The sequence below is a fragment of the Oncorhynchus masou genome, chromosome 19, assembly GCF_036934945.1.
Source record: "Oncorhynchus masou masou isolate Uvic2021 chromosome 19, UVic_Omas_1.1, whole genome shotgun sequence".
Taxonomy (NCBI): Eukaryota; Metazoa; Chordata; class Actinopteri; order Salmoniformes; family Salmonidae; genus Oncorhynchus; species Oncorhynchus masou.
In genome coordinates this window covers 10394527-10682884 of record NC_088230.1, presented here as the reverse complement: position 1 = coordinate 10682884, position 288358 = coordinate 10394527, and the positions used below count along the sequence as shown (strand labels likewise).

General features: G+C 42.7%; 2 protein-coding genes and 1 pseudogene across 2 annotated transcripts; 2 read left to right on the top strand and 1 right to left on the bottom strand.

Annotated features, from left to right (window-relative positions):
• Positions 1–78560: 78560 nt before the first annotated feature.
• Positions 78561–231076, top strand: LOC135505794 (leucine-rich repeat and fibronectin type-III domain-containing protein 2-like). The gene is made up of 6 exons (XM_064924936.1): positions 78561–79128; positions 129325–129449; positions 157503–157616; positions 164717–164817; positions 199317–200713; positions 229764–231076. Exons 5-6 carry the CDS (start codon positions 199338–199340, stop codon positions 230797–230799), a joined length of 2412 nt encoding a protein of 803 aa, XP_064781008.1. The 5' UTR covers positions 78561–79128; positions 129325–129449; positions 157503–157616; positions 164717–164817; positions 199317–199337; the 3' UTR covers positions 230800–231076.
• A 26620-nt stretch (positions 231077–257696) lies between these two features.
• LOC135505514 (ankyrin repeat domain-containing protein 9-like) lies at positions 257697–258417 on the top strand (annotated as a pseudogene).
• Positions 258418–265941: 7524 nt separating this feature from the next.
• Positions 265942–269840, bottom strand: LOC135505793 (4-galactosyl-N-acetylglucosaminide 3-alpha-L-fucosyltransferase 9-like). Its single transcript, XM_064924935.1, has 2 exons — positions 269573–269840; positions 265942–268844 (listed from the first exon to the last, which is right to left on the bottom strand). The coding sequence occupies exon 2, from the start codon at positions 268834–268836 to the stop codon at positions 267736–267738; it is 1101 nt and encodes a 366-aa protein (XP_064781007.1). The 5' UTR covers positions 268837–268844; positions 269573–269840; the 3' UTR covers positions 265942–267735.
• Positions 269841–288358: the final 18518 nt, after the last annotated feature.

Genomic DNA, 288358 nt, shown 5'->3' with positions numbered 1-288358 from the left:
CAGTTTGGTGGCAGCTCCTCTCTCAGCTTTAACCAAAGGTGGCAATGCAAGGTTTTTTGGGGAAGAGAAGCTGAGACGGCCTTCCAAGGACTCAAGCAGCGCATCCTCTCTGCTCCCATCCTGATACTACCGACTACGGATGAACCATTTGTGGTGGAGGTAGACGCATCAGAGGTTGGTGTCGGAGCTGTCCTTTCTCAGAGGGGTGAAGACAAGAAGCTTCATCCGTGCGCTTTCTTCTCACACCGGCTTACCCCGACTGAGAGGAACTACGATGTGGGGGATCGTGAACTCCTAGCGGTTAAGATGGCATTGAAGGAATGGAGACACTGGCTCGAGGGGGCTTCTCACCCGTTTCAAGTGCTTACGGACCACAAAAATCTGGAGTATATCCAGCAGGCGAAGCGATTGAACTCTAGACAAGCTAGATGGTCTCTTTTCTTCAATCGATTCCAGTTTATCCTCACCTATCGGCCCGGGTCGAAGAATCTCAAACCGGATGCCCTGTCCCGAGTCTACGCTCCTGCCATTCGAGATGACACGGACATGCCTGTCCTTCCTGCTGCTAAGATTGTGGCTCCGATCTCGTGGCAAGTTGAGGATACCGTGAGACGTGCTCAAGCTAGCGAACCGGACCCTAAAGGAGGCCCTGCCAATCGGTTGTTTGTCCCCAAGGCAGTGAGGACTCAGGTCCTTCTGTGGGGGCACTCCTCTCGCCCTCACCTGTCATCCGGGCGTAGGTCGCACCTTGGAGTTCATCCAGCGTAAGTTCTGGTGGCCTACCATAAGAGAAGACGTTGCCACTTTCGTCAATGCCTGCCCCGTGTGCTGCCAGGGCAAATCTTCTCACCTCCGCCCTCAAGGACTCCTTCACCCTTTACCTGTTCCCCACAGACCCTGGTCCCATATCTCATTGGACTTTATTACTGGACTTCCTCCATCCCATGGCAATACTACTATCCTAGTCATAATCGACAGGTTTTCAAAGGCGGCCAGGTTCGTCCCTCTGACTAAGTTACCTTCTGCCAAGGAAACGGCTGAGTTGGTAATTAATCATGTGTTCCGAGTCTTCGGCATTCCTCAAGATGTGGTTTCTGACAGAGGTCCCCAGTTCGCCTCAAGGTTTTGGAAGGCCTTCTGCCAACTCATGGGGGCTTCTGCCAGTCTATCTTCAGGGTACCATCCGGAGTCCAACGGCCAAACAGAGAGGATGAATCAAGAGCTGGAAACCACCCTCCGATGTATGACTCGTGACAACCCGTCCACATGGTCATCCTTTATTGTTTGGGCCGAATACGCGCACAACACCTTGCGCTCCTCCTCCACTGGTATGTCCCCGCACGAGTGTCAGTTTGGCTATGCTCCTCCATTGTTCCCGGACCAGGAGGCAGAAGTCAGTGTGCCTTCAGCCTTGAGATTCGTCAGACGCTGTCGGCTTATGTGGAGGAAGACCCGTCTTAATCTGATGCGTTCCTCACAGAGGTATCAACAACAAGCCAACAGACGTCGCCGTCCCGGGCCTACCCTGCGCCCCGGCCAGAGAGTCTGGCTCTCCACAAGAGACTTACCTCTACGGGTGGAGTCTCGCAAGCTGTCCCAAAAATACATCGGTCCCTTCAAGGTTGCCAGGAGAGTTAACCCAGTTTCTTATCGCCTACACTTACCCAGATCCCTTAAGATTAATCCCACATTTCATGTGTCTTTGTTAAAACCTGTTGTTTTTTCTCCCCTTGTCCCGGCAGACAGACCTCCCCCTCCGCCTCGTGTCATTGGAGGCCAGCCGGCTTATACCGTCCACCGGATACTGGATTCCCGCCGGGTGCAGCGGTCCTGGCAGTATCTGGTGGACTGGGAAGGCTACGGTCCTGAGGAGCGCTCCTGGGTTCCTGCCAGAGACATCCTGGACCCTGACCTCATTCGTCAGTTCAGGGTCCTCCACCCTGAGAGAGCTGGTAGGAACGTCAGGAGCCGTTCCTAGGGGGGGGATTCTGTCAGGATTTGGCCAGGGTTGTTCCAGTTGTTTGTCAGTAGATGTCCCCATTGTGCTTTTTGTCCCTGTGTTTTTCCCTTGACCCCCATTATTGTTTGCACCTGTGTCTTGTTTCCCCTGAGTGTATTTAAACCCTTTGTTTCCCTCAGTTCTGTGCTCTGTGTTTGTATGTTGGCACCCTGCCCTAGTGTTCTGTGTGCTCTTGTCGATTCCGGGTAACGTTCTTGTGGTATTCTGTTTTTTGTTTTAGTTTAGTTTTGGTGAGTTTCTTTTTAGATCTTTTTGTGTTTTTCCTTCCACCTTTTGGATTTGCCATTTTTTATTTTTAGGATTTTTTCTTCATTAAATACACCGTCTTAAGTACTGCTGTGTCTGCCTCATCTTCTGGGTTCTGCTGTCTATTCGTGGCTCAGTTGGTTAAGTGACTGTTTCTCACTCCGGAGACCCAGGTTCGAAACCGGGTCCTGACACCTATGGTATTGTGACATTTCTTTGTTCTTCAACACGGTAGCCAAGTGATATTTATAGGAATTTGCCCTGAAAATAAAATGGCACTATTACAATACGGTCTTTCATGATGATGGTAATGATATGAGGATAGAAGTAGTATGATTATGGTCGTCTCGTGGTTTCATTAGGGTATTGCATTTGGGAGGTCAAGTATTATCTGGGAGTGTCGCAGAGATGGATGTCCAATAAATGAGATCAACATGGAAGGGAAAAAAAATCTGATGCAATCAGTGATGTTGCAAAGTCAGACCACAATCACATCTTTCTCCACCCCCCTTCCCCAAACACACACCCTTCCATCTCACCAACAACACCTGTGCCCTGCTACCAATCTTTCACGTCTCAGTCTCTCGCTCTCTGCTGACAAACTCGAGCTTGCTGGGGCAGGCAGGCAGTCGGCAGAGGGCCCTGATGAAAAACGATGTGTTCGTCCGAGAGCTGTCAGAAAACTAGGTCAGCTTGCTCCTTGCCACACAGGTCAGTCCTCTCACAGTGGGTTCCTGATTGCCCTGATAATTAATGAACCTGTCTGTTTTAACACTCTGCAAGAGAGTCATACTGCACACTGAATGATGTAAATCACCCAGCAAGCGATACAATAGCACCAACATTAGTAATCACTCCATAGCATTGGATTCAAATACAGCAGCGTTGGTAAGATTCCATATGGATGTTCATGTGGCTAGAATAAAATGACATCTCACCATTCTACCTGCAGTTTGGCATGTGTAATTGTCAGGTACAATCTACTCTTAAGTGTCTAGTCTATTAATCCATTGCATTTTACTTGTAGAGTATTTAGGATTCAAGATATTACTTGGATCCACATTAGCTGTAGCAAAAGCAGCAGCTACTCTTCCTGGACAACCCTGAGCACACAGCCAAGACAATGCAGGAGTGGCTTCGGGACAAGTCTCTGAATATCCATGAGTGGCCCAGCCAGAGCCTGGACTTGAACCCGATCTCGAACATCTGGAGATACCTGAAAATAGTTGTGCAGCAACACCCCCCATCGAACCAGACAGAGCTTGAGAGGATCTACAGAGAAGAATGAGAGAGACTCCAAAATACAGGTGTGCCAATATTGTAGTGTGATACCCACGAAGACTCGATGCTGTAATCACTGCCAAAGGTGCTTCAACAAAGTACTGAATAAAAGGGTCTTAAAACTGATGTAAATGTGATTATTTTTCAAATATTAAAAACTGTTTTTGCTTTGTCGTTATGGAGAATTGTGTGTAGATTGATGAGAAACATAAACAATTTCATCAATTTTAGAATAAGGCTGTAACGTAAAAAAAATGTGGAAAAAGTCAAATGGTCTGAATACTTTCTGAAAGCACTGTATGTCCGTCATATCTGTATGTTATTCAATTATGCTGACAACTTGGAATGTTCATCCCAGTAATATTTCTCATAAAAACAAAAAGTGATGCAGTCAACCTTTGTGCTACTTGAAGCCAACTGTGACTGGCATGGATGTTCTTGATATTAGCCCTCTGTTTACAGCGAAGAGCAAGACCCGCTGCTCTGTTCTGGGCCAGCTGCAGTTTCCCAAGGACCTTTTTTGCAGCTAACCATATAACCACGAAATAGTCAAGATGTGACAAAACCAGAGCTTGCAGGACTTGTTTGGTTGATTGTATGAACACTCTCTCTGGCTTTGTATTGTCAGTCTCTCTATTTTTTCATGAATGATTCCTGATGGCTTTATGTCATTGTGTCCATTTTGATAGTGTTGTTGATATGAATTCACAGAGCATAGGAAAGTAAATGTATAGGCTAAGGCAAATCAATTTAACGTACTTCATGTTATCCAATCAAAATATGTCATCAAGATATCCACCAATATGACAACATTTACTTCATTTTGAATCATAGTTTTGTACTTGAATCCACAATGTTACTAGCCTGTTCAAACTCGTCCGTATCGTCTGAGATCCCCAAAGATTGGATAGCTGCCACGGTCATCCCCCTCTTCAAAGGGGGAGACACTCTAGACCCAAACTGTTACAGTCCTATATCTATCCTACCCTGTCTTTTTAAGGTCTTCGATAGCCAAGTTAACAAACAGATCACCGACCATTTCAAATCCCACCGTACCTTCTCCTCTATGCAATCTGGTTTCCGAGCTGGCCACGCTGAAGGTCCTAAACGATATCATAACCACCATCGATAAAAGACAATACTGTGCAGCCGTATTCATCAACCTGGCCAAGGCTTTCAACTCTGTCAATCACCACATTTTTATCGGCAGACTCAACAGCCGTGGTTTCTCAAATGACTGCCTCTCCTGGTTCACCAACTACTTCTCAGACAGAGTTCAGTGTGTCAAATCGGAGGGCCTGTTGTCCGGACCTCTGGCAGTCTGTATGAGGGTGCCACAGAGTTCAATTCTCGGACCGACTCTTTTCTCTGTATACATCAGTGATGTTGCTCTTGCTGCTGGTTATTCTCTGATCCACCTCTACGCAGACGGCACCATTCTGTATACTTCTGGCCCTGCTTTGGACACTGTGTTAACTAACCTCCAGACGAACTTCAATGCCATACAACTCTCCTTCCGTGGCCTCCAACTGCTCTTAAATGAAAGTAAAACTAAATGCATGCTCTTCAACCGATTGCTGCCCGCACCTGCCCGACCGTTTAGCATCACTACTCTGGAAGGTTCTGACTTAGAATATGTGGACAACTACAAATACCTAGGTGTCTGGTTAGACTGTAATCTCTCTTTCCAGACTCACATTAAGCATATCCAATCCCAAATTGAATCTAGAATTGGCTTCCTATTTTTCAACAAAGCATCCTTCACTCTTGCTGCCAAACATACCCTTGTAAAACTGACTATCCTACCGATTCTTGACTTCAGCGATTTACAAAATCATTTACAAAATCGCCTCCAACACTCTACTCAGCAGATTGGACGCAGTCTATCACAGTGCCATCCATTTTGTCACCAAAGCCCCATATACTACCCACCACCTCGACCTGTATGCTCTCGTTGGTTGGCCCTCGCTTCCTATTCGTTGCGAAACCCGCTGGCTCCAGGTCATTTATAAGTCTTTGCTAGGTAAAGCCACCATAGCAGCACACACCCGTAGCATGCGCTCCAGCAGGTATATTTCACTGGTCACCCCCAAAGCCAGTTCCTCTGTGGCCACCTTTCCTTCCAGCTCTCTGCTGCCATTGACTGGAACGAATTGCAAACATCACTGAAGCTGGAGACTCATATCTCCCTCACTAACTTTAAGCTCCAGCTGTCAGAGCAGCACACAGATTATTGCACCTGTACATAGCCCATCTGTAAATAGCCAATCCAACTACCTCATCCCCATATTGTTATGTATTTGTTTTGCTCCTTTGCACCTCAGTATCTCTACTTGCACACACATCTTCTGAACATCTATCACTCCAGTGTTTAATTGCTAAATTGTAATTACTTCGCCACTACGGCCTATTTATTGCCTTACCTCCCTAATCTTACCTCATTTGCACACACTGTATATAGAATTTTATTGACTGTACGTTTGTTTATTCCATGTGTAACTCTGTTGTTGTTTGTGTCGCACGGCTTTGTTTTATCTTGGCCAGGTCGCAGTTGTAAATGAGAACTTGTTCTCTGTAACGGTCATCTGATGAAGAATCAGACATAAGCGCAGCGTGGTAAGTCATGATTTTATTTAAAAAACTGAACACTAGAACAAAAATAACTCAACCGAAACAGTCCTGTCAGGTGCAGAACACTAAACAGAAAACAACTACCCACAAAACACAGGTGGGAAAAGGCTACCTAAGTATGGTTCCCAATCAGAGACAACGATAGTCAGCTGTCCCTGATTGAGAACCATACTCGGCCAAAACAAAGAAATGCAAAACATAGAAAAATGAACATAGAATGCCCAACCAAATCACACCCTGACCAAACCAAAATAGAGACATAAAAAGCTGTCTAAGGTTAGGGCATGACATTCTCAAATGGCCTACCTGGTTACATAAAGGTGAAATAAAAAAAGTTTGAACAGTGTCAGATTAAGTGGCCTAATTAACTTTAAAACATAACATATTGCTTTACATGAATATATACAGAAAATTAATTTCCTGTGTACATGTATACATTTGAATTGGGAAATTATGTTTATTTACAGTGAACGATATGAAATTGCCTGTGTATTGTTGTCATAAATGCATTTTCTAAATGTTCAAACATAACCTTATTCAGAATTACTATGATTGAGAGTTAGTGTAAATACAGTCAATTATTTCTAATCAGGCCTTCATTGACATGGCATTAACATACGTTGCATTCATTCTCTATTCTCACATATTCATGTGGTTTGTGGTCATTATTAAATCATTTATTCTGATTGGATCATTTTGGAAAATCATTTTGACTTGGTATGCTAATGAAATATATTACTACTTACCAATTAGATCACACTGATCCACCTTGATAATATTGTTGCCAAGGTTTATCAACAACAACAGTAACAATAACAGTTTTGTTTAACTGAAAAAGTGAAAACTCGGCTATGGGAAAATTGTCACGACTCCTACCAATGGTGGCTCCCCTTCCTGTTCGGGTGGCGCTCGGCGGTCGTCGTCACCGGCCTACTAGCTGCAACTGATCTCTTTTTTTCCCCTTTTCTGTTATTGGTTTCACCTGTGTTTGATTTAGGCTGAACGGTTGGGCTTTATTTACCAGCAGGCCGCCCGGTTGTGCGGGATTATTCAATGTACATGTGTACATGTCTGTATGTCACGGTTGTCCGTGTGTTTGGGTATTTTTCTGGACTGTTTAAGTCCCCCGAGTTTGTGGCATTTGTTTTGGTTGGCGTCTGTTCACCGCTGTGGTGCATTAAAAGTTAGCGCTAACCCTGAACTCTCTGCTTCCTGCGCCTGACCTCTTCCCCACTACACCCCGGTCGTTACAACAAGACCAGTCTGAGCCGTGATGGGCATCTTGTCTCCATTAAACCATGTTAGTTTCCCACTCTACTGTGGCTACAAAAGGAACTAGAATCATTGATCCTCCTGTTCCCAGGATTGTTTACTCTGATTGGTGCACTTACAGTAAGTGAATGTATGGAAGACAAACAAAATAACCCATTTATATAGTTGAAACAACTATAACCCATTTAGCTTTGAAACAACACTGTTCGGTTAAATAAACGTTCCTGTTAAGCCTGGACAGGTGAAAATAGCGTATTGACTGTAAAATCTCCTCTGTAATCTAAGAAAGAAAAACAGGGATAGATAAAAAGCCCCAAAAGCCACCCTCTTGCCAGACCATGTTTCCTTCCACCTTTCCTGTCATTGTACTTGTTTACTGCTGCGTTTTTCTCCTTGTGTCTGAGGCCATAAAGCCAGAGAGAATCCAGGAGCAGAATTACAGTAAATAAAGTACACACCGGAGCAGGGCCAGCAGAGGTGATTAGAGCTCTCCTTGGTGGAGGCCTCATGGGTCAGTCTGACTGGCCCTCTTTGTGATTGTGGTGAAGTGCTGGATGATAATGGATTTATTCCCAGTCAACACAAAGACATGCCCAGGAACACATGAGCATGCACATATGCTTGAGTGTTAGGGCTATAATATTATTTTTTACGATATTGCAATATTATAATTGCGCAAGACGGCTGTGCTTGCGCAAAAAACTCTGGTGTTTTTCCTCCTGAAATGTGTTTTCTCATGCGTCTCCTGGAATCATGAGGAACGTGAGAATCGCAAAACGCATCATATCAACACCTAAGCATTGTGATAACATTGTATTGTGAGGTCCCTGACCATTCCCAGGCCTAATGAGTGTGTGCACACACACACACACACACACGCACACGCACACACACGCACGCACGCACGCACACACACACACAATAGCTGTCATGTCAGAACACTTGCATGAGTCCTAACAGGACTTCAGCTTGGCACTGGGTAATGCTGACACAATATCTTTCCAAAATTGTTTGACAAAATTGCAGAGTTTCCGTCATTTGATTTCACCAGGCTCGAAAAACTATGTACAGCAAATTGCTTTAGTGGAGCAAAAATTTGATTTTGAGGCTTGTTTAGTCCTTGCTGAGCGTGCAAGTTGTTGTCTTCAGAGAGTAGCCAAAGGAGAGAAGAAAGTGCTCTTCTCCTTAACAAGCATCTCAGTTTCATACTAAAAAGGACAGAAAATACAACTACTGCTATGACTACAGAAAACCCAACATGTGTTAATTAACAAATCAAATTGCATCGGCCGCGTACGCATGTTTTTGCGTGTGTGGCAAAATGCTTATCTTCCTAGCTCCACCAGTGGAGTAACTCCTAAGAATTACAAAACAATGCACAAAATCCCCAAAATAAAATTAATTAAGAGATATAGAAATATTAGAATGAGCAATGTCAGAGTCCAGAATATAAATACAGTACCAGTCAAAAATATTGATTTGCAGCTTCATTAAATAGTACTCGAAAAACACCAGTCTCAACGTCAATAGTGAAGAGGCGACTCTGGGATGCTGGCCTTCTAGGCAGAGTTGCAAAGAATAAGCCATATCTCAGACTGGCTAATAAATAAATAAAAAGATTAAGATGGGCAAAAGAACACAGACACTGGAACTCTGCCTAGAAGGTAAACATCCTGGAGTTGCCTCTTCACTGTTGATGTTGAAACTCGTGTGTTGAGGGTATTATTTAATGAAGTTGCCAGTTGAGGACTTGTGAGGTGTCTGTTTCTCAAACTAGACACTCTATTGTACTTGTCTTGTCCTCTTGCTCAGTTGTGCACCAGGGCCTCCCACTCCTCTTTCTATTCTGGTTAGAGACAGTTTGCGCTCTTCTGTGAAGGGAGTAGTACACAGCATTGTACGAGATCGAATAGCCTTCATTTCTAAGAACAAGAATAGACTGATGAGGTTCAGAAGAAAGTCCTTTGTTTCTAGCCATTTTGAGCCTGTAATTGAACCCACAAATGCTGATGCTCCAAATACTCAACTAATCTAAAGACGGACAGTTTTACTGCTTCTTTAAATCAGGACAACAGTTTTCAACTGTGCTAACAAAATTGCAAAAGGGTTTCTAATGATCAATTAGCCTTTTAAAATTATAAACTTTGATTAGGTAACACAACGTGCCATTGGAACACATGAGTGATGGTTGCTGATAATGGGCCTCTCTGCACCTATGCAGATACTCCATTAAAAATCAGCCATTTCCAGCTACAATGGTCATTTACAAAATTAACAATGTCTACACTGTATTTCTGATCAATTTGATGTTATTTTGATGGACAAAATAAGTAGCTTTTCATTCAAAAACTAGGACATTTCTAAGTGGCTCCAAACTTTTAGACGGTAGTGTACCTTTTTCTAACACCTCTGTATTTTGATACTTGGGATGGGATGAGGGCTCCTGAGTGGATGGGGACTCCCGCAGTGCAAAATGCGTTGCTACAGATTTGATGCCCGTGCCGGCCGCCACCAGAAGACCCATGAGGCGGCTTTTGGTGTAAAATTAGAATCCTCCAATCCTGAATATGTAATTATTGGCGGAGAGTCACGTCAAATGTTATGCTCTTAGTGTAACCTTTACTTAACTAGGCAAGTCAGTTAAGAACAAATTCTTATTTACAAGGACAGCCTACATCTTCCTCCCCTGTCAGGGAATTAAACCCCGGTCTCCCGCATGCCCACATGACACAGGGATTCTTTAGGTAAATAGTCCAGTTATGGAGACTGCTCCCGACCGTCACGTTGTAAAGCACCATAATTTCCGTTCCATCCCAACAGAAAACCAGGGTTTTTCATTTTTCTTGGAATAGAATGCCATAATATGAATCAAATTAATTAAGCAAAATGTCTCAATGTCTTAAAATCTGTCCCATAAACTATGTTCTTACAAAAAAGTTTAAAATTCTCTAGTAAAGCAACTATTGAAGGCTAAACTCAACTATTGTGTGTAAACTCAACAAAAAAAGAAATGTCCCTTTTCCAGGACCACGTCAAAGATTCGTAAAAAAAATCATAAAAAATCATTAGTAAAAATCTATATAATTTCACAGATCTTCAATGGAAAGGGTTTAAACACTGTTACCCATGCTTGTTAAATGAACCATAAACAATTAATGAACATGCACCCATGTAACTGTCGTTAAGACACTAACAGCTTACAGATGGTAGGCAATTAAGGTCACAGTTATGAAACCTAGGACAATTAATAGACTTCTGGTACATCCGCCCATCACACCTGCGGGACTGGTACAGCCTATGGGCACAAACCCACCGTCGCTGGACCAGACAGGACTGGCAAGAAGTGCTCTTCACTGACGAGTCACAGTTTTGTCTCACCTGGGGTGATGGTCGGATTCGCATTTATCGTCAAAGGACTGATCGTTACACCGAGGTCTGTATTCTGGAGCCTGATTGATTTGGAGGTGGAGTGTCTGTCATGGTCTGGGGCGGTGTGTGACAGCATCATCGGACTGAGCTTGTTGTCATTGCAGGCAATTTCAACCCTCTGCGTTACAGGGAATACATCCTCCTCCCTCATGTGGTACCCTTCCTGCAGGCTCATCCTGACATGACCCTCCAGCATGACTATGCCACCAGCCATACTGCTCATTCTGTGCGTGACTTCCTGCAAGACAGTAATGTCAGTATTCTGCCATGGCCAGCGAAGAGCCCGGATCTCAATCCCATTGAGAACGTCTGGGACCTGTTGGATCGGAGGGTGAGGGCTAGGGCCATTCCCCCCAGAAATGTTCTGGGAACTTGCAGGTGCCTTGGTGGAAGAATGGGGTAATATCTCACAGCAAGAACTGTAAAATCTGGTGCAATCCATGAGGAGGAGATGCACAGCAGTACTTAATGCAGCTGGTGGCCACACCAGATACTGACTATTGCTTTTGATTTTGACCCCCCTTTGTTCTGAGACACATTATTTCATTTTTGTTAGTCACATGTCTGTGGAATTTGTTCATGTCTCAGTTGTTGAATCTTGTTATGTCCATACAAATACTTACACATGTTAAGTTTGCCGAAAATAAACGTAGTTGACAGTGAGAATACGTTTCTTTTTTTGCTAAGTTCATATATCTTTATATATATAAATAAATTATATCCTGTATAGGATGGATGTATAGACATTATGGACATTATATGAATAGAAAAAGTGTGTACGGCAGTAGTTATATGGGATAAGCATTGACTAGAATACAGTATATACTGACTATGTACATAGTGCAGCACTCTCTAAGGTACAGGGTTGAGTACCGGGTGGAAGCCAACTAGTAACACTGACTAAAGTTCAGGGCTAGGCGGCCAGCTAGTGGTGTCTATTTAAAAGTCTGATGGCCTCGAGATAGAAGCTGTTTTTCAGCCTCTCGGTCCCAGCTTTGATGCACCTGTACTGTCACCGCCTGTCCCCGCTATATGGTAGTGGGATGAACAGGCCGTGGCTCAGGTGGCTGAGGTCCTTGATGATCTTCTTGGCCTTCCTGTGACACCTGTTGCTGTAGATGTCCTGGAGGGCAGGCAGTGTGTCCGCAGTGATGTGTGGGCTGACCGCACCACCCTATGGAGAGCCCTGCAGTTGCGGACAGTGCAGTTGTCATAGCCGAAGGTGATACAGCCCGACAGGATGCTCTCAATGGTGCATATGTACAAGTTCTTGTAGGTCATAGGGGCCATGACACATTTGTTCAGCACTCCTGTGGTTGAAGACTTGCTGTTACACCATCTTCATCACACTGTCTGTGTGGATGGACCATGATTTTTCAACACCGATACCGATTACTGGAGGACCAAAAAAAAGCAGATACCGATTAATCGGACGATTTTTAAATATGTATTTGTAATAATGACAATTACAACAATACTGAATTAACACTTATTTTAACTTAATATAATACATCAATAAAATCTATTTAGCCTCAAATAAGTAATGAAACATGTTCAATTTGGTTTAAATAATGCAAAAACAAAGTGTTGGAGAAGAAAGTAAAAGTGCAATATGTGCCATGTAAGAAAGCTAACGTTTAAGTTCATTGCTCAGAACATGAGAACATATTAAAGCTGATGGTTCCTTTTAACGTGAGTCTTCAATATTCCCAGGTAAGAAGTTTTAGGTTGTAGTTATTATAGGAATTATAGGACTACTTCTTTCTATGCCATTTTGTATTTCATTAACCTTTAACTATTGGATGTTCTTATAGGCACTTTAGTATTGCCAGTGTAACAGTATAGTTTCCCTCCCTCTCCTCGCTCCTACCTGGGTTTGAACCAGGAACACAACGACAACAGCCACCCTCGAAGCAGTGTTACCCATCACTCCACAAAAGCCGTGGCCCTTGCAGAGCAAGATGAACAACCACTCCAAGTCTCAGAGCAAGTGATGTTTGAAACGCTATTAGCGCGCACCGCGCTAACTAGCCAGCCATTTCACATCGGTTACACAAGCCTAATCTCGGGAGTAGATAGGCTTGAAGTCATAAACAGTTGCTGGGAAATGCACAAAAGTGCTGTTTTAATGAATGCTTACGAGCCTGCTGGTGCCTTCCACCACTCAGTCAGACTGCTCTATCAAATCATAGACTTAGTTATAACATGATAACACACAGAAATACGAGCCTTAGGTCATTAATATGGTCAAATCCGGAAACTATCATCTCGAAAACAAGTGAAATACGAAACTGTTCCGTATTTTATCTAACGGGTGGCATCCATAAGTCTAAATATTCCTGTTACATTGCACAACCTTTAATGTTATGTCATAATTACGTAAAATTAGGCAGCCCAAACTGTTGCATATAAACTGACTCTGCGTGCAATGAACACAAGAGAAGTGACACAATTTCACCTGGTTAATATTGCCTGCTAACATGGATTTATTTTAGCTAAATATGCAGGTTTAAAAATATATACTTCTGTGTATTGATTTTAAGAAAGACATTGATGTTTATGGTTAGGTACACATTGGAGCAACGATACGCACCGCATCGATTATATGCAACGCAGGACACGCTAGATAAACTAGAAATATCATCAACCATGTGTAGTTAACTAGTGATTATGATTGATTGATTGTTTTTTATAAGATAAGTTTAATCATTTACATTTACATTTAAGTCATTTAGCAGACGCTCTTATCCAGAGCGACTTACAAATTGGTGAATTCACCTTCTGACATCCAGTGGAACAGCCACTTTACAATAGTGCATCTAAATTATTAAGGGGGGGTGGTGAGAAGGATTACTTATCCTATCCTAGGTATTCCTTGAAGAGGTGGGGTTTCAGGTGTCTCCGGAAGGTGGTGATTGACTCCGCTGTCCTGGCGTCGTGAGGGAGTTTGTTCCACCATTGGGGGCCAGAGCAGCGAACAGTTTTGACTGGGCTGAGCAGGAACTGTACTTCCTCAATGGTAGGGAGGCGAGCAGGCCAGAGGTGGATGAACGCAGTGCCCTTGCTTGGGTGTAGGGCCTGATCAGAGCCTGGAGGTACTGCGGTGCCGTTCCCCTCACAGCTCCGTAGGCAAGCACCATGGTCTTGTAGCGGATGCGAGCTTCAACTGGAAGCCAGTGGAGAGAGCGGAGGAGCGGGGTGACGTGGGAGAGAACTTGGGAAGGTTGAACACCAGACGGGCTGCGGCGTTCTGGATGAGTTGTAGGGGTTTAATGGCACAGGCAGGGAGCCCAGCCAACAGCGAGTTGCAGTAATCCAGACGGGAGATGACAAGTGCCTGGATTAGGACCTGCGCCGCTTCCTGTGTGAGGCAGGGTCGTACTCTGCGGATGTTGTAGAGCATGAACCTACAGGAACGGGCCACCGCCATGATGTTGGTTGAGAACGACAGGGTGTTGTCCAGGATCACGCCAAGGTTCTTAGCGCTCTGGGAGGAGGACACAATGGAGTTGTCAACCGTGATGGCGAGATCATGGAACGGGCAGTCCTTCCCCGGGAGGAAGAGCAGCTCCGTCTTGCCGAGGTTCAGCTTGAGGTGGTGATCCGTCATCCACACTGATATGTCTGCCAGACATGCAGAGATGCGATTCTCGCCACCTGGTCATCAGAAGGGGAAAGGAGAAGATTAATTGTGTGTCGTCTGCATAGCAATGATAGGAGAGACCATGTGAGGTTATGACAGAGCCAAGTGACTTGGTGTATAGCGAGAATAGGAGAGGGCCTAGAACAGAGCCCTGGGGGACACCAGTGGTGAGAGCGCGTGGCGAGGAGACAGATTCTCGCCACGCCACCTGGTAGGAGCGACCTGTCAGGTAGGACGCAATCCAAGCGTGGGCCGCGCCGGAGATGCCCAACTCGGAGAGGGTGGAGAGGAGGATCTGATGGTTCACAGTATCGAAGGCAGCCGATAGGTCTAGAAGGATGAGAGCAGAGGAGAGAGAGTTAGCTTTAGCAGTGCGGAGCGCCTCCGTGATGCAGAGAAGAGCAGTCTCAGTTGAATGACTAGTCTTGAAACCTGACTGATTTGGATCAAGATCAAGAAGGTCATTCTGAGAGAGATAGCGGGAGAGCTGGCCAAGGACGGCACGTTCAAGAGTTTTGGAGAGAAAAGAAAGAAGGGATACTGGTCTGTAGTTGTTGACATCGGAGGGATCGAGTGTAGGTTTTTTCAGAAGGGGTGCAACTCTCGCTCTCTTGAAGACGGAAGGGACGTAGCCAGCGGTCAGGGATGAGTTGATGAGCGAGGTGAGGTAAGGGAGAAGGTCCCCGGAAATGGTCTGGAGAAGAGAGGAGGGGATAGGGTCGAGCTGGCAGGTTGTTGGGCGGCCGGCCGTCACAAGAAGCGAGATTTCATCTGGAGAGAGAGGGGAGAAAGAGGTCAGAGCACAGGGTAGGGCAGTGTGAGCAGAACCAGCGGTGTCGTTTGACTTAGCAAACGAGGATCGGATGTCGTCGACCTTCTTTTCAAAATGGTTGACGAAGTCATCTGCAGAGAGGGAGGAGGGGGGAGGGGGAGGAGGATTCAGGGAGGGAGGAGAAGGTGGCAAAGAGCTTCCTAGGGTTAGAGGCAGATGCTTGGAATTTAGAGTGGTAGAAAGTGGCTTTAGCAGCAGAGACAGAGGAGGAAAATGTAGAGAGGAGGGAGTGAAAGGATGCCAGGTCCGCAGGGAGGCGAGTTTTCCTCCATTTCCGCTCGGCTGCCCGGAGCTCTGTTCTGTGAGCTCGCAATGAGTCATCGAGCCACGGAGCGGGAGGGGAGGACCGAGCGGCCTGGAGGATAGGGGACATAGAGAGTCAAAGGATGCAGAAAGGGAAGAGAGGAGGGTTGAGGAGGCAGAATCAGGAGAAAGGTTGGAGAAGGTATGAGCAGAGGGTAGAGATGATAGGATGGAAGAGGAAAGAGTAGCGGGGGAGAGAGAGCGAAGGTTGGGACGGCGCGATACCATCCGAGTAGGGGCAGTGTGGGAAGTGTTGGATGAGAGCGAGAGGGAAAAGGATACAAGGTAGTGGTCGGAGACTTGGAGGGGAGTTGCAGTGAGGTTAGTGGAAGAACAGCATCTAGTAAAGATGAGGTCGAGCGTATTGCCTGCCTTGTGAGTAGGGGGAAGGTGAGAGGGTGAGGTCAAAAGAGGAGAGGAGTGGAAAGAAGGAGGCAGAGAGGAATGAGTCAAAGGTAGACGTGGGGAGGTTAAAGTCGCCCAGGACTGTGAGAGGTGAGCCGTCCTCAGGAAAGGAGCTTATCAAGGCATCAAGCTCATTGATGAACTCTCCGAGGGAACCTGGAGGGTGATAAATGATAAGGATGTTAAGCTTGAAAGGGCTGGTAACTGTGACAGCATGGAATTCAAAGGAGGCGATAGATAGATGGGTAAAGGGGAGAGAGAGAGAATGACCACTTGGGAGAGATGAGGATCCCGGTGCCACCATCCCCGCTGACCAGAAGCTCTCGGGGTGTGCGAGAACACGTGGGCGGACGAAGAGAGAGCAGTAGGAGTAGCAGTGTTATCTGTGGTGATCCATGTTTCCGTCCGTGCCAGGAAGTCGAGGGACTGGAGGGAGGCATAGGCTGAGATGAACTCTGCCTTGTTGGCCGCAGATCGGCAGTTCCAGAGGCTACCGGAGACCAGGAACTCCACGTGGGTCGTGCGCGCTGGGACCACCAGATTAGGGTGGACGCGGCCACGCGGTGTGGAAAATTTGTATGGTCTGTGCAGAGAGGAGAGAACAGGGATAGATAGACACATAGTTGACAGGGTACAGAAGAGGCTACGCTAATGCAAAGGAGATTGGAATGACAAGTGGACTACACGTCTCGAATGTTCAGAAAGTTAAGCTTACGTAGCAAGAATCTTATTGACTAAAATGATTGAAATGATACAGTACTGCTGGAGTAGGCTAGCTGGTAGTGGGTGCGATGTTGACACTACACTAATCAAGTCGTTCCGTCAATGCTAGCTAGCAACTTACCTTGGCTTACTGCATTCGCGTAACAGGCAGTCTCCTCGTGGAGTGCAATGAGAGGCAGGTGGTTAGAGCGTTGGACTAGTTAACTGTAAGGTTGCAAGATTGAATCCCCCGAGCTGACAATGTAAACATCTGTCGTTCTGCCCCTGAACGAGGCAGTTAACCCACCGTTCCTAGGCCGTCATTGAAAATATGTGTCAATGTGTTCTTAACTGACTTGCCTAGTTAAATAGAGATTAAATAAAGGTGTAAAAAATAAATAAAAATTGGCCAAGTTGATGTCCAAAAATACAGATTTCCAATTGTTATGAAAATTTGAAAACGGCCCTAATTAAATTGGCCTTTCCGATTTATCGGTCGACCTCTAGTCAGTGATATGTATGCAGTGGAACTACACTGCGGTCCCGTCAATGTGGAAGGGGGTATGCTCCCTCTACTGTCTCCTGAAGTCCATGATCAGCTCCTTTGTTTTTTTGTGGGAGAGGTTATTTTTATGGCACCACTCTGCCAGGGCCCTCATGTCGTTGTTGGTACACAGGTCTACCACTGTTGCATTGTCTCCAATCTTAAAGATTGAGTTGGAGGTATGCATGGCCACGCAATCATGGGTGAACAGTGAATACAGAAGGGGGCTGAGCACCCATCCTTGTGGGGCTCACGTGTTGAGCTTAGTAGAGGTGTTGTTGCCTACTTTCACAACCTAGGATTGGGCCATTTGTAAGTCCAGGACTCAGTTGCAAAGGGCAGGTTCAGACCTAGGGCCCTGAGCTTAGTGATGAGCTTGGAAGGCACTATGGTGTTGGTGCTGAGCTGTAGTCGATGAACAGGATTCTTACAAAGGCAATCCTATTGTCCAGATGGGTTAGATTGATCTGTTGGGGCGGTATACAAATTGTAGTGGGACTAGGGTGTCAGGTAAGGTGGAGGTGATATTATCCTTAACTAGCCTCTCAAAACACTTCATGATGACAAGAGTTTGTTACGGGGCGATAGTCATTTAGATCAATTACAGTACCTTCGAAAATGGGAACAACAGACCGGGATAGGGAGAGATTTAATATGTCCGTAAACACTCCAGCTAGCTGGTCTGCATATGCTCTGAAAACATGGCTAGGGATGTCGTCTGGTCTGGCCAACTTGACATTATTACCAAGCTTACATTTCTTTCTCATGTCTGCCACTTAGAACAAGAGCTCACAGTCCATGTGAGTGGTGGTGGTCTGCGTCTGCGGAAGGGGTCAAAGAAGGCGGTTAGTTTGTCCAAGTCTGCGCGACCTGGCTGGTTTTCCCTTAATAATCCACGATTCTCTGGAGTCCATGCCACATTCAGTACCAGTCAAAAGTTTCGAAACCAACTCATTCAAGGGGTTTTCTTTATTTTTACTGCTTTCTACATTGTATACTAATAGTGATTAACACATCAAATTATGTAGTAACCAAAATAGTGTTAATTAAACAAATCAAAATATATTTTAGATTTTAGATTCTTCAAAGTAGCCACGCTTTGACTTGATGACAGCTTTGCACACTCTTGGCATTCTCTCAACCATCTTCATCTGGAATGCTTTTCCAACAGTATTGAAGGGGTTCCCACATATGCTGAGCACTTGTGGGTTGCTTTTCCTTCACTCTGCGGTCCAACTCATCCCAAACCATCTCAATTGGGTTGAGGTCGGGTGATTGTGTAGGCGATGTCATTTTCTTGGTCAAATTGTCCTTACACAGCCTGGAGGCGTGTTTGGGGCCATTTTCCTGTTGAAAAACAAATTATAGTCCAAGGCACACCTGTTAATTGAAATTCATTCCAAGTGACTACCTCATGAAGCTGGTTGAGAGAATGCCAAGAACGTGTGAAGCTGTCATCAAGGCAAAGGGTGGCTCCTTTGAAGAATCTCAAATTTAATTATATTTTGAATATTTTTCTGAGTGTACTGGTGTTTTTCCTGTTCTATTTCCTTATAGAGGGCATAGCTGGACTGTTTGTACACGTCCATGTTCCCAATCACCTTACCGTGGTTAAATGTGGTGGTGGTTCGCACAGTTTTGCGCAAATGCTGCCATCTATCCATGGTTTTTGGTTTGGATAAATTCTAATCATCACAGTGGGAACAATATCCTCTATGCACTTCCTGTTGAACTCAGTCACCGAGTTAGTGTATACATCAAAGTTATTCTCATAGGCAACCAAGAACATATCCCAGTCCGCGTGACCAAAACAAATCTTGAAGCATAGATTTTGATTGGTCAGACAAACGTTGAACAGTCCTTACCACGGCTAGTTCCTGTGTAAGCTTCTGCCTATGGAAAGGGAGGAGCAGAATGGAGGCGTGATCTGATTTTTGAAAAGGAGGGAGGAGGAGGGCCTTGTAGGCATCCCAGAAAGAGGGAGTAGCAATGGTAAAGAATTATTGATAAGCAGGTAGTGCAGGTGTCTTTTAATTGTTGATAAAATCTTTGGTACTGTTTTCCTCAGTTGTGGTTTCTTAAAGTTCCCAGCTACAATAAGTGTGGCCTCAGGATATGTGGTTTCCAGTTTGCACAAAGTCCAGTGCAGTTCCTTGAGAGCCATCGTGGTGTCGGCTTGAGGGGCATTACACATTGCCATGACGGCCGTGACAATGATAATTAAGATAATAATCTCCGGAGGTAATGCAGTCGGCATTTGATAGTGAAGTATTCCAGTGGTAGAACAAAATGACTTGAGTTCCTGTACATTACCACAATCACACCATGAGTATTTATTTGTGAAACATACACCTTCGTCTTTGTTTTTTCCCAGAGAGTTATTTCTTCCTGTCCCTGCGATGTGCATGGACAATTAAATCTATCTATGATTGTCAAATTGTTTGAGTCTGATAGACATTAAAATGACTTTCATTCTATCATGTTTTGGAAATTCCAAAGCCTTTTATCATTAGTTTGACTTTCTGGTACTTCAAATCATTTTTGCTCAATCAATCATTTAGTCTCTCTGACTTAAACTGTTACTGCCTATCACAGAAATCACTACTGTCAAAACACAGAGCTGAGGGATACATGTCACATCTGCTCCTAAGCTCATTTAAAACTATCCATTGAAACAGCAGCCATATGTTAAAGGGGAATGAAAGAGCAATGAAAAGAGAGAGAAAAGGGAATTGCAGAGGAGGTTATTTCATCACCTGCTGAGAAGTCAATTTACCTACCTAATATGTTCCTACAACACTGCATTCCATTTACCAGGGTTTAGAAGTCCTTTCAAGTTGCGAAAAAGGTCACATTAACTTCAAAGTCTCAGAGAAAAAATTTTGTTTAGCTCATAGCGCACACAAACAACTTTTGCATAGCGCCAAGTAAGGCACTGCAATTCTAGCACCCTTTGATATATAAAAGGCAGTGTTTTTTGGTTGTTGTTGTTGATCAGATTCATAAGAATAAATGTTGTTTTCACTTATGTCTTTCCTGTTCGATGAATTGTGGCTCATACAGCTATCCATTTACACAAAACGGACAGAGGAGTGTGTTCAAGAGAGCTGGAGTGACTTGCGGATTAAGACCTCTCATTTCCCCATCACTTATTACCAAATTATAACACCTCCTAGCTGGAAAAAATACATCAAATAGTGTTTTATGATTAGTTGATTTGTTACTCTGTGTGAAAGGTGAAAATTACTCTGGAGACATGCTATTTCATAAGAATGTGTCTTTTTATATTAACGTCTGGGGTAAACAGACAAAGAAAGAAAGAACAAGGGAGGCTGAGAAGAAAAGCAAGAGAGGGAGGATCAACATTGAACAGCACCATGTGGTTTAAACACCATGGACAGCATCAATTGTTGCAATTACCATTATAAGTAGACTGTGGTGGTTCAGTACCACGGACCGCGACACAGCGATCACCAGCAGGACAGTGTCATGGTTCTGCACCATAGACAGTGACAAATGTTACAATTCACATCAGGTTCAGTATAATTCAGCACCGTGGACACTGTCAGTGACACAGACAGGAAAATGGAGGTTGAGCAAGGGAAAGGAGGGACAGCAAGTGATGGAAACCCAAAATAGTGGAGGATAGCACTTTTATCAACACCCTGGACGGTGTTGACTGATTCAAGGCTAATGTGATTCACCACGCTGGACAGTGTTGGAATTTACCCCAACATCAGGCTTTGGAAAATCAGCACCATGGACAGCTCTACAGCGAAACCCAGCAACAGGAGCTCAATACATTGCAAATTCACACCTCTCAATTGCCCATTGGTATTGCTCTGTATGATTGTTGGCTGAGAGAATGACCTTAGTGAAACTAGCACACAGGTGCGCTATTGCTTTCACACCAGAGATTCAGAGACCACATTCGTTAGTCTCGTGATGAAAGGAGTCAAAAGTGTACGCTGTAGAGCGGACCAGTTTATGGGGTCTTTTGAAGTGCCTTGCTTCCCTGTGGAGCTTTGTAATCGGTGGGCGGTTTTGGATTTGGATTTCCAACCAAATTTCAAGGGTCCCCCGCTGTTCCTTCGCAAACAAGCGCTCTCATTCCAAGTGACACAACAGACTTATTCGCTACAATGGATTAGAGTAGTAGACACCCATTCCCTCCCCCATCTCTCTTCATGGTTAAACTCCTATAGTGAGTTACAACCATAGACACAGTGCCTCTGTGACAACTCTATAGCTCTAACCTGATGAAAAATGGGGTCTGTCAACCCCCAGACCTCAAAAAGTTATTGTTTTCTTTGAAATACCTGTACCTTCGCTGAGAATTGATTGAGTTTGCCTGATGCAATGGAAGAAATGGGATAATCCAAAAAGTGCAAACCCCCACTTCTGGCAGGCTCGATCAAACGCTGAAAGTATTTTAAATTAGCAAATACTAATTAAAGCTAGAATTCTTCATTGTGTTTTAACATTTTTTATATATACCCATTTATTATTGAATAATGTATTTTAGAAATGCCTTTTAGTTCAACTTTCGTACCCCATTAGAACCCAAAATATAAGCTCGTTATACTGCAATATTGTCAACAAAGTAAATGTAAACAAACACTGTATAGTCTCAAAACATGTTTAGTAAAAATATTGTTTCGATATCATGGATGGTCAGTCCTTGCATACAAAGCTCTTGCTTTGTGTGGCCCATCCCTCAACTTGTGTCACCATAACACAGGCGGGATGAATGACAAGGATTAAGGATTCCAGCTTTAAGTCTGTTCTTTCACCAGTGATCAAACCACTGTGATTAATGAAAATAAAGATGGGGAGAAGTCTGTCCATAATAAAGTGTTGCGCTGCCTTCTTAACAACACTATCAACAAGGCAGGTCCTACAGGCCCTAGTTTTGTCGCACCTGGACTACTGTTCAGTCGTGTGGTCAGGTGCCACAAAGAGGGACAAAGGAAAATTACAATTGGCTCAGATCAGGGCAGTACGGCTGGCCCTTAAAAGAACATGGGGAACTATCATTAATGGCTCAAAGTGGAAGAGAGATTGACTTTATCACTACTTGTTTTTGTAAGAAGTGTTGAAAAGCTCAATGTACCAAGCTGTCTGTATAAATTACTTGCAGACATCTCTGACACCATGCATACCCCACAAGACATGCCACCAGAGGTCTCTTCACAACCCCAAAGTCCAGAACAGAGACTATGGGAGAAGCACGACACTTTAACCTGTTGCGTCGCGCAATCCCGGATCCGGGATTCTATTTATAGCCTCAAGCTCATTAGCATAACGCAACGTTAACTATTCATGAAAATCGCAAATTAAATGAAATAAATATATTTGCTCTCAAGCTTAGACTTTTGTTAACAACACTGTCATCTCAGATTTTCAAAATATGCTTTCCAACCATAGCTAAACAAGCATTTGTGTAAGAGTATTGATTGCTAACATAGCTATAAGCCTAGAATTCAGCCAGCAACGTTTTCACAAAAACAAGAAAATAATTCAAATAAAATCATTTACCTTTGAAGAACTTCAGATGTTTTCAATGAGGAGACTCTCAGTTACATAGCAAATGTTCAGTTTTTCCTGAAAGAATCTTTGTGTAGGAGAAATCGCTCCGTTTTGTACATCACATTTGGCTTTTTCTTGAGTATGTCATTCAGATTTGGAATATGCTTTCACATAGCTATTCAAAGAACCGAAAATTCAGTCACCAACAACGTCAAACTTTTTCCGAATTAACTCCATAATATCGACCGAAACATGGCAAACGTTGTTTGGAATCAATCCTCAAGGTGTTTTTTCACATATCTCTTCATTAATATATCGTTCGTGGAAGCCTGCTTTCTTCTCTGAATTCCATGGAAAAATACTTGCAGCTGAGGTTTGCGCACCAATTTCGGCGCAGTACACCGGGCGGACACCTGGTAAATGTGGTCTCTTATGGTCAATCTTCCAATGATATGCCTACAAATACGTCACAATGCTGCAGACACCTTGGGGAAACGACAGAAAGGGCAGGCTCATTCAACTCGCATTCACAGCCATATAAGGAGACAATGGAAAAGTGGGCCTCAAAAATCCTGCTGATTTCCTGGATGCCGTTTCATCTTGGTTTTGCCTGTAGCTCACGTTCTAGGGCACGCACAGAGAATATCTTTGCAGTTCTGGAAACCTCAGAGTGTTTTCTTTCCAAAGCTATCAATTATATGCATAGTCGAGCATCTTTTTGTGACAAAATATTGCACTTAAAACGGGCACGTCTTTTTATCCAAAAATGATATAGCGCCCCTAGAGTTTCAAGAGGTTAAGGAGCCATGACTGCATGGAACTCTATTCCACATCAGGTAACTGATGCAAGCAGTTGAATCAGATAAAAAACATTTTTAAAGGTTAAAAAAAGGTAAAATACACAAAGGTACAGACACACGCATATGCACACAAGCACACACATTCTACACACTGTGACACACCTCTTCAAGGTTAGGAGACCGTCAAGTTATTTCGAACAGGACAGTACATGTATGTTGCTTTCTACGTCCTGGTCCACCCAGGCTGCAGGCGTGGTCAAGGAAAGCAGGGTTCGGCACATGAATCGGGTTCTCGGTAGGTCTAGATCCAAACACCAACAGGTAAATCCAAACAGTCCAGGTCATACACGGTAAATCCAGATTATATATATAGTCACTTTCTCTTTCTCTATAGTTCACAGATCCTCCGGCTCCTTTCTTTCACACTTCCTGGTTTGTCCTGACCCCTTATATGTGGGTCGGCCCCAGCCGAGCACTCCCCTTGCTTCTGGAGATTGTAGTTTTTTGAGGTTGGACATGTTGTGATCTGTAGTTCTTGTTGGGTGGCCATTTTAGTGAGAAGGCAGAGGTAATTTATTAGTTCTGCCCTCACATATCTGCCATTTATCACCATTTATGCCCCCTTTGCCACAACACGTACATTGTAATATTGTTGTATGGTGATATTATACATTTTGTACTGTAGATATGTTGTTGTGTAATAATGTTATATGACATACTGTTTTATCTTTAGTTTTATATATCATGTAAAAGGATTCCAAGAAGAGTAGCTGCTGCCTTGGCAGTTTGTCACATTTGTCTGCTCTAGATCTAGACTGACAAACCTCTCTGCAGCTGTTGTTTAAAGTTGTAAGACAGTGTGGCTGTAGCATATTCCTGGGGTTTTCATCTCTGTGTTTTTAATAATAAGGATGTGTGTGTACCACTAATCCTCGGCACTACTGGAGACCCTCCTAGGCTAGAACCGAGGCCAAGCGAGGCCGGCATGTAATCCTACACAGATAGCTTGCCCTTCCATCTCATTTCCTACCATTATCAGCACACTGGACTCCATGCATTTTAATCAAATTAGCATATTCTCAGAAGCCCCTCTCAAAGAGGCTGAGGAAGGTAACTTGCCGTAGGGTACTGATTGTGAGCCAAGTAGTAACCAAGTTTGGGGCTGCTGCGGAGGAACAGAGCTGGTGTTGTGACAGTGAGAAGACTGCAACTCTACGTGTTAGTAGGCTGTGTCCTGTTGCCTTGGCTCACCACCACTGATGTAAGAGCTGATAGGAGGGCAAGGCAGGACACGGGGTAAATATTTTGTGTCCGGAGTAGGATCATGTGGTGGGGCGATAGCGAGGCAGGATTACACGGAGGTCAGGGCAGAGCGGGACCTCAGGGTTCACCCACATCAGCAGCACTGTGATTAGGTCAGGAGCAGGAGTCAGAGGGCCATGCATTAGGCTGCCATTCAGAGTGCCTGGATCTGTGCATTAGACTGGCTTGGATAGCATGTGATCCAGATCTATGCTTCTTTTCTCAGGTTAGATGGAACTTGGGTGTTTGGGGTAGGAAATGCTTGTCCATGCGTTTGGCTGCTTTACCAGAAGTCTGGAGCATTACTGTAATTAATGTATGGATGTTTTCAAGAGGAATATTTGTAATGATGATTCTGGACAAGGGGAACACTAATGTGATACGGTACTTCCTTGTCAGGGTTCTACATGTTGATCTTAAAGGGTGACTGCCTCGTTTTTCTACCATGCTAGTTAAGAAATGCTAGCAGCCATGACTGAAGGAATGTCTGATGTGGGCGTGTCTTTGCCATTCAATCACAACAAACAAGGGCAGTAGTGAGTACAGCGAGGTAAGTGAGCTAATTTTGCTATGGAGATAAACTTTTTTTGAAGTTGAGGACTTCTCCCCTCCTGACTGACTGCCATCTTAAGATAATCAGCTAATTCAGTTCTATGAGTAGACTAAAGCCTGCACTGACTTTGTGTTTGGTCAACCTGACAGCAGCTAGCTATCTAATTTTTGATGACATTTTTCTGTCAAATCAGTTATGGCAAGGTAAGACACTCATTTGACAACACACACTTTGCTATGAAAGTAGATTGTCATTTAGTTTCAACATTTCATCATGTCATGTAAATTAATGTTATCATGGAAACAGTATCAACTGCAAGTTGAATGCCTGGTCTTCAGTCAGCTCAGCTATTCCTACTACACGATATTCTATAACTGGCTAGATTTGGCTTGTCTGCTGTTAGATCTTTTCTGGGAGACAAATCCCAGAACTAATATCCTTACAGGTGTAGACTACCTGTGGACATTGCAGAAACATCGCACAGCTTGAGTGAAGATACATCCAATAAAAATGCATGGATGCGTTCGTGTTACAAAGGCAAAACATTTCCTGCTGTAAAAATATAATATTAATGTGCTTATAAATATAAATATAGTAGGCCTACACTTTACCTAACAAAATTATTTGTGTTTTGCATATAACTTCAGCTGTCTAACCAGAACTAGAATGTCATTTCTATTTCTAGGGTCTTATTTGCACAAATCTAAGGATTTTGCTGCCTAACACGTTGACATGCACACCTCTCTGCGTGAGGTTCTGAGTAGAAGTCAGGTTAGAAGGTAATCCATATCCTTGCCATCTGCCCAAGATTTTTGAAGCCATTTTTCACAAGAGTAGAATTTCCAGAGCAAGGGCATGTACTAACCACACGTCTTGTCTGGGGAGACATTCCAGTGGGTGAGTTTGTTTTGCATGACGTACTTGTAATCCAAACCCAACCTTTATTTACCCATTGCGATACACTTCCAAACTCCATTTTGGAAATGTTTCTGACTCGTGTTGTTGCCACATAGTCCGTTTTCAAATGAATTTGTTGGGTTTTATGGGCAGTACATTAAATGTCCCTCATGTAGTTTTGTGTAAAACTTGACTGATTTCAAATAGAAGTGGTAGTTACAGTTGATCAGGTGTAGATCAGATCTATGTGCGATATCTTTATGCTTCCCTTCGTAAGTTTTGTTTTCACTTCCTTTGACTTTCAATTTTTTGCACATCAGCTTCAAAAAGCTAAAAAAACATATTTTAAACTACTTTAAAACTAATTTCAACCAACAAATGGCAGAGCTATTTTGTGTCTTCAATGCTACAAAGGTGATAGAAAACCAGGCCTAGATCAATCCCCAGATCAAACTCCTGACCACATCTAAAAATATATCTCTACCTAATGTGAGGAATGCTATATGGGACATGTTTCAGGAAACTAGGCCTATGCCGCATGTCACTATTTCACTGGAGAGCCATTTGAAGGTACATTTTTGGGGCAGAAATGCCTTCTGGAACATGTGACCATTCATTTGCCTTAATAGCAAACTTGTATGCCATTTGTAAATACAAATACTTTTGTTAAATTACGAGCCTAGTTGGTTTAGCCACAGAAAAAGCGCGCAACCTTCCCACTAGCCATGATTGGCTGAGATAATGAGTGGGCTAGACATGCCGAGAGATGAGTTCGGATTGGTCTGCCAAATAGCATGCTTCTGTCTATTTGAGCTGGTCAGTATGTGTAGGTAATAATATCTTACGCAGCTTTAAAAAATATATATTGTGTAGTAGAACTGCATAAGCGGTGCTTTCCACTTTCTGGAGGACTGAATTTTGAAATCAATGGAATTAGAGTATGATAGCTAAGAAGGTGTATTACATCTTCAAACTAAGGGTAACCATGGCCTCCGTGACAGGGAGAAGCATCCATCCATGATAAATATGGGTAACATTTTCAGATATAACACGTTTCTAAATTTGAAAGAAAGTTAAAGTGTTCTGTTAGCTAGCAATCCAATGTTAGCTGGCTGGTTAGCTAGCTAACATTACATGTATGATCTTACACCATTTGCTTTGCAAGTTATAGCGTAATGTTAGCTAGCCAACATTGAACCTGGTTGGTTAGCTACCCACATATGAATGCAGGGTATTAACATCATAACTTTGGATTATGGTTCATTGTTTAGCTAGCTAACTAGCTACATGTCTTAACAAAATACTCCACTCTACAAGTATCCATTTCAATAGAATGTCACTGCGACAACTGTTGATAGGCATAGCTAGGTAAATTCGCTCTGGCTCTCTACTCCAATTTCAGAGCACGGGTAAGATAGTCTAGCTAACTACTTTAGCTGGTTGGCTTGCTAGCTAACATTATGTGTATGATCTTATTATTTGTATCTCAGAGCCATTTGCTTGGCTAGTTATAGCCTAATGTTACCTAGATAACATTGAACCTGGTTGGTTAGGTACCTGCAGATTCATGAAGGGTCGTAACATCATGAGCTAGGATTATGGTTCGTTGTTGACCTAGCTAGCTACATGCCTTAACAAAAGACTCTATGCAAGTAACCAAAAGACACTATGCAAGTAATCATTTCATTAGAATGTCACTGCGACAACTGTTGATAGACGTAGCTCGTAAATTCGCTCTGGCTGTCTACCCCCCTTTCAGAGCACTCTCGCCTGAGTGTGCCAGAGAGCTTAATAACTGACGAATTCAACACCCGTTGAATATGGCCGGTGTCAGTAAACGTTGGTAAACATTTTTTATTGTTGCCAGCAGCACAGTTGCAGTCACCAACGCTCTGGATAACATAAAAACAGCCCAACTAGCTCTGCTGGGGTGAGTGAAATGGTCAGTTAGCTGTTCTCTTATTTGCTAGCCAAAGTTAGTCAGTTAGCTTGGGTGCTTGACTGCTGTTGTTAGGACAGAACACTCACATCAACCCTTAAAGAGATGGGTAGTGTCACGACTTCCGTCGTCACCGTCCTACCTGCCACTACCGATCCCTTTTCGTGTATCTGTTGGTTTTGTCTGATTGGTTTCACCTGTGTGTTGTTTAGTTAATTAGTGTCTGTATATGTAGTAGGTTGTCCCGCCCCTGTTTTGTGCGGGATTGTTATTTGTGTATTCATGTCAGTCGGTGTATCTTGTGTTAATATTCTCCGGTCTGTATTTATCCTGTGTTGGATTGTTCACCCTGTGTGTGTTGGGTTGACCGTGTTTCTTGTTCGCCGGAGAATAAACTGTAATATCGCTATCTGCTCTCTGTGCCTGATTCCACCCACCTTGTTTTGACGTGACAGGTAGACAAAGAAGAGCTCTTCAGTAGGTCCCAAAACATTGAAAGGCGATTTTCTCAAAAGTGAGGTTATAAGTTCAGGAACACTTAAATCATAATTACTTTCCCATTGTTCCTCAAATGCAATGTATGATATACAATTTTGTATCTGTGTCTCCGCTTTTATCCAATGTAAAAAAAACAATTTCAAATTTTGTTACATCAAATCAAACTTAATTTGTCACACTGAATACAACAAGAGTAGACCTTACCGTGAAATGCATACTTACAAGCCCTTAACCAACAGTGCAGTTCAAGAGGAGTTAAGAAAATATTTACCAAATAAACCGAAGATAAAAATTATAAAAAGTAACACAAAATAACAATAACGAGACTATACAGGGGGTACCGGAACCGAGTCAATGAGCGGGGATACAGGTCAGTCGAGGTACATGTAGGTAGGGGTGAAGTGACTAAGTATAGATAATAAACAGTGAGTAGCAGCAGTGTAAAAAAATGGGGGGACTAAGTACACACCCCTGAGGGGCCCCAGTGTTGAGGATCGGCGTGGCAGACGTGTTGTTGCCTGCCCTAACCAGCCGGGGGCAGCCCATCAGGAAGTCCAGGATCCAGTTGCAGAGGGAGGTGTTTAGTCCCAGTGTCCTTAGCTTAATGAGTTTTGTGGGCACTATGGTGTTGAACTCTAAACTGTAGTCAATGAACAACATTCTCACATAGGTTTTCCTTTAGTCCAGGTGGGAAAGGGCAGTGTGGAGTGCGATTGAGATTGTGTCATCTGTGGATCTGTTGGGGCGGTATGCGAATTGGAGTGGGTCTAGGTTTTCTGTGAGGATGCTTTTAATGTGAGCCATGACCAGTCTTTCAAAGCACTTCATGGCTAATGATGTTAGTGCTACGGGGAGGTAATCATATAGGCAGGTTAACTTCGCTTTCTTGGGCACAGGGACTATGGTGGTCTGCTTGAAACATGTAGGTATTTCAGACTCAGTCAGGGAGAGGTTGAAAATGTCAGTGAAGACACTTGTCAGTTTGTCAGCGCATGCTTTGAGTACACGTCCTGTTAATCCGTCTGGCCCCACGGCTTTGTGAATGTTTACCTGTTTAACTTCTTTAGCATACTGGTCATTGTTTGGAATATCGGATGACTGACGTGCCCAAAGTAAACTGCCTGTTACTCAGGCCCAGAAGCAGGATATGCATATACTTGGTAACATTTGATAGGAAACACTCTGCAGTTTCTAAAACTGTTAAAATAATGTATGTGAGTATAACAGAACTGAAATGTCAGGCAAAAACCCAAGGAAAATCCATCCGGAAATAAAAAACATTGAGGTCACAGGCCATTTCAATGATAGTCTATGGGAAATACAAATTACAATTTTGGGGGGGAATATCTAGATAGATTGCAGTTCCCATGCCTTCCACTAGATGTCAACAGTCATTAGAAAGGGTTTCAGGCTTGTTTTTTGAAAAATTAGCAAGTAGTTGTAGTTTTTCCATGTTGTCTCTCATTAGCAAAGTAGTCTTGTTGGCGTGTGAATGAGGTGCGCGCTCTTCGTTATTTATCTTCACTATTGAACATACTATTCTTAAATATTATAGTTTATATAGATATTAGAGAACCTGAGGATTAATTAGAAACATTGTTTGACTTGTTTGGACAAACTTAACCGGTAACTTTTTGGATTCGTTTGTATGCATGTTGAACGAGTGGATTACTGAGATCATTGGCGCCAACTAAACAGACTTATTTTGGATATAAATAAGGACTTTATCGAACAAAACAACCATTCATTGTGTAGCTGGAATCCTTGGGATTGCAAACAGAGAAAGATCTTCATGTCACTCTTACCTGTGTCCTGCGCCTGACTCCTTCGCTATCTTCTAGATAGACTCTGACAGATCAAAGGTAAGTGATTTATTTAATCGCTATTTGTGATTAAACTGGTTGAAAAAGTATTTTGAAGGGGGCGCTGTCCTCAGATAATCGCATGGTATGCTTTCACCATAAAACCTTTTTGAAATCTGACAACGCGGTTGGATTAACAAGAAGTTATGCTTTTAAATTATGTATGACATGTATTTTCATGAATACTTAATATTACGTTTTTTGTATTTTGAATTTCGCACTCTGCAATTTCACCGGATGTTGTCGTAGGTGTCCAGCTAGCGATTCATGTTCCCAAACAGGTTATGTCTTGCTCACATTGGCTACCGAGAGCGTTATCACACAGTCGTCCAGAAAAGCTGGTGCTCTCGTGCATGCTTCAGTGCTGCTTGCCTCAAAGCGAGAATAAAAGACATTTCACTCGTCTAGTAGGCTTGCTTCTGGGCTTCCCTTTGTAGTGCGTAATAGTTTTCAAGCCCTGCCACATTCGATGAGCGTAAGAGCCAGTGTAGAAGGATTTAATCTTAATCCTGTATTGATTCTTTGCTTGTTTGATGGTTCGTCTGAGGACAAAGCTGGATTTCTTATAAGCGTCCGGATTAGTGTCCCCCTCCTTGAAAGCGGCAGCTCTAGCCTTTAGCTAGATACGGATGTTGCCTGTAATCCATGGGTTCTGGTTGGGATATGTACACTACCATTAAAAAGTTTGGGGTCACTTAGAAATGTCCCTATTTTTTTGAAGAAAAACAACTTTTTGTCCATTGAAATAACATCAAAATGATCCGAAATAAGGTGTAGGTATTGGTAATGTTGTAAATGACTATTGTAGCTGGAAACTGCAGATTTTTTATGGAATATCTACATAGGCATACAGAGGCCCATTATCAGCAACCATCACTCCTGTGTTCCTATGCCACGTTGTGCTAGCTAATCCAAGTTTATAAATTTAAAAGGCTAGAAAACCCTTCTGCAATAAAAAAATTAGCACAGTTGAAAACTGTTGTTCTGATTAAAGAAGCAATAGGCCAGTTGAGTATCTGGAGCATCAGCATCTGTGGGTTCGATTACAGGCTCAAAATGGCCAGAAACAAAGGACTTTCTTCTGAAACTCGTCAGTCTATTCTTGTTCTGAGAAATGAAGACTATTTGATGCGAGAAATTGACAAGAAATTGAAGATCTCGTACAACACTGTGTACTACTCCCTTCACAGAACAGCGCAAACTGGTCCTAACCAGAATAGAAAGAGGAGTGGGAGGCCCCGGTGCACATCTTAGAAAGAGGGCAAGCACATTAGACTGTTTAGTTTGAGAAACAGACACCTCACAAGTCCTCAACTGGTAACTTCATTAAATAGTACCCTCAAAACACCAGTCTCACTGTCAACAGTGAAGAGGCGACTCCAGGATGCTGGCCTTCTACAATAGTCATTTACATCATTAACAATGTCTACACTGCATTTCAGATAAAATGTTATGCTATTTTATTGGCCAAAAAATGTGCTTTTCTTTCAAGAACAAACACATTTGTAAGTGACCCCAACCTTTTGATTGGTAGTGTATCACTGTGGGGATGACATCACCGATGCTCTTATTGATGATGACTGAGGTGGTATACTCCTCAATGCCATTGGATGAAACCCGCAACATATTCCAGTCTGTGCTAGTAAAACAGTCCTGTAACGCAGCATCCGATACATCTGACCACTTCCATATTGAGCAAGACATTGATACTTCCTGCTTTAGTTTTTGCTTGTAAGCAGAAATCAGGAGGAGAGAATTATGGTCAGATTTACCAAATGGAGGGTGGGTGAGAGCTTTGTATGCATCTCTGTGTGTGGAGTAAAGGTGGTCTTCATTTTTTTCCCTCTGCTTGCACATGTGACACGCTGGTAGAAATGAGATGAATCTCTGTAGTGTAGGGGACGCTAGCGTCCCACATGGCCAAAAGCCAGGGAAAATGCAGCGCGGCAAATTCAAATAATATTAAATATAAAAATCTAACTTTCATTAAATCACACATGTAAGATTCTAAATTAAAAGCTACACTCGTTGTAGCTTTTCAGCGAAAGCATAAGAAGCTATTATCTGATGATAGTAACAGTAAACAAAGACAGTAGCATATTTTAACCCTGTAGGCACTACACAAAACGCAGAAATAAAATATATATCAATCCTTACCTTTTGTTGGCACTCCAATATGTCCAATATGGTCCTTTTGTTCGATTAATTCCGTCCATATATATCCAAAATGTCAATTTATTTGGCGCGTTTGATCCAGAAAAAAACAGCTTCCAATTTGTGCAACGTCACTACAAAATATCTCAAAAGTTACCTGTAAACTTTGCCAAAACATTTCAAACTACCTTTGTATTACATGTTTAGGTATTTTTAAATGTTGATAATCGATCAAATTGAATATGGGTCTATCTGTGTTCAATACAGGAAGACAACAAACCAACGCTACTTTTCAAGTCTTGCGCAACTCTCAACAGTGTTACCCAGTTCCTAGATGGCCGTACTCCTTCATTGCACAAAGGAATAACCTCAACCAAATTCTAAAGACTGGTGACATCCAGTGGAAGCGGTAGGGAACTACAAAGAAGTGCCTAAGAAATATTGTTTCCCAATGAGATCTCACTGAACAGACAGAGACCTCAAAAATAAACAAAAATCTGAATGGTTAGTCCTCTGGGTTTTGCCTGCTACATTAGTTCTGTTACACTCATAGACATGATTCAAACAGTTTTAGAAACTTCAGAGTGTTTTCTATCCAAATCTACTAATAATATGCATATTTTATATTCTTGGAATGAGTAGCAGGATGTTGAAATTGAAATTGGAAGTTAAATATATTTAAGATTGCATGCATTAAAGTTCCTGGCAACTAGGAGCTCTGCTTCTGGATGAGCATTTTCTTGTTTGCTTATGGCCTTATAGAGTTGGTTGAGTGCGGTCTTAGTGCCAGCATCGGTTTGTGGCGGTAAATATATGGCTACGAATAATATACATGAGAACTCTCTTTGTAGATAGTGTGGTCTACAGCTTATCATAAGTTACTCTACCTTTGGCGAGCAATACCTTGAGACTTCTTTAATATTAGACATCATGCATCAGCCTTTATTGACAAATAGACACACACACCCACCCCTCGTCTCACCAGACGTAGCTTCTCTGTTCTGCCGGTGCATTGAAAATCCCGGTAGCTCTATATTTTCAGTGTCTTCGTTCTGCCACGACTTGATAAAACATAAGATATTACAGATTTTAATGTCCCGTTGGTAGGATAATCTTGATCGTAGGTCATCGATTTTATTTTCTAATGATTGCACATTGGCCAATAGAACGGATGGCAGTGGGAATTTACTCGCTCGCCGACAAATTCTCAGAATGCAGCCAGACCTCTGTCACCTTTTCTGCGTCTTTTCTTCATGCATTTGACGGGGATTTGGGCTTGTTCCCGGGAAAGCAGTATATCCTTCATGTAGGACTTGTTAAAGGAAAAAGCTTCTTCCAGTATGAGGTGAGTAATTGCTGTTAAGATGTCCAGAAGTTATTTACGGCCATTAGAGACAGTTGCAGCAGCATTATGTACAAAATAAGTAAAAAAATAAGTTACAAACAAAGCAACAAAAAAAACTAGGAGCATGTAAAACTTCAGTCATCCTCTCCGCTGCCATTTTATATTCAAGACCGAATCAAGGCAGTCGGTTGCTTATGGGAAGAGTTACTGACAGTGAGAAAATATCAATTGAGGTGATGCTTCTGTGTAATCCCATGTGTTCCAGGATTGGTTCTTCACACATCCCTTTCAGATCCATTCACACATATTTCATCGTACCACAGTTTATCTCAGTACCATGGATGTTACCTTTTAACAAGCAAAAAGTTGTGTGGTAATGTTGTGATTCAACTTATAAAACTGGTCGTTTGTATCCTGGATGCTGATTGGATGAGCTGCTTTCCAAGCCATGCCACCTCTTTCTCGTAGTGCCGAAAAACACTTTTTACCTGTGATTGTATTCATAATACAGCACTGCCTCTTTTGCGTTATCAATCAAATATAGCCCAGTGATGAATAGGTGAAGATTCCACCAGTGGAGGCTCATCAGAAGAGGAGGACCATCCTCCTCAGTTAATTTCATAAAACATTTTTTTTTATTATTATTTTTTTTTTTCACCTTTATTTAACCAGGTAGGCAAGTTGAGAACAAGTTCTCATTTACAATTGCGACCTGGCCAAGATAAAGCAAAGCAGTTCGACACATACAACGACACAGAGTTACACATGGAGCAAAACAAACATACAGTCAATAATACAGTATAAACAAGTCTATATACGATGTGAGCAAATGAGGTGAGATAAGGGAGGTAAAGGCAAAAAAAGGCCATGGTGGCAAAGTAAATACAATATAGCAAGTAAAACACTGGAATGGTAGATTTGCAATGGAAGAATGTGCAAAGTAGAAATAAAAATAATGGGGTGCAAAGGAGCAAAATAAATAAATAAATTAAATACAGTAGGGAAAGAGGTAGTTGTTTGGGCTAAAATATAGGTGGGCTATGTGCAGGTGCAGTAATCTGTGAGCTGCTCTGACAGTTGGTGCTTAAAGCTAGTGAGGGAGATAAGTGTTTCCAGTTTCAGTGCTTTTTGTAGTTCGTTCCAGTCATTGGCAGCAGAGAACTGGAAGGAGAGGCGGCCAAAGAAAGAATTAGTTTTGGGGGTGACTATAGAGATATACCTGCTGGAGCGTGTGCTACAGGTGGGAGATGCTATGGTGACCAGCGAGCTGAGATAAGGAGGGACTTTACCTAGCAGGGTCTTGTAGATGACATGGAGCCAGTGGGTTTGGCGACGAGTATGAAGCGAGGGCCAGCCAACGAGAGCGTACAGGTCGCAATGGTGGGTAGTATATGGGGCTTTGGTGACAAAACGGATTGCACTGTGATAGACTGCATCCAATTTGTTGAGTAGGGTATTGGAGGCTATTTTGTAAATGACATCGCCAAAGTCGAGGATTGGTAGGATGGTCAGTTTTACAAGGGTATGTTTGGCAGCATGAGTGAAGGATGCTTTGTTGTGAAATAGGAAGCCAATTCTAGATTTAACTTTGGATTGGAGATATTTGATATGGGTCTGGAAGGAGAGTTTACAGTCTAACCAGACACCTAAGTATTTGTAGTTGTCCACGTATTCTAAATCAGAGCCGCCCAGAGTAGTGATGTTGGACAGGCGGGTAGGTGCGGGTAGCGATCGGTTGAAGAGCATGCATTTAGTTTTACTTGTATTTAAGAGCAATTGGAGGCCACGGAAGGAGAGTTGTATGGCATTGAAGCTTGCCTGGAGGGTTGTTAACACAGTGTCCAAAGAAGGGCCAGAAGTATACAGAATGGTGTCGTCTGCGTAGAGGTGGATCAGAGACTCACCAGCAGCAAGAGCGACCTCATTAATGTATACAGAGAAGAGAGTCGGTCCAAGAATTGAACCCTGTGGCACCCCCATAGAGACTGCCAGAGGTCCGGACAGCAGACCCTCCGATTTGACACACTGAACTCTATCAGAGAAGTAGTTGGTGAACCAGGCGAGGCAATCATTTGAGAAACCAAGGCTATCGAGTCTGCCGATGAGGATGTGGTGATTGACAGAGTCGAAAGCCTTGGCCAGATCAATGAACACGGCTGCACAGTAATGTTTCTTATCGATGGCGGTTAAGATATTGTTTAGGACCTTGAGTGTGGCTGAGGTGCACCCATGACCAGCTCTGAAACCAGATTGCATAGCAGAGAAGGTATGGTGAGATTCGAAATGGTCGGTAATCTGTTTGTTGACTTGGCTTTCGAAGACCTTAGAAAGGCACCCCCAGGCAAGCTTCAATGCCATACAACTCTCCTTCCGTGGCCTCATAACCTCACATGGTCTCTCCTATCATTGCTATGCAGACGACACACAATTAATCTTCTCCTTTCCCCCTTCTGATGACCAGGTGGCGAATCGCATCTCTGCATGTCTGGCAGACATATCAGTGTGGATGACGGATCACCACCTCAAGCTGAACCTCGGCAAGACGGAGCTGCTCTTCCTCCCGGGGAAGGACTGCCCGTTCCATGATCTCGCCATCACGGTTGACAACTCCATTGTGTCCTCCTCCCAGAGCGCTAAGAACCTTGGCGTGATCCTGGACAACACCCTGTCGTTCTCAACCAACATCATGGCGGTGGCCCGTTCCTGTAGGTTCATGCTCTACAACATCCGCAGAGTACGACCCTGCCTCACACAGGAAGCGGCGCAGGTCCTAATCCAGGCACTTGTCATCTCCCGTCTGGATTACTGCAACTCGCTGTTGGCTGGGCTCCCTGCCTGTGCCATTAAACCCCTACAACTCATCCAGAACGCCGCAGCCCGTCTGGTGTTCAACCTTCCCAAGTTCTCTCACGTCACCCCGCTCCTCCGCTCTCTCCACTGGCTTCCAGTTGAAGCTCGCATCCGCTACAAGACCATGGTGCTTGCCTACGGAGCTGTGAGGGGAACGGCACCGCAGTACCTCCAGGCTCTGATCAGGCCCTACACCCAAACAAGGGCACTGCGTTCATCCACCTCTGGCCTGCTCGCCTCCCTACCACTGAGGAAGTACAGTTCCCGCTCAGCCCAGTTAAAACTGTTCGCTGCTCTGGCCCCCCAATGGTGGAACAAACTCCCTCACGACAACAGGACAGCGGAGTCAATCACCACCTTCCGGAGACACCTGAAACCCCACCTCTTCAAGGAATACCTAGGATAGGATAAGTAATCCTTCTCACCCCCCCCCCCTTAAATGATTTAGATGCACTATTGTAAAGTGGCTGTTCCACTGGATGTCAGAAGGTGAATTCACCAATTTGTAAGTCGCTCTGGATAAGAGCGTCTGCAAAATGACTTAAATTAAATGTAATAGATATAGGTCTGTAGCAGTTTGGGTCAAGAGTGTGTCCCCCTTTGAAAAGGGGGATGACCGCAGCTGCTTTCCAATCTTTGGGGATCTCAGACGACACGAAAGAGAGGTTGAACAGGCTAGTAATAGGGGTGGCAACAATTTCGGCAGATAATTTTAGAAAGAAAGGGTCCAGATTGTCTAGCCCGGCTGATTTGTAGGGGTCCAGATTTTGCAGCTCTTTCAGAACATCAGCTGAACGGATTTGGGAGAAGGAGAAATGGGGAAGGCTTGGGCGAGTTGCTGTGGGGGGGTGCAGTGCTGTTGACCGGGGTAGGAGTAGCCAGGTGGAAAGCATGGCCAGCCGTAGAAAAATGCTTATTTAAATTCTCAATTATGGTGGATTTATCAGTGGTGACAGTGTTTCCTATCTTCAGTGCAGTGGGCAGCTGGGAAGAGGTGTTCTTATTCTCCATGGACTTTACAGTGTCCCAGAATTTCTTTGAGTTAACTACCTGTGTATAATGGTTTCTAGCTTCCCTGAACAGCTGCATATCACGGGGGCTGTTTGATGCTAATGCAGAACGCCAAAGAATGTTTTTGTGTTGGTTAAGGGCAGTCAGCTCTGGGGAGAACCAAGGGCTATATCTGTTCCTGATGGTTAGGAAGGTTAAAAAAAATATCCAGGCATCCTCTACTGACGGGATGAGATCAATATCCTTCCAGGATACTCCGGCCAGGTCGATTCGAAAGGCCTGCTCGCTGAAGTGTTTCAGGGAGCGTTTTACAGTGATGAGTGGGGGTCGTTTGACTGCTGACCCATTACGGATGCAGGCAATGAGGCAGTGATCGCTGAGATCTTGGTTGAAGACAGCAGAGGTGTATTTAGAGGGCAAGTTGGTTAGGATGATATCTATGAGGGTGCCCGTGTTTAAGGCTTTGGGGAGGTACCTGATAGGTTCATTGATAATTTGTGTGAGATTGAGGGCATCAAATTGAGATTGTAGGATGGCTGGGGTGTTAAGCATGTTCCAGTTTAGGTCGCCTAGCAGCACGAGCTCTGAAGATAGACGGGGGGGCAATCAGTTCACATATGGTGTCCAGAGCACAACTGGGGGCAGAGGTTGGTCTATAGCAGACTGCAACGGTGAGAGACTTGTTTTTAGAGAGGTGGATTTTTAAAAGTAGAAGTTCAAATTGTTTGGGTACAGACCTGGATAGTAGGACAGAACTCTGCAGGCTATCTTTGCAGTAGATTACAACACCGCCCCCTTTGGCAGTTCTATCTTGTCTGAAAAGGTTGTAGTTTGGAATTAAAATGTCAGAATTTTTGGTAGTCTTCCTAAGCCAGGATTCAGACACAGCTAGAACATCCGGGTTGGCAGAGTGTGCTAAAGCAGTGAATAGAACAAACTTAGGGAGGAGGTTTCTAATGTTAACATGCATGAAACCAAGGCTATTACGGTTACAGAAGACGTCAAAAGAGAGCGCCTGGGGAATAGGAGTGGAGCAAGGCACTGTAGGGCCTGGATTCACCTCTACATCGCCAGAGGAACAGAGGAGGAGTAGAATAAGGGTGCGGCTGAAAGCAATAAGAATTGGTCGTCTAGAACATCTGGAACAGAGAGTAAAAGGAGGTTTCTGGGGGCGATAAAATAGCATCAAGGTATAATGTACAGACAAAGGTATGGTATGATGTGAATACAGTGGATGTAAACCTAGGGATTGAGTGATGAAGAGAGAGATATTGTCTCTAGAAACATCATTGAAACCAGGAGATGTCATTGCATGTGTGGGTGGTGGAACTAATAGGTTGGATAAGGTATGGTGAGCAGGACTAGAGGCTCTACAGTGAAATAAGCCAATAAACACTAACCAGAACAGCAATGGACAAGGCATATTGACATTAAGGAGAGGCATGCTTAGTCGAGTGATCAAAAGGGTCCAGAGAGTGGAGAGGTTGGGTGGGGGTCACGGCGATCCAGACAGCCAGCCAGGCCATCGGTAGCAAGCTAGCATAGGATGGACGTCTGTTGTTAGCCACCTCTTGCGCTCCGTCAGTAGATTAGTGGGGTTCCGTGTGGTAGAGGGGACCAATCCAAATCACACAACATCAACAAAAATAAAAACAATAGATATAGCTAGAGGCCCAGAAGAAGAAAAAAAATAACAATAACAATAAAAAATTAATAAATAAATTGTCCGATTATCTATTCAGATAGCAGCCGATAAGACAGCTAATGGCTAGCAGGCCGCAGATGGGCGCCCAGGCAACGCAAAATGGGTCCGGATAGGAGACCGCAGCCCAGGAGTGATTGATGGAACTCCTCAGCTGGCTAGCTCCGGAACAACTGATGTTCGCTTCAGAATCGACAAAAGCTTTAACTAGCTTCTAATTAGCTTCTGGATTAGCTTCTGGCTAGCTCCTGGCTAGCTTCTGGCTAGTTTCTGGCTAGCTTCTGACCTAGCTTGTGATTAGCTTCTGTATTAGCTCCTGGCTAGCTTCTGGCTAGCTCCTGGCTAGCTTCTGGCTAGTTTCTGGCTAGCTTCTGGCTCGTTTCTGGCTAGCTTCTTGGATGATTACAGACTTGAGGTAAATAATACTTTTTTATACTTTTTTACAAATATAAATTGGTGAGGCGGGTTGCAGGAGAGTGTTTTGAGGATGAGTTTATGGAAAATTTAAATAAAAAAATGTATGAAAAAAGTTGTAAATATATATATATTTATATATATATATATATATATATATATATATATATATATATATATATATATATATATATATACGGGACACGACAAGACGAGGACAAATAGTGAATAGTAAATAGTGAAACATTAAATAGATACAACTGTACTAAATAGAGTCACCTCACCAAATAATTTATTAAAACACATTGTTTTGCAATTGTCTACAGTAGCCTCACCAGCACTCTGTAGGGCAGCACCATGGTGTAGCTACCTCCTCTTGGTACATTGACACAAAACCTAGGAGATTCATGGTTCTCACCCCTTTCTCTAGACATATACATTAATTATGACAACTTCTGGAGGACGTCCTCCAACCTATCACAGCACTTTGAGCATCAACTGACATGTTGTCCATCCAATCTGTCACACCCTGATCTGTTTCATCTGTCTTTGTGCTTGTCCCCACCCCCTCCAGGTGTCGCCCATCTTCCCCATTATCCCCAGTGTATTTATACCTGTGTTCTCTGTTTGTCTGTTGCAAGTTTGTTTTGTCCGTCAAGCCTACCAACGTTTTGCCCCTTGCTCCTGCCTTTTTCTATAGTTCCATTTTTCTACTTTTCCCGTTTTTTGCAATTCTGCCTGCCCTGACCCTGAGATTGCATGCCGTTCTGTACCTTTTGACTCTGATCTGGATTAGTGACCTCTGCTTGCCCTTGTCTTGTCGTTTTGCCTGCCCCCATTCTAGTAATAAACTTGTGTTACTTCAACACTGTCTGCATATGGGTCTTCTCTAAAACATGATACAATCAAAGGATCAGAGAATTAATCCAAATTCTGAAAGTATAACGTACAGCTAGCTAGCACTGCAGTGCATGAAATGTGGTGAGTAGTTGTCTCAAAGAGAGAGAAGGACAATTGTTGAACAGTTTTGAACAAATGTAAGTCTTTAAAAATGAAGGAGGAGCGAGAGAGAGAGAGAGAGAGAGAGATCGGAATGCAGCTAGCTATGTTAGCTAGCTGGCTATGGCTATGGCTATCCAACAATGGAACTCTTCTAAGTCAAGGTAAGCTTTTGGTTTTATTAATTTATTGCCACCGAGGCCAGCCGGTGTAACTGCTGAACTGCTTGCTGACTGTACACAGCAATGCATGATTGTAGCGTGTTTACTAATCAAAATTAGCATGCTGTTTATATGTGGCTGCTATGAAAGGGGACTGTGTTTGTGTTTTATCAAGGGTGTATTAATTCCAATGGAAATTCTCGTTTGCAAATGTTGCAAATGTTGGACTATTTATTACACCCTAGATCAGATAGATGCAGACAAGAGTGTGCAAAGTGGTATTAAACGTGTCACTGTCTGTCACCTTGATTACTCAGATGTTTCTCTAGACCTGTTCACCTTTGTTGTAAACTTTAATTCATAGGCTAGGTTGTAGCAACCTCATGATGGGTATAGGGAAAAATGTTGTATCATATAGTAGCCTAAATCTATTGATGTTACATTGAGCTGGGTGAATGGTATATGAACGAGAGTCATCCAATATGTTATAATTTTTATATCCCTACCATCATATCTAAGCCAATATGACACCACTCTCAAAGAAAATTCACAAATCAACTTGATTGGAGGTACACAACACACTTCCCGCCTTTCGTCATCAGCCGTCCATCCGTTACCCGAAAACCACATACCAAATATTTTAACATGGTCGTTAACATGGTCGTTAGAAATAAAAGAGTTTTAAGAGTAATTATTGCTCCTACCAAGCACACATTCTAGACTTCGGATTAAATGAGATAATAGCATCCATAAAGTGACAATTGAACTTAAAAATTGCCAGATTGACAAAATTTGTTGATGCAACAGTTTTTATTAAATATATAATTTATCGCTCTCATATACTGCCACGAGAATTTTCAATCCCAATGATAATAACAATGAATAGCGTTAACTAATCCCCCAGGTTTGTAAGACCATGGGTATAATAATAATTAGCCAAAGACTCTGCTTATGCAAAAGGCTAGTACAGTTTATTCGGAGAACGTTCTAAAGTCAAGAATACAAAGACATCCATTTTATAGCTGCGCACATACTTCCACACAAACAGTAGATATCCTACGCACATACATACACACAACAGTAGGTATCCTATGCACATACTGTCTCACTACCCAGCCGACAAAGATTAGGGGTGGCCGTGGGATTCACTCCCCATCCTCCCTCAAGATAGGGAGACCCTGGGAAGCACGTCCCATCCTTTCCAACAATCTCTCAGAGGCCCCTAGCCAGGTTGGCGCCGAATCCTGCTCAGGCAGTCTGTTTTTAAGACACTATAAAGACATAAACATTAGCTATATTTCTTTACTCTGATTCTGATTAGAACTACACATTTATTGATTATAATTTTATACATTCTAATCAATTCCATACAATTATATGGTTTCAGGGTGGAATATTCTAATCATTCAATTAACAGATAAATCCCATTAACACATGCACACTTCTGTCCATTGAGAAACAATGATCTGCTACCTTTTTGTAGCATTTCAGCACCGGGTCGGTTGCTCGGCAACAACACAGCAGCTTGCAACATGCTGTCAGTCATAAGAAGTGTATGCGAACAAACCTAGGCCACCATATATAGCTAGCTACATGATGGTTTTCAAGCTGAGGTCATCAATAAATGCCAACTTATATTTTGATAAACTAGGTAGCTTACTAGCTAATGTTACCTAGCTATTGTTAGGTTGCTTGTACAAAGTCCAGCAACTAGCCTTGTAGTTAAATAACACCAGTCAGCTAACGAGCAATTAAAGGTAGCCAGCTAATGGATGTTGTTTTGTTTTGATTAGCTAAGTAGCGAGCTAGCTAGCTATTATAACATTATACCAGTCAGATGGCAGCTAACGTTGGCAAGGTAGGTAACCAACAAGCAAGAAAAGTTATCTGTATTTTGCTAAGTAAGGTTTTTCACATGCTGAAGTCATCATGTGTAAACTGCTGGTCAAGACACTTGAATGTAATCGAAGTACAAACAAATATGCTCAAACAAACTCGCGAACGTCCTTGGCTGTAATGATAGCCAAATAACTTTAGTTAAGCATAGCCAACGTAAGACCAACATTAGCTAACCTGTATGGACAATTCATTCACCGCAATATATAGTACCTTCTTATGCAAAACATAACTAGATAGTTATGTTAAGTTTAAAACCACCAAACTTTGGAAAACTGCTACATTATCACATTAATTTGAATTGCACAGAGCAAGCTACAGTAACATTAAGACGAGGTAGCCAGATTTCAGACATATAAACATTTCCTCGACTAAGAACAACCAAGACCACAACAAATTATGGTGGAAAATAAGTATTTGGTCACCTACAAACAAGCAATATTTCTGTCTCTCACAGACCTGTAACTTCTTCTTTAAGAGGCTCCTCTGTCCTCCACTCGTTACCTGTATTAATGCACCTGTTTGAACTTGTTATCAGTATAAAAGACACCTGTCCACAACCTCAAGCAGTCACACTCCAAACTCCACTATGGCCAAGACCAAAGATCCGTCAAAGGACACCAGAAACAAAATTGTAGACCTGCACCAGGCTGGGAAGACTGAATCTGCAATAGGTAAGCAGCTTGGTTTGAAGAAATCAACTGTGGGAGCAATTATTAGGAAATGGAAGACATACAAGACCACTGATAATCTCCCTCGATCTGGGGCTCCACACAAGATCTCACCCCGTGGGGTCAAAATGATCACAAGATTGATCACAACGGGACCACAATGGGACCAATTGATCACAATGGGACCAAAGTAACAAAGCCTACCATCAGTAACACACTACGCCGCCAGGGACTCAAATCCTGCAGTGCCAGACGTGTCTCCCTCCTTAGCCAGTACATGTCCAGGCCCGTCTGAAGTTTGCTAGAGAGCATTTGGATGATCCAGAAGAAGATTGGGAGAATGTCATATGGTCAGATGAAACCAAAATATAACTTTTTGGTAAAAACTCAACTCGTCGTGTTTGGAGGACAAAGAATGCTGAGTTGCATCCAAAGAACACCATACCTACTGTGAAGCATGGGGGTGGAGACGTCATGCTTTTGGGCTTTTTTTCTGCCAAGGGACCAGGACTACTGATCCGTGTAAAGGAAAGAATGAATGGGGCAAAGTATCGTGAGATTTTGAGTGAAAACCTCGTTCCATCAGCAAGGGCATTGAAGATGAAACGTGGCTGGGTCTTTCAGCATGACAATGATCCCAAACACACCGTCCGGGCAACGAAGGAGTGGCTTCGTAAAAAGCATTTCAAGGTCCTGGAGTGGCCTAGCCAGTCTCCAGATCTCAACCCCATAGAACATCTTTGGAGGGAGTTGAAAGTCCGTGTTGCCCAGCAACAGCCCCAAAGCATCACTGCTCTCGAGGAGATCTGCATGGAGGAATGGGCCAAAATACCAGCAACAGTCTGTGAAAACCTTGTGAAGACTTACAGAAAACATTTGACCTCTGTCATTGCCAACAAAGGGTATATAACAAAGTAATGAGATAAACTTTTGTTATTGACCAAATACTTATTTTCCACCATCATTTGCAAATAAATTCATTAAAAATCCTACAATGTGATTTTCTGGAGAAAAAATATCTAATTTTGTCTGTCATAGTTGAAGTGTGCCTATGATGAACATTACAGGCCTCTCTCAGCTTTTTAAGTGGGAGAACTTGCACAATTGGCTGACTAAATACTTTTTTGCCCCACTGTATATCATATGATTTGCCAATCGTAACATATCATACGAATTGTAATTCGTAACGTCATATGAATTGTAATTTGTAACATATCATACTAAATGGAGTGTCTTATGCTTACAGTACGTACATAATAATATGAAATGCTATGAGATCAGTTTGCAGCCTGCAGCAGAGTCTAGCCAAGTGCAGTCAAAAGAGAACATATTGCTTATTAAATAATAATTAAATGAGTCAGTTTTCCACAAATCAACTGTTTTAGTTTATTGTATTTTAACCAACCAAGATAAATAAACCTGCAATCACTAACAGAGTGAATGAACAAAATCATTTTGGAACAATTGCCAGCAGACATTTCAATGATTTGTCTGTCAAAGTCAACATAAGAACAGGATTCATAGTGTAATGAATCCTGTTAAATTAAACAGTGCAGGTTCGCCTCCCAGAGGAAATATTTTCACCATTCTGCTGTTTATAGTTTTGAAAGCCCCCTCCCGATACACCTATTTATTTGTGGCTATTAAAAGAGCCTTTACATTCATGGAGAGGCAGGCAAGTTTGGAAAACCCTGCCCTACGGTACTGCCCAGGGACACAGTGATTTATGGCAGAGTGGCGGATTGTTGGCATGTGCCAGTCACAGAGAAATTCAAACACCAGCTGGTTGATAGAGTGCCAGACCATCTCTATGCGCTTGTTGATGTCCTCCTCCGACTGGAACATCCAAGTCGTCCACTGTGTGATGTCAGAGTAGACCACCATGTCCCAGGGAACGTTTGGATGACTACCTCCTAAATCAGCTCGCATCTGACGCACCAGGGCTGTCCGCTTGGTGTCCCAAGTTGTTTCCGACTAGGTGGATGACTATGATATATTCACAGTCACACCTTGCCTTGGCAAGAGAGAATATTTCAGAACCCTTCCATTGAGAACAGCTCATCCATATTTTACACTGTGGTAGTCATCCAGACAGCTACATTGTGTAATCGCATAGTAAATATTTGCTTCAGTCTGTTTCCTTGCTCTTGCCAATTTGCTTAGAGAAAAGATCAGTAGGATTATGATCTGGGATTTTACCAATCAATAAAATCAATAAAAAGCACAACACTGAGAGGTATTATAATGTTGTGTAATAACATTGCATAATTCAAGTTATGTTTGTTTGTCACGCCCTGGTCGTATTATATTGTGTTTGTCTTCATTTATTTGGTCAGGCCAGGGTGTGACATGGGTTTTTGTGGTGTGTTATGTCTTGGGGGTGTCTAGCATAGTCTATGGCTGCCTGAGGCGGTTCTCAATCAGAGTCAGGTGATTATCGTTGTCTCTGATTGGGAACCATATTTAGGCAGCCATATTCTTTGAGTATTTCGTGGGTGATTGTTCCTGTCTCTGTGTTTGTTGTCACCAGATAGGCTGTATAGGTTTTCACGTTCCGTTTGTTGTTTTGTATTGTTCATTTTTTTCATTCGTCATTGAACATGTCTCAAAGATACCACGCTGCATTTTGGTCCGCTTCTCTTCCACAAGACGAAAGCCGTTACATTGTTCTTGTATAGTATGAGCTACTGCAGTAGGTCAAATGTCTGCTGGAAAACCTTGATAGAGCATGTGTGGAATAGGCATTGTGGTGCTCATGTGAATTTCCTTTATTTTTGGCTACAGACCAATGTATATGCTCACTTAAATAATATTGTTTTTTGTTTTTAATAGAAATAAGGCCATGCTCCTGAAAAAAAATGGTCCTCCTTCATCATAAACGGCACCGACCACCACTGGATTCCACTGTAGTAGTGCCTCCAGTGTATGTGTACCACAGTGTAACGGCTTTCATCGTCGGATGAGGAAGAGTAGTCGGACCAAAACGCAGCGTGGTAATTGTTCATGTTGTTTATTGAACTGAACATTCACTGAGCATTCAAACATGGTCTACTTTTTGCTTTCTTGAGTAAGGCAGCTCCAAAATGCAGGTGTTTCAGCCTAGCTCAGTGCTTTCTGTGGTGGTGGGGCTAACCAGCAGAAAATACAGAGCGTTGCTCCTGATTGGCTCAGTTTTCTTTCATGATTGGATCAGTTTTCTGTCACTTATGGGACAGTACACCATCCCCAATTCTAAACTTAGAGCCTGAAAATGTGGGTTCTGTCATAGAGTTATATTAGAAGTGCCCATCCAAGAAGGTTCAAGGTCATTGGCCACAGATAAATCAAATCAAATTTTATTTGTCACATTGTGCTTCTAGTTCAGACAATGCAGTAATAACCAACGAGTAATCGAGCTAACAATTCCAAAACTACTACCTTATACACACAATTGTAAAAGGATAAAGAATATGTACATAAAGATACATGAATGAGTGATGGTACAGAGCGGCATAGGCAAGATGCAGTAGATGGTATCGAGTACAGTATATACATATGAGTATGTAAACAAAGTGGCATAGTTTAAAGTGGCTAGTGATACATGTATTACATAAAGATGCAGTAGATGATAGAGTACAGTATATACGTATACATATGAGATAAATAATGTAGGGTATGTAAACATTATATTAAGTAGCATTGTTTAAAGTGGCTAGTGATATATTTTACATCAATTCCCATCAATTCCCATTATTAAAGTGGCTGGAGTTGAGTTAGTGTGTTGGCAGCAGCCACTCAATGTTAGTGGTGGCTGTTTAACAGTCTGATGGCCTTGAGATAGAAGCTGTTTTTCAGTCTCTCGGTCCCAGCTTTGATGCACCTGCACTGACCTCGCCTTCTGGATGATAGCGGGGTGAACAGGCAGTGGCTCGGGTGGTTGTTGTCCTTGATGATCTTTATGGCCTTCCTGTGACATCGGGTGGTGTAGGTGTCCTGGAGGGCAGGTAGTTTGCCCCCGGTGATGTGTTGTGCAGACCTCACTACCCTCTGGAGAGCCTTACGGTTGTGGGCGGAGCAGTTGCCATACCAGGCGGTGATACAGCCCGACAGGATGCTCTCGATTGTGCATCTGTAGATGTTTGTGAGTGCTTTTGGTGACAAGCCGAATTTCTTCAGCCTCCTGAGGTTAATGTGCCTTCTTCACAATGCTGTCTGTGTGGGTGGACCAATTCAGTTTGTCTGTGATGTGTACGCCGAGGAACTTAAAACTTGCTACCCACTCCACTACTGTTCCATCGATGTGGATAGGGGTTTGTTCCCTCTACTGTTTCCTGAAGTCCACAATCATCTCCTTAGTTTTGTTGATGTTGAGTGTGAGGTTATTTTCCTGACACCACACTCCGAGGGCCCTCACCTCCTCCCTGTAGGCCGTCTCGTCGTTGTTGGTAATCAAGCCTACCACTGTTGTGTCGTCCGCAAACTTGATGATTGAGTTGGAGGCGTGCATGGCCACGCAGTCGTGGGTGAACAGGGAGTACAGGAGAGGGCTCAGAACGCACCCCTGTGGGGCCCCAGTGTTGAGGATCAGCGGGGTGGAGATGTTATTACCTACCCTCACAACCTGGGGGTGGCCCGTCAGGAAGTCCAGTACCCAGTTGCACAGGGCGGGGTCGAGACCCAGGGTGATGACGAGTTTGGAGGGTACTATGGTGTTAAATGCTGAGATGTAGTCGATGAACAGCATTCTCACATAGGTATTCCTCTTGTCCAGATGGGTTAGGGCAGTGTGCAGTGTGGTTGAGATTGCATCGTCTGTGGGCCTATTTGGGCGGTAAGCAAATTGGAGTGGGTCTAGGGTGTTAGGTAGGGTGGAGGTGATATAGTCCTTGACTAGTCTCTCAAAGCACTTCATGATGACGGAAGTGAGTGCTACGGGGCGGTAGTCGTTTAGCTCAGTTACCTTAGCTTTCTTGGGAACAGGAACAATGGTGGCCCTCTTGAAGCATGTGGGAACAGCAGACTGGGATAGGGATCGATTGAATATGTGCGTAAACACACCAGCCAGCTGGTCTGCGCATGCTCTGAGGGTGCGGCTGGGGATGCCGTCTGGGCCTGCCGTCTGGGCCTGCAGCCTTGCGAGGGTTAACACGTTTAAATGTTTTACTCACCTCGGCTGCAGTGAAGGAGAGTCTGCATGTTTTGGTTGCGGGCCATGTCAGTGGCACTGTATTGTCCTCAAAGCGGGCAAAATAGTTATTTAGTCTGCCTGGGAGCAAGGCATCCTGGTCTGTGACTGGGCTGGTTTTCTTTTTGTAATCCGTGATTGACTGTAGACCCTGCCACATGCCTCTTGTGTCTGAGCCGTTGAATTGCGATTCTACTTTTTCTCTATACTGACGGTTAGCTTGTTTGATTGCCTTGCGGAGGGAATAGCTACACTGTTTGGATTCGGTCATGTTTCCGGTCACCTTGCCCTGATTAAAAGCAGTGGTTCGCACTTTCAGTTTCACGCAAATGTTGCCATCAATCCACAGTTTCTAGTTTGGGAATATTTTAATCGTTGCTATGGGAACGACATCTTCAACTCACGTTCTAATGAACTCGCTCACCGAATCAGCGTATTCGTCAATGTTGTTGTCTGATACAATACGAAACATATCCCAATCCACGTGATGGAAGCAGTCTTGGAGCATGGAATCAGATTGGTCGGACCAGCGTTGAACAGACCTCAACGTGGGAGCTTCTTGTTTTAGCTTCTGTCGGTAGGCAGGGAGCAACAAAATGGAGTCGTGGTCAGCTTTTCCGAAAGGAGGGCGGGGCAGGGCCTTATATGCATTGCTGAAGTTAGAATAGCAATGATCCAAGGTTTTACCAGCCCTGGTTGCGCAATCGATATGGTGATACAATTTAGGGAGTCTTGTTTTCAGATTAGCCTTGTTAAAATCCTCAGCTACAATGAATGCAGCCTCAGGATATATGGATTCCAGTTTGCAAAGAGTCAAATAAAGTTTGTTCAGAGCCATCGATGTGTCTGCTTGGGGGGGAATATATACAGCTGTGATTATAATTGAAGAGAATTCCCTTGGTAGATAATGCGGTCGACATTTGATGGTGAGGAATTCTAAATAGAACGACATCAAATCACGTTATATCTACAGTAGCTTTGATTGGACAAAGCTACTGTAGTTATATAACATCTTCATTTCAAAGTCTTAGCTAGCAGTCATCATCAGTTGTCATTAGGACAACAATCTACTGGCAAATCCTTTTTAATCCTTGTCATATGAAGAGAAATAATGAGAAATTATAGATAAAACATACCAATGCTCATCGGCCACTGTACATAAAGATTACACAACAAGTTGGAAATCGCAAATACAACAATGAGTCGTTTGGAAAGAATCAGTGGCTAACAGCAAGCGTTGCAAATTAACCACTAACATTAGCTTTGACAGTGCTACCAATAGTAGTGCTGGGCTTGCACGTGCGAATTCAGCACACACAACATTCTATAATATAATTGTGTTATTTGACTTGTCAAATTAAAGCTTATTTAGTGTTATATGATATCTGTCTTTTTTGACACGCAAAGACCCGAACGGCATTCAATGTGCCTCACCATCATTTTCAACTCTTAATTTCGCCTGCTGTTCTAACTTGGTGGTGCACAAATAGGTGGGTTGTCTATGTTAGTTTTTCTATGATTTGCTATTTCTGTGTTTGGCCTGGTATGGTTGTAAATCAGAGGCAGCTGTCAATGTTGTCCCTGATTGAGAACCATATTTAGGTAGCCTGTTTTCTATTGTGTTTGTGGGGATTATTTTCTGTTTCTGTTTTATGTATGCACCATACAGGACTGTTTCGGTTTCATTTCGTTCCCTTTGTTGTTTTATTATTTAGTGTTCTGAGTTATAAATAAATATAATGAAACACTGCGCATTGGTCCTCCGATCCTTCTTACTACTCCTCCTCAGAAGAGGAGGATGAGAACCGTTACAATATTGCCTCTTATCTGCTTGCCGTCCCTTTATGCCATTGTTGTTTTTTCTTGTGTCCATTTTGTTGGTTGTTGGCGCATTGGGTGGTTGTTTTGGTTGGGTTGGAGGGGGACGGTGGCTTGGGGGGAACGGTGAAGGTGCGGTTTGTGTGTGTGTGTGGGGGGGGGGGGTTCGGGAGGGGTCTATGTGATGGTCTCGGATGGTCTCGGTGTAGTTCTCAGGGAACTGTGGGGGGATCTTAGATGGTTGGTGGCTTGGCGTTTGGGAGCTTGGGCCGGTGGCTGGTTCAGGTCCCAGATTTAACTTGGGAGATCTGTCGACGTGCCCTTGGGAGGGGCGCTTGACACTGGTTTCTCCGGTGACTCGCATTGGATGGGATTGTCTGCTAGATTACTGAATGTAATGTAAATGTTGAGCGGTTTCACTGCAGTGTGTTTTAAAATAAAATCCTGCAGTGAGCCATCGGGCAAAAATTCAATCTCACTTTAAATCACCCGTTAGACAATTTGAGTCTAAATAATTTAGTCACCCGTTAGGCAAGTGTTTGTTAACAGTTGCCAGGGGAAGCTGCAGGAGGCAATCCCCCCATGCAGAACAAACAATTGTGGTTTCATCTGAGAAAGGTGCTATTCTCCTCCAACAGTAGAGATACAGTACATGTTTAAAAATATATATATATATATATATATTTCACCTTTATTTAACCAGGTAGGCTAGTTGAGAGCAATTTATCATATACAACTGCGACCTGGCCAAGATAAAGCATAGCAGTGTGAACAGACAACACAGAGTTACACATGGAGTAAACGATTAACAAACTAATGACATGGCATGTGGTTATGCAACACTGTAGAGATTAAGAACCAATAAATGCTATGCTGTAAAGCTCAATAGCTATTGATAGCTCAATAGCTCAATAGCTATACAATAGCTATATTCTAAATGGTAGGTGTCTCAGGAAAACAATAACTGTTGTTTTCCAATTTTTGCATTCATTAATGTGAGTCAACAATACACATATACATATACATACATAATGCATACACACAAATGTCTAGGCATGCATGTAATATCATATATGTCCTTTGTGTCTCTTATGTAAATGTACCTATCCCCTTTTAGATCTTGACAGATGACAGATGCTTGTAATCACTAGTCGTGACATCGTCCCTCTGTCCGCTGACTGATTCTCTTTAGCTGCCTGTTCTAAATGCTTATCAACATTATAATCTCAGGGAACATACATTTGCATTATTATTACCAGGAAATAAATGAATGACATGTAAAAGTGAACATCCGGTTGAATAAATATTGTAATCCCTGATACTGAATACCAATGCACTGAACAGTATTAATCCATAGAACAGGGATTACAATGCATGATACATTATGTGAAAGGAAACATTTTTCTTGATTGCTTATCTTCTCTTCGTGAGACAAAACATGCTGTTGTCTTATTCTGAGGTAGCCTGATGTTTCCACTGACTTCAAGTATGATAGAGTATGAGTATAAAGTGTGTTAATGGACATAATGGTTGCATTTCCCAGCTGTCTCTACACTGTTAGTTATTTGTACCACCAAAACTAGTGGCAACTGAGCTGCCACCAGCATGAAGGAGAAGAATCCTTAACTTTGGTGGAGTATTGAAGCATATCATCCTGAGATGTATTGAAACATTACATGATGTGTTGTATCACCACTTAATCAAGTGTTTAAACCAATCTTTTTTTCTTTCCTTTTTTTCTTTCTTTTTACAATGTAGCTGTGATGTGAGTTTGTAAAATTCCAATGAAATATAACATCTTGCTGACCCAGAAATCAGGGGTTCAATGCCTGCTTCCGCCTGTCCCACTTTCACTCCTTCCCTGTCTCCTCCTGTTTCTAATATGTCGAAATAAAAAAATATATAAAAAAATATTGTGGAATTCCACAAAAAAAATGCTCCCTGGCCCCTACTCATCAATTTTAAGGCTATAAACTAATTTGCATTTCTTAACCATTTAATTGTATGAGAGACTTTCTGCAAAAAAAAAGAAAAATTGTGATTTGAGCCTCTTTTCCATGCAATCAAAATACTCTCTTAAAAACACCAATATTCAGATTGAAGAATCACTTTGGGTGTTTCATACTTCTATTCTGCTTTAAAACACTTTTTTGTGTATCAAAACACTTTGGTTTGGTATTGATGATGTTTTGATTTGATCTATTCAAACACACTCCAAACGTCTGATCTCAGGTTATGTGCACTGCCTTTCATTGTTTCATTTACACAATCAAGGTGTTTTGAGTCGTTCTATTTTACTTTTAGTGTACAGGCAGTTAAAGCATATGAGTGTTTGAACAACAACACCCCACACTGTGAGCATGAAATTGGCAATCAGAATGCATCAATGCCAATCAGTATACAGGATATGCCTGGGTTTTTCAACTTTTTTAAACAAAACCATTGTCTTAATTCAGAGAAAATATGAACACAGTTTGTGGTTGTGATGAAAGTGAGTTATAACTGTCAGTTTTGCAACTCAAAACAGAACAGCCACATAGAGGTGCATGCGGAAAGAATTCAGACCCCATGACTTTTTACATCATAGCTTTATTCTAAAATTGATCAAATAAAAACAAAATCCTCATCAATGTACACAATACCCCATAATGGCAAAGCCAAAACAGGTTTTTAGTTATTTTTCATTACACAATCATGGTGTTTTGAGTCATTCTATTTTTACAGTGTACATAAAGTTAAAGCATATGAGTGCTTGAACATCAACACCCCACACTGTGAGAATGATATTGGCAAAGACATTATCAATGCCAATCAGTACAGTATTCAGACCGCTTGACTTTTTACACATTTTGTTACATTATAGACTTATTATTTAATCCATTTTAGAATAACTCATCAATCCCCATAAATGACAAAGCGAAAACAGGTTTTTAGATTTTTTTGCAAATCTATTCAATGTAATAAACAGAAATACATTATTTAAAGTATTCAGACCATTTGCTATGAGACTCAAAATTGAGCTCAGGTGCATCCTGTTTCCATTGATCATCCTTGAGATGTTTCTACAACTTGATTGGAGTCAAGCTGTGGTTAATTCAATTGATTGGACATAATTTGGCACGGCACAAAATGTCTATTTAAGGTCCCACAGTTGAAGGAACTGTTCGTAAACCTCTGAGATACGACTGTGTCGAGGCACAGATCTGGGGAAGAGTACCAAAAAATGTATGCAGCATTGAAGGTCCCCAAGAACACAGTAGTCTCCAACATTTAAAGATGTTTGGAAACACCAATGCTCTTACTAGACCTGGCCACCCGGCAAAACTGAGCAATCGGGGGAAAGAGCCTTGGTCAGGGAGTTAATCAGACCAAGAACCCAATGATCACTCTGACAGCTCCAGGGTTCTTCTGTGGAGATGCGAGTACCTTCCAGAACGACAACCATCTCTGCAGCACTCCACGAATCAGACTTAATGGTAGAGTGGCCAGACAGGAGCCACTCCTTAGTGAAAGGCACATGAAAGCACACTTGGAGTTTGTCAAGAGGCCCCTAAAGGACTCTCAGACCAAGATAAACAAGAATCTCTGATCTGATGAAACCAAGATTGAACTCGTTGGCCTCAATGCCAAGCATCACGTCTGGAGGAAACCTGGCACCCTCCCAATGGTGAAGCATGGTGGTGGCATTATCATGCTGTGGAGATGTTCTTCAGCGGCAGGGGCTGGGAGTATAGTCAGGATCGAGGGAAAGATGAACAGAGCAAAGAACAGAGAGATCCTTGATGAAATCCTGCTCCAAAGCACTCAGGACCTCAGACATGTGCAACAGTTCATCTACCAACATGACAACGATCCTAAGCACACACCCAAGAAAACGCAGAAGCTTCGGGACAAGTCTCTGAATGTCCTTGAGTGGCCAAGCCAGAGCCCAGACTTGAACCCGATTCAACATCTCGTGACACTTAAAAATAGCTGTGCAGCGACGCTCCCCATCCAACATGACAGAGCTTTAGAGGATCTGCAGAGAAGAATGGGAGAAACTCTCCAAATACAGGTGTGCCAAGCTTTTAACGTCATACCAAAGAAGACTCAAGTTGCTGCCAAAGGGATTTCAACAAAGTACTGAGTAAAGGGTCTGAATCTTTATGTAAATGTGACATTTCAGTACTTCATGTTTAATACATTTGCAAAAAATTCAAAAAATCTGTTTTTGCTTTGTTGTTATGATGTATTGTGAGAGAATACAACTTTTTAATCAATTTTAGAATAAGCCTGTATAAGTAAAAAAAATGGAATAAGTCAAGGGGTTTGAATACTTTCTGAATGCACTGTATGTCCAAAGAAACTGTAGACTAGTGTAACTCTAACACAACTTCCTCCAACTTTTACAAGATGGCGGCCATGATTCTTAGTTAGCGAGGCAAAGACTAGCTGTATTATTTTAAATCTGCCTTTGTGGAGAAGGTGTTCTTTTTTCACAGCTTCAAAGCACTCTGAGTATGGAGTCTATGGTGGTCTTTGAAATTGCATTGACTCACCATACCCAAACACCTCTGGGTCTGAGAGGATTTTAGATGTCCTCTCGACAGGTTGAAGTGATGTCATTTCAACCAATCCCATCGACCTCAAACACATCCATGAACACACACTCCACTTCATTTATTTCAAGTAGGCAGAGGCTAATTGTCATGTAGCACACCAAAAGTGAAGGTGATCAAACTGGATGCGATGGATTTTGCCTCTTTCCTCCTTTTCTATCTCTGTAGAAGTGTGTGTAAGCTATAATCGAGCCGACACTTTGAAAGGCCTGTGCAACTTAGATCTCAGTACAAAGCAGAAAACACCTTGCATTCATCAAGAGGTATTGCATCCCATTGCAAGGATGGAAGAAGCATTGAGAAGAACAGAACACATTTTTGCTCGGTTAAAATTAAAGTTTCCTCTTTTTCTATGCATGACCAAAATAGCCAACTACCACAGTCATTTCATATCTGCCCAGAAGGCATTATTATGACAAAATGTGCATGCCACAGGCCATATTCTATCAGCAAAGTCAATTGAGAGAAGGGGCATATTATTGAACTGATCTACCATAAATAACAATGTATAAAATCATGAAAATTAAAGATGCATTTTCTTATATTTTATCACATCCACAACTTTGAAATACGTATCAAACAATGGTGTTATTAAACCTTGCTCCCAAAGACACCCTGCATCAACCAGAGACAGATAAAACAAATAATTTGCTTTCATAGCAGATGCTTGCATGTATATGAGCTATCTGAGAAAATGGACTGTGTCATAGCCAGAATGATTGTTAGATGTGATGCTGAAGGACCATGACAGGTAATATCCAATCAACCCCTCACTCAGACAAGGAGCACCAACCACACATGGGTCTCAAAGTTCATGTTATCCTGATTGGGCTTCCCTCGGATTCCTCACACCCTGGTCAATTCCGTTGGCATAGGGATTTTATTCCGAAGGCTAAGCATGTTAGGGCCATTCTAAGGACGGCCTCAACATGGAACATGAAAGTATATAATTATCATGACTGTAATCCCTAAGATAGGGATAGATGGGTATCAACCTAAAGCTTCTAGGAATCATTTCCATTTTCCTTTTCGCAGGCTCTCTGCCGTGCATTTACAGCATTGCACACACATGCCCCCACGCAAGCACGCACACTAATACAGACACTAATACAAAGAACAGAGAGATCCTTGATGAAATCCTGCTCCAAAACGCTCAGGACCTCAGACATACAATTTAGTGTAATGTAGACTTTGTGTGTAATCATTGGGTTGTCTTTCAATTATAGGTAAGAGCATGAAACTGAGATCCCGTAACACTTTGCTCTAGGTTCAAGGTATAAATTAACCAAACAAATAGATAGTTTTGACTGTTTTCTAAACAGCTTAAGTAGTTGATTTTATTTCTCTATGATAAGTAAGCAATTTCAAGCTTATTTCCATTTCAATTGGCATAGCAATTGTACCCTAGTATTAAAGTCTAAACTGAAGCTTTTTGGCCATCAAGGAAAACGCTATGTCTGGGGCAAACCCAAAACCTCTCATCACTTCGAGTACACCATCCCCACAGTGAAGCATGATGGTGGCAGCCTCATGCTGTGGGCATGTTTTTTATCAGCAGGGACTGGGAAACTGGTCAGAATTGAAGGAATGATGGATGGCTCAAAATACAGAGACATTTTTGAGGAAACCTGTTTCAGTCTTCAAGAGATGTGAGACTGGGATGAAGGTTCACCTTCCAGCAGGACAATGACACTAAGCATACTGCTAAAGCAACACTTGAGTGGTTTAAGGGGAAACATATATGTCTTGGAATGGCCAAGTCAAAGCCCAGACATCAATCCAATTGAGAATCTGTGGTGTGACTTAAAGATTGTTGTACATCAGTGGAACCCATTCAACTTGAAGGAGCTGGACCAGTTTTGCCTTGAATAATGGGCAAAAATCCCAGTGGATAGATGTGCCAAGCTTATAGAGACATACCCCAAGAGACTTGCAGCTGTAATTGCTGCAAAAGGTGGCTCTACAAAGTATTGTGGTGGCAGGGTAGCCTAGTGGTTAGAGCGTTGGACTAGTAACCAGAAGTAACCGGAAGATTGCAAGTTCAAACCCCCGAGCTGACAAGGTCGTTCTGTCCCTGAACAGGCAGTTAACCCACTGTTCCCAGACCGTCATTGAAAATAAGAATTTGATCTTAACAGACTTGCCTGGTTAAAAAAAGGTCAAATAAAAAATAAAATAAAAATTGTCACATCCTGGCCATAGAGAGATGTTTTATTCTCTATTTTGGTTAGGCCAGGGTGTGACTAGGGTGGGCATTCTATGTTGTTTTTTCTATGTTTTTGTATTTCTTTGTTTTTGGCCGGGTATGGTTCTCAATCAGGGACAGCTATCTGTCATTGTCTCTGATTAAGAACCATACTTAGGTAGCCTTTTCCCACCTGTGTTTTGTGGGTAATTATTTTTAATTATTTTCCATGTGTTATTGTGTGCACCTCGGTTGCATCACGGTCTTTGCTGTTTACCTGTTTGTTTTTTGGTTGTTTCGTTTTCACTTTCATTTAAAGATGTGGAACTACATGCATGCTGCACCTTGGTCGATTCATGACAGGGAGTTTGAGGATAGCGAGCGTGACAATTATTGACTTTTGGGGGGGTGAATAGTTATGCACGCTCAATTTTTGTTGTCTCATTTCTTGTTTGATTCACATTAAAAAATATATTTTGCATCTTCAAAGTGGTAGGCATGTTGTATAAATCAAATAATACTAACACCCCAAAAATATCAATATTAATTCTAGGTTGTAAGGCAACAAAATAGGAAAAATGACTAGGGGGGTGAATACTTTCGCAAGCCACTGTATACATATATATTTATTTAAATGTAACCTTTATATAACTAGGCAAGTCAGTTAAGAACAAATTTGGATTTACAAAGATTACCTACCCCGGCCAAACCTGGACAATGCTGGGCCAATTGCGCGCCATGCTGGGCCAATTGCGCTGGGCCAATTACCTGTATTCAAACCAGGGACTGTACTGACACCTCTTGGGATGAGATGCAGTGCCTTAGACCACTGTGCCACTCGGAATCCCAAATATAGGGGAGGTAATCAGGAAGGTGATGGAGTCCAGGTGATCGTAACGATGGCGGCAGGTGTGCGTAATAACAATTTGATTGGAAGGCAAGTGTTTGTTAACAGTTGCTAGGGCACGCTGCAGGAGGCAATCACCCCATGCAGAACAAACACGTGTGGTTTCATCTGAGAAAGGTGCTATTCCCCTCCAACAGTACAGATACAGTACATGTAATGACAAGGCATGTGGTTATGCAACATTGTAGAGATTAAGAACGAATAATTTCAATGCTGTAAATCTCTAAGAAGTACAATAGCGATCTTCTAATTGGTAGGTGTCTGCAAAAAAATGCAAACATTGGAAAACAACACTTATTGTTTTCCAGTTTTTGCATTCATTAATGTCAGTCAACAACACACATATGCATATGTAATGCATACACACAAATGTCTAGGCATGCATGTAATATCATATATGTCCTTTGTGTCCCTTATGTAAATGTACCTATCCCCTCTTAGATCTTGACAGATGACAGATGCCTGTAATCACTAGTCGTGACATCATCCCTGTCCACTGACTGATTCTCTTTAGCTGCCTGTTCTAAATGCTTATCAACATTATAATCTCAGGGAACATACATTTGCATTATTATTACCAGGAAATAAATGAATGATATGTAAAAGTGAACATCCGATTGAACAAATATTCTAATCCATGTTATTGAAAACAAATGCATTGAACAATATTAATCCATAGAACGGGGATTACAATGCAGGATACATTATGTGAAAGGAAACATTTTTCTTGATTGCTTATCTTCTCTTCTTGAGACAAAACATGCTGTAGTCTTATCCTGAGGTAGCCTGATGTTTCCACTGACTTTGAGTATGATAGAGTATGAGTATCAAGTGTGTTAATGGACATAATGGTTGCATTTCCCAGCTGTCTCTACAATGTTAGTTATTTGTACCACCAAAACTAGTGGCAACTGAGCTGCCACCAGCATGAAGGAGAAGAAACCTTAACTTTGGTGGAGAATTGAAGCATATCATCCTGAGATGTATTGAAACATTACCTGATGTGTTGTATCACCACTTAATCAAGTGTTTAAACCAATCTTTTTTTTCTTATTTTTTTTATAGTGTAGCTGTGATGTGAGTTTGTAAAATTCCAATGAAATATAAGATCTTGCTGACCCAGAAATCAGGGGTTCAATGCCAGCTTCCGCCTGCCCCACTTTCACATCTTCCCTGTCTCCTCCTGTTTCTAATATGTCGGGGAAGAAAAGAAAAAAAAATTATTGTGGAATTCCACAAAAAAAATCTCCCTGGCCCCTACTCAACAATTTTAAGGCTATACAATAATTTGCATTTCTTAACCATTTAATTGTATGAGAGACTGTCTGCAATGAAACCCCAATAGGTGTTATCAAAATACTCTCTTTTGGGATACAGGGCAGCATTTTCACTTTTGGATGAATAGCGTGCCCAGAGTGATTGCCTCCTACTCTGTCCCAGATGCTAATATATGCATGTTATTGGATGGAAAATACTTTGACGTTTCTAAAACGGTTTGAATGATGTCTGTGAGTATAACAGAACTCGTATGGCAGGTGAAAACCTGAGAAAAATCCAACCTGGAAGTGGGACATCTGACTTTGTCGTTTTTCAAAGTTTGGCCTACCGAGTACACATTGAGATATGAATGAGGTTGCACTTCCTAGGGCTTCCACTAGATGTCAACCATCTTTTGAAACTTGAATGAGGATTCTACTGTAAAGGAGGGGCTCATGAGACCTGTTTGAGTCAGTGGTCTAGCATAGTGCCTTGGTCTCATGACTGCGCTCCCGACAGAGTTATCTCGCGTTCTTGTGCTTTTTCTGAAGACAAAGGAATTTTCCGGTTGGAACATTATTGATGTTTTATGTTAAAAACATCCTAACACTTGATTCCATGCTTCGTTTGTCATGTTTCTAAAGGACTGTAATGGAACTTTTCGAGTTTTTGTCTGGATGAAATGCTCAATAGCATCGTTTGCTTTCGCCGAAAAGCCTTTTTGAAATCTGACATGTTGGCTGGATTCACAACAAGTGTAGCTTTAATTTGGTATCTTGCATGTGTGATTTAACCTCCCTGGGATATGTGGGACGCTAGCGTCCCACCTGGCCAAAAGCCAGGGAAAATGCAGAGTGTTTTATAGTAATTCAAATAAATTACTATAGAAATCAAACTTGAATTAAATCACACATGTAAGATACCAAATTAAAGCTACACATATTGTGAATCCAACCAACATGTCAGATTTCAAAAAGGCTTTTCGGCGAAAGCAAACGATGCTATTATCTGAGGATAGCACCTCCGTAAACAAAAGAGAGTAAGCATATTTCAACCCTGCAGGCTCAACACAAAACGCAGAAATAAAAATATAATTCATGCCTTAACTTTTACGAGCTTCTTTTGTTGGCACTCCAATATGTCCCATAAACATCACAAATGGTCCTTTTGTTTGATTCATTCCGTCGATATATATCCAAAATGTCCATTTATTTGGCTCATTTGATCCAGAAAAACACCGGTTCCAACTTGAGCAATGTGACTACAAAGTATCTCAAAAGTTACCTGTAAACTTTGCCAAAACATTTCAAACTTTGTAATATAACTTTACGTATTTTTAAACGTAAATAATTGATAAAATTGAAGACGGGATGATCTGTGTTCAATACAGGAAAAAAACTAACTGAAGCATGCTTTCTGGTCACGCGCCTCTATCTAAGAGCACACTTCAAGTGACCCTCGTTCAAGATTGCGTACTTCTTCATTACACAAAGGAATTAACCTCAACCAATTTCTAAAGACTGTTGACATCCAGTGGAATCGATAGGAACTGCAAGAAGGTCCATTAGAAATCTGGATTCCCAATGAAAACTCATTGAAAAGAGAGTGACCTCAAAAAATAGATCGGAATGGTTTGTCCTCTGGGTTTCGCCTGCTAAATAAGTTCTGTTATACTCACAGACATGATTCAAACAGTTTGAAACTTCAGAGTGGTTTCTATCCAAATCGACTAATAATATATATATGCATATCCTATCTTCTGGGGATGAGCAGCAGACAGTTGAATTTGGGATTTGAATTTGCATTTCCTCCAGACGTGAAAATACTGCCCCCTGTCACCAAGAAGTTAATGAAAGTTTGATTTTTATAGTAATTTATTTGAATTTGGCGCTCTGGGACGCTAGCGTCCCACATATCCCAGAGAGGTTTTAAAAGGCCTGTGCAACTTAGATCACAGTACAAAGCAGGAAACACCTTGCATTCATCAAGAGGTATTGCATCCCATTGCAAGGATGGAAGAAGCATTGAGAAGAACAGAACACATTTTTGCTCGGTTAAAATTAAAGTTTCCTCTTTTTCTATGCATGACCAAAATAGCCAACTACCACAGTCATTTCATATCTGCCCAGAAGGCATTATTATGACAAAATGTGCATGCCACAGGCCATATTCTATCAGCAAAGTCAATTGAGAGAAGGGGCATATTATTGAACTGATCTACCATAAATAACAAAGTATAAAATCATGAAAATTAAAGATGCATTTTCTTAGATTTTATCACATCCACACCTTTGAAATATGTATCAAAAAATGGTGTTATTAAACCTTGCTCCCAAACACACCCTGCATCAACCAGAGACAGATAAAACAAATGAATCGCCTCCGTAGCAGATGCTTGCATGAATACAAGCTAACTGAGAAAATTGACGGCTCCTATCAGACATGTTAGGGCCTTTCTAAGGATGGCCTCAACATGGAACATGGAAGTATATAATTTTCATGACTGTAATCCCTAAAATAGTCCTGGATGGGTATCAACCTAAAGCTTAGTTTCTTTTTCCTTTTCGCAGACTCTCTGCTGTGCATTTACAACAACCATGTAAAGACATGTGCACATGGAGAGTAATGGCACACACATGCCCCCACGCAAGCATGCACACACACACTAATACAGATACTAATACACACCATTCAGTGTAGTGTAGACTTTGTGTGCAATCATTGTGTTTTCTTTCAATTATCTGTAAGAGCATGAAACTGAGATGCCGTAACACTTTGCTCTTGGTTCAAGGTATAAATTAAACAGACAAATAGATAGTGTTGACTGCTTTCTACACAGCTTACATAGTTGATTTTATTTCTCTATGATAAGTAAACAATTTCAAGCTGATTTCCATTTCAATTTGCATAGCAATCGTACCCTAAAATTAGTGTTTTATTTTCTCTCAGGACAATTTGCTGTAGGCCAGTGCTGAAAAGCCTAATTAAAAACCTAGAATGAGAGGAGTGGAATCTTGAAACCCAGCATTAAATTGCTCTTGTTCTATGAACCATTTACTTTACCTCTATGTCTCACTCTAAAGACAATTTCCCCCTGTGATTATTGTAAAATGAAAAGGAATTTTGGGAGCTTTTTTTGATATACTGATATGGAACAGGAATGTACAATTGTCCTTGTCTCTGTTGTTCTAACTATCCACCATGCTTGGTCACAGACAGGAAGAAAACAAGTATTAATGAAAACAAGATGTCCACTGATTCTGAAGTGAGATGCACAGCATAGACTCTACAAAAAGAGTCTTCCTCAAAGGTTCTTTGGAAGGGTGATGGTTCTTTGAGGAACCATAATGACTCAAATAAACACTTTGAGCCCTTCAATGGTTCTTTGCAGTTCAGAAAATGGTTCTTTCTTCTTATACTGATAATGAACATGAAGGCTCATTTGAATATTTTGGGCCATGTTTTGAGCACATATCTATTTGTGCAACCGTGAGTGAGTGTCATTCCAGTTTATCTAATGTTCTGTGTTATACAGTGTCATGAAAAGGTGTTTGCTTCCATTCTGATTTTCTCTATTTATGCACATTTTTGATACTTAATGTTTTCCAATCTTCAACTAATATTATATAAAAGTAACGTGAGTTTACAAATAACAAATAAAATTCATACCTATTTAATTAACAAAGTTTTGCAACACCCAATTCCCCTTTGTGAAAAAGGAATTGGCCCCTTACACTCAATAACTGGTTGTTCAACTGTAACATGTAAGCTGGGAGTCGGGAAGCAAGTACAGGGAGTGCAAATTGAATAAATAAACGAACATGGAACAAAACAAGAAACACTAAAAGCGTCCAGACATGAACAGAGTCAATAACGCCTGAGGAAAGAACCAAGCGGAGTATTATGTGTATATGTACAGTGGGGCAAAAAAGTATTTAGTCAGCCACCAATTGTGCAAGTTCTCCCACTTAAAAAGATGAGGGGCCTGTAATTTTCATCATAGGTACACTTCAACTATGACAGACAAAATGAGAAAAAAAATCCAGAAAATCACATTGTAGGATTTTTTATTTTTTATTATGGTGGAAAATAAATATTTTTTTTTCATTTTGTCTGTCATAGTTGAAGTGTACCTATGATGAAAATTACAGGCCTCTCTCGTCTTTTTGAGTGGGAGAACTTGCACAATTGGTGGCTGACTAAATACTTTTTTTGCCCCACTGTATATATATATTTTAAATGTAACCTTTATTTAACTAGGCAAGTCAGTTAAAAACAAATTCTTATTTACAATGACGGCCTACCCCGGCCAAACCCAGACAACATGTGGCCATAAGTACCAACATTCTTTCTGGTAGCCGTTAATAAAGACATATTTTGGTTATCCTGACCTGGACAACATGTATTATAGTTTCTAAAGAAAAAATATTACCACCATCTCTTGCGCATGTCATTTTCCATATGGTTCCATAATGAATTACTAGGGGAATAAATATCGCTGGATGACAGAAATATTCGAACAAAGTAGGCTATTGAAAGTAAACAAATTGTTGCTTACTGGAAAATACTCTTTCAAAATTAATGGAAGAGGCAAGTGGAAGGGGGAAAAGACAGCATTCAGAGGTTAAGACAGCGCTACTCTGAGACAAGCATGGGGACTGGTCTTGATATATCAATGAGATTTTTATTTTCACTGAATCTCCATTTTGGGTATTGGTTAGACTACAATTAGGGTGTGGAAATGTAAGGATTATTTACTGTAGTACTGTAGCCTACTCCCAAAATGTCAAGTTTTACAGCGGCATTATGGGTTACTAGCAGGACAATAGACTCTCGCCAAGAAGGAGTGTAGGGGGAGAATTGTATTGTCAAATGTATTTCTTAGTTCGGTTGGCTGTATCACAACCGTCCGCGATTGGGAGTCCCATAGGGCGGCGCACAATTGGCCCAGTGGTGTAGGCCGTCATTGTAAATAAGAATTTGTTCTTAACTGACTTACCTAGTTAAATAAAGGTCACCTTGTACAACGCCATATTTTCCTAACGGAAACGCTGAGGGGTTAGTTTTTTCGTTTTTCTTGTAATAGAACCAGCATACAATGAATCACATTAATGAAGCTACATTTCTTAAAATCAATCCAGCCAATAACTTTCAGTTATTTGAAAACAAAATCATCTCCAAAATATCATTAATGTTTTTGAACACTTGTTTTTCACAAGGGCTTTTAGCAGGACAATAGACACAATGTGGTCCCAAAAACACCTCTCTGACATAGGGTCCAGCACAACTCTTGCTGATGTCACTGAATGTCTCTGTTTAATAAGTAGTATTTTAGGATTTTGGTACTTTGTGCAAAGCAATAGATCAGCATTAAAAAATGTGTGGATGGGGCCTCCTGAGTGGTTCAGCAGTCTAAGACTAAGACTAAGACTCAGTTCAAACTGAGAGCTACAGATGCTAGTTCGATACCCATGCCGGCCGCAACCGGGAGACCCATGGGGCAACGCACCATTGGCCCAGCGTCGTTAGGGGAGGGTTTGGCCGGCCGGGATGTCCTTGTCCAGAGAATAGATGCTTTTGGTTTCTCTCCCTCTAAAAACAGAAATAAATCATTCTAAATAACAAACTGTCTTTATTTACAAATTAGTAAGAACGTCTCACCCCATGTTCAAGAATGGCCTTTTACCCTTTCGTCAGATTTCAATTGCTCACTTTTGGTTATTTGAAAAGGAAATAATCTCCAAAATATTGTTATTTTTTAAACAAGCCGTAGAAAGTTGGTTGCAATTTCAGTTTAGCGCACCAGAAAAAAACAGAGCAAATAATGCAATAAATATTGTTGTTAAACTCAAATAAACTATTGATAAAAAAAGTAGTGATGGACAGCTGGAGGCATTTTGTTTTTAACCTGCGTCACAGGCTGTGAATTCTGCAAACAGCGTTTCTAGGATGGGCTATTAACAGGCAACGCACAATTGGCCCAGCGTCAACCGGGTTTGGCTGGGGAAGGCAGTCATTGTAATTAAGAATTGGTTCTTAACTGATTTGCTTATTTTAAAAAACAACTGGCGGCAATATTATTTGGCCGCCCATATTAATTGTGAAAATTGTTTTTATAAAAAAAATAACTGTAAAAAAATACTCCCAAATGCAATATCCCTAAAAGGAAGTCACTGTACCTAAATACAAAATATAGCTAACTTGTTATGCAAGTGTTGCACACCAATGGAATGTGATTTTGATGTGCAGGCAGTCCTCGATTGACTCATGTGATAGCCGATTCCTGTCGTGAGTCTATATTGTGTTCATAGAGGAAAATTAGGATTTGCAGGTGTAAGATGATACAATGCAAGTTTTTTTATTGTGCTATGTTCCTCTGAGCATGCCACCCACAATGCACACAGGGACTCGGCACTCCTGAGCGCATCCCTGATTTGGCTCGATGTCTGGAATTCAATCAGCTCAGATTGAATTGCAACCTCATCCAGCGAGGGTATCGTTTCCTTAGCAAGGGAGGAGAATTTTCCACCTGTGCGGACAGTGGGAGGATCATGCACAAACACAATGATATCCTTGGGCATGCTGTCATCTTCAAATCTGGTGGATAAGTTGTCCCTCAGCTGCTTGATGAAATCTTCCATCACCTCTGTGACAATGCTGCAGCCTGTTCCCTCTGCCTGTCATTTATTCAGTGTGCTGAAGTGCGGTAGCCTTCTAAATGACAAGTCCAAATCGAACAACTCAAGCAACTCAAACAGTCCACGACTGTTTCCTCGTCCTTGTAACTACAGATGAAAAAAATATCTATATATTCTTTTTTAAATTTTACCCCTATTTCTCCCCAATTTCGTGGTATCCAATTGTTTAGTCGCTACTATCTAGTCTCATCGCTACAACTCCCGTACGGGCTTGGGAGAGACGTAGGTTGAAAGTCGTGCGTCCTCCGATACACAACCAAACCAAGCCACACTGCTTCTTAACACAGCACACATCCAACCCGGAAGCCAGCCGCACCAATGTGTCGGAGGAAACACTGTGCACCTGGCAACCTTGGTTAGCACGCACTGCACCCGGCCCGCCACAGGAGTCGCTGGTGCGCGATGAGACAAGGATATCCCTACCGGCCAAACCCTCCGTAACCCGGACGACGCTAGGCCAATTTTGCATCGCCCCACGGACCTCCCGGTCGCGGCCGGTTACGACAGAGCCTGGGCGTGAACCCAGTCTCTGGTGGCACAGCTGGCGCTGCAGTACAGCGCCTTTAACCACTGTCCACAAAAAAAATGTGCGTGTGCAGTTTGGAGTTAACGATTCAATGTTTCTGAGTCAGTCCTCTTATTGGGGCGGGAAGGCCACTGAACGTTTTAAACTGAGTTTCATAATTACATCTCAGATTGAATTATTTTCAAGCCTCTTATTTGAAATGAAAATATCACTATGGAGAGATGAATGCATATCTCTGTACATTCTTCTCTGAAAATTCCAATTTCATTATCCACCTTTCTTCTTGATACTTTTTGAGAGTGACATTTTATCTTGCTATCAGGCACATTGTTCTGAACAAATGCTAACGTTAAAAACATTTGTGTAGCCTTCAGTAGGCTATGTAGACCTGTTTTTCCCTACCAGTCAACACACAGAGACATAGTGAATTTATGAGAATAATCAGATCAAAATTCTTATCTTATTGTCAATTAATTTATTATGTACTAATCATATGTGTGTTATAGAAATCCATATGATTTATATGTCTAATGTAATGATAAGATGATGACTAAATGATTCATATGTTTAAAGTAATGTTAAGGCAGTAACTAACAAGTATTCCACCCTGTCACAGTATAATGGAGTGAAATGTGTTTGAATCATAAGACTAGAATTATTGAATGTATGTGCATAGGAAAAGAGGAACTGTTAGTAGACAAGGAACTGTGGCAGACAACTTGTGGCCACTGTGAAGCTGACAGTAAAGTCTCATCACGGTCGTCCGGGGCCCGCGATGAGGGTGTGGGGGGAGCCAGAGGTGGAGGGGGTCTATGTCCCGCTGTAAGGGAGGGGGTACTGTCACGCCCTGGCCATAGAGAGACTTTTATTCTCTATTTTGGGTAGGCCAGGGTGTGACTGGGGTGGGCATTCTAGTTTCTTTATTTCTATGTTTTCTGTTTCTATGTTTTGGCCGGGTATGGTTCTCAATCAGAGACAGCTGTCTATCGTTGTCTCTGATTAGGAATCATACTTAGGCAGCCTATTTTGTGGGTAGTTGACTTTGTTAGTGGCACTATAGCCCTATTAAGCTTCACGGTCGTTGCTTTGTTTCTTGTTTTGTTGGGGACATTTATATAAATAAAGGAAAATGTATGCTCACCACGCTGCACCTTGGTCTGGTCATTTCCACAATGATGTCTGTGACAAACAAAGCCTCAAATATTTGTCTGTCAGCCTTGCATTAAAGAAAATTCTGATAACTAAAAAAGTATACCAGTTTAAATTCAGGACCAAAAATTGACAGCTCTGCCATGTAGATTGCAAAATAGTTGGAAAGAGATTTTAGAAGTACTGATTCCATGGCACGTGGTTTATGTATCGGTTTACCTATACACCGGATCAAAAATCCTACGGTGGATTAGTGGTTCAGGCACAAAGATGAAGTGTGGAGCGATGCCCACGTGAGTCTCCAGTGCACCATCCACTGTCAGAAGGAGCAGGCGGATCGCCAGCGCAAGGAGGCTACCGTGTTTCATCCTGGTGATTGTGTCTGGCTCTCCACCAGGAACACCCCACTCCACCTGCCCTCCTCTAGACCGTGACCCCCCCCCAGTCCACCAGGTACTGGTGGAGAAGCTGAGTCCCCGATTTGTAGGGCCGTTCATGGACCCCGAGCTACTCCATGAAGGCTCTCCATACCTGTGATGTGAATTGGGGGCCACAGTCATAGAAGATGTCCTCTGGAAGGACATAATGCCAGAAGACCTACTGGAATAGTAACTCAGTGACCTGGAGAGCAGTAGGGAGACCAGAGAGAGGGATAAAATGACAGGATTTGGAAAATCTATCCACAACACCAAAATGGTGGTGAAACCGTCAGAGGGGAGATCAGTGACAAAATCAATGACTAGATGAGACCAGAGACGCTGAGGCACGGAAGGGGAAGGAGTTTCCCTGCTGGAGTGTGACGGGGGGATTTAGTTTGGACACCCTCAGAACAGGAGTTGACGTAGCGAATAACGTCCTGTGCCAAGGTGGGCCACCAATATTTTTTGGAGTGAGATTGAATGGTATGGGTGATCCCTGGATTTCCAGCAATGACAGCTGTTTATGCCCAGGTAAGCAGCCGATCCCTTCTCCTTGTGGGAACATATATGCGCTCCAGAGCCTGGCGAATGTCCACATCTACGTCACAGACCACAGGGGCTACGTCTCGAGAGGGGCAGGTCCTCCCCTTGACCATGAGATGGTGGGGTTATGGCGTTGGAGCCATGGGATGCCGAGGATGATCTTGTGAGCTGGTGCACTAATGAAGAAGGGAATGTTTTCCTGATGAATGGACTACACATTGAGGGTGAGTGGTGTGGTGATGTGTGTGATGGTTCCGGATGCTAGTGGCCGATTATCAATGGCTTAAACCCGGAAACGGGGAGTAGAGCGGGTATTAGGTGATGTTCAGAGAGGAAGCAAGGGTCTGGTCAATGAAGTTCCCTGCGGCACCAGAATCTGTTGAAACAGCCCATGAGGGACAGCCAGCTAGTGTAATTGACACTAAAAAAGTGTTGACATAAAATTATGACGATGAGATACTCACACCTGCTCCAGGAGGTGGAAGAGCACGTGATCGTTCCTCTGCTCTCGTGGATCCTGAGTTGGGACGTACCGGACACTGCTGAAGCTGGTGCCCCCTTGACCACAATAGGGACAGAGCCCCAGCTGTTTCCGTCTGTGTCGCTCCATGGGTTCTAATTGGTCACTGAGGGAGGGAGAGAAGCAATGAGGGTACCGACGTTCCCAAAGTAGTTTATCCAGACATATGGTCATTGCGATGAGTGCGTCCAATGAGAGGTTGTCGTCTCGAACATGCCAGTTCCGTCTGGACCTCCTTGCGCAGTCCTCTTCAGAATAGCATACAGAGTACCGGCTCATTCCATCCGCTGGATGCTGCTACTCACCAGGTAAGCACGTACTCGGCATCAGTCTGGTCATCCTGCCGAAGTTGGAATAGCCCCCCCCCCCCCTCTGCCCGCCATCGGATGCTCTGCAGATGTTGTTGCAAAGAGACGGAATCGTTAGATCATTTGCTTTGGTACTGTCCATATGTAGCTTGTTTTTGGTCGCAGGTTCAGGAATGACAGTTAAAAATATATGGCAAATAGAAATCAAACTGGATGGTCTTCAGAAATACATGGGAAGTGTTGAGGGCAGTGGAAGGATAGGAGTAAAACAAACAAAAGTTAACTATTGTAAAATAGATTGTGCCCTTAAACATAGTATGTTTAAGCTGGAAGTAGAAGCATAAGTGTTGTTGACAATTAGTTTACTCCAATTATGGGAGGGGTGGTAGGGTTAGTGGAAAATAACAAAGGAAAATATATTTAAAAGATTGGACACAACTACTCATTCCAGGGATTTTCTTTATTTTTACTGTTTCTACATTGTAGAATAATAGTGAAGACATTAAAATGATGAAATTACATATATGGAATCATGCAGTAACCAAAAGAGTGTTAAACAAATCAAAACATATTTTATATTTGAGATTCTTCAAAGTAGACACCCTTTGCCTTGATAACAGCTTTCAACTGTTCAAATGAGGCTGCATGAATCAGGCCTTCATGGTTGAATTGCTGCATAAAAAAACACTGCTAAAGGACACCAATAAGAAGACGAGACTCGCTTGGGCCAAGAAACACAATTACTTGACATTAGACCAGTGGAAAAATATAGTGGAGGCCAATTCCATTGATGGAAGCTACAATCTATCGACATCTATAAAAAATATATATACAAAATAAATACAAAACAATGCTTCAAATGTATTTATTTTATTTCACCTTTTTTCTGTTTTAGAAATGTTTCAATGATCACACAGTATGGAAGTGGAACTCCTAACCAACAATGATGTTGGGGATGCAGGCTGGGAATTTCATGCTGGCGTTCAACATCCTGCTCCCTGGGAACAACTACAGAAAGATCTCCCTTTCGTTCACATGGGGGTTGTTTCCAGACTCCTTCTTCAAGGTACAGCAGCTGTTGGGGCCATCAAGGCATTCTGGCAGCACAAACATAATGACACCATTGACCGACTGAAAACAAAAGATGCAGTTGTCATACTTAGTAAATGAAATACTTATCATTTTTGTAAGGTTGGGAAATTAGAAACATAGCACCTTTATTAAGAGGAAGGATGCTTTTAAATGTATGAATAAAATGGGAAATATCTTCCAAAGTTCTCAAATTGTTTGTGATGCAAATTAGACATCTTTCCTCCCAATGAAGATACATGATATTTGTCAGAACAATCTGTGATACCAAAACATTTTTTGGACCTTCCTGGTGTGAAATAACCCTTATTACATACAATAGACATTTTACAATATTATTTGGGATTGCAGCTGATGGTCATATGGACGGTTCTGGACATTGTGCCCAGTACTGTTCTTATACAGCAATGGAGAATGAGACCAAGGAAATCCTCTCCATCATGACCATCGACAAAAGGGAAACCTAGCAGAGCTATTGCAGAATGGAGAAAGAGGGCTTCATAAGGACGAACCTGGTGATCCAAGTCCCACTGACTTGGGTCACCAGCTTGTCTGCTTGTCTGTAAGTCTGTAATGATGCCCACACCCAAATTTCTGCCATAATGAATGAGTTTGGTTTGAATTTGAATACCAACAATAGACAAACACAACTAGAAAACACATGGTTGGCTCCTATAGTATCAACTCATAGTAATTCAACAATAGTAATTTCATCTCTCAGTGGAATTCAAATTGTGTAATTGCACAGACTTGAATTCTCAAACATCACACACAGTGATGTGCAATGTTTTATTCTCAGAACCAGACAGGCCGATACAAAGAAGTGAAGCACTCGCTTCATATGTGGCATGGGGTAAAGGACATGGGCAAAAATATTGATGCTGTAAAGTATTTATATTGAGGAAGTCATGCAATCTCTACTGCTTATTATATTTTACTTTATGTTTCAACTGAAATGTTTCACTTTTCAAACATTCTCTCAAGAAATGCTGGGCAGCAGGCATCGTACTCCATCCTTCTCCAGTGGAGTACGGATATTGTCAAACACAGTGGATGCTGCTGAGGGAGAATGGCTCATAATAAATGGCCAGAATGGAGCCAATGGAATGGCATTAATCACCTGGTAACCATGTATTTGATACCATTCCGCTCCAGTCCTTACCACCGGCCCGTTCTCCCCAATTAAGGTGCCACCAAGCTCCTGTGGTCCACCACTTCAGGTGGAGCTGTAAGGAGGCTGGGACATATGAAGAGTTCATTTTAAGTGAAATACTGTGGCACTAAGAACAGCTTACTATTGGATGATTCATATTTGGAATTTATATTTGTAATGGCTGGTATCGTACTTGATTGTAATTTCAGCACTGCCATTACAGTGATTAATGACATGTCAGGCTATTGTGTAGTAAATAAATGGTTACTGATAAATGGTTTTCACTGCTGTAGAACATGAGAGGCATCCTGCACCATGTTGTAGAACACGAATGGGCCTTCGGCAGCTTTCAGCATGACAGTTTTCCTGAGAAAGGCCCAAATTCCTGGATGGAGAGAGGTTCAGCAGCCCACAAGACTGACTGAAATTGTGCTCAACAAGAGGTGGTTTAAAGTTATCCCCAAATACCTGGCTTTTTGGTCTTGTAAATCATATATGTGTCATATATTTTTCTATGTTTGATGAGACGACACGCATAAGGCTAATTGTGATGCTTTTCTGAGGTCAACTGCAGAGCTGGAGGCATTCCAATATCACATTCTGATGTATGCCAGCAATAGGTTTGCCTTCACACCACACATATATGAGGACAGGACTCTCCTGACAGCATTGGACGACAATCAACATCGAGAGAGGCCTGCTCTCGAGGAACAAAGCTGGCAACAAGATGTGAGTGATTCCTGTTTCCGTACCTGTTTTGGGCACTCATCTGTTATGTACATCTCCGGTAAGAACCAGAACCTGCCCGAACTTATTCAATGCAGCAGCACATTTTCCTGCCTATTGGTTATATCTTGATGTCGTAATGATAATTACTCGTTCCTCACTGTTCGGTGTTCTATACCCTGAGCTACTCACAGTACAGACACTTTCAAAACAAGTCCAAAAGATGGACAGTGCTTGCGAAGAAGAACCCCAAAACCCTAGCTACATCTCTGAGCAGCAAGCAGGTGTGGTCAGACAGAGGTTGGCATCCAATTTAGGAATGCCAAGGATCATCCTTCGTGTAGCCAGTAACCCAAGAAATCTTGGCCTTCTCCCTGACATTGCAACACCACCCATCCGGGAACTGGGTCAGGCACACGTCAGCTGGGGGCCAGGTATGAGTGATAAGATTTTACAAAGGAGGGTCAAACAGAGTGTTTCTCGATGCATCTTTTCCTCCCTCTCCCTAGGATCTGAACAGCTGCACTGACTGGAAACCCCAGGTCCACATGCACACACACATGCATGCATAATCACACACACACACATGCATGCACAAGCACACACACATGCATGCATAATCACACACACACACTGAATACCAATAGCTAACAATTAGTTCCTATAGTTTCTTGTAAAAAGCTATTACAAATAACCACCATTGTTATTGTACATTGTGTTATTGTACAGTCCCCTCTACTCAATTAAATAGACCTCATTGCTTATAAATAGCAATTGTAAATAACCTCATGTTATTGATCATGTATTATAGAGTCCCCTCGACTCAATCTACCTGTAAATATACATTATGAATACTTTGTCACTCATGAATGTTGTCTTACGTCGAAATAAATGTAGTTACACAGAGTCAAATGATTTGTTCTATGATTCTGTTTCATTTTAAAAGACTTTACTATTTGTGGAACAAATAAATACTTTTCCACTTCCACTATATTCAACCTTTGTTTGTAACATGAGTTGTTTTTATTAAACAGTGGGTTAGACTTAGCGAACACATAAACAGTTCATAATACATGGACAGAATTCTCCAGGTCAGTCTGCCAGGAGTGAATCCTTTATAGTGACCATTAGGGTCAGGGAAAGCGTCTCTGATGTCCCACACGCAGAAGCTTGGAATAACGAACCTGTGGCCCTGCCAAAGCGTGCCACGCTGCCAACAGATGAACTGCCGGTAGGCAGCATGCCTGTACTCTGCATGGTCTTCTCCCTGTTCCTCGCTTTCAACCAGGGATAACAGATCATTCCTATAACCCTGATGTTCCTTAGGTTTCCAGGCTTCAGGCAGTATGTGTATGTGTGTGGCATTGTACTGAAAGAGGTATTTGGCCCCCCACCGCAGCCCTTCTTCTCAAAGTCAGTTGGCATTTTCACCACACCTGCCACAGGTGCACCAAAAATCAAATCGAATCAAAGTTGATTTGTCACGTGCGTCGAATACAACAGTGAAATGCTTACTTACAGGCTCTAACCAATAGTGCAAAAAGGGCCTCCCCCCACATCTCCACCACCGCCCTGGTTAGCCTGGATGTCCTCTCCAGCATCAGCATCAAGACATCATGCCTCTCTCTCTATACGACAGCTATTTATGACACAACTAAAGTTAATGAGTAAAAATAAGAGCTATATTTCCTGGTTGACATGAGTACCGGAGTTGACAATCTGGTCTAGATTTGGTTTAGACTAATCAGACATGGTGTAATGTGGCTTACAAACCTCCACCAGTGCACTTCTATCTTGACTATGATGATCAACTCTCTCCCTGTCAGCCAGGGATATTTCCCAGATTCTGAATCTGCCCCCTCTACCTCTTCCCCTGTTCCCTCCCCTGGAACTGGTTGATCCTCTTGCTCTACTCATTACATGGGCCCCTGTCTCTACACTGGCCCTCAGCATTCCTCCAAGGACCATTTGACATCTGCCCCTGGCTTTCTCTCTCTGTGTAGGCTTCTCTGTGCCATGTTCAAGCAACAGATTGTCCGAAAGGGAATAATTCAAGAATCAGGATCCGCCAAGTACATTTACATGTACCAAAAATTTGACCTGGTGAAATGGTGCTGCCAACAATTGACAGAAAATATACTCTTTGTATAAATAACAATTAGTCGATGGTAATAGTATTTACTGTAATTTGTTAACCAAGCCTTGACTGATAGGTAGCTAGCTAACTTAGCTACAACTATTGATAAATTCATGTGGTCATTAAATATTAGCTATATTACCTCGACACGATCTGCCATCTCTGATAATGTTAGTTCTTTGGATTTTTATGTTGTGGAAGAAAGACAAACGTGACTCATTAGCGAACAAAAATACACTCAATGTTTTCTAATACATGAAATGAAAACAAGCATTTTATATTACAATGAACCTAACTTTAGCTAACTGTTATTCTGCTCCCTAACTAGCTCCATAACTAATTTAGCCAGCTCGCTAGCCCACTAGTCTAGCCAACAGGCGGAACACAGCTAAACACCACAAAACATGCAGAACAGGTTATCAGAAACTACATATTTTCCAGAACAGAACAAAGTGTACAATACAATGCATAATGGCTCATCACATAAAATAATTGGATGTTTTATTCCAAAAGTACTTACCAGGATTATAGTCCGACTGGATTGGCTGCAAGGCTAAACTGCAATATGGCAGAGTGACAGTTGAGTTGTAAACATCACTCAGCACGTGAGCGAGATTACATATTGCCTACACTCGAGCCCTATGTCATCACCTCGCCTGGCTGAGAAATCAACTGAAAAATATTTTTAAAAACCTGAAGGGTGAATATTTAAAAAAAGCTTGGGTATTTCCAGTGCTGTGGCATCAAAGCATTGAATAGGTATAGTTAAGCCGTAATATCTCTTATTTGGGAGATATAAACCAAAATAGAAAGTGAATTATTTAATTTAGTGCTTACTGAGTCAGGTTTCATTAGAAGGAACCATGAATTCTGCTTTATATCAGAGAATTCGATCATGTAAGGCCATCTGTCTGGGAGCTGAATCTGAAGTGCAGCGGAGTCATGCAGCAAGACAAAGATCCAAAACACACAATCAGGTCGACACAATCAAATCTGAAAATGGCTAAAAAGCAACACATTTTAATTTTTGTAATGGCCTTTAGTCCAAATCCAGACCTAATCCCAATACAGATGTTGTGGCAGGACTTGGAAAGAGCAGTTCATGCTTGAAAATCCACAAATGTTGCTGAGGTTAAAGCAGTTCTGCATTGAAGAGTGGGCCAAAATTCCTCTACAGCAATGTGAGAGATTGATCAACAACTACAGGAAGCTTTTGGTTGTAGTCATTGCAGCTAATGGTGGCACAAGCAGTTATTGACCCCTCCTGTCTCAGCCTCCAGTATTTATACTGCAGTAGTTTATGTGTCTGGGGGCTAGGGTTAGTCTGCTATATCTGGAGTATTTCTCCTATCTTATCCGGTGTCCTGTGTGAATTTTAGTATGCTCTCTCTAATTCTCTCTTTCTTTCTTTCTTTCTTTCTTTCTCTCTCTCGGAGGACCTGAGCCCTAGGACCATGCCTCAGGACTACCTTGCATGATGACACCTTGCTGTCCCCAGTCCACCTGGCCGTGCTGCTGCTCCAGTTTCAACTGTTCTGCCTGCGGCTATGGAACCCTGACCTGTTCACCGGACGTGCTACCTGTCCCAGACCTGCTGTTTTCAACTCTCTAGAGACAGCAGGAGCAGTAGAGATAGTCTCAATGATCGGCTATGAAAAGCCAACTGACATTTACTCCTGAGGTGACCTGTTGCACCCTCAACAACTACTGTGATTATTACTATTTGACCATGCTGGTCATTTATGAACATTTGAACATCTTGTTCTGTTATAATCTCCACCCGGCACAGCCAGAAGAGGACTGGCCACCCCTCATAGCCTGGTCCCTCTCTAGGTTTCTTCCTAGATTTTGGCCTTTCAAGGGAGTTCTTCCTAGCCACTGTGCTTCTACACCTGCATTGCTTGCTGTTTGGGGGTTTAGGCTGGGTTACTGTACAGCACTTTGAGATATCAGCTGGTGTAAGAAGGGCTATATAAATATATTTGATTTTGATTTGATTTGAAGAGGGCGAATACCTTTTTTACACAGGGGCTTTGGGTGTTGCATAACTTTGTTTAATAAATTAAATAAGTATGTAATTGGTGTATTATTTGTTCCCTCTGGTTCCCTTTATCTAATATTAGGTTTTGGAAGATCTGATAACATTCAGTGACAGAAATACACAAAAATAGAGAAAATCAGAAAGGGGGCAAATACTTTTTCACAGCACTGAATATGACCATGGCCAGTTCTGCTGTCTTGTGAAAGACTCAAGTCTTCAATTGCTTCAATTGAGAAATGTTGACCAAATCAGCTGTCCCAGAGCTACCAAACCTTATTCAACTTGTCAATTAATACAATATTAACACCTATGGAATTTTAACAAATATCGTGTTAAACCATAATAAAAAAAACTGTATTGTTCTTGAAAAGGTTATATTTAGAGCCTTTAAAGGTTGGGCTCCTGAGAGGGGCAGCATTCTAAGGCACTGCATCTCAGTGCACGAGGTGTCACGACAGTACTTGGGTCAAATCCAGGCTGCATCACATCTCATAGGGAGTCCCATAGGGCGGGGAACAATTGGCCAGGGTAGGCCATCATTGTAGATAAGAATTTGTTCTTTTAACTGACTTGCCTAGTTAAATAAATAAAAATATAGAACCATTCTCCATGAATGTTCTATAAAGAACAAATAAAACTGCCTTTTTATGGTTCTTTATAGAACCTTATGGAACTGTTCTTTATAGCGCCATAAACATTCCATGTAGAATCTTATGAACATGGTTCTTTATAGAACCTTACAAAAAGGGTTCTATATAGCACCACCATCTGCTATGGTTAGCCTACAAGCCAAATAACCCTTATTTGGCACTATATATGACGTTTTTTTCTGTGTGTATTTATGAAAGAATAACATTATGATTGGGGGTATTTGGGCCATTTGAAAACATAAAATTCAAACACAAATAAAGCAAGTGACATGTGAAATGATATTGCAAAACTCTGACTCAGACTAGTGGCCTGTGTGTCGCCCTCGCAATTTTACGGAGGACCGAAAATCACTTTGTTAAATGCTGTTAAATGCAAGCATGTTCAATCTTGAATCACTTAAATATATTTATATTAAAATATCTAGGCCTAATGTTTTAACTATGACTCCAAATGTGACATTTCAACCAATGCATTTTGCATCATCTTCTGAATGCACGCTTATAGACCCACTTATCGTTTCATTACCCTGTAAAAAAAAATGTCGTTAGATTGAATGTGCGACAAAGAGGACGATAATGCGCAATATGCGGTCAATGTTGGTCAAAGTTTAGATGGAACCCTGACTATAATAGTGTTGTTGCGGGCGAATGAGCGCTTCCTCTCAGTCTCTAACTGCCTGTCTCTCCTGCGGTTACCGAGACGCAGGCTGGTCGTGCCACCTAAATACCTCAACCAGCTATCTGCTGCTCTGCGTTATCCCCTTTGTGCCGCGGTGTACAGCTTGTGTGATTGTTGCAGAGGATTAGGCTACTCGTTTCTACAAGGTTTTGCTCGGAGCGCAAAATTATCCGGTATAGGTGTTTTGCCAAAAATCTACTAATTCTGAATTGAACAATAGGCTATTGCCTTTTAATTAATTTGTCCTTGTATGCTTTTAATCCTGTGCTATTTTTCAAGTATTTTAAGGAAGAATGGAAATCGATTCAAGTAAAGACGAATTACGATAGATCAGAACTATAGATTACAGTAGAATTGAGTGAGCGTTCGAGTTTGATTGAAATAACTCAACATAGCCTACATTTGACCAGTTTCGCTGCACCAATATAGTGCCCGTCTTTCAAACTGCTGAGAGACTGGAGAGGTTGTCTCGCACTGAATGAGTCGCTTTGGAACGCGCGCTATCCACAGAGCGAGCCGGTGATGAAAAAGGTCGGGATTGCGATCAGTAGGCTAGCCTATATTGGAAATTAAAAACGATTTTGGAATAATGGTGAAGTGAAAATAAGAACGCCGAAGATGCAACATCTCCTTGATAGAATACACGATGGACAAACGCCTTCCATGAACGGTAAGAAAAGCACCTGTCCGTTTTGGGTGAGGTTGAATCATTATCAAGTCGTTAGAATGGCACATTGAAAAGTCCATTAATTTGTCTAAACATACTTTGTCATGCCCTTATGCATAGTCAATTATTATCAACATGTTCTATTAATTTGTGGCAAATCATGGTGCCATTATTGGCTAAATATTTTGATGTTAGATGGAATTACTCTTGTTGTTGTTTAGGATATATTTCTGCATTGTATCATTTTTAACCCGCGCCCCTACCCTAGTCGCATCCATGCCCCATTGATAAGCTATTGTAGCCTGAAACATTAACTAATATTCAACACCCATGATCAAACCCGAATGTAAGATAACAATACCCATATTCATTCAGATTTTCGATTATTTCATAGAAAGGCAAAGATACAAGTATACGTTTTTAGGGGACATATGAAAGGAGAATGGAATTGGACATGATTATTATCTTAGTAAGAACCCAGTGCAGATGAACGGCAGTTATTGTATGATTAACGAAGATTTCTAAATGCATGTTACTGACTATCTGGGCATGTTAACAATTTGGAGCCATCTTTGACCTTAACATATGAACCAATTTTGCACTCTCCTGTGCATGAATGCATAATACACACGTGACCCAGACTAAAGAGTGAACTGCTTGCATGGCTGGAATTTCTGGTGACCTTTCATCAATCTATTAAGATTAGTCAACTTGTGAAAGCAACACTACTGGATACTGGGTTTATGGTACTTGCAGAGTACTCCTAGTATTCACTAGTTCTTGAAAATGACTCCCTATTTCACACATTGAAGTACTTCTGGGAAAGTAATCTGATTCAAAGTGTGGAGTCATCCTGAATAGGATGGGTTCCATTTAGTGGTGTGGATGGAAAGAGCACCATTGAAAAGAAACACCAAAAAATGTGTTGGGTATTGATGTAGCCCATTCTTTTTACTCTCCATTTGAAGCGCTTATGCAATTAAGTCATTTGTCCAATTTGTACATGCCCATGCCTGCATTTGCCACAAGTCATTTGCCCAATTTGTATCATTCTAATGTGTTTTTTAGGGCTGGCCGATATATTGTATTTTAAGGTGTTTTAAGGTATGCATCCATAAACCGGTATGGATTTTTACAATACCAACTATAAATCTATTTAGATCAAATTTTAAATAAATTAGAAGTTCTACACATTGGATCACTTCACTGTCAGTTTTTATCCCCTGCCAAGGGATAATCTGCAGTGGAAGGTGGCCGAGCCACCTCGATGTTTGTAACACCATGGGACATCCTGAAAATGGGTTCTTCTCGCGGACACCTCTGTAGCTTCTGAACGGTTTGGCCTAGAAACTGCAAGTCCCACGGGACTCGTCTGAATTCGGTACCGTCAAAGTGCCAACTTCTGTTTGTAGCGTCCAAACCGTTTGGGCTTCAAAGTTTCGTGACCCTCCCCTCTAATGGCTTAGACTCTTAAGAATCAAAGGGATACTTTCGGATTCTGGCAATGAGTCCCTTTATCTACTTCCCCAGAGTCAGATGAACTCTTGGACACTATTGGCATGCTTCTGTGTCCAGTATCTAGTTGATGACCTGCACTCTCCTTTCAAACGCCATGCAGCCGCAAGTTCAAGAATGTGTGAAGAAAAATAATGAGCACCTTCCACAATATGTTCTCCAAACCTCCAGTTCTGCTTCTAAGATAGTTGTGGCACTGCTCCTAGATTCTCAGTCCTGCCAGAGCTGTGTGTGTCAGTCCACAGATGGGTTGGTCAGTACAGTATGTGTGAAGGTTTTTACAGAGGGAAGAAATCCCTGCGAATACTAGGCCAACAATAGCTTTAATACCTGTACTGTGCATGCAGGAACACTAACTCCTTCTCTCTGGCGGTGCTAGCTGTTCATGGCCAGAGCTCACTGCAACATCACGTCAGGCCATGCAGAAGGAAAGGGAACCTCGCTATAGTGCTTACTGCGAACCCACTGTCTGCTGTTTTAAGAGATGGCGTTTGCCTCACAGGGATTAGAGGCGTGCCTCTAATTGACTTAGCATGAACCATTTTACACCATACAACTCACAAGCACACTCCAAACCCATGGTGACACATGCATGGAGATCCTAGCTCAAATCACCATGATGTGGTGGAGAGGTTAAGTGACAGCCAATAAGACCAGAGCCAGATTCCGTCATTTTAAAATGTATGCTGCCTTGTGTGTGAAACAAATGCTGGGCTTAGCCCAATCAAACTGCTAATCTCTTGGTAATCACATATTAGGTACCCCACGTGAGTTTTGTTTACATTTAAGGTAGGCAACATTGAATATGTGCCTTGTATCTTTACTGCAAAACATTCAATATACTTGAAACCATCAGGGAACCGATTTTCTTTATAAGACATCTGTATTGCTAACTCATGCATTCATATGAATCCATCCCCTCCTCTCCCATCTGTATCTTGGGTGCCTATGTGTATATACTGTACATACAGCAGTTCTGTAAACAGTCACATATTCTTATAATTGTCTTCAAATTACTACATTACAACCATTCTAATAAGTATACTTGATTCCTTATGCAGTTGTCATTTTTGGTCAATTGAATCAAATTGAATTACTTAATTTTTCAAGAAGAACTTCAGTATTCATTGTGAAATGTCCTGCGGGTTGGGTTGGATGGCACCGACGCAGACAGGTCTTTGGGCTCTCAAATAACACCTCTCTAAGCAGCCCCTGGGCTGGGCCTCTCAGAGGATCTGCTGGCTATAAATAATGGCACATATGTTGCCATGCTTCTGGCTGACGCACGCTAAGCCCCATCCTTAGCTGCCTGCACAGTACACTGGGACACACAGTACAGAGAGCTCAATGCATGCACTGCTGTGTGGTATGACTGAGGAGCTGAGTGATAGGACTACGTGTGTGTGAATGGTGTGTGTGTTTGTGTGTGTGTTTGTGCGTGCGTGCGTGTGTGCGTGTGTGTGTGTGTGTGTGTGTGTGTGTGCGTGCGTGCGTGCGTGTGTGTGTGTGTGTGTGCGTGCGTGCGTGTGTGTGTGTGTGTGTGTGTGTGTGTGTGTGTGCGTGCGTGCGTGCGTGTGTGTGTGTGTGCGTGCGTGCGTGTGTGTGTGTGTGTAGGGTATTGGGGGGTGACATAGGCCTCAGGCGTGCCTCCCTCTATCTCTTCATCTTTCTCGTCATATTTGTCATTCTTGTTTTATCACTATAACCTCACCCTATCACTGTTGTTTTCTTCATCTCCTTTCTCTCTTACCCTCACCTCTCTACACCCACCCCTTCCTTTTCCTCCCACCCAGCTTGCACTCCTGACTGGCAGACTCTTAACCTGTCAGAGAAAGAGGTTACTGCCACTTTGTTTTGCCAAATATATTTCAGAGAATTTTATAGGCCCATCAGCAGAAGGAAACAATAGCATCACCATGGGACATGTAAAGACTGCTTGGTGTGCTAAGCACTGATATAATGAAAATAACATTACAGTTTTAAAACACAACACCAACCACAGGGACACACACACAATTACTACAAAAATGCTGGCCAACAGGCCGGATATCAGGTGTAAGATGGGACAAAAAAATTCATTCACAAGCTTTTCAGCTACAGGCATTCCCACAATGTCCATATACCAAGTTATAGTGAGTTAACACTTTCATTGATGGTGTAAATTCCTCCTGTAAATAAGGCATTTATAACACTTTTGATAATGCAACACCCATTAAGTTGTGATGACTGGTTTCATAAAGGGTATTATTAAAGGCCTTATGTATACCCCCTTGAAGTAATGTATTTTTGTTATAGCATGGTTGGAACAAATAACAAAGAGTAGCGTCATCTGATAGCAAAAATATGGTTAAATAGGAATTTATATCGGTCCTGCTCTAAAACGCAGCATGCATTTCAAAAGAGTGACAACATCGCTGGTCCATCAAATAATTGTCATATACATTACTCTTACAGAATTTTCACTTGGGCGAGGATATTGGACAATGAAAGCCTATTGGAGGATAACGTTTATCTACGACAGAAGAATTTATAACTGACTTTTTCCAACATAACATAGTAGGTAGAGCAGATCCCCTTATTGTATGGGACACTTTTAAATGTGACTTTAGTGGCCATGCAATTCAATACTCATCTCTAAAACAAAAGCAATTTAGGTCAAAAGAGTCCATATTAACAAAGGAAATAAAAGGACTAACAGTACAGATATATAGCAATACAAAATGTACCATAGAGGCACGTAATGTGTTAGAGGAAAAACAAAAAGAAATTGAGGAACTTATTCAAGAAAGATAAAGTGCAATGTACTATAAAAAAAAATAAGTGAACTGATGGAATATTGGGGGAAAATGCACCAAATTCCTTTAAGATTTTCAACTTAGAAATGCTACCAAAAATAATTTACAGAAACTTCTTACAAACGTTATAGTCATCCATGATTCACCATTCAATATTTTGAAAGAGGACGCAAAGTACTTTAAACATATGCTTTCGTTTCAGTCTCCTTCATTTCCACTAAGCAAATTCATTGTATGGATTTGTTTCTATTAATAATGTAAAACTAACATCTGTACAGAAAGACTCATGTGAAGGCCAAATTGCAGAGGCGGAACTTCTTGATGTAATTAAAGCCTTTAAGTCCGGGAAAACTCCAGGGCTGGATGGCATACCAGTTGAGGTATACCAAACCTTTTTTATGTACTCAGAGGACCAATATTAGTATGTTTTATCCACTCCTATGGCCATTTTTTGATGATCAGATACTCAACAAGAAAGTCTGATTTAATTATTACTGAAACAGGGGGAAAAAAATCTAGGCCATTTAGCAAAATGCATAGCGCATATACTGTAATTTAAAAGGTATTGTTGGATATTATTCATCCTAATCAGTTTTTTACACGGATGATGGGTTGAAGATAATATAAGACAAGTACTGGAAACTATAATATATAACACAAATATAACACTATGAAAAATCTGGGAAACCAGGCCTGCTGACTTTGAAAAGTATTTTGAAATGTATATATAAATGCCTGGAATATTTCAATTTTGGATATTCTTTTATGCAATGGGTTAAAGTTATGTATAGTAACCACATGTGTAAAATAGTAAATAATGGCTACATCTCAGAAAGTATTAAACTGTCAAGAGGAGTTAAACAAGGTTGTCCACTATCGACATGTCTACATACTGTATTATGGCCATCGAAATGTTAGCTTTAAAATCAGATCCAACAATAATATCAAGGGTCTAGAAAGCCACGGCTTAAAAGCAAAGTTGTCATTGTACGCTGATGATTCATGTTTTCTTTTGAATCCACAATTTAGATTCCTCCAAGGATCTTAGATACTTTTTATAACCACTCTGGATTACAACCAAATTATGATAAGTATACTATATTACTTATTGGATCACAAAGAAATACAACTTGTGTAGTTTACCAATTAAACGGTCTGACGGTGATGTGGACATACTTGGTATTCAAAAAAATGATCTCGCTACAATACATTTTTATAGAAAGTTAGTAACAATAGGTCCGATCTTGCTACTATGGAAAGAAAAATACCTATCTATTTGTGGAAAAATCACCCTGATTAACTCTTTAGTCATATCGTAATTTACAGTTGAAGACGGAAGTTTACATACACCTGAGTTTCATAATTCCTGACATTTAATTCTAGTAAAAATTCCCTGTCATAGGTCAGTTAGGAACACCACTTTATTTTAAGAATGTGAAATGTCTGAAAAATATTAGAGAGAATGATTTATTTCAGCAGTTATTTATGGGGTGAATTTATCAGTGAATTATAAGATAAATAATCTGTTGGTAAACAATTGTTGGAATGTCCTAACCAACTTGCCAAAACTGTAGTTTTTTAACAATAAATTTGTGGAGTGGTTTGAAAACGAGTTTTAATGACTCCAACCTAAGTGTATGTAAACTTCAACTGTACCTATTTGCTTATGGCCTTACCTACACCTAGCGACGGGTTTTAAATTATATGAGCAAAAAATCTTTCCCTTCATTTGGAACGGCAAACCAGACAAAATTAAACGGGCCTGTTTGTAGAATTAATATGAGCAGATTAAATATTAAAGCATTAGACCTCTCACTTACGGCTTCAGTCATACAAAAGTCGTACTTATTAAATCCAAACTGGTACTCTAGCAAATTAGTAAGAATGTCTCACCGAATGTTCAAGAATGGCCTTTTTCCCTTCATTCAGATTACAACCTCTCACTTTCAGTTTATTTCAAATGTAATCTCATCTATATATGTATATATTTACAAAACATTACATGGGGGATTGGAAATGATGCAGACAGTCACATTGGTGGAAGCTACAATCTTTCTGCAAAATTAAAGCTGATCTACCCCATTAAAAATGTAAAACAAATGTAGCCACCTTAAAGGAGCCTTTTTATATCTATACACTGCCTTTCGTGTTCCATATTGCTAAGCAGTTTGTCAAAGCTGAGCTCTTGTGCATTGGCACAAATTATTTATCATGGTGTATATTAGTGATAGTGCAGAGATGACATCCTCCCTTCATTTTAACTCTCTAAAGTGTTATGTGCTGTGAAGATATACAATGCCTTCGGGAAGTATTCAGACGCCATTACTTTTTCCACATTTTGTTACATTACAGCCTTATTCTAAAATAGATTAAATAAATACAAATCCTCAGGTATCTACATACAATACCCCACAGTGATGAAGATAAAAAAAAACAGGTTTTAAAACTTTTGGGAAAATGTCATAAAAAAAAACAACTGAAATACCTTATTTACATAAGTATTCAGACCGTTTGATATGAGACTTGAAATTGATCTCAGGTGCATCCTGTCTCCATTGATCATCCTCGAGATGTTTCTACAATTCAATTGATTGGACATGATTTGGAAAGGCACATGTGCATGTCAGAGCAAAATCCAAGCCCTGAGGCTAAAGGAATTGTCCGTAGAGCTCAGAGACAGGATTGTGTCAAGGCACAGATCTGGCGAAGGGTAAAAAAAAACATTTCTGCAGCATTGAAGAGCCCAAGAACACAGTTGCCTCTATCATAAATTGAAGACGTTTGGAACCACGTTTGGAACCACCAAGACTCTACTTGGAGCTGAGCGATTGGGGGAGAAGGGCCTTAGTCAGGGAGGTGACCAAGAACCCGATGGCCACTCTGACAAAGCTCTGGAGATCCTCTGTGGAGATGGGAGAACCTTCCAGAAGGACAACAATCTATGCCGCACTCGGGCCAATCGGGCCCTTGTGGTAGAGTGGCCAGACGGAAGCCACTTCTCAGTAAAAGGCACATGACAGCCTGCTTGGAGTTTTCCAAAAGGCACCTAAAGACTCTCAGACCATGAGAAACAAGATTATCTCTGGATGAAACCTGGCACCACCCCTATGGTCAAGCATGGTGGTGGCAGCATCATCCTGTGGGGATGATTTTCAGCAGCAGGGACTGCGAGACTAGTCAGGGCCGAGGACAAGATGAACAGAGCAAAGTGCAGAGAGATCCTTGATGAAAACCTGCTCCAAGAGCTCTCAGGACCTCAGACTGAGGCAAAGGTTTCCCTTCCAACAGCACAACATTTAACATTACATTTAAGTCATTTGGCAGACGCTCTTATCCAGAGCGACTTACAAATTTGTGAATTCACCTTATGACATCCAGTGGAACAGCCACTTTACAATAGTGCATCTAAATCATTTAAGGGGGGGGTGAGAAGGATAACTTTATCCTATCCTAGGTATTCCTTAAAGAGGTGGGGTTTCAGGTGTCTCCGGAAGGTGGTGATTGACTCCGCTGTCCTGGCGTCGTGAGGGAGTTTGTTCCACCATCGAGGGGCCAGAGCAGCGAACAGTTTTGACTGGGCTGAGCGGGAACTGTACTTCCTCAGTGGTAGGGAGGCGAGCAGGCCAGAGGTGGATGAACGCAGTGCCCTTGTTTGGGTGTAGGGCCTGATCAGAGCCTGGAGGTACTGCGGTGCCGTTCCCCTCACAGCTCCGTAGGCAAGCACCATGGTCTTGTAGCGGATGCGAGCTTCAACTGGAAGCCAGTGGAGAGAGCGGAGGAGCGGGGTGACGTGAGAGAACTTGGGAAGGTTGAACACCAGACGGGCTGCGGCGTTCTGGATGAGTTGTAGGGGTTTAATGACACAGGCAGGGAGCCCAGCCAACAGCGAGTTGCAGTAATCCAGACGGGAGATGACAAGTGACTGGATTAGGACCTGCGCCGCTTCCTGTGTGAGGCAGGGTCGTACTCTGCGGATGTTGTAGAGCATGAACCTACAGGAACGGGCCACCGCCTTGATGTTAGTTGAGAACGACAGGGTGTTGTCCAGGATCACGCCAAGGTTCTTAGCGCTCTGGGAGGAGGACACAATGGAGTTGTCAACCGTGATGGCGAGATCATGGAATGGGCAGTCCTTCCCCGGGAGGAAGAGCAGCTCCATCTTGCCGAGGTTCAGCTTGAGGTGGTGATCCGTCATCCACACTGATATGTCTGCCAGACATGCAGAGATGCGATTCGCCACCTGGTCATCAGAAGGGGGAAAGGAGAAGATTAATTGTGTGTCGTCTGCATAGCAATGATAGGAGAGACCATGTGAGGTTATGACAGAGCCAAGTGACTTGGTGTATAGCGAGAATAGGAGAGGGCCTAGAACAGAGCCCTGGGGGACACCAGTGGTGAGAGCGCGTGGCGAGGACGACCCTAAGCACACAGCCAAGACAATGTAGAATTGGCTTCAGGGCAAGTCTCTGAATGTCCTTGAGTGGCCCAGCCAGAGCCCGGACTTGAACCCGATCGAACATCTCTGGAGAGACCTGAAAATAGCTGTTCAGCAACGCTCCCCATCCAACCTGGCAGAGCTTGAGAGGATCTGCAGAGAAGAATGTGAGAAACTCTACAAATACTGGTGTGCCAAGCTTGTAGTGTCATACCCAAGAAGACTTGATGCTGTAATCGCTGCCAAAGGTGCTTCAACAAAGTACTGAGTAAAGGGTTTGAATACTTAGAGTATGTAAATGTAATATATATTTTTTTATTTATTTTTTTAGCAACAAGTTCTAAAACCCATTTTTGCTTCGTCATTATTGTGTGTTGATTGATGAGGGAAAAAACTATTTAATACGTTTTAGAATAAGGCTGTAACGTAACAAAATTTGGAAAAAGTCAATCTGTCTGAATTCTCTCTGAAGGCACTGTATGCTGTTGCTAGGATGTGTTCACTCTCATCTCTGGGTTGAGTGTTGTTTGGTGCTGTGTCATGAATGGTCAGAGTGTCCTTACTGTTGTGCTTGCCAGTGGAGGCTGCTAGCCTGAATGTCAGTCAGAGCAGAAAAGGCATTAGACTAAAAGGCTCAAGAGATGAAGTATCCCCTGCACAGCACAGACAGGCACTGCACTCAACTATATAGGCCTAGCCTGGTCTTCCTAACTGCCTTATTCGTCATGTTGGACAAGACAGCAGCAAGTCTAATTTGTCATTACAGCCACTACAATGTTTCCTCATCAGCCATTTATTCTGTCCTTGGACCAGTAGCATCCCTAAAACTGGGATTAGAAGGTCATGCCTGCCAGCCCACTCCATCACCCAGTGTACAGAAACATGTATGGGTGGAGAGGGGTATTCAAACAAAGGCATGGAGGTGAATTATACACAGGGCGAAGTGTTTGGTTTAGCCTGGTTCCAGGTCTTGCCAAATCCTATGGTTATCATCACTATTTGGCAACAGAAACCGATTTGGGACCAGGCATGTTTGGTTTGTCCTCAGTGTCGAGCAGGAGGTCATGTGACCTCTGAGTCATCCAGAGGTGGAAGTAATGAGCCTTTCAGGCGAGGGTTCAGGTGGCAGTCGAGAGATGAGTTCGGATTGGTCTGCCATATAGAAGACTTCTGTCTATTTGAGCTCGTTAGTAAGTAAACGCCTGCAAAAAAGCGTAATGAAATTGTTGCCAGCAGAGCTGGTTCGGCTGTTTTTATGTTATCCAATCATCGGCCAGAGCGTCAACTGTACGCTCCGAGAGTGAAACGAGATTGGTGGGGCTAAAGCTTAAGAGGGTGTGAACGATGCTGAATGGGTGTAGACAAAGAAGATCTCCTCACTAGATACCAAAACATTCAAAGGCCATTTTCTCAAAAGTGAGTTTACAAGTTGATCAACTTTAAAAGCAGAATTACTTTCCCATTTTACTCAAATGCAGTGAATGATATACCATTTTGTAGCTCTGAGTCTCTACAATAAAATAGTTTAACATGATTTTTGAATGACTTCCTCATACAAACGTCATCCTCACCCTCCATTTGGCAAATCAGACCATAATTATATCCTCCTGATTCCTGCTTACAAGCAAAACATTAAAGCAGGGAGCACCAGTGACTAGATCAATAAAAAAGTGGTCAGATAAAGCAGATGCTAAACTACAGGATCGTTTTGCTACAAGACTGGAATAAGTTCCGGGATTCCTCCGATGGCAGTGAGGAGTACACAACATCAGTCATTGGCTTCATCAATAAGTGCATCGTTGACGTCATCCTCACAGTGACCGTACATACATACCCCAACCAGGAGCCATGGATTACAGGCAACATCTGTACCGAGCTAAAGGCTAGAGCTGCCCCTTTCAAGGAGCGGGACTCCAACCTGGAAGCTTATAAGAAATCCAGCTATGCCCTCCGACGAACCATCAAACAGGCAAAGCATCATTACAGGACTAAGATTGAAATCGTACTACACCGGCTCTGACGCTCGTCGGATGTGGCAGGGCTGGCAAACCAATATAGACTACAAAGGGAAGCACAGCCGAGAACTACTCAGTGACACGAGCCTACCAGAGTAGCTAAACTACTTCTATGCTCACTTCGATGCAAGTAACACTGAAAAATGCATGAGTGCACCAGCTGTTCTGGAAGACTGTGTGATCACAGACCTTTAAACAGGTTAACATTCACAAGGCCGCAGGGCCAGACGGATTACCAGGATGTGTACTGCGAGCATTCACTGACTAACTGGCAAGTGTCTTCACTGACATTTTCAACCTCTCCCTGTCCATGTCTGTAATACCAACATGTTTTAAGCAGACCATCATCGTGCCTGTGCCCAAGAACACTAAGGTAACCTGCCTAAATGACTAAATGACTACCGTCTGTAGCCATGAAGTGCTTTGAAAGGCTGGGGATGGCTCACATAAACACCATTATCACAGAAACCCACTCCAATTTGCATACCACTCCAATTTGAATCATCAGCTTCACAGATGATTCAATCTCTATTGCACTACACACTGCCCGTTCCCACCTGGACAAAAGGAACACCTATGTGAGAATGCTATTCATTCACTACAGCTCAGCGTTCAACGCCATAGGGCCCTCAAAGCTCATCAATAAGCTAACAATAGGCAGTATATATAGGCCTAGATTGTCAAGCTTTGGTTGATTTAAAATATCATCTTCAAGTTTCTCACCTCCATTTCAACCAAAAATTCAATTTAAAGAATAACACTAAACACAACATGTATTTGAAGTTTGATTTGATTTAGTCCTATCCTTTAATTTAACTTTTTGGTTGAGATGGAAATCCAATATATCCAATATGAATTTGTAGACAAATTAGATATTGAATTATGTTTAGTTGTCAATGCAACCACATATCAACATTTGAAGGAGTTGTGACTTATGCTTTAATTGTTCTATCTGTGCCCCACTGACTTAGTTTGGCTTTAATGTCAGTTTGTCTAAAAATGTATAATTTATGTTGGATTCATGTTTCCATCTCAACCAAACATCTAAGTTAAATAATAAGATTAAGCCAGAGGCTCTGATGAAACTATCCAAGTATTAGATTACATATCTTTTAAATGTTGATATTTGGTTGCGTTGTCAACCAAAAACAATTCAATATTACTTTTGAAATATAGTTAATAGCCTTAAAGTTAAGGCGATCTTACAAACTTATGTAACAGTATTTATTCAGCCTTAAAATGAATAACACACATCCATAGCCACATTTTGAGATTACTTTTACTAAATGTCCTCTTATGTAATCATAGAAAGCATGCATGTTCAAGATAGCATGCAAAGGTCACAGGCATGTGGAGATCTTCACAATTCCTCTAATAATCTGTGCAGAATCTTAAACAACATTGATCACTTGCACTATGTACTTTTAATGGAATATCAACTTAAATTGAGGTCATTTGGTGGGGCTATTAGATGAAGCACAGTTATAAAACATTAAGTTGTTGTGTAAATACAAAACATCTGACATTGCGTTCCCGTTTGAACATTTTTGTGCTTTAAATTGTTTGTAAGCGAAGTGATGACACATTTAGATGACAACTAAACCAAAAATCTGTCAATGTTTTTCCATTGAAATTTGGTTGTGCTTTAAACGGTTGAAAGCATAGCGATAACACACTGGGAATTCAACAAACTTCTGGCTGTCTTTTTTGGGGTGGGTGAATAAAGGTTGAAATCTTATTGATCAATGTCTCAACCAAATATTACCCAAAGTTCCACAGTTAAATGACGTGGTGTGCCCAGTGGGTTATGTCTGCAGCCAATCAAAGCTCAATCGTGGGACAAAATGTCATAATTCCTTTGTCTCAAACCTGTCTGTGCATAGCCAAACTGTGGCCAAAACCAAATCCACTCCTTATTTATATATTTATTCATGATTCCCTGATCCCTCTCTTCTATGGACAACCCAATCCCGCTACTGACAGGTCAGCACTTAGAGAGTTAGAAACCTGCCCCAGCAGAATTGTATACTGAACAGTATTTAGTTGTTTTGTCAAGTGGAAATGTGCAGCTGTATGATTCAGTCCTTGCTGCATGCATTTCCTGTTTTGGTAATTGATTAAGATATCACCCCTACCCCTCCCCCCCCCCGCCCCTTGCTCTGTGAAGCTTCACAGTCCTCTAGTGCTCCTATAGTGCTGATTTCTTCGAGCAGCATGCATTCACAAATGGACTTGGCAGTTTCACTGGCATTGGATTCCATCTTTAAGTATTCCATCTTTAATGTTTTGCCTATCAGAAGTGTAACCTGAAGCATTTGTCTCACTTGTTAGCTCCTGTGGGATACTAAGATGGCTAACGGGGGTAAAGACATAAAAATAGATAAATTGAGCTGTGTGTCTCTCTCAGCCACCAGAGAAGAAGCCCTGTGTCAGCTCTTCCCCACTGTGGCCCTGAAATGAAACACTCTAAGCCACAGATTTACGGCAAGCTCCAGTTGGCCTTTGTGTAATTTTCTAAAGATTCATTTTGCAATGAGGGCCAGACCTCAGCCACTCAATGGCCCTACTCATTTTTAGACGCCATTGCAAAAATAGACAGAGAGAAAGAACCAAAGGCTTAAAGAGGGGAAGATATGGAATAGACAGAGGGACAGCCAAACACAGAGAAAGAGCAAGAGAAGAGAGAAGAGAGGAGAAAGAGACACTGCAAAGAGAGCAAACAAGAAGGAGCAGAAAGATTGAGAAAAGGGAGGTGCAGAGTGAGATAAAGAGGAGGTACTGAGGGCGACAAAGTGATACAGAATGAGAGAGGGCCTTACTCATGAATCATTGAGCAACGTATGATGAGAAAGAAACAAGGAGAGAGTGAGATGATGAAAAAACAGTGACAGAGGAGAGAAAGAAAAATGATAGACGAGGGAAAGAATGTAGGCTGCAGCGAGTGAGAGCTGGGGAATGAGCAAGAACCATGAAATGGGGGAAGAAAGAGAGGAGTGTTACCCGGAATTGCGCAAGAGGCTTTCATTAACACAGGGCCCTATCTGAGGGGGGTACTGTGTCCATGTCAGCGTGCCACAGCTGACCCGCTTTCTGCCACACGCTGCGCCATGGCCCTTGAGCCAATTAGAGGCTCACATCGGCCCTGCTCATTTCCTTGCTCACTGCAACACCTCGGCATGCTCACTGCATGCTGAGTGAGTGTGATCTGAATGTGAAAGGAGACGCTTAAGGGGACAACGCCTCCACATGAACGCTCTCTGAACACTCTCTCTTTATCTTTCTCTCTTGACGTGAACAGTCACCTCTTTCTTCCTCTCTTTCTCTTCATCGCTCTCTCTCCCTCCCTCTCATAGAGATGATAGAACATGTTGGCTACTACAGTAGCCGAATGCAGGGGAAAAGGGAAAGTTTGTTATTTTCACAATAATGCCCATATCTTAGACAGTGATTTCCTAATAGTACCAGCCAGGTTGTTCAAGATTGACGTCGAAATCCTGTGGATTTTGGGAAATGCCTTCAAAACCGGCCACTAGGGGCAACAGTAAGCTATGGTACGATAAAGTAGACTTGGGTTCTGCTAGGGCTTTGTTGATCAGGTTGGATGGGGAATCCCATGACTCTGGATCAGAAGGTTACGTGTTCGATCCCTGTAGTGGCATTGGCTTTCTTTCGGGTGGTTTTTAACCCTATCCCAAACTTAATCCTAACCATAACCATTTGGAATGAGTGCCTAAACTTAACCCTTAACTTCAAAATGTAGAGAAATGGAATGATGCAGAACAGCAGGAGCAACAAAAACACTTTGAAATTTGATGGTTGGAGAACGCGGATAAACTTGGGAGCTCAGGGAGCTCAGTATTGGTCTTATTACTAATACTGTATACAGTTGAACAAAAAGTCAAAGTACTGTAAATTACACACACACACACACACACACACACACACACACACACACACACACACACACACACACACACACACACACACACAGCTGTGTCCCAGAGGATCAAGTATAACAGCTTTGGGAGTGTGTAGTGGGAGGGAGAACAGCAGGATTAGCATGGTTCTGCTGCTGATGCTAAAACCACTGGAACTCAGCATGGGTCTCCTGCAGAATATAGCTTCCGTCTTGTCTTTGATAACTCTCTATATAACACCCTATATTATAGCAGAAAATGACTGCCCGAAAGGTCAAGATTGGGTTTGTTTTGAAATGACTCCCCTTCTTCGATAGCACTCTCTTCTTACATAAAGCTTTTTATATCGGGGAGCCATGTGGCAAGAAATGTTGTTTGGCAATTATTGGATTTCTAAAGGTCGCGGATACACTCTAAAAAACACACACACACACGTACACACACAAATACACAAGCACACTCAAACATAACCGTTGTGATGTATGAATTAGTTCTATTAGGGCTGTGTAAAGATAACGCACTCAAACAGCAATGCAACTCTGGCTTCTTGGCAACTACATTGGCCCTTATTTATCCTAGCTGCCTGGTAACTCGAGCGGTTTGTAAAGTGGTTATCTCCTTAGGGAGTAGCTGAAATATGTCCTCCCCTCCCCTTAGGGTAGTATCAGGCAGGCCTTGGCAGAGATAAACGCTCAGGATTATTGTTGTCACCATGTTGGCGAACCTCCCATTGTTTTCTCCTGACATTGTTCACCTGTCAGGAATGCTTAGCTGCCTTTAGAGAGTTCTGCCTCCTCTCCACATGTATATAATTCACCCTGTTCTCTCTCCATGTGGCCCCCGCATGACTTTGTTCTTTGCACGTTGTCCTCAGCCATTGTATAAGGGATGAGTGGCTTCAAAACTTTTGGTTCCCCTGCTCAAGTGCTAGCATGTTGTGTTAACTTCATTAAATTATTCAGGCAATGAATGGCACTATTTCCTCTCTCAAAGACATCAAGGATCATCTCATTCAACCTTGTTACTGAATTTGGCTCATGAAAAAGCATGATTGTATAAAATAAATAGGTCACGATAATGTTTTCTCTTAATCTCCCCAATGGATACAATTGTTTACTATATCAACAATTCAGCGCTAATATCATTGAAATGTTCAATACTTAGCATCCTTAATTAGCAGGCTTTTGTCGAGGACAACTCTATCCAGGGCATTACGTTTTTATGGCAATTTTCTCACACAGCTTCATTGTGTAATTGATATCCCGTTCACTGCATAGCCGTTCATGCCAGGCGAGCTTGAAAAGAGGACGGAAGAGCCCAGAGGACCAGCGCAGCACACAAAAAAAGAGCTTTGAAGTGAAGCTAATAGTGGAGAATTCAACCTACATACGGCTGTGAAGAAGAAACACATGGTTGCTTTTCATGGCCCACATTTTGTGTCATTTTGTGTTTTGTGTCTCTGTTTGTGTGTTTTAGGTTATACTATCCTTTTGGGAACCAGAAGTCCCCAGAAAGATAGTAAAACAAGGAATATTGGGACAAGTGAGGAAATGTCACTGGTCCCCACAAGGAAAAAAACAATTTTACACTTAGGGGTTAGGGTTAGGGTTAGAATTAGGGTTAGGAGTTAATGTTAGGAGTTTGGGGATAAGATTAGGATTAAGGTTTAGGGTTAAGGGTTAGGGAAAATAGGATTTTAAATGGGAATCAATTGTTTGGTCCCCACAAGGATAGTAAAATAATATGTGTGTGTGTGTGTGTGTGTGTGTGTGTGTGTGTGTGTGTGTGTGTGTGTGTGTGTGTGTGTGTGTGTGTGTGTGTGTGTGTGTGTGTGTGTGTGTGTGTGTGTGTGTGTGTGTGTGTGTGTGTGTGTGTGTGTGCATATATGTGTACACTCAGAGTGTCACGGCTGTCGTAAGAACGGGACCAAGGCGCAGCGGATGTTGAGTTCCTTAAATTTAATTCAAAGAGAAACTTAAACAAAACAAAATTTAACAATAAACGAACAACTAAACGTGGTGCACATGCACACACAAAACAATATCCCAGATGGGAAAAATAGCTACTTAAATATGATCCCCAAATAGAGACAACGATTACCAGCTGCCTCTAATTAAGAATCATACAAAACACCAACATAGAAAATATAAACTAGAACACAACATAGAAATTATAAACTAGAACACCCCCTAGTCACGCCCTGACCTACTACACCATAGAGAAACAAGGTCTCTCTATGGTCAGGGCGTGACACGGTGTTTGTTTATCTTCAAGGTACACCGTTTTTTTTTGCCTGGTACCACCCCTTTTTGTGTTATCGACACAGTTTGGAAAATCGTATAATTAATATTTGCATGATACAGTACCGCCTACTTAATAACTGAGCCCTAACTGCCTCACTGCAGTAATTTAGGCAAGGCCTCTTGATTGGCATGGCATGATGGCAGGATCTGACCTTTTGGTTGCTCTAAATATCAGTTGTTTAGTGAAGCGGAGACCACAGTTTGTTCCCTACTCGGGCCTTGCCTCTGGCTGTGCTTGTACTGTGGAACCACATTACTAGTCCAGCTATTAGACACATAAAATGTTAAAATTTTTCCTTTGAAGTAAGCCAGCTAAGGTCTCGCCCACGGATTAGCCCCATTTCTCCCTCAGGCAATCAGTTAGTCTGCCAGTCCGCCATCCGGCGCAATTTTGGCCCAGCGTTGGCAACTGGCCTCCTTAGGATTGACCTACGTCAGAATGCCCATGTCAGGACAAATGCCAGATCAGACTTTTGATACTCAAATATTATCAGTTAGTCTGCCAGTCCGCCATCCGGCGCAATTCTGGCCCAGCGTTGGCAACTGGCCTCCTTAGGATTGACCTAGGTCAGAATGCCCATGTCAGGACAAATGCCAGATCAGACTTTTGATACTCAAATATTAGCACATTTTATATCCCTAATATCTGGGCTGTAGTTGTCAGTAAATAATGTCAAAGAGCTTGTTTTCTGAAAAGCACTTTATTTGATCGTATTTTCATCAGTGACAGATTTGACTTGATGTATTTCATAGCTGATAGGAAATATTACGTTGGCTTGTGTTTTTGGAGGTATCGGGTAATGTTTTATTTTTTGTAGACTACGATAGGGATTATGTCTATATCATGTTTTTACCAACTGACAAGTGCTGGGTTCTGCCTAATACAAAGTCAGTATTTCTATAAGCATCCTTACTTAGATAACATAGATAATGGTATTCTAAACCATCCTACTTTAATTTGGAGATAGCCTGGTCCCAGATCTGTTTGTGCTGTCTTTCGAGTTTGGAAACAGCACAGACAGATCGGGAACAGGGCTAGCTTTGAGACCAGTTAATAGCAAGGCAGTGCAGAACAGATCGCCTCGACCCGTTTGCATTGCATCCTTAAGACGTGTCAGTCTGTATTGTGTTTGGAGGGTTATTGTTTTCTTATCAAAATGGATTCATAGTCTGTACTCTGTAGCTGAAGGTTGCGGCAATAACAAAGGGGCTAACGTGATAACAGAACCCTGAGCACTAATGCAGCCCAATGTATTATACATGACCCAGCGGCCCTCCATTAGAGAGGCCTATCCCCCACTCTTTACTACTGCATGGGGAAGCAGAGCAGGTACAGCTATACCGTACAGTGCTCACAGTTTCTTTGCCTACCCCTCCCGCACTCTTCTTCGTCTGTAGTTGTCTCTAGCCGTCTCCATGCAGCTGGTGAAAGCAGATGTAAGACAGGGTGGCTCTTCTGAACACACCCAGACCGACGTGACATCAAACAGAGGTGAGGGGGAACGAGAGGAAGGAAGAGAAACACACAGCACTTTGATGTGGAACAGGATTTCTTCTTTTTTTAAATGCATGTTGACATTTGGCACCTTCTTGTGTACTTCAGTAACAAGTTGTTAAAACATGTCTTACAAATGTGTCAAAGCAACATCCTTGTATTCTTGTTAGTATTGAAACTTTGAATTGTGGCATTGACTTTTGAATGGCACTGATCTGATGTACAAACAGTCGTAACTGTCAAATGGAGGCTCTTAGCTCAGGGTTATAATACAGAGGTGTCATTGGTGTTGCCGTTGCCGCTGCCTACGAGAGTACATCTATTCAATTTTATGGGAGTTAAGTACTCCCATGATCCCTTGGATTATTACAGCATGATTTGGTGGATGCAAACTCATAAAGGGGACATTGGGGATTGAGATTGAACTCAGCCAACCCCAAAATGTATCCTACTATTATGCTGTTGTGCCATGGCCATATAGTTAGTTAAAGGTCTCTAGATGGATAAACCCATTTTGGCATGGATATTACCATTGAGGGCTTCCACCATTTTTAAGTAGTCAATTGAGCGGGGCATTTTATGGGTTAAGGAAGGATCACATGATTCCATCTGGGTAATCAGGAGGGACCAGCAAATGAATTATTCTTGTGAACAAACATTAAGAGGCAGTATGCACCCTTTCAGTTTGTTTGCCAACTCATAGCAGAAGACTAAGAATGACTTCTTTAAAATGAAGATTGCCTCAATAGTATATTTGAAATCCTTCAAGGATATCAGCTGCTTTATACCACTGGGATTAGAAATGATTTGAGTGACTAAACAAGTAAATAGCCTGCTCCTATTTCCCGCTTACGATCATGGCTGTATGGATGTATGACGATACTCAGACCTCTTCGATACTGTGGCCAAATCCAAACAGTTTCACTGTCTGAAAATTTAATTGCAAAACTGCTGGATTGTTCAATATGCTCGTTGATCCATTGACCACAAATCAACTACATGGATATGCAGTATGAATTTAATGAATTAAGATAAATGAAAATCAATCGCTAAGGAGGTGTGGGGAAGTCGTTCTCCTCAACGGCCCTTGCCCCAGTAATAAAAAGAGCAGCCTTGCAGTTTCAGGCCTGTTAGTAAGCAACAGCCAATGTAATATTTATAACATTTATTGGCTACAAAATAAAGTCCAGCTTTCCTGAATTTAATCTCCAGTTCACAAAAAGACCAAGGCTACGGGGGATGGCAGGAGAATACAAATCACCTCTCTGCATCCCAGTGAAAAATGTCCTGCAGCCCACCATACAGCTATTTGTGTCTCACTTAATTTTAATACCAACATATGTGGGTCCATACTGCAATATCAAAACTGTCATGATACACTGAGTGTACAAAAAAAAGTAAGACCACCTTCCGAATTTTGAGTTGCACAGCCTCAATTTGTCAGGGCACGGACACCTACAAGGAGACGCAAGCGTTCCACGGGGATGCTGGCCCATGTTGACTCCAATGCTTCCCACAATTGTGTCAAGTTGGCTGGATGGCCATTGTGTGGTGGTGGAACATTCCTGATATACACACAGGAAACTGTTGAAAAGCCCAGCAGTGTTGCAGTTCTTGACACAGACCAATGCACCTGGTACCTACTACCACACCCGTTCAAAGACACTTAAGTATTTTGTCTTGCCCATTCACCCTCAATGGCACACACACAGTACAGTCTCAATTGTCTCAAGCCTTAAAAAACTCATTCTTTAACCTGTCTCCTTCCCTTCATCTACACTGATTGAAGTGGATTTAACAAGTGACATCAATAAGGGATCCTAGATTTCACCCAGATTCACCTGGTCAGTTTATGTAATGGAAAGAGCAGGTGTTCTTAATGTTTTGTACACTCATTGTATATCATATGATGTATCATATAGGTTATTGAAGGTTATTGGACATGCAAAAAGGGGCATTTGAAAAAAATAAAGATGACAAAGTGCTTGACTGAAAACCTGCGAGGTCACTGTGTTGTATGATAAGCGATGTACTATTGCTGCAATTCTCTATCACAAAATGTGGTGGGGAGTAGTTGTTGTGGTTCCTATAGAATCTTAAATAGCTGCTATTGTGGCCATGTTTGCCTGTTAAATAAATGTGGTGCATGCTTGAGTAGCTAAAATAGACGTTTGACAAGAAAGTACACACTGCATGTTCAGCTGCAATATTTGGATGAGATTAAGTGTCGCTGTTCTTTCTCAACCCTCACCAAATCCCTGTTGTTTGTATACTTGTTGGTTGTCTTACTCACCCTGAGTCTAAGCACACTAGGCCCCCTACCTCTTGATCAGCTTTGCCCTTTGTCAGACACCCTACTATACAGGCTCAGTGGCTACACATTGAGACGGGCATCACGTTAGGTTTGGTAACCCCTCTAGCAATTCAAATAGAGTAAATAGGTTAAATAGATCAACTTCAACTATTTATTAACCCAGGCCCTCAATTGGCTACCTCGCCAAACCAGGCCAATTAAAAAAAAATAGTTTTCTGTGATTTTGTTAAAGCTGACGTCTTCATGAGAAAAACAGTGGCACTGCTCCCCTCCCCCAGACACATGTAATATAGCTTTCTTTTCTTTTTTCTTTTTAAAAATGAAACATAATACATATTCTGCTGTTCTATCGTGCGTATAATGTTGTGCAATGATGCAATGGTGTCTGACCCTAACCCTATCCTAGTTAAATAAATAAAAGTGACATTAGAAGCATGTTGTTGGTGCACTTTCTCCAACTAGAAAGCTTTCTCGCGATGCTTTCTCTGTGTCTACTACTGGGATGTACTGTATAGTAGTAATTGCACAACCTATTTAGTTAACTAGAATAACCTTTGTGAACATACAATACCTTGGCAGGGCTTTCCATTGATTTCCAATGTGTTCTCACAAACCGGTTAAAAGCTCCATTCAGACTTCAGAAGGGCACCAGTGTAACGATGTACGCTGAGGGTCGGGAAGTGAAGTGAATACAGTGTGAATACATTGAATACATTTAATTCATAAATAAACAAAACAAGAACCACAAACAGTGCACCGACATGACACAGAAACAGAAACAATGACGACTGGGGAAGAAACCAAAGGGAGTGACATATAAAGGGCAGGTAATCAAGGAGGTGATGGAGTCCAGGTGAGTGTCATGCGCAAATGCTCGTAACGCTGGTGACAGGTGTGCGCCATAAGCGTGGTGCCTGGTGACCTAGAGGCCGGAGAGGGAGCACACGTGACAACCAGGCATACTAGAAAGCCCAACACATGCATACAGTCAGTTAAACCCCTCAGCAGTGTTTCCGAATCCTCTTCTTAATCAAGGTAAATAGAGTGGACCAAAGCTTTGATTACTCCAGATTCTGAGAAGTGATTTAATCCTTGTTCTGACCATCTCATTAAAGCCCCTTGAAATGTCTGTTTAGAACCTTAAGATGAGACCCTCGTCAGTGACATACAGTCTTAAGACAGTCTTTCAGGGTCAGACACGGACTTTCACCATTACGATGCAGGTCAGACAGGAATTTTACATGCTTATTATTGCACAGTTAACATGTATTGGAATAGGCAGTATGTGTATGTGTGTGTGTGTGTGTGTGTGTGTGTGTCCAGGAGTCCGCTTGATGGAATAACTGAATGTTTTAAGTAAATGTATACTGTAGGTATTAAACCGGCAACTCACTCTTGAGATAAGTAGCCTAATTTGGGCGACACAGAGGAGAGTCATTTATGGCCTGAGCATTTCTTCATGATCTATCGCCACTGCGGTTGGCCTGCCTATAAAGGTGTATTTAAAGGTGCTTAACGCTGATAAAGGAGTAATACTAGATAATGTTATGTTGGACACCTACTAGGCTGTCTTTAGCCTCCTTCGGCAGTTGAATTGTGCTATCAACAGTGTCCACAGTAAACAGAGTCAACAAGATAGATGGTGAGCGGAAGAGGCCGTGCAGCTCTACTTTCGCACGTTACTAAAACATACATCTTGAGCCATTCTGCCTCTGTTGACTGGTGGCTGTGTGTGTGAAAGGGAGGTTGTCGTTGTGCGTGGGAACTGCAGTGTCTGTGTATGTGGGGGGTGTAACTGTGTGTGTGTGCTCGTGCCTGTGCCTGTGTGTGCATTTGTTTTGGTGCTGCATGTGTCAGCGTGTATTCAAAGGCTCTGATTTGCACCCACTGTATTTTTGCACCTTCAGCCTATTCCTCCTTTCAAAATGACTCCATCACTCCATCTTTCCTTTGCCAGGTTCCACCGAGACTGGGACTGCTCTGTGATGACTCACACAAACAACTATTGATCAGTTGTTTAAAAATGCACTTCTGTACTCTACAGTATCTACTGCTGTGTTTGAGTATAGTCCTGCTAGTGCCTGTTAAGAACCGGCTCAATCCCCATAGTTCAGGATAAGGCTCCCATCTCCCATGCAGTGTTCATGTGAGGATACGATACAGTGGGCATGTGTGGAAGACGAGGATTTAGCCCAGATAATCAGATAAACTTGGAATGAAAGACAAATTGCCTTCGGGCATTCCTGTGCTTAACCTACTTAATTGTAGCATTCTCACTGTAACAGGTAACAGTGGAAGGGGACATTCACATTAGGACACTATTAGGAAGCATTACTTTGTAATTAGTTATAGGCATGTCATTTAGCCCTTAGCACATTGAATTTGAATTTCAGCTACTGGTGGGCTGGATATTGTGTTTCAATACAATTATTAGGGTCCTACAATTTGGGATTTTATAGTAAATAATGTCATTAAGTTATATGTGGTTAAGGAGCCTATATGGGTTTTATATACATTTTTAGATTGAGAGCAGTAAACTGTACCAGCCAGGCCTCAAAGACTATATGTACTATAGTAAACCTAAATCTGTGACACTGAAATGAGTATGTTACATTTGGTACGGTTACATAAGACAGAAGATTACTTAAGCCAAAAATGAAAGGAGGGAGGGAGGTTGGGTGGGTGGGTGGGTGGGTGTGTAACGTGAACATCTAGCAAGCCAAAGGTTGAGTGTCTGAATCACGTCACAGACAACCTTAGAATTCTAGCTAATTAGCAACTTTGCAACTGTTTACTACATTTTTGCTTCCTTGTAACTACTTAGCCTGTAAGCTAACCCTAACAACCAACCAATATTAACCCCTAACCCTAACTCCTAACCCTATCCTTCACCTTAACACTAACCCTAACAACCAACCAATCTTAACCCCTAACCATAACTCCTAACACTATCCTTAACCTTAACACTAACCCTAACAACCAACTTTAACCCCTAACCCTAACTCCTAACCCTATCCTTAACCCTAACCCCTGACCCTAACCTTAACTCCTAACCCTAACTCCTAACCCTATCCTTAACCTTAACCCTAACCCCTGACCCTAACCTTAACCCCTAACCCTAACTCCTAACCCTGTCCTTAACCTTAACACTAACCCTAACAACCAACCTTAACTCCTAACCCTATCCTTCACCATAACACTAACCCTAACAACCAACCAATCTTAACCCCTAACCCTAACTCCTAACCCTATCCTTAACCATAACCCTAACAACCAACCTTAACCCCTAACCCCAACTCCTAACCCTATCCTTAACCCTAACCCCTGACCCTAACCCCTGACCCTAACCTTAACCCCTAAGTTATTGTACAAATTGCAATTCATCACAGATCATATGAAATGGATGATGGACATCCACAAATTAATACACACCGTAGGAAACGTTAACATATTATACTAAATGGAGGGAAGGAGATTTACAATAACTATGGACACTAATGGACACTAATATTATATTAGCTGAAATTGAGACGTATGATTGCACTGGGGTAATCTTCCAGGAGAGAGCTTTTTTATTTAAGTATTCAGCATGTGAGTCCAAAATGCCTGTTTTAGTTAAGAGGATATCTACTCATATTTCTTCACCGTGCATGATTATTCAGTTGTGATTATAGGCCTATGCCTGATGCCAAGCCCATACAGTAGTAATGTAATCTACCCCTGAAAGACATCATAAAGATGATCCATCTCAACCCAGAACCATATCATATACATACAGTATGACTCTATCTCAACCCAAACACAACTTGACATCCAGTGAGGGCACACACGCTGATGTCCCCCTAAGTGTGCATGTCCAATCAAACAGGACAACAATAGTCACAACATCCCTTCAGCGGTCTCCGATCTGAGTGAGTCAATGAGCGAGTCAGGAACCTGTTAAGAGAGCAGAGCAGACTGCACACAGCGTGCACAGAAAAACACACCGTTGCTCATTTAGTTTCTTGCTTTGTTTCACTCCATGCTCCGGCCTCTGAGAGTTCATTTGGGCCTGTCAAGATTGATAAGCATGCGTCATCATGCTCTGATTAAAATGTAATGTCTTCTCGATGCCGTGTCATTTGAATAAGAGATAGATGGAGGAGGTAATGCAGTGGAAAGCAGAATAGATTTCATGCAGTGCTTCTGTGTGAAGCCTTGTGCACAGCAATAGCACAGGGTGGAGCAAGTCTACATCAACCCCTGGCAAGATGTTTAAGTTGCAGTCATTCATACTTGTGTGAACTAGTTACAGTGCCTTGCGAAAGTATTCGGCCCCCTTGAACTTTGCGACCTTTTGACACATTTCAGGCTTCAAACATAAAGATATAAAACTGTATTTTTTTGTGAAGAATCAACAACAAGTGGGACACAATCATGAAGTGGAACGACATTTATTGGATATTTCAAACTTTTTTAACAAATCAAAAACTGAAAAATTGGCCGTGCAAAATTATTCAGCCCCCTTAATCTTGAAACTCCCCATCCCGGATCCGGGATTGTGACTAAAGCCTCAGGCTCATTAGCATAACGCAACGTTAACGATTTCTGAAAATCGCAAATAAAATGAAAATAATGCGCCTACTCTCAAGCTTAGCCTTTTCTTAACAACACTGTCATCTCAGATTTTCAAAATATGCTTTTGAACCATAGCAAATCACTAATTTGTGTAAGAGTATGCTAAGCTAGCTTAGCATTTTGAGTAGCATTTAGCACGCAACAATTTCACAAAAACCAGATAACCAAATAAATAAAATAATTTACCTTTGAAGAGCTTCGGATGTTTTCAATGAGGAGACTCTCAGTTACATAGCAAATGTGCAGTTTTTCAAAAAAATATTATTTGTGTAGGACAAATCGCTCCGTTTTGTTCACGTTTGGCTATGAAAAAAACCTGTATACAGTTATAGCCTGAAGCTCATTAGCATAATGTAACATTAACGATTTCTGAAAATCGCAAATAAAATGAAAATAATGCGCCTACTCTCAAGCTTAGCCTTTTCTTAACAACACTGTCATCTCAGATTTTCAAAATATGCTTTTGAACCATAGCAATTGACTAATTTGTGTAAGAGTATGCTAAGCTAGCTTAGCATTTTGAGTAGCATTTAGCACGCAACATTTTCACAAAAACCAGATAACCAAATAAATAAAATCATTTACCTTTGAAGAGCTTCGGATGTTTTCAATGAGGAGACTCTCAGTTACATACCAAATGCGCAGTTTTTCCTGAAAGCGTCTGTGTGTAGGAGAAATCGCTCCGTTTTGTACATCACATTTGGCTACCGAAACGAACCGAAAATTCAGTCACCTACAACGTCAAACTTTTTCCAAATTAACTCCATAATATCGACCGAAACATGGCAAACGTTGTTTGGAATCAATCCTCAAGGTGTTTTTTCACATATCTCTTCATTGATATATCGTTCGTGGAAGCCTGCATTCTTCTCTGAATTCTGTGGAAAAATACTTGCAGCTGACTTTTGCGCACCAATTTCGGCGCAGGACACCGGGCGGACACCTGGTAAATGTGGTCTCTTATGGTCAATCTTCCAATGATATGCCTACAAATACGTCACAATGCTGCAGACACCTTGGGGAAACGACAGAAAGGGCAGACTTACTCCTCTCGCATTCACAGCCATATAAGGAGACAATGGAAAACAGAGCCTCAAAAATCCTGCTCATTTCCTGGATGCCGTCTCATCTTGGTTTTGCCTGAAGCTCACATTCTAGGGCACGCACAGAAAATATCTTTGCAGTTCTGGAAACGTCAGAGTGTTTTCTTTCCAAAGCTACCAATTATATGCATAGTCGAGCATCTTTTTGTGACAAAATATTGCGCTTAAAACGGGCACGTCTTTTTATCCAAAAATGATATAGCGCCCCTAGAGTTTCAAGAGGTTAAGTTAATACTTTGTAGCGCCACCTTTTGCTGCGATTACAGCTGTAAGTCGCTTGGGGTATGTCTCTATCAGTTTTGGACATCGAGAGACTGACATTTTTTCCCATTCCTCCTTGTAAAACAGATTGAGCTCAGTGAGGTTGGATGGAGAGCATTTGTGAACAGCAGTTTTCAGTTCTTTCCACAGATTCTCGATTGGATTCAGGTCTGGACTTTGACTTGGCCATTCTAACACCTGGATGTGTTTATTTTTGAACCATTCCATTGTAGATTTTGCTTTATGTTTTGGATCATTGTCTTGTTGGAAGACAAATCTCCATCCCAGTCTCAGGTCTTTTGCAGACTCCATCAGGTTTTCTTCCAGAATGGTCCTGTATTTGGCTCCATCCATCTTCCCATCAATTTTAACCATCTTCCCTGTCCCTGCTGAAGAAAAGCAGACCCAAACCATGATGCTGCCACCACCATGTTTGACAGTGGGTATGGTGTGATCAGGGTGATGAGCTGTGTTGCTTTTACGCCAAACATAACGTTTTGCATTGTTGCCAAAAAGTTAAATTTTGGTTTCATCTGACCAGAGCACCTTCTTCCACATGTTTGGTGTGTCTCCCAGGTGGCTTGTGGCAAACTTTAAACGACACTTTTTATGGATATCTTTAAGAAATGGCTTTCTTCTTGCCACTCTTCCATAAAGGCCAGATTTGTGCAATATACGACTGATTGTTGTCCTATGGACAGAGTCTCCCACCTCAGCTGTAGATCTCTGCAGTTCATCCAGAGTGATCATGGGCCTCTTGGCTGCATCCTTGATCAGTCTTCTCCTTGTATGAGCTGAAGGTTTAGAGGGACGGCCAGGTCTTGGTAGATTTGCAGTGGTCTGATACTCCTTCCATTTCAATATTATCGCTTGCACAGTGCTCCTTGGGAAGTTTAAAGCTTGGGAAATCGTTTTGTATCCAAATCCGGCTTTAAACTTCTTCACAACAGTATCTCGGACCTGCCTGGTGTGTTCCTTGTTCTTCATGATGCTCTCTGCACTTTTAACGGACCTCTGAGACTATCACAGTGCAGGTGCATTTATACAGAGACTTGATTACACACAGGTGGATTGTATTTATCATCATTAGTCATTTAGGTCAACATTGGATCATTCAGAGATCCTCACTGAACTTCTGGAGAGAGTTTGCTGCACTGAAAGTAAAGGGGCTGAATAATGTTGCACGCCCAATTTTTCAGTTTTTGATTTTTTTTTTTTTAAAGTTTGAAATATCCAATAAATGTCGTTCCACTTCATGATTGTGTCCCACTTGTTGTTGATTCTTCACAAAAAAATACAGTTTTATTTCTTTATGTTTGAAGCCTGAAATATGGCAAAAGGTCGCAAAGTTCAAGGGGGCTGAATACTTTCGCAAGGCACTGTAGATACCTGGTTTTTGTATGAGTCACCTCTTGTAGGTCTTTTCTCTTTTCTGGGTTGTGCATTTTACTTCTTTGTTGCATTAGTACTCAGGAGCATTATCGTTGTTGTCAAAGTAATTTAGGTCTCTGGTAATGTTTTTATTCTGTTTTAGTCTTTCTTCCAAACAATTTAACAAATGGGTAAAAAGCACATGGTAAACAGCGTTCACTCTTTGCAAACCCCGTTTGAGAGCGGACATGCAAAAACACTTTCTCCCCAAGCCTAGCGCACCTTCTCCCTTAGATGTGATGGACATTTTAAAAACATGTTTACTTTGATTTTGCATAAAAACATGCCTTGGCGAGACTATTTGAGGCGGATTCAGAGGGTGACAGGCGGAATTGAGGCGTCTTTTCTGAGGGGCACCTTTGTCAACCGTGTCACCCTACCTGAGTGACTGAGGACGGCCTTATCAACACCAAGTCACACTGATGTTTATTCATGTCCCCAGAACAGACCTATATATAGCGGAGCAGAGAAGCTAGCGGAGAGTGATACAATTGCATTTCAAGGCAAAAACTAAAAACACCTTCCGGATAGGCTGTCAGCTGTATACACATTTGAATTTATTGGCTGGCTTCTCGAGACATTGTTTTGTAAGTGAGGCCTGTGCAGGCTGTTTATATGTCTTAATGTTGTGCGTAGACATGGACGGTAATAGTTTTGTTCCATTAAGATTTAGTTGTTTTTCTCTGGACTTAACTGTATTTTCTCCAAGACCTTTTGCCACCAAAGTGGAAGGGTATGCAAATTATTATCACTTCACTGTGTACACTTTCTCCTGCATCTTGTAGAGAAGTGCAGTCACAGACGATTAAATGTGGAGCACACAGAGGATGGTCCGTTTAAGACAAAGATGTCTGAAACTCTTCCGCTATTAGCATGTCCATGCACATTCTGTCAGTCCCATGTGTTTTCCTGTGTTCTTCTTACCTAATAGTATTAATTCATTACCTGGAAAGTCTTCTCTCTCTCTCTCGCTTTCTCTCAATCTCTCTCTCTACCTCTCTCTCTCTCACTCTTTCCTTCCACAGCCCCAAACCACTGTTTTTTTTCTCATGAGATTAGTAGTGCAATTTGAACATAAATCATTCTAAAGCTGACAGTGGGGCTCGATTTGCATGACACAGCAAGATTCCTATTTAGGAAGTTTGTCTCACCTAGGAATGGAATACAAGGCACCATGGCTCACTGCAATACGGCTGTGTTGGATTTGGGTTTGGGAGCTTATACTTTGCGAAGATGATGCTTTCAAGCGAAATATCCGGGAGTCATGGCATCTAGGGGTTTAGGGTGATGATTTCGGGAGGGGCAGATCTGCAGCAGCTAACTGTAATGACAAACTCTAGAATAAGTCCATAAGAAGAGACAGCGAAGCAGACCCATGTGTTGGCGATAGCCCCTTTTTAATCTCTGCCAGGGATGGGTGGTGTGTGTCTGTGCGCGTTTGAGCTCTTTAGCCAGACCTGACGAAGATGCAGCTCTTACCGTTGGAGACACTGATGATTCTAAGTAGGCAGGGAGGCCAGGGATTGAGGTCACATTACACCCAAACCAGAACTGTCCAACTTCATAACACGGCAGCTTGGCTCAACTTTTGAGTTTGGGTGTACAGTTTTTTTAGTTAGGTTTGGCTGAGGTAATTCAAATGAAACACTTTTTTTTCTCAGTCGAAACCTAACTATAGCTAACAGTTAACTATATTTTTGATGATGGTAATCTTTATGTGCCAACAAAACTAACGAACAACCAATCAAGTGCCAGATCCCTTATAATCGTTGCTTGATTTTATTTTATTTCCCCTTGCCAAAGACACACTGTGTAGCTTTGCCTCAGTAGCACCTGATAGGTTTCAGTGACAAGAGGAAGCAACTCCAGCCAGAGGGCTGCTGCTACTCGTGTGCTGCTGTGCCTGGGAGAACTCACCCGGCAACACATCAGAAGTCGTAAATCCATTATTTATGCTCTCCAGAAACATCAAAAAGGTTTCCTTGGCATTTGTGAGAACGATGAGATGGGATGCGTGCTAATCAGCCGAGCACGCAATCTCTGAGGACTCCTGGCCACCTCTGACCCTTCCAACACAGGGGGTTTCAATCAGAGCCTAGCCAATTCATTATTGGTGTCAGTGTAATGGCAATAATAATAATAATAATAACATGGTGATTTGGCAGACACTTCTATCCAAAGCAACATACTGTACTGATTAACAAGATATCTCAAATATGTGCTGTTGCTGAAATTGACAGCACTATGCATGCTCCTACCAACTGAGCTATCTGTGCAACTATTTAGTGTCTACTCTTAAGTGTGCTTGCACATCAACCTTTTTAGTTCCTTATCTTTTGGGCACTGATGTCTCTAACTCTCTGCCCACTTCGGTGTGTTACCTCCAGTACACCTCGGTCCTGAGTGTGAACAAGCTGCCGACCAACCAACGCCATTATGACAGACCCATCTTGCCTCTGGGGCAGGAAAGCCTTCACTGCATTGACTGGGGGCATCATACAATACCGCTGTGCATGCTGAGAGGTGTGACACCACCTGCTCGGTGAGCTGTCTCTCTCTCAGTCCAGATGAATCATTGAAGAGGGAGGGAGGTGCAGTGAGTGAACACACACTTTGTCTTAGAGAGTGTGCCTGGCTTCTGCTATCATGGTGTGCAGAACACCATACCATGTATGATCAGTCACAAAACTGTGCTGTGTCCTACAGTCCCAAAACTTTAGTGATTGGAACCATCCCAATACCTTGCAGTGTAGAACAGTCCCAATAACTTGCAGAGTAGAACAGTCCCAACATTTTGCAGTGTAAAACAGTCCCCAAAATGTGCAGTGTTCAACAGTCCCAAAACTTTGACATGTAGAACAGTCCCAACACTTTGACATGTGGAATAGGTCTCAACACATTGACATGTAGAACAGTCCCAACACTTTGACATGTGGAATTAGGTCTCATCACTGCCGTGTAGAATAGTCCCATCACGTTGACATTTAGAATAGTCCCAACACTTTGGCATGTAGAACAGTCCCAACACTTTGGCATGTAGAACAGTCCCAACATTTTGACATGCGGAGTAGGTCTCAAAACTGCCGTGTAGAATAGTCCCATCACGTTGACATTTAGAATAGTCCCAACACTTTGGCATGTAGAACAGTCCCAACACTTTGCCATGTAGAACAGTCCCAACACTTTGGCATGTAGAACAGTCCCAACACTTTGACATGTGGAATAGGTCTCAACACTGCCATGTAGAATAGTCCCAACACTTTGGCATGTAGAACAGTCCCAACACTTTGGCATGTAGAACAGTCCCAACATTTTGACATGTGGAATAGGTCTCAACACTGCCATGTAGAATAATCCCAACACTTTGGCATGTAGAACAGTCCCAACATTTTGACATGTGGAATAGGTCTCAACACTGCCGTGTAGAATAGTCCCATCACGTTGACATTTAGAATAGTCCCAACACTTTGGCATGTAGAACAGTCCCAACACTTTGGCATGTAGAACAGTCCCAACACGTTGACATGTGGAATAGGTCTCAACACTGCCATGTAGAATAGTCCCAACACTTTGGCATGTAGAACAGTCCCAACACTTTGACATGTAGAACAGTCCCAACACTTTGACATGTGGAATGGGTCTCAACACTGCCATGTAGAATAGTCCCAACACATTGACATGTAGAACAGTCCCAACACTTTGACATGTGGAATAGGTCTCAACACATTGACATGTAGAACAGTCCCAACACTGCCATGTAGAATAGTCCCAACACTTTGACATGTGGAATAGGTCTCAACACATTGCCATGTAGAACAGTCCCAACACTTTGGCATGTAGAACAGTCCCAACACTTTGGCATGTAGAACAGTCCCAACACTTTGACATGTGGAATAGGTCTCAACACTGCCATGTAGAATAGTCCCAACACTTTGGCATGTAGAACAGTCCCAACACTTTGGCATGTAGAACAGTCCCAACATTTTGACATGTAGAACAGTCCCAACACTTTGACATGTGGAATAGGTCTCAACACTGCCATGTAGAATAGTCCCAACACATTGACATGTAGAACAGTCCCAACACTTTGACATGTGGAATAGGTCTCAACACATTGACATGTAGAACAGTCCCAACACTTTGACATGTGGAATAGGTCTCAACACTGCCATGTAGAATAGTCCCAACACATTGACATGTAGAACAGTCCCAACACTTTGACATGTGGAATAGGTCTCAACACATTGACATGTAGAACAGTCCCAACACTTTGACATGTGGAATAGGTCTCAACACTGCCATGTAGAATAGTCCCAACACTTTGGCATGTAGAACAGTCCCAACACTTTGGCATGTAGAACAGTCCCAACATTTTGACATGTCGAACAGTCCCAACACTTTGACAAGTGGAATAGGTCTCAACACTGCCGTGTAGAATAGTCCCATCACGTTGACATTTAGAATAGTCCCAACACTTTGGCATGTAGAACAGTCCCAACATTTTGACATGTGGAATAGGTCTCAACACATTGACATGTAGAACAGTCCCAACACTTTGACATGTGGAATAGGTCTCAACACTGCCATGTAGAATAGTCCCAACACATTGACATGTAGAACAGTCCCCACACTTTGACATGTGGAATAGGTCTCAACACATTGACATGTAGAACAGTCCCAACACTTTGACATGTGGAATAGGTCTCAACACTGCCGTGTAGAATAGTCCCATCACGTTGACATTTAGAATAGTCCCAACACTTTGGCATGTAGAACAGTCCCAACATTTTGGCATGTAGAACAGTCCCAACACTTTGACATGTGGAATAGGTCTCAACACATTGTCATGTAGAACAGTCCCAACACTTTGACATGTGGAATAGGTCTCAACACATTGCCATGTAGAACAGTCCCAACACTTTGACATGTGGAATAGGTCTCAACACTGCCATGTAGAATAGTCCCAACACATTGGCATGTAGAACAGTCCCAACACTTTGGCATGTAGAACAGTCCCAACACTTTGAAATGTGGAATAGGTCTCAACACTGCCATGTAGAATAGTCCCAACACTTTGGCATGTAGAACAGTCCCAACACTTTGGCATGTAGAACAGTCCCAACACTTTGACATGTGGAATAGGTCTCAACACTGCCATGTAGAATAGTCCCAACACTTTGGCATGTAGAACAGTCCCAACACTTTGACATGTGGAATAGGTCTCAACACATTGACATGTAGAACAGTCCCAACACTTTGACATGTGGAATAGGTCTCAACACTGCCATGTAGAATAGTCCCAACACATTGACATGTAGAACAGTCCCAACACTTTGACATGTGGAATAGGTCTCAACACATTGACATGTAGAACAGTCCCAACACTTTGACATGTGGAATAAGTCTCAACACTGGCATGTAGAATAGTCCAAACACATTGACATGTAAAACAGTCCCAACACTTTGACATGTGGAATAGGTCTCAACACATTGACATGTAGAACAGTCCCAACACTTTGACATGTGGAATAGGTCTCAACACTGCCATGTAGAGTAGTCTCAACACATTGACATGTAGAACAGTCCCAACACTTTGGCATGTAGAACAGTCCCAACACTTTGACATGTGGAATAGGTCTCAACACTGCCATGTAGAATAGTCCCAACACATTGACATGTAGAACAGTCCCAACACTTTGAATAGTCCCATCACGTTGACATAGAATAGTCCCAACACTTTGACATGTAGAACAGTCCCAACACTTTGACATGTGGAATAGGTCTCAACACTGACATGTAGAATAGTCCCAACACTTTGACATTTAGAATAGTCCCAACACTTTGGCATGTAGAACAGTCCCAACACTTTGACATGTAGAATAGGTCTCAACACACTTTGACATGTAGAACAGTCCCAACACTTTGACATGTGGAATAGGTCTCAACACTTTGCCATGTAGAATAGTCCCAACACATTGACATGTAGAATAGTCCCAACACTTTGACATGTGGAATAGGTCTCAACACATTGACATGTAGAACAGTCCCAACACTTTGACATGTGGAATAGGTCTCAACACTGCCATGTAGAATAGTCCCAACACATTGACATGTAGAACAGTCCCAACACTTTGAAATATGGAATAGGTCTCAACACTGCCATGTAGAATAGTCCCAACACATTGACATGTAGAACAGTCCCAAAACTTTGACATGTGGAATAGGTCTCAACACATTGACATGTAGAACAGTCCCAACACTTTGACATGTGGAATAGGTCTCAACACTGCCGCGTAGAATAGTCCCATCACGTTGACATTTAGAATAGTCCCAACACTTTGGCATGTAGAACAGTCCCAACAATTTGGCATGTAGAACAGTCCCAACACTTTGGCATGTAGAACAGTCCCAACATTTTGAAATGTAGAACAGTCCCAACACTTTGACGTGTGAAATAGGTCTCAACACTGCCATGTAGAATAGTCCCAACACTTTGGCATGTAGAACAGTCCCAACACTTTGGCATGTAGAACAGTCCCAACATTTTGACATGTAGAACAGTCCCAACACTTTGACATGTGGAATAGGTCTCAACACTGCCATGTAGAATAGTCCCAACACTTTGGCATGTAGAACAGTCCCAACACTTTGGCATGTAGAACAGTACCAACACTTTGACATGTAGAGCAGCACACCAGGGTGGGTTGTAGAGAGTGAGGAGGAATACCTCACTGCATCTCACAGCGTGAGAGACTGCCCCAGCTCCTGCTCTGTACTGATGCAGATTAAACAGTCACACTTCTACTTCAGGGCTGCTTGAGATTGGCAGTGCTTTTATTTCCCTGGGTTTGCAGACAGTGAATTTTAAAACACGCGTGTGCACACAATGGAGGGTGGATAATTTTTGTTGACATGCATATGCCACAGTTTGCATGAAGACGTGATATTAGCATAAGTACAAGAAGAGGTGTTACATGTGAGAGTGAGACATAGAAAGCACTGACTGTATGTGTGTAGAATGTGGTGTGTGCACCATCAGCAGGCTGGTCCCTTACAACATAAAAAAAAGATGTCGAAGTTGCTGCAGTTCCACATGTGAAATAGCTGTTTTTACATGTTGAGCTTAAACAGTTAATTATAGTACAATTATATCTTCACATTAATTTAAGAGTTCACATGCAAGAAAACTCCCAACTGTTAAAATCTCACTTTCACGTGTGGAAATCCAGATTCATGTGGGGTTGAAATAATGTTATTCTCCTCACATGTGGAAAGGTGATGTCAATATAATTAAAACAAGGATATACAGTGGGGCAAAAAAGTATTTAGTCAGCCACCAATTGTGCAAGTTCTCCCACTTAAAAAGATGAGAGAGGTCTGTAATTTTCATCATAGGTACACTTCAACTATGACAGACAAAATTAGAAAAAATCCAGAAAATCACATTGTATGAATTTTAATGAATTTATTTGCAAATTATTGTGGAAAATAAGTATTTGGTCAATTTCAAAAGTTTATCTCAATACTTTGTTATATACCCTTTGTTGACAATGACAGAGGTCAAATGTTTTCTGTAAGTCTTCACAAGGTTTTCACTCAATGTTGCTGGTATTTTGGCCCATTCCTCCATGCAGATCTCCTATAGAGCAGTGATGTTTTGGAGCTGTTGCTGGGGAACACGGACTTTCAACTCCCTCCAAAGACGTTCTATGGGGTTGAGATCTGGAGACTGGCTAGGCCACTCCAGGACCTTGAAATGCTTCTTATGAAGTCACTCCTTCGTTGCCCGGGCGGTGTGTTTGGGATCACGTTTCACCTTCAATGCCCTTGCTGATGGTAGGCTTTGTTACTTTGGTCCCAGCTCTCTGCAGGTTATTCAATAGGTCCCCCCGTGTGTTTCTGGGATTTTTGCTCACCGTCCTTGTGATCATTTTGACTCCACGGGGTGAGATCTTACGTGGAGCCCCAGATCGAGGGAGATTATCAGTGGTCTTGTATGTCTTCCATTTCCTAATAATTGCTCCCACAGTTGATTTCTTCAAACCAAGCTGCTTACCTATTGCAGATTCAGTCTTCCCAGCCTGGTGCAGGTCTACAATTTTGTTTCTGGTGTTCTTTGACAGCTCTTTGGTCTTGGCCATAGTGGAGTTTGGAGTGTGACTGTTTGAGGTTGTGGACAGGTGTCTTTTATACTGATAACAAGTTCAAACAGGTGCCATTAATACAGGTAACGAGTGGAGGACAGAGGAGCCTTTTAACCTCTTGAAACTCCCCATCCCGGATCCGGGATTGTGACTAAGCCTCAGGCTCATTAGCATAACGCAACGTTAACGATTTCTGAAAATCGCAAGTAAAATTAAAATAATGCGTTTGCTCTCAAGCTTAGCCTTTTCTTAACAACACTGTCATCTCAGATTTTCAAAATATGCTTTTGAACCATAGAAATTGACTAATTTGTGTAAGAGTATGCAAAGCTAGCATAGCATTTTGTGTAGCATGTAGCACGCAACATTTTCACAAAAGCCAGATAACCAAATAAATAAAATCATTTACCTTTGAAGAGCTTCTGATGTTTTCAATGAGGAGACTCCCAGCCACATACCAGATGCGCAGTGTTTCCTGAAAGCGTCTGTGTGTAGGAGAAATCGTTCCGTTTTCTACATTGCGCCTGGCTACCGAAACGAACCGAAAATGCAGTCACCTACAACGTGAAACTTTTTCCGGATTAACTACATAATATCGACCGAAACATGGCAAACGTTGTTTGGAATCAATCCTCAAGGTGTTTTTTCACATATCTCTTCATTGACATGCAGTTCGTGGAAGCTTGCTTCTCTCTCTGTGCCCCATGGAAAAATACTGGCAGGTGACTTTGCGCACCAATTTCGGCGCAGGACACCGGGCGGACACGTGGTAAATGTGGTCTCTTATGGTCAATCTTCCAATGATCTGCCTACAAATACGTCACAATGCTGCAGACACCTTGGGGAAACGACAGAAAGGGCAGACTCATTCCTCTTGCGTTCACAGCCATATAAGGAGATCATGAAAGACAGAGCCTCAAAAATCCTTGTCATTTCCTGGATGCCAAGTCATCTTGGTTTTGCCTGAAGCTCACGTTAAAGGGCACGCACAGAGAAGATATTTGTATTTCTGGACACGTCAGAGTGTTTTCTTTCGAACAGTAGCAATTATATGCATAGTCGAGCATCTTTTTGTGACAAAATATCTTGTTTAAAACGGGAACGTTTTTCTTCCAAAAATGAAATAGCGCCACCATAGGTGTAAGAGGTTAAAGAAGAAGTTACAGGTCTTTGAGAGCCAGAAATCTTGCTTGTTTGTAGGTGACCAAATACTTATTTTCCACCATAATTTGCAAAAAAATTCATAAAAAATGCCACAATGTGATTTTCTGGATTTTTTCTTCTCATTTTGTCTGTCATAGTTGAAGTGTACCTATGATAAAAATTAAAGGCCTCTCTCATATTTTTAAGTGGGAGAACTTGCACAATTGGTGGCTGACGAAATACTTTTTTTGCCCCACTGTATACCCATTGATTCTTTGAGAATATAACGTCATACACCATCAGAACCCCAAATGCTCTATAAGCTTGTTTTACTCCAATGTTTGTAAACAAAATAAATGTAATCAACCACTGTATAGCCTAAAAACATGGTTAAAACTATAATTTTAATATTATGGATGGTCAGTACTTGCATCCATAGCAGTGGGGATTTTAGCATGTAAATCTTGCCTGGGCAAATTCAACAAAACAAAAAAATGTATGCCAGCAAAGCCACTACACAATACAACACTGAACAATACATAAATTGCACTAACGATAACTAACAGTGCCCACAAACTGTTAGGGCATGCATAAAGCTGTCCCAGCTTGTCCCAAGCAAAACATAAACCCAAAAGTATTGGTAGCAAAACAAAATATTGATAGGAAATCATTTCGAAATATGAGAACAAATTAATTGTAAATGGATGCAATAGTTTTCAGTGATTTAAAAAAAATGATTACATGATTAAATTAAACACCTGCCTCTTTCCTGTAATTTCCCCTATCTTTGGTTATGTTTCATTGGCCTTTGCTTATGCTGCCTTTTTTGCAAGTTGCACATTTTAGACCATTCATTCCCTGGATGGAAGTTATAGTGGAAATTTCAGTTCTGAGAGAGACTTGGACAATTATTCAGACAATCATCTTTATTCAACATCGATGAATTATTGCAATAATGAAACCGTCGACCGCACACTCTAGATTGTGTTGCCGAGAGCTTAACTGATTAATGAAATAACAGCAATCTTATATAGGCCCTAAATGCTCAGTGAGACATTTCTACCGTTCCCATAAGCCACCTTGATCCATCTCCTGGTTATCTGCACGGGATGTTGTTTTACTTCCAAACCGGCTTAGTTTCCCAGTTGCCAGGTAGATGAGACAATGAGACATTGTTCGAAACTCTTCTAGGCCATCACTATCTCAGGTCACACACAAACATCTTGTCTCTAGAATGCCAGCTTTTAGATGTTAATCACCAAGTCATTGTCAGCTCAAGCTATGCCTAGCAAAACCCATTTCCTTAACCAGATGCCCAGACTAACTGCAGGAAGCTAGAGTGGACACCATAAAAACTCAACATTAGCAGGCCAGTCTTACTCTTAGTTAAATATATAACTGTTTACTATTAATATCAAACAAAATTGGGTAAGTATGTCATTTTTCCCTGACAGAGTATTCATGTAGCTGGAAGTGGTGAAAATGTCTAAAAGTAATGTTTGAAGTCCAAGTGTCTGAAAAGTACGGGGTTTGTTCACACGTGTCTGAAAACCACGTGATTGTTTTTCTATGTTTTTTTGTAAGGGGTAAGCTATGGAAGAAGAACCTTCACATACTGCTTCGGTCCACTGGTGCGTGACCGAATGTGCCTGTGCTGCATATCTGCCATGGCCTCAAGTCACAGCTCTGTTATAAAGGGAAACTAACACAAGAAAGAAACATAGTAGGTCAGCATCTTCTTACTGAGGTGATCAAAGCAATATGGCGAACCTGAAAAACTCTTTGGTACCCCCTGATGTCTATTAGATTTTTAATTACTGAAGGATTTTTTTTCTTCCCAACATTCATTAATAATTAAAAAGCTATTCGCTTTTCAACTTGGCTGGTAGGGGTTAAGATTGTGCTGAATGGTTAAGCACTGAGTACCTTTCAGCAAATGTTGCTTTAAACCACTGTAATTAGCAGACAAACTACAAGCTGCAATTATTCCCCGTCATTGTTAATAACAGCTGGCTGCATTTATTCTTAGGTAGATTTATGAATGTATGTTTTAATGTTTCATTTGTAATTTCAAATGAAGGTCACGGCTGTACAAAGCTTGTTTTTTAGTCTCGTTTTGTCTCTTTTTTGTCTCTTTTGCCCCTCTCCCTCACCATGGCATTGCAAGCCTATGAAAAAAACTCCATTGTCATAATACATCTGCATTGGTGCTCCAAAGTTGTGAAAATGAGTGTGTTCCATATCTTAAGTCTCAATGGGCCATAAAAAAATTGTTCATCAGTTTTGTACAAAGACGTTAGACTTTATCCTGGCAGTGCTTCCCTTTGCCTCTGTGAATATTTAAGTCATGTTGTGCAGAATTATGCAAAATGTATGCAGTGCACATATTTTTCCTGCAAGGCCATCAGAATATGTGTTGCACTATGGCTTATATTCCAGGGGGTGTGAATACGATTCAACAGCAGATGCCAAAAAGCCAAGTAATTTCTTGGAGAAGATTGTGTTCCTGTCGTCCTGTGGACTGGTGCAGGTGTCCCAGGGGTTAGGTATACATATCATCTACCAAAATGGGAACATGTCCCGTCCTCCACTATAGAGCAACAAATTAGGTCACATATGCAACAAAGTATTTTGATGACCAAGAGTTGTAAAAATCTAATTAAAATCAAATCACATTTTATTTGTTATATGCGCCGAATACCACAGGTGTACGTACAGTCGTGGCCAAAAGTTTTGAGAATTACACATATTAATTTCCATAAAGTTTGCTGCTTCAGTGTCTTTAGATAATTTTGCCTGAGAACACAGCCATGAATAAAGAATGGTACCAACACGTCCTCCAAGAGCAACTTCTCCCAACCATCCAGGAACAGTTTGGTGACGAACAATGCCTTTCCCAGCATGATGGAACACCTTGTCATAAGGCAATGCCCCAAACAATCGGAAAGGGGATTCATCAGAGAAAAATGACTTTACCCCAGTCCTCAGCAGTCCAATCCCTGCACCTTTTGCAGAATATCAGTCTGTCCCTGATGTTTCCTGAAGAGAAGTGGCTTCTTTGCTGCCCTTCTTGACACCAAGCCATCCTCCAAAGGTCTTTGCCTCACTGTGCGTGCAGATGCACTCACACATGCCTGCTGCCATTCATAAGAAAGATCTGTACTGGTGGTGCCCTGATCCCACAGCTGAATCAACTTTAGGAGACGGTCCTGACGCATGCTGGACTTTCTTGGGCGCCCTGAAGCCTTCTTCACAACAATTGAATCACTCTCCTTGAAGTTCTTGATAATCCGATTAATGGTTGATTTAGGTGCAATCTTACTGGCAGCAATATCCTTGCCTGTGAAGCCCTTTTTGTGCAAAGCAATGATGACGGCATGTGTTTCCTTGCAGGTAACCATAGTTGACAGAGGAAGAACAATGATTCCAAGCACCACCTTCATTTTTGAAGCTTCCAGTCTGGTATTCAAATTCAATCAGCATGACCGAGTGATCTCCAGCTTTGTCCTCATCAACACTCACACCTGTGAGAATCACTGACGTGATGTCAGCTGGTCCTTTTGTGGCAGGGCTGGAATACAGTGGAAATATTTTGGGGGGATTCAGTCCATTTGCATGGCAAAGAGGGACTTTGCAATTAATTGCAATTAATCTGATCACTCTTCATAACATTCTGGAGTATTTGCAAATTGCCGTCATACAAACTGAGGCAGCAAACTTTGTGAAAATTAATATTTGTGTCATTCTCAAAACCTTTGGCCACGACTGTAGACCTTACCGTGAAATGGTTACTTACAAGCCCTTAACCGCTCTGGGATATGTGGGACGTCCCACCTGGCCAAAAGCCAGGGAAAATGCAAAGCGCCAAATTTAAAAAAATTACTATAAAAATCTAACTTTCATTCAATCACACATGCAAGATAGCAAATTAAAGCTACACTTGTTGTGATTCCAGCCGACAAGTCAGATTTCAAAAAGGCTTTTCGGCAAAAACAAACGATGCTATTATCTGAGGATAGCACCTCCGTAAACCAAGATAGAAAAGCATATTTCAACCCTGCAGGTGCAACACAAAACGCAGAAATAAAAATATAATTCATGCATTACCTTTGACGAGCTTCTTTTGTTGGCACTCCAATATGTCCCATAAACATCACAAATTTTTTAAAAATCATCACAACTTTAGGTATTTTTTAACATAAATAATCAATAAAATTGAAGACAGGATGATCTGTGTTCAATACAGGAGGAAAACAAACTGGAGCAAGCTTTCTGGTCACGCGCCTCTATCTAACAGTACACTTCAAGTGACCTTTGTTCAAGATGGCTGTACTTCTTCATTACACAAAGGAATAACCTCAACCCATTTCTAAAGACTGTTGACATCCAGTGTAAGCCATAGGAACTGCAAGAAGGTCCCTTAGAAATCTGGATTCCCAATGAAAACAAATTGAAAAGTGAGTGACCTCAAAAAAAAATCGGAATTGTTTGTCCTCTGGGTTTCGCCTGCTAAATAAGTTCTGTTATACTCACAGACATGATTCAAACAGTTTTAGAAACTTCAGAGAGTGTTTTCTATACAAATATACTAATAATATGCATATATTCTGGTGATGAGTAGCAGGCAGTTGAATTTGGGCATGCATTCCTTCCGGACGTGGAAATACTGCCCCCTGTCACCAAGAATTTGACAAACATTGCAGGTCAAGAAATAGAGTTAATAAAATATTTACTAAATTAACTCACTAAAACCCAACATAACAGTAACAAGGCTATATACATGAGGTACCAGTACCGAGTATATGTGCGGTGGTACAGGTCAGTCGAGGTAATTTTTAAATTGACTAGATAATAAATAGCAAATAGCAGCAGTGTAAAAACAAAAAAGGGGGGGGGGGGTAAATGTAAATAGTTTAGTTCAGCTGTCTTATGGCTTGGGGGTAGAAGCTGTTAAGGAGCCTTTTGGTCCTAGACTTGGTGCTCCGGTACTGTTTGCAGTGCGGTAGCAGAGAGAACAGTCTTTGATTCTGGTGACTTAAGTCTTTGACAATTTTTTGGGCCTTCCTGTGACACTGCCTAGTATATAGGTCCTGGGCCCCAGTGATGTACTGGGCCATACGCATTACACTCTGTAGTGCCTTACGGTCAGATGCCGAGCAGTTGCCATACAAGGCAGTATTGCAACAGATCAGGATGCTCTAGATGGTGCAGCTGTAGAACTTTTTGAGGATCTGGGGACCCATGCCAAATCTTTTCAGTCTCCTGAGGGGGAAAGGTGTTGTCGTGTCCTCTTCACAACTGTCTTGGTGGGTTTGGATCATGATAGTTTCTTGGTAATGTGGACACCAAGGAACTTGAAACTCTCGACCCACTCCACTTCAGTCCCGTCAATGTTAATCGGGGCCTGTTTGGCCCTCCTTTTCCAATAATCCACGATCAGCTCCTTTGTATTGCTCACATTGAGATAGAGGTTGTTGTCCTGGCACCACACTGCCAGGTCTCTGACCTCCTCTCTATAGGCTGTCTCATCGTTGTTGGTGATCAGGCCTACCACTGTTGTGTCGTCAGCAAACTTAATGATGGTGTTGGAGTCATGCTTAGCCGCACAGTTGTGGGAGTACAGGAGGTGACTAAGCACGCACCCCTGAGGGGCCCCAGTGTCGAGGATCAGCGTGGCAGATGTGTTTTTGCCTTCCCTTACCACCTGGGGGCGGCCCGTCAGGAAGTCCAGGATCCAGTTGCAGAGTGAGGTGTTTTGTCCGAGGGTTTTTTTGCTTAGTGGTGAACTTTGTGGTCACTATGGTTTTTAACGCTGAGCTGTAGTCAGTGAACAGCATTCTCACATTGGTGTTCCTTTTGTCCAGGTGGGAAAGGGCAGTGTGGAGTGTGATTGAGATTGTGTCATCTGTGGATCTGTTGGAGCGGTATGCAAATTAGAGTGGGTCTGGGTTTTCTGGCATGATGGTGTTGATGTGAACCACCTTTCAAAGCACTTCATGGCTACCGACGTAAGTGCTACGGTGCAGTAATCATTTAGGCAGCTTAGCTGCACTTTCTTGGGCGCAAGGACTATTATGGTGGTCTGTTTGAAACATTTAGGTATTGCAGACTCGGTCAGGGAGAGGTTGAAAATGTCATTGAAGACACTTGCAAGTTGGTCCGCAGATGCTTTGAATGCTTTACACGCCCTGGTAAACCGTCTGGCCCTGTGGATTTGTGAATGCGGACCTGTTTAAAATCTAGCTCACTTCGGCTACAGAGAGCGTGATCACAAAGTCGTCCAGAACAGTTGATGCTCTTCAGTGTTCCTTGCCTCAAAGTGAGCATAAAAGGCATTTAGCTCGTCTGATCACTGGGCAGCTCGTGGATGGGTTTCCCTTTGTACTCCGTAATACGTTTCAAGCCCTGCCACATCATACGTCAGAGCCGGTGTAGTAGGATTCAATCTTCGTCCTGTATTGATGCTTTGCATGTTTGACGGTTCATCTGAGGGCATAGTTGTATTTCTTAAGCGCCCGGATTGGTGTCCCGATCATTGAAAGCGGCAGCTCTAGCCTTTAGCTCGGTACGGGTCTTACCTGTAATCCATTTCTTCTGGTTGGGATATGTACGTACGGCCACTGTGGGGATGACGTCGTCGATGCACTTATTAATGAAGCCGGTGACTGAGGTGGTATACTCCTCATTGCCATTTGATTAATCCCGGAACATATTCCAGCCTGTGCTAACAAAACAGTCCTGTAGCGTAGCATCCACTTCATCTGACCACTTTTGTATTGAGCCAGTCACTGGTACTTCCTGAGTTACTTTTTGCTTGTAAGCAGGAATCAGGAGGATAGAATTATGGTGTGATTTGCCAAATGGAGGGTGAAGGAGAGATTTGTATGTGTCTCTGTGTGTAGAGTAAAGGTGGTCAATCGTTTTTTTCCCCTCTGGTTGCACATTATTTGCTTATGGCATTGAGTGCGGTCTTAGTGCCAGCATTGGTTTTTGTTGGTAAATTGACGGCTACAAATGATATGGATATGAACTCTCTTGGTAGATAGTGTGTATACTGCTTATCATGAAGTATTCTACCTCAGGAGAGCAATACCTCGAGACTTATTTAATATTAGACAATTCGTACCTGCAGTTATTGACAAATTGACACACAGCCCCCGCCCCTCGTCTTACCAGACGTAGCTGCTCTGTTCTGCCAAAACACAGAGAAGCCAGCAAGTTCTATATTATCCGTGTCATCGTTCAGCCATGTCTCGGTGAAACGTAAGATATTACATTTTTTATGTCCCGTTGGTAGGATAGTCTTAATCGTAGAGCGTCCAGTTTGTTTTCTAATGATTGCACATTGGTCAATAATAACAAGGGTAGTGGTGGTTTACTCAGTTGCCGACGAATTTTCAAAAGGCACCCAGACCGCCGCACCCTGTATTTCCGTCTTTTCTTAACTCAAATGACGGGATTTGGGCCTGGTCTCCAGGAAGCAGTATATCCTTCACGTTGGACTCAACGAACTAGACCGAAAAAACATTTGTCTATTTCGAGGTAAGTAATCGCTGTTCTGATGTCCAGAAACTCTTCTCGGTCATTAGAGAGGGTAGCAGCGACATTATGTACAAAATGACGTTACAAACAATGCGAAAAAACAAACAAAATATCACAGTTGGTTAAGAACCCATAAAACGTCAGCCATCCTCTCCGGCACCATGATAAGGCTTCGTTGTACCGTTGTTTCAGAGTGCCCTTGAGAAACAATAGAGTGCAGATTAGTTTGAATCATGGTTGCACCGTTACTTTAGTGAAAATGGCTTGCTTCTAGCTCAACCAGATCAAAAGATCTGACCCATATTACCAGAGCGCCATTTTTATCTTCCTAGCGGATCGCCAGGACCATAAACAATGTCGTGGGCTGTGGTGGAAGAAGTGTTGGAAAAAAGTAAAGATATCTAAAATAATGACTTAAATAGTACTTCAAATTATTTTTACTTAAGTACTTTACACCACTTTGTGCTATTCTAAAACGACTTGAGCGTCTGTCTACGTCGTTAAAGGGATACTTCGGGATTTTGGCAATGAGGCCCTTTATCTACTTGCTCAGAGTCAGATGAACTTGTGGATACCCTTTTCATGACAAAATCTCGACTTATCCTTTCAACCATTTGTTCACACTTTGCTCAATCAAGTTACCTTTTTGGCTAGAGCTAAAAACCTGGTAACTTTACTATTATATCCAAACATTTTTGTGCAATAAAAGGGGGTGAATGAATAAATTACAGAACTCTTGCAATGCATGAATGAGAACTCTTGCATGTTGTCATCACAAACCTGATTGTCACGCCCTGGTCTATATTTATTATGTTTATCTTCATTTATTGGGTCAGGCCAGGGTGTGACATGGGTTTATTTGTGGTGTGTTTCATCTTGGGGTTGTGTGGGGTGTATAGCATAGTCATTGGCTGCCTGAGGCGGTTCTCAATCAGAGTCAGGTGATTATCGTTGTCTCTGATTGGGAACCATATTTAGGTGTGTTTCCATATTTAGGTGTGGAACCATATTCTTTGTGTGTTTCGTGGGTGATTGTCCTTAGTGTCCTTGTTCCTGTCTCTATGTTAGTTTTACACTAGTATAGGCTGTTTCGGTTTCGTTACGTTCTTTATTTGTATTGATTCGTGTTTTACGTTTTTTCATTAAACATGGATCGCAATCTACACGCTGCATTTTGGTCCGACTCTCTTTCACCTACAGAAAACCGTTACAGAATCACCCACCGCAAACGGACCAAGCAGCGTGTCAACAGGCAGGTGCAGCAAAGAGAGGAATGGACATGGGAGGAAGAATTGTTCGGAGAAGGACCCTGGGATCAGCCTGGAGAATATCGCCGCCCCAAAGAAGAACTGGAGGCGGAGAGAGCTGAGAGACGCTGGTATGAGGAGGCAGCGCTGCAACGCAGATGGAAGCCCGAGAGTCAGCCCCAAAATTTCTGGGGGGGGGGGGCTCAGGGAGAGTGTGGCAGAGTCAGGAGTCAGACCTGAGCCCACTCTCCCTGTTTATCGTGAGGAGCCAAGGAGGAGACCAGAACCGGTGTTGGAGGTGAGCGAAGCAGAGACTGTGAAGGAGTTAATGGGGAAATTGGAGGAGAGAGAAATGAGGGAGTTGCTGTGTTGGTGCTTTTTGCATGGAATTCGCCCGACGGAACGTGTCAGGGATTTGATGGCACCTGGGTCAGCGCTCCATACTCGTCCTGAGGTGCGTGTTAGTCGGCTGGTGAAGTTGGTGCCAGCCTCACGCACCAGGCCTCCTGTGCACATCACTAGCCTTGCACGTCCTGTGCCAACACTGCTCTCAAGATCTCCAGTACGCCTTCACGGTCTAGCCCATCCTGTGCCACCTCCACACACCAGCCCTCCGGTGGCAGCTCCCCGCACCAGGCTTCCTGTGCGTGTCCTCGGCCCAGTACCACCAGTGCCAGCACCACGCATCAGGCCTACAGTGCGCCTCGCCTCTCCAGCACTACCGGAGCCTTTCTCCTCTCCTGCACTGCCGGAGCCTCCCGCCTGTTCAGCGCTGTCGGAGCCTTTCTGCTCTCCTGCGGTACTGGAGTCTCCCGCCTGTTTAGCGCAGCCAGAGCCTTCCTCCTCTCCTGCGTTGCTGGAGACTCCCGCCTGTTTTGCGCAGCCAGAGCCTTCCTCCTATACAGCGCTGCTGGAGTCTCCCGCCTGTTTAGCGCAGCCAGAGCCTTCCTCCTCTACAGCGCTGCTGGAGTCTCCCGCCTGTTTAGCGCAGCCCGAGCTGTCCGTCTGCATGGAGCAGCCAGAGCTGTCAGACTACATGGAGCAGCCAGAGCTGTCAGTCTACATGGAGCAGCCAGAGCTGTCAGTCTACATGGAGCAGCCAGAGCTGTCAGTCTACATGGAGCAGCCAGAGCTGTCAGTCTTCATGGAACAGCCGGAGCTGCCAGTCTGCATGGAGCAGCCGGAGATGCCAGTCTGCATGGAGCTGTCAGTCTGCAAGGAACTTCCAGTCTACAAGGAGCTGTCAGTCTGCAAGGAGCTGTCAGTCTGCAAGGAGCTGTCAGTCTGCATGGAGCTGTCAGTCTGCATGGAGCTGCCAGTCTGCATGGAGCAGCCAGAGCTATCAGTCTGCAAGAAGCCGCCAGAGTGTCAGTCTACATGGAGCAGACAGAGCTGTCAGTCTACATGGAGCAGCCAGAGCTGTCAGTCTACATGGAGCAGCCAGAGCTGTCAGTCTTCATGGAACAGCCGGAGCTGCCAGTCTGCATGGAACTGTCAGTCTGCATGGAGCAGCCGGAGCTGCCAGTCTGCATGGAGCTGTCAGTCTGCAAGGAACTGCCAGTCTACAAGGAGCTGTCAGTCTGCAAGGAGCTGTCAGTCTGCAAGGAGCTGTCAGTCTGCATGGAGCTGTCAGTCTGCATGGAGCTGCCAGTCTGCATGGAGCAGCCAGAGCTATCAGTCTGCAAGAAGCCGCCAGAGCTGTCAGTCTACATGGAGCAGCCAGAGCCGCCAGTCAGCATGGAGCAGCCAGATCCGTCAGTCAGCCAGACTCTTCCAGATCTGCCAGTCAGCCAGACTCTTCCAGATCCGCCTGTCAGCCAGACTCTTCCAGATCTGCCAGTCAGCCAGACTCTGCCAGTCAGCCAGACTCTTCCAGATCTGCCAGTCAGCCAGACTCTTCCAGATCTGCCAGTCAGCCAGACTCTTCCAGATCTGCCAGTCAGCCAGACTCTTCCAGATCTGCCATTCAACCAGATTCTTTCAGATCTGCCAGTCAACCAGACTCTTCCAGATCTGCCAGTCAGCCAGGATCTGCCAGAACTGTCAACCAGCCAGGATCTGCCGGATCCAAATACCTGGCTGAGCTTCCTCTCAGTGCTGGGCTTCCTCTCAGTGCTGGGCTTTCTCTCAGTGCTGGGCTTCCACTCAGTGCTGGGCTTCCTCTCAGTGCTGGGCTTCCTCTCAGTCCCGGGCTTCCTCTCAGTGCTGAGCTTCCCTTCAGTCCCGAGCTGTCTCTGCCCCGAGCTGCCCCTCTGTCCCGAGCTGCCCCTCAGTCCCGAGCTGCCCCTCAGTTCAGAGCTGCCCCTCAGTCCAGTGGGTTTCTGGGTGAGGACTACTAGGACATGGTCGGCGGCGAAGGTAGACTATCCTAGGACGCGAGGAGGGGGGACAAAGACATTTATAGAGTGGGTTCCACGTCCCGCGCCGGAGCCGGAGCCGCCACCATGGACAGACGCCCACCCAGACCCTCCCTATTGTTTTGATGTGCGTCCGGGAGTCCGCACCTTAGGGGGGGGTTCTGTCATGCACTGGTCTATATTTATTATGTTTATCTTCATTTATTGGGTCAGGCCAGGGTGTGACATGGGTTTATTTGTGGTGTGTTTCGTCTTGGGGTTGTGTGGGGTGTCTAGCATAGTCATTGGCTGCCTGAGGCGGTTCTCAATCAGAGTCAGGTTATTATCGTTGTCTCTGATTGGGAACCATATTTAGGTAGCCATATTCTTTGTGTCTTTCGTGGGTGATTGTCCTTAGTGTCCTTGTTCCTGTCTCTATGTTAGTTTTACACTAGTATAGTCTGTTTCGGTTTTCGTTACGTTCTTTATTTGTATTGATTCGTGTTTTACGTTTTTTCATTAAACATGGATCGCAATCTACACGCTGCATTTCGGTCCGAATCTCTTTCGCCTACAGAAAACCGTTACACTGATGTTTTTAAAGATAGGAAAATAGTGATTTTACACAATGTAGAAACCTTATATTCCACAAATTACGTTGTAATTTCCTTGACAGGTATTTGTATCAACATTTTAGCTTTTAAAATAAATGAATGTATACTGTTACATATTAATTTCTAGGGCTTCTAAAGTAGCTAGAATTCATATAGGCTGAATCTAAATCAATTTAAGAAATCATATTTTCTGGTGCTCCTAACTTTTTGTGGTGCTACCAATGAAACATTTTAATTTATATCCCTGCCTGTGCAGAACCAATAATGCATGTCTGGATCAATCTACACTCCTAAAAAAACATTTCTATAGATATTTTTCTATTATCTTCATATTCCTGTGAAAAACATGCTGCACTGTAAATTACGCTGAGATTGATAGAAGTGGTCAGGTGACAATGTAGCTGTAAATCATCTTAAAACAAGCCATCTTAATGAAAATGACTTGTGGTGTCGTTACATGGAGTGTGACTAAATGTGGATTGAGGGAACAATATCCTATACAATGTGGGGGTATAAATTGTGAACGCATATAGTTATTGTAATGGAAACTTACCTGTTAGGGAGGAGAGTGACTGTGAAAGACCACTAGCTCTCCTTGAGTTTCACAGATTGTGATATCAGCAGACGAAATTAGAAATGGCGGGTGCAGTGTAATAGTATTGGCTCGGCCCCAAGGGAAGGATTGCATATCGGCGTAATGAATTGCAGGGGAGGGAGTCCCTGGGCGTTGCTGCTCCATGTAAACACCATAATGGAAATATATTGGATTTCCTTTAGGCTCCTTGCACTGGTTAATTGCCAGATTGACAGACCAACCTGAGATCTTTATCCAAAAAACACCTAGAATACAGAGTTCCCTTCCCTAAGCGAACAGCCAGCAGAGGCATCCTCTGTGTGTGGTTCCTCTTTTTGGTCCCGTTTCTGAAGTTTCTGAATATATCACGCTGGTGTTTGTTTGTGTTTTTCTTTTAGGTGAGAGCGTAACCCGATGAAGTATGATACATGTATATCACATGCAAGGGAGAGCAATTGCCAAGAATTTTCTGGAAGAGGAGAACGAGACATACCTTGTTTACTGCCATCAAGGAGGCAGAAAGGTCAGTGCTCTTTGTTATACCATAAATTACTCTACCTCACTCATGTTTGAACAAGAAATTTGTTTTGAAATAACATGTTCTCTCCTGGATTTGTCAAGATGAACACTTTATAACAGTGTAGCCTGCCTATGTTGGCTTCAGAGGTGAACAGCAGTGCAGTGGGGAATCAGGCTAATTTCTTTAACTAATTAAACAGAACTGTGACTAACTACCCTGGATTTACGTAGAAACACACTTAACCTCCCAATGAGATGTTGCTGACAGTCAATGCTACCTTCTAGCAGCAGACAGTGACGCCAATTAAGTAATTCAACTTTACTAACTACCCTAGATGTATTTAGAAATATTGTAATTATCCCAATGTGATGTTGCTACCTGCCAATGCTACCTCCTAGCAGAGATTCCATTTCAAACTGACACTGATCCACCTCTCATAACCACAAGGCACTAAGAATGGCAGCAGATGAGCAGAGCAATGTTGGTGAAAAGTTTCCCTTTGTGCTGTGTCACTCATTAGAGACGAGACAGACACCTGTCTTATGGCTAACACAAGCCCATTAGCCCAGGCTAGGAGTGGGAAAGGGTCAGACAAAGACACAGCCTCATCTTTATGTTATTCATTTGACTGAGACTCTGTGTGAGTTTGATTGCTCTTCACTCACAGTGAGACGTGTCCCCCATACGCAATCATGGCCCAGTCCATGGCATTAATTGTATGTACCACTACCATAGATTCGGCTGCTTAGGTTTCTTTTTCTCCCAAGGTTGACGATTCCCTCTGGTTTCATCTGTCGTCTCCCAGGACATACAGATTTATTCGGGTAACGGCGCTAAAACGGTGTAATTGCCATCTGCATTGAATAACAAATTGTTGATTGCAGATGCTACCACGGCTGCATGTACGCGGTAGCACCCGGGTAATGTGTTTGTCAGGTTTCTCCCATACCGGCCACAGCTGTTTTATGGCTTTGAATTCACTGAGACAGAGATGGGGATGTTTACAAAGCCAAAGATATCCTGCCTTAAAGCGCAGAGCCCAGGGCCTTGAGTGCTGCTGGAGCTACACTAGATACCCCCCTAAACTGTATCCTGTCTGTGGCTGGCTGGATCTCCCTGGAGGTATATGCTTTTAACCTTGACTCACTCCCCATTCCCAAGCCATTTGGCAAAATAAAGGAGGAAGGAAGGAACACACAGAGATAAATTACACACATTTGACCACTCTCACTAGACAGGCCACTGGAGCCTGGGGAAATTAAGCTCCACTGATAGTCTGTACTGTGCTTTATCAAACAGTGGTTATCAGTCTTTATATTCATTAGGACTCCATTTGTGGCTGTCCTGTTTGTGTGGCTGTTGTTACTGGTCTCAAAGCATTTCACACTTCTTCACCATTAAGAAAATCACTAGATTTGAGATTGATTTGCCCGGCTCAATGTTTTAGCAATCTCAATATCCCGGCTCCTCGGTTCTGTCCAACTTGGGATAGATTAAAGGAGGATTGAGAATAAAGAAATAAGCACCACGATATACAATGATCTTTTGGATAATTAAAGGGGACTAGAAACACCTCAGAAAGTAAAGAGTTGTCTTCAATTCACTAATACTAAACATGTGCATTGAACATGGGAACATCTCTATTTTGGGGGATTTTGATCTTGAACAATGTTTATTAGTGGTATGGATAGCGCCACCGTGCATTGCTATAGCAACGACTGAGTCATTGGCAGTGTTGAGCAAATGGTGAGTTTTGACATGGGGACTGAAAGTGAATGTTGCCCTTTCCTCCACTCGCCTCCAACTTCGACACTGCTCTGTCATTGAGATCAGGACAACAATGTTAAGGTAAGTAACTGACACAATCACTTTTATGTTGGTAATTATAATATTTACATTTTAGAGTATTTTTTCTGATTAATAAGATTAACTTTTGATAACAAGCCGAGTAGACAGTCAGCCGAATAGACAATCAGCAAGGAAGGTCGATGACTAGCATAACGGTACTTGATTTAGCTAATCTTGTCTATGCTAATATTTTATTTGATATCTGTACAACATAAAATTATCTTATTGACAATTTGAAGAGTGTTTGTCTGTAGGAATTATTCAGAGCTCAAACAAATTTGCTAGTGATGCGATGTGTAGCTAACCAGCCAGAGAGGGCTAATGCATAATTATTAGCTAGCTAGCTAGATAACTACATAGCTAGATATCTATTTAGGTGTTTGTTATCTGTGACATAAAATAGTAGCTAAGCCTTTTGAGTTTTTTGACTGGAAGGTAATTGTCAATTATGTACTATTAGGACTATATACAGTGCATTCGGAAAGTATTCAGACTTTTGAAAATGTTGTTACGTTACAGCCTTATTCTAAAATTGATTAAATATATTTTTTTGTTCATCAATCTACACAAAATACCCCACAATGACAAAGCAAAAACAGGTTTTAAGAAACGTTTGCAAATGTATAAAATAAAATAAAAATGGAAATGGAAATATCACATTTACCTAAGTGATAAGACACTTTATCAGTACTTTATTGAAGCACCTTTGGCAGATATTACAGCCTTGAGTCTTCTTGGGTATGACGTTACAAGCTTGGCACACCTGCATTTGGGGAGTTTCTCCCATTCTTCTCTGAAAATACTCTCAAGCTCTGTCAGGTTGGATTGGGAGACTCACTGCACAGCTATTTTCAGGTCTCTCCAGAGATATTAGATCAGGTTCATGTCTAGGCTCTGGCTGGGCTACTCAATGATATTCAGAGACATGTCCGAAAGCCACTCCTGCATTGTCTTGGCTGTGTGCTTAGGGTCGTTGTCCTGTTGGAAGGCGATCCTTCTCCCCAGTCTGAGGTCCTGAGCGCTCTGGCACAGGTTTTCATCAAGGATCTCTCTGTATTTTTCTCCATTCATCTTTCCCTCATCCCTGACTAATCTCCCAGACCCTGCCGCTGAAAAACATCCCCACAGCATGATGCTGCCACCATCCATGCTTCACAATATGGAGGGTGCCAGGTTTCCTCTAGAAGTTACGATTGGCATTCAGTCCAAAGAGTTCAATTTTGGTTTCACCAGACCACAGAATCTTGTTTCTCTTGGTCTGAGAGTCATTTAGATGCCTTTTGGCAAACTTCAACTGGGCTGTCATGTGCCTTTTACTGAGGAGTGGCTTCCATCTGGCCACTCTACCATAAAGGGCTGATAGGTGGAGTGCTTCATGAATGGTTGTCCTTCTGGAAGGTTATACCATCACCACAGAGTAACTCTAGAGCTTTGTCAGAGTGACCATCGAGTTCTTGGTCACCTCCCAGACCAGGGCTCTTGTACCCCGATTTCTCAGTTTAGCTGGGCAGCCAGCCCAAGGAAGAGTCTTGGTGGTTCCAAACTTCTTCAATTTAAGAATGATGGAGGCCACTGTGTTCTTGGGGACCTTTAATGCTGCAGACATTTTTGGAACCCTTCCTCAGATCTGTGCCTCGGCACAATCCTGTCTCAGAGCTCTACGAATCATTTCTTCAACCTCATGGCTTGGCTTTTGCTCTGACATGCACTGTCAACTTTAGGACCTTATATTGACAGGTTTGTGCCTTTCCAAATCATGTCCAATCAATTGTATTTACCATAGGTGGACTCCAATCAAGTTGTAGAAACATCTCAAGGATGATCAATGGAAACAGAATGCACCTGAGCTCAATTTCAAGTTTCATAGCAATGGGTCTGAATGCTTATGCAAATAGGGTATTTATTATTTATACATTTGCAAACATTTCTAAAAACCTGTTTCCGCTTTGTTATTATTGGGTATTGTGTGTAGATTGATGAGGGGAAAAAATACTTGAATCTATTGTAGAATAAGGCTGTAACGTAACAAAATTAGGAAAAAGTCAATAGGCCTGAATACTTTCCGAAGGGACTGTATTTTAGTGGGTGTTTTTTATCTCTCTTTCTCTCTCTCTCTGACACTGTGGTGGACTGTCAGTTCTCAGATCTTTGTGAGGGCATGTAGGGGCTGGAGAGAGTGGATAAGATACTGCTGAAGTTTCAAAAGGGCTGAGGGACAATTACACCCTCACAGGACACACCCTCACAGCCTAGCTGAGCTGAGATGAACTTCAATGTTCTTCCGTAGCAATTGTTGACTTTGTTACAGGAAAGTTAGAAAAGAGAATATGATGTGGTTTGTTTGTATAGCACCTGAATAGGAGAGCAGTTATGCTAAGGCGGCAGGGTAGCCTAGTGGTTAGACTAGTTGGACTAGTAGCCAAAAGGTTGAAAGTTCAAACTTCTGACCTGACATGGTACAAATCTGTCATTCTGCCCCTGAACAGGCAGTTAACCCACTGTTCCTAGGCCATCATTGTAAATAAGAATATATTCTTAACTGACTTGCTTAATTAAATAAAGGTAAATAAAATAAAAAATTGTAGGGGACCAAAATTGTTTTAGGTAGTGGTACTCCAGTGAGTGTGAGTCATTGCACACATAGGCACGACTAAAGGGACTCCAAGTCTTCCCCAAGTATCTCAGACTGTCACTGGTAATTTCGCCTCTGTTACATGCTTGTCATTTTTTTCCATTCTGACTCTTTGTGTATTACGATATTGGCCTAGTGGAATGTAGTACAAAAGAAAATGAAGTTGTAATATTATGCCTTATTCTTATCATATTTTGTAGTTACATAACAATTTTGGTAACAATATCCCTGAGATTAATTTTGGATATGATGTTTTGGTCATGACAGCGATGTGCGCAGTGAGCCACATTGTTTTCAGGTTTGAATGAGACAATATCTTCCCCTAGCCTTGTTGTTTCGATAAAGTTTTGGCTTTATTCATAATATATTACTTGTGTATGTCTTTCCTTGTCATATTTAAGACTAAGGGTGTTTTCACATATAGTCCTCTTTTAACCGATCTCAGTCCTCTTTAAAGCAAACTTTTGGGTAAAAAACAAACTAAGCAAAAACAATGTATTCACACGGCCCCTGCCTTTGAATGAGGACACAAACTCTTTGCAAGTTCACTTAATCTATTTTGTGGCCTGAGTCCTCTTTGCATTCACATTGCTACTGTATGTTTAGAAATGAACATTCCATCAGAATGTGTCAACGGACAGCTATATACAGTATGTGTTTAATAAACTATCAAGATAAGAAAGTGTCTGATCACGGAACATCCATATAGTTATAGAAAAATTCCACTGTTCTCGCTAAAATTGCTTTAACTCATTTACAGTAAAAAAAAATGTATTACTATTCTGATTTCAGATTTTAAACCCTTACTAAATAAGGAAGACCCAATATATGGCCGACCGGCTCGATTCGGTCTTATTTAGCTAAATTTGAAATTGTGATTTTTTTCACATTGGACAAAAGTAGAGACTCAGAGATAGAAAATGGTATATCATATACTACAGTTGAAGAACAACGGGAAACTACTTTTTGATGAACTTGTAACCTCACTTTTGAGAAAATGGCCGTTGAATGTTTTGGTACACATACAGTAGTGGACTTCTTTGTCTACACCATTCAGAATATTTCACGGCCTCTTAAGCTATAGCCCCGCCCATCTCTTTCAGGAGTGTTCAGAGCGCACACTGGGTAATCAGGCCGAGGAGTAGGGTTGCTCTGAGCGTTTTGTCCTAAAACAGCAGTCAAGCACCCAAGCTAACTGGCTAATGTTGGCTGTCTTGCTAGCTACTTCCAGACAAAAATTAGAGAACAGCTCACTCTGACCATTTTACTCACCCTAGCAGAGCTGGTTAGGCTAGTTTTGTGTTATATATAACTATCAAATCAAATGGCTCTGAGATACGAATAATATTACTACACAGATCATACATATAATGTTAGCTAGCTGACCTAACAACAGCAGTCAATCACCCAAGACAACTGGCTAACATTGGCTAGCTTGCTTGCTACTTCCAGACAACAAATGAGAGAACAGCTCACTCTGACTATTTTACTCACCCTAGCAGAGCTGGTTAGGCTGGTTTTGTGTTCTCCAGAGCGTTGGTGACTGCAAATGTGCTGCTGGCAACAATTTCATTAAAACATTTTGCCAACGTTTACTGACAACGGCCATATTCAACGGGTGTTAAGCATTCGTAAATGTATCAGTTATTCTGTGCTCTGGCACACTCAGAAGAGTCTTCTGAAATTGCCAGAGTATATAATTGGTAAATTCGCTCTGGCTACGTCTATCAACAGTTGTCACAGTGACATCATTAACATTCTATTGAAATGGTTACTTGCATAGTGAAGTATTTTGTTAAGACGTGTAGCTAGCTAGCTAAACAATGAACCATAACCCCAACTAATGAAGGTTACTACCCTGCATGAATCTGCAGGTAGCTAATTTACCGGGTTCAATGTTAGATAGCTAACATCAGGCTATAACTAGCAAAGAAAATGGCTCTGAAATACAAAAAATATTACTACACAGATCATACGTTACGTTAGCTAGTGAGGAAGCCAGCTAACATTCGCTAGCTAGCTAACAGTACACTTTAACTTAAAATAAAAAATAAAAAATTGTAATGTCTGAAAACGTAGCTAGCTCGACTATCTTACCCATATATATGAATGGACGCTTCTCCCTATGTCACAGTTGCCATGGTTGGCCTTAGTTTGAAGATGTAATCTAGAGGCAGGTGTTTTCTCCATCTCATTAGCTATCATACTCTAATTCCACTGATTTCAAAACTCAGTCCAGAAAGTGGAGAACAACACTTATGCCGTTTTACTATGTGATATCGAAAAAAAAAAGCCTCGTTAGAAAGGATTACCTACTACACATACTGACCAGCTCAAAAAGATGTGCTTCATGGCAGACCAATCTAAACTCTCTGGATGTCCAGCTCACCCATTATCTCAGACAATCAGGGGACCGTCGCTGGAGGCTCCGGACTGGGAACCGTCGCTGGAGGCTCCGGACTAGGGACCGTCGCTGGAGGCTCCGGACTGGGGACCGTCGCTGGAGGCTCTGTGCCCTGGATTTTCACTGCAGGCTCCGGGCCATGGATCATAACTGGAGGCTTCGTGCCATGGATCATCACTAGAGGCTTCGTACGTGGAGCCGGAACAGGTCTCACCGGACTGAGGAGACGTACTGGAAGCCTGGTGCATGGAGCTGCCACAGGGCTTATCAGGCTAGGGAGACATACTGGAGGTCCGGTACGTGGAACCGGAACTTTTGGGGAGATGGGGAGATGCACTGGAAGCCTGGTGCGTGGAGTAGGCACCTGATACACTGGGCCGTGGAGGCGCACTGAAGGTCTCGAGCGTAGAGCTGGCACAACACATCCTGGCTGGATGCCCACTTCCGCGTGGCAAATGCAGGGCGCTGGCACAGAGCGCACCGGACTGTGAGTGCTCACTGGAGACACAGTGTGCATCACCGCATAACACGGAGCCTGACCGGTCACATGCTCCCTATGGCAAGCACGGGGAGTTGGCTCAGGTCTAAACCCTGACTCCGCCTGTCTTGTCCCCTGCCATAATCTCCTCCCCGGTCCAGCTCATCCTCCAAGTTGGCGCACCCTGCTTGGTCTTTGTGTGGTGGGTAATTCTGTCAAACTCCCTGTCATAGGTGCAGCGTGCATGTAATTCCACATTTTTTTTTAATAAAGTGAAACCTTCACAAAAAACAGGTAAACAGAAACCGAATGTGACGCAACCGTGGCGCACATAAACACACATAGAAAATAACTCATTACCCACAACATTAGGTGGGGAAAAGGCTGCCCAAGTATGATTGCCAATCAGAGACAACGATAGACAGCTGCCTCTGATTGGGAACCATACTTGGCCAAAAATAAAGAAATAGAAAACATAGAATGCCCACCCAAATCACACCCTGACCGAACCAAATAGAGAAATAAAACAGCTCTCTAAGGTCAGGGTGTGACACTGTTTTTTCTCTATCTTCATTAGGAATTTGTATAAATGGCAGCTTTTATGGGGAAAAAAGTGTTATTTTTGTATAAGATACACATTTTCACAGGTGTTTTTTCTTGACTGATTACCATTTGATTGATGTGGTGCTATTGTTTGTCATATCATTTGAAAGGGCTGTTTTTCAGCTTTCAAAATATGTATCATGTTTTCATATATGGTTTGAGACCAACAAAGTATGCTCACTAATACACGCAGAGGTCATGGTCGCAGTAAATTCATAAATTCCCAAACTCTCCTGCCAGTGACGCAACAATGCCAATATGGCAATTTACAGTTATACAGTTAGCTGGTGTTCTAAAGCCAAGTGTTTCCATTCCCCTTTAATGTGCTCTCCTTTTCACACAGACTGATCTTTCTTTCTCTTCTTTCCAAATGGATTTGTTCATAATTCATGGCAGTTTGGTGCACTGTGTACAGTGTGTGATCTATGTGTAGTCAGAGCAAGTCCCCCATGCCCACCCATCTCTATTATACAGGCTCAGCTCAGAGCCAGAAACACTAAAGCATGGCATGGCCTCTCTACTCTGCTCTGCAGAATATTGCCAACATCCTCCACCCCCAGGCTGCTTTACAGAGCCTTTCATTGGTATGTGTCACTCACGACCCCACTGATTCACCCTGGCTGGTCACCCGCCACTGGCCTACAGTCACTCGCCCACGGACAACATGACAATGGCAAGCTAGCCAAGTATGTGCTGTGTGTGAGCCTAGGTGTGAATATCGCTGAAAGTGTCCAGCCATCTGCCAGTGCATATGGAAATAGCTCTGAAGCTTGGATAGATACCCTCTGAGCTCAGGAATTAGAGCGTTTTCACTGAGGCATAGTTTTCACTGATGATGCTATACAGTACATTGGTCTCCGTGGTGCTGGTGTCAGGCAATATAACACATGCAAATTTGAATGAATGTGATTTACACATTCTAGTCTTGTTGTGGTTTGTTTAGGTTGCCAGGATAATTTTAATGTCTCATTTAGCATAGCAGATACAGTACCAGTCAAAAGTTTGGACACACCTACACATTCCAGATGTTTCACAGGCAATGGATATTAGAACGGATGGAAATATGTCCTTTGGTCTCATGAAAGATTTTTGGTTCCTACCGCCGTGTCTTTGTGTGAGGCAGAGTAGGTGAATGGATGATCTCCGCATGTGTGGTTCCCAACTTGAAGCATGGAGGAGGAGGTGTGATGGTGTGGGGGTGCTTTGCTGGGGACACTGTCTGTGATTTATTTAGAATTCAAGGCACACTTCACCAGCATGGCTACCACAGCATTCTGCAACGATACGCCATCCCATCTGGTTTGCATTTAGTGGGACTATCATTTGTTTTACAACAGGACAACCTTTAGGTTGTGTAAGGGCTATTTGACCAAGAAGGAGAGTGATGGAGTGCTGCATCAGATGACCTGGACTCCACAATCACCCAACCTCATCCCAATTGACGGTTTGGTTTGGGATGAGTTGGAACGCGGAGAGAAGGAAAAGCAGCCAGCATATGCAGCTCAGCATATGTGGGAACTCCTTCAAGACTGTTGAAAAACAATTTAAGGTGAAGCAGTTCGAGAGAATGCCAAGAGTGTGCAAAGCTGTCATCAAGGCAAATATATTTCGATTTTTTTAAATACTTTTTTATTTACTACAGGATTCCATATGTTTTATTTCATTGCGTTGATGTCTTCTACTATGTAGAATAATATTAAAAATGAAGAAAAACCTTTGAGTATGTGTGTCCAAGCTTTTGACTGGTACGGTATGTGTGACTCAAATTGTTGTTAAAATGTGTGTTGCATGAGAGAGATGAAACTCTTTCTGGGTGGCTGCACTGCCATTAAAGAGAGAGAACTTACTAAAAGTTCCAACCTTTTCTTTGGCACAATGTGTTGTGGTGCCATGAACAGAAACGTACTAATTGCTCGCCAAGGCTATACACAGACGTGCTCTGTTCTCAGACTAAAGGGAATCATATACACTGTGTACAAAGCAGATAACAATATGTAGCAGTGTACAGCAAGGGGAGGATGTTAGCTAGTGTTCGTGGCCCTCTACAGCTTAAGTTGCATGCTTTAATGTGTGCTAAGCTTTGGCACCACCTGTGATAGGTGGGTGAGGGATAAAGAGAATTCCATTTGATTGGCACGGTGGCATGAAGGTGACATGTGAATGTGAAATGTAAAATATACATCGGTGAACAATGGCACAATCTGCAATATTAACTGCTGTTCAATGTTCATGTACATACATGCTGTACATTTATCCAACACCATCCCTCAGCTTTATAGCAAACCTAGTTGCGTGCTTTTGGTGGATAATGGCACATTCATTTCATAAATCCAGTCATGTTCTCATAGCACTAGGTCAGAAAATGTTATCATAGTTGTTACAGTAAATACTGTATATAGCTCTATGCTGTATCTATCTATATGGTTGTGACTGTGTAATAGAGGGCCATAAGAGAGATTTATGTAAGGGATGACATAAAGGCCAAATGCATATGCTGATGTTTGCATTACTCAGAACCTAGTGCTGTGTTCATACAGCGTGGGAGAGGCTTCCGGCTCCAGATGGTGCCACATGATTTTCATAGTATTACAACTGTAGTATTGTACAGTAGCTGTGACGCACACAATCGTCCAAGCATTGACCTCGCTTCTCTACTTTTACAGTCGCCATGGGCATCATGCACCAATTATTTTAGTGGGACCAGAAAGTGTGTGAGGATGGAAGCAGGGGTGATCTTAGAATTATCCAAATACCTGAGACTGATTTTTTTCCTGCAATCTAAAACCATAATCATTATGCCTAATTCTATGTAAAAAAAATAAAATAATAATCTGTATAGGTTATCTAAGAATACATCTTAACCTGTTCAATTGTAATTTTAATTAATTAACTTTTATGCCTTTAGGAGTTTAATACAACTGCCACACAGGTATAAGGTATCATAACCCAAGAATGGAAGCACTTTTAGTCTTTCCTTGTCACGCCCTGGTAGAAATATATTATGTTTATTCTTCATTTATTCGGTCAGGCCAGGGTGTGACATGGGTTATTGTGGTGTGTTTTTGTCTTGGGGTTCTGTGGGATGTCCAGCATTAGTCTATGGCTACCCGAGGCGGTTCTCAATCAGAGTCAGGTGATTATCGTTGTCTCTGATTGGGAACCATATTTAGGCAGCCATATTCTTTGTGTGTTTTGTGGGTGATTGTCCTTAGTGTCCTTGTTCCTGTCTCTGTGTTAGTTTACACAAGTACAGGCTGTTTCGGTTTTCGTTACGTTCATTACGTTCTTTGTTTTGTAGTATTTGTATTTAGATTCGTGTTACGTTTTGTTCATTAAATGAAAACCGTAACATTCCTGAAGTCAGCTAAGAAAGTGTGACAGTCTGAAATGCCTTGGTAGCTAGTTATGAGGTTGGGAGATTGTATCACGTTTCAGGTAAGACCCAGATGCAGACATCATCAAAATAACAACAGTGTATTAATCGAACAGGGAGTGGCAAAAGACAGGACAAGGGCAGGCAGAGGTCAGTAATCCAGAAAGGTGGGGCAAAGGTACAGGACGGCAGGCAGGCTCAGGGCAGGCAGAACAGTCATCACCGGGAAAAATAAGAAACAGGAACAATTGAGAGACTGGAGCAGAGGGAAAACCGCTGGTAGGCTTGACGAAACAAAAATGAACTGACAACAGACAAACAGAGAACACAGGTATAAATATACAGGGGATAATGGGGAAGATGGACAACACCTGGAGGGGGGTGGAGACAATCACACAGACAGGTGAAACAGATCAGGGTGTGACAGATTGAGAACCTACAGTATTTAGCTGGCTCACTAAAGCCAACTTCATAAAATTGCATGGTGGCTAGTACTACAGAGAAACAACAAAACATTTGTGTTTTATTCTTTCATCAAGATGGAATCAATAGGCTATATAGCTTGATCAAATGAATTAGCAAACATCCTGTGAGTCCTGCCCATCACCGGCAGCTAAAATCAAATCAAACACTGTGTGTGTCACTCTATACTCTCTCTCCTCCTCCACTGACGATACTGTCTGCATGCATTAGAGTATCTAACGTCCTGCCTAGCATATCTCTGCTCTGTGGTGCACCTTGGAAGGAACCACTTACTAGGGAGAATAGGGGGAGGGGTAATCTTTGCACAGTCTAGTCAGTGTGCCCCATCTGCAAAATACAGCCGACAGACAGATCTTTTTATAAATAGTTATGATAAAATGTGGGCTTAAGAATGTAGTTGAGTAATTAATTTAAATCTGAGGGGGCACATGCCCTTGTGCCTCCTATGAGAAATGATGCCTGTGACACTCACCCATATTCCCATGGGGAGGATTACCTTGATGGTTTCCCAAAGCAGAACATCCTCATTGTATTTTGTTAATTAATTTATCTATGAAACATGCTCAATCGCCACTATATCCTATAAGCTGCTTTGCATAAAGCCGATCATGCTTACCTCCACTTGCCAACAATCAATTATATATTTTGGGGTCGTACCTACGTCGTGCCTCGTCTTACTGTTGCATGCTTAGCTGCATTCAGGATGTAACAAATGTTGAGTGGTCCTCATAACATCGTTGAAGAGTAGTTGTCAGTAGATTGGTGAAGCGGTCAAGCACATGTGCAAACATTTGTGCAGCACCTCCCACTCCACTTGAAACTGGAGCACACTACAATGGATGGTGCTCCACATTGCATCAGGGACAATTAGACTCATTGGAACAAATGAGTTTTGTTGCTCAATTTTTGTAGCTGCAGTATGAAAGTGTTTAAAACACACTATAATAACCTTGTCTCCTCTGCTTTTTCTTACTCAACTCACTATAAGGCAGTCTTCGTAAAAATTGACTCCATTGCCCCCTAATTAGTTATCAACATCCCTATTTGAGAACAGGAGTTATGTAGAGATGTACAGCAGGCTGTATATTGGACTTTTGGGCACTTTTGGATGTGCAGTGTCAGTATGAGCTGGGACTGTGTAGAAACTCCTAGCATTAAAGTGCAGTAGATTTGAGAAAATATTTCATCTTCAAAAGGTAACTGTAGGGAAAGATGGTGGCCCCCATGTACTTACCACAAACGCCTTATTTGCTAAGTTTGCCAGATTGGACAGTGCTCTTGTCACATTGTATAAATGTTTGGAGACAGGCGCAGGACTACGTAACAGGGGGTTTTAATACTCCACCCAAAAATACAACATGCCATGAAAAGGCACGGGGACGAAGCCCAAAACAAACATGTATACCAAAAAACAGGGATGTAACCCAAATAAAAGAGCAAGGTTAAACCTCTCATAAATACATGGGACGAGACCCGTAATAACAATACACGGGACGTGACCTGTAATAACAAGTGCACAACAATACACGGGACGAGACCCGTAATAATGAGTACACAATACACGCAGCACGGAAGCCAAAACAACAAAGCACAGGTGCTCACAAGACCAACGGAAATGGGAACAATAACCGACAAGGCAATGGTGAACAGAGGGCACATATATACAATTATCAATCAGGGGGAATGGGAACCAGGTGTGCATAATGAAACAATTCGGTGGTGCCTAGAGGCCGGTGAAGTCAACCTCCAGAGCTGGTGCACAGAATGAGCAGCAGTACCGGGGGAATCCGTGACAGCTCTCTGTTACTCTTTTTATTTTGTATTGGCATTAGCACAGTATACATGATCCCAATTCTAGCTACAAGATGGAGGCACATTGAACCATGTTGCGCATCGTTGACTGTAATACCTGAATTCCTTAATCTTATGCACATTTGACTTTGGCTCACCATTCAGGGACATAGCATCGCATAGAGTAGATTACATCCCTGTGAATATGACTGGGTCGGATCTTGTTACACAAGGCTACACTGGCCTTGATGTATGTTATGTGGTTGTTGTTGAGTCTCAATTTTATCCCTCATCAAAAGCTCTTATCATCTCTCCAAAACATTTATACACGAAATCATTTTGTGTTTTGGTTGTTCTTGTTTCTTTTTACTTTGTGTTTTCCTCGATGGATGTTTTATTCATTTATTCTGGGATGTTTATTAAGGTAATGAAAGGAGAGAAGGGGATGGAACTCATCATGTTTTATGGATCAAAGACACAATGAGGTCTAAGCTTCTTTGGTGCTGTGTTTTTCCCCCCAATTAGTCAAGACTCTGACAACCTTATCACTGGCTAATATAATAATACAGTTTATGCCACTTAGGAAACACTTTTATCCAAAGCGACAATCATGCATGGATAAATGTTATGTATGGGTGGTCCCAGGAATCAAACCCACTACCATTGCATTACAAGCACTATGCTCTACCAACTGAGCTACAAAGGACATTTGCTGCCTTTTTGCCTCTCTCTAACCCTCCCTCCACCAACCCTTTGGCCACCACCATGACTGATATTAATCAATAGTAAATGTGATGGGCGCCCATGGTACTGCAACTGATTTGGGTGTCAGAGACAGTCCGGGGTATGTAGGACCTATGAAGCTACGTCACAGTCAGCCCAGTCCATGTAAAACACTTGGGCTCAGCCTATTTTTTTGTCAACAATCCTTTTTTTAACTTAATTTGTTCTTCTTTTCCTCATTCTCCCTCTCGTGTGTCATTCATTGTAGGCCGGCGGAACTCAGTCTGGGTCTCAACAATGCTATTTCTCTGTAACAAATTAACAACAGACTTTCAGCATGCTTATAGAGAAGGACACTCAACATGTGTAGTACTGCACTGAACCAAGAGACTGATGATTGGTTGAAAGAAATGTATAATAATAAGATTGTGGGAGCTGTACTGTTAGATTTCAGTGCTGCCTTTGATATTATTGACCATAACCTGTTGTTGAAAAACATTTGTGTTATGACTTTTCATTTCATCCTCTGCGTCACGTGTGCTCCCTCTCGGGCATCTAGGTCACCAGGCTGCCGTTATGGTGCACACCTGTCAGCATCGTTACGCGCACCTGCGCGTCGTCAGACTCACCTGGACTCCATCACTTCCTTGATTACCTGCCCTATATATGTCACTCCCTTTGGTTCCTTCCCCCGGCGTCATTGTTTCTGTTTCATGTCTGTGCGTTGTTAATAGAACTCAAAAGGTTTTCATTATTGGAAAAGCTTCTCCAATGTCAAACATGTAAAGTGTGGTGTACCACAGGGCAGCTTTCTTTGCCCTCTACTCTTTTCTATTTTTACCAATGACCTGCCACTGGCATTAAACAAAGCATGTGTGTCCATGTATGCTGATGATTCAACCATATACGCATCAGCAACCACAGCTAATGAAGTCACTGAAACCCTGGACAAAAATTTGCAGTCAGTTTTGGAATGGGTGTCCAGTAACAAACATCTCTACAACTAAGAGCATTGTATTTGGCACAAATTCTAGACCTCAGCTGAATCTGGTAATGAATTGTGTGGCTGTTGAAGAAGTTGAGACTAAATTACTTGGCATTACCTTAGATTGTAAACTGTCAAACATATCAATTCAATGGTTGTAAAGATGGGGAGAGGTCTGTCTGCAATAAATAGATGCTCTGCTTTTTTGAGCAATTCCTACAAGCAATTCCTACAAGATCTAGTTTTGTCTTATCTTGATTATTGTCCAGTTGTGTGGCCGAGTGCTGCAAGGAAAGAGCTAGTTAAGCTGCAGTTGGCCCAGAACAGAGTGGCACGTCTTGCTCTTCATTGTAATCAGAGGGCTGATATAAATATTTTGCATGCCAGTCTCTCTTGGCTAACAGTTGATGTCACGTTTGTCATAAAGAGTAGACCAAAATGCAGTGAATAAACTAAATGTGAAGCTACATGCAGTGCAGAACGCAACTACACACAAACATAGTCAAGATCCCACAAATTACAATGGGGAAAATGGCTACCTAAATATGATCCCCAATCAGAGACAAGAATAAACAGCTGCCACTGATTGGGAACCATATCAGGCCACCATAGAAATACAATTCCCATAGATAACCCACCCTAAATCACAACCCGACCCAACCAACATAGAGAATAAACAGCTCTCTATTGTCATGACGTTGCCCTCTTTGGGTACAGTGAGCACCATCCCCCTCTCTCTGTCTCCTACACTCAGGCTGCTGTGACCTCAGATCTTAAATCCTGGAGAAGATTATCTCCTTGTGGCCACAGTATAGAGAGAGAGTGAGTTTTCATAGAGAGAACAAATTAATTTCTTCCACCTCGCAGAACTTGAGGTCCGAACAACATTTATGTTCTGGAGAAGGTATAAAAGATCGGTGAAGAATCAAGCTATGAACTGGTCCGTTTGGTACAATTTTGTGAAACTCATGGGAGTAAATACGGCAACATTACCATAACACTGTTTATACAATAGCCTCAGATATGAGGCTTACATCTAATTATTGTATAAGATTAATGAGTGAGGATGATCCTGATTGTGAAATTGTGTAATGTGATTTTGGACTGTTTAACTTCTTGACGCACCCATCCCATTAGCGGGATCATTTTCATCAACATCCGCTGAATTGCAGAGCGACAAATTTAAATTAAATTACTAAAAATATTTAATTTTCATGAAATCATAAGTGCAATATAGTAAAACACAGCTTAGCTTGATGTTAATCCACCTGGCGTGTCAGATTTCAATAAATATTTTTGGCGAAAGCTATCCAAGCGTTTATGTAAGCACATCTCTCTCAGTAGACAAATTATTACAACAGCTAGCAGCCAAGTAGATTGGTCACAAAAGTCAGAAAAGCAATAAATTAAATCGCTTACCTTGTTTGCACTCACGAGACTCCCAGTTACGCAATAAATGTTCCTATTGCTCCATAAAGATAATTTTATATCCAAAATACCTCCATTTGTTTGGCGCGTTATGTTCAGAAATCCACAGGCTCGAGCGGTCACGACATCGCACACGAAAATTCCAAATAGTGTCCGTAAAGTGCGTAGAAAGATGTCAAATGTTTTTTATAATCAATCCTCAGGTTGTTTTTACAATATATAATCGATAATATGTCAACCGGAATGTAGCTTCTTCCATAGGAGAGAGAGAGAAAATGAAAAACTCTGCTGGCACCCAGCCATCCACTGACGGGATGGGTTGTTTCTCGCTCATTTTTCAAAATAAAATCCTGAAACTATGTCTAAAGACTTTTCACAGCTTGAGGAAGCCATGGGAAAAGGAATATGGTTGATATCCATTTAAATGGATGCAAGGCATCCAATGGAACAGAGAGCTTTCAGAAAAAACAGCACTTCCTTGTTGGATTTTCCTCAGGGTTTCGCCTGCAATATCGGTTCTTTTATACTCACAGACAATATTTTGACAGTTTTGGAAACTTTAGAGTGTTTTCTATTATATATAGGCAGTGAAATAGGCAGTTTCAAATGGGTCCGTTTATTTTGCCAATAACAAAAATATTGCCCCCTACACTAGAAGTTAATGAAGGAAACTGCAATTCCCTTTGGAGTTTAATCAAATCAGAGGACCGCCCATGAGCACAGTTATGGTCTGGCGTCCTGGGACAGGCCCCTTTCTGCTCTTCTGAATAAAACACCCACCTTGAGAATTTCTCAACAGACCATGTTTCTCTCAATTACGAGAGGACTAAGGTTGAGACCAGCTTACCTCGATAACGAGAGGGCCAAGGTTAAACCTGAGTATAAGCTAAGGTTTGAGTAGATGGCTGAATCTTTTAACCATACCACGTGGTTAAACTCTTAGACTATCGATACCGACAGAATAAGAACAAGTATTTGATATTAATTACTATTCTGCAGCTAGGAATTCGGTATCATTGAACGCGAAGACCGACAACCGGCGGAACATCTATCTATAACGACATGAATGAATGTCACTCTGAGCTATCCATTCTAACCACGACAGACAGAGAGAGAGCGGACAAACTCTCCAACAGAAACAAACTTTTCAAAAGAGATTCCGACAACACACTGAGCGTAAATATATATATTGATTGCAATAGTTCCCGAATGAGTGAGCATTCATGTGCAAAGGATTAGCATTTCGATTGTTATAATTATCAACTGTGTGTTGTCTTATCTCAGTCGACCCCACTTTCCTTTTGTGCACCAAGCCGCGATGCCGGTTTAGCCCACTAGGGCACATCCGCTATCATTTCTTTGTAACCATATCTACTGTTTGTTATGCATTTCTGTGAGTACTTAGTTAGTAAACAAATATTTTAAGACAATTGATGTATGGATGACTCATGGTGAAGACTGGGTTCGTGCAGATAACCAACAATTTACGACGTTTGGAATGAGACTGACGTGAGGAAAATAATAATCCATTCATTTGAAGACTAATTGATCAGATGTTAAACATCAGAAAGTTATATTAGGAAAATTATAACTTTGTAATCTGAATATTTTCCTTGGTGCCCCAACTTCCTAGTTAATTACAGTTACATAACTAATCAGTTAATCGCGTGATAGTTACAGAGAGTTATTTGATAAAGATTAATCTTCAGTTTAATGATGCCAAAGACACAACACGATGGTCAGAGCGTGACAGTTGAGAAGGGACTGACTGCATCACTTCTTCTTTCTGTAAGAAACAATGTGTTCAAAAGTTTGCATAGTCAACTTACACGCAGCTCTGACACACACACTTACCCCAGACATGCCGCCAGGGGTCTCTTCACAGTCCCCAAATCCAGAACAAATTCAAGAAAGTGTACAGTATTATATAGGGCCATTATTGCAAGGAACTCGTTCTATCTCATATTGCTCAAATGAACAGCAGACCTGGTTTAAAAGAAACAGATGAATCAACAACTCACGGCACAATGCCTCTCCCCTATGTAACCTAGATAGTTTGTGTGTATGTATTGGTAATGATATGTAGGCTCTGTGTGCCTTTTTTAAATTAATTGATGTAGTTCTGTCCTTGAGCTGTTCTTGTCTGTTAATGTTCTGTATTATGTCATGTTTCATGTTTTGTGTGGACCCCAGGAAGAGTAGCTTCTGCATTTGCAACAGCTAATGGGGATCCTAATAAAATAACAATACCAAACTTACTGTTAAAAGAAGAAAAAAAAATGAATTTCCAAAATGTGGTTGTGCATCAGCAGTTTGTCTTTTGACAAAATTCGCGCATGTCAGCTAACAGTTTTATATTGGTAAGTTAGTCAAGTGGTCAAATTACAGACCAGGAGTGGCCCCATTGATCAGTAAATATCATATTTAAAACAGCAAACATTTGTCTCCATCCATTTGTCTCCATCTGCATAACTGCAGATTCTTCTCTCCACCCAAAAGACAAATCTGTAGAATTGCAGCAAACTTGCTTGAAAACTGCAACAGCATTTTGCTTAGGGCCCCCAAAAAGCTAGGGGCCGGCTCTGACTGCATGTGTGGGTATAGATGTGGGTACGCAGACCCGCGAGCCACTGAGGCCCTTCATGATGAGTTCAGATTTTCTGTGGCCCCCACCCCATCAAAGTTGCCCATCCCTGCTCTAGATACAGATGTTGGGTTTCATCAGTGATGCAGTGCTATATTTAGAACAGGCCTAGGCACTGTTACCTAATTGGTAGAGTGAGAGGGATGGAGTTCAACACAAGACAAACAAAAATCAGTTACAAGTAAGAATGCCAAGTATCATATAAAATGGATAAATTGGATTTCAATTGAAGTTCTATTTTCTCTTGCATCCCTTTTTTTTGAATGGATACGAGTGTTACAGACCAGACCTTTGGATGGCATATTTTTGGAGAGGACTTGATATGTCTGTAATGGACAGACAGAAATAGCTTTCCTTTGTTCCGTTATCCTTTGGGAATGAACATTCACAATGAATGGGCTTGCAGAGATCAGTCTCCTTCACCAGAGGTGCAGTCTGCAGTGTTAACCCATTTACCTCATGTAGCCTAACACTGTAATATTCAAATGCATCTGATTCACATTGATACAGTAGTTGCAGTACTTCTTCAAAGGGTCAGTTTAGGAGAAGGACAAATCCCAGTGTTATTATTACACGGAAGGGCCTCTCTAAAGTAGAAAACACAGTCTGTGTGATACATTCTGTAATTCACTTAAGAGCTATACTCTCCGTTTTTCTTATCATGAACTATTCCATTGTAAACTAAATGGAAACGCTGTGGAGTAAGAATCAATGCAGGGAGAGTGGCGAATTTGGTTTGATATTAAATTAAATATTAATTTCAAATCTTTGACTATTGAAGGACTGAGCCATAGCGCTTTATGCAACCAAGCCTATGCTCCCAGAATCAATTTTATTTACGTGCCATGTTTTTATTTGTTGATGACCCTCCAATTGGGGATGAGAGATTTAGGTCCAGAAGATGAGAGAGATCAGAGATTTCATGCCGAGAAATCACATCAAAAACATGTATTTGGAATGCTTTTTTTCAAATTCCATATGATATTCAGTGGCAATATTATTTGCATGTAGTAATGAAAAGTATCAATATTTGTTTTGGTTCTGAGTGTTATGTTCACACTCATTAGTTGAAGGTGTTTTTGCTGGCTCTGCACTGTATTCTAATAGGGTTTTATATGCCTGTGTGCAGACATGGCTGGTGGCTCCAGTCTTATCATTCTGCTTAAAAGGTAGTCATAGTCAGTATGTAATTACAGAGTATATTAAAATGCTCCGTTGGGTTCCTTCCCTATTAAAAGTGGTCTTGTTAGGAATATATAGTTATCACAGACGAACTGCACCGTCAGCTCATAGCACCCAGCTGGGAGTCTCACTCACTCTCTCTCTCTCTCTCTCTTTGCAAAATGATAAAACCAAGCTTGGGGCTAAATTATATTTGTTAAATTAAGAAATAAGACAGGACAACAAGTTTGTTATACACGATGAGGCAGTCGTGTGCTATCAAGAAACAATGTGCACATACTGTTTACGTAGTTTTACATAGGAGTGACTGTTTACACCACCCCCCTCACGGAAATGGTTCGCCCCTACAAACAGTGAGTCACGTGGTCGCGGCTTTCTATATAAAGCAGGCAGACCTGCATCGAGGCATTCAGTTACTGTTCGATTGAACATTAGAATGGGTGAAACAGACTTTGAGCGTGGTATAATCGGCAGTGCCAGGTGCGCCGGTTCCAGTATCTCAAAAACAGTCAGCCTCCTGGGCTTTCACGCACGACAGTGTCTAGGGTTTACTTGGCACACGTTAGGTCCCTTGATACCAACTGAGAAACGTTTCCTTGCCCCCAAATAATTCAGGATGTTCTGGAGGCAAAGGGGGGTCCATCCCGGTACTAGATGTACCTAATAAACTGTCCACTGAGATTATATTGTGCTGTTTGTTTTCTTATACTAGTACAGTGAAGCTAAACACTTTGGGTGGTTTCTCGGACACAGATTAAGGCTAGTCCTGGATTTTTAAAAAAGCAAAATCAATAGAGAATCCACAGTCAATAGTCCGACACTGTTATATATGACACCATTACACACCATATAACCTTTATCAACAGGTGTCACAACAGTACTCACTGCACCATGTTGCTGGTCACACACAGTACAGTGCATTACAGTTTCTCTGTGGGATTGACAGCTAAGCTATTACGTGTAAAACACTAGTTGAGCGGCGGTGACTCAGTCAACTAGGCGGCAGTTGGCGGGTGATGAATCTGCTCCCGGCTGTGGCGGCTGACTGGCTGGTGCAGCCGGTCCGTGGGTGTTGCCTCGCACTATTGCCATGTCACTTTGATTAGGAGCACAGTCGCACACCATTCACATATAACCTGGGCTCCTCAGTCACAGTAATCGTGTCCATTTGTGGAGTGACATGAAGGTGATTGATGTGTTGTAACGACCTGGGGCTGAGCACTGAGCATAGCCCCGCAGCAATACAGGTGGAAGGAAAAAGAAAGCGACTTAAATGAGCTGGGAGACCTTGAAATGAGTCAGACACAGACAGACAGACAGACAGACAGACAGACAGACAGACAGACAGACAGACACACAGACACACAGACAGACAGACACACAGACACACAGACACACAGACAGACACACAGACAAAGGGACAGAGAGAGAGAGAGAGAGAGAGAGAGAGAGAGAGAGAGAGAGAAAGGGAGATAACAGAAAGCTCAGTAAAGTTTCCTTTAGAACTTTCAGAATCAAATCAAAGTTTATTAGTCTCATACACAGATTTGTTGGTGTTATTGCAGGTGCAGTGAAATGCTTGTTGCCAACTCCAATAGTGCTGTATATTGTCTCATAAATATAATACTAATACATCAATATGCACAGCCTTGCAGATGCATTTGAGCAAATATATGGCATTTGTGGTGCTAGAATTAATAAAGCTTCATATTTTGTATTCTTTTCCTGTTCTCGGGTAAAAAAAACTTTAGTATTGGTCATATTGTCACAATGTACATTTGTAATTGCCCTTGGGCGGGCCTGGGAGCCAAGTGTCAGCTTCTTGGGTAGCTGCACGCTGTGTATAACCGAATCCGCTAGATTGCGCGTATGGCAAAAACAAATGCGAGGAGGAAATGTTGTGAACTCAGGTAGATTTGGGTCACTTTTGAGGATGTTCCAGTGTTTGAATACAATGGATTTGACACGACCGGCACAAGGGTTATACTCTGTGAAGCTAATGATATGCGCACTACGTTCCTGCAATGCCGGTTTGATAAGAGTGTCATTGAACAAGCCTTTTCTGAACGTCAGAAACAGAAACCAGGACAAAACGCCCCCACGTTTGTGTTTTTCCATAGAGTATAACCCATGTGCCAGTCTCATCAAATCCATTGTATTGAAACACTGGAACATCTTCAAAAATTCACAAAATTGCCCCATCATATTTCTTTTTGGCCATGCGCTCAATCTAGCCGATTCCGTTACACACAGCACACAGCTACCCAAGTAGCATAACAATTTACTCCCAGGCCCAGCCAATGGCAATTACAAAAAGTTTTTACCACCCAAAAACAGGTAAAGAATGCAAAATCCATAGCCTCATTAATTGTAGCACCACAAATTTCATATACATGCTGAAATGCATCAACGGAGCTGCGTATATTAGTCAAACTAAATGAGCATTTAAACTTCGCATTGCAGAACATAAAGCTGCTATTCAAAATGAAAACACGGACTATGTTATTGTGATCCACTGCATTGAAGCCAACAATGGCTCACCTTCCTCCATGTGCTTTGAAGCCATAGATCACACATTTCACAGAGAGGAGGTGACATCATACGTAAACTAAAACAAAAATTGGCATTCCGGCTGTACTCCTGACACTCTGTGGATCCTAAGGGTCTAAGTGATGATTTGTCACTGTCCTCGTTTCTATAATGTTGTTGCCTTGATTATTTGGGTCTCTGTGTCTCTGGATTCACTGGAACGCAAATATCACCTATGTATATTTTGACATGGCCTATTGATTAATTAGACACACTATTTATCTTATTATTTGTGCTATAATTGACATTTACCTTTAAACATATTATCATTGTAATTTCTGTACATTGTTGTGTCTCAATGGACCACTAGGCTATAAATAGGAACTAAGTGTCTTTCTGCTAGATGATAACAGAGTGAACAGAACGTGGCTCGGGTGACTGACGTCCTTAGCCTTCCTTTGACACAAGTGCTGTAAATGTCCTGGAGGGCATGCCCCCTGTGATGCGTTGGGCTGACTGCACTACCCTCTGGAGAGCCATTCGGTTGAGGTCAGTGCAGTTGTCGTACCAGGCGATGATGCAGTCCGACAGAATGCTCTCAATGGAGAATTTCTTCAGCCACCTGCGAACTTATAGCTTTTGAACCTCTCCACCACGGCCCCATCGATGTGAATGTGATGTCTTGTTGCCTCTTCTGTCTCCTGTAGTCCATGATCAGCTCCTTTGTTTTTTTTACGTTGAAGGGGAGGTTATTTTCCAGACACCACTCCACAAGGGCTTTAACTTCCTTGTCAGCTCTCCAGTCGTTGTTGGTAACCAGGCCTACCACATTTGAGTCATCAGCAAACGTAACGATTGGTTTGGACTCGTGTGTAGCCATGCAGTCATGGGTGAAGTGGGAGTACAGGAGGGTGCTGAGCACACACCTTTGTGGGGCCCCGGTGTTGAGGAAATGAGTGTTCCTACCATCATTTCTACACTCAGGTGTTGCCTGAGTGTGAACTGTATTATTATACATTCTGGATGGACTGGTTAACTTACGCTACGCTTGAAGATGTCTATCCATTAGTCTGGGAGAGAACGTATAGCCCTAGGCGATGCTGTTGGTATCATGTTTCAGGTAAGACCCAGATGCAGACAATGTCGAAGTAACAACAGTTTATTAGTCGAACAGGGGCAGGCAAAAGGCAGGTCAAGGGCAGGCAGAGGTCAGTAAATCCAGATAGGTGGGGCAAAGGTACAGGACGGTAGGTAGGTAGGCTCAGGGTCAGGGCAGGCAAAGGTCAGTAATCCAGACCGGAACAATCGAGAGACAGGAGCATAAGGGAAAAAAGCTGGTAGGCTTGACGAAACAAAACGAATTGGCAACAGACAAACAGAGAACACAGGTATAAATACACAGGGGATAAATACACAGGGGATAATGGGGAAGATGGGCGACATCTGGAGGGGGGTGTAGACAATCATAAAGCCGGTTGAAACAGATGAGGGTGTGACAGTTGGTTCATTGATTGTGCAGGGCTGCTTACAGTTCGCCTGCAATAAGTGAATTTGTATTTGATTTTGAAGAGCCTAGTAATAGGGAATGTTTTATATGATCTTTATATAGGCCATAAAGATCATCAACGACAACAACCACCCGAGCCACTGCCTGTTCACCCTGCTATCATCCAGAAGGCGAGGTCAGTACAGGTGCATCAAAGTAGGGACCGAGAGACTGAAAAACAGCTTCTATCTCAAGGCCATCTGACTGTTAAACAGCCACCACTAACATTGAGTGGCTGCTGCCAACATACTGACTCAACTCCAGCCACTTTAATAATGGAAATTGATGTAAAAAATGTATCACTAGCCACTTTAAACAATGCCACTTAATATAATGTTTACATACCCTACATTACTCATCTCATATGTATATGCATATACTGTACTCTATATCATCTACTGCATCTTGCCATCTTTATGTAATACATGTATCACTAGCCACTTTAAACTATGCCACTTTATGTTTACATACCCTACATTACTCATCTCATATGTATATACTGTACATCTGCCCCTGAACAGGCAGTTAACCCACTGTTCCTCGGCCGTCATTGAAAATAAAAATTTGTTCTTAACTGACTTGCCTGGTTAAATAAAGATAAATAAAATATGCCGTTCTGTACCATCACTCATTCATATAACTTTATGTACATATTCTTTATCCCTTTACACTTGTGTGTATAAGATAGTAGTTGTGGAATTGTTAGGTTAGATTACTCGTTGGTAATTACTGCATTGTCGGAACTAGAAGCACAAGCATTTCGCTGCACTCGCATTAACATCTGCTAACCATATGTATGTGACAAATAACATTTGATTTTAATAATTAATTGAGTGACACATTACCTTCAGCTATACAGAATATCTCACCACCATGTGTTTCCTTCTCCTCCTCTATCTCCGTTATTTCATTCTTGAGCGCGAAGACAAGCTGTCAACAGTTTAGTTAAATATATTTTCATTGCTAAAACATATTACTATTGATGTTCTCAAAGAGATCTCCCAACTTAAGCACTGGGAAGCTGCAAGAGCAAGGTTGGAGAGCCCATGGCATACAGAGTTTGGGCGGAATATCACCTGTCGGGCAGTGAGAGCATGCTCCTTAAACAGTGTTTGATGTGTGGAGTGAAATAAGTGTTTTATATTTAATTCTCAGTTGCATACTTAGCACATGATCCACAGTGGTGGAAAATTGTACACAATTATCATACTTGAGTAAAAGTAAAGATACCTTAATAGGAAATGACTCAAGTAAAAGTGAAAGTCTAAAAATATTTGGTTAAATATTAAGTATGAAAAGTAAATGAAATTGCAAAAACTTACTTAAGTATCAAAAGTAAAAGTAAAAGTATAAATAATTTCAAATTCCTTATATTAAAAAAACCAGATGCCACAATTGTCGTGTTTTTAAAAATGTATGGATAGCCAGGGGCACACTCCAACACTCAGATATCTCTCAGAAACAAAGCATTGTGTTTAGTAAATCCACCAGATCAGAGGCTGTAGTGTTGACCAGGGAGGTTCTCTTGATAAGAGCGTGAAATGGACCATGTGTGTCCTGCTTAGCATTCAAAATGTTAGAAGTAATTTTAGGTGTCAGAAAATGTACGGACTAAAAAGTGCATCATTTTCTTAAGAAATGTAGTGAATAAAAACTAAAAGTTGTCAAAAATATAAATAGTCAAGTAAAACACAGATATCCCAAACACTACTTAAGTAGTACTTTAGAGTATTTTTACTTACGTACTTTACACCACTGATGATCCTTTATAAAACTGAAGTAGCCCTAACCTACAAAATAGACCAGTGTGAAAGCGCACAGCCTCCATTCGCTAGGCGGATAGAGTGAATACAGTTGACATGTATTTTTTGTTGTTCTAAATCTAAATCTAAACTCATTTGACATGTTAGTAAAGACAAGAGGATCACTTGATGAAAGAACAGCTGTGCAGCCTGAGGCAAGACACAGAGAGCAAGCTTTTTTAGCTACTTTCTCAAATCATCCACAGCCTGTCGTCGTGTCATGCAGCCCATATATGTTGTGATTTCTAAGGTTTGTATCATTCACAGCTAAAGTTGCCAATTACTCTAAATCGAGCATGTTTCAAACGATCACTATTATGTTCAACATAGCCACTTCATATGCACACTCACACTGTAATGAGGAAAATATAATATAATATAATTCAAATTCAGCTAAGTTCAATTGTATCCTTCTTACTATAAAATCATATAATATAAAATAATGTTACGGACTTATAAGCATATGTTGTCAGCTAAATTAATGAGCCTACATCCTATGGCATGGACCATAGCCAGATAACATACAGTAGACCAACTCATATTCTGTTCTTCTGAAATACATTCTCTTCATATCGTAATGTTTCTTTAGATCTTACGGAAATAAATAGTAGATTTATTGTGATGGTGTAAATGAAATTGACTGATTGATTTATTTCAAAGGCGTGCATCAACGGCTTGTATGCATGGAGGCCTGGTGATGCTAAACCTGTTTATGTTAATTAATGGTAAATTACCATAAGACCGGCAGCATGACAATAACCGGCTGACAACATGTCATGACCGCCACAGCCCTATACAGTACATGGCTGATGTCAAAGTGTATTATGGGGACATGAGCTTCCCAGAATGTATCATTATGTAAATTGGATATAAGAATGGACATATTGGAACCATCATGCATCATGATATCCTTTTAGGCCCAGTAGACAAGTTCACCATCCAAAACAGTTGTGCAATCCACAAGCCCATCGATATCTCGGATGCTATCATTGCAGTAGGCAGTACAGCAGGCAGTACAGTAGGCAGTATATTAATGTTAAGTATGTGGTTTGTGGACCTAAAGAGTACTAAAGAGTGAGTGAGTAGGTTTAGTTTACCATTGTTGTTGTTGTTGTTGTTGTTGTTGTCGTTGTTGTGTGGTGAATCATGGCCTGTCTGACCCTCTGACGGATGACGCTGCCTCGTGCTAACACCAAAGCTCACTAATAGTGTCTGGTGTAAGATGTTCACCAGTCACAGCGCTCATGAGAGAAACCCATCTATAAGGGACAGGAGAGGCGGTAGAGTGTTGTGACCTTGAGCAAAGGAGCTAGCTCGTCCCAAAGTCAGATACGTAGTCATACTATATGGATGAGGATCATGAATTTGTCAGTCATGGTCTCGTCAGTCTAGCTCACTTTCTTGTTGTAGCTCACTGTGTACTCATCTAGCAGACTGACCCCCGGAGGCTTGCTCTAGGGCAAAACAGTCAACGCTGAAATCCTCTCACTGAGGAAGCAACTCACAGAACCTTACTTTTGTAATCGAGGGATGATTTTGATTTCATGAAGTTCTGAGATGGATTTGATGTTTAAACTGTGTTTTCCTTCTCTCTCTTTCCTACAGGACGGTCTTATGATGGTCAGAATGAGCTCAGGAATAAGGCTTTTGCTGAGGTGAAAATGATGGAAGCCTGACCCAAGGAGAATCTTCCACCTGATTATCCATATCCTGGTCGCTGTGAGTCTTACATCCTATATCCATCTCTCACTGCGACACACACACACACACGACGCACGCACGCACACACACACACACACACACACACACACACACACACACACACACACACACACACACACACACACACACACACACACACACACACACACACACGCCTCTATACAATCCTCTATCCCTTTAGAATAGCTCACACCTCCTCAGGCGGTCTGATTGTGGCCACTGGGAGAATGATCACATACAGATATAAATAGCGTCCGATGAGAGGAGGCAGAATCCACACCTCTGTGTGTCCGCCAAGAGGAATCGCCTTTTAAATTCAGCCTCTTAGTGCTGTTTAGCGCCTGGAGATGGCTTTCCAGGAAGATGTGTTTAATCTGGTTGGCGGAGAGAAAATCACCATTGATTGCCTTTCATTTAAGATTAATTTTTCAGTGTTGGGCATCTGAAGGTCTACATGTGAAGGAGTAGAATGTGGTCTTAGGACTCTTAGGATGGTGTAAAACTGTCCACAAAATGTCAGCACTAGAATTTCTTCTCCTCTGTGAAATGTGGGGGATGAACGTTTCAAACCTATTTGTATCTAGGAAATACTGGCTCTGGAGCAGTTGTGTAAAGTACTTAAGAAAAAATACTTGAAAGTACTACTTTAGTTGTTTTTTGGGTGTATCTGTACTTCACTGACTATTTATATTTTGACAACTTTTACTTTTAATTCATTACATTCCTAAAGAAAATCTACTTTTACTCCATACATTTTGACATCCAAAAGTACTCGCTACATTTTGAATGCTGGACAGGAAAATGGTGTAATTCACAAACTTATCAAGAGAACATCCCTAGTTATCCCTAGAGCCTCTGATCTGGCGGACTCACTAAACACATGATTCATTTGTAAATTATGATGTCTGACTGTGCCCCTGGCTATCTGTAAATAAATTAAAAACAAGAAAATGGTGCCGTCAGGTTTGCTTCAAATAAAGAATTTGAAATGATTTCTACTTTTACTTTTATATTTTACTATTATATATAATTTTATATTTTAGCAATTACTTTCACTTTTGATACTTAAGTATATTTAAAACCAAATACTTCAAAAATATTGATAAACCTCTTTGTCATGCTAGCTGTAACTTTAAGGACACTGTATGTCACTCAATCTCAAATCTGGAGCTCACAGCCAGTTCCACTGCATTTTTTCATTGTTCTCCTCTAATCAGGGACTGATTTCGACCTGAAACATCAGGTGGTTGCAAATTAATTATCTGGTCGAACAGAAAACCAGCAGGCTCCGGACCTCAAAGGGCAGTGTTTTCCAAATGGCATCTTGTTTACTTTGGCCCCCATGTAAAAATAAATGGTATGTTCATTGTTGGACATAAAATACTTTCAAAACACCAGGAAATCAGCTCCAATTGATTTTCATTTTGAAAATCTTTTCCCAATTATTTCCACGCATAATAGAGAGATGTGATCATATACAAATGTAAGAAAGGTGTAGCGGTTTTCATGCGGTGAAAGAGAGTCGGACCAAAATGCAGCGTGTAGATTGCGATCCATGTTTAATGAACAAACGTAAACACGAATCAAATACAAATATTACAAAACAAAGAACGTAATGAACGTAACGAAAACCGAAACAGCCTATACTTGTGTAAACTAACACAGAGCCAGGAACAAGGACACTAAGGACAATCACCCACGAAACACACAAAGACTATGGCTGCCTAAATATGGTTCCCAATCAGAGACAACGATAATCACCTGACTCTGATTGAGAACCGCCTCAGGCAGCCATAGACTAACGCTAGACATCCCACAAAACCCCAAGACAAAAACACACCACAATAACCCATGTCACACCCTGGCCTGACCGAATAAATGAAGAATAAACATAATATATTTCGACCAGGGCGTGACACAAGGTTTGACATTATTGTGTTTCAGTCAAAAACTATATCTGTGGTCAATTTACAGTCAATTTTTTGTCAACAAATGATTTGTAATTATGTGTAAGTTCATAAATTCACTCTGGAGTGCCAGAATTTGCTCTGGGCGTTCATAAATTCGGAACATTTCACACTTGGAGCGTTCAGAGTGCACACTGGACACTCGGGCCAAGGAGTAGAGTTGATCCAAGCGTTCTGACCTCACAACGGCAAAGTTGGGTAAAGTTGGGTAAAGGTTGGCTAGCTTGCGCGCTACTTCCAGACACAAATAAGAGAACAACTCACTTTAACCATTTTACTCGCCTTTATTTGGCTCTTGTCATGTTATCCAGAGTGTTGGTGACTGTAACTGTGCTGCTGGCAACAATTGAAAAAAAAAATATTTACAGACGTTTACTGACACCAGGTCATATTCAACGAGTGTTGCACATTCGTAAATTCATCAGTTATTGTCATGCCCTGGTCTAAGTATTTTGTGTTTTCTTCATTTATTTGGTCAGGCCAGGGTGTGGCATGGGTTTTTGTATGTGGTGTGTTTTTGTATTGGGGTTGTTTCACATGTATTGGGATGATAACTTAGTGGGGTGTTCTCTGTGAATCTATGGCTGTCTGAAGTGGTTCTCAATCAGAGGCAGGTGTTTATCGTGATTGGTGATTGGGAACCATATTTAGGCAGCCATATTCTTTGAGTGTTTTGTGGGTGATTGTCCTTTTGTCCTTTTGTCATTTTCCTGTCCTTGTTCGGTGTTAGTTTACACCAGTATAGGCTGTTTTTGGTTTTCTTGTTACGTTTGTTGTTTTTTGTATTTTGATTCGTGTTTACTTTTGTTTATTAAACATGGATCGCAATCTACATGCCGCATTTTGGTCCGACTCTCCATCGCACAAAGAAAACCGTAACAGTTATTCTGCGTTCTGGCACACTCAGACGAAAGTTCTCTGAAATCGGAGTAGATAGCCAGAGTGAATTTGTGTTCCGGCCCCCAGAAAAAAATTGCTCCAGAAAAAATTGGCCCGCGGTTGAATCTAGTTGATGATTCCTGTCGTAGGGCAAGAGTTAAATACCCCTGCTGTATAAAATTCTGAATATGCCTTGTTTTCCTCATTAGTGTTCTGATGGAGGCCGGGGAATAAATTACTAATGTTGAATTTATGATCTGGAGAGTGTTCATTTCTACGCTGGCTCTTTGGGGAACTAGAACAACCATACATTCAAGCCACATCAAAAACAGCTTGCCACCTCGTAAACAGAGGTCCAATATTTCCCGAATACAACATTTGTTATTCTAACTATGCTCATTAGGTTAAACAGTAGTCATTGATTAAGGGAACTGGTGATAGCTTGTGAAACCCACACACTCCTGATCAGCGTATTTAAAGGCTGGTCATTAGATAGCATATTTCACCATACCAAAGTGTTCCCTGTAGATATTACTATTATTATTAGCAATGATCTCTCTAAATCAATCCATGTTGGAGCAAAGCATTCTGAAGCAAAGCTTCTGGTGATTTTTAAGAATGAGATACAGTACAGCCAAGATAGTCTGACTCACTTGGCAGCCATTTCTCTTTCGCCAGCTGACTAATTACCGGCCCTGAGTTTGGAGCAGAGTTCTCTCCATTTATCTCCATCTCTCTCTATGGAATAGGTAGAAGTCATTCAGATCTCATCATTTGAAAGTCAAAGGATTTGGCTCTGGATGAGGTGAGAAATACCTAGCAGATGTTCATTTCACAGAACTAAAATCTGGTGTAATTTGGTCAGATGCTCGATTTACGCAGTCTGGCCATGAGAGATTAGGGACAGATCCAAATGTACGTGTCATTAAAAAAAATGCGCTCCCCTCCCCAACGTTACAAATATTGTCACATTACCCTCCCCTTGTCACATTACCCTCCCCCTCATAAAATTAACTCAAACTAATGTCTACGACCACAAATAACAATAAATGTAGCTACCCTCTGTTTATATATGTGGATATCGACTTTGCCACTTCAGCATGCTTTTCTGGCACAGTTGATGCCACACAAGGTTACAGGCCAGAAGGTTGTGGGTTTGCCGACCACCACAGACTAGCTCACTCTCCCTGCCTGTTTCATTACAATACAATCAGAGCCAGCTGCAGACAATGTTTAGCTAGGGGAAAATCAGATTTTCAACATTTTGATGCCATATTTATAATTATATAAAATATATGCAACGAATTTCTGTGCCAATGTTTCTGTACCAATGCACCGCGCAACCAATAAACAAAGCATACCGACTTCGAGTACTTCAATATCATGGTTTGTGTTTTCAACACCACAATAAATTGACTTTGTCAGTCTTGACAAACAGAAAATACATCTGTCCCTACCTTGTAGGCTTACCCAGTATCGAAGGCTTGGCTTGACAATATCCAAATGTTATTCAACTTTTTAGTGTTTCGTAATAGATGTCTCTTTCCATTTATCAATTGGCCGCTGCACAGCTTGGATTGATTGATTGATTGACAGATTTTATTTGTCAGTTAATTCAAAACAATACATACACAGATATTTTTTATAGTGACCAGGATTGCACAATAAAGTTGGGGACTTATTTCCATTGTGGGCCCAATGTTTTACATACAAATATACATAATTACATAGATATAGACACATTACATAGATACTGACACAGAAATAACCTCCAGATGAATATGAGGGGGAGTTTAAGTACAATTCTTACAAGCTTGTTTGGCTGGAAGATTATCATTTAGATGTTTGGGGCTGCTGGTGAACCATGATGTGCAGGCATAATCAAAGTAACACTGGACTTGCGCACTTGCCAGAGTCTTTAGGGTATCTCCAGCTAGGTATAGCCTTTTTTTTAGGGGGGGGGTTTACTTTCTTAAAACAATAATTGTCCACATTATATTTCAGCTGTCAGAGATTTTTAATTCAAATATTTTGTATAAAGATAAGCATTATATTGTTAGATTATAGGAGTAACTCTGGTAGGCCTGAAACATTCTTCCTCACCTCAAGTTGAACAGTCGGAGTCAGTTGGAACGCCTTGTCGCACTGCCTTTGTATCGTAGGCCTGCAGTAACTAAAGCTTAATAATAGCCACACCATACCAAACATTTCTATGTTTTTGTAGGGTAATGTCAAAAGTAAGTCAAGCCATAGTTTATAGTGAAAATAGAAGCAGAAGAGCAAATATAAAGCAGGGGAAAAAACGCACTACCCTCCCCTGTGTCGCCCCAAACACCACATAACCCTCCCCGAAGCAAAAACAACCCTTCCTTATTTTGGACCACCCTTCTTCCCCAGTAAATGTTGATCTATCCCTTAAGCAGATGTGGCTGCTAAGAGGCTGAGAGATCAAGTTTTCTTCCTGTGTGTAAGATTCTGCTTTGCACTTTGTTTATCTTGCACGATGGCCCATCGCAGAAGCAAAAATAGCTGTGCAAATGTGATGATCTGTCAATATTATGGAACATTAGCCACTTAATGGGAAAGCAGAATCCTCCTTTCAATATGGGCTAAAGAAAAAAGCGACCATTAGCTTGTGTCGTTAGTCGAAAACTAACTGTGTTCAAAGAATGTTCTGCATATTTATACAGATGGAATTCAAATACTGATAGATGAGTGTGTGTTGATGAGTTTGAGCAGTCAAGGGTTTTAAGGGGTGAATGAATCGAAATCCTCTTATACCTTCGGCTCTTTGTTGCAGTGTATGGCACATCCTAGTGCTAGATGAATGGAGATAGATCATTATGAAAATAGGTTAGGCCTGAAATTGATTTGAAGGCTCTATTTATGTTAGAAAGCAAACATTTATTCCCTGAAGTCTTGCAAAAAAAGCAGAAAGCAATCGGTCTTCCACATATCTCCCTATGCAGTTAACATGTTTATGACTCATGTGTCTTTTGAACTGAACATTTTTGCAAGAATAGGAAGCTACACAATTAAAGAACATGTAATGTCTCTACCCCATAAAGCCTCATAATCCAGTGCTATCCAATTTATTATAACTTCATCAAGCTCTCAATTTACATAAATGCGGCTCAATCCTTCACCCTAATATCGCAGAGCTAATGAGTTTGGCAGGTGCGCTAGGTTGTAATTATATGAAGTAGGTTATTAAACACTTTCTTATGACAATTATTCTCTGTCAGATTGAATTATCTTAAATGTAGTTGAGAGGTCTACACTGCTACAATGGGCTTCACACTATTTATCCATGTTTCTGTCAAGCAAACCCATTCAGCTGTCTGTCTGGGAGGTGTCTGTGTTTTCTGTCTGTTCAAACTAGTGGAACGCAATTACTTGTGTTATGACACAGTTTAGGTAGCTCTTTGATTCTACTGTTTTGTCCCTCTTCACTGTATTCAGTAAGACAACTATTTCCTAACATCGTCATACTCAGTGAGTCATCTTTATTATGTCCCACTTGGGCACTATTTAGATGGCAGACTTGGTAACATGCCACCCTTTGCCACCTATCTTGATTAGAGACTCAGGCTCCAGCTGCAGGAGCAGACTACATTGGTATGGATGTGCATTTCATCAATATTCAGTTTGAGCTCCCACACTGTGAGTGAGTGCACCTCATTGTTTTTTTTTTTTTTTTTCATTTTTTATTTATCAGACAGGATTTGCAGACACTGACAGGCTGGGGTCTGCCTGAGGAACCATTCTACGGTGTGTTAAAGCGTTGTCGCAAAGCTCTCAGAAATCCGCCCAGATACTGGGATCCCCTCCCCTGCATCTCGTAGGCTGTTTTATGGATACGTCTAGAAACGAAATCCTCTTTGCAGGGCATTTGACGGTCATATTCAGATTCAGATTCCACTGGGTTATAAGAGGAATCAGAGTTTTTTTAGTAATGCTGCTCTGAAAATCTTTATCAAATTCATCAAACACAAAGCATTACATCATAAGGACTTAAGTTGCTGTCTATTGCATTGATGCTCAATAAATAGCTCTTATGCATCCACCAGGACTAGATTTGTATTATTGGAAGGGGCTAATTTGACCACTACTTGTACAGAAATTCCACATCTATTGCATTTTCAAAATTCCTCTAGCTATTTACACATGATCTGTGTTTGAGCTGATCGAATCGTGTTTCCATGTGTGAACTGAGCAGATTGTGTGTGTTGGTGTGTGTGTGCTCTCCAGGTTGGCCATTCCCTCTGGTGTGGTGGGAAGAGACGTGCAGGCTGTGATTGACGGGCGATGCCCCGTGAGTGAACCTATGGCAGTGACACAACACAATACAGGTAAGTAGCACAGAACACAGCACAGGTGTTTGGAAATCCACTCATTTCACACAACTACAGCAGACCCAATACCTAAGAGCCTTAACCTTACTGGTACAAAAACCAAATTTCTAGAGGAAAAACAAAGGTTGATAAATCCTTTAAAGGCCTTCGTTTTTGATGGAAAATGTCTTGGGAAATGAAGGGTTTAGGTGGAACAAAGTGGTATGAGGCTGGACTAATGATGGTTTTGAGTGCTGGCATGGTGATTGTTGAGCAGCATAGGGCACATAGAAGCATGCAGGTTTATGACTTCTCTCAGACCAACACCTGGGTGACCTTAAGAGTGGAAGAGAAGCTCCAGAATACAGCCAGGGCCCTCCAGCAGCCTCCAAAAAACGTGAAGTTGATCATTCCCTGTCGAGAGAGGGGATAATTAAATTTGTGCACTTTTTCTCATACAAAGTATATTTCAGCCAAAGGCCTGCTTCTATCTATGATGTAAACACAGCCCTGCTGTCTGATGACAAGGAACAGATATATCTAGAAACAAGATTAGATAAGATTAGATTTTTTGAGTGCATTTGAAATACCCAGCATGCAATACGAATTGTCTTGATCTTATGAAGAAGTAACTCTATTGACCATTTAGCCAATTTATTGAAAGCTAGCCAATGGCACAGTTTGACTGGCCTAGCCAGCTACTGTAAATGTCAATTTGTCAATGAACTACATGTTTTAATCACATTTTCGCGTGATTATATGTCTCATTTCAAGTAACTAGCTGCATGCTTAAATAGACATTCAATCATATACTTTGCATTGAAACCCAAATAAAAGCATGTTGATAGAAAGGTGTGTGTTGGTCATGTACAGTACCAGTCATAAGTTTGGAAACACCTACTCATTCAAGGGCTTTTCTTTATTTTGACTATTTATCTACATTGTAGAATAATAGTGAAGACATCACAACTAAGAAAAACACATATGGAATCATGTAGTAACCAAAAAAGTGTTAAACAACACATATTTGATATTTGAGATTCTTCAAAGCACCAACCTTTGCCTTGATAACAGCTTTGCACACTCTTGGCATTCTCTCAACCAACTTCATAAGGAACGCTTTTCCAACAGTCTTGAAAGAGTTCCCACATATGCTGAGCACTTGTTGGTTGCTTTTCCTTCAATCTGTGGAGGAATCCCAAACCATCTCAATTAGATTGAGGTCGATGATTGTGGAGGCCAGGTCATTGCAGCACTCCATCACACTCCTTCTTCGTCAAATAAATCAAATCAAATCTAATTTTATTTGTCACATACACATGGTTAGCAGATGTTAATGCGAGTGTAGCAAAATGCTTGTGCTTCTAGTTCCGACAATGCAGTAATAACCAACAAGTAATCTAACTAAGAATTCCAAAACTACTGTCTTATACACACAAGTGTAGGGGGATAAAGAATATGTACATAAAGATATATGAATGAGTGATGGTACAGAGCGGCATAGGCAAGATACAGTAGATGGTATCGAGTACAGTATATACATATGAGATGAGTATGTAAACAAAGTGGCATAGTTAAAGTGGCTAGTGATACATTACATTACATAAAGATGCAGTAGATGATATAGAGTACAGTATATACGTATACATATGAGATGAATAATGTAGGGTATGTAAACATTATATTAGGTAGCATTGTTTAAAGTGGCTAGTGATATATTTTACATGATTTCCCATCAATTCCCATTATTAAAGTGGCTGGAGTTGAGTCAGTGTGTTGGCAGCAGCCACTCAATGTTAGTGGTGGCTGTTTAACAGTCTGATGGCCTTGAGATAGAAGCTGTTTTTCAGTCTCTCGGTCCCAGCTTTGATACACCTGTACTGACCTCGCCTTCTGGATGATAGCGGGGTGAACAGGCAGTGGCTCGGGTGGTTGTTGTTCTTGATGATCTTTATGGCCTTCCTGTAACATCGGGTGGTGTAGGTGTCCTGGAGGGCAGGTAGTTTGCCCCTGGTGATGCGTTGTGCAGACCTCACTACCCTCTGGAGAGCCTTACGGTTGTGGGCGGAGCAGTTGCCGTACCAGGCGGTGATACAGCCCGCCAGGATGCTCTCGATTGTGCATCTGTAGAAGTTTGAGTGCTTTTGGTGACAAGCCGAATTTCTTCAGCCTCCTGAGGTTGAAGAGGCGCTGCTGCGCCTTCTTCACGATGCTGTCTGTGTGGGTGGACCAATTCAGTTTGTCTGTGATGTGTATGCCGAGGAACTTAAAGCGTACTACCCTCTCCACTACTGTTCCATCGATGTGGATAGCCCTTACACAACCTGGAGGTTTATTTTGGGTCATTGTCATGTTGAAAAACAAATGATAGTCCCACTCAGTGCAAACCCGATGGGATGGCGTATCGCTGTAGAATGCTGTGGTAGCCATGCTGGTTAAGTGGGCCTTGACTTCTAAATAAATCACAGGCAGTGTCACCAGCAAAGCACCCCCACACTATCAGACCTCCTCCTCCATGCTTCACGGTGGAAACCACGCATGTGGAGATCATTTGTTCACCTACACTGCGTCTGACAAAGCCACGGCGGTTGGTACCAAAGATCTCAAATTTGGACTCATTAGACCAAAGGACAGATTTCAACCAGTCTAATGTCCATTGCTCATGTTTCTTGGTCCAAGCAAGTCTCTTCTTATTATTTAGTAGAGGTTTCTTTTTAGTAATTCTTCCATGAAGGCCTGATTAACAAAGTCTCCTCTGAACAGATTGATGTTGAGATGTGTCTGTTATTGTACTCTGTAAAGCATTTATTTGGGCTGCAATTTCTGAGGTGCAGTTAACTCTAACTCTTATCCTCTGCAGCAGAGGTAACTCTGGGTCTTCCTTTACTGTGGTGGTCCTCAGGAGAGACAGTGTCATCATAGCGCTTGATGGTTCTAGCGACTGCACTTGAAGAAACTTTCAAAGTTCTTGAAATGTTCCGTATTGACTGAACTGTATGTCTTAAAGTAATGATGGACTGTAGTTTCTCTGTTATTTCCATAATATGGACTTGGTTTTTACCAAATAGGGCTATCTTCTGTATACCAGCCCTACCTTGTCACAAAACCAATAAAATTTTAACAAGGCACACCTGTTAATTGAAATGCATTCCAGGTGACTACGTCATGAAGCCGGTTGAGAGAATGCAAAGAGTGTCCAAGCTGTCATCAAGGCAAAGGATGCCTACTTTGAAGAATCTCAAATATAAAATATATTTGGATTTGTTTAACACTTTTTTTGGTGACTACATGATTTCATATGTGTTATTTCATAGTTTTGATGCCATCACTATTATTCTACAATGTAGAAAATAGTCAAAATTAAGAAAAGCCCTTGAATGAGTAGGTGTGTCCAAACTTTTGACTGATACTGTATGTTAGAATGGAGGTAAAAAAACAACAACAGCTATATATGCATATTAGCCAATACATGTGGCATAGCTTTCACTTATAGCATACATTGTAATACAATATTCTCTAAAAACAATTGTACAATGTGCTCTGCAGTAAGATAACCAGAGTTTGATTTCTAAACCAGATGAGGTCTCAAATAGCAGCTGCCCAATACCATGGTGGGCCTGCATAATGTTGGATGCATTGGAATATAAGGTATGGAGAATAATAGAGCCTGCAGGATTATAGAAACGGCAGTTGGGAAATTAATGTCTGAGTTTCAAATACTAAATGTTCAGTGAATGTGAAAATATTTAGTATATTGACTTTCCAACGAACCTTCTAAAAGTTGACGGTGCCAGAATCTCGCCAATCCATTCGTTATTCTACTGACTGTGACTGAGTGTGAGACATGTTTTCCATAATGTACGTTTCATGCATATACATTCCAACAAAGAACACCGTCACAAACTGTGTTTCACAGAGACAAATAGCAAGTGAGGTGTCTCAGGCAGTATTTGAAGTATCTAAATATAGTTTAACTTGTCAATCAATGTATAACAAGTGTCTAGGAGGGCACACAACTTACAATGTTGTAGTCCATGAACGAGAGCTTTACCATCTATGCCAGGAATGGGCAACTTTGATGGGGGGTGGGGGACACAAAAAAAAACAGAAGTCATAATGAGGGGCTGCAGTTGCTCGCAGGCCTGCGTACCCACATCTATACCCCCCCCCCCACACACACACACACACACACACACACACACACACACTGCGAGCAAAACAGTTTAGTGACCCGCCTCTTGAAAGAGGAGATGATCCTGACTGACTCCAGCTCCAACTATCCTACTCCAACTATTAATGTAGCATTTTACATGTTTCAGTATGAATTAAATGTATGGGTTCTGCCCCGATGACTGTATTAGATTTAGACTACATGTCATATAGATTTTTGTTGACTTAAATTATTACATGGAATAAACAACTCCTTGTCCCCGGAATGACATGCAGCTAGTGATAAAGCTATTTGCTCCGGATCTACTTGTTGCAACTAGCTAGCTCACTAGCAAGCTCGCTAAATCACTACGGTTGCTGTGTTATAAGTTGTGAGGCATTTTATAGCTTGCATTGATGGTATCATGTTTCCATAACTAAATAGATTGGAAAGAGCTAAAAGACTTACCTGATAGCAACTTGTCAGATGGAGATCTCTCTTGAGATTTGTCACCAGCTGTCTATATAATGTGATTGGCAACGTGATCAGCAGAGATATTACCAAATCAAATCTAATTTGTCACATGCACCGAATACAAGTATAGAGACCTTACAGTGAAATGCTTAGTTACAAGCCCTAATCAACATTGCAGTTATATATACAAACTTTTAAAAATATAATATAATAATATAATAAGAAATACAAGTAACAAATAATTAAATAGCAGCAGTAAAATAACAATAGCAAGGCTATATACAGGGCGTACCGGTACAGAGTCAATGTGCGGGGGCACAGGTTAGGTCAGGTAATTGACGTAATATATAAATTTAGGTAGAGTTATTAAAGTGACTATACATAGATAATAACAGAGAATAGCAGCAGCGTGAAAAGGGGTGGGCAGTGATGTATTGGGCCATACACACTACCTTCTGTAGTGCTTTGCAGTCGGAGGCCGAGCAGTTGCCATACCAGGCAGTGAAGCAACCAGTCATGCTCTTGATGAACCTTTTGAGGATCTGAGGACCCATGCCAAATCTTTTCCGTCTCCAAAGGGGGAATAGGTTTTGTCGTGCCCTCTTCACGACTGTCTTGGTGTGCTTGGACCACGTTAGTTCGTTTGCGATGTGGACACAAACTTGAAGCTCTCAACCTGCTCAACTACAGTCCTGTCGATGAGAATGGTGGTGTGCTCAGTCCTCCTTTTCCTGTAGTCCACAATCATCTCCTTTGTCTTGATCGCTTTGAGGGAGAGGTTGCTATCTTGGCACCACACTACAAGGTCTCTGACCTTTTCCCTACAGGCTGTCTCTTGGTTGTCGGTGATCATCGGCAAACTTAATGATGGTGTTGGGGTCGTGCCTGGCCATACATGAGTGAACAGGGAGTACATGAGAGGACTGAGCACGTAACCCTGATGGGCCCCCAGTGTTGAGGATCAGCGTGGCGGATGTATTGTTACCTACCCTTACCACCTGGGGACGGCCCATCAGGAAGTCCAGGATCCAGTTGCAGAGGGAGGTGTTTTGTCCCAGGATTCTTAGCTTAGTGATGACCTTTGATTGCACTATGGTGTTGAACACTGAGCTGTAGTTAATGAATAGCACTCTCACATTCCTTTTGTCCAGGTGGGAAAGGGCAGTGTGGAGTGCAATAGAGATTGCATCATCTGTGGATCTATTAGGATATATTAGGGCAGTTGGTGTGAGCCATGACCAGCATTTCAAAGCACTTAATGGCTACAAACGTGAGTGCTACCGGTCAGTAGTCATTTAGGCAGGTTAGCTTGGGGTTCTTGGGCACAAGGACTATGGTGGTCTGCTTGAAACATGTTGGTATTACAGACTCAGACAGGGAGAGGTTGAAATTGTCAGTGAAGACACTTGCCAATTGGTCAGCGCATGCTCGCAGTACATGTCCTGGTAATCCGTCTTGCCCTGCGTCCTTGTGAATGCCGACCTGTTTAAAGGTCTTACTCACATCGGCTGTGGAGAGCGTGATCACACAGTCTTCCGGAACAGCTGATGCTTTCATGCATGTTTCAGTGTTACTTGCCTCGAAGCAAGCATGGAAGTAATTTAGCTCATCTGGTAGGCTCGTGTCACTGGGCAGCTCTCGGCTGTGCTGTCCTTTGTAGTCTGTATTAGTTTGCAAGACCTGCCACATCCGACGAGCGTCGGAGCTGGTGTCGTATGATTCGATCTTAGTATTGACGTTTTGCCTGTTTGGTGGTTCGTCAGAGGGCACAGCGAGATTTCTTATAAGCTTCCAGGTTAGAGTCCCGCTCCTTGAAAGTGGCAGCTCTACCCTTTAGCTCAGTGCGGATGTTGCCTGTAATCCATGGCTTCTGGTTGGGGTATGTACATACAGTCACTGTGAGGACAATGTCATCGATGCACTTATTGATGAAGCCAGTGACTGATGTTGTGTACTCCTCAATGCCACCGGAAGAATCCTGGAACTTATTCCAGACTGTGCTAGCGAATCAGTCCTGTAGCTTAGCATCTGCTTCATCTGACCACTTTTTTACAGACCAAGTCCCTAGTGCTTCCTGCTTTAATATTTGCTTGTAAGCAGGAATCAGGAGGACAGAATTATGGTAAGATTTGCCAAATGTAGGGCGAGGGAAAGCTTTGTACATGTCTCTGTGTGTGGATTAAATGTTGTCTAGAGGTTTTTTTCCCCTGGATGCACCTTTAACATGCTAGTGGAAATTTGGTAGAACGAATTTAAGTTTCCCTGCATTAAATTCCCACTAGGAGTGCCGCCTCTGGATGAGTGTTTGCTTATGTCGGTATACAGCTCATTGAGTGCAGTCTTAGTGCCAGCATCAGTCTGTGGTGGTATGTGGACAGCTACGAAAAATACAGATGAAAACGCTCTAGGTAGATAGTGTGGTCTAGAGCTTATTATGAGATACTCTACCTTAGGTGAGCAAAACCTTGAGACTTCCTTAGATATCATGCACCAGCTGTTGTTTACAAATATACATAGACTGCCCTTGTCTTACCAGAGGCTGCTGTTCTATCCTGCCTATACAGTGTCAAACTCTGCAGCTGTATGATGTTCATGTCATCGTTCAGCCACGACTCAGTGAAACATACGATATTACAGTTTTTAATGTCCCGTTGGTGGTTTAATCTTGCTCGTTGGTCTTCGATTTTATTTTCCAATGATTGCATGTTTGCCAATAGAACGGATGGCAGTGGGGTTTTACTTGCTCGCCTACGAATTCTCAGAAGGCAGCCCGACCTCCGCCCCACTTTTTTCCGTCTTCTCTTCACGCAAATGACAGGGATTTGAGACTGTTCCCAGGAAAGCAGTACATCCTTCAAGTCGGACTTGTATGAGTCATTAAAGGAAAAAGCTTCTTCCAATTTGTGGTAAGTAATCGCTGTTCTGAAGTTATTTTTCGGTCATAAGAGATTATGTACAAAACAAGTAAAAAAATAAGTTACAACAAGGCAAAGAAACAATGGCTGGTACACAAGTTGGGATTGGTTTACAGTTTAGTACTCGGCTGCATGTGCCTGTCTTGATAGTGAACATTATAGTATGTATTTGCAAGAATTTACATTGCCAACAAATGGAAATGTGTTCAGAATAAATAAATATACAGAATATGTAAAAACCAGCTCCTCCTTAGACAGAGATTGATCATCTCTAAAACTAAAGCAGATAGCTTGCTATGTATGGCCCACCACCTAGGGAAATATGTTTAAGATTTAAAAATGTATCTTGCCTTGCTAGCCAACTACAAAGCCAGAGTTCTTCAAAAGTTTTTTGTCCCTCCCTACTGCACATGCCTTGCCAGAACGATTTGTTTCATTTCCACAGAAAAACATGAATAAATGTTTTTATTATGCATTTTTATCTCTTCAAGTAAATAGAAAACAGCGGGAGGAATTTCAATCTCAAACCCTAATTTCATTCAACTTTAAAGTAAAATCTGGTGCTGCTGAATCAAAGTTGTCCAATTGTTGTCACTTTATAAAAGTAAAGGAAAAGTCTTATTGCTTGAGTAAAAAATAATATTTTTCTATATATTTTTGACAGCAATAGTTTTTGTCTGTTTTTGAAATGGGCTGTTTCCTGGCTTCTGTTGTGAACACAGCTGGAGTTGCCTAGATCCATGGTGTGAGAAGGAGGCACATCCTCCACCTCTCTGACCCAATCACCACAGGAAGCTCTGCTTTATGTTGCTCAGTAATGCTTCCTTCTAGATGGAGAGGATGATAAGATTTGACCTCTAGATGTGGGGATACTGTTACTTTTGATAATGAGAGGTAACAGAGGGGCCGTAAATGGGGGTATTCTCAATGGCAGCCATTTTTTGTTATATCTGCCATAGCCTAATGCCAACTACGCCGAGCCGTGTCCTGTCTTTTTCATACAGACCAAATCCATCAACCAACGATGGGGGTAAAAACAATGTAGTGGACCATGCTGCAGGGGAGGATACATGTTTCAGTCTTGTTTTATTACACCTGTCTTGTCGCCAGTGAAAGGTGATATGTCCTCTTATTCTGAGTTGGGCAGGGTGGAAAGAGGAGATGAAGGATGTCAGAATCCTCCTATATCCGTGAAATTATATACAGTGCACGGAGGAATCCGTAGAATTTCACGGGCATTTCTAATATTGATGCACTCTGCTTCAGTGGAAACTCTTTGTGGAGCCGGAGAGAAGGGCAGTGACTGAGAAAGTAAAGTACATCAAATCCTCTCCTGCAGAAAATCCTCTCCTGTTAAAGAGATCCGCAGTTCATTCCAATAAAACATCCCCCCATCCCTTTAAAATAAAACTGTTAATGATTGCTTCAAAAGATTTTTCAGAGGGTAAAAGTGAATGCCCTAAAACATCATATAATGTACATCAAATCTATTTACGTGCACAGATTGTAGGATTTTGGGCTATTTGCCTTTAGACAGAAAATCAACTTTCGGGCAAAGAAAAGTACAGGGTTGGAATATTTGACTTTATATTAGTCATGCAATTCAAGTAATAGCTCCTAAGCAATAATGACTTAGCTAAAGCCTTGCATAATCCAACAAGAATAGATTTGACCACAGTGTGTTTGTTGACTTCAATTATTACTTGGAATAAACAACTCCTTGTCCCGGAATAACATGCAGCTAGTGATAAAGCTATCTGCTCCAGATCTACTTGCTCTAGAGATCCCTATTTATTCTCTAAGTTTGGTTAGGTCAGGGTGCAACTCGGGTGGGAAAAATCTATGTTTTCTTTTTCTTTGTTGGTTTGCAGAGTTTGGTTCCCAATCAGAGGCAGCTGTCTATTGTTGTCTCTGATTGGGGATCATATATAAGTTGTGATTTTCCGTTTGGGTTTTGTGGGGTGTTATTTTCTGTTTAGTGTCTGTGCCTGATGGAACTGTTCGCGTTCGTTTTTGGGATTTGTTATTTTTGTTTGAGTGTTTCTTGTAAATAAAACTTTTACACGCTGCGCTTTGGTCAACTCTTCCTTCCACCGACGACGAGCGTTACACTACTTACATTTCTAAGGTTGCTGTGTTCTAAATTGGGAGTCATTTTATAGCTTGCATTGATGGTGTCATGTTTCTATAACTAAATAGTTTGATTAGAAATATCTTTAACTTACCTGATAACAATTTGTCAGACGGAGATCTCTCTTGAGATGTCACCAGCTGTCTAGATAATGTTATTGGAAACGTGATCAGTAGAGATAGTACCATGGCCGGTATAAAAGTTGTGATTGGTTTACAGTTTAGTACCCGTCCAGCTAGTGAACATTAAAGTATATATTTTGAAAAAAAATGCCTTGCCACTGTCCCAGTAGCTTGTTTCTGGTCTGAGGTTAAGGAATGGATGAAAAACATAACATGCATCTAAAATTGACCTTAGAAATAGCATTGTTGGGAGATCTGGAGAGACCTGGTCAGTCAATTACTAATACTCGTAGTAAAAGTATCTTCAACTCGCAATCTGTGGATTCTATTAGATTAGACAGATTTACATTGTATGTTAAACATACACAGCATAGTTGAAAGATATATGGCTGGTAGAAATCTGATGAGGGTGGCCAGCAGAGATAAGTGGGGTGGGCTGAGGGAAATTGAGGGTTGAAATGTGGAACTGGAGACAAGCGGGAGTGATGATGCTGGGCGAGGGAGAGAATGACAGTCAAAGGTAAAAGTAAAAAATTAAGTAAAAATACATTTTTTTAAAGTATGTTTGAATGACACTGAGGGGACCGCTGTTACATCCAATACCTTTTTGCTGGAGGCTGCTTGTACGCGCGTACATATGCATACACACACACAATCGCATTTAAACGCACACGTGCACACACACGGACACACACACATACACACATGTAAATAGTGCCACACATGCACTCCAACGCATAGTTAGCCTTGCTGTTTTGATTTTTGTTTTCCCTGATGTCTTTAGTTTTTTCATTGTTGTTTTTCTCTTTTGTTCATTTTGTTGGTTGTTGGCACATTGGTGGACGGGCAATACTAGAACAAATGGTCTATTGATTCTGTATCCTCACAACAAAATCTGGAGAGCTACGATGATTGTATGCCCCAAATATTCAACAATTTGTTGGTGGCAAGAATTCTGTACAATAATTTTTGTTGAAAATAAACAAAGTCTTGAATCTTGCGTCGTCTATATCAACTGTGCCATGGGGTACATCAAAAGTCTCTTCCCAGCTTTATGCAATCTGTATGACACAGATGTCAACATCCTCAAATTCAACTGGAATACTTTCCTATTTATGCTAGTTTTTGTTTTGATCCTTTAAATTGGGCAGACAAACCAATGTCCTACCTCCTCCTGCTGCCACTTGCCTTCTCCATTTTTGAGGTAATGCTGTAATCAATTGGTTGTAATTTTGGATTGAATTATTTATTACATAATTGAGCTGGATAATTTCACTCACTCAATTAGAGGTCGACCGATTATGATTTTTCAACGCCGATACCGATACTGATTATTGGAGGACAAAAAAAAGCCGATAACGATTAATCGGACGATTTTTTAAATATACTTGTAATAATGACAACTGCAACAATACTGAATGAACACTTATTTTAACTTAATATAATACATCAATAAAATCAATTTACCCTCAAATAAATAATGAAACATGTTCAATTTGGTTTAAATAATGCAAAACAAAGTGTTGGAGAAGAAAGTAAAAGTGCAATATGTGCCATGTAAGAAAACTAACGTTTAAGTTCCTTGCTAAGAACATGAGATCATATGAAAACTGGTGGTTCCTTTTAACAGGAGTCTTCAATATTCCCAGGTAAGAAGTTTTAGGTTGTAGTTATTAATGGACTATTTCTCTCTATACCATTTGTATTTCATATACCTTTGACTATTGGATGTTCTTATAGGCACTTTAGTATTGCTTATAGGCACTTTAGTAGTGTTAACAGTATAGCTTCCGTACCTCTCCTCGCTCCTACCTGGGCTCGAACCAGGAACTCAACGACAACAGCCACCCTCGAAGCAGTGTTACCCATGCAGAGCAAGAGGAACAACTACTCCAAGTCTCAGAGTGAGTGACGTTTGAAACGCTATTAGCGCGCACCCCGCAAACTAACTACCCATTTCACATCACATCGTTACACCAGCCTAATCTCAGGAGTTGATAGGCTTGAAGTCATAAACAGCAGAGCTGCGAGCAAAACACACAAAAGTGCTGTTTGAATGAATGCTTATGAGCCTGCTGGTGCCTACCATCGCTCAGTCAGATTGCTCTATCAAATCATAGACTTAATTATAACATAATAACACACAGAGAAACCAGACAAAGAAAATAAAACACCCTATGAGGGATGATCATCATAATTGTTTTAATTTTCTTTTTAACCTCACCACGTTTCCCACTACCTTTTGCTGCCGTGACAGCAGTAACACATTCCCTCAAGCGAAACGCTTCTTCACACTCAACTGGTCCAACCCCACCGTCTTCGGTAACAACACAGCTGACCTCACAAACTTATCAACATCCCAAAAATCTGCCAATTTCACAGATTTCCCAAAAGTCTGATCAAAGGACCCATTTACCTCCTCTAGATTGTAAATTGAGTCATCGCCAGCTGCTATCATATCAAAAGAGATATCCATATCCTTCTCCTGATTTTCCTCAACTGAGGCCACAGACCCCTGACTCCCCTCAGCCACATCCCTCTCAACACTCCCCACTTGCACCCCATCGTACCGGGCATCTCCTCTACTAGCTGGGAGACAAGCTCCACATGAACCCCCTCACCAGTCTGAGGAAATGTCTTCCCAGATCCGTCCTTACCTCCTACAACAATATTTTTATGCTGCACATCACACGCTATGTTGCCCTCTGGTACAAGCTGCAACTCCATACCCTCAACACGGACAACTTGTTCCTCAGCAACAGGTGCTTGTGGCTGGTCTACCACTGTCGGCCCACCTCCCTACATCAGTGGGCCCAGGCGTTACGATGACAACCTGCACCCCTCCCTCCAACTTCTCCCGTTTTGGTCAAGCATGTTGCTTGTGGCCAACATCCCCACACTCAAAACACTGTTGACCTCCCGTACTAGCATAAGCCATATATAGTCTGTTGTCATACTTGACTTTAAACTATAACTGCATAGTCTGCTCCGGTGAGTCCAAAAACATGAACGTCTGTCATCAAAACGACGTGTTTGCAACCCAATAATAAATGGCAGTACCTTCGAAATCGTTGCCCTTGTTGACGGAGAGAACAAGTGGCTAACTTGAATAAACATATCTTTAAGAAGTACGCCATGCTCAACCATCCGATCAAAAAGATGTGCTTCTTTAAGAAAAACCACCATCGCTTTATTCATCCACGATGCATAAGAGACATTTTCATAGCCTACCTTCTCTCCTACGGTGACCAGAAACTCTCCACAGCGACAGTAGCTTCAGTAATAAAGCCGTGCCGAAGTGACAGGGACAGCATCCCCATGTGGGTCGTCATCCCTGCCAAAGCCAGGGCAATTCAGACAAGAAAAACAATATACTTAATTCTACCACAACAAATAAATTAAATAAACAATAACCTTAATCATGCATAGAAAAAGGAAAACCACCAAGAAAGGGAGACAAGAAAGAAAACACAGGCAATCTAAGTCCAGAAAACACTCGCTCATACAATTCCCAGCATGCACCAAATACACCCAGCATGCAGAGAGAGAGAGAGAGAATTTCTTTGGCAAAGAAATAGCAGCAGTCATGGCTCCTTAGAACTACCATATGGACACTGTCGGCTGTCATCTCTGGCTTTACACGCACTTTCACAGAATGAAAGGGAGGGTGCATCCAGCTCAGTGTCGTACACACGCTGACACACACTGACACACAATGCGTGCATATGTGTGCATGTTTGTGCATGTTTGTGCATGCAAACACACATATGCGCTTGTATTGGTCAAACATGTGTTCACCACTGACTACGTCTGATAACATGTTTCATTTTTAAATTCTGATCGCAAAGATATTCTACATTATTCAGAATAAATTTAATCAGCCTTATCATTGCTGTTCAAAAGAGATATGTCATCGCCGGGTATCCTTGGGGGAATCCCCCAAACTGTCGAGAAAATATGGACGCCAATGTAACCCAATATAAGCAGCAATATTAACAACCGTCTCGCTCGCCCCAACAGTGGAGGAAAAGTTTTATTCTAAAAGACACTGTGTATTTTTCCGTCTTAAAGGGACCCATATTTTCCCAGTTTGTTCCTCTGCGAGCCTCTGTGAGGTGCCTGGTGTTCATCCAAAAGGATTAGTTATTTGATGCCGACAGCCAGTGCGTAGGTTTTTGCTGCAATGTTCTGGAGAGTTGTGCTGTTGTGGAGAGTGTAGCGCTCGGTCCTGTATGGGAAGGCAGAGCTCCTCTGTAATCCTTCCTTCCATCTTAATGCCAGCAGTGGGACTCTGTGTCCAACCGGCGGAGGAATACGTGTGGGAGAGCAAGGGAATCAACAGTAGCTGTGGTGGAGAAAGCATTCAAATGGAACAAAAAACAGACCCACCCGCTTTCTGTTTAGTGTGGGCACACACTACATAAAAAACAAAAACATTTTGGGGTCATTTAGCATTTGCTAATCCAGAGCGATTATAGTTAAGTGCCTTCCTCAAGGGCACATTGACATATTTTTCACCGATTCGGCTAGGGGATTCAAACCAGCCACCCATTGGCTACTGGCCCAATGCTCTTAACCACTAGGCTAAATGCCGTCCACAGGCGCACACACATGCATGTTCTCTCTGCTATCACATGCCAAGTCTTAGCAGCTTCTCCACCAAGCCATAATACTGGTAAATAGTTAGTAAGTAGCTATCTGGACTATCTGCATTGACCCTTTTTGCACAACCTTTTTTTCTCCTCTGTTACGTTCCCCAGTTTCTGTGTTGTAGTTTTGTATATATGTGTGTGTGTCAGGATGGCGTCCTTAAATTCCCCCAAGCAGCTGATTGTTCGGCCCCATTGCTAGTTGGAGAGCTGACCACGCCCCCTCGTCAGGATACGGCTGTATCCCATGACAGAATCCTTCTCCAGCTATATAAGCGTGTTCTGTTGCTCAGAAGAGAGCTGATGGTGATGTCCTGTGTTGGTTGTTTTTCAGATAGAGCTGATGGTTATGTTGTGTTATGTTCTGGGATTGTTGCTGAGGGTGATATCCTGTGTTGGTTGTTTCTCAGATAGAGCTGATGGTTATGTTCTGTGATTGTTGCTGAGGGTGATTGCCGGCGTTGGTTGTTTCTTAGAAAACTTATTGTTATATCCTGTATTGGTTGTGGCTCAGAGAGCTTCTTGTATGTCCTGTGTTGGTTTTTGCTAAGTACTTTGTAGCCTCTGCATTTAAGGTATGTGTCCCCATAGGAGGCAGTGTATTTGATTATTGAAATTGTTTACTTACTTTGTTCTGTTTCCAGGGGGGAAGGCGCCTAAGGAGTGCAAGAGGCCTGCGGGCATACATATCCCGTAGTATTCACTGTCTATGCACACTAGGTAAGACCTGGGCTAAATTAAGTAGTGGGTAGGCAGGTAGGAGAGGGGGCTTTGATGATATTTACTTTCTTTGGTTCCTCTTCCTAGAGGCGTAGGTAACATCGTCAATTTCATGGTATCCAATCACTGCACCTCCCGTACAGACTCGGGAGAGCCATGAATCTTCTGAAAAACAACCCAGCCAAGATGCACTGCTTCTTGGCACAACGCCCACTTAGCCTGGAAGCCAGCCGCACCAATGTGTCAGAGGAAGCACCTGGCAACCGTGTCAGCATGCATTGCATCCGGCCCGCCACAGGAGTTGCAAGTGCGCAATGGTACAGGAACCTCCCTGCCGGCCAAACCCTCCCCTAAGGACGCTAGGCCAATTGTGCGCCGCCCCATTGGTCTCCCAGTCGCAGCCGGCTGCGTCACAGCCTGGACTCGAACCAGATTCTCTTTTGTCACAGCTAGCACTGTGTTGCAGTGCCTTAGACCACTGTGCCACTCGGGAGGCCCTGCACAAACATTTTTTGATTCATCACATATACTGCTGCTACAGTTTACGATCTGTCACTTTATTCATAGTTACAGTGTACACAGTAACTACCCCAATTACATCGTACCCCTACACATCGACTGGTATCCCATGTATATAGCCAAGTTATCATTACTCATTGTATATTTATTCCTTGTGTTATTGTTTATTTTATCTCTGCATTGTTAGGAACGGCACTTAAGTAAGCATTTCACTGATAGTCCACGCCACACAAATACAATCTGATTTGATGTACACAGAAAAACATACACATGTGCATAGACACACAAATACATGTAGGTACACACACAGTCAAACTAAGCAGTTTTAACTGTTGGGGATAGCTCCCTTTTTTTGAAAGTTTTGCCTAAATGACATACCCAAATCTAACTGCCTGTAGCTCAGGATATGCATATTCTTGGTACCATTTGAAAGGAAACAGTTTGTGGAAATGTGAATTGAGTGTAGGAGAATATAACACAATAGATCGGGTAGAAGAGAATACGAAGACAAAAAAACACCCTCTTTGAAATGCAACAGAAAGGTCCCACTTCCAGCCATCACTCTGGTTGTAATTCCGATGGTGTTTACAAGATGGCAGCAGTGTATGTGCAACAGAACGGTCCCACTTCCAGCCATCACTCTGGTTGTAATTCCGATGGTGTTTACAAGATGGCAGCAGTGTATGTGCAACAGAAAGGTCCCACTTCCAGCCATCACTCTGGTTGTAATTCCGATGGTGTTTACAAGATGGCAGCAGTGTATGTGCAACAGAAAGGTCCCACTTCCAGCCATCACTCTGGTTGTAATTCTGATGGTGTTGGACTAGTAACCGAAAGGTTGCAAGTTCAAATCCCCGAGCTGACAAGATACAAATCTGTCATTCTGCCCCTGAACAGGCAGTTAACCCACTGTTCCTAGGCCGTCATTGAAGATAAGAATTTGTTCTTAACTGACTTGCCTAGTAAAATAAAGGTAAAATAAAAAATAAAAAATGGCAGCAGTGTATGTGCAACAGAAAGGTCCCACTTCCAGCCATCACTCTGGTTGTAATTCCGATGGTGTTCACAAGATGGCAACAGTGTATGTGCAACATTTCAGATGGATAACTTGAAGCTAGCAATATGACATTTAGTGTGAAGTTACCAGGTACATTTGGGCAGAATGTGAAGGAGCCATTTGCATTCATATTACAGTATTACATATTACATATTTCCAGTATTAGTAGCCATATTATAAGTTCAGCATTTGCAAAACAACCCGTTTTCATAACTTCATAACTCTGCATATTCTTGTACTTTTCGTCCAAAAGGAAAAGGCATGCTCTCGCAAAAGGTTAGCGCCTACATTGTGCGACCGAGACAGGGTTTCCGGATACTCCCATAAAGCCTAGCTCATTGGCTATCTATCTAGCTAGCTGTTTGATACCGATTGGTGCTTATTTGACAAAGATAGAGTCGATCAAATGAAGTCCGGCCGCGTCATCAGCGTGACATTAATGATTTTGGAATTAGATGTTTGACGAGCAGGTGTCAACATACTTTGTCATGTAATGTATCACACTCATTTTAGTGTACAGGATTTACATTCACTATGTTACGTCTAGTCTATGTGACCAGGCTGATAATGTAACAGTGGTCCAGCAAATACAAAAAGATTGATCTCTATAGAAAGGACTGTCCGGCCAGCAAGCCCAGATGATTGGTGTTTATTCTGACGATAGACACAAGAAAGCATATTAGACGTGCAGGACAACTCTTAAAGCAATCGCAATCTAAAGCACATCCCAGGATGCCCCCAATGTCTTACAGGTATCGTACACATACACATCAGGACATGTACATAATGAACTAGTACTCATTTCAAATATGAAAATAGAATACATTATTTCAGAACGTGACCTACCGTTTGCATGTCAATATCAGACTGCAAAGTATTTACGTTCGCGATCTGCAAGCGTAGCCAATGACATGACATCGTATTGACACCTGACTTCAACCAACCAATTAGAATACATAATTATAAAATACACATTTCTGCAGCGGCAAGTGGAAACAATTCTCCCCTGCTGAATTCAACTTGCACACTATAAACAAAATGAGGAATGTAATAACGTTAAAACACACACATACAATCAATACAAGACAAAACAAAACAAAAACAATATTATATATACAGTACCAAACAAAAATGTTTGGACACACCTACTCATTCAAGGGTATTTCTTTATATTGACTATTTTCTACATTAGAATAATAGTGAAGACATCAAAACTATGAAATAACACAAAAAAGTGTTAAACAATCAAAATAATTTTATATTTGAGATTCTTCAAAGTATCCACCCTTTACCTTGATGACAGCGTTGCACACTCTTGGCATTCTCTCAACCAGCTTCATGAGGAATGCTTTTCCAACAGTCTTGAAAGAGTTCCCACATATGCTAACTACTTGTTGGTGTCAGGATGACCTGGGTCTCCGGATTGAAACATTCACTTAACCAACTGAGCCACGAATAGTCAGCAGAACCCAGAAGATGAGGCAGACACAGCAGTACTTAAGACGGTGTATTTAATAAAGTAAAAAGGAGAAGTCCTTCAATACAAAAATGGTAAATCCAAAAGGTGGTAGGAATAGCACAAAAAGGCCTCAAGAGATACTCAAAAACAAAAACAGAATTCCACAAGAGCATCCACCGGAATCGACAAGAATAACAGAACACTAGGGCTGGGTGCTAACATACAAACACAGAGCACAGAACTGAGGGAAACTAAGGGTTTAAATACAATCAGGGGAAACGAGGCACAGGTGCAAATAATAATGGGGAACAAGGGAAAAAACATAAGGTCAAAAAGCACAATGGGGGCATCTAGTGACCAAAACCCGGAACAACCCTGGCCAAATCCTGACAGTTGGCTGCTTTTACTTCACTCTGCGGTCCAATTTATCCCCAACCATCTCAATATGGTTGATGTCAGGTGATTGTGGAGGCCAGGTTATTTGATGCAGCACTCCATCACTCTCCTTCTTGGTCAAATAGCCTTTACACAGTCTGGAGGTGTGTTTTTGGGTCATTGTCCTGTTGATTAAAAAAATGATAGTCCCCCTAACTGCAAACCAGATGGGATGACGTATCACTGCAGAATGCTGTGGTAGCCATGCTGCTTAAGTGTGCCTTAAATTCTAAATAAATCACTAACAGTGTCACCAGAAAAGCACCCCCACACCATCACACGTCTTCCTCCATGTTTCACGGTGGGAACCACACATGCTGAGATCATCCGTTCACCTACTTTGCATCTCACAAAGACACGGTGGTTGGAACCAAAAATCTCTATTTGGACTCATCAGACCAAAGGACAGATTTCCACTGGTCTAATGTCCATTGCTCGTGTTTCTTAGCCCAAGCAAGTCACTTCTTCTTATTGGTGTCCTTCAGTAGTGGTTTATTTGCAGCAATTATTCATGGAGGCCTGATTCACGCAGTCTCCTCTGAACATGTCATGTCTTATTATGTCTTGTTCCTGTTCTTTCTCTTCACTCTGTCTCTCTCTGCTGGTCTTATTAGGTTACCTTCTCTTTCTCTCCTTCTCCAGCTGTTCCTCATCTCCTCTAACTACCTCGTTCACCCTTTCCCCACCTGTTCCCTTTTTCCCTCTGATTAGGTCTCTATTTCTCTCTCTGTTCCTGCTACTTTCGGTGTCAGATTCTCGTTTGAGTTTCTCATGCCAGAAGCAAGCTATCGTCTCGTTTGCTTAATCCTTGTCCTATCCTGTCGGAATCTGCCTGGCAGGTGCATCCTGTACTCAGCTAACTGTCTTTCATTTGCACTGTGTCCAGTTCATCTGATGCTACGTGAGATCAGGTACCACTGTTCCTCTACGACCCGCGCCTACCCAGAGCGACCTGCAGCCTGTCGCCGCTAACCCAGCTATTCTCCTCTGCTGCTAAGAAGGGGACTCTCTTGTTATTTATCAGAGGGACTTTATGTTTCATTTGTCGCCCTCTCTGCGGGTTGTCTATTTTTGCCATTATCTACAGAGACTTGATCTCTCTGTACTTTGTTCTGGATCATCTTTGCCTCGATCCTGACTAGTCTCCCAGTCCCTGCTTCGGAAAAACATCTCCACCAGATGATGCTGCCATCACCATGCTTCACCGTAGGGATGGAGCCAGGTGTCCTCCAGACGTGACGCTTAGGCATTCAGGCCAAAAAATGTCATCTTGGTTTCATCAGACCAGGGAATCTTGTTCATCATGGTCTGAGAGTCTTTAGGTGCCTTTTGGCAAACTCCAAGCGGGCTGTCATGTGTAACGTGTATGCTGGGAGTCAGGAAGCAAGTACAGGGAGTGAATAAATGTAATAAATGAACAAAATTGTACAAAACAAGAAACACGAGCAGCGTACAGACATGAAACATAAAAATGTATAATAACACCTGGGGAAGGAACCATAGGGAGTGACAGATATAGGGAAAGTAATCAGGAAAGTGATGAAGTCCAGGTGAGTCTGTTGAGGCATTGGTGTGCGTAACAATGGTGACAGCTGTGCGTAATAATGAGCAGGCTGGTGACCTTGACCGAGAGTGTATGTGACAGTCATGTGCCTTTTTCCTGAGGACTGGCTTCCTTCTGGCCACTCTACCATAAAGGCCTGACTGGTAGAGTGCTGCAGAGATCAAATCAAATCAAAGTTTACAGTGACAAATCAAAGACCTTACAGTGAAATGCTTATTTACAGGCTCTAACCAATGGTGCTAAAAAAAAGATGTGTGTGTGTGTGTGTGTGTGTAGGTAAGTAAAGAAATAAAACAACAGTAAAAAAAAAACATTTTTACAAAAGAGTAGCAAGGCTATATACAGACACCTGTTAGTCAGGCTTATTGAGGTAATATGTACATGGAGGTATCGTTAAAGTGACTATGCATATATGATGAACAGAGAGAAGCAGAAGCGTAAAAGGAGGGGTTGGCGGGTGGTGGGACACAATGCAGATAGACCGGTTAGCCAATGTGTGGAAGCACTAGTTGGTCGGGCCAATTTAGGTAGTATGTACATTCATGTATAGTTTAAAATGATCATCATTTCTTGAGTGACTTATTGTTTATTTGTCTTCTCGTCTCTTTCACAGCAGCGCCGTGTGGCTCCAATTAAGAGCCAACACTCTTGACAGTGTATATTCCATTTTTGATTTCTCCGGATTGCATTCTTGGATTTGACCCTATACACTGAAAACATTAAAAACCCTTTCCTTGACATAGACTGACCAGGTGAATCCAGGTGAAAACTATGATATTCAATCCACTGCAATCAGAAGGAGAGGAGACAGGTAAAAGAGGGATTTTAAGCCTTGAGAAAATTTTCCTGTGTTTATCAAGAATGGTCCACCACCCAAAGGACATCCAGCCAACTCGACACAACTGTGGGAAGCATTGGAGTCAACATGGGCCAGCATCCCTTTGGAATGGTTCCGACACCTTGTTGAGTCCATGACCCGACAAATTGAGGCCGTTCTTAGGTCAAAGAGGGGTTGTGGGGGGACAACTCAATATTCATATTTGGTAAACTCAGTGCACAACGTTATTATTGTTTGGGAAGTTTCAAAGAGACAATGGTATGACATTTAGTTATTGGCCAGATGGGACTTATTTGCAGGCTAGCTATAACCCCCTCTGGGCAGCCATTGCATAGGCACTGACTCCACGGCATTTCATTATTCCAATGAGTTATATGACAGGAGATAAGAGAGGCTCACATAAACATGAAGGCTGTTTGTGGATGGGGATTGTTTACTGTAAGCCATTTCTCTAGACGATTTCTGCTTCTTTTAGTTTCCGTCTTTAGCCTGTTTTCCTGAGTAGGAAGGATGCTACCAAAGAGCCATGCGGAGCCCCCAGAAAAGCAACAGGACTTTACTTTTTATGCCACTTGTATTGACTTAGAAATTTACAGGAAAGTAATATCCTGCCCTATTAATATTTCATCCCCGTTTAATTGCTCTCATTACCTCGAGATTGCTCTGAGCTCTGTCTATAATTATTTCATGCGATAATGAATCCCTTTTTTCGACTGTACGCATGCAACAATCCGCAGTATAGTATTCAAAGTCCCCTTGAATGCCCTATGTGAAGCACCTCAACAAAGACATGGCTTAACAAACAGAAAAAAAACATTAGAAAGTGGGCCAACAACACTCATGCTCAATTTGTTGTTCACAAAAGCCCCAGAAGAATCCCAATAGAGAACTCCATTGATCTTCTCAAGGCAACTAACTTCCACTCAATTGAAAGCCATTTACAAAACTATGATGGTTAGATGACCTTGGAAAACATGCTGTGCCAACAGAAGTCAATAGATAATGTGACATAATAACAACAGTGTCTCTGTAGTGAAATCTCTCTGTGCTTTTAGCTCAATCTCTAATCTACATGAAAAAAGGTTATGTAACACTTATTAAAAAGATTAAAATAAATGTTGCTTCCCCCCTTTTGATTAGTTTAAAGGCTAGGGCACACTGGATAAGATCTGCCTTTTATCGTGTTTCACTAAAAAGCCCAGTGAATTTGATACTCTCTGAACTAATGATCGTATAATCTTTTATTAAACAGCTTTGGCAATACAAAATCCAAAGCAGAAGTGGGATTGAAACTATTTTACAAAATATTCTACGAGTTTGATATATTGTGGGCTGAGTAGAGTGTTGCACCATTACATTGACATTCATAACAGTAGGAGTAGAAGTAACGTAGCTTATTTCATAGCAGTAGCAAGACCGCAATCATCATCATTGCCACCGCCACCACCATGACAATTGCCACCACCCAAAATACTGTAATGTTCTGAAATGTGCAGTATGTAAGAGAAGGAAATATCTCTGTCGATCCCTTTCTCCATTCCTCTGTCCATCTCTGCCTCTCTGGGTCTGTGTGTCCCTCTGGTCCTCTTTCTCTTTGTCTATGATCTTCACTGACTCTTTTTAGGCATAAATGTGATTCCTGCGTGTGTGAGCCTGCGGGCTTCGTGTACTGTAGGAGGACGTGGGATGCTGTCTGACACACACTGATAAGAGCAGTCGCCTCTCCTGGTCCTACTCAAACAGAGAAAATGGGGAGAGAGAGAAAGAGAGAGCAGGAGAGAGAACGACAGAGAAAATGAGAGAGGCAGAGAAAGCAAGCAAGCGAGAGAGCGGGAAAGAGTGGGAGAGAGTGTGAGAGAGAGTGAGGCAGATACAGAGAGAGTGGGAGAGAGAGCGAGGCAGAGAGAGTGAGAGAGGCAGAGAGAGCGAGAGAGGCAGAGAAAGTGCACGAGAGAGAGAGAGAGAGAGAGAGAGAGAGAGAGAGAGAGAGAGAGAGGCAGAGAAAGCGAGAGAGAGCAAAAGAGGCAGTGAAAGTGAGAGGGAGAGGGAGCGGGAGAGAGGCGGAGATAGCAAGAGAGAATGAGAGAGAGGAGAGCAGGAGAGAGAGAGGCAGAGAAAGCGGGAGAGAAAGAGGGAGGGAGAGTGACACTACTGTAGTATTCACTGTACTGTACTGTACTGTATTTACAGTTGACTATAGTATAAATACTGTAGTAACAAAATACTCTAGTGTTTTTGCGGAATGTAGTATACTGTAATATATTTGGGGACATTACTGTTTTACTATCTTTGACATAGAAGTTGAGGGCGTTCTCATTATGAAAACATACTAAAAATCACCTTTTCTATAACCTGTAGATGGGTAGGACTGGTTTCTGAACAAAGACTTCAGACCTGCTCTTTTCTATAACCTGTTGAGTAAAACACTATACAGTGCCTTGCGAAAGTATTTGGCCCCCTTGAACTTTGCGACCTTTTGCCACAATTCAGGCTCCAAACATAAAGATATAAAACTGTAGAAGAAAAAGAATCAACAACAAGTGGGACACAATCATGAAGTGGAACGACATTTATTGGATATTTCAAACTTTTTTAACAAATCAAAAACTGAAAAATTGGGCGTGCAAAATTATTCAGCCCCTTTACTTTCAGTGCAGCAAACTCTCTCCAGAAGTTCAGTGAGGATCTCTGAATGATCCAATGTTGACCTAAATGACTAATGATGATAAATACAATCCACCTGTGTGTAATCAAGTCTCCGTATAAATGCACCTGCACTGTGATAGTCTCAGAGGTCCGTTAAAAGCGCAGAGAGCATCATGAAGAACAAGGAACACACCAGGCAGGTCCGAGATACTGTTGTGAAGAAGTTTAAAGCCGGATTTGGATACAAAAAGATTTCCCAAGCTTTAAACATCCCAAGGAGCACTGTGCAAGCAATAATATTGAAATGGAAGGAGTATCAGACCACTGCAAATCTACCAAGACCTGGCCGTCCCTCTAAACTTTCAGCTCATACAAGGAGAAGACTGATCAGAGATGCAGCCAAGAGGCCCATGATCACTCTGGATGAACTGCAGAGATCTACAGCTGAGGTGGGAGACTCTGTCCATAGGACAACAATCAGTTGTTTATTTCACAAATCTGGCCTTTATGGAAGAGTGGCAAGAAGAAAGCCATTTCTTAAATATATCCATAAAAAGTGTCGTTTAAAGTTTGCCACAAGCCACCTAGGAGACACACCAAACATGTGGAAGAAGGTGCTCTGGTCAGATGAAACCAAAATTGAACTTTTTGGCAACAATGCAAAACGTTATGTTTGGCGTAAAGGCAACACAGCTCATCACACTATTCCCACTGTCAAACATGGTGGTGGCACCATCATGGTTTGGGCCTGCTTTTCTTCAGCAGGGACAGGGAAGATGGTTAAAATTGATGGGAAGATGGATGGAGCCAAATACAGGACCATTCTGGAAGAAAACCTGATGGAGTCTGCAAAATACCTGAGACTGGGACGGAGATTTGTTTTCAAATAAGACAATGATCCAAAACATAAAGCAAAATCTACAATGGAATGGTTCAAAACTAAACATATCCAGGTGTTAGAATGGTCAAGTCAAAGTCCAGACCTGAATCCAATCAAGAATCTGTGGAAAGAACTGAAAACTGCTGTTCACAAATGCTCTCCATCCAACCTCACTGAGCTCAAGCTGTTTTGCAAGGAGGAATGGGAAGAAATGTCAGTCTCTCGATGTGCAAAACTGATAGAGACATACCCCAAGCGACTTACAGCTGTAATCGCAGCAAAAGGTGGCGCTACAAAGTATTAATTTAAGGGGGCTGAATAATTTTACACGCCCAATTTTTCAGTTTTTGATTTGTTAAAAAAGTTTGAAATATCCAATAAATGTCATTCCACTTCATGATTGTGTCCCACTTATTGTTGATTCTTCACAAAAAAATTATATCTTTATGTTTGAAGCCTGAAATGTGGCAAAAGGTCGCAAAGTTCAAGGGGGCCGAATACTGTACTGTATGGTCTACACTTGGCATGTCTTTTTTTGTGTGTTTTTCCTAGTGTTTTTTATACACCGAGAGAGAGAGAGAGAGAGAGAGATGGTTATATGAAGTGCTGGGCAGGAGTCATATGATGAGGATTGGACAATGAGCTACGTCAAAACAACATTGACTACAGTGTTAAATGATGGTGACTATTTGCAATGTTGTGGAGTGCTATATTCAGAGATGTTGATGAAGAGGAGGATGAGGGGCTGGTTTCGTGGGTGTTGTCTCACTCATTCACAGGTGCAATTGACACCACAGCAGCAGGAATAGCCCTGGTTAGTTGTTAGTTGGTGAATAAGACTGCCCTGTTATCAGTGATATCTTACTCTGTCTCTCTCCCTCCTCTCTCTCTCCCCTTCATATCTCTCCATCCTTTTCCCATGCTGCCCCATCTCTATCTCTCACATCTCTTTTTACAAACAGCCGTGCTTATATTGATCGCCTCGGGCGGGTAGCTTCTTCTCACACTCTTACCACTTGGAACACAACAAACGCCTCTCCCAGAGAGATTTAGAACCTGTTTTTGTCGGACAGCATTTCTTAGCCTGTGTTTAATGCTCCTAATTTTCTAAGTCATTCATTAGAGCAGGTGCAGCATCAGGGGATGTCTACTGACTATCTGAGCTGCCAGATGGGCCAACTACAGCTGACCGCTCAGCCAGGGAGACCGGGGGGACTGAGGGGGGCGGAGGGGGACTGGCAGGTACAGTGTGGGGGTCAGTCTGGGCAGATGCTCCCTGAGACACAGAGCTCTCTGTCTCATCCCATTACCTGTGACTATGGCCCAATAGGGAGGCTAGATTGGAATGAAGATGTGTCCGTCTTGATTTACAGTGGGGAGAACAAGTATTTGATACACTGCCGATTTTGCAGGTTTTCCTACTTACAAAGCATGTAGAGGTCTGTAATGTTTTATCATAGGTACACTTCAATTGTGAGAGACGGAATCTAAAACAAAATTCCAGAAAATCACATTGTATGATTTTTAAGTAGCCAGTCTCCAGACCTGAACCCAATAGAAAAACTTTGGAGGGAACTGAAAGTCTGTATTGCCCAGCGACAGCCCCGAAACCTGAAGGATCTGGAGAAGGTCTGTATGGAGGAGTGGGCCAAAATCCCTGCTGCAGTGTGTGCAAACCTGGTCAAGAACTACAGGAAACATATAATCTCTGTAATTGCAAACAAAGGTTTCTGTACCAAATATTAAGTTCTGCTTTTCTGATATATCAAATACTTATATCATGCAATAAAATTCAAATCGGCAGCGTATCAAATACTTGTTCTCCCCACTTTATGTCTTGTTCTCAGTGCAAAATGGGTGTGTGCATGTATGTTTGCATGCATGTGTAGTCTGTGTGTGCGCACTCATAGTTTGTGTGCATGCATGTTTGTGCATGCTAGTGCACCTGTGTGTCTTCATGCCTATTTAACTGCTCTGCCAATATACTCTAACGTATATTGCCCCTTGCATGACTGAGCTGGCATTTGAGAGGGCCTCTCAAATGTATTCTCCCCTGAGAGATTTGGTCATGAAGCCTGCTGATCTGTGGCAATGTGATCTATGGTGCTCGGGAGATAAAGGCTATTACCACATTGCAGGCATGCCAGGGACTTTTCTCTATTGGACCAAGGAAGGATCCAAATGATGGCCTGAACAATTGAGTTGTCAATGGTTTATATATTTCATTTCGATTCCTAATTGTGGAGAAGGTAAAAGTAATCCCGTCATATGTCTTCCCAAAAGGGCAAATCATTTCCCCTGAAATGCAATCTCACCGCTGCGTTAGAAGGAAGGAATCCTTTGCCATGTCACACCAAAGAAACCTTTGAGTAGGTGGACGGAGAATTAGCTGATGAGGTTAATTAAGCAGACAATAGAGGATCAATCTCGTTGTGTCACCAACAGCTATTATTCTTTTTCATCTTTTTAATGGGAGCTTGCTCCTCAAAGTCATAGGAAACTTGGCGGCGGAAGACAGAAGACCTGGTTGGTGAATGAAGAAGCTCTGGGGTAATTTAAAAATGTAATGCTTTGCATCTATTACAGTATGTTACTTGACGATGGTAGTCCCTCGAATCTCTCAATCAATCAGAGAAGATTGCAGCTGGCAGGCATCGCTGCTACGAAAAACAGGTGGGGAGGATGTGGGTGGGTGGATGGGGACTGAAGGGGGAATGGTTTGGGGTTATCTTTGTTGTGCATTTATTTGATTGTTTTTGTACCTATAACCCCCTGTCTGAAAAAAAACACAAAACCAAATAAAAAGTTCTGGGGTTATTAAAATGAGAGAAAGAGACAGAGCTATGCAAAGGTGAGGGAGAGAGAGTCTTTTCTTTTCTCTTAGTTAGAATATGCTGATCTTTAGCCCAGGCTGTCACTTTTGATAAATGAGATCAGTGTTGCCCGAGAAACCATGCAGCCATGCGGGAAGAATTAAAATGGCACTGCAGCAGAAAAAAGGCGACACATCACAAGAGCGGAGCCTTACAGGGCGTGATGTTGTGTGTGTGTGTATGTGCGTGCGTGCGGGCATCTGTCTGTCTGTCTCGCTATATCTGTCTGCCTTCCTGTGTGTCTGTAGCAGGATGCTCCATTTAACAAGCCGAGTGAACCACAGCTCTCCACTCCCTCCGCAATTCCCACCCTACCATGTACCCCTGCCATTTAGTCCTTCAGGCCCTCCTTCCCGGCCCAAATCACTGATATTTCCCCTAAACACAACCGTCTCCATCAACTTGGTATTTCCCTCTCTAAAGTGCACACTCAGAACAGACGTCTTTGCAGACTCATGCAGCCCTCCATTCAGGAAGGGGATAGAGGAGAGGAGATATCTGTTCTGAAAGCTACTTAGAGCCCATTCACTAAACCGCTAGCAGAAAGATGCTAATAGGCACCCGGTCTTGAAGATGAAATAAAGTATCAGTCCTGATCCAGCTTCTGCAGACAAAGACTCAACACCCAGATCGAGACGTTTACACTGGATCACTCTGTCTGCAAGGTGACAGAGATGGGATTGTCACATGCAGCCAGGCAGAACTCTCCCAATCCGATATCGTCATCTGACTAGAACTATGCAGCACACAATATTAAACATGCACAGAAAATCCAATATCTCAATCTCACTAGAAAACATATGGTATACAATCCGAACATACAGCATATGTACAGGCAGGCACTGTCAAAGTAAATGTGTGGGTGAATATATAAATCTCAGCCACACGTTCTTCCCTGTAGGCTTATGTTAAGATCATATATATAAGGGAAGATGTGTTTTACCTGCCTGCGATACCAATTATAGAACTGCAAGTACCCACGTCTGAATGTGATGCGGAGGCTTGATAATTATCTGGGTCGGAAACATTTCACCTTCAGCCGAGCCTCTTAATGAGAGAGATACCTGCTAAAACAATGCAAGAAACCGGTAGGAGTATCATATCCATGGAAATATGAATCATGGTTTATTTTCCGGGAAGTGTACCTTGAGGTCTTCGACTATATTTGCTGTGCTATCGTCTAGGACCTGAACAGTCAGCACCCCGTCAAGAACATCTGAACGTCGACAATCTATTTTCCCCTGAGTAAATTATGATTTGACAATAACAATGAATAATTACAAGAATGATAAGAAACGAGTGAGCTTCTTCGATACAACCAACATTCGATTTGAAGAGTTCACAGTACAGTTGAAATCCTTTGACTAATAAGGGTTTGATATGATTTGTTATACAATGGATAACACCAGCATTATCACAAATTAGTCATCATGTTGTCGTGGCCTCTGTGCTACCAACATTGTGACCACATTCTATCCAGGCGCCATGTGTTCCTCTCCTTTTCCTCAGGCAACTGATTAGCCCATATTGTAAGCAGACATTTGAACCTCTGTGATAATGTTCTTATGCACCTGCCAGTGGGTGAGCATGTTAGAAGCTAGACCTGTGATGAATTTTTGCCGGTCAAATTATAAACCCTTGTTAGAAATCGGGAGTTCCGGGATGCGAAATCTCAACCCTCGCAAAGAGAAACTCTCAGCCCCCCCAATATGGACCTATATTAAACACCTATGAATGGCGTAATGATCAATATGAATAAACATTTTACTAATCCATTCTAAATGCTTTATTATGTTCAACTGTCTGACTCAATCAGAACCTAAATATAAATGTATTTTACTCCAATGTTTGTAAACAAGGTAAATGTAAGCAAAAACCATATAGTCTTAAAAATGATTCAAACTATAATTTGGATATCATGGACGGTCAATCTTTGCGTCCATAGCTCTGTCTATGAATTTGAGAGTGATTACATTTCTCCAGACCCATCCCTCAGCTTTTTACCGAAACAGGGGCGGGGATTTGCTTTGTTATTGTTTCAACTGCTGATTTCCACTTTAAAGTGAAGCGTGCTCTCTTATCCATCCTTGCAGCTTTGCCGTTTCTCGATTCACCGGGCCAATGATTAGCCACCTCCATTTTCTGGAGATCAAAAGCCCCAGAGATGCTTTGTGTTACCAAAGGTCTTTGAATTCTGCCGCAAGTCGACATAATTACAAATGTGGTTCAAATCAATTGATGCAAAAAAATGTCCTGCTTTATAGCATACGCTACTTTATATGGAAATCCTTGTAAGATAATATACAGGTAATTGCCAAAATAAATGAAACACTTGAGTAAATGAGGGATACAAAGTATATTGAAAGGGGTGCATGGTTAAGGTTCACTCAACCCTTTTGAGGGCAAGGTGAACACCAATAAACACACAGTCATCCTGAGAGATCACCTTTAACCTATGGGGAGACAACTCTATTCTGATGGGAGTGGTCTCTTCTAGGATGACAATGCCACCAGCCATAGGGCACGAGTGGTCACTGAATGGTTTGATGAGCATGAAAACGATGTAAACCATATGCCATGGCCGTCTCAGTCACCAGATCTTAACCCAATTGAACACTTATGAGAGATTTCTGGAGAAACGCCTGACAGTGCGTTTTCCACCACCATCAACAAAATACCAAATTATGTAATTTCTCGTGGAAGCATGGTGTCGTATCCCTCCAATAGAGTTCCAAACACTTATATATGCCAAGGCTCATTGAATCTGTTCTGGCGTCTCAACACATTATTAAGACACTTCATGTTGGTGTTTCCTTTATTTTGATAGTTACCTGTATGTGAGTGAGAGAGGGCGAGAGGGCGCGAGAGGGCGCGAGAGGGCGAGAGGGCGCGAGAGGGCGAGAGGGCGAGAGAGAGAGAGAGAGAGAGAGGGCGAGAGGACGCGGGAGGGCGAGAGAGAGAGAGGGCGAGAGAGAGAGGGCAAGAGAGAGAGAGAGACTAGGCTTGTATGTTGTTAGACAAACAGGGTACGTCCATCACGGTGTGATGAAAGAGGGTGTGGATGTTGATGGATGAGTAGACAGTGAGGTCATAGAGGTGTATGTGTGTGTCACAGGCAGCTGGTGGCACCTTAATTGGGGAGGACGAGCTCATAGTAACGGTTGGAACAGAATAAATGGAACGGTATCAAACACATCCAACACGTGGTTTCCATGTGTTTGATACCATCCCATTTAATCCATTCAAGCCATCACTATGAGTCATCGTCCCATCAGCAGCCTTGTGTGTGTGTGTGTGTCTGTGTGTCTGTGTGTATGTGTGTTTGTGTGAGGACTTGCGCTTGTGCCCGCTTGCGTGCCTCATGTGTGTGTGTGTATGTTTGTAGACCGCATGTGTGTGTAGCTGACATTATCAAGATTAATAAGAGGAAGATTAATGAAGCAAGTCATAGACATCGCCAATGCTTTGGGCTTGAGTTATTACCCTGAATTCCCTGATCACAAAGAATACATTATGTTTACAGAATTATCTCCCCTTGAGTGAATTATCCATTATTGGAATTGACCTGTGTCACATGACTTCCCCGAAAGGGACCTTACGGTGTCCTCAGAGGACCATAAATGACACGAGCCATTAAAGGGCAATCTTTTCCATGATTAATGGCTCTGTCATAAATGCGGTGTGTTTTAGACAAATTGTACATGTGTTGCAGAACTGTTTAGACAACCTAAGCTTGCACAATTGTTCTGTATCCTGACTAGGTGTGTGCATTAGTGTGAAAGTAGCACAGGCGGGTCATTGATGTTTAAGTTGGTGACTGTCACGTCCTGACCTTAGTTCCTTTTTATGTCTCTATTTTGGTTTGGTCAGGGCGTGAGTTGGGGTGGGCATTCTATGTGTTTTTTCTATGTTTTCTATTTCTATGTGTTTGGCCTGGTATGGTTCCCAATCAGAGGCAGCTGTCAATCGTTGTCTCTGATTGAAAACCATACTTAGGTAGCCTTTTCCCACCTGTGTTTTGTGGGTAATTATTTTTCCGTGTGTGTGTTTGTGTGCACCTCGGTTGCTTCACGGTCTTTGCTGTTTACCTGTTTGTTTTTTGGATTAATTCGGTTTCACTTTCATTAACAGATGTGGAACTACATGCATGCTGCACCTTGGTCGATTCATGACAGGGAGTTTGAGGATAGCGACAGTGACAAACACATTATAATACCAAAATGAAACTCCAAAAGGGCATGTCAAACAAAAGACACCAAATCAAAAGCCCCGCGGGTCAGGAGATCACACTCATTCAGCTGATTAGCTCAGTAATTCCCTCTACCTGTGCACACCACAGACTTGTTATGCATACCGACGGCTCCTTACCTGGTCCCAGCTGCCACTGCCCCCTATAGATAGGATGCATTTGACCTGTATTTCAACATGGAGTCAGTCCCATTGAGACCAAGGTCTCTTGCGTAAGGGAGCCCTGCATGCACACAATTGACTAAATATAATAGAATACAAATATACAAAATTACAAACACACTCACGAAAAACGATGACGTCAATCAAAGAGGTCCTCAATTAATTAACCTTGTGGACTGTTCAGAAGACACCATCAACTCTGAAGATTGTTCCGTATGGGTTGCTAAGACATTTACAGCTGATTTTCCAGAGTTAGTCATCCATGAGATTGGGTATGGTAACTCGTACGTCTAAAGGTTATTAGTCTATGATGGTAGTGTGCTACCACACTTACTGTACCAACATAACACATCGGGAGCTTGGGACTATAACGTTCTATCTGCAAAAAGATGATTCTGAGATAATTGGCATTACATTTCAGAACCCGCATAGGTTTGACTGGTGTCAGCTATTTTTATATTGCATTCTTTTGAACATAGCAACCAGAATTGGGGTATTTAGAGTACGATATACACCCCCCCCAACCCCCCCAAACCCCTCTTTTTACGCTGCTGCTACTCTCTGTTTATCATATATACATAGTCACTTTAACTACACATTCATGTACATACTACCTCAATTGGGCCGACCAACCAGTGCTCCCGCACATTGACTAACCGGGCTATCTGCATTGTGTCCCACCCGCCAACCCCTCTTTTACGGGACTGCTACTCTCCATTCATCATATATGCATAGTCACTTAAACCATATCTACATGTACATACTATCTAAATCAGCCTGACTAACTGGTGTCTGTATGTAGCCTTGCTACTTTTATAGCCTCGCTACTGTATATAGCATGTCTTTTTACTGTTGTTTTATTTCTTTACCTACCTATTGTTCACCTAATACCTTTTTTGCACTATTGTTTAGAGCCTGTAAGTAAGCATTTCACTGTAAGGTCTACACCTGTTGTATTTGGGGCGTGTGACAAATAAACTTTGATTCGAATTGATTTGACATGGCCAAATGCTCATCGAACATCGCTTTCCAAAATCATCGGCATTAATATGGAGTTGGTCCCCCCTTTGCTACTAAAACAGCCTCCACTCTTCTGGGAAGGCTTTCCACTAGATGATGGAGCATTGCAGGGATTTTCTTCCATTCAGCCACAAGAGCATTCATGAGGTCTGTCACTGATGTTGGGTGATTAGGCCTGGCTCGCAGTCGACAATCCAATTCATCACAAAGGTGTTCGATGGACTTGAGCTAAGGGCTCTGTGCAAGCCAGTCAAGTTCTTCCACACCGAACTCGATTTCTGGATGGACCTCGCTTTATGCACTTGGGCATTGTCATGCTTAAAAAGGACAAGGCTTTCCCCAAACTGTTGCCACAAAGTTCGAAGCACAGAATCCTCTAGAATGGCATTGTGTGCTGTAACGTTAAAATGTCCCTTCACTGGAACTAAGGGGCCCGAACCATGATAAACAGCCCCAGACCATTATTCCTCCTCCACCATACTTTACAGTTGGTGCTATGCATTGGGACAGGGGGCAAACCCAGGTTCGTCTGTCGGACTGCCAAATGGTGAAGCGTGATTCATCACTCCAGAGAACTTGTTTCCACTGCTCCAGAATCCAATGGCGGACGTGATCTTAGTCTTGTGTGTGGTTATTGTGCTGACGTTGCTTCCAGTGGTACTTTGGAACTCGGTAGTGAGTGTTGCAACCGAGGACAGACAGTTTTTACGCCCTACACACCTCAGCACTTGGCGGTCTCATTCTGTGAGCTTATGCGGCCTACCACTTCGCGGCTGAGCCGTTGTTGCTCCTAAACATTTACACTTCATAACAACTGCATTTACAGTTAACCGGGGCAGCTATAGCAGGAAATTTGACGAACGGACTTGTTGGAAAGGTGGCATCATATGATAGTGGAACGTTGAAAGTTGCTGAGCTCTTCAGTAAGGCTGTTCTACTGCCAATGTGTGTCTATGGAGAAGGCTGTGTGCTTGGTTTATACACCTTTCAGCAACAGGTGTGGCTGAAATAGCCGAATCCACTCATTTAAAGGGGTGTCCACATACTTGTTTCATATGGTGTAGGTAGAGAACATTGAACAGAACAAAGTTATAACTTAATTTTGACAAAAATGCAAATAGAACATGGTAAATATAAATGTTTTGATGTCTCACTGGAGCAACACTTGGTTAAATCTGCCTCTATGTATGACTGTCTTACAACTAGCTGTTAGTAGATAAGTGACCTAATATTGTTTTTAAATGATTAATTAGGATTCACAGATTTATTGTAAAGACCCCCCCCCCACACACACACACACACACATACACACACACACACACACATCCACCCACATACATTCCTATCCGGCCATAAACAACAGATCAAATCTAGTTATAATCCATGTGGATTTGATGGCAGCTGTTGAGTTTGATCAAAATGCAGTCCAATCAATACACATCAAGATTACCCAGGGAGGCTGTCAACAACAGGCCCCAAAACCCCACTGCTCTAGGCAGAGATCCGCATAGATAGTTTACAGCAGCATGAGCTCATGATTGTCTGCCATAGCAATAGTGAAATGAGAAGTGCCCACTATGAAATAACTAATCATATCTTTCTCTCATATCTCTCTCTCTCTCTCTCTCTCTCTCTCTCTCTCTCTCTGTGTGTAGGTTCCTTTGTGTGACTCTACCATGGACCACATCCTCTGTTGCCTGCTGGTCCTGGGAACCGCAGTGATGATGGCCCATGCATGCCCTAAGTACTGTGTCTGCCAGAACCTATCCGAGTCCCTTGGGACCCTGTGCCCCTCCAAAGGCCTTCTCTTCGTCCCGTTGGACCTCGACCGGCGCACTGTGGAGCTCCGGCTGGGTGGCAACTACATCCTCCGCATCACTCAGCAGGACTTTGCCAACATGACCGACCTGGTGGACCTGACGCTCAGCCGCAACACCATCAGCTACATCCAGCCCTTCTCCTTCGGCGACCTGGAGACCCTGCGTTCCTTACACCTGGACAACAACCGCCTCATGGAGCTGGGTCCAGAGGATCTCCGGGGCCTGGTTAACCTGCAGCACCTCATCCTCAACAACAACCAGCTGGGACGCATCTCAGACAGGACCTTCGAAGACCTGGCCCCCTCCCTGGAGGATCTGGATCTGTCCTACAACAACCTGAGGAGCCTGCCCTGGAACTCAGTCAAGCAGATGGTCTCCCTCCACCAGTTGAGTCTTGATCATAACCTCCTGGACTTTATCCCTGAGGGGACCTTTACTAATCTAGAAAGGTTGGCTCGCCTGGATCTCACCTCCAACCGGCTGCAGAAGCTGCCCCCAGACCCCATCTTCGCCAGGGCACAGGATTTGGTGCTGTTGACCACGCCCTACACCCCTCAGCTGTCCCTTAGCATCGGGGGAAACCCCCTGCATTGTAACTGCGAGGTGCTGTGGCTGCGGCGGCTGGAGAGGGATGACGACCTGGAGACCTGCGCTTCCCCTCCCAGCCTGAAAGGGCGCTACTTCTGGTATGTGAGGGAGGAGGAGTTTGTGTGCGAGCCGCCACTCATCACTCAGCACACTCACAGGATGCTGGTGCTGGAGGGCCAGACGGCCAGCCTGAGGTGCGAGGCTGTTGGAGACCCCACCCCTACCATCCACTGGATGGCCCCCGATGATCGTCTCCTTGGCAACTCATCCCGTACCGCCGTCTACCGCAACGGCACCCTGGAAATCCTCATTACCACCTCCAAGGACTACGGTACCTTCACCTGCATCGCTGCCAACGTGGCTGGAGAGTCCACCGCCTCTGTGGAGCTGTCAATCATCCAGCTGCCCCACCTTAGCAACGGCACCAGTCAAGCCTCACAGCCCAAGTCCCGCCTCTCAGACATCACAGGCACCACTAGGATCAGCAAGGGGGTTCCTAAGAGCCCGCCTGAAAAAGTGGTCACTGTGTCAGAGGTGACGGCCATTTCAGCTCTGGTTAAGTGGACAGTCAGCAAGGCAGCGCCCAAGGTGAAAATGTTTCAGCTCCAGTACAACTGTTCGGACGACGAAGTCCTCATCTACAGGTAACAAATGCAGACTTTTTTAAACGTTTCATTTATTTTCAGATGAGAAGGTACACCGATAGCTTTGATCTATGAAGTAACAAAATAACAAGTTGTGATATATTGTATGGAGGAGACACTCAATACAAGTGTTGTTTTAACACTCCAGGTGACTTGTTTTGATTGCCTGAAGAGAATTTGTCTCTCAGCTTTCACCAAAGATAGATGGAGTACAGTAAACAATGCCTTTTACACTAGACAAAATGCACAGCATCAATAACACTGCCACGTGTACAGAACTTTCAGTTGTCCATAATAATCCAAAGTGATCCATCCATCATCCATTGCTTTTGTCTGTCCTTTGAATTGTTCGACAGCGAAACAACTCACTCTCCAATTTTACACTGCCTTTTTTCGCTAAGCGCTGCATGGCCGTTTGGCTCGCTTATGCTTAGTAGGCCATAGGCAAGAGAATTCCATCCCTAAAATCAATGGGTGAATATTCTGTCAATCCAGAGCTATTTGATGAGGCTGAAAATGTATTACTGGAAGCTGATACATTGTAAAGTAGCAGATCTCCAAACGACTGTGAAACCAGCCAGAAAGGAAATCCAATTACATAATGCCATTTAAATCAGTTACTCTGTTAAAACCTTGAGAACGTCAGATAATTTCAGCTGGAGCCTCGGGAGATGTATCCCTTTCGTTATATATTTTATTTTATTTCTCTCTCATCAGTTTTTTCAGTCATTGCCACTACAGTTCGTTATTATAGCGTTTTAGTTTAGAACATTACTTATTTCACTGGAATTGGACGGTAGATTATAAATTGCCATTATAACAGGGATGATTAAAATTATAGTGTAAATCTTGCAACCTATAGTCAGTGTAATCAAACATTTTTAGAATAGGAGGGATTGGCAGCTGTTTTCAGAGCTCCTGACCGCTAAGATCAGGGGTTGGTGTGTGTGTCTCTTTGGAAACATCTGCTGGTGCGCAATCTCTAATATTAAGGAGGTCTCGACGTACTGCTTGCCTGAGATACTATACGTCGTGATAAGCTGTAGACGATACTATTTACCAAGAAAGCTTTCATCTTTCACAAACTGATGCTGGCATTAAGACCACACTCAACCAACTCTATAAGGCCATATGCAAACAAGGAAACGCTCATCCAGAGGCGGAGCTCCTAGTGGCCGGTAATTTTAATGCAAGGAATCTGAAATCCATTTTTATCAGGTATGAAGGTAAGACCCAGATGCAGACCATGTTGAATAAACAATAGTTTAATATTCCAACAGGGGCAGTAAATAGACAGATCAAGGCAGGCAGTAGTCAGTAAACCAGTGGGGCAACGGTACCGTGTGGCAGGCAGGCTCAGAGTAAGGCAGAGATCGGTAATCCAGAGGGGGGCAAAGTGGTCAGGCAGGTCGGCTCAGAGTCAGGACGGGCAAAGGTCAAAACCAGGAGGGCAAGAAAAAGAGAGTCTGGAGAAAGCAGGAGCTGAGACACAAAACGCTGGTTGACTTGAACAAACAAGACAAACTGGCAACAGACAAACAGAGAACACAGGTATAAATATACAGGGGATAATGGGAAGATGGGCAACACCTGGAGTGGGGTGGAGAATATCACAAAGACAGGTGAAACAAATCAGGGTGTGAAAGTTTTACCCCATTTCTACCAGCATGTCACCTGTGCAACTCACACGGACAAAAACTCTAGATCACCTTTACTCCACTCACATAGATGCATCCAAAGCTCTCCCCCACCCTCCATTCAGCAAATGGGACCATAACTCTATATTCCTGATTCCTGCTTACAAGCAAAAACTCAAATAGGAAGTACCTGTGACATGCTGGTAGAAATGTGACACATACGGAAGTGGTCCAATGAAGCAATGCTACAGGACGCTAAGCTACAGGACTTATCCGATGCCATTGTGGAGTTTACCACATAAGTCACCAGCTTCATTAATATGTGCATCGACAACGTTATCTCCACAGTGATCATATATACATATCCCAAAAAAAGAAATATATGGATTATGGGCAACATCCGCAGTGAGCTAAAAACTAGAGCTACCGCTTTCAAGAACCAGGATACTAATCCGGATGCTTATAAGATATCCCGCTACGCCCTCCGAGGAACCATCAAACAGGCAAAGCATCAATACAGGACTAAGATCGAATCCTACTACACCGGCTCTGACACTTGTCGGATGTGGCAGGGCTTGCAAACTCTCACGGATTACAAAGTGAATCCCAGCCATGAGCTGCCCAGCGAGCCTACAAGACGAGCTAAATGCCTTCTATGCTCGCTCCGAGGCAAGCAACACTAAACCATGCGTGAGAGCACCAGCTGTTCCGGATGACTGTATGATACTTAGCCGATGTGAGTAAGACCTTTTAAACAGGTTAACATTCACAAGGACGCAGAGCCAGATGGATTACCAGGATGTGTCTTCACTGACATTTCCAACCTCTCTATGACCTAGTCTGTAATACCTACATGTTTCAAGCAAACAACAATAGTCCCTGTGCCTAAGAAAGCCAAGGTAACATGTCTAAAGGACTACCGCCCCATAGCACTCACATCTGTAGCCATGAAATGCTTTGAAAGTCTGGTCATGGCTCACATCAACACAATCATCCCAGAAATCCTGGACCCACTGAAATTTGCATACCGCCCCAACAGATTCCCAGGTGATGCAATCTCTATTGCACTGGCCTTTCCCACCTGGACATAAGTAACACCTATGTGAGAATGCTTTTTATTGACTACAACTCATCATTCAACACCATAGTGCCCTTCAAGCTCATCAATAAGCTAAGAAACATGGGAATAAACACCTCCCTCTGCAACTGCATCCTGGACTTCCTGACTGGCTGTCCCCAGGTGGTGAGGGTAGGCAACAACACATCTGTCACGCTGACTCTCAACACGGGGGCACCACAGGGGTGTGTGCTCAGTCCCCTCCTGTACTCCCTGTTCACCCACGACTGGGTGGCCGTGCAAGACTCCAACACCATCATTACGTTTGCAAACGACACAATGGTGGTAGGCCTGATCACCGATGATGATGAGACAGTAATAATATTACATCATATTTCAGTGTCAAGAAGATAATCTGACCTGAAATCAGATTATCTAATCAAAATAAAACATTAATATATATATATATATATATATATATATATATATAACTTACAGTTACACGTCAAAAAGTCTGTTACAAAACACACAAGCTGTGTTCCAAAATGTAAAAGTAGAAAGTAGTGTGGTACCAGGACAACAACCTCTCCCTCGATGCGGGCAAGACAAAGGAGCTTATTGCCACAATTCACATCGACAGGGTTGTAGTAGAGGCCGGTCAATAGCTTCAAGTTCCTTACTGTCCATATCATTCAGGACCTATCATGGTCTAAACACACCAGCACAGTTGTGAAGAGGGCATGACAATGCCTCATCCCCCCAGGAGGCTGAACTGATTTGGCGTGGGCCCTCAGATCCTCAAAAAGTTCTACAACTGCACCACTGAGAACATTTTGACTGGCTGCATCACCACTTGGCATGGCAACTGCTCGGCATCCAACTACAAGGCGCTACAAAGGGCAATGTGTATGGCCCAGTACATCAATGGGGCCAAACTCCCTGCCATCCAGGACCTCTAATATAAGTAGTTTCAGATGATGACCTTAGAAATTGTCAAAGACTCTAGTCACCCAATTCAGACTGTTCTTTCTACCACTCGGCAAGCGATACCGGAGCACCAAAGTCTGGGACCAAAAGCACCTGAACAGTTTCTACCCCCAAGCCATAAGACTGCTGAGCGTTTAATCAAATGATATCTTTATCTTAATTGTTTTGCACATACTCCTTTGCACTGGCTCTATGCACACTCACAAAACTCTCTCCACACACACACACACACACACACACACACACACACACACACACACACACACACACACACACACACACACACACACACACACACACACACACACACACACACACACACACACACACACACACACACACCACATACACTCACAGACACAAAACACACACAGATGCATATTGACACCACGCACACACACTCACACATAGACACATTTTCACACTTCACATACACTACCGTTCAAAGGTTTAGGGTCACTTAGAAATGTCCTTGTTTTTGAAAAAAAGAAAAAATTTTTTATCTGTTAAAATAACATCAAATTGATTAGAAATACAGTGTAGACATTGTTAATGTTGTAAATGACTATTGTAGCTGGAAAGGGTTGCAAAGAAAAAGTAATATCTCACCTCCCGGGTGGCGCAGTGGTCTAAGGCACTGCATCGCAGTGTTAGCTGTGCCACCAGAGACTCTGGGTTTGAGCCCAGGCTCTGTTGCACCCGGACACGACCGGGAGGTCCATGGGGCGACGCACAATTGGCCTAGCGTCATCTGGGTTAGGGAGGGTTTGGCCGGTAGGGATATCGTTGTCTCATCGCGCACTAGCGACTCCTGTGGCGTGCCGGCGTGCCGGGCGCAGTGCAGATGTACGGTGTTTCCTCCGACACATTGGTGTGGCTAGCTCCCGGGTTGGATGTGCGCTGTGTTACTTAAGAAGCAGTGCAGCTTGGATGGATTTTTTTTCGGGGGAAGCATGGCTCTCGACCTTCGTCTCTCCCGAGCCGGTACAGGAGTTGTAGTGATGAGACAAGACAGTAACTACTAACAATTGGATACCATGAAATTGGGGAGAAAAAGGGGGTAAAAAAAGCCATATCTCAGACTGGCCAATTAAAATAAAAGATTAAGATGGCCAAAGAACGCAGTCACTGGACAGAGGAACTCTGCTTAGAAGGCCTCATCCCGGAGTCGCTTCTTCACTGTTGATGTTGAGACTGGTGTTTTACGGGTACTATTTACTGAAGCTGCCAGTTGAGGACTTGTGAGGTGTCTGTTTCTCAAACTAGACACTCAAATGTACTTGTCCTCTTGCTTAGTTGTGCACCGGGGCCTCCCACTCTTTCTATTCTGGTTAGAGCCAGTTTGCAATGTTCTGTGAAGGGAGTAGTACACAGCGTTGTACGAGATATTCAGTTTCTTGGCAATTTCTCGCATGGAATAACCATGGATATTCAGTTTCTTGGCAATTTCTCGCATGGAATAACCATGGAATAACCTTCATTTCTGAGAACAAGAATAGACTGATGAGTTTCAGAAGAAAGGTCTTTGTTTCTGGCCATTGTGAGCCTGTAATCAAACCCACAAATGCTGACACTCCAGATACTCAACTAGTTTAAAGAAGGACAGTTGTATTGCTTCTTTAATCTGAACAACAGTTTTCAGCTGTGATAACATAATTGCGAAAGGGTTTTCTAATGATCAATTAGCCTTTTAAAATTATGAACTTGGATTAGCGAACACAATGTGCCATTGGAACACAGGAGTGATGGTTGCTGATAATGGGCCTCTGTACCCCTATGTAGATATTCCATTAAAAATCAGCTGTTTCCAGCAACAATAGTAATTTACAACATTAACAATGTCTACACTGTATTTCTGATCAATTTAAAGTTATTTTAATGGACAAAAAATGTGTTTTTCTTTTAAAACAAAAGACATTTCTAAGTGACCCCAAACTTCTGAATGGCAGCGTACATTGCTGCTGCTCTGTTTATTATATATTGCCTAGTCACTATTATCCCTACCCACATGCACATACTGAATTACTTCAAATACTCAACTACCTCATACTCCGGCACATTGACTCGGTACTGTCTACTTTTTAACTCTGCATTTTTTGGAATGGGCTCATAAGTAAGCATTTCCCTGTAAAGTATACAGCTGTTGTATTAGCCGCATTTGACCAATCATTTTTTATTTGATTTTGATAACAGCAAGTGAGAAAAACAGTCCTTCTTACTCTTCAACACAAATCTCTGACACTCAAAATATTACATGCTTTCTCGTGTCTCTGCCAAACCTAAATCATCAAGGGTAAAATACGTAGAATTGACAAAGGGCTTGGAAGAGAATCAAACAGTATACTGATTTGCCATATGGTTAGGGAAAGATAGAAATAATATGCTGTCTACCCAGAGGATGTATCATCATGAATATGTTAAGGGCATTATGTTTATCCATCAGGATTTTAGAGGTAGAGATGGAAGCCAAGGAAGGTGCTATCTAGAACCTAAAAGGGTTCCATAGGAGAACCATTTGAAGAACCTTGTTGGTCCCAGATAGAACCCTTTTGGGAACCCTTTTCCACAGACCGTTCTACAAAGACCCAAATAATTGTTCTCCCTGGAACCAAAAAGGGTTATCCTATGGGGACAGCCAAAGAACCCTTTTGGAACCCTTTTTATGGACATAGTAATGGAAGTTATGTGTGAGACGGGAACATTCAGTGATATGTCAGTTGAATTGCAATGAGGCCCCCCCATATAATGGTTGGATTGTCGCATGCCATTTGATTTAATGCCTATACTTCTCCTCGGCTTGGAGATGTGCTTCAGAAATGATAGCAAGCTCTTGGGGCCACTATTATTGGCTATTAGCTGGAGTTGAAGAGAGTGGTGTGGATCCACGCTCCACTGCTCACGCATCACAAAGAAACATGCTACTTTGATTAGCACTCTCTGTGAGAAATGGTTAATGTGCCTCATGCCATATAGTACTCAACATCATGTAATGTCAAGATAATTTTCTCCACTCTTTTTACTGTATGTTGTGTAAGCATTAGTCCATAGTACACACAGAAAGGGGGTTCTTGCCCATCTAAAGCCTTTCCCTGAACCCATTTTACATTTCTGTTTGTTGAACTTGAACCTATCCTTAGGCCAAGACATTAATACTTGAGAATGTGGTCTTTTAAATGTGTCCCATTTGGGTACAAGTGAACGGATGACTTCCTATGTTAGTCATAACGTAATGAAATATTCAGGCAGATCATGAGTTTTTTTAAGGGAGGGAGATGGGATCTGCATTTGCATTTTAATGGTGCATTTCAGACAGAAATCCGAGGTAGAGATGGATACATTCGTCTTTTTAAGTTATGATGAATACCTTTCTAACGAATGACTGCTGGCTCTGGACGCTGCTGGGATATTACAGCGTTTACTTTTTCGTTCTTTACTTTAATTTCTGTTTGATCTGGCTTTGGAATTGAGCACTTTTACCGGCGTCTTGGTTTTGTCTTCGCCCAACGTTTTTCATTCAGCTTTTCCCTTTGGTTGTTTTTATCTGCTCCACCACGTGTCTGGTAAGGTTGAACGCGTCCTCTCCTACTCAGCCTCCTTACAAAAGCTTCTCCCAAGTGGGTGTGACACCTACTCACGTTGCCTGCTGCACTGCTGCTTGGATCCCACCCGGCGATCTGGGCCCCATCTGCCCTGGCCTGTGTCCCCTTGTCTGGCACAGGTACCCTAGTCACACTCCCCCTCTCTCCCGAGCTTTCGCTCGCTCGCATCGAGCACACACGCACATACGTACATACACACACGCCACAGAATTTTGACTGATCTGAATTTTATGTTGGCTAATTAACTTGTGAATCATATTATTTGAGCTTTACTCAGCAACACTTTAATTAACTAGCATAAGCCTACTATTTATTTATTTTATATTAGACTTTTATAACCTACTGAACTCATGAAGAGCTACTCTCTCACATTTTTTTTGTTGGGGCAAGAGACTCTTTGAAGTTACAATGGCTAGCCCCAAACCATTTAACTTTTTTCTTCTGGTTTGTACTATTTGCTCCATGACCCCTACACGCTTTGTTGACCATGAACTTGCTTGTCACCTGACCGTGGGACAGGCAATGTTTGTTCCCCAAATCGTGACTCTCTATCGGTTGCATGGTATCTTGGACTCCCAGTCCATTCAAACCCCTTCTCGCCAGGCTTTGTATTCATGTTACCTGATGAAATTGCTGTACACTATGATCTTGTTGCCATCTGATGCACATTCAAATATCATAGAAAATCAGCTCTCCCCGTCCTCTGCTGTGCCATGATTGTATTACTGCAGATGATATCTGGAAATGTGCATGTACACCCTGGCCCGTCTACTGTTGATAGCCCCAATTCTGACTTGTGCTCTGGTGATTTCGGCTTCACTGATTTTTGCTCTCGTAAAAGCCTGGGTTTTCTGCACGTTAATACTAGAAGCTTATTATCTAAAATTGATCAATTGAAAGTGTCGGTTCACAGCTCCAATCCAGATGTGTAGTTCATTACTGGGACATGGTCAGAGAAAGTGTTCTCAACCCTGATGTAAACCGTTCTAGTAATAACCTTTTTTGGCAAAGTGTCACGTTCCGACCTTAGTTCTTTTATTATGTCTTTGTTTTAGTATGGTCAGGGCGTGAGTTAGGTGGGATGTCTATGTTCTTTTTTCTATTGATTTGGGATTGTTCAGCCTGGTATGGTTCTCAATCAGAGGCAGCTGTCAATCGTTGTCCCTGATTGAGAATCATACTTAGGTAGCCTGGTTTCCCTTTTGAGTTGTGGTGTTTATTTTCCGTGTTAGTGTTGGTGCCACACGGGACTGTTTCGGTTTGATTACTTCACGTTTATTGTTTTGTTCAGTGTTCATTACTTTATTAAAAAACATGAACACTTCCAATGCTGCGCTTTGGCCCTCACCTTCTTCCACCAAATCAAATCAAATCAAATTTATTTACATAGCCCTTCGTACATCAGCTGATATCTCAAAGTGCTGTACAGAAACCCAGCCTGAAACCCCAAACAGCAAGCAATGCAGGTGTAGAAGCACGGTGGTTAGGAAAAACTCCCTAGAAAGGCCAAAACATAGGAAGAAACCTAGAGAGGAACCAGGCTATGTGGGGTGGCCAGTCCTCTTCTGGCTGTGCCGGGTGGAGATTATAACAGAACATGGCCAAGATGTTCAAATGTTCATAAATGACCAGCGTGGTCGAATAATAATAAGGCAGAACAGTTGAAACTGGAGCAGCAGCACGGCCAGGTGGACTGGGGACAGCAAGGAGTCATCATGTCATGTAGTCCTGGGGCATGGTCCTAGGGCTCAGGTCCTCCGAGAGAGAGAAAGAGAGAGAGAAGGAGAGAATTAGAGAACGCACACTTAGATTCACACAGGACACCGAATTGGACAGGAGAAGTACTCCAGATATAACAAACTGACCCCAGCCCCCCGACACAAACTACTGCAGCATAAATAGTGGAGGCTGAAACAGGAGGGGTCAGGAGACACTGTGGCCCCATCCGAGGACACCCCCGGACAGGGCCAAACAGGAAGGATACACCACAGACGATCGTTACACAATGCAGATCTTCCAAAGGAGGTTTGATTTGCTGGTTTTAAGCATTAAGCATTAAGCTTCCAAATAGCACGTTGTTGACTTTTGCTGGGTGTTATTGTCCACCATCAGCACCGGCCTTGTACCTTACCTGCTTTAAGCTCCCTCCTGGCTCCTTACACTAAGTCACAAATTATCCTACTTGAGAAATAAGTGCACTCAGGTTATCCGGAAGGCCAAAGTTAGTTACTTTTAAGGAGCAGTTCTCTCTGTGGGTCTAACCCCAAGATGTTCTCGAAAACAGTGAAAGACCTGGAGAATAACTTCCTATTTGACTCAGTCATGCCTGCTTGCACATCCAACACTTCCTCATCTCCCAGCCCTTCTAATGCGACTAGCCTTTGATGCTCCTCCCTCTTTTCCCCCTGCCCCGCTACACAGTTTCTCCCTGCAGGTGGTCACTGAGTCTAAGGTGCTAAACGAGCTCCTTAAACAACACAAACAACACAAAACAACAGCAAAAGTCAACAACATGCTATTTGAAAGCTTAATGACTTCCGGCGCCGACAGAGATGGCCGCCTCGCTTCGCGTTCCTAGGAAACTATGCAGTTTTTTGTTTTTTTACGTGTTATTTCCTACATTAGTACCCCAGGTCATCTTAGGTTTCATTACATACAGTCGAGAAGAACTACTGAATATAAGATCAGCGTCAACTCACCATCAGTACGACCAAGAATATGACTTTCGCGATGCGGATCCTGTGTTCTGCCTTTCAACCAGGACAACGGAATGGATCCCAGCCGGCGACCCAAAAAACGACTTCGTAAAAGAGGGAAACTAGGCGGTCTTCTGGTCAGACTACGTAGACGGGCACATCGTGTCCCACTTCCTAGCATTCTTCTCGCCAATGTCCAGTCTCTCGCCAATGTCCAGTCTCTTGACAACAAGGTTGATGAAATCCGAGCAAGGGTAGCATTCCAGAGGGACATCAGAGACTGTAACGTTCTTTGCTTCACGGAAACATGGCTCACTGGGGAGACGCTCTCGGTGGCGGTGTAGCCAGCGGGTTTCTCCACGCATCGCGCCGACAGAAACAAACACCTTTCTGGTAAGAAGAGGGGCGGGGCGTATGCCTTATGGCTAACGAGACGTGGTGTGATCACAGAAACATACAGGAACTCAAATCCATCTGTTCACCTGATTTAGAATTCCTCACAATCAAATGCAGACCGCATTATCTACCAAGAGAATTCTCTTCGATTATAATCACAGCCATATATATTCCCCACCAAGCAGACACATCAATGGCTCTGAAGAACTTTATTTGACTCTTTGCAAACTGGAATCCATACATCCTGAGGCTGCATTCATTGTAGCTGGGGATTTTAACAAGGCTAATCTGAAAACAAGACTCCCTAAAATGTATCAGCATATCAATTGCGCCACCAGGGCTGGCAAAACCTTGGATCACTGTTATTCTAACTTCCGCAACGCATATAAGGCCCTGCCCCGCCCCCCTATCAGAAAAGCTGACCACGACTCCATTTTGCTGATCTCTGCCTACAGACAGAAACTGAAACAAGAAGCTCCCACGCTGAGGTCTGTCCAACGCTGATCCGACCAAGCTGATTCCACACTCCAAGACTGCTTCCATCACGTGGACTGGGACATGTTTCGTATTGCGTCAGGCAACAACATTGACGAATACGCTGATTCGGTGTGCGAGTTCATTAGAACGTGCGTTGAAGATGACGTTCCCATAGCAACGAATTAAACATTCCCTAACCAGAAACCGTGGATTGATGGCTGCATTCGCGTGAAACTGAAAGCGCAAACCACTGCTTTTAATCAGGGCAAGGTGACTGGTAATATGACTGAATACAAACAGTGCAGCTATTCCCTCCGTAAGGCTATCAAACAAGCTAAGCGTCAGTATAGAGACAAAGTAGAATCTCAATTCAACGGCTCAGACACAAGAGGTATGTGGCAGGGTCTACAGTCAATCACGGACAATAAGAATAAATCCAGATCAGTCACGGACCAGGATGTCTTGCTCCAAGGCAGACTAAATAACTTTTTTGCCCGCTTTGAGGACAATACAGTGCCACCTTCACTGCAGCCGAGGTGAGTAAAACATTTAAACGTGTTAACCCTCGCAAGGCTGCAGGCCCAGACGGCATCCCCAGCCGCGCCCTCAGAGCATGTGCAGACCAGCTGGCTGGTGTGTTTACGGACATATTCAATCAATCCCTATACCAGTCTGCTGTTCCCACATGCTTCAAGAGGGCCACCATTGTTCCTGTTCCCAAGAAAGCTAAGGTAACTGAGCTAAACGACTACCACCCGTAGCACTCACTTCCGTCATCATGAAGTGCTTTGAGAGAGAGTCAAGGACCAAGGTCCTGTGTGGCCATAGCACCTGCAACGCCAGCCCTACCTAGGGACACCCATATGTAAAAGACCCACTTGTAAGTCTTTGGACAAAAGCGTCTGCTAAATGGGATATATATATATATATATATCACCTCCACCCTACCTGACACCCTAGACCCACTCCAATTTGCTTACCGCCCAAATAGGTCCACAGACGACACAATCTCAACCACACTGCACACTGACCTAACCCATCTGGACAAGAGGAATACCTATGTGAGAATGCTGTTCATCGACTACAGCTCGGCATTTAACACCATAGTACCCTCCAAGCTCGTCATCAAGCTCGAGACCCTGGGTCTCGACCCCGCCCTGTGCAACTGGGTACTGGACTTCCTGACGGGCCACCCCCAGGTGGTGAGGGTAGGCAACAACATCTCCACCCCGCTGATCCTCAACACTGGGGCCCCATAAGGGTGCGTTCTGAGCCCTCTCCTGTACTCCCTGTTCACCCATGACTGCGCGGCAACGCACGCCTCCAACTCAATCATCAAGTTTGCGGACGACACAACAGTGGTAGGCTTGATTACCAACAACGACGAGACGGCCTACAGGGAGGAGGTGAGGGCCCTCGGAGTGTGGTGTCAGGACAATAACCTCACACTCAACGTCAGCAAAACTAAGGAGATGATTGTGGACTTCAGGAAACAGCAGAGGGAACACACCCCTATCCACATCGATGGAACAGTAGTGGAGAGGGTAGTAAGTTTTAAGTTCCTCTGCATACACATCACAGACAAACTGAATTGGTCCACTCACACAGACAGCATCGTGAAGAAGGCGCAGCAGCGCCTCTTCAACCTTAGGAGGCTGAAGAAATTCGGCTTGTCACCAAAAGCACTCACAAACTTCTACAGATGCACAATCGAGAGCATCCTGGTGGGCTGTATCACCGCCTGGTACGGCAACTGCTCCGCCCACAACCGTAAGGCTCGCCAGAGGGTAGTGAGGTCTGCACCGGGGGCAAACTACCTGCCCTCTAGGACACCTACACCACCCGATGTTACAGGAAGGCCATAAAGATCATCAATGACAACACCCACCCGAGCCACTGCCTGTTCACCCCGCTATCATCCAGAAGGCGAGGTCAGTACAGGTGCATCAAAGCTGGGACCGAGAGACTGAAAAACAGCTATCTCAAGGCCATCAGACTGTTAAACAGCAACCACTAACATTGAGTGGCTGCTGCCAACACACTGACTCAACTCCAGCCACTTCAATAATGGGAATTGATGGGAAAGGATGTAAAACATATCACTAGCCACTTTAAACAATGCTACCTAATATAATGTTTACATACCCTACATTATTCATCTCATATGTATACGTATATACTGTACTCTATTATCTACTGCATCCTTATGTAATACATGTATCACTAGCCACTTTAACCTCTTGAAACTCCCCATCCCGGATCCGGGATTGTGACTAAGCCTCAGGCTCATTAGCATAACGCAACGTTAACGATTTCTGAAAATCGCAAATAAAATTAAAATAATGCGTTTGCTCTCAAGCTTAGCCTTTTCTTAACAACACTGTCATCTCAGATTTTCAAAATATGCTTTTGAACCATAGAAATTGACTAATTTGTGTAAGAGTATGCAAAGCTAGCATAGCATTTTGTGTAGCATGTAGCACGCAACATTTTCACAAAAGCCAGATAACCAAATAAATAAAATCATTTACCTTTGAAGAGCTTCTGATGTTTTCAATGAGGAGACTCCCAGCCACATACCAAATGCGCAGTGTTTCCTGAAAGCGTCTGTGTGTAGGAGAAATCGTTCCGTTTTCTACATGGCTACCGAAACGAACCGAAAATGCAGTCACCTACAACGTGAAACTTTTTCCGGATTAACTACATAATATCGACCGAAACATGGCAAACGTTGTTTGGAATCAATCCTCAAGGTGTTTTTTCACATATCTCTTCATTGACATGCAGTTCATGGAAGCTTGCTTCTCTCTCTGTGCCCCATGGAAAAATACTGGCAGGTGACTTTTGCGCACCATTCGGCGCAGGACACCGGGCGGACACGTGGTAAATGTGGTCTCTTATGGTCAATCTTCCAACGATCTGCCTACAAATACGTCACAATGCTGCAGACACCTTGGGGAAACGACAGAAAGGGCAGACTCATTCCTCTTGCGTTCACAGCCATATAAGGAGATCATGAAAGACAGAGCCTCAAAAATCCTTGTCATTTCCTGGAATCCAAGTCATCTTGGTTTTGCCTGAAGCTCACGTTAAAGGGCACGCACAGAGAAGATATTTGTATTTCTGGACACGTCAGAGTGTTTTCTTTCGAACAGTAGTAATTATATGCATAGTCGAGCATCTTTTTGTGACAAAATATCTTGTTTAAAACGGGAACGTTTTTCTTCCAAAAATGAAATAGCGCCACCATAAGTGTAAGAGGTTAACTATGCCACTTTGTTTTCATACTCATCTCATATGTATATACTGTACTCAATATCATCTACTGTATCTTGCCTATGCTGCTCTGCACCATCACTCATTCATATCTTTATGTACATATTCTTTATCCCCTTACACTGTGTATAAGACATTTATTTTGGAATTGTTAGTTAGATTACTTGTTGGTTATTACTGCATTGTCGGAACTGGAAGCACAAGCATTTCGCTACACTCGCATTAACATCTGCTAACCATGTGTATGTGACAAATAAAATTTGATTTGATTTGATTTGAGATGGTTCAGATCCTTTCTTCTTTAAGGTTACCTTTCTTCTCTCACCTTTTCAATCTCTCTCACCTCTCTGGGGAGGTTCCCAGTGCTTGGAAGGCAGCCACAGTGCATCCTTTATTTAAAGGGTGAGATAAAGCTGATCCTAACTGTTATAGGTCAATTACTAACTTGCTATGTTTATCAAAAGTGTTGGAAAATCTTGTCAATAATAATAACTGACTGTCTTTCTTGATCTATAGTCTATAGTATTTTCTCTGGTATGCAATCTGGTTTCTGCTCAGGTTATGGATGTGTCCCTGCAACCTTAAAGGTCCTAAATGATGTCACCACTGCCCTTGAATCTAAGCAATGTTGTGCTGCTATTTTTGTTGACTTGGCCCAAGCTTATGATACAGTAGACCATTCCATTCTTGTGGGTCTTAAGAAGTAATGCTGTCTCTGAGGGGTCTTTGGCCTGGTTTGTTAATTACCTCTTTCAAAGAGTGCAATGTGTAATGTCAGAACATCTGCTGTCTCAGCCACTGCCTGACACCAAGAGAATACCCCAAGGCTCGATCCTAGGCTCTTCTCGATTTACATCAACAACATTGCTCAGGCAGTCAGAAACTCTACTCATCCATTTATATGCAGATGATACAGTATTTGGTGTTAAACACTATAAAAAAGCTTTCATAAAGTCTAATAATTTTTCTCTCCCCTTAACCTTGCTCTAAACAGCTCCAAAACAAGGCTCAACTGCAGAAGGTTAAATCTAGGCTTTGTTTCCTCTATTGTAATCGCTCCTCTTTCACCCCAGCTGCCAAACTAACCCTGATTCAGCTGACCATCCTATCGATGCTAGATTACAGAGACATAATTTATAGATTGGCAGGTAAGGATGCTCTCGAGCGACTAAATGTTCTTTATCATTCGGCCACCAGATTTCTCACCAATGCTCCTTATAGGACACATCACTGCACTCTATATCAAATCAAATGTGTTTAGAAAGCCCTTTTTACATCAGCTGATGTCACAAAGTGCTCATACAGAAACCCAGCCTAAAACCCCAAACAGCAAGCAATGCAGATGTAGAAGTACTTTATACTCCTCTGTAAACTTGCCATCTTTGTATACTCGGCCCAAGACCCACTGGTTGATGCTTATTTATAAAACCCTCTTAGGCCTCACTCCCCCCTATTTGAGATACCTACTGCAACCCTTCATCCTCCTCATACAATACCCGTTCTGCCAGTCACATTCTGTTAAAGGTTCCCAAAGCACATACGTCCCTGGATCGCTCCTCTTTTCAGTTCGCTGCAGCTAGCGACTGGAACGAGCTGCAAAAAACACTAAAACGTGCTGGATTTATCTCCTTCTCTTCAATCAAAGACTCAATCATGGACACTCTTACTGACACTTGTGGCTGCTTTGAGTGATGTATTGTTATCTCTACCTTTTTGCCCTTCATGCTGTTGTCTGTGCCTAACAATGTTTGTCCCATGTTTGTGCTGCTGCCATGTTGTGTTGTCATGTTGTGTACGATGTTGTTGTCATGTTCTGTTGCTCCCATGCTGTGTTGTCATGTGTTGCTGCCATGTTGTGTTGTTGCCTTAGGTCTCTCTTTATGTAGTGTAGTGGGATCGTGATGTGTGTTTTATCCTACATGTATTTATTTATTTTATTTTTCCCATCCCTGCAGGAGGCCGTTTCCCTCTTGGTAGACAGTTAGTGTAAATAATAATTTGTTCTTAATTGACTTTTTTTTTTTTTATTTTTTTTTTTTACCTTTATTTAACCAGGCAAGTCAGTTAAGAACAAATTCTTATTTTCAATGACGGCCTGGGAACAGTGGGTTAACTGCCTGTTCAGTGGCAGAACGACAGATTTGTACCTTGTCAGCTCGGGGGTTTGAACTCGCAACCTTCCGGTTACTAGTCCACCGCTCTAACCACTAGGCTACCCTGCCGCTTTGTCTAATTAAATAAAGGTTAAACAATTCAAATAAATAAAATTCACTTTGGATTTAGGAACTCCATTTGTGAACATTTTGTGTATTGATGGGCTCATAGCAGGATTCTCTTACATTTGAATAGCCTGGGCTTCCCGAGTGGCACAGCGGTCTAAGGCACAGCATTGCAGTGCTGAGTCGTCACTACAGACTGTAGGTATTGCAAGAGGGGAAACATGAGTCATTTAGCAAACCACTGCACAGAAGGAATAGTAAAGATGTGAAAATAAGGCACAAAGCCTTTTGAACCCCTGAGATGAAAGAAACTACAGACTCCAACAGGATGAGTCAATTTTCACATAGACCACTTCCCTTTCCCGATAACGATGGAACTTAGGCCCAGCGTCGTCCGGGTTAGTGGAGGGTTCGGCCGGCCGGGATGTCCTTGTCTCATCGTGCTCTAGCGACTCTTTGTGGCGGGCCAGGCAACTCCAAGCTGACTTCGGTCGTCAGTTGGATGGTGTTTCCTCCAACACATTGGTGCGGCTGACTTCTGGGTTAAATGAGCAGTATGTCGAGAAGCAGTGTAACTTGGCAGGGTTATGTTTCGGAGAACACATGTCTCTCGACCTTCGCCTCTACCTGATCTACCAATTGGACACCACGAAGAAGGGGTGAAAAAATGTAAGATATGAATAGCCTAAGAGACCAGGGTCTGAAACGTAAAAAATATTTTCACATGACTCTCCCCTTGTACTGAAAAAAAAGCAGAAGAAAACCATCCCAACCGCGAAGCACGGGGGTGGCAGCATCATGTTGTGGGGGTGCTTTGCTGCAGAAAGGACTGGTGCACTTCACAAAATAGATGGCATCATGAGGTAGGAAAATAATGTGGATATATTGAAGCAACAAATCAAGACATCAGTCAGGAAGTTAGAGCTTGCTCGCAAACGGCCAATGACCCAAAGCAAACTTCCAAAGATGTGGCAAAATGGCTTAAGGACAACAAATTCAAGGTATTGAAGTGGCCAATCACAAAGCCCTGACCTCAATCCTATAGAAAATTTGTGGGCAGAACTGTGGGCCTACAAACCTGACTCAGTTACACCAGCTCTGTCAGGAGGAATGGGCCACAATTCACCCACCTTATTTTAAGAAGCTTGTGGAAGGCTACCCAAAACATTTGACCCAAGTTAAACAATTTGAAGGCAATGCTACCAAATACTAATTGAGTGTATGTGAAATTCTCACCCACTGGGAATGTGGTGAAAGAAATAAAAGCTGAAATAAATAATTCTCTGTACTATTATTCTGACATTTCACATTCTTAAAAAAGTGGTGATCCTACCTGACTTGTAACAGAACAGTCGCTGTTTGCTTGCAAATAACTACATCTGAGACATCATATGACTGATTATAAGCATTGTAGCCTAATTTCAAAAGTTACCTTTCCACCCTAGACAGAGGACTTAAGCAAAAAAAAATATCCTTAACTGCTGGCTACTCTTCCTTGGCGTAACCCAACAAGAGAAGGTCCCAAGTGCATCACTCAGAGCTGCCTGGGTCTAAATATCTTTTCTTTTAAAGAATGTGAATAGGCCTAGCTCAACTGATAGCGTCAGAATTGTAGGCCTATTCAATGACTTGTCAAAAAAAACTACAAATTATTACTCGGCTAAAGAACTTTGTAGCTCAGCATCGTAGCTGAATTTCATAGACACGAACTAAAGACATCCCCATATGCATCAGAGTCACGTCTGTCTTGTGCATTTTTCAGCAAATTTCTAGCATAAACCATTGCGGAGGAAAACATTGTTATAGACAGCATTATATAATCAGAATTAAAATTCTAAAGCTGAAAAGGGATATGCTTTTTGCCGTTGTCTTTTTCAAAAAGTAGGCTATGGCATACCCTTACATATGCCTACCCTCTCAATTTGAGCACTGGTTTTAACAGACCAAACCCTTCACGGACACAGGAACACTAAATATACAAAAGTATGTGGAAACCCCTTCAAATGAGTGGATTCAGCGATTTGAGCCACACCTGTTGAAATAGAGCACACGGCCATGCAATCTCCATAGACAAATTAATCTCCATTAACAATTTAATGGCCATACTGAGGAGCTCAGGGACATTCAATGTGGCACTGCCATAGGGTTTCCACTTTTCCAACAAGTCAGTTCATCAAATTTCTGCCCTTGCTAGTGTGCGTAAAAATCGTCTGTCTGTCACGATCTGTTGTAATCATACTCAGACCAAAGCGCAGTGTGGAATTGGTTCGACATCTTTTTATTTTAAGGAGAACCGAACAACAAAACAATAAAGAATAAACTACACGTGACGTTCTGTAGAGCTCACAGGCATCAACACAAAAACAAGATCCCACAAAAACCCAGTGGGAAAAGGTTGCCTAAATATGATCCCCAATCAGAGACAATGATAGACAGCTGCCTCTGATTAGGAACCATACCAGGCCAACGTAGAAATACAAAAACTAGAGTACCCACCCTAGTCACACCCCAACCTAACCAAATTAGAGAATAAAAGGCTCTCTAAGGTCAGCGTGTGACACTGTCCTCGGTTGCAACACTCACTACCGAGTTCCAAACTGCCTCTGGAAGCAACGTCAGCCTAAGTATTGTTCGTCGGGAGCTTCATGGCCGAGCAGTCACACACAGTACTAAGATCACCATGCGCAATGCCAAGCATGGGCTGGAGTGGTGTAAAGCTTGCAGCCATTGGACCCTGGAACATTAGAAACGCGTTCTCTGGAGTGATGAATCACGCTTCACCATCTGGCAGTCTGCCGGACGAATCTGGGTTTGGGGGATGATACCTGCCCCAATGCAAAGTGCAAACTGTAAAATTTGGTGGAGGAGGAATAATGGTTGGGGGCTGTTTTTCATGGTTCGGGCTAGGCCCCTTAGTTCCAGTGAAGGGCAGTTTTAATGCTACAGCATACAACGACATACTAGACGATTCTCTGATTCCAACTTTGCACAGGGCCCTGATCTCAACCCAATCGAACACCTTTGGAATTAATTGGAACAACGGTTGTGAACAAGTCTAATCGCCCAACATCAGTGCCTAACCTCACTAATGCTATTGTGGCTGAATGGAAGCAAGTCCTCGCAGCAATGTTCCAACATCTAGTGGAAAGCCTTCCCAGAAGAGTGAAGGCTGTTATAGCACCAAAGGGGGGACCAACTCCATTTTAATGCCCATTATTTTGTAATGAGATGTTCAATGAGCAGGTGTCCACTTTTGGTCATGTAGTGTAATTAATGAATGGTGACACTATGAGAGGAATTGGACAAAATATTTATGGATAGCCTATAATTTAGACTGTCAAACAGGTAGGCCTACATTTCTATTTCTTAAATAGGAAGAAATAGGCTCCAATACAAAGTCCTCTAGTTGTTAGTTAATTTGATTTAAAATGAAGACTGCTGAAATGAATTACTCGAATTAGGATAATTTCAGCACCATGTGCTGTCTACCTCCCGATTCTTGTGCCAGTGTGATGAATATGAGCTCTGAGCTGACGGCGGGCAACCCATGTGGAGACTGTGGCACAGGCTGGTGATGTGGAAAGTACCAAGAAAAACTGATAGGGGAGGTGCATGCAAGCAGATGGTCAAAGTTGGCTAGGATAGAATAAATTATATATGAAAACCTGCAAAATTGTGAATGCAAACCAGGCAAAAAAACGCACTACCCCACCCTATCCCCAATAAAAATCCACACAAACCTCCCCAAAGCAACAAAAAATGATATCCCCCTCACCTATCACCCTATTTTATTTTATTTTTGCATTCATCCATTATAGTTAGTATAGCGGGAAGTTTTATTGCAAGATATACACTCAAGGGTATGGACACAGACACTGGCGAGAGTCACGGCTCATTTAATTTCCCCACTGCTGCAGTACAATACAGTACAGCAGCATCTCCCAAGAAATGCCCTAGCAGGGACTGCAGAGTCCATTAGGGATTTTTGCTTATAAAAGCATAATCAAATTTCCCAGCACCCTGATGTTTAGGCTAAATCAATGGAGCAAGAGACCCATTTGGCATGACCTTGTCTGAATTTGTCCAGAGAGAGGCCGCTTTAAGAAATCAATGAGAAGAATGAGCAATGCTTTTGAAACATGAGTCACAGAGTTTCTAAATCCAGAGGTGCAACATCGCAAGGCTTCCGTGAATGCTTCCGAAACTGACCAAACAGACTTCATTGGGAAGTCAATGAGAGAAGTGAAAAATTATTTTAAAAACTAAAGGCACAACCTAGATTCGATCCATGGTGTTAAGTAGTTGAACTTGTTATTACTCCAACCTCCTGAAAGTGACAAACTGTCACGTTTACATTTTCGTCAAAAAAACAACTTCATATCGAAGGAGTGCTTTTGATTTGATGGCCTGCACATGCGCAGTTCGGCGCGAGATGACCGTTAAACCCGATTTATGAGTTTCTACGAATGAGATTAGATGGTCAAAAAAGAAATGCTTTAGCCTGAAAAAAAGTATTTGTTTGTCTGTTTGTTTTCGCTGGGTCTATTTCTTGCCAATGAGGAAGTGTGTTGAAACTATAACTGACAATACTGTGGCTCCCCTCTCCATTTCCTTCCCAGAAGCAATGTTTCAGAACTATCCCTCTCCCACTTTCTGAGATTAATGTTATGGCCTCATGCCCTGCTTTTGCAGCCCACATTTTTTGTTTATCTCCCCATGATAAGCACCAGCAGATGTTTTTCTTGAGTTCCACTTTGTTCTGTATTTCAATTCATCTGAATAAACATATATGTTACAATCAATCAGTCATGGACAGAGGAGAGAGCAGCGCACAGCAAAACGGGGCTATTCATCATGATAAATGTCTATTTGGGTGGGGCAGGGTAGATGTCTGTTGAGTGGGGGGGGGGGGGTAGAAGCTATTGGCCAGTGTTAGTTTTTGCCATGTTGCTCCTGCCTGTACTGCCCGCGTCCAAGTGATGGAAGTGGGGAGAACATGCCGTGGCTCTGGGGGACAGGATGAATTTCTTCAGCCTCCTGAGGTTTACTGCAGTGGGATAAATCAGGGTCGCGCAGAATGTTTCTTGGTAGTCTTAAACAAACCTACTGTGAAACAAATCAAATAAATTTGTATTGGTCACATACACATATTTAGCAAATGTTATTGCGGGTCTAGCAAAATGCTTGTCTTCCTAGCTCCATCAGTGCTGTAGTATCTAACAATTCACAAAAATACACACAAATCTCAAGGTAAGAGAGAAATATGAAATAATAAGAAATAAATAAGAAATATGTAAATATTAGGACGAGCAATGGTCGAGTGGCATTGACAAGAATACAGTATAATATTGTATATAAACTCAGCAAATGAAAATAAATGTCCTCTCACTGTCAACTGCTTTAATTTTCAGCAAACTTAACGTGTAAATATTTGTAAAAACACAAGATTCAACAACTGAGACATAAACTGAACAAGATCCACAGATATGTGACAAACATAAATGGAATAATGTGTCCCTGAACAAAGGAGGGGTCAAAATCAAAAGTAACAATCAGTATCTTGTGTGGCCACCAGCTGCATTAAGTAGTGCAGTGCATCTCCTCCTCATGGACTGCACCAGATTTGCCAGTTCTTGCTGTGAGATGTTACCCCACTCTTCCACCAAGGCACCTGCAAGTTCCCGGACATTTATGGGGGGAATGGCCCTAGCCCTCACCCAGGAAATCACACACAAAACGAGCAGTATGACTGGTGGCATTGTCATGCTGGAGGGTCATGTCAGGATGAGCCCGCAGGAAGGGTACCACATGAGGGAGGAGGATGTCATCCCTGTAAAGCACAGTGTTGAGATTGCCTGCAATGACAACAAGCTCAGTCCGATGATGCTGTGACACACCGCCTCAGACCATGATGGACCCTCGACCTCCAAATCGATCCCGCTACAGAGTACAGGACTCGGTGTAACGCTCATTTCTTCGACGATAAACGCGAATCCAACCATCACCCCTGGTGAGACAAAACTGCGACGCGTCAGTGAAGAGCACTTTTTGCTAGTCCTGTCTGGTCCAGCGACGGTGGGTTTGTGCCCATAGGCGAAGTTGTTGCAGGTGATGTCTGGTGAGGACCTGCCTTACAACAGGCCTACAAGCTCTCAGTCCAGCCTGTCTCAGCCTATTGCGGACAGTCTGAGCACTGATGGAGGAATTGTGCATTCCTGGTGTAACTCGGGAAGTTGTTGTTGCAATCCTGTACCTGTCCTGCAGGTGTGATGTTCAGATGTACTGATCCTGTGCAGGTGTTGTTACACGTGGTCTGCCACTGCGAGGACGATTAGCTGTCCGTCCTGTAGCGCTGTCTTATGCGTCTCACAGTACGGACATTGCAATTTATTGCCCTGGCCACATCTGCAGACATCATGCCTCCTTGAAGCATGCCTAAGGCACGTTCACGGAGATGAGCAGGGATCCAGGGTGTTTTTCAGTCAGGAAAAGGTTAGAGTCGCTGTCGTGCCTTCTTCACTACAGTGTCGATGTGATTTGCCAATTTCAGAAAATTTCTCCACAGCATCCCTGTTGATGATTATATGGGCACATCTAAAATCATTGCCAACCTTGATAAAGATTTGCAAAAAAGACTGTATAAAATCAATATTACAAATACAGAGCTATATTGTATGCTCCAAAAAAAAATCACGTTCTTTTATACTAACACAATTTCTCAGAGATAATTTTAAATGTTCAAAAAAATGTGCCAGAGTGATTGGCACCCCTGTTTTCAATACTTTGTGCACCCCCTTTGTGTTCCCCCATTTGTGCACCCCCTTTGTGTTCATGGCCAGCATATTACATGGACCTGAATGGCCAGCATATTACATGGACCTGCATATTACATGGACCTGCATGGCCAACATATTACATGGAACTGCATGGCCAGCATATTACATGGACCTGAATGGCCAGCATATTACATGGACCTGCATATTACATGGACCTGCATGGCCAACATATTACGTGGGCCTGCATGGCCAGCATATTACAAGGACCTGCATGGCCAGCATATTACATGGACCTACATGGCCAGCATATTACATGGACCTGCATGGCCAGCATATTACATGGACCTACATGGCCAGCATGTTACATGGACCTGCATATTACATGGACCTGCATGGCCAACATATTACATGGAACTGCATGGCCAGCATATTACATGGACCTGCATATTACATGGACCTGCATGGCCAACATATTACATGGACCTGCATGGCCAGCATATTACATGGACCTGCATATTACATGGACCTGCATGGCCAACATATTACAAGGACTTGCATGGCCGGCATATTACTTGGACCTACATGGCCAGCATATTACATGGACCTGCATGGCCAACATATTACATTGACCTGCATGGCCAGTATATTACATTGACCTGCATATTACATGGACCTGCATGGCCAACATATTACAAGAACCTGCATAGCCAGCATATTACATGGACCAGCATGGCCAACATATTACATGGACCAGCATGGCCAACATATTACATGGACCTGCATGGCCAGCATATTACATGGACCTGCATGGCCAGCATATTACAAGAACCTGCATAGCCAGCATATTACATGGACCAGCATGGCCAACATATTACATGGACCAGCATGGCCAACATATTACATGGACCTGCATGGCCAGCATATTACATGGACCTGCATGGCCAGCATATTACATGGACCTGCATGGCCAGCATATTACATGGACCTACATGGCCATCATATTACATTGACCTGCATATTACATGGACCTGCATGGCCAACATATTACAAGGACCTACATAGCCAGCATATTACATGGACCTGCATGGCCAACATATTACATGGACCTGCATGGCTAGCATATGACATGGACCTGCATGGCCAGAATATTACAAGGACCTACATATTACATGGAGCATATTACATGGACCTGCATGGCCAACATATTACAAGGACCTACATGGCCAGCATATTACATGGACCTGTATGGCCAACATATTACATGGACCTGCATGGCCAACATATTACAAGGACCTACATAGCCAGCATATTACATGGACCTGCATGGCCAACATATTACATGGACCTGCATGGCCAGCATATGACATGGACCTGCATGGCCAGAATATTACAAGGACCTACATAGCCAGCATATTACATGGACCTGTATGGCCAACATATTACAAGGACCTACATAGCCAGCATATTACATGAACCTGTATGGCCAACATATTACATGGACCTGCATGGCCAGCATATTACATGGACCTGTATGGCCAACATATTACATGGACCTGTATGGCCAACATATTACATGGACCTGCATGGCCAGCATATTACATGGACCTGCATGGCCAGCATATTACATGGACCTGTATGGCCAACATATTACATGGACCTACATGGCCAACATATTACAAGGACCTGCATGGCCCGCATATTACATGGACCTGTATGGCCAACATATTACAAGGACTTGCATGGCCGGCATATTACTTGGACCTACATGGCCAGCATATTACATGGACCTGCATGGCCAACATATTACATTGACCTGCATGGCCAGTATATTACATTGACCTGCATATTACATGGACCTGCATGGCCAACATATTACAAGAACCTGCATAGCCAGCATATTACATGGACCAGCATGGCCAACATATTACATGGACCTGCATGGCCAGCATATTACATGGACCTGCATGGCCAGCATATTACATGGACCTGCATGGCCAGCATATTACAAGAACCTGCATAGCCAGCATATTACATGGACCAGCATGGCCAACATATTACATGGACCAGCATGGCCAACATATTACATGGACCTGCATGGCCAGCATATTACATGGACCTGCATGGCCAGCATATTACATGGACCTGCATGGCCAGCATATTACATGGACCTACATGGCCATCATAATACATTGACCTGCATATTACATGGACCTGCATGGCCAACATATTACAAGGACCTACATAGCCAGCATATTACATGGACCTGCATGGCCAACATATTACATGGACCTGCATGGCCAGCATATGACATGGACCTGCATGGCCAGAATATTACAAGGACCTACATAGCCAGCATATTACATGGACCTGTATGGCCAACATATTACATGGACCTGCATGGCCAACATATTACAAGGACCTACATAGCCAGCATATTACATGGACCTGCATGGCCAACATATTACATGGACCTGCATGGCCAGCATATGACATGGACCTGCATGGCCAACATATTACAAGGACCTACATAGCCAGCATATTACATGGACCTGTATGGCCAACATATTACAAGGACCTACATAGCCAGCATATTACATGGACCTGTATGGCCAACATATTACATGGACCTGCATGGCCAGCATATTACATGGACCTGTATGGCCAACATATTACATGGACCTGTATGGCCAACATATTACATGGACCTGCATGGCCAGCATATTACATGGACCTGCATGGCCAGCATATTACATGGACCTGTATGGCCAACATATTACATGGACCTACATGGCCAACATATTACAAGGACCTGCATGGCCAGCATATTACATGGACCTGTATGGCCAACATATTACAAGGACCTGCATGGCCAGCATATTACATGGACCTGTTTGGCCAACATATTACAAGGACCTGCATGGCCAGCATATTACATGGCCAGCATATTACATTGACCTGCATATTACATGGACCTGCATGGCCAACATATTACAAGGACCTAAATAGCCAGCATATTACATGGACCTGTATGGCCAACATATTACAAGGACCTGAATGGCCAGCATATTACATGGCCAGCATATTAAGAGGACCTGCATATTACATAGACCTGCATGGCCAACATATTACATGGGCCTGCATGGCCAGCATATTACATGGCCAGCATATTACATTGACCTGCATATTACATGGACCTGCATGGCCAACATATTACAAGGACCTGCATGGCCAGCATATTACATGGACCTGCATGGCCAGCATATTACATGGCCAGCATATTACATGGCATGGCCAGCATATTACATGGCCAGCATATTACATTGACCTGCATGGCCAGCATATTACATGGACCTGCATATTACATGGACCTGCATGGCCAACATATTACAAGGACCTGCATGGCCAGCATATTACATGGACCTGCATATTACATGGACCTGCATGGCCAACATATTACATGGGCCTGCATGGCCAGCATATTACAAGGACCTGCATGGCCAGCATATTACATGGACCTACATGGCCAGCATATTACATGGACCTGCATGGCCAGCATATTACATGGACCTGCATGGCCAGCATATTACATGGACCTGCATGGCCAGCATATTACATGGACCTGCATGGCCAACATATTACATGGACCTGCATGGCCAACATATTACATGGACCTGCATGGCCAGCATATTACATGGACCTGCATGGCCAGCATATTACATGGACCTGCATGGCCAGCATATTACATGGACCTGCATGGCCAGCATATTACATGGACCTGCATGGCCAGCATATTACATGGACCTGCATGGCCAGCATATTACATGGACCTGCATGGCCAGCATATTATATTGACCTGCATGGCCAGCATATTACATGGACCTGCATGGCCAGCATATTATATTGACCTGCATGGCCAGAATATTACATGGACCTGCATGGCCAGCATATTACATGGACCTGCATGGCCAGCATATTATATTGACCTGCATGGCCAGCATATTACATTGGACCTGCATGGCCAGCATATTACATGGACCTGCATGGCCAGAATATTACATGGACCTGCATGGCCAGCATATTATATTTATTATATTGACCTGCATGGCCAGCATATTACATGGACCTGCATGGCCAGCATATTACATGGACCTGCATGGCCAGAATATTACATGGACCTGCATGGCCAGCATATTACATGGACCTGCATGGCCAGCATATTACATGGACCTGCATGGCCAGCATATTACATGGACCTGCATGGCCAGCATATTACATGGACCTGCATGGCCAGCATATTACATGGACCTGCATGGCCAGCATATTACATGGACCTGCATGGCCAGCATATTATATTGACCTGCATGGCCAGCATATTACATGGACCTGCATGGCCAGCATATTACATGGACCTGCATGGCCAGCATATTACATGGACCTGCATGGCCAGCATATTACATGGACCTGCATGGCCAAAATATTACATGGCCCTACATGGCCAGCATATTACATGGACCTGCATGGCCAGCATATTACATAGGTGTTCATGGCCCGCTGGTAAGACTTTATTTTAATGGTGTTCGTTCACCTGTATTAATCATTACTCCCACATTAATAAACCATTCAAATCAGTATTTTTACACTTTTATGCTTTATAAATACTCTACAAATTTTTTGCGTGACCAGTGGTAGACATTCCAGCGGTACCTGATGCTGAAAATGACCGAGAACAAACATATAATCTGTAAAAGAATAAGAACACAACACAGGATGTTTAAGGATTTTAGGAAACATACTGAGCATTTTAAATAAAATGTGTAAAAATCTAGTTTACTGATATTTACAATTGTGATAGTAGTGATTAAGAAATGACGAGCAAACTGTTAGTAAATGCTTTGTTATAAATAATGTATTTCAGAGCGTTAAACTAAAGGGTTATTCCAGCATGGGTGTTCATGGCCAGCTACCTTGACTGAATGACTGATGTTGTCGAGGAATTGACAGGATGTTACGAGCTCCGAGCCAGTTCCCTGGACATCAGTCACTATGTTCTCAGACATGTTACTTCTGACAGCTCCTCCAGGATTCCTTTCTTTTGTGTGCCAAAATTCTGACATTTTGCTAGGCAATTTGCAATGATTTTGTCAAATTTGTCTCAAAACGCGGGTGGGGGAGCCCTCTTTTTGTAGTGAGGTGATCGGACAGTTATATGAAGGAATATTGTAATGATTTTGCTGTTTTATGCGGTAATAGTGAGGTGATTGGTCAAATTTGCAAGTCCTCAAATATGTGGGGAATTGTTGATTTGCGAGAAGAAAAAAATCTCTAAATCCTGGAGGGACTGTTCTGTCCTTAAGGGGTATAAGACCCTCCTCTGGACAGGTGAGATGGTTTCATCCACTACTGTTGTATAAGGCTACCTGTCTCTCGCCTCAGAGACTCTATCTTCTGAATGTAAGAAAGTGCTTGCAGCTGCTTGAGCGACATGTGTAACAGCGAGAGCCTCAGATACCTAAGGCTTTCAATCTTCTCTCTTTCACTATCTTTCACTCTTCCTCTGTGTTCTGGTTATTTATTTCTCTCTCATCTCCGTGGCTCAGATATGGGGTGGAGTGTCTGTTTGCAGCAGCAGGACAGACTGCTTAAAGAGATAAAGCCAATTACAACTGGCTGTCTGTTAGACGAGAACAGAAACCACAAATGACATCTCCTCGGGAATGAACATAGGAACACGGAAGCCCTCTTTTCCTTTTAGTGGAAATGACCTCATAAAGAACAATCAAACACAGTTTTCTTTCCGTTGCATAGATATTACATGTATGGTGTTGAAGAAAACGCATGTTGATAGCATTATCCCTCCAAATCAATTCAATTGTACCAAAGCTACTAGGTTTTCACCATGCGTTTTTAACACTTGCTCTGTGTTTCTATAGGATGATCCCGGCCTCCAGCAATGCCTTCCTGGTGACCAACCTGGTGTCGGGAACAAAGTACGACCTGTGTGTCTTGGCCGCCTGGGACGACACCGCCACCACCCTGACTGCCACCAACGTGGTGGGCTGTGCCCAGTTCTTCACCCGCGATGACTACACCCAGTGCCAGTCTCTCCACAGCCAGTTCCTAGGGGGCACCATGATCCTGGTGGTGGGTGGCATCATCGTGGCGACGCTACTTGTCTTCATCATTATCCTGATGCTGCGCTACAAGGCCACCGACAATGAGGGGGGTGGCACGGGGGGGATTAGCAAGCTGACCAGCGTTAGTGCCACCCACTCACAGACCAATGGGGGCCGGCTGGGACAGAATGGCATGCCCCTGCCCTTGCCCAAACCCAAGGCCAAAGTAACCATCCAAGACGAGGTGGTGGAGTTTAAATGCGGATCCCTCCAGAGCAGCCTCACCTCCTCCTCTTCCTCGTCGGATGGCTCGATGGTTGGGGGTGGCTCTCACAGCCCCAACAGCACCCTGGCCAACATGTGGAGGCAGGCGGCCCCCTCCAAGCCCCGGGCCAACCTGGACCACCTGCTGGGAGCCTTCAACTCCCTAGAGCTCCGGGCGGGCCAGGCCAGGGGTAGGGGAGACCTGGGGGAGCCATCCTCCAGCAGTAGCACTCTAGTAGCGGGCGGCGATAGGCCCCCCACGGACAGGGAGCCCCTGCTGGGCCACACAATGGACTCACGGCTCAGCCGGGTGCTCATGCTGCCTCTGGACTCCAAGCCAAAAAGAAGCCAGTCATTTGACATGGGGGACTGTATGGATACAAACCGACAAACAGAAAAAGCGATGGCCTCCAGCGCCTCCACGGCCACAACGCCGGTGTGCAGCTACCCCCGGCGCATCAGCAGCATCTGGACTAAGAGGAGCTTGTCTGTGAACGGCATGCTGCTGCAGTGTGACGAGGAGGGTGACATGGGAGGGAGCAAGGGGACCTTCGAGAGCCAAGAGTGGGTCATGGAGAGTACTGTCTAGGAGAGATGGTGACACACTTTACATCTTCTTAAACACTGCCCCAGGAAGGTGGCAATACGCCTAAGTTCTGATAGACCCACCTGTGAGTGGAGAAGTCCCTGCGTCCTCCCTCCTTCCTTGTTTACATGGAATTAATTCATGTTAATCTATTGTGGATCCACCATTGTTATGACAGATAAGTCAAGCTCAAACTACACCTCTCGAACCCCAAATGGGTAAATAGGGTGAAGACGCTCGGTGGACGGAGCTGATTGGTGGAGTGAGGATGTTTTGTGTTTGTATGTGTGTTCTCTACATGGGGGGGGGGCGCACAGTAATGGTCAACCACAAACTACAAGTAAGTCATGTAATGAAACCTAGTGGATTGTGCAATTTGTGTGCGGTATGGAGTCACATGGAAACTCAGAAATTGGAAGCAGGCCTGTTGTTCAAAACGAGGGCCTTAGTTTCTCAGACACAAGGAACGTAAAACAAATCGCTGTATTTGTTGACTTGTAAAATGGCATACCATAAAAGCCACTCTTGTTACTGTTGCTGAGATGTTGGGCCATGCCTCTGGACTATACTACTGCTGCAAGTTCATCTGAAATATGTCATGAATTTTTATATATTTAATTTTGCCGATCAAATACACATTGTCTAATACTGTTCTTCGCCTCTGTACAAGATGGGGCTCCGACCTCAATATTTGCATTATGAAAAACCACAATACACAAGTATATCCAGCCACATTGTTTTTATATCCACAGAACCATTTTGTTTCTTAATCCATTTGGACTGAATGGTATTTATATATCAGTGATGTAATGAGTCCTTACAAAAATATATAAAAAAGATTTCATGAAAACAATGTCTGTGAATATATTAACTTTATATACAGAGTATATATTTGAGGGTTCATTAAATAACTCCATATCTGGTACCCTATCAAGTTGGATTAATGTATAAAGCAAGCAAACAATTTCTCTTTCTTAAAGTTAACAATGTGAAAATGGTAAGGTCTTACGTGAAAATGGAACTGTTATCGTGAATGAACCCAATATAGAGGTCACAACCAGCACAAGTTAACACTCTCCAGCAAGAAAGATTGAGCCCCCAGAAAAACTGCAGCTCAACATGCACAATTGTTGAGAGACAAGCATTCTTCTCCAATTCCAAGGAACATTTGTACATGTTTATGAACTTTGATGCACTGACCTTTATTCTCTATCTGGAACTCATCACCTTAAATGATCGACATTTGAGAGTAAGCATACAGCTTGCCACCCTTACCAGTTATTGGCATGAGAAATGTACAGGGAATTCGTACTGAACTATCTGTGTCTAGGAATTGTCCAACCGGATTTTTGGTTTGGTAGCATAAACTCGCAGTGTTACAAAACCCTCCATCTCTTTGTGATCGTGTCAAGACAGCCCTTCAAGAACATGAACGACAACTGATTTAACTTGAGTTTACAAAAAAAAAAAGTCCATTGTAAGGTACCATAAACGTACAGTCCACAATGGTTATGCTCTCAACAATGGTGAAGTTGTTGGCTTTTCTGTAACGTGTACAACTTGCATGTTTATCGAGGACTAACTCATAAAGACCACGAAGGACCTTATACACTCTCTCTCGATCTGTCCTTTCTCACGTTGTCTGAATGACTTCCATTGCTTCTGTACATTGACTCTGTATACTGGCTTTTTTTGTACAATAATTGAGTGAGAATGTTCAATGGCGAAAAACGTTAATGTATACCAGTGTCTTTCTTTTCTTTGTAAGCATAAAGAAATACAGAGGTGCTTCACTGTATCATTACAGCGTAACCATGTACATTTCTCACCTGGAATTGTAGACAATGTTTCGGTGGTCAAACCTATTGTTTTTTGCTACAAAATGAAAAAATAAAATAAAAATAAAGATATTCTAAAACATTTTTGTGGTGTCAGACCCTTTATTATAAGATATGCTAATGTGCAACATTTGCCATATAAATGTATTGAATTGTTCGGCATTGCAATTATTTTGTCAGCCTCCGGTAGTTCTGGGGTAAACCGTAATCTGATCCGTATGAGGTAACCTGTCTAAATGACTATAGCCTTGAGGCACTCATATCTGTAGCCATGAAATGCATTTTATAATGTTAAAACACACTTGGGTTGTTTCGGCAGAGAGTTGGAGGCAGGTATGACTTAAAGTGTTAAAGGTGGAGTGAGGTGTATGAAGCCCTTTCTTCTAAATACAGGCAGAGTGCACACTGGGTCATATTCATTAGGCACCAAAATTAACCAGGGAGGTAGAGTGGCAATACTATCCTGTATGCATTTTATTTTTTAATTAACAAAGCTTTATTTGGAATATTGATCTTTGAATCTGTGTAGCTATCCAATGTGAAATTAACTGTCTATTTTAGATGAAGGGCCTAGACTAGGGCCTAGATTCAATCAGATGAAGTATTAACCCTCAATAGCCGACACCCGCATAGCTGGTGTTTTGGTCGTGTTGGAAGTGTAACCACAGATGGACGACGGAAACCCAGATGGATCACAGGGAGTGAAAATTTAAAGCGTCTGGATGGAAATTCAACTCATTACCAAATATGGCAAAATGAGTTATTGCACTTACACAGAGTATGCGTTCCTTAACGGTAGTGCAAATACATGCTCAAAAACGCCAGTAGGATCTTGTTAGCTCATGCAGCTCGATGCAGATGAACTATCGTGGGTTAGTTATGAGTATCTTTGGTGTAACTTCATTAGAGCTTTCAAATTGGTTGTTATGGTCATTATCACAAAGCCACATGGGCCCCATACGCATTAAAAGTTTAGAACAAGAAAGTGTAGGCAAAATAGAAATAAAAATGACACTCAAATTATTAAACCAAATAATGAGGATTTCTATGAAGGTGTAGATCACACATTCCAGTGTTTGAAAGTGTAAACAAAGCTGCATGGGAATGATACTAACATGACTCCATGCAGCCAATGACAATGTCCATAATAGGTATAACGCCAGGATCCTCTTGTGGATTTGACAGCTCTAACGTAGCTCCACCTCCGACACTGTCAAAACACCTGCTATGCACAATAGTGTGTGATTGCAGGCCGCAATTCAGGTCGTTCCTGCATGTGGGTATTCCTCCCCCTCGAGCATCCCATTAGTTTGTGCATGAAGGCCTCCCTTGAGCACGCCATCTTCATGCTTGTGTGACACTTTTGACATTCAGAATGTCCCCTAAAATGTGGTTCAAAATGGAAATAGAAGTATTATCAGAGTTTTTAGGGTGACGAAGGACACTGTCTACCAGTGTCCTAGCTAGCTACTGGTGTTACCCCCGCCTCCTTCTAGCTAGCGCACAGTGCCCTTCGCTCCCACCTGCCATCGTTAACAGAACTGTGGGAAAACTGTGCTCGACAGGCGTTGGCGAAGGACACTGTTTATTGTCGTCCTAGCTAGCTACCAGTGTTGTCACCCCGTTCTTGTTCTGTGGGGTTTATTGGCAGTTGGCACCCAACGTTATGGTGCATTACCGCCACCTACTGTACTGGAGTATCACCGCCTCACACCTGTGATTAGGAGTCCTAGCTGAAAAATGTAGCAATAAAATGCAAGAATGCCCACATGTAGGAAAGGCCTCAATTGCCGGCGGAAATTGTACCCTTCTCGCTATGCAGGGCTGGCAACGTGGTCTCAGTGCAATTTGTATCATTATGTAAGTAAATCTGTGACATGTCAAAGGTATGATATATTACGCTATGTTAAGTTATATTACAAATGGAATAGCGGTCGTACAATAGCATATCAATTATAGGACGTATAGTATCATACAGTACCTCTTATCCAGTTGTACAACAGCCAGCAGTGTTCCATGCTGCATCCCACTGCTGGTTTGCCTGTGAAGCTCAGCAGGATTGTGTCTGGTTGGTCCCTGTGATGGGAGACCAGATGTTGCAGGAAGTGGTGTTGGAGGGCCAGTAGGGGGCACTCTTTCCTATAAAATACATCCCAATGCTCCATGGCAGTGATTTGGGACATTGCACTGTGTAGGGTGCTGTCATTTGGATGGGAATTTAAGATGTCCTCACTCTCTATGGTCATTAAAGATGCTATGGCACTTATTGTAAGAGTAGGGGTGTTAACCCCAGTGGCTAAATTCCCAATCTGGACTTCATCCCCTACTTCCAATTGGTTTATTAATCTTCCCTGTAACTATTCCCCAGGTTGTTGCTGTAAATGAGAATGTGTTGTCAGTCAACTTACCTGGTATTAAAATAGTGTATGAATTGGATTACTTAATTTATCATCCTTCTTGGATGACGTATTGTATTATACGTCTTTCCCTGAGACCAGTTTGCTTGTTGCACTGTAACAACAAAGAAGAATTACAGGGATAATTTACAATGATGGTTAGGCAAACTAATAACAAAGGTTAGGTGAATTTACGTAGCAGGTTAGGTTGTTTGAGTTAAGTTTATAAGGAAGGTTAGGGGAAGAGTTAGCTAAAATGCTAAAGTTGTCATCAACGCAACTCAAACACGCAACCTTTGGATTGCTAGATCACGGATTCACGGATTCCCACCAATTCTCCCCAACCAATGCAGTATACGTAAAATACGTAAAGTATGTTTTGTATTCCTCAGAACAAGGCTGGCGTCAGAACAAATCAGTTGGATGGACCTTTGATTTCCATAGAGGGGCACGTGTTTTCACAGGAACTCCTATGTGTTCACAATTTTTGTTATGGGTGTAATAATAAAGACCATAGCAACTTGTGAGTTTCTAGTTTGGGGAAGCTTATCATTTATATGTCCATTTTTGTTTCTCAACATCGTTGTCATGGTTAATTGTCAAAATCTGTAGGAAAATGATACAAATCTAAAAGTTCAAATTAAATTATAATTATGGCGAGAGCACCAGCCTCTGCCATATGGACACATTAATACACTGTGATCCATGGCGGCTAAATAAATGAGAGCATAGAACTCAGAGATAACCTATAGGCCCATGCAGCAGTAGGCCTATAACTTCCATCATCAACTAAGTAAAATACATAGGCCTAAAGTCGACCGATAAAAACAGTAGAAAATATCCGAATGAAAATTATGTTTCTTTCAATCACATGAATCTCTCTATTCCACCTGTCTGCTTCCCTTTCTATCTGTGTCACGACTTCCGCCGAAGTTGGCTCTCCTGCCCATTCGGGCGGTGCTCGGCGGTCGTCGTCACCGTCCTATTAGCCACTACCGATCCCTTTTTCGTGTATCTGTTGGTTTTGTCTAATTGGTTTCACCTGTGTGTTGTTTAGTTAATTAGTGTCTGTATTTAATGTAGGTTGTCCCGCCCTTGTTTTGTGCGGGATTGTTTATTTTGTAATTTCATTTTGTCTGTCGGTGTTTGCTGTTTGTTATTCTCCGGTTAGTCTTTATCCTGTGTTGGATATATTCACCCTGTCTGTATTTGGGTTGACCGTTGTTTGTTTTTGTTCACCGGAGAATAAACTTTATATCGCTATCTGCTCTCTGCGCCTGATTCCACCCACCTTGATTAGACGTGACAGAATCCCGCACCACCCATGGAATCAGCAGGAGCAGCAGCGTCTCCTCTCCCATCGATGGAAGAGAGGGTCCTCCATCATACCAGCGTGCTTCACCGGATTGGTTCTGCTATGGACCAAATGATGGAGAGAATGGATCAATGGGAGAGGAGTGGCCTCCCCACATCATCTCTACCAACCCCTTCTCCAGCACCTCCTGTTTCTGCGACCACATCTGGCTCTGGGGCTCTTCGGCTGACACTCCCACGGGAGTTTGACGGATCGGCGGCTGGGTGCCAGGGTTTCCTCCTTCAGCTGGAACTATACCTGGCTACCGTGCGTCCTGCTCCCTCTGGAGAGGAGAGCGTGTGCGCCCTCGTCTCCTGCTTGACTGGGCGAGCCGTCGAGTGGGCTAACGCAGTATGGAATGGTCCGGACTTGGCTAAGGATAATTACCCAGAGTTCACCCGCCAATTTCGAGCTGTTTTTGACCATCCACCCGAGGGTCGGGCGGCGGGTGAACGGCTGTTCCACCTGAGTCAGGAGACGAGGAGCGTACAGGATTTTGCCCTTGAGTTTAGGACTTTGGCAGCAGGAGCAGGATGGAACGACAGGGCCTTGATTGATCATTTTAGATGTAGTCTCAGGGAGGACGTCCGCAGGCAGCTGGCATGTCGGGACACCACATTCACACTGGATGGACTTATCGATCTGGCTATCCGTCTCGACAACCTGCTGGCTGCTCGCGGGCGTTCGGATCAGGTCCTGTCGTTTCCAATCCCCAGTCCCCCTGTTCCTATCCCTATGGAATTAGGAGGTACGGCTTCAAGGGGGACCGGAGGAGGAGTGTCCTCCTGCACCAGTTGTGGTCGACGAGGGCACACGTCCGACCGGTGCTGGAGGAACTCGTCTAGGAGTCGGGAGGACAGGCGGAACACTGCTCGATCACCCCAGGTGAGTAAGCACCAAACTCATTCAGAGCTTCCTGTCGGTCATGTGTTTGTATTGATTTCTTTCCCTGGTTTTTCCGCATCTCTACAGCATAAGGCGCTAGTCGATTCAGGCGCAGCTGGGAATTTTATGGATCGTGGGCTTGCGTTAAGGCTAGGGATTCCCCTGGTGTCGTTAGATCAACCTTTCCCCGTGCACTCCTTAGATAGCCGACCATTAGGGTCAGGAGTAATTAGGGAGGCTACGGTGCTGCTGGACATGGTAACGCAAGGTGATCATAAGGAGCAGATTAGCCTGTTCCTTATAGATTCACCTGCGTTTCCAGTGGTGTTGGGGGTTCCCTGGTTAGCTCAACACAACCCGGTGATTTTCTGGCGACAGGGGGCTCTTAAGGGGTGGTCAGAGGAGTGTTCAGGTAGGTGCATAGGAGTTGCCGTTGGTGCGACTACGGTGGAGAGTCCAGACCAAGTTTCCACCGTGCGCATTCCCTCTGATTATGCCGATTTGGCTATCGTTTTCAGTAGGGAAGGGAAGGCGACCCAATTACCACCTCATCGTCGAGAGGACTGTGCGATAAACCTGCTGGAAAACGCTGCACTTCCTAGGAGTCACGTGTATCCATTGTCCCAGGAGGAGACAGTTGCGATGGAAACATATGTTTCCGAATCGCTGGGACAGGGGTACATTCTGCCCTCCATATCACCCATCTCCTCAAGCTTCTTTTTTGTGAAGAAGAAGGATGGAGGTCTGCGTCCGTGTATTGATTATAGAGGTCTAAATTCCATCACAGTGGGGTTTAGTTACCCACTACCTCTCATCGCTATGGCAATGGAATCATTTCACGGGGCGCGATTCTTCACAAAACTGGACCTGAGGAGCGCATATAATCTGGTACGTATCCGGGAAGGAGATGAGTGGAAAACCGCATTTAGTACTACTTCTGGTCATTATGAGTACTGCGTCATGCCATAAGGGTTGAAGAATGCTCCAGACGTTTTTCAATCTTTCTTAGATGAGATTCTCCGAGACCTGCTCGGGCAGGGAGTGGTAGTGTACATTGATGACATTTTGATCTATTCTGCCACACGCGCGGAGCATGTGTCTCTGGTGCGTAAGGTACTTGGGCGACTACTGGAGCATGACCTGTATTGCAAGGTGGAGAAATGTGAGTTTTTCAAACAGTCCGTTTCCTTCCTGGGGTATCGTATTTCCACCTCCGGTGTGGTGATGGAGGATGATCGCGTTACAGCCGTGCGTAATTGGCCGACTCCGACCACGGTGAAAGAAGTGCAGCGGTTTTTAGGGTTTGCCAATTACTAGCGGAGGTTTATCCGGGGTTTTGGTCAGGTGGCTGCTCCCATCACCTCACTGCTGAAGGGAGGACCGGTGTGCTTGCGCTGGTCAGCAGAGGCGGGCAGAGCTTTCAGTCGTCTGAAGGAGCTGTTCACCAATGCGCCCGTGTTGGCGCATCCAGACCCCTCTTTAGCGTTCATAGTGGAGGTGGATGCGTCCGAGGCTGGGGTTGGAGCCGTGCTGTCCCAACGCTCGGGCGTGCCATCCAAACTCCGCCCGTGTGCTTTCTTTTCGAGCAAGCTCAGCCCAGCGGAGCGAAACTATGATGTGGGGGACCGGGAATTGTTAGCTGTAGTCAAGGCTCTGAAGGTGTGGAGACATTGGCTTGAGGGGGCTAAATACCCTTTTCTCATCTGGACTGACCATCGTAATCTCGAGTACATCCGGGCAGCTAAGAGACTAAATCCACGTCAGGCTAGATGGGCCATGTTTTTTACTAGGTTCCAGTTTACCCTCACATATCGGCCAGGCTCCCAAAACACTAAAGCTGACGCACTGTCTCGCCTCTATGATACCGAGGAACGGTCAGTAGAGCCAACTCCCATCATTCCACCGTCATGTCTCGTGGCACCGGTGATATGGGAGGTGGACGCTGAGATAGAGAGGGCCTCACGGTCAGAGCCGGCTCCTCCTAACTGTCCAGTTGGGACCAAGTACGTGCCGAGGGTGGTCCGGGACAAGCTGATTAGGTTGGCTCATACTCTTCCCTCCTCGGGTCATCCTGGTATCAAGAGGACAGTGCAGAGTCTGAGAGGGAGATACTAGTGGCCTACACTGGCTAAAGACGTGAGATTTTATGTCTCCTCCTGCTCAGTGTGTGCTCAGAGCAAGGCTCCTCGGCACCTGCCTAGAGGGAAATTACAACCCCTCCCCGTTCCACAACGGCCGTGGACACATTTATCGGTGGATTTTCTTACCGACCTTCCCCCGTCCCAGGGAAGTACTACGATCCTGGTCGTTGTGGATCGGTTTTCTAAGTCCTGTCGTCTCATTCCGTTGCCCGGTCTTCCTACGGCCCTGCAGACTGCTGAGGCTTTGTTTACCCATGTCTTCCGGCACTATGGGGTGCCTGAGGATATCGTCTCTGATCGGGGTCCCCAATTCACGTCAAGAGTGTGTAGGGCGTTTATGGAGAGACTGGGGTCTCGGTTAGCTTAACCTCAGGTTTTCACCCCGAGAGTAATGGGCAGGTGGAGCGCGTTAACCAGGATGTGGGCAGGTTTCTGCGGTCCTATTGTTGGGACCGGCCTGGTGAGTGGGCAAGGTATGTTCCATGGGCCGAACTAGCCCAGAACTCCTTACGCCACTCCTCTACTAACTTGTCTCCTTTTGAGTGTGTGTTAGGTTACCAGCCGGTCCTGGCTCCATGGCATCAGAGTCAGACCGAGGCTCCTGCGGTGGAGGAATGGGTACAGCGCTCCAAGGACAACTGGAAAGCCGTTCAGGACTCATTACGGTTAACGGGAGAACGGCAGAAGAGGAGCGCTGACCAGCACCGCAGTGAGACCCCCGTGTTTGCACCGGGGGACAGGGTCTGGCTCTCGACCCGAAACTTGTCTCTCCGCCTGCCCTGTCGGAAGCTGGGGCCGCAGTGTGTAGGGCCGTTCAAAGTCCTGAGGAGAATAAACGAGGTGTGTAATAGGTTACAACTTCCTAGGTATTACCGTATTGACCCCTCGTTTCATGTGTCTCTCCTTAGGCCGGTGGTGGCTGGTCCCCTGCAAGAAGGTGAGGTGCCTGAGGTCCCTCCGCCCCCTCTGGACATCGAGGGGTCCCCCGGCGTATACAGTTCGAGGCATTCTAGATTCTAGACGCCGGGTGGGGGGCCTACAGTACCTCGTGGACTGGGAGGGGTACGGCCCGGAGGAGAGATGCTGGGTTCCGGTGAGGGATATTTTGGACCCTTCCCTCCTGAGAGATTTCCACCGCCTCCACCCGGATCGCCCAGCACCTCGTCCTCCAGGTCGTCCTCGAGGACGGTGGCGGCGCGCTGCGGGAGCCGCGCGTCAGGGGGGGTACTGTCACGACTTCCGCCGAAGTTGGCTCTCCTGCCCATTCGGGCGGTGCTCGGCGGTCGTCGTCACCGTCCTATTAGCCACTACCGATCCCTTTTTCGTGTATCTGTTGGTTTTGTCTAATTGGTTTCACCTGTGTGTTTAGTTAATTAGTGTCTGTATTTAATGTAGGTTGTCCCGCCCTTGTTTTGTGCGGGATTGTTTATTTTGTCATTTCGTTTTGTCTGTCGGTGTTTGCTGTTTGTTATTCTCCGGTTAGTCTTTATCCTGTGTTGGATATATTCACCCTGTCTGTATTTGGGTTGACCGTTGTTTGTTTTTGTTCACCGGAGAATAAACTTTATATCGCTATCTGCTCTCTGCGCCTGATTCCACCCACCTTGATTAGACGTGACAATCTGTCTTGACTTGAGCCTTTGCTAGTGAAGTGCAACATTGTATAATCATGTTGGGTCCAACCCGAAGCGCTGGCAACACTGCATCAACTAGCGCAGGGGTGTCAAACTCATTCCACGGAGGGCCTAGAGTCTGCAGGTTTTATGTTTTTCCTTTCAATTAAGACCTATAGAACCAGGTGAGTAGAGTTCCTTACTAATTATTCACCTTAATTAATCAATCAAGGGTGGAGCAAAAACCTGAAGACACTCGGCCCTCCATGGAATGACTTTGACATGTGTGAACTGGCATATTCTGGGCCCTCCCGGTTTCCTGCGACAGTAAGCTCGGGACAGACAGTCTTTTATGAGGGTTCCACTGGATCATTTTCTCTTTCACACCAAGGCTTGGTGATTGAGGCCGGTAGTGTTAGAAAGATTTGTAACATATTGAGGAACTATCATTCACACTGGATGTTAAAATAACAGACTTCATTGACTTGTGAAGCAAAGACAAAATGACTGAGAAGCTCAGCTTATTAGTGGTGTATGTGGTGAGTTAAGACAATCAGAAATCAGACATTGCCAAATTGTCACTTTCCTACATGCATTCGGGAGAGAGACGCACCATATCTTTGCCACACAGCCCTCTCCTCCCCTTCTTCTTGATGCAACATTTTAAACTATACTCAAGACGCATTATCTTCACACTGACAGCCGCAACTCAATCATCTAGACCTATTGCCACACGCACTACCCAAAAAGAGGCATAGTCCTGCACACTTGTGATTTGAAACAATCCACAGCAATCCTTTCAAAAATAAGCGAATGATTCTCTGTGGCTAAGTCATGCTCCCTGGTGAAATATTTTGATAGTATAATAATAACAATAGTATAATTTTGGTGAAACATCAATTTAGCCTAATTGTGCACCCACCAACTTTCCTTACTTACTTTCCTTACCAATTCGCAAGAGGCTTAAACCATAGATATGTGTATAATGAGCAGAGGCTCATGTCTCCACCCTAACAATGGGAGTCTGTCCCAAAGGCGGTAAGGCAGGAGACAAGATTAGGTCTGCAAATCATTCACATAGAAATGCATTGGGCTTATTCTGGACAGATTTTGGTGATAGCGAGCCTTCTCGCTTCGCCTCTTCTCTGCTGAAACAATATCACTTGAGAAAGCATCCGAGGGAGCGAAACAGCACCTGTCTATATGTATCCCATGTATCTGATACTGTCTGGCCAGAAATAGTATGACATATCATGCTATTTTTGTCCAGACAGCATCAGATACATGGTCTACACATACTGAGACAAAAGGGGCGCTGTTTTGCTCGCTCAGACGCTTTCACTGAGCTTGATGTGTCTTTCTGTCAGCGTGCTTCACGGTCATATAAATTATTTCAATATTTTAATTGGACGGGCAAGTAGGTGCGGTAGGGCGGCAAGGGCCCCTAAGGTCCACCCATAATGCCAGCCCTGGCTCAGAGGTCAGCCTGATGCAGGTGTCGACTAGCGCCAGTCTAAATGAATCTGAACCAGGTTGGGTCTGTCCAACTGTAAACCAAAAAGTCTTACTGTGCCCTGTACTTTATGATCAGCTGATTTAACAAGAGAGATGGACCGACATTATCAAGGGATTATGTTGACAGAAATAGAAACTGTATTCCAGCATCTTCACATTGCCAAGGTCATCAGTATGGAGACTTATTTGTATTCTCCCATTTTATCAGCCCTGCACCACATTCCAGCCTTAAGACAAACACAAAGCAGAAAGAGCGGGGCTTTTGCACAATGCACATCAAACAACGCAGCATCTCTTCATTACAAAGTCCACTCACTCTGCGTGGCACCACCGGCACACAACACAACAACAGTCAGCACTCAATCCAACTCCCCATGAGATACTCGACCAGAAATGCCACTCTTTCTTCTCTTTCTGTTGGTCACAGTGTGGTTCCTCTAGTCAGAATCATCCCTACCTGTTGACCACAACACTGTGTGTAGTGGGCAGCCTTTCTCCAATAGACCTAGTCCCAACTGAGGGGCTGTGTTGTAAGTGTGTACGTGCATGCATTTAAGCGTTCATTTGTGCGTATGTGAAAAATATGTGGAAGAATGTGTGTGTGGAAGAATATTCAGAGGGTGTGAGATGCTCTGTGCCGGGTGAGAAAGAGGGAGGAGTGATCATGCTGGCTCAATGTGGAGGACGCACAGCTTGATTGGCAGGCTGCCCACCACTCGGATCCTTCACGCCACATCCATCCAGAGGATAGGATATGGGGCCCTCGGCTTCAGCTATCTTCCCCCGAGTAGCAGCCACATCAGCTCCACCACAAACTCACAGCAGCCTCCCCAACCAGCAGGAGACAACAAAGCATCAATTAGTGGAAGAATCAAACAATGGCTTTGCATAGAAATGAGGACCCTTTGCAGATACAGAAGCCAGTCACGTTGTGTTTCAAGGTAACGGTGCGTGCAGTACTGTCAGTACACATACAATGGCTCCTGTTTGACACTTAGGCCTCAATTCAATCAGATCAAGTGTTAACCGGTGATAGCGGACACCCGCATAGCTGAAGTTTTGGTGGTGTCGGAGGTATAACTGCATTGGAGCTCTCAAACCAGTCAACAGCTACTCTTGATCATTGTCATGAACCCACATCTGTCCCACTCCTGTTAGAAGTTCAGAATACGAATGTGTAGGCTATATAGAAATAATGACGCTTCTGTCAGCCTAATCAAGGTGTAGATTAGGCTCTCTCTCACATTCCAGTGTTCAAACTTCTAAACAATGCTGCATGGGATTTCTCTTAATGCGACTCTGTGTAGCTAATGGCATTGTCCACTTTAGGCATGACCTAATGCCAGGAGCCACATGTGGACAGCTCTAGCACAGTTCCACCTCTGACACCGCCAAAACAACCGCTATGGGTGCCTTCAGAAAGTATTCACACCCCTTGACTTTTTCTACGTTTTGTTGTGATACCTGAATAAAACATTTATTACATTGAGATTTTGTGTCATTGGCCTACGCACAATACCCCATAATGTCAAAATGGAATAATGTATTTCAATTGTATTTATTTTTTACAAATGAAGTAATAAAAATGCAAATCTGAAATGTCTTGAGTCAATACTGTAAGTATTCAACCCCTTTATTATGGCAAGCCTATGTCACGACTTCCGCCGAAGTCGGCCCATCTCCTTGTTCAGGTGGTGTTCGGCGGTCGACGTCACTGGCTTTCTAGTCACTACCGATCCATTTTTCTGTTTCGTTTTGTTTTGTCTGATTACATACACACCTGTTTTACATTCCCTCATTACATTCCCTATTTAACCATCTGACATACATTTCTGTTCTGTCCGTGATTGTTTATGTCGTTAGTGGTTGTGTTCGTGTTAGAGTTTTGTTGTATGTTCCATTTTGGACTTTTGCTTTATTCTATGAGTAAACTCAGTTGGATTACTCCATACCTGTGTCCTGCGCCTGACTCCGCTTTCACTCTGCACCCAATCGCTGACAGCCTAAATATGTTAGGACTAAACATTTGCTTAACAATTCACATAATACGTTGCATGGACTCACTGTGTGCAAGAAATAGTGTTTAACATGATTTTTTAATGACTAACTCATCTCTGTACACCACACATACAATTATATGTAAGGTCCCTCAGTTGAGCAGTGAATTTCAAACACAGATTCAACCACAAAGACCAGGGAGGTTTACCAAAATGTCTCCCAAAGGCCACCTATTGGTGGATAAAAAAAGAAGAAACAAAAGCAGACATTGGATATCCCTTTGAGCATGGTGGTTATTAATTACATATTGGATGGTGTATCAATACACCCAGTCACTACAAAGATACAGGCATCCTCCCTAACTCAGTTGCCTGAGAGGAAGGAAACCGCTCAGAGATTTCATCATGAGGCCATTGGTGACTTTAAAACAGTTACAGAGTATAATGGCTGTGATAAGAGAAAACTGAGGATAGATAATAACATTGTGATTACTCCACAATACTAACCTAAATGACAGAGTGAAAAGAAGGAAGCCTGTACAGAGTAAACATATTAAATAAGGCACATGTTAGGAATAAGGCACTAAAGGAAAACGGCAAAAAATGTGTAAAAGAAAATTACTTTATGTCCAGAATGGAAAGCTTTATGTTTGTTGTAAAATAGGGCAGGGTTACACCGGTGTTCTGATTGCTAAGCTAGGTTGCTGGGTTGGATATTGAATCACTACAAGGCTGCCCGGCTAGAGCAGTATAGATGCCATTTATAATTGGCTTGTCCCCTCACCACCATGAACCACACACTGGTATTTTTTAGGGTTCTTTACGTAACAACTGTAGGATGTGGTTCTACAAGGAATAGAAAAGAAACATATTATAGGACACAATAATATGTATTATTACTATAAGACGCATACAGTATAATGGCTTAATCGGATGAGTTTACTACGTAGGCAACGTAACCTAATGAAACAAGACACAGATGTGAATACAATGGTGACTTAAAATTATATGTGGTATGTAATAGGCTCCTATTACATCTAAAAGATTACGCAGTATATGAGAACATGAATACCAGCCGCAGAATACAGCTGCAGTCTATACACCGCTACACAATACAGCCCTAGTATGCTAACCATAAACCGCTAAACCGCTAGACCTTAAACTATAAAGTGGTCCGAAAGGACAGGTGACACCAGGAAGGCGCAATAACTGCGTACTGACCATGAAACTGGTGGGACATAGCGAAAGCGCTCACTAACGTAACTTAAAACAGCTATATTTAATGAGCTGCTGCAGTTACCAGCAGGCTGTACAATGTAAGCAAACTCTGCATCTTATGACCACGATAATAAAGGGACCTAAATCTTATATTTCAAGCATAAACATAACTGCAATGCACTATGTGCATGACGCATAGAAAATAGTTAGCTTGGCTAAGTAGCTAACGTAACTTCATTTGCTAGCATTGACGATACATAGTCAATTACAACTTTAGAATAAACCGTTTACTTAACCCCCCCCCCCCCCCCCCCAAAAAACTCACAGGCTGGATGCGGGACTTACAACGACAGGCTAAAGAGAATGTCTCTGATTGGATAGCATGTTAGGGGTGATTGATTGATGAGCTGTCGGACATTCTAACTAAAGAGAAAACTAGCGCTGCATAGAGAAAAACTAAATCTGAAGGTCTGGCCTTTTTCTACATTTGGGGACAAATCCAACACAACACATCACTGAGTACCACTCTTCATATTTTCAAGCATGGTGGTGGCTGCATCATGTTATGGGTATGCTTGACATCGGCCATGACTAGGAAGTTTTTTATGATAAAATGAAATGGAATAGAGCTAAACACAGGCAAAATCCTTGAGGAAAACCTGGTTCAGTCTGCTTTCCAACAGACACTGGGAGACAAATTCACCTTTCAGCAGGACAATAACCTAAAACACAAGGCTAAATATACACTGGAGTTGTTTATCAAGACGACATTGAATGTTCTTGGCCTAGTTACAGTTTTGACTTAAATAGTCTTAAAAATATATTGCAAGACTTGAAAATGGCTGTCTAACAATGATCAGCAACCAACTTGACAGAATTTTAGAGTAATGTGCAAAAATTGTACAATCCATGTGTGCAAAGCTCTAAGAGACTTATCCAGAAAGACAGCTGTAATCACTGGCAAAGGTGATTATAATATGTATTGACTCAGTGGTGTGAATACTTATGTAACTTAGACACTTCTTATTTCATTTTCAATAAATGTGCAAAAAACTAAAAAAAAAAATCACTTTGCCATTATGGGGTATTGTGTGTAGGTGGTTAACAAAAAATATATACATTTTTAATTCAGGCTGTAAGACAACAAAATGTGTAATAATAAGTATGAACACTTTCTGAAGGCATTGTACATGGTCATTACCTCAAAACTGAAGAAGTGCTTGAGATTGTTCTCCATGGAACCTTCAAGAAGTGTGTCCTTACTGCACCACAGAATCAGGGTCATCATGACTGGTTTGCATTATTTACTGGGTCCATGTGTGGCTGTTCTTCCAAGGCTATTAGGGAATGGCCTTGGATGGTGATAGGGTCCATGTTGCCATGACTAGAACATGAATTCTGAGCTGGAGCGTATGGGGACTGGAGCCATGGGGAGCGCCTGGGGCAATGGAACCCATGGGCTGAAACCTTCCACTCAGCCATGGAATTTAGCATATGGAAAGGTTGATCTATTTTAAAATAACTCTGGAGAGCACAATACACAGTCTATATGTTTTCCATATTTGATTATGTCTGTATTTTGTATTATTTGCAACTTAAGTTAAAGTGAACTCAAGGAGAATACAGATGAGGTAAAAGTGGATAGGTGGCTTCATTTAAATTAATTAGCTTTAAAGTGCATTTATGCAAAGATTGACCCTAATGTGTTGGGCATAATGGGTAAAAAAAAAAAACTACATTCATAGCACGCTAGTGCCTCCCTGTGGTTTTAAGGTCGCTTTACAGGTGGTTGTAAAGAGGCCGATCAAATACAACCAAAAGGCAACATAATGACCGATGTCTATGAACGAAAGATGAAAGTGACCCTAATGCTAATTTTAGCTCATTGAACTTACCTACATTAAGCACCTTGACCAGGACTGCCCCCTCCAAGTTGAATATCTTTTCAATAGGTCCATACAAACAGGACATATAACATACAAACATGATATATAATTTGAGGACGCTTTGTGTCATTCAATCACATTTTTTACAACAAAGTGGTTGCTTCTGGGTAAAAAAAAATCCATGTCCCAGGTTTATGTTCCACTAGATAAAATCAGGATATGCCTTCTGTGTACATGACTGCTGTAGCCTACCCACTTCGCATAGGGCATCAAGAATGTATCAGAAATGTAACAAATTTATAAAAAGCCAGGGACATTTCAGGGCATATGATGAAAAATGTTTGGTCACTCTTATGACCATCAACCTACAGTAGCTAGCTAGAACACTGGGAAGAACACTTCCCTCTGCACCAGATATTTGTGGAGTGAGTGTTAGCTAATAGCTGTGTTCCCATATGATGAGGGAACCTCCAAGAAACAAGGGGGAGGGGGGGTCTGGTGTCAAATGTTAAAGGAGTAGGTAAAGGTCACTCATCCCAGTGACTAGCACAAACAGATGACTGGAGACAGCTGTTGAATGATACTGTATTTTAAACCATAGAACAATCCAGTGAAGGAGTGAATTATTGTGCTATCTCAGTGGCCTCAAATGTTTAAGAGATGCTGGTTTAGGAATGATTTAATATGCCACAGGGCACATATTTGCTGTCCCACTAGATGGCAATATAACTATAACTGACGGCTAATTATTCTCATGTCAAGGCAACTGGTGATATACCTTGCCTTGATATTTTGGGTCAATTGAACTCAACAAATAGCATATGTTCTCGGTTTGAGCTTTTGTAATTTTGTCTGGATTAGGGTTGTGAGTTTGTAGCCATAAACAAGTACTAAGGTATTTGGTTTTTTTCTGCACAGGACTCTGTAAACAATATTGACATACAGAAAGGATATGTTGGGGTCAACCTAGCTTCTCATGTCTCCACTCCAATAAATACATTTTTGTTTTGTTATGTTGTTGCTTGTAATTTTGTTGTTATGACTAGGATTGCCTTTTTTGTTCCCTTTTGAGCTGTCTGAGGGGAGTGTGAACAATTTCTGCATCTGTCAGTTCACTAATAGTATCCCAACGGGAAGAACATTAGGGAATGCTTTCCGGTCTCACTGAAAATGTTCTTGCTATATTTTATTCCTGTAGTGACTTTTTTTTCTATGTTATATGTATTTATGCTTTGTCTTGACAATTAATCTATATATCAATACCCGCTACATTCTTTGATACAATATTCACACATATCAGTTTTATTTCAAAACAATCATTGTAACTGTGTGAATGTTCACTTCCACAGGTCCGTAAAGTCTAGACAACTGATTGCTGATGGGACAGGTGTGAATGTTCTGCGAGGAAACAAGAAGGACATGCCTTGCTCATATTGATATCAAATTGAACTATCAATATTGGTGCCCACCACCTATTACCATGTTATTATGCCGGTTCTGTACATCCAAACATCACACCTGCGGGACAGGTACAGGATTGCAACAATAACTGCCCGAGTTACACCAGGAACACAAAATCCATCCATCAGTGCTCAGACTGTCCGCAAAAGGATGAGACAGGCTGGACTGAGGGCTTGTAGGTCTGTTGTAAGGCAGGTCCTCACCAGACATCACCAGCAACAATGTCGCCTATGGGCACAAACCCACCGTCGCTGGATCAGACAGGACTGGCAAAAAGTGCTCTTCACTGACAAGTCGCGGTTTTGTCTCACCTGGGGTGATGGTCGGATTCGCATTTATCATCAAAGGAATGAGCGTTACACCGAGGCCTGTACTCTGGAGTGGGATCGATTTGGAGGTGGAGGGTCCGTCTGGGACGGTGTGTCACAGCATCATCGGACTGAGCTTGTTGTCATTGCAGGCAATTGCAACACTGTGCGTTACAGGGAAGACATCCTCCTCTCTCATGTGGTACCCTTCCTGCAGGCTCATCCTGACATGACCCTCCAGCATGACAATGCCACCAGCCATACTACTAATTCTGTGCGTGATTTCCTGCAAGACAGGAATGTCAGTGTTCTGCCATGGCCAGTGAAGAGCCCGGATCTCAATCCCATTGAGCACGTCTGGGATCTGTTGGATCGGAGGGTGAGGGCGAGGGCCATTCCCCCCAGAAATGTCCGGAAACTTGCAGGTGCCTTGGAAGAGTGGGGTAACATCTCACAGAAAGAACTGACATATCTGGTGCAGTCCATGAGGAGGAGATGCACTGCAGTACTTAATGCAACCGGTGGCCACACCAAATACTGACTGTTACTGTTACTTTTGATTTACTTTGTTCAGGGACACATTATTCCATTTCTGTTAGTCACATGTCTGTGGAATTTGTTTAGCTTATGTCTCAGTTGATGAATCTTATGTTCATACAAATATTTACACATGTTAAGTTTGCCGAAAATAAACGCAGTTGACAGTGAGAGGACATTTCTATTTTGCTGAGTTCAGCTTGCTTTGTAGATTAAGTCCTGAAGTTGAGAGCCAGTAATGTCTTTTTACAATAATAGTGACAGGAAGGGTAAACCGGTATCACAATGCTTTGCTTATATCAATATTACATGATATTGATATCATATCAATCAAACTATTGATAGGCAATTGAAGACAATCACTAATATTTTTAACATTCATATTTATTATGTCAACATTTTTCCTTGTACTCCTTTCGATATTTCAAGACTTTGTAAATGATCAATGTGGCCTTTTGATATAATTAGCAGAATTTGAGGGTCTACTCATAGGCTATTACAAGAGCTACAGTGCCTTGCGAAAGTATTCGGCCCCCTTGAACTCTGCAACCTTTTGCCACATTTCAGGCTTCAAACAAAAAGATATAAAACTGTATTTTTTTGTGAAGAATCAACAACAAGTGGGACACAATCATGAAGTGGAACGACATTTATTGGATATTTCAAACTTTTTTAACAAATCAAAAACTGAAAAAATGGGCGTGCAAAATTATTCAGCCCCTTTACTTTCAGTGCAGCAAACTCTCTCCAGATGATCCAATGTTGACCTAAATGACTAATGATGATAAATACAATCCACCTGTGTGTAATCAAGTCTCCGTATAAATGCACCTGCACTGTGATAGTCTCAGAGGTCCGTTAAAAGCGCAGAGAGCATCATGAAGAACAAGGAACACACCAGGCAGGTCCGAGATACTGTTGTGAAGAAGTTTAAAGCCGGATTTGGATACAAAAAGATTTCCAAAGCTTTAAACATCCCAAGGAGCACTGTGCAAGTGATAATATTGAAATGGAAGGAGTATCAGACCACTGCAAATCTACCAAGACCTGGCCGTCCCTCTAAACTTTCAGCTCATACAAGGAGAAGACTGATCAGAGATGCAGCCAAGAGGCCCATGATCACTCTGGATGAACTGCAGAGATCTACAGCTGAGGTGGGAGACTCTGTCCATAGGACAACAATCAGTCGTATATTGCACAAATCTGGCCTTTATGGAAGAGTGGCAAGAAGAAAGCCATTTCTTAAAGATATCCATAAAAAGTGTTGTTTAAAGTTTGCCACAAGCCACCTGGGAGACACACCAAACATGTGGAAGAAGGTGCTCTGGTCAGATGAAACCAAAATTGAACTTTTTGGCAACAATGCAAAACGTTATGTTTGGCGTAAAAGCAACACAGCTCATCACCCTGAACATACCATACCCACTGTCAAACATGGTGGTGGCAGCATCATGGTTTGGGCCTGCTTTTCTTCAGCAGGGACAGGGAAGATGGTTAACATTGATGGGAAGATGGATGGAGCCAAATACAGGACCATTCTGGAAGAAAACCTGATGGAGTCTGCAAAAGACCTGAGACTGGGACGGAGATTTGTCTTCCAACAAGACAATGATCCAAAACATAAAGCAAAATCTACAATGGAATGGTTCAAAAATAAACATATCCAGGTGTTAGAATGGCAAAGTCAAAGTCCAGACCTGAATCCAATCGAGAATCTGTGGAAAACTGAAAACTGCTGTTCACAAATGCTCTCCATCCAACCTCACTGAGCTCGAGCTGTTTTGCAAGGAGGAATGGGAAAAAAATTCAGTCTCTCGATGTGCAAAACTGATAGAGACATACCCCAAGCGTAATCGCAGCAAAAGGTGGCGCTACAAAGTATTAATTTAAGGGGGCTGAATAATTTTGCACGACCAATTTTTCAGTTTTTGATTTGTTAAAAAAGTTTGAAATATCCAATAAATGTTGTTCCACTTCATGATTGTGTCCCACTTGTTGTTGATTCTTCACAAAAAAATACAGTTTTATATCTTTATGTTTGAAGCCTGAAATGTGGCAAGAGGTCGCAAAGTTCAAGGGGGCCGAATACTTTCGCAAGGCACTGTATATACTGTTCCCCGAAGGAGGGAATGAGGTATAACATAGAATGTGAGTCAACGACCAATCCTATTCACGCACAATGAGATAATGGATGCCGAGTCCACCCTCTGAAGCCACATCATTCCTGCGTATAATTTCTGGGCTTGCATCCATTTCATCAATTCAGTACAGATCTTCAGCTAAACCCCCACTGCAGCCCACGTCCATAGACCCCATGGTTCCAAGAACAATACTTACCTTCCAAGTCTGAAATGGCAGAACTCGTACAAGGAATAGCAAGTCCAAAACCACAGAACACATGTAGTGACTTGGTAAAGCGCACACGCACACTGTATAGCATCAACCAGAGTCGATGAACTACGGCAGCCCGAGGCTCAAACCCACAGGGAACCTGCAGTATCCTAAAAACGATGTACACGAGCGCTGTCATAGCAGCCCAAGTCTCAAACCTACAGGCAAACTGTGGTAACCTGGACAAAATGCTGCCAAAGTCCATAGACCCCACAGTTCCAAGAACAATACTTTGCGAGCCTGAAAAGTCAGAACTCGTTCAAGGAACAGCAAGTCCAAAACAAGCACCTGTATTGACTTGATAATGCGCATTCCCGTGCCGCCTCATCGACCCACCATGGCAGCCAAAGGCTCAAACCCACAGGGAAACTGTGGTAACCGTATAAATGAGCAATCTCGGCAATGGCGGACACCAAGGAAGAGATTGTATACACTGCTCAAAAAAATAAAGGGAACACTAAAATAACACATCCTAGATCCGAATGAATGAAATATTCTTATTAAATACTTTTTTTTCTTTACATAGTTGACCTAATGGCAGTCAGGCTACCTCTGGCGAGCAAAAAGAAAGAAATGCCACCCCACACCATGACTGACCCACCGCCAAACCGGTCATGCTGGAGGATGTTGCAGGCAGCAGAACATTCTCCACGGGGTCTCCAGACTCTGTCACGTCTGTCACATGTGCTCAGTGTGAACCTGCTTTCATCTGTAAAGAGCACAGGGCGCCAGTGGCGAATTTGCCAATCTTGGTGTTCTCTGGCAAATGCCAAACATCCTGCACGGTGTTGAGCTGTAAGCACAACCCCCACCTGTGGACGTCGGACCCTCATACCACCCTCATGGAGTCTGTTTCTGACCGTTTGAGCAGACACATGCACATTTGTGGCCTGCTGGAGGTCATTTTGCAAGGCTCTGGCAGTGCTCCTCCTGCTCCTCCTTGCACAAAGGCGGAGGTAGCGGTCCTGCTGCTGGGTTGTTGCCCTCCTACGGCCTCCTCCTTTTTAACAACCAAAATGGTATTTATTATTCTGGTTAGCCATATTATATATTTTACATTCCATACGTGTTATTTTTGTGTTCATAGTCAAATTGAATCAGGTGTACTAGCTCTAGAATAGCAGGGGGTCCCTGAGGTGAGAATTGAGAACCACTAATTTAATCAACTGTTCTCAAATAACACAAGCGAGTCTTCCACAATACACTGTAACTGGCCATATTCATATTTAACTAAGAGCGAAACAACAGATTAGCTCAAATGGAATGTCACTCATCGTTGCCCAAAAAGAGGTGTGTGCAAACCACGCCCCAAAATGCTAATGAGTCACCGCCCCTTGAGGGGCTCCAAGTTCTTTGAGTCATTATGGTTCCACAAAGAACCTTCAACCTTACCAAAGAACCCTTGAAGAACCCTAATTTCTAATTGTATAACACACATTCATCAGTCTTCAATCACTATTTAAAAAATGATAATAGACATTTATCAGATGAGCAGGCAACGAAAAGTAGCTAGCGAACAGCTGACAGTCTCACCCAGCCCAAAATAAATCTGTTGCTATGGAAACTCACACGCAGCAGAGTGCAGGGAGGTGGGGCAGACAGACGCGCAGATAACGGAATAAGTTATTTCTGATTTCAGGGTGTTAAAATGAGCACAGGACGGTAATGATCTTTCGTAACAGGACAGGAAATGTATGGGGTTATTTATATAACTGTTGCGGGATCGAGACAGTGCTGGGAAGAAAGAAATTACAAGATGGGACACATCACATCACTCCAGTGCGTCAACCTCTATTCCGAAGCCATATTTAACGTAAATATCACAATAGCCACTTGTATTACACATTAAAGCATAGCTACAAATTATTCAACCAACTTGTAAGACATACTACACTCCTGAATAATGCAACCAAACAACTCACAAGCATGTGCAGACTGGGTTTATTTTCGTGTCCGTACACATTACATTAGCAGACAATACACAGCTAGCTAACTAACAACATGCTTCATGATCAATATATGAATATAGAAGTTCAGTAACCTTATTATACAGTGTTATTAATTGCATAATATAGCTACAATACACAGGTAGGAAACGTTAGCTAACCAACTAATCACAATAATTTCTGCGTCCTCACAATAACAACGCGACGTGCTAGCTGTTAGCTGAATGCAGACAATTTGCTGAACCATAGTTAGATAGCTCTTACGCTAGCATCTTGAAGTTGCATTAGAACAAACTCACGTTTCGTTTTATCAGTATCATGGAAGGATTATATTTAGTAAAAGCTCAATTGCGACTGAAAACATTGATAATTTCCTGCTGCTTGCTTGCATAACCTTGGCTTTTTATTTTTCTAAAGTATGGGTATCAACGTGGGTCGCGACCTGTCAGAGTAACTTGATAATTATTTCATGAATTACTGGAATTGATTTGGCCAAGTGCAACTGCGCTCTCTGTTCGGTGCGCTCTCTGCTTAGCATAGATGTCCGTGTGCTTCTCGGTTTACGGGATATTTTTCTGCAGTTTTCTTGAAGATCACTCTGCGACACACATTGACTTGTCATTTCAACTCGCCATCACTCACTGCTGTCATCAAATGGATTCATGCTAGCCACAAGTTCTGACTGAACTCAGTTGTCATGAAACGTAAATACAGCGATGAGTTTCTCTCTCTTTCATACAAACTTTGAGAAAAAACGAGGAGCACCCACAATGTGTTTGGTGCGGGGAAGTGCTTAGTAATGAGTCCTTCAAAACAAACAAATTAATAAAACGACACATCCTGGCCAAACATCCACAGGATGATGGTAAACCCAGGGAGTTATTTCAGAACAGGGCTTCAGGAAACAGTGCTTCGACAGTGAAAAAGTAAGTCAGCTAGCAGGGCATTGTCATTTTATAACGGGTGATGATGAGCAGAAATAAGGGCGTACTAACTCTCATAGTAGTAGATGTGAATTTCTCTTTCAAACAATCCCTTGGCCTTATACACAGATAATAGCTAACATTAACCAAAGCAAACTACCTAGCTTAGTGCAACCCTTAGAAACAGCACAGATGTTTTTTTGTTTTTTTTTAAGATCAGGCTTAGGCCTGTACACCTACTGGAGAAATTACTGTTGAAAACTAGTCTAGGTTGGAACTGTTGCTGTTAAAATACTCTGAACTGGAATAACATTATTTAAGCAAGATGCTTTTTGAGGCAAACACACTCACACAGTTCTGGGTTGCTCGTGTACAGCAGGAAGTGGTCTCCTGGTTGACTGAGGAAGCCGTAGATGTTCTGATCCAGTTTGGCACCACATACCTATGCGAGTCAGGGTTCTCAACTCTGACATATTTACAAACAAGTACAGAAACAGTGTCAATGCTGAGAATGACCTATGTGTTGTACTGTCAGAAACTGAGCCCAGAATAGACATGCTTGGTGAAAACTTTAGCCAGCCACACACCTCTCATTAGGACTGTGTGTGTGTGTGTGTGTGTGTGTGTGTGTGTGTGTGTGTGTGTGTGTGTGTGTGTGTGTGTGTGTGTGTGTGTGTGTGTGTGTGTGTGTTCTGGTCTACATCTGTGTGATGTGATCAATCAGTTTATTCCAGTTCAGAATAAAAAATATGTATTGTAATTCAACAGCAATAGTTCCAACATAGACTTGCTTTCAACAATAATTTATACAGTAAGATGTAGAGTAGGCCTGATCATTTTTCATCTGTACTGTTACTTAGGGTTGCACTATGAAAAAGCCTGTGTGTGTGTTCTGTTATTCATCTGTGTGATGTGATCAATCAGTTTATTCCAGTTCGGAATGAAAATGATTTATTGTATTTTAAGAGCAACAGTTCCAACCTAGACGGATATGTAAGAGTGTTTTTAAACGGGGGAAAATAAACATTAATAGATATTTATTTTAATTGTTTTGTTTTTTTGTCTATATTGCATTTGTTTAAGGCATAAGGTTAATGAAATGTACTGATATTTACATATAGTTGCATATTTTCCTAAGCTTGGGGCCCAGGAAAACAGAGAATTTCTCATTTGGGTCCCAGGCTGAAAAGTTTAAGATCCACTGCTCTAGATGATAGCTCCCTCTGAGCAGCCAAGAAAAAAAAACACAGTTGAGATTCCTTTTCTTAACGGAACTGCTACAATTTCAAAATTGTTGATAGGCTGGTAAAATCTCAATAAAACAGAAGGAATACAAGGAAAATATCTCTGCTATTAAATGTTTTACTGTTGAGCATTTGGCTCAATGAGACAATTCTGTTTACACTGCAATGCTTGGAGGGAAGTGACTCTGCAGGAAGGCACTCTAGAATGTCTTGAGATTCCTAGCGATTTAATCCAGAGCACAATTGGGGGGGGGGGGGGTCACGACACTACAATATCGATTAGGCCTATAAATTCAGTATAGCTGCTTTTTCATAACATTTTAGTTTAAGTAGGTCTAACGTGATGATATTATAAAAACATAAAGGGCATATTTTTTCTCTAATGACCATATAATAAAAACAGTGCAACTCACCATGTCACTGAATCAATGGGAGCCCTGAGCTTGTTTCCCGGCAACAAGACAGTCCCATCTAGGGGTGATGGGAGACAGTGACATGTTCCTTATGTCCAGTCTACTCCGTAATTTCGTTTTTGTTGCCGTCATTGCGGAAAACCCTGCTTCGCAGAGATAAGATGTTGGCAACGGAAGAAATGTTTTCAGTGCTTTTGTGGCTATCTCATGATATTCTGGCTTGATTTTAATCCAGGTCGGCAGAGATTAAGTTATCTCAAACATACTTTTAAGGCCACCATCATTTACAACATCAAGGAGTTGATCTTCTTCCTGCACAGACATGGACGATTCACCTGGGATATTCACAAATGGGTCGCGGATCCATTCCTTCGCACTTCGTGGGTCTTTGGCGGTTGGGAAGTAACGCTCGAACTCTGTTGACAGCGAAGCTAGGTGATCGTGCACCAGCTGGGAGAAAGACGGGCCCGGTATCTCCCAAAATCCCTGCTAACATTTGGAACATGTCAAATATGCCCCTGTCCACTCGCCATCCCCACAGTTCCAGTTTGGCTTTGAATGCAGCCACTTTATCTGCCAACTTAAAGACAGCTGTCATTCTCCCCTGAAGTGGCAGATTGAGTTCATTGAGCAGGTTGAATATGTCGCAACGGTAAGCGAGTTTTGCGACCCATTCCTTGTCATTGAAATGTGCTGATAGTGGTGACTTTTTTTCTGAAAGAAATCTCTGCAGCGGCTCTCTTAACTCAAACGCTCTGGCATCTAGCCATCTGACTTCTGTGTATAAGAGATGGCGTTTGAGCTCTGAGTCCATTTCTTCACAGGATGTGGACAATGGAGACTTTTTACTGGGAGGAGGATGTGAGCAAGAGATCCTAATCTCCCTCAAGAGGCATTGCTGTACATTATCGTACATGACCACCAAGCCTATGCTCAATACTTGCTCAGTCACTACACTGATGAAGTGCTTTTGTTGTTGTCCATCATCGGCCACGATTTAGTGATGGCTGTCAGGAATGACAGACGGAACATACTGGGTCTCATACTGCAAGAAGCACATCGACTACCTAGTCTGCCGTCATATATGAACCGAGGCGCATGTTTTCACATGGAGGATGGTAAGACCCCACTACATCTGGCCTGTGAGCTCCTGCACTCCGAAGCATTAATTCTGTTATTGAGCAATGGCGCATCACCACTGGCAGAGGATCACAACGGTGTGACACCACTGGATGTAATTTTGGGACAGCTGTGGAACTCCAAAGTGAACATTGGGGCCAAAAATCTGTGTCTTGACAACCTGTTAATGTTTATACCCAAGATTTGTTTCAAAATGAAGAGTGCACCCGAAGGAGACACTGTTTGTTGGTCCAAAGTCCTTGGTGAGCGCAAATTAAAATATTTTGTTGAACAGAAGCCAGCTCCATTGTTTGTCATCGCTATGCAAAAATATCTGAGGCAGCTTCCCCCAGAGCAGTTCCCTGACAGCCTGGATGAGCTTCCCATACCCTCCTCCTTGAAACCACTACCCTGCCAACAGCTTACCGTGCTTTAAAAGTGTTTTAAATCTGTCTACATTATTTATTTATTGACCTATATGAATGTTTAAGCATGACCGATCAAGATATCTGTGTGATGAGCCTGTAGGTCCTATGTATGATTTTATAAATGCAAACCCCTGTATGAAATGAATAGGCTATATGAATGGGTGCTAATTATGATAATATCTGTGATTCAAGTTTCAAATAAAATGGAAGATATATTTGGTAAATAATTTTATTTTTCTTAAAACCTTTTTATTTAAGTTGTATGCAACTGTCTCAGATTGGAGACTAAATACAGGATAACAACATATTTTCATCGCAGTGCTGAATTTTGCACTCTCCAGTGATGGCTTTCCTCATTATCAACATGATGCTCAAGAGAAAAGAAAATTACTTGATAAACTAATAAATTGAAACTTGCATCATTGTTTCTTCTCTTCTGGCTTATTCCTTCCTTACAAACGATAAAAGCCTGGTGTTTAGCCCACTGATAAGCAGATTGGGAAGAGGGATTGGGTAACTTAAAGAAGTCTCAAGGTATTGCTTGCATGAGGTAGCATACCTCATGATAAGTTGTAGACCACACTACATACCAAGAGAGTTCTCATCTATATTATTCGTAGACATCTATTTACCACAACAATCCGATGTTGGCACTAAAACCGCACTCAACGAGCTGTATAAAGTCATAAGTAAACGAGAAAATGCTCATCCAGAAGCGACCCAGGGGAATTTAATGCAGGCAAACTTAAATCCATTTCACCTCATTTCTACCAGCATGTCACATGTGCAACCAGAGGAAAAAAACTCTAGACCACCTTTACTCCACACACAGAGATGAAAACAAAACTCTCCCTCACCCTCCATAGGGCAAATCTGACCATAATTCTATCCTCTTGATTCCTGCTTACAAGCAAAAACAAAAGCAGGAAGTACCAGTGACGGACTCAATACAGAAGTGGTCAGATGACATGAATGCTACACTACATGACTGTTTTGTTAGCACAGACTGGAATATGTTTCAGGATTCATCCAATGGCATTGAGGAGTATACCACCTCAGTCACCGGCTTCATCAATAAGTGCATCGACGGCATCGTCCCTACAGTGACCGTACATACATATCCCAACCAGAAGCCATGGATTACAGGTAACATACGCACCGAGCTAAAGGCAAGAGCTGCCGCTTTCAATGAGCGTGCCACTAATCCGAACGCTTATAAGAAATCACGCTATGCGCTATGTCATGACGTTTCCCTGTTGGTGAGGTTTATGACCCCTATAAATACATTTGCCCCTTTTCTCTCTCTACGCTATAGAATGGACTCTTGGAAAGCCCTTGGTTAACATAGCGAGAGTATGGTAACATCAGAAGGTTGTGAACAGAACAATATTTAGGTAATCCAACCAGTTGAAAGTATCCGTTGGTACTTAAGGAATATGATGACAGATCAGTTGTCGTCTGAGTCATTATTGCTGATGATAGGATAGCATAAATTGTCGTCTTATCATCAGCAAAAGTATGAAAGTATCCGTTAGTACTTAAAGAATATGATGTCAGATCAGTTGTCGTCTGAGACATTATTGCTGATGATAGGACAACAAATTGTGTCTTGGAAAGTCTACACATTCTAGTTATCAAATTCACATGGATTTGTTGTGCAATTTAAATGTTTAAATATGAAACTATTTGTGAAAAGATTAAATGTAATTTTAGTTTTAAGAATGAGAGAACTGTTTACATATGTAAAATATGCTCACTCAGTGGCCACGCCCACGTGAGTAGGCATTGGTTGGAACCAACCCCTTTTCTACATTTCTATAAGAGCCCCCGTGAACCAATTCAGGGCAGACTAAGCCAACCCCAGCGTGAGCTGTGGTTGTTAATGGTTGATTGACTACAACCTAACAAACGTAACATTGTGTTTCCGATGACGTGAGGACTGATGTCCATACGTTTTAAAGGGCTCATTTCAACGTGGAGGTGGTGATCGCCACGCTGGAAGGATGAGTTTTGACTATACAAGCCAGAATATAGCATGAGCTTAGTATGGCACCGTGGTATGAACTTTGTACTCATTCACTAAAGAAGTGATACATCATAGACATCGAGTCATCAGCAGCAGCTGTAAACGTGCGTGGCCTAGGAAAGGACAGACCCTCTTCAGAACGACAGGGTACAACAACGTATCTGTTCTACCTCACGACAACAGGGTACTACAACGTATTAGTTTTACCACACAACGACATGGTAATACAACGTATCCGCCCAGAAATATTATTCAAAGGACAAGGGAGATCTTTGCTGTGCAACCAAGCCTTCCATCTTCGACCAATCTATTGAAGCGCAGCTCAGAGTAAATATATTTTTTGCATTTTCCTTTTCCGAATGGGGGGTTATTTAGACTGCATAAGATTCTGTATTTAATATAGCATAGCTTCATCAGGTCCGATGGAGACCCAATCCTGTGAAGATAAACAATAATTTTTTAAGACGTTCAGATGAGACTGAATAAGGTTACGATTAATAATTGACTGCAATTGATATAAAAGATTACCAGGTCTTTAAGAGTTTATTCGGAAGACAACAGCTCTATAAACATTCTTCCGTGGTCCCCCGACTTCCTAGTTAATTCCATTTACATGATTAGTTTAATTGGGTAATGTTAATTACAGAGAATTGATTTGATAAAATACCATGTCATATATAATTTAATCCATAGTAAAGACACAATACAAGTCATGTGAAATCCATAGATTTGGGCCAAATTTATTTATTTAAATTGACTGATTTCCTTATATGAACAGTAACTCAGTAAAATCTTTGAAATTGTTGCATGTTACATTTATATTTCCAATATCTCTTTACATTGCTTATGCATATTCAGTGTTCTGATTGTGTCCAGACTGTCAGATTCCGAGCAAATGCCCATCCTGGCAGATCTGAACCTAATGGAAGCACAATGTGACTTTCGTGCATTCAGATCTAATGCAGCTTGAAGGAACCGGATGACAGAAGTCGCATTTAAGTGCCGGGTGTAACCGAGGCCATATCCATTACTTTGAGTATATTATATACCTAAATGTGTTTCTTTCTGTGTTGCAGGGGCAGTCAAGAAATGGAACGGCAAGGCCACAGAACATGACATTCGCAGAGCTGTGGGAGGCCATCTCAAGCATGCCCCTGGTAGAGCCGGGGGTGGTGTTTGCCACGCCTTCAGCAGGCTTGAAAACTGAGATTGACATGTTTGTCTTTGTTTGATACATTTTTTTGTTTCAGTTTTCAGAAGTTAAATCCTTTGACATTTTTCATTTTCAACTAAAATGTACTGGATTGGTTAAAAAGTGATAAACTTACACTGAGTGGACAAAGCATTAAGAACACCATTCTAATATTGAGTTGCAGACCCTTTTTTACGCTCAGAACAGCCTCATTTTGTCGGGGCATGGACTCTACAAGGTTTCAAAAGCGTTTCATAGCTGCTAGCCCATGCTGACTGCAATGCTTCCCACAGTTGTGTCAAGTTGGCTGGATGTCCTTTGGGTGATGGACTATTTTTGATACACATGGGAAACGGTTGTGACAAACCCAGCAACATTGGAGTTCTTGACACAAACCGGTGTTCCTGGCACCTATTACCATACCCAGTTCAAAGGTACTTAAATAATTTGTCTTGCTCATTCACCCTCTGAATGGCACACACACACAATCCATGTCACAATTGTCGCAAGGCTTAAAAATCCTTCTTTAACCTGGCTCTTCCCCTTCATCTACACAGATTGAAGTGGATTTTACAAGTGATATCAATAAGTGATAATTAGCTTTCACCTATTCACCTGGTCAGTCTGTCATGGAAAGAGCAGGCGTCCACAACATTTTGTACACTCATTGTACATACCATGCACAATTTTGACAAGGTGGAAGATACATGCTGAATTTAAACTGTTTTTCATTCTAAGATGGGCCAAGATACAGTGCCTTGCGAAAGTATTCGGCCCCCTTGAACTTTGCGACCTTTTGCCACATTTCAGGCTTCAAACATAAAGATATAAAACTGTATTTTTTTGTGAAGAATCAACAACAAGTGGGACACAATCATGAAGTGGAACGACATTTATTGGATATTTCAAACTTTTTTTAACAAATCAAAAACTGAAAAATTGGGCGTGCAAAATTATTCAGCCCCTTTACTTTCAGTGCAGCAAACTCTCTCCAGAAGTTCAGTGGGGATCTCTGAATGATCCAATGTTGACCTAAATGACTAATGATGATAAATACAATCCACCTGTGTGTAATCAAGTCTCCGTATAAATGCACCTGCACTGTGATAGTCTCAGAGGTCCGTTAAAAGCGCAGAGAGCATCATGAAGAACAAGGAAGACACCAGGCAGGTCCGAGATACTGTTGTGAAGAAGTTTAAAGCCGGATTTGGATACAAAAAGATTTCCCAAGCTTTAAACATCCCAAGGAGCACTGTGCAAACGATAATATTGAAATGGAAGGAGTATCAGACCACTGCAAATCTACCAAGACTTGGCCGTCCCTCTAAACTTTCAGCTCATACAAGGAGAAGACTGATCAGAGATGCAGCCAAGAGGCCCATGATCACTCTGGATGAACTGCAGAGATCTACAGCTGAGGTGGGAGACTCTGTCCATAGGACAACAATCAGTCGTATATTGCACAAATCTGGCCTTTATGGAAGAGTGGCAAGAAGAAAGCCATTTCTTAAAGATATCCATTAAAAGTGTCGTTTAAAGTTTGCCACAAGCCATCTGGGAGACACACCAAACATGTGGAAGAAGGTGCTCTGGTCAGATGAAACCAAAATTGAACTTTTTGGCAACAATGCAAAACGTTATGTTTGGCGTAAAAGCAACACAGCTCATAACCCTGAACACACCATCCGCACTGTCAAACATGGTGGTGGCAGCATCATGGTTTGGGCCTGCTTTTCCTCAGCAGGGACAGGGAAGATGGTTAAAATTGATGGGAAGATGGATGGAGCCAAATACAGGACCATTCTGGAAGAAAACCTGATGGAGTCTGCAAAAGACCTGAGACTGGGACAGAGAATTGTCTTTCAACAAGACAATGATCCAAAACATAAAGCAAAATCTACAATGGAGTGGTTCAAAAATAAACATATCCAGGTGTTAGAATGGCCAAGTCAAAGTCCAGACCTGAATCCAATCGAGAATCTGTGGAAAGAACTGAAAACTGCTGTTCACAAATGCTCTCCATCCAACCTCACTGAGCTCGAGCTGTTTTGCAAGGAGGAATGGGAAAAATTTCAGTCTCTCGATGTGCAAAACTGATAGAGACATACCCCAAGCGACTTACAGCTGTAATCGCAGCAAAAGGTGGCGCTACAAAGTATTAACTTAAGGGGGCTGAATAATTTTTTGATTTGTTAAAAAAGTTTGAAATATCCAATAAATGTCGTTCCACTTCATGATTGTGTCCCACTTGTTGTTGATTCTTCACAAAAAAATACAGTTTTATATCTTTATGTTTGAAGCCTGAAATGTGGCAAAAGGTCGCAAAGTTCATGGGGCCGAATACTTTCGCAAGGCACTGTATATGTTGGTTTTTCACATATTTATAACTTGTTTTGCAAGAGTTGGTTGATTAGTCAGTTCATTGGTCTTCTAATATTTTGATTTCATTGATTAAAAGAGCAGGAATAGGATGCAATGTCCAAATAAACAGCTTGTTTTACTGCAACAATATAATTGTACAAATAAATTCTCAGTTGGTAAATATGAAATATAAAAACTGAATGCAATCCCCTTTGTTGATATGTATTGGCAATAATTCACTTAATGATAAGGCAAGGAATAAAAGAAAATGTATATTTTGTCACGCTGGATGTTTGAAATATGAGTAGGTGATTTGAGTCATGCTTCTCCAGTAGTGGAATAAAGACAATTAGCACTTGAAATTAAAATTAGCAGACATTCTTATCCAGAGCAACTTACAGTTGGTGCATTCATCTTAAGGTAGCTATGAGAGACGACCATATACAGTGCATTCGGAATGTATTCATACCCCTTCACTTTTCCACATTTTGTCACGTTACAGCCTTATTCTAAAACAGATTTAGACATTTTTACACATTTCTATGAAATATTTAACAGAAATACCGTATGTACATAAGTAGTCAGACCCTTTGCGATGAGAATCAAAATGGAGCTCAGGTGTATCCTGTTTCCTTTGATCATCCTTGAAATGTTTCTACAACTTGATAGGAGTCCACCTGTGGTAAACAGTATTGATTGGACATGAATTGGAAAAGCACACACCTGTCTATAAGGTCCCACAGTTGACAGTGCATGTCAGAGCAAAAACCAAGCCATGAGGTCGAAGGAATTGTCCGTAGAGCTCCAAGACTGGATAGTGTCTTGGCACAGATCTGGGGAAGTGTACCAATAAATGTCTGCAACATTGAAGGTCCCCAAGAACACATTCGCCTCCATCATTCTTAAATGGAAGAAGTTTTGAACCACCAAGACTCTTCCTTGAGCTGTCCGCTCGGCCAAACTGAGCAATCGGGAGAAGGACCCAGGTCAGGGAGGTGACCAAGCACCCGATGGTCAGTCTGACAGAGCTCCAGAGTTCCTCTGTGGAGATGGAGAACCTTCCAGAAGGACAACCATCTCTGCAGCACTCCACCAATCAGGCCTTTATATTAGCCTGGCCAGACGGAAGCCATTTCTCAGTAAAAAGCAGGACAGCCCGCTTGGAGTTTGCACCTAAAGGACTCTCAGACCATGAGAAACAAGATTCTTTGGTCTGACGAAACCAAGATTGAACTTTGTGGCCTGAATGACAAGCGTCACATCTGGAGAAAACCAGGCAACCCCAATACCATCCTTATGGTAAAGAATGGTGGTGGCAGCATCATGCTATGGGGATGTTTTTCAGCGGCAGGGACTGGAAGACTAGTCAGGATTGAGGGAAAGATAAACAGAACAAAGTACAGAGAGATCCTTGATGAAGTCCTGAGAGCTCTGGAGCAGGTTCTCAGACTGGGGCGAAGATTCACCTTTCAACAGAACAACAACAAGTCTCTGAATGTCTTTGAGTGGCCCAACCAGAGCTCGGACTTGAACCTGATTGACCATCTCTGAAGAGACCAGAAAATACCTGTGCAGCGATGCTCCCCATCTAACCTGACAGAGCTTGAGAGGATCTGCATAGAAGAATGTGAGAAACTTGGCAAATACAGGTGTGCCAAGCTTGTAGCGTCATACCCAAGAAGACTCAAGGCTGTAATCGCTGCCAAAGGTGGGTCAACAAAGTACTGAGAAAAGGGTCTGAATACTTATGTCATAAATCTGTTTTTGCTTTGTCATTATGGAGTGCTGTGTGTAGATTGATAGGGATTTTTTTTAAATCCATTTTAGAATAAGGCTGTAACGTAACAAAATGTGGAAAAAGTGAAGGGTTCTGAAATCTTTCCTGAATGCACTGTACAATAACACAGTTGTAAAGGGATTTTCCAGATGAAACAAAAGGAGAGCAGTCGTTGATAATACCAATAAAAAATCTATCCAATTTATTACAAGTTGTAACAGGGAAACACCTCCAGAACAGAAACGGAGAACATTTCTAAAAGACCTTCTCTGAGAAGGTCCTTATACACTGCTCAAAAAAATAAAGGGAACACTTAAACAACACAATGTAACTCCAAGTCAATCACACTTCTGTGAAATCAAACTGTCCACTTAGGAAGCAACACTGATTGACAAAATTCACATGTTGTTGTGCAAATGGAATGGACAACAGGTGGAAATTATAGGCAATTAGCAAGGCACCCCCAATAAAGGAGTGGTTCTGCAGGTGGTGACCACAGACCACTTCTCAGTTCCTATGCTTCCTGGCTGATGTTTTGGTCACTTTTGAATGCTGGCGGTGCTTTCACTCTAGTGGTAGCATGAGACGGAGTCTACAACCCACACAAGTGGCTCAAGGAGCACTGCCAGAGCCCTGCAGAATGACCTCCAGCAGGCCACAAATGTGCATGTGTCTGCTAAAACGGTCAGAAACAGACTCCATGAGGGTGGTATGAGGGCCCGATGTCCACAGGTGGGGGTTGTGCTTACAGCTCAACACCGAGCAGGACGTTTGGCATTTGCCAGAGAACACCAAGATTGGCAAATTCACCACTGGCGCCCTGTGCTCTTCACAGATGAAATCAGGTTCACACTGAGCACATGTGACAGACGCGACAGAGTCTGGAGACGCCGTGGAGAACATTCTGCTGCTGCAACATCCTCCAGCATGACCGGTTTGGCGGTGGGTCAGTCATGGTGTGGGGTGGCCATGTGCTCGCCAGAGGTAGCCTGACTGCCATTAGGTACCGAGATGAGATCCTCAGACCCCTTGTGAGACCATATGCTGGTGCGGTTGGCCCTGGGTTCTTCCTAATGCAAGACAATGCTAGACCTCATGTGGCTGGAGTGTGTCAGCAGTTCCTGCAAGAGGAAGGCATCGATGCTATGGACTGGCCCACCCGTTCCCCAAGACCTGAATCCAATTGAGCACATCTGGGACATCATGTCTCGCTCCATCCACCAACGCCACGTTGCACCACAGACTGCCCAGGAGTTGGCGGATGCTTTAGTCCAGGTCTGGGAGATCCCTCAGGAGATCATCCACCACCTCATCAGGAGCATGCCCAGGCGTTGTAGGGAGGTCATACAGGCACGTGGAGACCACACACACTACTGAGCCTCATTTTGACTTGTTTTAAGGACATTACATCAAAGTTGGATCAGCCTGTAGTGTGGTTTTCCACTTTAATTTTGAGTGTGACTCCAAATCCAGACCTCCATGGGTTGATACATTTGATTTCCATTGATAATTTGTGTGATTTTGTTGTCAGCACATTCAACTATGTAAAGAAAAAAAGTATTTAATAAGAATATTTCATATGAATTTCATTCATTCAGATCTAGGATGTGTTATTTTAGTGTTCCCTTTATTTTTTTGAGCAGTGTATATTAGGCCAGTCTACCAATACCAAGTTTTCATAGACAAATGTGAGTATAAAGGCACGGAGACACCGGTAGTGTCTGTCGGCCGAGAGTACTTAACACCTCTGAACAGAGAGCCAGCCGTAATGTGCAAACAGAGTGTAAGGTGATTCTACATGTAGAATCTCGCAAAAATGTTGGCAGTCAGACACCCATCTGCGGTTGGTCACTAAAACATACATTCGATGCGGTGTATGCACTCCCTATGGGATAAATCAAGATACCTTTTTGGTATATTGAAGATAATAGACATGCAATTTATGATAAAAGCTCATCATAAGTGACTAATTACACGAAATACCACTTGTAAAGGTTGTGAACAACCCGGTATTCTTTATGTTGTCCTACATGGTCACATCCATAACAAATAGCTTGGATGAACTCTTGACTCAGTTGAACCAGATGTTGCTGAGCAGAGAAGTTTCTACGCCACTGAAAGTAGCGCAGATATGCCTCATCATCCTTGTCCAACTTGAGGAGGAATTCAGCCAGTGCTTTTGCATCGGGAAAATCATTAATATGGATGAAGGAATCTCCTGGGACAAAGTCTTCATAGTTCTGTCTCAGTGGGCCCAATACTACTGGCACTGTTCCTGCTGCAAGTGGTCCGTTTAGCTTCTCTGTGATGTAGTCTTTGTGGACTGAGTTCTCAAAGGAGAGGTAGAACTTACAGCTGGAGAGTGTTGAGTAGTAGTCCTCATATTTCAAGAATCTAGCAAAGGCCTTGCCAAAGAGTTCCACTTTAATATGTTTGGCAAGTTCTCTGTAATAGTTATTCCGTACCCCTGTTCCAGTTGCAGGGTCTTTATTACTCACAATCCAGCAAACTAATTTATCCTTCTTTGGCAACACAAAGTCTTCACCCTGGCTTTTCCTTGCAGTCAAACGCCAACGAACAGGGATGTCTGCGTCTTCCCTATAACTCAAGGTCAAATTGAAAAGGTTATCTAGACCAGGTATCCTAATTGTGTTTGTAGGTGATTCCACGTGATACCAAATCCACTTCTGGAATGGTGGTCGAGGTGATGGAGGCAAGTTGGATAAATCGTGTTTGATGGATTTGTGAAAGATGAGCACACCATCTGCCTTGTTGTACAGAGACCTGTCATCTGTCAGGTGGCAGCCATCAATGTTGAAGAAAGTGGCACAATCGCTAAAATCAAACCTGCGGTTTTCAGGCCAGAACCACAACAGCATGATGGGCTTTTCTGGCTCTGGCTGCTTAGACAAGGACCTGTTCTCATGTCGCTTTGAGTAAGGACCTGGAAAAGCAGGCTTGGGGGGGCAGATCTGAGAAGGAGCTGATTTATGGTACATTAAAAACAGCATCAGAAATCCTCCTAGACCAAGAATCGATAACAGGATGACACGTTCCAATCCAGAAGCCATTTTTGGTCCTGCAAAAAACAGAGAACTTATTATTTTAAGTCAGATCAATCTTGTTTTATGTTTTAACAACCTGTTTTGTGTACAGGAAGTATGAAAACATTGCAAATGCAAGGCAGAAAGCCCGGAACTGTAAACCACATCCTTTTACACATCAGCGAAGTTGAACCAACTAGTCAGACTAGCTTCAAAAGTAAGGTTTTATCCATAATTTTCCCCTGTATCAGAAAGACAACCACCTATGAACCCAATAACTGGGGTGCAAACCTCCTCCTTCCAATAAGGAAATGTGATCATGGCTCACTCTTTCACTATATACCCACCACCTCAGTTTTGTGTCTAAATTAATAGTTAACTTTTGTTCTCAGTACAACACAAGTTAATGGGATTTTTACAATGGTGGGTGAGGTGTGCTTTAATGTTTACATTTTTGCTTATCTAATAGTACTAACCTGCAGTTCTACTTTGTGTTGCCTTATGCTGTGCTCTTTTGTGTAAAAACATTAAACCAGACTCAACCTGAGGGTTAACTAATACAGTAAACGGCCATACTTGTTTTGGATTATTTTACTTTTACTCAAAACTGCACTCACTCTGACATGAACCTAAAAGAGGATCCTCTCCCTTCCTGTTTACAACAGACATATGAAACTAAGAAACCATGTTTGCATAGCAAACCTTGGACTTAGTTTAAGTCTGTAGTTTAAGGAGTTATAAAGAGAGAAAGATAATGACTCACCAGTCAACAGGTTGTTCTTGTCACAGAGTATTCAGAGTTGCTTGGTGATTATTCTTGCTTTAATTCAAACACACTCCCAGTGAGAACTGTGCAGCTGTATGAGTTTTGTAACTGTCACTTTGGTAGTAATCTGTTCAAGTAAATACATTTGAAACAGTGAGAAGCTGTATCAAACTATCTTCAAAAGATATAGCTATTGTTTAAGTTTGAAAAGGAAGAAACCGCCGACAGACCCTCTTACAGAAACAGGAAGCCTTCTCATTACGCTTCAAAGGAAATTAGGGGAGGGGCAAGGTCTTAGCCACAACCAATGAGCATTAATTTTGCCCTTACCTGACCTGGAAGAACCTTCAATCTCTAAGCATATGGAGAATGACTGCCAAGAAGATCTACTAAACAAACATATCTGATATCACCTAATAGCTGGTAAGCACAAAACCTTTGTGAAATGAATTTGAATACCTGTGTAAAGCATGAAATCCAGACCTGTTTTAAGCTAACATTCCACACTTGGTACTCGGTGTCGTATGTCAAGCATGCTCTTGGCATATGTGCAAACACTTCAGAAACTAGTAAAATAAGATAAAATCACATTTTAAACAGTTGCAGGGTGTGGGCATGGAGAGGAGGGGCTGTAACAAGATACATGTGCTAGCAGCTTTCAAAGTAAAAGCTGTGTGACTATAACGTTACCTGACCATCGCTCAAATTTTCGAGCTTTCACCAGATTAGTTATAAAGGGCCACCATCAAGTAATGTTAGTTAGTTAGCTATAGTGGCGATTTTAGCATGTAATCTTTCTGTACTGAAACAGACCTATTTTTTTTTTAATATAATTTATTACCTTCAATAATATTCATTCTTTACAACTCATAATTTTCATACATACTCCAATAATGGTATTTTAATTTAACTATACAACAACCCCAAACAAAACCTCAGGGGAGCATCTTCCCTCCCCGTCACCCTACAAACTACCTTTCCCTATCTCCCCAACCCTAATCTATCCCCTTACAAATCTAAATAACACCCAGCCCTAAACCCCCCTTCCACCTCTCCCGAGCAGCATGCTGTCCCCACTTCCTCTCCTCCCTCTTCATCCTCCCCCTCAAATCTCCTTCCACCCTCCTCACTATCCCTTCCACCCCCCAATCTCTCCCTGTCTTCACCATGTTCTGCCTGGCTTCCCACAGCCCCCTTTTAAAGAGACTCATGAGAAGCCAGAGCAGAAACCTGTCCCTATCCGTCCCTCTCGCTCTCCCTACACCTCTCTCTAACCTGGCCCACATCAATACAAAATCCCCCCCCTTACCAAACCTAACAACACCCGTGCTCTAGCCCATACTACTCCGGCAAAGGCACAGTCCCAAAAGACATGGCGCACAGTCTCCTCCCTGCCACAAGAGGATCTTGGACAGGTGGGGGATTGCACCAAACTATACCGGTACATGATGGAACGTACCGGCAAGCACTTATGGAGGCTCAACCAATTCAGGTCCTTGAGCCTGTTGTCCAGAGCCCGCGCCTGCACCCCCTCCCAGACCACTTCCGAGATGCCCACTACAGGTGCCGGACTCCCTGCCTTTCTGACCTCCTCGTACAGGTGCCTGTGATCTAAACCTACTCGGGCAACTTCAACCTCAGGGTGCGCACGCAGCCACTTGGCCGCATGACCAAAGTGCCACGGCAGCTGTTCCGCCCGAGGACCCGTGTTAGACCACACCATTACGCTTCCCGCCTGATACGAGAAGAACACCCGCAGGGGTCCTGTGTGGCTCAGTCGGTAGAGCATGGCGCTTGCAATGCCAAGCGTCGTGGGTTCGATTCCCGCTAGGGTCACCCATATGTAAAAAGTAGTGGCCCCAGCCGACTTGTAAGTCGCTTTGGACAAAAGTGTCTGCTAAATGGGATATATATTTTTTTTTTTTTTAGGTAACTGGACGGGTGTATCACTGGATGAGCAAGCTCCGTTAACAAGAAAGAAACAAAAATTGCATCCAGCTTGAGGGGGAAATGTGGTACCCCCCTACCTCCCTCCCCGATGGGACAGAGCATGCGTGCCCTGGCGACCCATTCGCACCTGCCACTCCACATGAACTGAAACACAAGCCTCACTAGAGGCCTCCTCAGACAAGCTGGTAATGGGTAGATGTACGCCAAAAACAAAAGAGACATTCAACACATCCACCTTTAGGACCAGGACTTTGCCCATAAATGACAAATACCTAGCCTTCCACATTGCTAGCTTCCTCCGTACCACTGCGATACGCATGTTCCAGTTTAGTGTTGCTGAGCCAGAGGTCTCAAAATGGACCCTGAGAATCCTCAGGGCCCCCTCACAGAGAGATAACCCCCCGGGCACATCCGTTCTACCGCGCCATCTTCCGAAAAACTTGACGGAAGACTTTGCATGGTTCAGAACCGCTCCCGACGCTCGGGTGAAATCCCCAAAGATGGCAAGGGACCTTGTCAGGCACGAGTCCTTGCATAGCAGCAAGGAAGTGTCGTCGGCGTACTGCGTCATCTTAGCACGCAGCCCACCACTTCCAGGGATCAGCAAGCCTTCCACCCCTGTGTCTGCCCTAATGGCAGCCCCCAGAGGCTCCATGTACAGAACGAAGAGGAGAGCCGAGAGTGGGCACCCCTGCCTGACCCCAGACGAGAGGTCAAAAACGTCACCCAAGTGACTATTTACACTAACTCGGCACCCCGCTCCGACATATAATGTACGAATCCATCCTATGAACTTCTCCCCAAATCCTAATCGACCTAACACTCTGAATAAAAAGGATCTATTCACGCGATCAAAGGCTTTCGCCTGATCTAGCGCTGCTACCATTAAAGGCAATCCTCTATCTTCAACCCAAGCGATGGAGTCCCTGATTAACTGTAGGTTCCATCTAATAGAGCGGCCCTCTACCCCGCACGTCTGATCCTCATGGATGACATAGGGAAGGGCTGTGCGCAACCGGTCTGCTAAAACCTTTGCAAGTAGCTTGTAATCTACACACAGCATGGTCAACGGCCGCCAGTTGCCAAGGTCTGCTACTTCCCCCTTCTTATATAAAAGTGACAGCACACCAACAGCCATTGATCCCCCCGGGACCCCCGTCTCAAGGATGGCCTTCAAGACTTCGAGAACCACTGGTCCAAGTATACCCCAAAACTTGAGATAAAACTCAGCCGGCAGCCCATCCATCCCAGGCACCTTCCCTTTTCCCATCCTCCTAAGAGCTCTCTCAACCTCTTCTAGTGAGATCTGGGCCTCCATCACTTCTCTAATGTCCACCGGCAACCGCCTGGACAAGTGTTCTAAAAACACATTTCCCTGCTCTACATCTATTTCCCATTCCTTAAATAAACCTTGGAAATGATCAGTTGTCACCCTGACCATATCCTCTGGTTCTCTAACTATACTACCATTTTCTTCCCTAACGCCATGCATTACCTTCCTACTCTGTCTGGCCCTAACTGACTTAAAGAACATAGCAGAACAAGTCTCATTGTGTTCTAGAAAGCCACTATGCGCACGCTCCAGGAAAACTCGAGCCTTCCGCTCCTGCAACTCCCTGAGCTGCGCCTTTAGGGTTGCGGATCTCTCCCAGTCAAACGACCCGCCGAGGTTGCCTGCCTCGTACTCGAGTTCAATTAACCTTTGGATACGATCCACCACCCTCCTCACCTCCCTTTTTTTCCTCTTGCAATGCCTTTTATAAAAGCCCTAATCCTCACCTTAACTAATTCCCACCACTCTAACACCCCCTCGCACATGGACCGGAGGCCTTCAAGCCTCCAAAAGAAACCAAAAAACCCGTCAACAAAAGCCTGCTCCTCCAGCACCTCCCGATCTAACTTCCATAACCCCTTACCACAGAGGCAGACTGGCGACCCCACCTGCAGGAGCACCCCGTCATGATCCGAAAAGAAAAACAGCCGCCCAGACAACTTACCCAAAGACCTGGGTACAAAAATATAGTCGAGCCTCCGCTCAACCCCCCTGGAGTTGAGCCATGTAGGACCGGCCATTTTCGGAGTAGTGTGCAGGCCACCATCAACCAGACCATGGCAAGCCATTAGCCCGGTGATGGCGCCTGAACTGCTATCCCCCCCTATTCCTAAATCTGTATTAAAATCCCCCCTATCACTAATTTCCTATTTGTGACACACAGGGGCGCCAGACAGTCCACCATCTCCATCCTGTCTGCCACCACCTGTGGCCCATACACCACCACTAATCTAAATTTACAATCCCTTATCGTGACATCCACCCCTATAACCTTCCCCTGCATCACCACAAAAGAACCCTCCACTTTTACCTCCCTGTGCCCACACAAAATCCCTACCCCCGATGAGTGCACCCCCCCAAAACCCCAAACCGACTCCCCCTTGTCCCACTCCCTCTTAAACCTACTAACATCCCCTCCATCCCTCAGGTTAACCTCCTGTAAAAAACAAAAATCAAACCCCACACCCTCCAAATAACTAAAAACCGCCCTCCTCTTAACAAAATCCCTTAAACCCCTTACATTTAAACTAACAAAAGTAAAATTAGACCCCATGAAATAAAAACATGTAATACACTCAAATACTAAACCCAGACACAAAAAAACAAAAACAGGAGACTCACCCGATGCTCCCCTGCTCCATATCTACCTGTGAAAACACCATCGACATCCCCCCCCTCTTCCTCCATCTCACCAACCCAGGATGCAGGAATAGTGTTTGGCTCCAGGGTGCCCTGCATCCTGGGTCTACTCCCACACTCCTCCCCCTCCCCAGTGCTGCAGCTGGTTTGGAAAAAAATAGGGGAGGCTGAGTCCCCAAACAAAAAACTTCCCACCTCCTCCTGTACCCAGTCCTGAGTCTTGTTAGGTGTGACCCCACCCACCAGAAGTTGAGGGTCTGGGGAAACCAGCAGCAACCCAGAGGTTTCTCCCACCCCCATCACTCTCTTGACCATCCCCTCCCTCTCATTGTCGGCCAATCGCACCCTCCTCTTCATTCTCTTCTTTGGTGATGGCGGCAGTGGAGAGATACCACCCTCCCCTCCCGCCAGCTCCTCCACCATACCCCTCATCTCTTCCACCAGGGCACTTTCCCCCACTCCACTTGCTCTTCCACCGTCTCCTTCTCCACCACCCCTCCCTCGCTTTCTTCTCTCACATGCTCCTCCACTCGCTTGCCTTTTTCCGCCGCTTTTCCTGGTTCTCCTACTCCCGTGCCTTCCGTTTCCTTCTCTCTTCCATCCGCCACTTCTTGCTCCTCCTCCTTCCTTGCGACCCTCCCCTCTGGACCTGTACTCTGGTCATGAGGCATTCTTCCTTCCCCTCCTCTTCTTCCCCCTGCTCCCCCTCCAGCCGCAGATGCGTATGACCTCTGACGAGCCGGGCAACACAGGTGTGCTGACGGGCCACACCCGAGGCACGCCTTAGGCTTGTCACAATCCTTCGCCTCGTGCTCCCCAGATCCACAAAATCTGCATTTTCTTGCGCTGCACGAGGCGAAGATATGGCCGTAGGCCATACAGCGCCTGCATATGGAGGCTGACGTGCATAAAACAACGTCCCCTGTCAGCCCCCAGGGAGAACATAGCAGGAGGATGGAGGTAGCCACCATGTCCCTTTGGGTCCTCCCTGAGGAGGGCCTGGAAACCTCTCCTCCCATTCCAAAACCCAAGAGAGTCTTTGAGGTGCCTTGCTGAGGAGACGTTATCCATGTATCTCCCCAGAAAGGCCCTCACCTCTTCGTCCTTAACGTATGGGTTGTATATGTTGACAGTTACAACCCTAAAGTTGTTCTTCGCCAGGCTTGTTATTTCATAGTGGCTCATCGGCCTCTCACCTCCCACTGCTCTTGCCCTTCTCAGGATATCATCGTGTTTCTCCTCTGTATATAGTGCCACGTCGTATGCTCCCTCCAACGAGTTGCCTTGGAAACAAAACACGTCCTTCACCGTCAGCTTTAGAATCCCCATCAATATTATCCTTCCAAAAGTTTCCCGTCCTAAAGGCTCCAACTCCTTTTCCTTCCAAGCAAACCGAATCGTGTTGGCCAGCCCAATCCCAGGGACCGACCGTGTTGATGAATTTTGCACCATCTCCACAAGGAGAATGGCGCACCCGTCTCACGTTCTCTTCTCTTCTCTTCCAAAATAAGGAAAAAAGAAAAACCAAAGTGACCGAGCCTATTCTGGTGCAAACAAACACAGAGATAGGAACAATCACCCACGAAATACCTAAAGAATATGGCTGCCTAAATATGGTTCCCAATCAGAGACAACGATAACCACCTGCCTCTGATTGAGAACCACTCTAGGCAACCATAGACTTACCTAGACTACTATACTAAGCACAATCCCATCAATCTACAAAACCCCTAGACAAGACAAACACATAATACAATTGCTCCAGAAAGAGATTTTGTTTAACAAGTAATAGAATAAATCTAAAAAAAGATATGTCAAATGTATTGGCACCCTGGCAGAGGCAACCAGGTTTCGGGCTAAAATGTCCTGGTACTTGGTAAAGCTCATGATGCTGTTGACCTTAACAAGGGCCACAGGACCAGGGTAAGCAAAATAGTCCCATAACATCAAATATGCAACCACCATATGTTACCGTAGGTATGAGTTACTTTTCTGCATATGCTTCCGTTTTTCGACGCCAAACCCACCACTGGTGTGCATGGCCAAAGAGCTCATGTCATCTGACAATGGCACCACCTAGAGTTTAATAGGCAGCATTGGCACTTGGATTGGAACCGGTCCTATGACCACAAAATCAACATTTTGCAATGGCCATCTCTGTCACTAGACTTAAACCTTATTGAAAACCTGTGGCTTTTAAAAAAAATAACCTTTATATAACCCAGGAAAGACCATTGAGGTTAGAATCCTCTTTTGCAAGATGGACAATAGCGATTGGGTGGTACCATGTAGCCTCGCCAACTCAGTGGTTAGAGGGTTCACCATGAAATTGAAAGGTCGGGGAGTTTGTTCCCCAGCCGGGTCATACCAAAGACTAAAAAAATGGGACCTGATGCGTCTCTGCTCGGCACTCAGCATCAAGGAGATGGATTGGAGGTAAGGCCATGCGATAGCCTACTGTCTTGTCCAGGGCGTGTACTTGTACATCAAGCTGCCACGCTACGGAAACAGGAGATGGGCTCCTGCTCCAATGAACCTTTCTGGCCAAGGCTACTTAAGGGAGAGTGGGGTAGGTTTAGAATTTCTTTTTACATGTAACATCACTCCATCGAGGGAAATATTGTATTCTTCCTAACAAATATATCTACATACATTTCAGGATGTTGTGTATCCCTGAAAATAATCCGAATTCATGTAAATTCATGCCGTTTTGAGAACATAGCTTGTCCAAAAAAAAAGTGGTCTCTTGGCACAAGTTGAGCCGAGGGACAGGGTAAGACGAGCCGCCTACCAATTTCTGTACTGAATTAAATATTACCTCTATCTTTTTAAATCCATGTCTATCTTTATTTCCTAAACACCATTCCACACAATCACAATCACTTTTTAGTCTTTTAATCATTGCATCTTTTAACACAGGCTTAATGCCTAACAAACACTTACCCTAATGAGAACATTGTTACTATATTAGCCCACACAGGTACAAGGATGCACTTCATGCTAAGTTTACAACCTCATGTTGAAGCTAGAGACACCAGTTGATGTAAAATAATCTATTTTGGTTTAGATACTGGAACCTCTAACTCGATACATGAATTTGACTTGGTGAAAACCATTTTTTTTATACTTAAATTGCTTACCACTTTTTCCATTTGGTTTCTTCTATTACAGACTCCAGGAAATGATGACCTCTTCCTAACTATTTGGTCAAATTATTCATTTTGTGTATGGTTTCTTAAAAACAAGGGGTGGCTCAAGTTATGTGGTGGCTTAACTTACCCCACTCTCCCATACTTACTTTATGTGGCCTTGTCTACTGAGGAAACTACTGACAGTGGCAACATTTTATTACAAACAGGCAAACTGTCAATCTAGACCACCAGGTGGCGCCACGTGTACACTTTAAAGATGTGAAGAATCTTTGTTGAAGAATACAACTGTAGAGGTTCATACAACCTTTTGATGGCAACATTGATCAACATTTACTGAAAAACAGCCATTTTAAATGAGTGCCTTTACAATCGCTAACATCCTTTAGCCCAATCTATAGTCACATTTTCAAAACTCTCCACACAACTATCACAACATCCGTCTGTTGTGGACCATACACCATTAACACAATTTATGTTGTTTTCACAGAATATCCAGTCAATTAACACGTTTCTAAAATGCTTTCATTTTATTTACATACAAGCTCACCCAATTCCAAAATGATGGATCTTTCTTGTCTTATTTACAAATGCTTGCACACAGCATTCCAGAAATGAAGACCTGATGTTCAAAACCTTAAATATAGTATAAAGCCTCTTCTTTTGCAACAACAGCAGCTCAAAAGCTATATTGAAATAGCTGATAAGTATTTTTTGATTGAACAGATTGAGAAACAGCTGATTTACTGTAACTTGTGTAAAATAGACCAACCACAGCTGATTCCAATCTCAATCAGAGACATAGCTAGGTGTTGAAGTTCTTTCAATTGCAAGGACATACACAGTAAAAAGGGGACTCTTTGGACTGATTTTGTTTAATATGGATACAGAACAACACAGAGGAGCAAAGAGAGAAAAAAATCATGTCTGGTCAAGGGAAAGGAATAGCTGGACCAGGCAGAATAGACTGGAGCTGGACCAGGCAGAGGGAGCTGGACCAGGCAGAGGAGTTAGACCAGGCAGAGGAGAGCTGGACCAGGCAGAGGAGTAGCTGGACAAGAGGAATAGCTGGACCAGGAATAGCTGGACCAGGCAGTTGGACCAGGCAGAGGAGTAGCTGGACCAGGCAGAGGAGTAGCTGGACCAGGCAGAGGTGTAGCTGGACCAGGCAGAGGAGTAGCTGGACCAGGCAGAGGAGTAGCTGGACCAGCTGGACCAGGCAGAGCTGGACCAGGCATGTAGCTGGACCACAAGGCAGAGGAGTAGCTGGATCAGGTGTAGCTGGACAAGGCAGAGGAGTAGCTGGACCAGACAGAGGAGTAGCTGGACCAGGCAGAGGGAGCTGGACCAGGCTGGACCAGGCAGAGGAGTAGCTGGACCAGGCAGAGGAGTAGCTAGCTGGACCAGGCAGAGGAGTAGCTGGACCAGGCAGAGGAGCTGGACCAGGCAGAGGAGTAGTTAGACCAGGACAATGAAGAAGGAGATGTAGGGGGAAAGGAGTAAGAATGTGTGGTGGTGTTCAAAGGCGAGTAAGAGCTGTTGTCACTGATGAAATAAGAGCCACCATCATAGACCATGTGATAAACCATCACAACCATCTATCACTGAGAGAGGCTGGTGAAAGAGTCCAGCCTAATCTCAGACGGTCAACCATGGCTTCCATTATCTGGAATTTTCAGCAAACCAACAGGTAAGTAATGCATTTCACAAGGGCTTCTTCTATTATTACTGTTGCTATGTCCCACAGTAACTGTAGGCCACCAGTCCCAATGCAAATACATATGTAGTATTTTTGTTCCTCTAAAGGACGCAAAATCTTCCTCCCTCTCAGGGAAGAGGAAAGCTCCTCAGTGAAGACCAAGAGCATGCCATTGTAGGATTGGTCATTGCTGACAATGCAATAAAACTTGACAATGCAATAAAACTGAGAAAAAATCATACCCGAATTGTAGAGGACAACCTGGTATTTCACAACGTGGAAAGCATCAGCCTGACTACCATTGGCTCGGACTCTGACCAAACACAGTTTGAATGAAACAGTTGTAAACAGTTCCTTTTGAAAGGAACAGTGAGCGGGTCAAGGATCTCCGGCACCAATACGTCCAGGTATGGTCTATCCATTATGTCTTGTTCTACAGTGAGTTTTACACTATGCTACTCTACATGTAAACATGGGTTACAGTACATTCAGTAGGACATACTAAAAAGCATTTACACATACTGTGTTTGACTTATTTCAGAGAGTCATGGATTTGGAGGCTAATCAGACCCCACATGAAATAATTGATGTAGACGAGGCAGGGTTTAACCTGTCAAAAACACGTTGGCGGGGAAGAAACGTCATCGGGAAAAGGGCCACCGTTGACGTGCCGGGTCAGAGAGGAGCAAATATCATAATGTGTGCTGCAATCTCGAGTGCTGGTTTGGTCCTGCAGAAATGCCAGATTGGTTCCTACAATACTGAGCCCCTTCTTTTTTTTTTTAGATGACCTCCACCAACAACTGGTGCCAGAAGCAGAAAGGGAACAGGTGGGAGGAAACATGAGGACATTTGTGATTGCATGGGACAATGTTGCATTCCACCATTCACATGCAATCACAAACTTGTTCAACCCCCCCCCCCCCCCCACTCCCCTTTCCTCCCCCCCTACTTACCTTTCCTTAACCCCATTGAGGAATGTTTTTCTGTCTGGAGGTGGAAAGTGTATGATCATTGGTCACATGACCAAATGTCCCTCCTGGATGCAACGGATGCCAGCTGCAGAGACATCTCAGCTGAAGACTGTCAGGGGTGGATAAGGCAGGCCAAGCGTTTCTATCCAAGGCGCATGGCGAGAGATGACATAAGATGTGATGTGGACGAGAACATGTGGCCAAATGCTGACGATGGAATAGATTAGAACAGGACGGGGCATTTTAGTGTTTGATCCCTTCTGTGCCTTTTTTACTGTAATTGTTTTATTTTTACACATTTGGAACCAAAGGCCATGTATGTTGGATGTGTTGTTGAACCAAAGGCCATGTATGTTGGATGTGTTGTTGAACCAAAGGCCATGTATGTTGGATGTGTTGTTGAACCAAAGGCCATGTATGTTGGATGTTTTGTTGAACCAAAGGCCATGTATGTTGGATGTTTTGTTGAACAAAAGGCCATGTATGTTGGATGTTTTGTTGAACCAAAGGCCATGTATGTTGGGTGTTTTGTTGAACCAAAGGCCATGTATGTTGGATGTGTTGTTGAACCAAAGGCCATTCCTCTTGGATAGAAATTTGCTATTGAGTGATTAGATATTGAGTCGGGTTTGCCGTGTTTTAATAGAGTTAGTGTATGTTTTTTTGCATTTTCAAATAGAGTAGAGTTGGTATTTACAGTTGAAGTCGGAAGTTTACATGCACCTTAGCTAAACTCAGTTTTTCACAATTCCTGACATTTAAACCTAGTAAAAATCCCCTGTCTTAGGTCAGTTAGGATCAACACTTTATTTTAAGAATGTGACATGTCAGAATAATAGTAGAGAGAATTGTTTATTTCAGCTTTTAGTTCTTTCATCACATTCCCAGTGGGTCAGAAGTTTACATACACTCAATTAGTATTTGGTAATATTGCCTTTAAATTGTTTAACTTGGGTCAAACGTTTCTGGTAGCCTTCCACAAGCTTCCCGCAATAAGTTGGGTGAATTTTGGCCCATTCCTCCTGACAGAGCTGGGGTAACTGAGTCAGACCAGAGGACATTTCTCTAAAAAGTAAATCTTTGTCCCCATGTGCAGTTAGTTGCAAACCGCAGTCTGGCTTTTTTATGGCGGTTTTGGAGCAGTGGCTTCTTCCTTGCTGAGCGGCCTTTCAGGTTATGTCGATTATAGGACTCATTTTACTGTGGATATAGATACTTTTGTACCTGTTTCCTCCAGCATCTTCATAAGGTCTTTAGCTGTTGTTCTGGGATTGATTTGCACTTATCGTCTTTCTCACAGGGTACACCTTCGACAATGATACCTAGTCAGTTGTACAACTGAATGCCTTCAACTGGAATGTGCCTTGCTCATTAACCCCGACCCCTCTGAATCAGATAGGTTCTGGTGACTGTCTTAATCAACATCTTCAGCGCCAAGGGAACAGTGGGTTAACTGCCCAGAAGCAGAACAACAGATTTGTACCTTGCCAGCTGAGGGATTCAATCCAGCAACCTTTCAGTTACTTGCCCAATGCTCTAACCACTAGGCTACTGTGGATGGTTATTTTTTTTAATTTTTTTTTTTTACCAGGTAAGTTGACTGAGAACACATTCTCATTTACAGCTACGACCTGGGGAATAGTTACAGGGGAGAGGAGGGGGATGAATGAGCCAATTGTAAGTTGGGGATGTTTAGGTGACCATGATGGTATGAAGGACAGCTTGTGAATTTAGCCAGGACACGGGGGTTAACACCCCTACTCTTACGATAAGTGCCATGGGATCTTTAATGACCTCAGACCTCAGAGAGTCAGGACGCCCGTTTAACATCCCATCCAAAAGACGGCACCCTACACAGGGCTGTGCCACTGCCCTGTCCTGGGGAATTGGGATATTTTTAGACCAGAGGAAAGAGTGCCTCCTTACTGGCCCTCCAACACCACTTCCAGCAGCATCTGGTCTCCCATCCAGGAACTGACCAGGACCAACGCTGCTTAGCTTCAGAAGCAAACCAGCAGTGGGATGCAGGGTGGTTATGAATTGATAATGTGGGGAAAAGATGGAGAACACTCAAAGTAAGGGGGAGAGACCACATATCAGGTGAAAACATTTAAGTTCAAACAGAAAATACTATTCCACATTTTCCACATTTTTGCCAGTTTTGTGAAGAAAGTTTTCAATGTGTCCTGCTGCTACAACTGCACCCCATGTGTATAAGGGACCTTCACTGACAGCAGGGGTAAGTTTTTTTCTTTTTGAATTCATTTTGTCCTATGTACTTTATTGCTCCAATGCTTCGATTAAACCTGTTATATTATTTGCCTGTATGTTGCCTAATCTCATATATCTTTTTTGCACTTCACACCTGAATATGAAAATGTATCCCAACAATGGCAAGTATAATATCTTACCATGTTTCCCTGCTTCTCATAGATCAGCACGGCTGTTTCAAGTGTCCAAATGGCACTTGGCCCCTTAAGGAGTGGACCCATTGGAAGCCAGGTGGAACAACGGTCATCCCATTGCCCTGGTGTCTTCGGCAAATGTTTGAGGTTGTGCTACTGTTTATCATCTTTATTATTTTCTTAGTGCACAAAGAATATCTGCCCATGAAAAGAGCTGAAGTTGTCGGCTGGGCTATCAGTAAGTTTTGCGAGCTTTATTTGTTTCATATGCAAACCGAGCCTCCGTTGTAGGCTTGGGCTTCACACTGTGTGTCTCCTGCGTTCTAGTCAAGGCCTTCTGCACGTTTCTGGCCTTTCTTGCCTTCGATCAAGAGAAACAGGAGCGCCTTCATTACAAGCCCCCAGTAATCATCCCTAGTCACTGCTGTCCAGGGGGTAATTTGCACCCTCTTGCTGATTGTTGACTCTCCCAAGGTAGGCAACACAACATCCCCACAGAGTATGCAGATCCAAGTTCATAGGTCAGGGTATTAGGGGGACCTACAAAGCCCTGCTTGCCTTGGTCCGCTTTCTCTTGACCTTCGAATGCAGGAAAGTCCCACCAAGTTCAGCTAAACAGGCTACATTAGCTTTAGCATACTAATGTACCTCTTTGTGTGGGTGTGTTTCATCCCCATCTATATCTTCAGGCATGAACAGAGCACCACCCTCCAGGCCATTCTATTCTAGTCTCCAGCTGTGGCATCATCTTCTGCCACTTCCTCCCCAGGGGCTATGTGGTAGGCCTACTCTGCACTGGGTTTGAGGGAGGGAAGTTAGATACTTCTTCCACAGACTCTATAGTTGGCACTGAGATCAGAAGGCCATACCTCCCTCAAGGTTCTGACACCCCTCGTAGCTCCAACTCAACACGAGACAGGGCCATTGGGCCCAGTCACCCCAACTGGGTCAGAGGTGTTCTTTATGTCGCCCCAACTTCAAATTGACTGCATGTCCTGACGGGAGCACATACAGTAATAGCTACTATAGTTCCCAGAAGACAACAGCTCCTATCTGCCTCTAAGACAATACATAAGCAGGGGTGGAGTTACAATATCAACATATCAACATACAAGTCATTCTATGTAGAAGAACAATGCTATTTCAGTTACTTTTTGTGTTGATGGAGCAATGCTAAGAAGCTAAGGGAATAACACAACTAGGCTAATCAACATAAATCATAAATTATACCATAAGGAGGAAGTGATGGAGGTTAATGAAAATACATAAGGCAAGTGGCAAAAACAGACCTTTCACAGGCTAAGCTCCATCTGCTCCCCTAACAGAGAGGTTCAGACAGCTGTCATGATTTTACATTCATTCATCTGATGACTGTTACTTATTTAATCCACTAACTATGTTTAATTGTTACCCAATTAAATTAATCATGTAACAATTAACTCATTAGATTTGGGGCACCATGGAAGAAGTTGTTTAGAGAGTTACCATCTCCCAAATTAAACTCTATAAGGTCTTTATCATATCCTAATTCGTAAACTCATGCATCTACAAAAACCCCAACCTAACTCATGATTCAGTACCACACCAATTTGTTTGATTATGTATTTACTAGCTAATTAAAATGTAGAAAACAGGATAACATAAACACATAATACATGAGAAGAAAGGTCGCTAGTGGACTGACAAAATATGGCAGCTTATACACAACAAATGAAGAGGGGTGGGGAAGAGAGAGAGAGAGAGAGAGAGAGAGAGAGAGAGAGAGAGAGAGAGAGAGAGAGAGAGAGAGAGAGAGACACTTATCATGGATACATTCTAGAACTGTCCTCACATTAATCATATACCTTGCACACGAACGCCACCCGTTTGGAATAAGAAATCATTAATGTATTTACGTGTTAATGCCGTTAATGCCCTCCTTCGGAAGAATGTTGGTTTGGCCTTTCAGCGGCACGCTAGTAAGGCTCGGGTGTCAAAAAGGGGGGTCCCACCTTTTCCGTCTTCCTACTGTCACACTCTGATCTGTTTCACCTATCTTTGTGCTTGTCTCCACCCCCCACCAGGTGTCTCCAATCTCCCCTCATTATCCCCTGTGTATTTATACCTGTGTTCTGTTTGTCTGTTGCCAGTTCATTTTGTTCGTCAAGCCTACCAGCGTTTTCCCCCTTGCTCCTGTCTTTTTTTATAGTTCCTGTTTTCCCATTTTTGCCCATTCTGCCTGCTCCTGAGCCTGTCTGCCATCCTGTACCTTGCCCCACCACATTGGATATTAACCTCTGCCTACCCTGACCCTGAGACTACCTGTCGTTCTGTACCTTTTGGACTCTGATCTGGATTACTGACCTCTGCCTGCCCTTGACCTGTCGTTTTGCCTGCCCCCTGTTCTAGAAAATAAACTTTTGTTACTTTGACACTGTCTGCATCTGGGTCTTTCCTAAAATGTGATGCTTACATCTTTTCACTCTGGACGATGCGCCTAGGGTGATGGTTAGCCAGATGTGTCGACGGTTCCCCTCGGTGATGAGATTAGGAACATACTGTGATTTTAGACTCGTAGTAGGATAGGATGGTTTGCAGCGTAGTATGATGGTCCAACTTCAATGAACTTTTCTCAACATCTGACTGAGCTTCTAGCCTACACCTTGTGTTGATTATTCAAGGTTCAGGATCCAGACCACTTTACACACACAGCAGCAACCTGGAAATGTTCTGGTCTTATATGTTAATTCTTAGTCAGTCCTTTTAAGCACTCTGGTTGAAAAGGACAGTTCCATCACACTGACAAGCTCTTCTGACCTCACACTTGGCTACTTAATGTGCAAAGGATATGATAAGAAGTTATTTTTATGACTCCACATTCCTATCTTAACAAAAATACTTCCATAAATAGTCATATCACATAGACGTATTGGATTGAAACTTCACAGATAAAGGGGGTATCCTTCCCAAATTACAGTATTTTGTCTGTGCAGTTTTTACTGACATCACAAAATGAAAAACAATGTGACATTCGTTTTCTACATCTCCCCACTGACCATTCTCCCCCACCAATCTGACCCATTCTGAACTCCACAGGACAGTCATGACACAGTCCTCTGGGCACACCACACTGTTTATGGATATTGGGTCATATTTGGTTGAGACGATGATAAATGAGATTACAACCTATATTTTCCCACTCAAAAAGAAAGCAAATAGTTTGTTGTATTTCCAATGTGTTATCACTATGTTTTCAACAATATAAAAGCACAACCAAATTCCAATGGAAAAGTCCATGTCAGATTTTTGGTGTAGTTGTCACCCAAATGTCTATCACTGCGTTTCAACCATTTAAAAGCACAGCAAAGTTAAAATGGGAATACAATGTTAGATATTTTGTTTACTTATACAACATATTCATGTGTTGTCACTGTAAGCCATCTAATAGCAGAACTATATAACCTGGATTGCAGTCGAGATTACATTAAAAGTAGACCTAAATTGTGCAAGTGATCAATGGCATTTGAGATACTGTGCAGATTATTACAGTATTGTGAAGATCTCCACAGGCCTGCAACGACCTATGCACGCTATCCTATATAAGAATAAAGATAGTTACAGTAACCTCAATGTAGCCATGGATGTGTTACTCATTTTAAGGTCGAATGTTACATCAAATCAAATTGTATTGGTGACATACACACATTAGTTTGTAAGATAGCCTTAACTTTAGGCTATTTACTGTATTACAAAAGTAATATTGAATTGTGTTTGGTTGAAAACAAATCCAAATATAAACATTTATAGGAGATGTATCTACTGCTTGGATAGTTCCATCTCAGTCACTGCCTTAATCCCATTCTTTAAATTGTATTATAGATTGAGTTGGAGATGTGCATCCAAGATAACATTTCTTAACTGAACAAGCTCGTAGGCTATTTATTGTATTTCAAAAGTGATATTGAATTGTACTTGGTTTTCAATGCAACCAAATATCAACATTTGAGGAGATTTTTCTTTTGCTTGGATAGTTGCTTGGATAGTTCCACTGACTTAGTCTGGCTTTTATTCCAGTTTGTCTAATTATTAATTGATATGTTGGATTCACATCTTCATCTCAAACAAAAATCTAAATTAAAGAATAGGACTTAATCAAATCAAACTGTAAATGCACTTTAAATTAAGTTTGATTTGATTTTAGTCCTATTCTTTAATTTTGATTTTTGGTTGCATTGACAACCAAACACAATCCAGTATCATTAAATATACATTTTGAAATCAACCAGATCTTGAAACCTTAGGCCTGTTGTATTGTATTTTAGTTTAATTCTAGGTTAAATTGAAACAATAGCTGTTGATGACTTCGCAAATGCTATATAGGCCTAAATAGCATCATTGATGATATACAGTATGAGTGATAAAGTATGGTTACATTTAATTTGCTCTGTTAAACCTAATGACTTCGATAGCAACAGTGAATCTATTTAGTTTAAGTGGAGACCTCTCAATCGTTTTCAAGATAGCACATTGGTAATAGTCAGTGACAAATATCATAGCTAAGCAGGGTTGTACTGGGTTAAAAACCTGGATGGGAAACCAAAGTGTAGCTGTGGATACATTCTGCAGTAGGAGGAGCTGCCCAGCCTTTAGTTTGTTTTCTGATAGTGGATATAATGTTGAAGATCTGACAGTGTTTTAAAGGTAGTAATTCAACATATTTTATACAAGGTTTGTCTGTTGAAATCTGGTTACCATGATGACATAATCCTGTTGTTGAAATGCCAGCCTCAAACCAACAAATCCAATGTATATTCCACCTAGATTCCACATCACAAAATACATCGAACAATGACGCTGAAACAATGTTGATTAAAGCAGTTTGTGCCCAGTGGGAGGTGATTTCCTGGTAGCCTACATTTGTGTGTGCACCTGACTAACCAGGTGTGGCAGGGATTACAGTGGGATACTAACTGTGTTGAGACAGTTGGCTATGGGCTCAGACTGGGCATGATTACCCTGGATTCCTATCTTAGCCCTGATGTATGTCCACAAGTATGACCTGTCCAATGTATGACAGAAGCTGTGACATTCAATATGTCTAAATGTATATGATCCAAGCAGAGCAAACAGGTTTTTATGTATGCTTCGGTATGAGTAGATTAGGCACTGAGAAAATACAGTATGTCTAATTTAGCATAAAGATCCCTGTTGTGGTTCATTAATTTCCGTCTGTGTAGAGTATCATAATCGCAATCATGTGTCTCTTCTGGGAAACTTGACCGGCACGCACCAGAAGAGGAATTCAAGGTTATAAAATACACCTCACTGGGAAATGTTCAGCTTTGGAGCGAGGGGGGGGGTTTCAATTCTCGCAAAGCATGCTCCCTGATGTCACTTTGCTCCGAAAGAAGATTAACAGAGGTGTTAGTGAAACTATAAACATAACATCTCAATGTACCCTGTATTTTATGACTTCTGGTGTCTGCTGATCAATCACAACTATATTCAAACTTGTACGTTTTGCAATTCAGTATGGACCGTTGGTTTGATCAATTGGTTTGATTTATTATCAAAATGAACTTAGATCTTGTAGGTGACTTTATATCGGTTTTTCAATTCAGTAAATAACACGTCTGTACAGTTAGAAACACAAGACAAGGGAAACTTTACAGGACACACGGAGGAGAGTGTGGTATGTGTCTGTGAACAAGAATAGTTGGATAGTTGGGAAACAAAACAAAGTAACTCAACTAGAGAACATGGGCAGCTTCCTGTCTCTGATTTGACCCGTATCTTATCTCCACTGTTGCCCGTTGCCTGTAAACATTCATTAGACCTACGGTGAAAGAGGTTGAAAAAGACACCTGACAAACTTGGCCCCGATTATCTTGATGGGCTTAGTATTATGTGCATTTGTGTGCGTGCGTGCGTGCAT

What these genes read in the sequence shown, in the direction of transcription:
- LOC135505794 (XM_064924936.1), top strand. Translation starts at nt 199,338, where the DNA reads ATGGACCACATCCTCTGTTGCCTGCTGGTCCTGGGAACCGCAGTGATG. An exon ending in GACGAAGTCCTCATCTACAG is followed by an intron (nt 200,714 to 229,763) that starts GTAACAAATGCA and finishes GTGTTTCTATAG; the next exon opens with GATGATCCCGGCCTCCAGCA.
- LOC135505793 (XM_064924935.1), bottom strand. Translation starts at nt 268,836, where the DNA reads ATGGCTTCTGGATTGGAACGTGTCATCCTGTTATCGATTCTTGGTCTA.